Below are 228468 nucleotides of genomic sequence, written 5' to 3' on the forward strand. Positions count from 1 at the left end.
TTTTTTGGAGATCTAGCACTGACAAGTCCATATCTTACAAGACTCTCTTTTTGGTATCAACGTCTATTACGGGATGGATAGTTTTAACGCCTATACGGATACGAAATGAGACGGTTTGTCCTATTCTGCCGCACTAATTGTGATTAGCTGTCCTGAAGAAATCGGACTGGTTCGAAAGCACCTCATTCGCCCGAGATTAGGTACCCAAAATACAAGGGTAATTGGCATTGGAGCCAGGTGGTACCTCGCATAAGCAACGTCCGTACTGACAGTACATAACACTACAGAATTGATTGTAACAAGTTCCGGTGCGACACTGTCCGGCGGACATCCCCACGCGGTCATAACTCTAACCTGGACTTTGAGCGGCTCAGCCTACTAGCCGAGCGCATCCCAATGTTGGAACAAGTTGCTTGAGAGTCAAATGTCTTAGAATCAACCAGCTAGACCACCGTGAGATAGACACATTCATCGGGGGAGCTATCCAAACGTGGGCGATATGCCTCCATGATCACGGTTGTGCTGTTGCGGTTGCAGTTGCAAAATACGAGTTGGTGTTGTGGGTGAGATTGTCCGACCGGAAGATAAACACGCTAGCGAAACGCGTTCTACTGTATGTTTGTGGCACGTGACCTCATCGAGCCACTTCAATCCTTCCAGCCAAACATACCCAATTGCACTTCGTTCCTACAATCTCTTCTCCTTCTTCTCCGCTTCTCTCCATTCACCTCTTCGATCTAAGAAGAATCCGAAATTGAATCATTCCAAAAACGCGATGATTAAGCTGTGGACAGCGAGATTTTCGTGACGACATTGACTGACTGATTGCATGCCCTAGCTCAATTATTCCGACTGGTGGGCTTACACATGAATGACTTCTCTGTTCTTAATATGTTATCCATGTTATTCCATGTGAAGAATTTGTGTCTTCTATTCTAGGCTGCATGCATATCCGAGCTGGAAGCTTGCATAATATTGACCTCAGCCGTACTACAGGTAGTTGTCAGACAATATCTTGTGCTATTTTCGCGCCGTGGTGTTATTTCGAAGACTACTCTCCAGTAATGCACTCTGTTCTTGTTCCTATAACTTATAGCTTAACTTACATGCGATCCTTTTATGGAGTATGAATATCTTTCCTGTGTCTATCTGCAATATCTCGAAGCAAAACTCATTTCAACTGATGATGTTACAAGTCAAATCATCATTTTGACCTCGACAGACTTCGGGGCTCTTACAAATGAAGGGCCTGAATTTCGTATTTAATTTCCGGCATTCAAAATTCAAACCTATTTCTAGATCTGATACAGACGTACGCTTGCCTGTTTCAGAGCAAGTATCTTTCATGTCCCTCGCAAACGGGGCTCGATGAAGGAAGTGTTACGAGTGCAATAGTTCTTGACAACATACCGTGCCGAACGTTATCGCGATTGATGCAGGCGTAGTGCATACTATCTCTACTGTGTTTTACAAGATTCAAAGAATCTGCTTCCTTGTACTCCACTCCGGGTACGGCAGTACCTTTCCCGAGAATCATCATCTTTTGTCACTTTTGGATATTGAGAAATAGTAGTAGTTAATTTATCACGCTACAGAAATATTTCCAACGGCCCCAAGAGTTTGAAGTTTAGTGAGTGCTAAACCTTGGAATGAAAGACCAGCGCGAAGATTACGGAATGGATAATTGAGACCGTTGACCTTGATCTTGTCATTACTATTGTGAAAGGCAAACGAAAGCAATCTGAAATGAGTTACTCGAAAGTCTTGAGATTGCCATTCAATTTGGGACACATAAAAATTGAAGAATGGATCGATGACCCAATGATTTGTTTCTGTGTTCCACAAACATCCGGTTGTGGCACTTTGTAGAAGATTAAACAACTAAACGTTTATTTTCGAAAGAGGAAATGGGGAGATGTTGAGCGCATACATTCGGAAATCTGCAATTTGAATCAGAATCTCTATCCTGAAAAGAAAAATATTAAATTGGTGACTCAATAGCGTATATGAACAATAATCACTATTTGGTTAGAAGTCAGACCATTAGACTTCTATGTTATCGTCAAATCTTGGCATAATGCTGCAAAGCGTAAGCTAGGAATTCTCCACGGCCGCTTTCATTATATTTGAACAACTTCAATTCAAATGTTTATGCCGATGATAATATTTACAACTAGGTTGCTTTGGATGTGCAATCTAAGCTGTAGTACTATACGAGCTATAACACTACATGAGGCCGTGCTACTTACACACGATGATCACCTTACTTCATCAAAAGAACTTTGCCACAAGCTGCTAGATGGCTTAGATGAAAGAGAAATACCACGGGCATGTTCTTGAAAACATTTTCGCCAAACAATACAAGAGAAGAGCAACCTGCTCCGACCAGCATTATTAAATGAGTCGCTGCAAAAATCAAAATTGATTTTCTATATTGCCCAAGATATCTAATCTGTCCCAGTTGGTTCTCATTACAATGGCCACACATCATCTAATCCATCTCTGGATGCATATAATCAACCTTGGCACCTCCAAACAATTCATCTCTTCCCTCAGCGCTATCGTAGCAACATTCGAGCCCCCTGCTGCAAGTTTGGCAACGGAAAATTGGGGTTCGATGCAATACAAGCATCTAACTCGCTCTTGATCCAACATTCATTGTCTTGAGCCAATTCCATGCTTTCAAACATGTTCAGAACATTCGAATATCCCGATTGGGGCTGCGGTGATTTGCGACCTTGCACATGAGAGGTCAACCTCCTGTTGTCACTGTGGTTTAGCTTGCTGATATACATATGCGAATCGTCTTCGGAAGTACAGGTATCACGGGCTATAAGTGTACGGCAGAACAGGACCTTATCATAGCAGGCTTGGAGGATCTCCGGGGAAATAGGGTTTTGTTGTTTTTCTCTATCTACTTCATAAAATTAGATACATGTAGGTGCATCGCATAGTCATCATAGCTTTAGCTATAGATAGACTGAATCGATTATGAATTTACTACTCCTATACCTATGATGCACATGCTGTCCCTGCCATTTACTTAACAATTTGCTTTATGGAATCACAATCAGAAGAAAAAAATCATTGGCGAGACCATGATTTATGAATCGCAGCAAGCGAATTTTTATGTAACATTATATTTGTAGGAGTTGTGCAACTTCGTTCCAGGTAGCGAAGAGTTCCAGGAGTGTATCTTATTTTAAAATCACAGGATAAAATTAATTGAATTGAATGTAGTCAATTTCATCAAGTAGTTGCCTGAGAAGCAATAATCATCCGCATTATTCTGCGTTCAGTCGCACTAACTCAACATGATTGTTTCCAGAAGATCATTCGATAGTAGTCTTGATAGCAATTACTCACTTTAAATCCCAGTCTCTATGTCATGTGTTGCAAGGACTGGAAAAGAGCACGGCACTCCTGCTATCATTGAAGTTCCTTTGAATTTCGATATTCCGGGTTCTATCGGAGTTTGCTGGAAAAATCTAAAGTAACGAGAAAGCCAGTAGTGTTGCTGGATAGGTTTCACCCTTGAAATGGCAGTAACGTTGCATCTCTTTGAAAATGAATTCTGTCGTGTATATCTAAGACTATATAGTACAAACACAAGAAGAATTGTTTTGAATGTTGGGGCTTTGCATCGGTCACACAATGGTTGCCATCGGTAATCCTCTATGTCAAGAACAAAGCAGATTCATCATTGTATGTATAGTACCGAAATATATACAGAAGTGTTTTGCAAATGTATGTGCCATCGCAATTCATTCCAATTCAAATCTGGCTTGCTCAGAGAGGGCCGTTGGGATGGATTAAAACTTTAGTATATCCATCCTCCCTTCTATCAAATTTGGTATAAGCGTTTGGTGCCTCATCGATACCAATCTCATGCGAAACAACGAATGAAGGTTTTGCGACGCCTGAGATAATCATATCTCGCAGACAACGATTGTAGGCTTTGACATTGCATTGTCCAGTGCCAATGGAAAGACCCTAAAATGTCAGTAACACTCATCTGTGTTGGTACTTGTAGTAGTACTATCACCAAACTCACCTTCTCGAATAACTTCCCAAAACTTATCAATAACATTCCTTGGCCAGCATTGCTATCTGGAGCACCAGGGTCGCTTGGGACATATAATCCAGGAACACCAATACCACCGGTTGGTCTCGTCACTTTGATGCAATTTTCCAAAACAATACTTGGTACTTCTTTCTTGCCATCCTGTGCAGAAGCCTGGTACCCGACAGCGTCCACGCTCCTATCAACCATCTGGCCATTCTGTTTTATGATTTCCTCGACGGCGTCACATTTGGTGAAATCCACAGCGACACAACCGATTTTCTCCGCAGCTTGTAGACGTTCTTTCACGCTATCAACGACAAACACTTTGCTTGCTCCTCTGAGCTTTGCACTATACGCAGCCATCAATCCAACAGGTCCGGCTCCGAAAACGGCGATTGATTCTCCTGGTTGGAAGCCAGAAAGTACAACACCGTGCCACCCCGTTGGGAATATGTCGGCAAGAAGGATAAAATCCGCTTCATGATCTTTTCCAGCAGGAAGAGGAAGGCAGTTGAATTCGGCATATGGTACACGGATATATTGTGCTTGACCTCCTTGGTAAGGTCCCATTGCAACATATCCATACGCCCCGCCTGCGAATCCGCTTGATGAAATTAACGAAGTGTAAACAGGAAGCTCAAGCTTAGATGAGACCTACGGATTCACACCTGTACAAAAAGCCGTTTTGCCCTCTTCACAATTCCTACATCTGCCATCTGCCACATTGAACGGCATCACCACACGATCCCCTTTCTTAATATGCTGAACACCAGAGCCGGTCTCGATCACTATGCCCATATTCTCATGTCCAAAACATAACCCACCTTCTGCAGCCGTTCTTCCCTGATACATGTGCAAATCACTTCCGCAGATTGCGGCTGTCGTCACCTTCACCAGTGCATCATCCGAATGTTCGATCATTGGCAGTGGGCGTTCTTCAACAGTTACTTTGAAGGGTTCTGCACAACATAAATGTCAATCATTCGGTCTTTATAAGAGTACTTGGAACAGATTTAATGATCATACCTTAGTATATAACCGCTTTCATTGTTTGCGTTTGAGACATCTTGAAGGCTACTTCTATGCAAAACCTACTTCTTTGAGGTGAAATGTTGACTTCTACCTAGAATTACCTAGTATATATATCATGCAAGTATGATGGCATCGTCTTCCCCGCGTTCTAACTATCCCCTAGACCGCTAACTCAGGACTCCTTTGTGGTTTGTATGCTAAGCAAAAACATTAATATTTTTGAAAATAATATTAATAATAAAAAAATCAACAAATACGTTGCATATAACAATTCCATTAATATAATTTCAATTAATGTAGAAATTGATTTTATTGATACAGGGATATTACATCCAGATATATTTTCTATTTCGAAAATAGAAACTTGTTTCAAATCTATGGAATATATCGATTTCAATCGAAAAGTTTTTTTACCAGTCAATGTTCAAGCTGATTAGTTGTTCATTTTATTTTTTCTTTACTTTCCCATTAAAATAATGAAATTGATTATAAAATAAACGAATTCATATGTGCGAGTACCGAAAAACAAAAAACTGTCGAATTTGCAGACATATTCATGGTATCCCATTATAATAAATAAAATTTATTTGTATATAGGTATATGCATATATATATCGATTTATATCAAATTTAAATTTGAAATTTATTAGGAGTATAAAAAAAACAAAGATAAAAATCATTTTACACGTTTTATGTCAAGAAATAGGTTTGTAAAGATTTATATAAGGTATTGTGTATTACCCTTTGGAATAAGTAATGTTTATGAAAGAGTAAAAGTTTATTATTCAATTTGGATTTTATATGCTAATATACTTCTTTATAGGTAAATCTATTATCAGATTATATTCAACAAATCAATCTCTCAATATAAAAACCTCAAAATCGAATTTCAATTGATGAATGTATAATGTGGTACAGTGGCCAATTAAGCTTTATTACCATTATTAAAAATAAATCTATTTCTATGGGATTAAAGATATGGGTAGTGGTAAATTGAGGGTTTTTTATGGTATATAATTGGTATAAAATTGGTATTAAAAATAATTTTATGGGTGTAGTGATATCTTTTCTTTTAAGATTAATGAAAGGGGAAAAATTTATAAATAAAATGCAAGTAATAATTCTATGTTTAGTGTAAAGGTTATTTAAAGCTTTATATTATATTTATCTTGATAATTTTTTTATTTTTTGTAATTTTTTGGAATATATGTGTTATGTAGGGTATGCTGTTATAGGGATATACCAACCGAATTCTGGTATTTATAAAGATCTTGTTATTAAAAAGAAACAAGATGTTAAAGAGGATAAGATATTCTGGGGAATAATCTTTTCTATTCTATCCTTTTCAAATAATGTATGTTTTATAACATGGAAAAACAATACACTAGTTTTAATACAATTTATAGTATATAATGGGAATACTTTTGTTAATAAAATACAAAAATGATTGAAATTGATTTATTTGAAAACTAAAATAGTTAGAGCAGTGTTTGGAGATGATGCACGGAAAGAATTATTTATTTCAACTCTCTTTAATGATTATAATTTTTATATAAATGATATTGATATAAAAAATTAACTATATACATCCATGTCAGGAAATCAATGATAACGATGTGGAGGCTATTAAGCTTTAGAATAATGACTTTTAATCATTGTTTTAATCAATTGCCATTTGATTTAAAAAAAAATTACATCAAAAAACGAAAAAATGAAATCTTTTTGGTATAATGTTTTTCGAAAATCTATTACCGATGAATTAATTATCGAATTTGGATCTAAATGTTATTTTAGGATTCTAAAACGGATTTGGGAGGTTCTAATTGAGGATTCTAATTTTTTTTTAAATTATTATTTTATAAAGTTAGAAAATAAAAAAAATTGTTGTATATATAAAAATTAATTTTTTAATATTAAAAGAATAATATTAAAGAAACAATCTAATAATAATAAATTAAAAGGAATGAGGTATCAAAATATTTGAAAATATAAAAAATATAATATTTATTTATATAATAATAATAAATATTTTGATAATTATTATAGAATATAACTCAAATATTATGAGCAAACTGGAAATCCTGATAATTTGATTAGTTAGTATAATCCCTGTATAAGCGAGGAGTCCTGAGTTGGCGGTCTAGGGGATAGTATGGATGTTTCCAGGCTCGGACGTTCATTCATTCATGAACCATCAAAGCAACCTACCAACCCCGCACCCGGCCATTAATTGCTGTTACATGGCGTATTTCTAGAAGACTTTGTGAATACTCATTCGCATATCTCCTGCGCGTTGGCAGTTGATCTCGAAGAGTCTTTGAGGCTAAAACAACATCTCTACGACGTAATGATAGAAAGCGAATTGAGATATGGACAATAAGATTTGTGATTGTGGGATGTGAGCTAGTGTTAACATCGCTAAGCCTCAGATATAGTAATTGGCCAGATCCACACAAAAGTAAACTTTAGATTCATTGTGCGGAACTGAATTTCAATGCTTAAATCTATGAGAACGCGATGCCCTTGGGAATAGTGCGAGTAGACGTTCTGATTGAATTAGAATGAATGTGGTGTTCCAATTGCCGCGTCTCACCGCTTTGGTGAGTATGTAGCTCCTTTTTGAGCGACAAAGTCCACTGCCTCGACTCAATGCATTGTCGTTGCGGGAGTGGCCGGTGAATGCATTCGATATGAAGTCATGTTGGCATCATCTACGAATCTTGAAATCTTTGTCAAGACTGAATTTGAGCCACCGATTCTGGGGCTCCACCGACGCTCATTACCAATCGTTGCGGAGCAAAGTATAGAATGGATTTGTAGGTGCAAACCCTCTCCATAAGGATACCGGTTTTGGTGAGTTAATTTGGATCGGTTCACAGTTCTAAGATTTTTTCTACTTTAATACAGATACACATAATCCTCGGGCCTCGAAATATAAGGATATCCTTATTAAAGAGGATGTAAATCAAGTCTAAACCTAAAATCGTTGGGAGCCAGAAATAGAAATATATCCTCATCAAGAGATAAGGTTATCTTTATACAGCTGGAGGACCCTTAATACTATTAATAGCTTTATGTACGGACAACATTGGGCGCCATTTGCCCGCGAGCCTGCACTCGAGGGATAGTGAGGGTTTACTGTTTCACAATTGAGTTTATTGTCAAATTATCAATCAATCAAGCTCATTAATTATTAGTAAGTCAGATAAGTTACCAAAGAATGACCTCGGTCTCCGAGCCGTTAAATGGAGAGTTTTGGACTTCAACTATTTCTTCAACGTTTCCTTTATTTACCTTCTTCAAATCTTCAAGAGCCTCATATTTGAATAAATCTTGACATATACATAATGGCACCAATTCACTTCTTAGTAACTCTTACTCCCGCACCGGGAAAGGAGGCTCGTGTATGTGCCTCAATATTCTCCTTCCACTAATACCAACCCGAGCTAACATACCTTTTCCAGCTCCGAGAAACCCTCACCGACCTCGTAAACAAAGTTGAGAAGAATGAGCAGGCAACTCATAAGTACCAAGCATTCGAACAATACGATGGTGAAAAAGGAAATGTCTTCGTTCTCCAAGAAATCTGTATGTTCCTCTCGCTCCACTATCTTCCGCTTGCTCATTTTCAGCCACGAATGTATGAATGGCTCGTATAGAATTACACATGCTAACAACAACTAGTTGAAGACGAAGCCGCAGTAGCTGCTCATATGGGTGCATCCTACGCCAGTGAATTTGGAAAGCTTTTGTCTGAGGAGGGACTCGTGGGTGCACCAATCGACATCAAAAAGATTCAGCCATTTGTTGGATTTGCTAGTCGCTAGATGTGGGATCTCGAATTATTATACAAAATCCCGCAATTCAGAACATATTGTACCACATCATACTCATACCATACGTCTGAATCTATGTCTAAACATGCATCTATCTTAATTTGTTCATCTATCTAACTCTTCAATCCCGTTCCATTTCTGATCAAACAAAAGCAGTTTTAGGAGCAAATCTGCCCCCAATCACAGGAGAATTCTCAGTCAACACATCCCAATCATGAGCATCCAGTGCAGCTTGTCTACTCTTCAAGACTGCCTCATGGGTTCTTGGTCTCATCTCCGCTTCGTATGCATCAATTGCTTCTTTTTGTGTAATTTCACCAGCTTTGACCTTTTTCAATTGATCGACTAAGAGAGCTGCATCCAAAATCCCGTGGTTGGCCCCTTCGCCTCGATACCTATTTATCATGTCAATTCCTACCAATTTCCGTGCATCAATTGCCACCCGAATTTCGAAATCATATGATGGCAAGAGCAAGATCAAGAGATCAAGAAATCTAACGCAACTTACATCGTCATAGCATGCGCCGCATCGCCCACCAATGTCACCTTTCCACCCCAATTATCCCATTCCTTCGTCGGAAAGTCACTCAATCTCAACGGAGTCGTCGTAATATCCTCCGGAATACCCGTGACAATACTCCTCAATGGTTCTGCAAACCCTTCCGTTCTCTTCTTCATATACGCCACTCTCTCAGCATCAGTCTTCGGCATCGCATCCGCAACCTCATCTTTGATTAACCAAGAAAAAACTATCAGCCCTTTGTAGCTCTTACTTCCATCGTCCTTGGGAACTATCTCTTGCAAACTAAACCACATATAACTTCCAGTTTCCGGGTCTAGCCCTTGGAACAACAATGGATCGATAGCTCTTACAGATGAAATTTGTTCTTCCGTAAATGGCCTCACGACTCCAATACAATAAACAGGCAATTTCGTCAAGTTGGCTGCATCTGATCCATTGAACAAGCATTTTCGCGTCACACTATTATTCCCATCAGCACCTACAATTAAGGTGGCATTACTTGTTGTCCCGTCTGAAAATTGTGCAGTCACGAGATCAGAATCTGAGGCTGGGGCAATTGATGTAAGACCTTTCCCTTCATGGATATCGAGATCGGTGGCGAGTACATTGCGGATTTTTTGTCGATCCAAACGTCGACGGAGCTTGCTTGGTGGGATTTTGTAGCGGGGTGAGGCTGTACGGGCGTTGAGGAATAGAAAATTCCCATCGTCGTCGTTGAGGGTTGGATCAACGGCTGCCTGTTGTGTTTAGACAAATTAGTCGTCGGATCATTTTATGTTGGCAATGTGTTAACACGTGGCTTTCTTGAGATAATTGCATCTCGCGACTTCCGACTCATCACGAAAGCTCTCACAATCTCCAAACTTCGTGTCAGGAATCTCTTACCGTAGGTATCAACTCAGATACTTTCTCCCCAATCGTTCTTTCCAAGCTTCTCAAGCACCACTATATTATTGTCTGGTTAGCAAGTCGCCCCTTCACACCCTTCCCACCGCCTTGCCTGCTCCCCACCCGTGATTTGAAGCACCACTCAACAATCAGTCATCTCATGAATGATCCCATCAAAATTACCACTATCACTACCTCATTTACTGCCAATCCCTTCTTGTTCCCCTTTCTCCTCAAACTCACATGCAAAGTAATCGCCCACCCTTGAGCTCTCTTCCCATGCTCGTCCTTCTCCACAATCTCAAAGTCAATCCCATTCTCCCTACACCCTTGAGCAAGTGTCAATCCCACAATTCCTCCTCCTACTATCAGGACTTTCAAATTCGATTTCGCTATTTCGCTACATTTTATTAGTACCGCCTATTCAGACCCTAGGAGAGGTACACACGAAGGCATATTTGACTCCAGTTCTTGATCCCTATGCTTGAAGTTCTGAAATCAAGGTAGAATGAAATCTTAGAAAACACAAAAGATAACACTACTGAAGTGGGAAAACCATCAGGGAAAACTCAAATATAGGATTTCCAGGTAGGCTGCCCCTCAATAACGGATATCCGGCCCAAAAAGGCGTTATACGCGCTGGCGCATCAGCACCAATGAGAGGTGCAGATGAGACAAGGGAGGCTCTGAGGTGCATATTACCCTGTCGTTTGAACATGGTGTGTAAATGGTATAGATGGCAATGCACATGGCAATTTTCCCCACACCGTTTGAAAATAACAATTCGCTAAGACAAATGGGGGAGGTGAGTATGGTGAGTATCCTATTGCGCATAGTGAATATAATGAACGGCGTGATGTGCATCAGGGAGAGTATACATGATATTATCCTAAATTACAACTATACAATCACACTTATTACTCTACACTCCAATATCATCGTGTTGATTTGCCTAATTTCTTCAATTCTTCCATTGCGCTTTTGCTTCTCGATTTCGAACCAATAGAGCTCAGAAAATCCCGTACCCACCTCCATCCACCTATTCCTACCCGATTCAAATATCCCTTACAGAATTCAAACAGCACTCCGAGGTTCCTCAAGATTCATATCGATTGTTAAAATCTTGAAGATCTGATTGAACAAATGGCTATCTGTCACCATAAAAGACTAATCTTTGACTTCGATTGCAACGAATGTAGTGGCAGATGTAGTTAATCGAACCTAATTGCATACCATGGCATACCACGCAAGGAAAACCAGTCCATACTTTCCAAACGCCCTCAGCAACAAAAGGCAGGAACGAAGCATCTGGAAGAAACAAGAACATGAATTTTCGAAACATCTTTGACCCAAGCCAAAGCATTCCATACAACAAGAACATCAATAAACCCCACTAAATCATCAAATACCCCTCATCTTACCTTACCATATAAATTACTACCAACGAACATCCGATAACAAACAAACATCCAGCATGCCTCCTCTTCCTCCTCCGAAAAAATTTCCCTTCCCGCTATTTTCAAACGAGATGTCCTACCACGAAAACCCATTCTTCGAAGCGACTCTCCACGAAACACACCCCTATGTCCCCTATACTCCTGCTCGGCCACAGAAACAATATTTAGCGATTCCTGCTGTTCCATCTGGTGCACCAATGCAACCTATCGGTCCACATCTATCAGGGCCTCCTTCACTCCTGATTCTTTTTGTATGTGTTTTGGTTGCTGGATATGCGTATCGGATGTTTTCGCGCAGTTCTTGTGGTTGTGGGGCGCATAAGACGAGATATAGTACCGGGAAGGCGACTACATGTGGGAAAGGCCATTGAGGTGCCAATTTGGGTTCAATGAGGGAGGCTGTGATGATGAGTGTACTAATTCCTTGCTTGGACGAGAAGAATTTCGTTGTGGTTACGAAATTCTTTACTGGATGGGAAATAAGGAAGCTGTTGGGGAGCCGGACTTGGATTTTGAGATGGAGCATCATAGAGGAGTTTCAGCGCCGGGCATAACGCAAATGTTTTGGGCTTGTTCATATTTTGGAAAAAGGACATCATAGAAGTTTGTCAGCGAAAATATGTTTGCGACTACGCAACGCAGCGACAATGTGGATAGAGAGGACTATTATTATAGATTTTGATTGCATTTTATCGTGGACTTGAGCTTTGCAACTTATGAGAGATAGTAATAATTGCTATGCTCCAGCTTCCTTTTCCTGGCCGATGGCCAGTCCCATGCCACAAAGCTTTCCGTGAGAAATATTGCTCTCAAACACGGTTCTCGCAGAAGGCGCACACAAGACGTACGTGAAAGAATAAATATCATGTGGCAATGCTCCTCCTACCTTGGAAAGAAAAAAGAAAGACCCGATCTAGACTTACTGTAATTCCTGGTCATAACTTACACTCTGCCCTTGCAATGCCTGCCGCAAACAAGACCTACCTCTTTTCCCTTCTTCGGTCCATCGAACCATCTTTCTCCATTCCAGATCAAGACTGTAGTCCGAGTTTTCCCCATATTCCTTCTCCGACCCGAAACCCGATATACAAAGAACAATATCCCCACGCCGCAGATCATTATCGTATCACAACATCCCAAGTCGCACATCGCACATGGCACCATATGCAACGTCCGTCCGACATCCCCAAACTACTCACCGAACAATTTTCCACCGCATTATGCACTCTTACTAACCCCAATCTCCCATGCAAACCTCCGCATATATCGAATGCAATGTAATATGATTGTACAGGTAACAGGCGGCAGAACCAATTCGATGGGCATTGCATGTTGAACTATCGATGAACGTTCCATTTTCAATGCGAAATTTGCATCGTATTCCCGTATGAACAAGAGATCTCGTACTGGTGCTGCAGTGACCGAAGGATAGAGCATGTTCGTATCCGTATAAGTGAATAGCGAATATCTCATTGTCGTCGGAGGAGATGCTAGAATTGGTGACCTAGTCGTGCTATACAATTGTGGCTTCTCGTAATAATAAGTTTACCGTTCTATACACAGCTCGAATATTCAATCAATTGCTGCGTTCCGCGGTGTGTATAAACCACATGTGTCACATTCAAAGTCGTGTCGCTCTTTCCCATTTTTACGGTAATCGGACATCCAAGTGTGTCTAGCTGATATCACACAAAGAACGGAGTCGAGTTCATGTCCGTTAGTCGCACACAACTCTTCCAAATGTCGTTCTTTGCTTATGTGTGTTGAAAATATGTATGTGTAGAACAGCGTCCGGTCGCTATAACCCCTGAGATGATAACAAGAGGGGGGCGTCGTATGTTATGCATGCAAATGGTAGAACGATTGTTTACTCGTACACGCTGGTGGTCGATTTCTACATTCTTGTTTGGCGTATACCGTCATCGTGAAAGCGGAGAAAGGAAGTGAAGGCAGTCATACATATTATGTAGTCGCATCGAATCTAAGAGAGTTTAATCTGAGGTTAACAGGCCCAAATAGCAAGCGAGTAGTGGGTGTATTCCGTGGGGTGGTACTTGGCATAGGTAGCTTTATCATGCTTGGATGTATACTGTAAAGATGTTGAGAGCAACCAGGGACTCCGAAGCACTCTCGCAGGTACTTGCCACTCGTGGCAAGAGCTCAAAGGTAGAATTTTTGAAAATGTAAGAGTTGTTCTCCGCCGCGTCGCGAGAGTGTTGGTGTTCATCTTATTCGGAAACCTCCGCACAGGCTAATCACGCCTATAGCTACAGGGCCTCGGGCCTCACGACTCTTTTACCGAATCCCATCAATACCAGGAAATAGAGCTTCGACGATCACTGCTCTCTTTGTTGATTGTGCAGCTGTTCAGAGAAACTATGAAATGCATTACCAAGCAGAATGCCATTTTCAGAAATGCAATGAAACTTTTGATGTAAATAAGTAACTTGGAAGGTTTATCAATTCTAACTTTGTAGTTTGATAGGAGCTACTCTAGCCTAGCTAGATGGTTGCCCCCCACCGTGAGCAGGTCACACCTCTGTAATTGAATCAGGAAGGCACTTGTCAAGCAATTCAATTTAGAGACATGCAACAAGACTCGAAGACTGAAATTGATTGGCTATGTATCACGTGAATTGTAAGTCAATAAGATGTCATACTACTCATGACCAAGACATCTTGACTTTGACAAGACTAAACTCAATCAAGACCTCATGAAAGCTTCATCGTTCAGCAAAAACTCTATTTTCTCGAATGTTTAAGAATTAACATATTGCAATTCACAAGAGTGATGCACAACAAATGAGTCTAGAACGTAGCGGCAACTCTGCTGTCTGTCTAACCCTGGAACATTCACAGTTCGAAACTCAACTCATCATTTCAAGTCTAGAGAGAGAGAGAGAGAGAACTTTCCATCAAGTGGTCAAGTTAAGACATCCAAGAAAACCTTGAATTGTAAAAGTATTGAAAGCCTAGGTATTGGAAGTAAAGTTTGAATGTAGTGCGGATGACTTTTATGGCTTATTGAAGCGACGACCTTGGCTAGCGAAGTGGTCATTCCCCTTCAATAAACTTTTCAACCTTCCCTATCTCGAGCCTATCCGCACGTCTCAAGAAGGGAAGTTTCTGCGATGCCAGTCAATCAGATGGTGATCGAATTAATGAGCTTAGAAAGTCGCCGGCTTAGATCGTCAGAACGGACTCCAGCGGGTCGGTATCTTCATGTCCAAACCAAAGCGAGGCAGGTAACCTTGCTAGGCAAGGTTGCCTCATAATTTCTATACAATGGAATATAATTTTCGTTTTCAATTTCTTTATTTTTCAGATATGCAACAAAACTTTTGATGAGACATAATTGGCTGACTTGAATCAGCTAACAGAATGGTGAATGAGAGATAATAGGTGTATTTCAAGGCATGGAAGTGACTCCTTTACATTCAAGTCTCAATTCCATACAAGAATGTAGTCGAGGGCTTCTGCTATCTCAAGTGAGGAGGTGAATCACTTTTCACATTGCTTGAGTTGAGATCTGAAGTAGAGTGGAAGAGTATATAAGGCCTTTTATTTTTTGTAATTTTCGAGAGAACCATCACTATGCCTACCTACCTAGGTACACATAGATAGCTCGCAGCTGGCATTTACTTGAGTCATTATTATAGAAGACCATCATGCAATTTCATTGCACCGGAAAACAACATCATATCTAATCTTGACCTTTTCCCGAACAACCTATGCTGATTTAGCCCATCCTCTAATTCTCAAAATCTTTGTCTCATTTCTATTTTGATTCACGCCTCCATCTCTATGATTACCCCCAAGTCAACATGTCGCAGCATTTCAAGCGTGCGACAACTATACAGATTAGCACATCATATTTCACCTCTCCAGTCTGATGAAGATCAACCAAGTTAGAGTAAGGAATTCATATTTTCTACCTAATCATCTAAATTATCTCCATAATATTAAAGTTTCATCTCATCTTCCGAAGTCATTCCCATTCATCATAACGCCCCCATCAATACAATTCTCATAACAATCATTTCAAAAACAAAGCTGCTTCGTAACTGTTGTCAGAAAAGCTCCAGATACAATGCCCACGACCGTCAAATCATTAGAGGAATTCCAGAAGGAGGAATTCAAATACCTCCTTCTACCTCCATCCGATCTCGGTCCTGACCATCACATCTGCGCCTCCTAACAAAAGAAATCAACAATCCTCTCCTTGAAAGTCATATGCTCCTCTGCCTCCCAATCAATGACCCCCTCATCCTCAAGTCCCAGACAACCGGTATCCAAATCCGCCTCCAAACTTCCCACGATTCTAGTCTTACAGATAATCTTGTGCCCGAAATAAGCAATCGTGAATAATATCAAACTGATATACGCCACAAAGAACTCTCTGACCTGGAATCCAGGAATAAAAGCTGTGAATCCTTGGGTAAAAATAATCAACACCGTAAATACTAAACCATACCACGCAAACCACGGTTGCCACATCGACTTATAAGGTAAACGATCGCGACTGATACCCCGGACTGCAAGTGCCTTCATAAAAGCAATATGACATCCGCAAATGCAAGCCCAACTAATGAATCCAGCGACGGCAGAGATATTTTGGATCCAAACAAATGCGTCACTGCCTCCAGAACTCTCATTCAGGAAAGCCAGAAGACCAAAAATAGAGGTAAATGCGACGGCATAATAGGGAACTCCACCTCTAGTTGTCTTCAAGAAACATTTAGGCGCGCAATTCCCTTCTGCGAGACCAACCAAGATACGAGAACCAGAATAGACGTTGGAATTCGCGGCGCTGAGAACGACGAAGAGGAGCACGGCATTGATGAGCCCGGGAAGTGTCTTGACACCAGCTAGTTTGGCGGCAATAACGAAAGGACTAGCGGATGCATCTGAGCTCCCGGATAATAAATCTGGGTTATCGTATGGAATCAAGAGACCGATAAAGAAAATTGTTCCGACGAAGAAAAAGAGAATTCGGAAAAATGTCTTGCGAATAGCGGCCGGGACGTTCTTTCTGGGGTTCTCGGTTTCTCCAGCTGCGATTCCGACGAGTTCGGTTCCTTGGTAAGAAAATCCGGCTTGGATAAGTACAGCCCAAAATCCGACGAATTTGGAAACGGGGTTCTCGGGATTGATGAGGTAGGGCGCGAATGCACCTGGATTGCCCCAGGTGTGGAATCCGAGATAGCCTTGTTGACCTGCTCCGGCATCGATACAGATTCCAAAAATGAGGAAACCGAGCACGGTGATGACCTTGATGAGTGAAAACCAAAATTCGATTTCGCCGAAAAAGCTGACAGGGAGAAAATTGACGCCAGAGATGACAACGAAGAAGACAGAGATAAAGATGCCGACGTTGAGTTGGGGCGCCCAGTATTGGATAATGAGACCTGTGGCTGTGAGTTCAAGAGCGTAAGTGGTTGCCCAAGAGAACCAATAAATCCATCCCATGGCAAATCCAAGCGAAGGATCGATGAATCGTGCTGCGTAGAGAGTGAATGCTCCGGGAATGGGAATGAAGGTTGCCATTTCTCCCAAGGACATCATGACGCTGTATATGAGGGTACCGACAAACGCATATGCGATGAGAGCACCTGCTGGACCGGATTCAGCAATGGCGGATCCGGATCCGATGAAGAGACCTGTGCCGATTGTTCCACCTAGTATACATTATTAGTATCTTCATTCTGTTCCAATACCCTTCATCAACCATCTTGTGATGAGTGAAGATGAAAAGATGTGATAGTCCATAGAGGTAACGAACCAATAGCGATCATCTGTAAATGTCTACTCTTTAGCTTCCTCTGCAACTCCGGCCCACTGCCCACCTGGATAGCCTTCTCTGGATCCTGCGACGAATGACCCGAAGCCGAATCTTTTTTGTCATCTCCTGCGGCCTTATTTGTGGCCTGAATCGAGTCCATCTCCATATGTGGAGCCATGTTGACAGAAAATGCGCGTGCGCAACTTTTTCGAGGTTTCCAAACGTAATATCTTCTTCCAAATTCCAAGCTGCGTTGTCCTTCTCTCACCGAGATACCTTCCTGCAGCTACTGCTGTGCGTAACGTCTCGAAACCGGGCCTGGGACGCAGTGCAAAGACTCAACAGTAAAAGACTGAAACTGAAAACCTCGACGATTTCAAACTACGTCGAAAGGCTACAGTGACAGACTGTTCCGTGAAACTCTTCACTCCTCTCCTCTCCTATCCCGCAAATATTCACCACTATACACTTCCAATCACCAACTCTAAAGATCCTAAATGATAGAGGTCAATTCTCACGCCAATGTACAACAAATTTCAAAAATAATAACAAGAAAGAGTGCATGCATGAAATCAAAAGAAGAGGACTGTTGACATAAGAAGGGAAGAGTCATCCATATAGCAAATTCTAGTCTGTCAAAGAAATTTGTGCGAGCTAGCGTCATGTCCTAGCATCTGGCCCCAATATCCCCATCAAGATTGAATAATCCATCAGGGAAGATAAGTTCTGCCCTTCTGACTGGTAGCCTTTTAACCCCAACATAATACTACTCTGTCAAACGACTCAAACCGATTGACCCCGAGAAATCCAATTCTATTGATAATCTGATTTTAAAGAGGGCCAATACTTGGCCTGTGAGCTGATGTATAAATTTCAAAATCGGGAATGCGCATCAATTTGCTGAAAATGAAAATTTTTGCAGCCGCTTACCGAGGAGACTTAACTAAACCGAGTTAGCACGTTGGCGAACTTCATGAAAAGTCAACGAGTTAACTTTTTTCGACATGCAAAACTGGCGGATTTCCTTGTATTTCATGGTTTAAAGTTACCAAACACGAGCAAATTACAACGTATCTATACTTTTATCGAGCATCAATTCTAAGAACAGAATAGTTACCAGTCATTTTGATATAAACTTCTAAAATCTTCAAGACAATGACAACATCGGCAAACGAAGCCGTGTGCCAAGTCAGGGTCCATCTAAACATTTTCCGACCACCGCTTCCGATAAATCTCACATCATGTTTTTTTATATGCTAGGAACGATGCAGTTCCAAGTGCATGTAAATTATAATAAACCGGTTGAATTAACAAGGGAATGAATCACATGTATAAACCTATGCCTTTAATATCCGATACTGTGCGTTGATCAAATAATCTGATATGTATCACGGTTTGCATAAACCATCAAGTGGCTAAGATTTTCGCCTTAACGCTTTTTTACCTAGAGCCTCTGCAAATTTTAATAGTGGGGTTTCAACTGTCGAAAAAGTAATTCTAAAATATGTCTGCCGGTGAGCGGCGCATCCCCTAGTGTATGGCAATGGCAATTATAGATTTGCTGTACATCTTCAGAGACACCTGCTACAAGATCTTGCTAAACATTAGCACGAGGCTTCTCAAACCGAGGGATTTTGAAGCATCAAAATACAGCCTATCCTAAACAAAAACTGGTAGTCTTAAAAAGATCCTTGAACGTGCAGACGATCTTGATGCAGAAAAGTTGATTTCATTGTCGCCATCATGTTCCTGTCACCCCCATCAGTCATCTAAACTAATTCATCTCTCACCCCTTTCTTCTCTTATTTCTTGTTCTTTCCCTCCCAATTTCTTTCTCCCTGTTCTCCATTTGCCAGACTAATCAGTGTAATTCTCAGTAACCACATCCGTCATCGACCTAAGTAGCAATTTGCCATCATCTTTACCTACCGACAATATCGTCCCTAGATCCCCGTCATTCATCGCCTATCCATTGCCTGCACAAAATCCAGTCTCTTCCCCAAAACTTAATGCACATAACTTATAAGTCGTACCTCTTGCTCCACTTCTCATCCACTACTCTTTCCCACTACACCATACCTACTCTGTAATTCCCAGCACACATGCAAATCCAACCTCACATCCCAATCAAAAACAGACTCATAATATCAAATTCAAACCCACACCTTGACTCAATCTCTCAATTCCGACAAAAGTGGGTTTACGAGCGGAAATCATTAATCAATCGACCCTTAAGTTCCCCAGTTTATTTTCGGAACAATGTTCTTGCTCAGGAAAAAATATTGTTCATTTGAACCTTTCTCACCAAGAAGCGTTGGTTTCGAGTGGACCGTTGTTTGAATTGCTTTTGATCAAGATGCATTCAACACACCGTTGACAATGGCAAAGCAATTATGCGGGTAAGGTAACAGGAACGACCGCTGCTGAGCATAAAATTTGCTTCGCTCTCATCGATGAAGGGGCAAAAAACCAGACCTCGGCTAATGTTATCAACGTTGGCAGCTGTTTATCTTCACGTGACCTCATTTACGTCAAAGTCAATATCTGTCAGATCGAATCAGATCAAAATGGATCTTTTCCGCCAGAAACGGAGCCTCGGTGCGCTTTGGGTTGCTTTGCATATGTTTTTTCTTGTATTTGTATTATAGTTCTTTTAAAGGCGCAGTAGCTCTTAGAAGGCGCAATAGGTGTGTGTCGCAATGGGAAATAAAATGGTATCTTAGTGAAAAAAATCCTCCTGCACCGCACATCAAGTCGCAATGGCTTTTTTGTTATCCCTTTTCCCCTCTATCAGAAAAGTCGCAATGGCAGACACGTCGCATCGGAATCGCATCAAATCATCAATCATGATCTCTAGAAATATAATCATAACCCAAACCTCAGGTTTATGACTTCTGGTTCTCCACCTTCTCCTGTCTCGAGTCGCGGTCCAACGAATTTCGTAGGGAGTCTTCGTCGGCGGCCTCGATGACAGGACCGGTGTAGAACTTCTTGCCAGAAACATACCAATAGATGGTAGAGAAGCCTAGGATCAATCCTAGGAAGGCGATAGCGTAGTTCATGTTGAGGGCAGTCACTGGTCGTTCGGTCGGGAGAATGAAGATGATACTGACAAAAAGAGTCCAGATACAGGCCCATGCATTTACGGCAGTACTGAATTTACCCATATGCCATGGACCTGGCTCGAATTTGCCAAAGAAAAGTTTGCACGCAATTGGAATACAATAACTCCAATCTAAAGCAATGGCGCAAACATTGAAGACTCCAGAAATAGCAGTGTAGGATCCAAGACCGATAAGGTTGATAGCAACGCAGAGGGCGACAGAGATCCAGACGGCTGCAATGGGCGTTCCAGTAATGGGTAAGATTTTTGTCCAAACTTTGGAAAATGGTACAAGCTTATCACGGGAGAAAGCAAAAACAGTTCGGGCCAATGATTGCTAGATTCAATGTCAGCCCATTTTTGCCAAAGGTAGGGGGATTCATAACGTACCATAGCAGTAAAGCAAACAAACTCGAGAATAATGAATCCGCAGACGGTGTAGAAGATACCACCTGCCTTTCCTAGACTGTTGTAGAAGAGTTGGGCAACTGGCTGGCCAATGCTTGTGCCAAGGATTTCGGCCGGGTCACCCATGCAGAAACAAAGTACGATGTTGAAAAGAAATCCAGCAATATAAGTGAAAAGCATAGCCATAGAGATAGCCCAGGGTGCTTTCTTCTCTGGCTCGGAGATTCTAATAGATTGATTAGCCCAAATGGTCCAAGAAAGTGTTAGATTACTTACTCTTCAGTGATATGAGCGGTAGCATCGTAATCGGTCATGGTCCAGGAAACGGAGAGGAACCCGAAGAGAAAACTCCATCCGACAGGGGTCCAACCGGAGGTTGATTCAACATTGGTAAAGACATAGGTGGCATCATGTTTGTTCGGGGTTTTGACCAAAAGAGCGATACAGCACGATACCAAAACGAGAACGTGGAAGATAACATAGCTCTTTGTCATCTTTTCCATCCAATAGGTAGACAGTGAGTTAACCAATCCAGTGAGAACCATCAAACCGGCCATTACACCGACCGTTGTGTTTGCGTTAATCGTATAGTCGAAATCTTTTCCAATGGAGACGGCCGCTAACAGCATTTGAGATGCACCGTATTGGGAAGAGGCAACACCAGCAACCTGTCCCAGAAGATTCAACCAACCAGTAACCCAACTAATAGATGGTACCCATTCTGTTGGCGTGAGTCGTGAAATTGAAAAGTATAGACCGCCGGAGGTAGGATATGCAGAGACCAGCTCAGCGACAGAAAGCTAATATCAAATGAGCAAGATGTTAATCAAAAAAATATGGTTGCCGTTGAACTTACAGCAATACACATGCAACCAGCACCAGAAATTGCCCAACACCATACAGCCGCGGCAGATCCACCAGACATAATTGGGTAAGAGAAAGTGGTCATGGTAGTAGCAAACAATCCACTGATAGAGACGGCGAAGGAGAAAGTCGAGAGGTATCCGAATTCTCTCTTGAATACAGGTTTGTATCCAAACTCAGCAGCGAGTTGCGCATCAGCATCAGGACCTTCCTCCATACCGACGACGTTTCTTCTATGTAAATCTCCTTGATTGGCATTCTGTTCGAACACTCCACCAGATGAAGTGCCTTTGTAGTCCGCCATAGTGACCTTTGTAATCTATCGTAATTATGGTTGAATGTTTCAATGTCTATCAAACCAGATTCGGGCCAATTGAGATAATGAATGAATACCGAAATCTGGAGGAAAGTCAAAAAAAGGAGGGGAAACTCTCCAGATATATAAAGATTAGAAACAATAAAAATATATGAGCGTTTGCCGTGTCCCAAATACTTGACCCATGGATGGCAGAATTAATGGGTCTTGGCAAAACTCAAAAGATCTTTAGTTCCAAAACAGGCGGCGAATGTTAGCAAAATACTCAGCGACTTCACTTTACGTAACAGTGCAAAAATACTGATCTTACTTCTGGGCTGCGGTATAGTTGGAAAGACATGATTCCTTACGAAGCACCAGTGATTGCTAGGGTTTTTAGCAAGTCAGTAAGAAAGTAAGCGCGAGTCGACATGGGGACGGTGGTCGGTCGGGCGATTTTTGAGGTTAGAGTGGGAATGAATGGAGACGAGTGCATCATCTTGCATGAGAATCAAGGTATGTGAGAATGAAAGCACAGAGATAGGCTGAAATGGACATATCTCGGTGGTGCCGTGAGGGACTCCCCTTGTATATCATAAACGACGGATAAGTTGTACCAGGTAGATTTGGGAGAGTAGCTAGCATTCTGCTTGGCTTCTATCGTAGAGTTCGATGGTTTGAACATTCGCCTTAGGATGAAAGGATGTGAAGTCAAATGAAGGGGCAAAGGCGGGATACGAGTAGGTTCCCACAAACTGCTAGAGGGCAATAATCGAATCAGGATGGGAAAATCGAATGGAATAATGAACATCTCCATGGGAATTAGAGTCAATAGAATCTTTTGCAAACTCAATTAACATTTTTGCCATATCTGACGTTGGGAATAACTGGATAACCCCATGGATAAGATTTTAGTTGTAGTTACAGTGGTGTGGAGGTGATGTTACAATGGAACTGCGGTGGGGTTCACAGTGGAATTCCTGATATGTCAAAGCATGTGTTTCATTGGCTGTGCAGCTTCTGCTCTTGATTTTCCATCTACTCAGATTTAGTTTGTCCGTCTACCTTTCTCTCTCTCTGTCAAGTGTCAACCATGTTCCAACCACCCGTAATAAGGCAATTACAGTACGAGAAGCGACTAACGTGCTTTCGTCCCCATGAAAATTTCGTCCCTTGTACATTTTCCTCATATGTTTTGAAACTTGGTCTAATCTCTTGTTTCTGAGCTTCTTTTTCTTGATTTCTCTGGCGAGTCTTGTGATTCTTGTCCTCATTACCGCGTCTTGGAAACTGCAAGATCAATCCACACCAGATTAGTTTTCACACTGGAGCACCCCATTGAGCCCATTGTAAGGTTGGCATTATTATTTTACTCCAGTATTGTGAATACCTACATGCGGAGTTATTCTTATCACGATGAGTATTACTGGAATAGGCATCCCGGTAGTGGATCAGAACGAGAGGGGAGAGAAAAGAGGACATTTTACATCTTGCATAACAATTATAGTAACAAACAGAATCTTTCGGGGATTCCTCGCATTGAACCTTCACAGCTTCGGAATTTCAAACAAACATTTGAGACTCGTCAGATAGATCTCTCATATTCAATCCATATCTAGGAAATTCTTCATTCACTTCCCCTAATTGCAAACGGATCCAGCCTTACACTACCATATCTGGAGTATTTCCACGTGTCCCCAGGTACTAGAGCATTGACACCAGGCTGGCTGGCGTGTACTCCGTACAGATAACACCCCCATGGTATGGGACTGCTCAGGGGCGTAATATTGATACTGATATCGCTATCTACAAACCCTCCTGGCATAGATAGGGCAAGTGAGACATTACTTTAGATTCTATTTAACCAAGGTTCAATATACTCGAATGGGCATATCTCTCCCTGATAATATAATCTTGACGATTGATAGAATTCCTTGTCGACTTGGATACGAAAATGTTTATCTATTGAATTGCTAAACTCAATTTCGCGGATCATTGAACGATTTTGGACTCTGAAGTTTGGCAGGTGTCTAAAACATTCTGTCAATGGTATCAATGTCCGCTCATGGTAACAAACTCTATTCAATAACATTGCCATGGGACGCCTACCTCATCTCGGAAGATATCTCTATCAATAGCCTGCGATTCCATGTTCTATTCTTCGTTGGTCGGATGCGATACCAACTTTGCATGAGAGTACTATGCGCGAAACGAATCTATTTATAATCTGGAGCTTCTCTCTTCTTACCAGGTATTTTATTCAAAACTTTCACTAGCTCTCTATTCTCCACGATAGCAGGTACTTCGTACAGATTTTCACAGGATTGATTTGAGGCGATCATAGTCACGTGAAGTTCACGTGAATTCTAGTTCTGAGCTCTCAAAGCGTGAGTGTGGAAATAGTTGGCGTTCCTTAGCTCATGACAAGCGAATTTGGATCTAATTAGGATTGCGACCTTGTTCTCTTCTTCTGCCACTTCGAAGCTACATTCTTGGTGACTGTTTATCTAAGATCTCTCTTATCATCCCGCTCTCATCCCATACTGTACTGGGCAGCAAAATTCATTCAACGACTCAAACGTGAAGATGGCAAGAGTGGACAGCGGAGTGGGTACTGAAATGAATCTCGGAGTAGTTAATTTTCGTTGCATATCCGCATGTCCGAAATCTGAGCCAAGGTGCTCTACAAGCATTCAATTAGATTGCTCGGTACTCATTAGTAACCAGTCCAGTCTTGTTGTTAACCTACGTACCTACGTAGGTTAACAACAGGTAATTATATTGGTTCGTCTCAACTGCCTCTTCAGCCTTACACTATCATCGATGGTAGTATCAAGTCATAATATCTAAAATAGCTGGATACTTTTTGAAGCTGCTCCTCAATGAGTGATCGAACGATATAGCAGGTGTAAACACTTATCACCCAGACAGCATCTTTTGTCAAAGAATCCGAAAGCGTCACACATCAAATCGTATTTTGAATACCATGGCATTATGATTATACTCTCACTGGCGATGATATCACAACGGTACAGTTTGAATTATTTTAAAGTCTGCGTCTTCTTAATTTTAGAAAGTCTGACAATCCTTTGGGTGACGCTTAGGAGTTTTAAAATATGCGTGAATATTTGATCATTAAAGGTAGAGAACCATAACTTATGAGTGGAAGATAGTATTCGATATGTACAATTAGGAAATTAACAGCAGCTAAATCGAGTCAACAAAGTCAGACCGCCTGCGGTCGCTATCATGGATCATGATCATGCTTCATAAATAACAAAAAGAAACAACACCGCCACCAAATTTATTTCGATTCATTCGGTTCCAGCCCCCAAACTTCCTCTCAATACGCCCCCTTATCCCATTTAAAACCCTTACACGAATCTCTTTAAAAACTCCATTCCTCTCTCTACCGCTCTTACCCCCTCATCACCACCTCCATCCCTAGTCAAATCAAAGAGATGTCCCGATCCCCCCAGAACCTCAATGCCTGCCTCAACTCCCCTTTCTTTTAAAGCCTCATACGTTTTCTGGCTTTGTTGCCAAGGAATTAAATCGTCTTCTGTACCATGAATCAAGAACGTGGGGGTCTTGTAGTGTGAAGAGACGATGTATGAGTAAGGTGATATGCGGGCGATTTGGCTGGGTGAGGGCATAGGGAGGTTGTCGTAGGAGGTGGAGGGCGAGGAAGAAGAGATTGTGTGAGAGGTGGAAAGCGATGGGAGACCGTTGATTAAGATCGGTAATGCTTGCGCGCGCCAGTTCATATGTAAGATAAAGCGGGTGCGCGGATCCTGTAGAGAGAACAATTGAGTCGAAGCACCAGTGCTAGTTGTGGGCGTATAACTTGTTACCGGAGTATTCTGTACGCCCTCGAGAAGATTATAAGGTGTGGAAGGATTGGAGATGGACATTTTTGGGAAAATGGGAGTTTTCCACCCTAGTTCAAGAAATTAGAACAGTTACACGTCTTGGGAAATCAAAGAGAAACTTACACTCATCGTCATAATTTGTGGGACAGTAAAATGCTAGAATAGCTTCGGGTGGTTGAGTCCCTTGTTCGAGAGATGTAAAGGCGCTGGACATGGCGAGTGTACCGCCGGTGGACCATCCAAGTACAACTACTCTACTACCGTCTACCCTTTGCTGAGGGCAATTTTTTAGAACGATGGATGGTAAAGTATTTCGGGCCCATGCTAGTGCATCACAAACATCGGACATGGCTCCTTCGCGGAGTGATACCTCGGGTATAAACCGATAGTCAATGCTGACTGGGATAAATCCCTTGTTTTGAAGCAGTCGAATGTGCTTTGGATTTATATCTTTTCGGCTGTATAAGGTATGACCTCCACCATGGATCATAAGTGCTGAAATCCGTCAGCATGCTATTCTAACTGTCATATTTATCGTTCTGTGTAGCACTTACCAACAGGTCTCTCAATTTCACTATTCGCAGTACTAGAATCATAATAAACATCCGCAAAAAGTCGACATTCTCCAACCATCTTATACTCTAGCTTCTCATACTTGAAACTTTCCCTCGGTCTCTTGGGAACAACGCTCGTACTCTCGGGAGCCTCAAGAAACCCTGTAATAATCCTGACAGTCCGCGATTCAGCACTAGAATTATGTGTCCACGAAACATGTCCAAATCCAGCTGTTTTCATACTCGATTCCCAAAACCATTCATCGGCCAAAACGTGGGATCGTCCGTCTTCGAAAAACCACCAGCCATCTAATAGTCCAAACACCAAATCAAACCAAAATATGTTACGGGTGAATTCGACTAGTGAACAAAAGCCGTTGGGCAGGAGCATATCGCGAATATTTGCTGTAGAATTGGAGATGTTTTTGGTTGCATGGATACAGTTCGTTGACAACACTATGTGAAACTTCTTCTGCATATTTTCAGAGACTGGCTTTTCGATATCTAAAGTTATAACAGTGACGTTTGGATATTTGGCAAACCTTTTCTTGGCGGCATTAACGAACATGGGGGAGATGTCGGAGAATGTGTATTCGAAGGGAATGTTATTGGAAGTGAGAAAATCTATCATGTGTTTTGTTGTTCCTCCAGTTCCTCCGCCGATTTCAAGAATTTTAACGATTCCGGAATGGGCGGACAGAGCTTGGTGAAGAAAGTGCGTGAGGTGGGCTGTGATGGCCGCTGGAGCTGGAGCGGTGGCGTACCATTCTTCCAAGAGCGTTTTGTTTTCTCTTTTCCCAAAGAGGATCTGTACGGGATCTGCTTTCCCTGTAAGACAGTCTGCAAGATTGGAGCCGGTGATGTGGAGAACACGGTGTTCAAGGTGAAAGAGTGGCGCTTCTGCCAAAATTTCCTGATACAATTTAGAAGATGAAGTGGTATCGATCGGAACATTCGTTCGCAGAAATCTTCCTTCACCACTCTTTATCAAGTTGCCATCTTCCAATATATTGTACAACTGCGACACCAATTTCTGATGTTTTGGTAGGAATTCGATCGACGGGAGAACCTCACCGGCAATTAACGATGGAATGAGACACCCGAGCTTGACAAAGGCCTCCACAACATGAGATAGGACGAGCTTCTTTTGCGAAGGATAAACATTCTCCCAAAAGCCATTGAAACCTGTCTCTTTCGCAAACGTGTCGAACTCACGGCGAACTTTTTCAAATACCAATTGCGATCCTTTTAGGAAAGATGGATCGTCCGGCACCAGGGTTTCGCTTGCAGATTTCTCAATGAAAATAGGCTCCTCGATTTTCTTCAGACTAAAAGTGAGAGCATTGGCATCAATATTCTTATTTTTGATATGCGTCTTGAAAGGCTTAGTATTTTTTCCAAATACAGCAATACAAAGCTCTCCAAAAGTTTGAAATTCATCCAGTGCGAGATTTCTGACACCGAAAATTTTGCCGATATCGTTGCCAAGCTCGATAGCTAACAAAGAATCTAGTCCTTCATCTACCAGATTCATTTCTGGTCTCACACTACCGTCGGGGAGATCTAAGTGCTCGATCAATAATTTCTCCAGCCGGGAAATTGGATTGGGACCTGCTAGTAGTGGTGATATTTCTTCATTATCTTCTTCCTCGGAGTGAATTATCGTAGTGTAGCCTTCATCTTCCATAGTTGTCGAGACTGTCAATTTTTCTACCTCAAAATTATTGAATGTCATCTGAGGTTCATTAATGGCAATAGTAGTGCGGGCATTTGCTTTAGATAGTGTCTTGGTTAAAGAATTGATATTAACTCGCATGAAAATGGCGCCAAAAATCGTTAAAACCAGCCTATGGCTTTGTAAGTCGAAGACATAGATATCATTCTCTACTTCTCTTGGTCCAGTTGTCGAATACGTTGAAAAGACCATCCATCCGGATTGACTATCTGATGTATCCAATTCTTTATGAAATTCAAGATCAGATATCTTTACGCAGACATTGACTTCATTGTCATTGATGGGAACAAGACAATTGACGTGGAGACCGGCTATTTGAATGAAGTTGTCCAACGCGATTGGGTCAATTACAGTCTTGCGTCCTAAGCCTGAGATCTGACTCTCTTTTGGTAGTACAATTTTTCCGACAATCTCGTGCTCCCTTGCATAGACATCCCTTACACCTTTATACATTTCGGAATATGTTACTGCCCGAGAAAACCTGTCGTATATCTGCGTTCCTTGAAGGCTTCTCGCCTTGGAATCTGATTGAATAGTCGTGAGGCGAGTTTGTGGTATTAATCTTTCCGTTCGTGAAGTGCTTAGTGGGAAAAAATCTCGCAGCACTATCTTACCAGTAGCATGTATCACTGGTTGAGATGAATTTCTCTTTTTTGTCGGACTTTGACTTGAAAACTCGAATAGCCAAGACTCGCCATCTGCTCTGAGATTCAAGGCCACTGATTTATCAAGTGCTTTGCCCAAGGGAGCTTTGATCTCAAGGTCTTGTATTCGAGGAACTATAGGTGTGTCTTGAAGTAACTTGTAGTTTTCAAGAATCGTAATCGCAGTGGATGCAAGTTCCATGTAAAGAGGGGCAGGACAAAGTGGTTGCCCAAGAACTGCATGACCGGTGATATATTTTTGGTATCCTTGCTCGTGTACATTAATCCGAAATTCAGCATGACTCCTATCTTTGTCATGGAATTTTACAAATGATAGCATGGAACTTGGCCGTTTAGTAGAAGAGTCTCTTGGTGTTGACGGTAGAGGCGCGGCGGTCTGAGGTTCTTTCCATTCCAACCAATGACGTGCCTTCTCAAATTGATAAGGAGGCAAATCAATTCTTTTGTAGCTATCTTTCTCGCAGCGATGATGAAGCCAAAAGTGGGCTTTACTCCCAGCTTTCCAAAGTTCAAGTGTTGTGTTTGCCAGTTGATCTATGGCTCTTTCGTTGTCTAGTTTGATATCCAAGAACTGATGCAATTGAACAGTGGATGTTCCCGACTTGAGTGCTCTCCTAGCCATTTTGGTGATGGCTGATCCAGAACCAACATCTAGCCATGTGCAGGGACCAAATTTTTGATTGATACGCTCAACTGCATTGCCAAAGTAGACTCCTGTTCTCGTGTGTTCAACTACCAGCTCGGGACTAGGAATTAACCATGCTTCATTTTCAGAGCATGTTTCAACGTGAATCTTGGGTTCGCCGAACTTTAAACCTTTCACAATTTCCATGTACTCAGGTAAAATAACATCGGTTAATGAGGAATGATACCCGTGGGTAACATCCAATTTCCTTGCTTTGAGTGACGAAAACTCCACTGCGTTGTTATTAAAGGTTTCTTCGACCTTCGCAATGGCGAGATGGGTTCCGACCAATACAAAGCTTGTCGGGCCGTTGTAACAAGCAACTTCGACTTCAAATGCAGGCCCTTGCTTTCTCGTCAAGTCAATAAGCTTATTCAGAGTATCTTGATCTGTTTCGACAGCTAGCATAGAACCCTTATCATGGCCCCACAACCTCTCAACCAATTCGGCACGACCAACAACAAGCTTCAATCCATCCTCCAGAGAGAGAGATCCTGCAACTGTCAACGCTGTCAATTGTCCAAAACTGTGGCCGATCATCGAGCTAACTTGGATACCGGAATCTAGCCACGTCTTAGCAGCGCTATATTGCAGGACAAACAATTTGGAGTGAAGATTGACTGTGCTAGAACTTCGACTGGAGTCGAAGATGCTAGGGAATATGGATTTCTTTCCCAAGGACCGCAGAACCTCATCGCAATCATTAATATGACGACTGAAGAGTGTCGATTGATTATATAGATTCCGATCCACGGAAGCTGTAGCACTTGTTTGTCCACCGAAGCACAATATTACTGGCTTGACTTTCTGGGGGATGGTGAAGTAGCCTTCCGCACTGTTTATCAGCGCATTGTCTAGTTCGCTAAGGTCTGAGACTGCCGCCGTGAAAACATTGGAGAAATTCCAGTTCTGAGTTTCTGCTAGACCATAAGAAAGATCACGCAAAGCAATAGAGTTTTGACAGAGTTGGGAAACTTGGGTTTTCAGACGATCGCAAAAGGCCGCCAAACTTCCAGGAGAGTTTGCAGATACTCTGATAGGATATTTAGCTGTCATAGGCGAACTCTCTGGGCCGTTAATATGACGAGACTCGAGAACTTGGGACGGTGGTTCAACCACGGCTATAGATGCATTGCTCCCAGATGCACCGTAGTTGTTGATGCTGGCGATACGGAGATCAGCTTCCCATGGTGTTGTCTGGAGCGGGATTTTCATCTTGTCTGCTTCCAAAGCTCTTATCTTGGGGTTTAAAGACAAATGGTTCGCTTGTTTTGGTATCGATTTGTGCTTCATCATTAGAAGGACCTTAATCAATGACGCAACACCCGAGGCACCTTCCAGATGACCAATATTACCTTTCACCGATGCTACATGTAATGGTATAGATCGGTGTGCCCCGCCAAATACTTTGCGGATTGCATTTATTTCTATTGGATCTCTGCTTTGAGTCAGCTCCTGAATCATCAAGCCTAGCAATATTGCAGAAGATATAGACTTCCAAGATTATTGAAGAAGAAGAAATAAACCTACCCGATAGGGGTTCCTGTCCCATGAGCTTCGACATATGTAAATTCCGATGGACTGGAGCCTGCAAGTGCCGCCACCTTTTCGAACAACATCGACTGAGATTCCAGATTTGGCACCGTAATACTCGTTGAATTCATACTCTGATTAACAGCAGATCCAACAATAACTCCTAATATAGGGTCATCGTCTGCGATCGCATTCTCCAATCGTTTCAAAACAACGATTCCTACACCCTCTCCTCTACAATATCCATCGGCTCCCGCATCGAACGGCTTTGTAGCGCCGGTCGGACTCAAAAATGACGCTGCCCCCAAGTTTTCGTAAAAATAAGGACTAGTGTATAGCGAAACACCTCCTGCCAGAGCCGATGAACAGTCTCCGGCCTGCAGAGATTTACATGCGGCGTCGATTGCAACAGCTGAAGAAGAGCAAGCTGTGTCGTAGATCACTGAAGGCCCTGTAAAACCAAAGAAATGACTGACTTTTCCACTGAGAAATGCTCGTAAACTACCCAAAGATGAGAATGCATTTGATGGATGTGAAGCAATATTATCGTTGTAGTCGGAACCGCAAACTCCGAAAAAACATCCAACATCATTTCGCTCATTGCCTCCTTTGCTTTTAGACATTGATTGCCGGCCAAAATATCCACTGGATGAGAGAGCGTTATAGGAACATTCAAGTAAAAATCTTTGTTGTGGATCCATGGACGCCGCTTCTCGAGGAGATTTCTGGAAAAACCTATGATCAAATGCATCAATATCATCCACGAAATTGCCATAGAATGGCTGTTTCGAAGACCTCCTCAGACCTTCGGTAGGGAATCTGCCATTTGGTATCGTTCGAAGTAATGACTTGCCTTCAGTCAAGATATCCCAAAACTCTTCGGGCGAATTTGCTCCAGGAAATTTGCATGAGTACCCAACCACTGCAATTGAGTGTTTGGGATAGACATGCTCTTTTGATGGACGAGATTGCAAAATGTCTTCTTGTAAAGGAGTAGCAATGGTATGTGATCCATCATTGGGAAGGAACTTGCTAAGCTTTACGACTTTGAGGTTAAATTCACGAACAAGCCGACTTGGAATGCAATCGACAAACCCTACTTGAAGTACATGCCTCTTTTGACTTGCATCCAATTGAGCAACTGTGTTTGCAATGGTCGCATACCATTTCGATTGCCTTGAAAGCAATGAAACCAGCGCTATTTCATGGAGTGGTCCTTCACGTATTTCTTGTCCATCCTCACCTGTTCTCAAAGCGGTCCGAAGACTTTCTGCTTGGGGGAATTGTAAAGATTCCGTTGATGCACATAGTTGAATAAGTTTCTGACAGGCATTTGTCTGAACAGATGAATGAAAACGACCAAAGACAACCAATGGTATTACACTATACCCTTGATCCAGCAAGACTTTTGATATGGAATCACGAAGTTTCTGGGGAAGTGTTATCGTGATTTTCGTTTTGTCGGAGATAACAGAAATATAAGCCTAAGCACAGCCACCAGAAATTAGCATACAACCTTAACCCCGAGAATTTCACGTGGCCCGGAGAATTTCACGGTATAAATGTGGCTTTGTGACACTCGCCACATAATTGTGCGCTAGAAAGACGACTTACTTCTGGAAAATCCTTCAAGAACTCGTAAACATCGCAAACGGGTTTATTCTTCTCACTCCAAGAAACCATCACAGCCGTTGTCAGATTCTCTCCCGCATTCGACTGGTCTAGATCAACATAAGCACCTATGCAAAGAGCAAGTCGCAAGGCATTTGAGCACAGTTTGACCAAAGTGACCTCATCCGAAGCACAAGTCACAGCGGCTGCGGTCAGAAACCCGATACAGAACCCCTGGGCCGGAGTCGCAGATGCAAGGAAATTATCATATGCGTGAATAGGCCCATAGTGGGTCTCGAGATAATTGAAAAACTGCACAACGTGGATGATGACCGTGAGGGGCGTGCAAACCATGTTCGGTAAATCCTGATTCATTGGCTCTCCTGCTGATGAACCGTTCTCAAGCCATCGAATCAGGAAGGTGCAGTATTCTACTGCAGGTAGTTTCTGCAGAGAAGAATCATGAGCCAGTAGTGTTGGCAAGAAGTCGGAAAGCCCCGCAATGGCCTTGTAAAATGGCTTTAGGCGTTTGTTAGAGACTAAAGAGTTTCTAACGGCGGAGAGATGGGCCGCGTCAAAGGAATTCGTCTGTGGCCCAAAGACTAGCGTTGAATGTTGAAGATTCATGCTCACTAGTGATATGGTATTGTTGAAATCAAATTAGCGGTAGTGTAACACCGTGATCGATAATCGAACAGGAGAGTCTCAGAAATAGCTTGTCATTGACCCCTCAACAATCCAGGCAGTGGTGGGTATATTCTGAGGCGATTATCGGTGTTAATTGACCAGTTCGTGGCGATTGTTGTGTCCAGGTCAGGCAATAAGTGTAATATGCCGATGCCTAGCAGATTCTCCCTATTCACCTATGTCGACCGGTGGTAGGATTGGATGTTCCTGTTGAATGCAAGGAAAAAAAACACAAACCACGAAAGTATCAAATGGAAAATTCGAAATACTATATGTATGTATGCTCACCCACCTATCTAGCATTTGGCATCATAAACTTTGACAAATTCATCACAGTTAGATTATGGGGCACAGCACTCGGGTTTTCTTCCAGGGGGAAATATCTTCTATCTTCCTTGTTGAATACTCCGCTCCCTTAGTGAATCTTACTGGAGCTGATCTCCTTAAAGACAGAGCGGGGTTGGTGATAAGAAGCCTTACACTGTCAGAGTATGATGGGGGCGTGTTGGTGGACGTGTTGGTCTTGGTATTTTATGTACTCCGTACTCGTTTACTTGGAAGAATCCCGGATACCCAAGTCTTTGGTGAGCATGGGTTCGTAGCATCATTACTGAATTGCGTAATAAACGGCTTTTGGTGAATTGATACAGAGTATACATGATCATAACGCGGAGTTGAGGCAAAAGTAAACCATGTACGGGTAGACCAATTGGGACCGCAGGTTCTGTAGATCTTTTGTTCAATCATATACATTGGGGTATCATTGTGTCTGCGGTTCTCATAACTACATATCATACATTCAAAGGGTAAAGGTTCCCTTCCATCGCCAAAATACATATACAATCAGTCACCTGCCTATTCCTACGGAATGCGGTCTTTCTCTATCTCCTATTGATAGAGAGTCACTGTGTTCCTGTATTGTCGATGTCCTCTGATCCTCCAAATCTACTTCTCTCCCAGGTAACGGTGAAGCCAATGGCTTCATGTCGTAGGTCACTCCGTCATATTGATGGGCTGTGGCTCTAGATCTCCCGCTACTAAACTGTATGTACGACGAACTCGATGTCTTTGTCTGGCCGGTCTTCTTTGAGATGTAACGATCCCAGAGAATTTTCAACGGTGGTATGCTTCCACAGACTATCAGGATAAATGCCTCAGCACCACTCCAAACGAACAAATCGTACGTTGCCCCTATATCAATGTTAGAATTCTCGGCTTTTGCGTTTGCTTGTAGTATGGAAGCCTTACAGGTGATATCTGCTCGAGCACTGAGTTCTGTCAAATAAGATATCTTTATTGATCCGCAAATCGCAGCTCTAAAATTAATGTGGTTAGCCGGGACTTTCTCAATGAAGTGAGGACCGTAGCAGGTCACATACATAATACCTCCTCCCAGGAGTGCACAGATTCCAATCTTTTTCCTCAAGCTCATTTTCAACCTCCCAAAGAACAATATGGGAGAAACGGCAAGAAGCGCATCGATGAAAACAAGCCAGGTAGCACAGAAGATCGCGAAATCCGATTGAACTTTTGGCTCCCAGCAGGTATGTGGGACGGTTGGATTCCAAAGCGCCTTTGCAGGTGTACATTGAACGTATGTCAAAACAATATCCACGAAAACGAAGACGAGGCACGAAATGATGCAAAACCAAAGGAATGGCTTTGGCCATTTCGGAGTGGGCGAAAGGAGTCTCATTATCAAGAAAGCGACCGATACTTTCCCCAGGCAAATTGCTAGAATAACAAAGGGCTGCAGTAACCAGGTCATTTTGATCGCGAATTCTTGCTCTGCGAGAGGAATGTAATACAGATGCCTATCGCCGCCGTGCAGAGCCTGGACGGTAACAAACCCACAGAAAACGAGAAAACTAGCAGAATCATGGTTAACAATTGCCATGATTGATTGGGTACCAATACCAATACATACTTGATCAAAGTACAAAGCATAATCCAATCATCTTTCCCGAGCGCTTTGATCGTAATTCTGGCCCAAAACCTCAAAGCGACCACAATGCAAGAAATAGCAGCTTGCGCCCACATAATTGCCATGATAGTTGGTCCTCTATCGACATTTCCTCCAGCTGGGGCCTCCATTGTCGAGTTAGCTATCTTGAATCCGTGAGTGCCGAATTGCTGGAAAGTAGATATAAACTTTCCCCTAAGATCGGATCAGTCAAACAAGTCAATGATCACAATTTGTGGAAATCAATGTCTATCTAGGTATGTGATGTGTAAGCATGGCTGGTGTGATTGTGTATGAGAATAGCACAAATTGAGGAAATTGTACTGTTCCTTCGATCCTCGTTCACACAAATTCAGCACATTAGCAAAACCAAACATAAAACTTCGAATATGGGAGAATTGAGCCTAGAGATGTGATTGTTGCCATGCCATGCCATGCCGAGCTGTCCACGTGTCCCAATGTATTATCCATTCACGAAGGAAGATGGGGTGAGGAGATCTGACAACTAGGCTCGGGTTACAACAATGGCACAGTCGATGCGCCACCTAATCGCTCGACATAGACAGAAACTGCGCCTATTATTACGAGTACCCGGTCAGTTTACCAGGAGTGGCCGTCCAACTCCGCGGCTAGAGCGATACTTGCAGAGAATGGTATGCAGTATAAGAAAGATATTCTCTGGGCCCATCCGTGCTGAGAATATCACCATTGAGGATATTTCCTGGACAGAAATCAGCAGGTGGCATTTCTGAGATTTCGGGTACACCGACACGGAGCAGATACCGAACAGAGAATGTGTATATCCCACTCTATTAAGCCATAAAGTCGAAAGTGGATTGTGCGGAGAGAGAAGTACCCCTCATTCGTAACACACATAGACGATAGTACATCGTAATTTATTCTCTTCGCCACTTCAATATAGAAGCGCTCAGTGGTACTCTTGTCCCGCTTCACAAAAGATGGCATTCACACCTGAAGATAGTGATTGATGTGTAGCGCTTAATACTGCTTGCATAAGACCTGTCGTAAATGCTATGGGGCTGACCGCCAATATATCAATAAGCCGTAACGCACATTTAAGCCCACAACTTATAATGTGTTGCCTGCTGGTAGAGCGCTATGCTGAAATGATCAATATATCACCTCACAAAATTATTGTGAGGTGATTGACATAAAGTTCTACGCCGTTCTACCCCAGTATCCCCAGTATGTGCCTCGACGATCGAAACGTGGCCTTGCAACCCTCTCATCGATAGACTATCACACTGTCACACAGTGGAGTGACATTGAATTAATAAAATCAAATGAAGAAGTGGAATGGGAACTTCCGACTGCAACTTTGCAACGTGCCTTGAATATTCCAGACTTTTCTGAACTGCAGCAAAACCAAAATGCTATTATAAGATTAAACGTCTAACGAGGTGTAAACTACCGCAGTTGGAAGGATCGCCGAGACCTGCTTATGCTTGATAATGACAAACTTCGAAAAGAAATCCTGAAGGAGTCTAAGCTTCCATAATCATTGAGAGGAAAGGGCTTCAACTTCCCTTATTGGATGAATTTACAGCAAAATAAGCTGACATACGTATTCTGTGATTGCTCACCATCCTCTTGTTGTAAGTTGTAACCCTCATAGGGTTTCACACGAGCGAAGGTTACAACGTAGAGGTGTACTATTGGATCCAAAGAAGCAAAATAGACACGTCCCCCGGTACCCCCCAGTACCAGCTTCATGGTTAAGCATGCTTAATTGATGCAATATCATAGGTCATTATACCCTTGAATATTTAATTTGGGACGACATTTGGAAAAATGGGCGATTTTCAATTTAGCCCCTGTCCCAGGGCCGAGGCACCGTCTTTTACCCCACGCTTCAACTCCGTAGCTCTAGATTAGATATGAAAATCATTAAGGGTGAGGTCGCCGATCTTTGATTTTTATGCTTATCAAAGGTATCATCAAATGGTTTGCCGCCCAGGTATGTGATAAATAATATAGAAACGGAGATTACAAGATGATCTCGTGTCTACAAGCTTTGATATGGGATTTCATATACCGGTCTTGCTAGCGGTGACATGGATGCCTTGATGGCGGACGTCGTAGTTCACGATTGATCTGGAGCAAGGGCTGTATGCTGTCATGCGGCGTGATAACATCTGAAAGATACGACCAAGAAAGAGATTGATTCCGGCGGTATTGGGACTGTAGATAGGCCTATGTTGTACGAACTCAATGCTCCCCACTAAGCCGGCGATGGCATTTCACGCCTATCAAGTCCGTGGGGTCCAAAATTGGTGAGCAGGCGAGGCTCTGAGAGGGGCTGTCAACGTCGACGCTTGTGTTGCTTATTCGGTACGGAGTACGAGATTGCTAAACATTTCCAATCCGAGCCAATACCTCGCCTCCCAACCGTTGGCCGTTTATTTAGTATATATATGTAAGTCCCGAGGACTGCATCCAAGTTGTCATTGGCGTTCTGAATATCTTCCTTTTAGATACAACCGTTGTACCTCTCCAAACTCAATTCTTCCGTGACATTTCTCTAAAACAAAATTTCAAGATGGGTTCCGTTGGAGATCTCGAACTTGCGCTTTCCAGAATCACGGAGGCAGCCAAGGTTGCTGATGAAAACACGCGCAAGAATCTCATTAATCAACTTCGAAAGACGGCTGTGTCCCTTGAGACTTCTGGCGAAACTATTCAGCGTCTTATCTACCTCGTACGTGTCAATGCTTGACGTATAATATTCATATAGCCACTTGCTGATGCGTTCACTTTTAAGGCAATTCAACCCGCACTTTGCCGTGCTGGTAATGATCTCGATCTCTTCAAGATTTTAGCCGATAACGGCGGTCCCATGACTACGACAGAATTAGCAGAGCAAACCAAATGTGACCCTTTACTTTTAAGTATGTTCCTACCCATTAAAGATGTTTACCAGGCTCTAACTCCTGTAGGTCGAATTTTGAGGTTCTTGGCATCAACAGATATCGTAACAGAGGTCGGAGAAGAGACTTTTATCGCAGACAATATCACAAAAGCACTTGCCAAACCTGGCCTTAAAGCTGGAATGAACCACACGTAAGTACATCATCGCAATCAAAGATACATATACTAAGACAATCCGTCTCTAGCTTCGATAGTGTTGGTCCAGCATTTCAAGTCCTCCCAGAGTTCTTCAAGGCTACTGGATACAAGAACCCTGCTGATGCATCATACTCACCATTTCACATGGGACACCGCACAGATCTCCCATTGTTCGAATGGTTCCAGCAAAATCCAGAGAAACTCGGCTTCTTCATGGAGTGGATGACTGCTCAGAGAGAAGGAATGGATGTCTGGTTAGACTTGTTCCCTTTCGAGGAATATGTCAAGGACCTCGATCCAGCCCAAGTCATGTTTGTTGACGTCGGTGGTGGAATTGGTCATAAATGCTTAGAACTCAAGACTAGATTCCCTGCCCTCAAGGGCGAGGTTATTCTTGAGGATCTTCCAATAACTTTGAAGCATGCTTTATCCATCGATGGGGTAAAAGCTTTACCACAAGATTTCTTCACGCCCCAACAAATCAAGAGTACGTACTTCAATAATGCAAGAATCTCATCGATTGTACCATACTGACTCTGAAATTAGATGCCAGATTCTACTACATGCGCAACGTAAGTGATATCCTCCATGCAGAGTACGCCGGAATAAGATGACTAACCTTTCGCAATATAGATCTTGCATGACTGGCCAGATGACAAGTGCAAGATCATTTTGGACCATCTCCGTGAGGCAATGGGCCCAAATTCTGCGATCTTGATTGATGAAATGGTTCTTCCCAACAGTGGCACCAATTTCCAGGCCATGAACATTGATTTCACTATGATGGCAGCTTTGTCGGCAATGGAACGTACTCAAAGTCAATGGGAGAAGGTCTTAGACTCAGCTGGTCTCAAAGTGTTGAAGACCTATACCTATACCGAGTCTTTAAGAGACAGTGTCCAAGTTATCGTGGCCAAATAGATGATTTGGATAATTTATGGATGAAGAATCAACCTTTGTATAATAACATTCATCATCTTGTATGGAGGAGGCTCATAAGGTGGGTAATGTAATCTTATATAGTAATTCTGTTTAATCGATCGAATGGTACCCGTCATAAAGTGGTGTGAAATTTGTAATAATGATTTGAAAAACTCAAGGTGAATGAGTGATCTAGGGAGTCTTTTTGTGACAAATACATACAGAATCCGACTGTTTAGTGCATATTGTGATGTTTAGCAGATTATATATTGAAAGCGTGTATCGGGTAGTACAGAGCCCTAATTATTAAGTCAAACACTCTATACTCAATTTCATAACTAGCTTTCAAAACATAACTTTTTTTGATTTAATCAATTTTTTGCTAAATCCTATATAAAAATAATTCAATTGTTTTTAATTTAATCAATGTAATTTCAAATTGAAAAAACTTTATATAGAAATATAGATTTCAATTAATAGAATTAATAAATAAAATATAAATAATTTCGATTCAAAATTTATTAAATTAGAGGTGATTAAATCAAAATTCAACTTTTGAAAGTTTAAAAGTCTAAAAACTATATAAAAAATTATTATTTTATTTAATCACTTTCAATTCAATAAATTTTTGATTAATTTTATTTAAATTTTATTTATAGATTCTATTAATTGAGATTTATATTATAATATAAATTTTTTTTAATTTTGTTACGGATTGGTTATAACTCTACTTAGTAGGTTTGATATTGATCAAACTACTTATACCCTTTTGGGGTTACGTGGCTGAGTGGTAGAGTACTTGGTGCCGTGACAAATTTGAAGTTGTATTAATCGAATTGAATTTTCAATTTCAAAAGTTCGATTAGATGATATTAAAAAAAGTACTTTTTTCTTTGAAAGCTAGTTATGAAATTAGGTGTATAGACTAATCAAATGACTAGTTTTGGGTGTTAATAATCATGAGTGGATGATTAATAGTGATCTGTAATAAAAGTTACGATTGGTACCTAGGTAGTGAGATACTGCGATATGAGGCTAAATAGCACGATATGTACTTAGGTAGGTAGGTATTGAAACGCTGAATTTTGTTATTAGGTACCTGTCTCCAAAAACACACTTTGTGATTTATATTGCTTGTCGGCGATCTCGGTTGACGTGGGGTGACCAAATACACTGCACTGCCTACCATAAAAAGCGACATAACATTCCAGGTTACATATCATTTCGTAGGGCATTCAGGCCCATGGTCGCACGGGTTAGAAGTTATAATCTCCTCTTTTAAAAGCATTGTCCTACCATCACCATTACCATCTGCAATCCACAATTAATTCTTCATTTGTACAATTCAATTCATTTAGCCCTGACGTATGGTTCGCACGAAAAAAGTTTCGAGGGGAAGCGCTCCAAGCGTTGCACAGATGCTGCTCTCCCTTGATTGGTGTGTCGTCCAGTTGGTACTTTGCTGCGTCTGAAAGAGATATACAGGTGGGCTCCTTGGAATGAAGTTATATCAACTAAATGCGTTATGTGTTGCATTCCTGTAGCTTTATAAATCTGTTGCGGTGGAAACGCGAGGAATGCGGGGCTATAACAATAGAGAATGCTCCGGATGTGTTCTTTATTCTCACTCTTCCACTCAAATTGTGTTACCCAAAAACCATCACACTGTCCGCACTCACTGGAATAGCGATCAAACAAGTCATGAGTCGACGGCCTATAAGAGATGCAGTTAGTGGAATCATTGGGTTCGGCACTGACGCATATGCCTCCTTCAAAGAAAAGAAAGTTAGTGCAGGGGAGAGCGAAGAAAGGAATGTCCAAAGAGCAAAAACCCCAGAGGCTTCAGAGTCCCCGACCATTGAACATAATAGCTTTACAACCGCCTTCGATGCTCATGGATACGAAAGTTATGATGAAGATGACGAAGGAGACTGGGTTAGAGACGATACGCAAGCCGAACTGTCTCCATACGATCAGGAGATAGTAGATGAACCCGAGAGTGTTAAGCAAATACTTGGAGACTTTGGAAAACAACACCCTGGCATATCCTCGTCAACTCGACCAAATATAAAGCAAGGACTTCCTGTTCCAATAATTATACCAGAGCGAAGACCTGGATCTAAACACCGAGGATTCGTAAGAGCTTATGCCCCAGTCTTGATAGATTGTGGTATAGATCAAGATACATTCATGGATTTTCTGGTGGGATTTGAAGCATCTATCAAGGTACGACCTATCTAGGTAGCAGTAAACAGCGCGATACATGGAACAAGTGTTAACAAATTGTTCAGGCATCTCCATACTTTCATGTGATAAACTTGGCTGTGGCTGCGAGTGTGATGGCCGAAGGACTCGCTGTAGCACCAAGTATCATTGTCCACGCCGCGGCATTTGCAGTGCACACCAGCATTGAGTTTGGCAGAAGGGCATATATGTCTAAAGAGTACGTACCATCAGATCCGTTGATTGTCAAGCTGGGAGGTATGAATCTAATTCTACTCCCTAGACAGAACAAATATCTTGTCGGAATGAATGAGAAACTATTCAAACCACATGGACTCTATGCTATGCTTATGACCTGGAAATCAAACAACTCTACGGCTTCCCAACCACTTGTCTCTACTGTTGATATGAACACAAAGCTAGTCACATCTGTAGCCTCACGTGAAGTTCAAGGCCGCAGTGGGTTCCATTCCACCTCTGGTAAAACAATTGGACAGTCCCAGATGCCAGAAAGTGCAGAATTAATATTTCCATTATTGGAGACAGCTACCGATGAACAAAAAGTAGATGCAATGAAAAAAGCAGGAGTTTGGTTTGGGGTGTGGAGAGACAAGAGGAGCACAGCTAAATTTGTACGTTTTTGCGTCTTTTCAATCTTGAACTTTAGGTTTGTTAAAATGATATAAGAAATGACAATTTGACTTATGCAACAGGCAACCGAAAATCCCTCAACGACATTGGTTTCAAACGCTGGCGAGCAACAAGTGCCTTCATCACGCTGGGCAGATCCCTCTCACCCTGTAAATCAAGGTGGGATCATCGGAGTATTGTCCGGTGGTCATCTAGGGCGAACTGCAAGAAAAGAGAGAAGAAGAGAGAGAAAAGGCTTGCCCAAAGATGAAAATCCCAAACCTCAGAGAACTGGTATTTTGAAGACTGCGAAAAGAAAGCTTCACGAGGTCAGTCTAGTCCACTTTTAAAAATAGATAGCATTGTACTTACGTATTGATAGGATGTACTGTATCTCATGATCGTCAATATGCCTTCTGACGAGGAAATGAAGATTGTAACCAGCATGGCGAAGGAAAAGAAAGCCGGAGTTTCATAGCAATGTCTTCTCATTGAAAAATTTCCTTTTGTCAGAAATTGATGTACGTACCTTGGCTTATTGCTTTACCAGTGCTATGGGTATATTAGTTTCGAGTGCATTTACCCAGTCATCAATTTCCTTTACGCAGCTTTCAATACTACAAAATTTGCACGCAAATTCAAGCTCTCTCCTTATTTTTCCTCGATTGATTTCTTCTTTCCAAGCGACTACCCTCTTAGCCATCTCCTCATCGTAGAGACGCCTTAGTCTTACTACTTCAACTCTTTCCTCTACATTTTCATGGATGCTCTCTTGATATTCTGTACTTGATTGTTGTATATGGTCAATACTCAAGAATTGCGGATACTGAGTTGCTTTCCAGGTCGGCATGGCCGTCGCATTCTCCCACCCAAGAATGCCTGTTATATTTCCCATGTCGTCAATCAAAATGTTTCTCATCGATAAATCGTCATGGACAAGGACTGTGGATACCCTTGTTTCTGGAAATGTCTGAAGAACCTTAGCATGCACTTTTTGAACAAGCTTCTGAAGACTTTGTGCTTCGATCATTTCTTCTTCATTAGTCGAGGTTCGTAATGTCGTCGATAACTCCTTCCATATGGGTACCAACAGTGCTTCTAAATAGGAACTGCTGTCCGGGAAAGAACAGTACGAATTTCTGTCACTAATCGCAGCAATAGATATTAACCGCCCAACAAAGGGTCGGACTTCTCTCGATATTTGATGCGAAGTACTGAAATCACCGTATCTATAGTCCGTGATGTAATCATCTGCGTCTTTCGCGTCGAAAAGGTTTCCAATGTCGTCGAAACTAGTTGCATATAGTTTTGCTTGATATTTCGCTATGTTTTTCACCACTTTCTCCTTTTGAGCAAATGACAAATCTTCCCATTCATCCTTGAGGTATTTTCCCTCCAATTTTCGCACCAAAATCCACTCGAATCCCAATTTATTCCTTCTATTCGCATCCCAAGCAATTACTCGGGGGGCGGGAACTCCTGACTTTCGCGCAAACTTCATGGTTGCTACTTCACTCAGCGTCTCGTCACTCTCCTGCAAAGGATATCGAACGCTCAAATGATAAACCCTCTCTTTCTTCTCTTCCCAACCTTCTCTCCACTTTACCATCTGATAAACAATAACCTTGTAGACTTTCTTGAATGCCGTCCTGTTTTCAAATGATACTATGCAAGGATTATCATCTCGTAAGCCCAAGCGATCCAATACGAGTGTGCGTATTCGCTCCATTTTTGGTTCAAATGGCCAGCGTGGGATCCCCCATAATGATAAATCTCTGGTATAGGCGGAGAGAGTCATGATCTTTGATGCCGATTTAGGCAGTGGAATGGGTGATTGAGCTGGGACGGCATTGAGAGTGACGGTGGTGTTGACAGAAAGCTTTTGTATTTCACGCCTCTTGGGAAATCGAGGAATCAAATCTAGATTTTGAATTGCCATGTTTTGGCTGGCCGTATCTTGTGTGAAGCAGCGTGAAATTTACAAGCAATGATGAATAACGAGAGACTAGTGATTCTGCAAGGCACTCAAAAAATTACAATTATGCGAAAATAAAAGACAAAAACAAAAGAAAGTAGAAATCTTAAAGAACGTCTAAATTGGATCTTTGACTTCTAATTCTCTAGATAGGGTTTCAACGTGTATCTATATGTCAGGGCTCACGTCTACTCAGCCTCAAGTTGGTGTAGGTCTGGTGGGTCAGGACAGGGCAGTACAGTACATGCGCGCGCTTGGGGTCTTTGAATACCGACATTGAGGCTTCTGGAATCTTTGAGGTCGCATTTGAGCATTGAAAAAATCTGAAACATACCAAATCCACAGAAAACGTCGATACTACGACTAGAATCTTGAATAAACGGTTTAATGCGGGGTGGGATTGTGGGGTATGTGGGATCTCGCGAGGATCCACGGTCATCCTTTGGTTTTGAAAATGAATTGTGAATTATGTTCTAACATATCGACTATGTGAAGCTCACGTTGACTTTCTTATTCGAAAATTGTGCAAGGATTCTTATTTGTCGATTGAGGTTAACTATGATCCATGAAGTTTTACGATTGATATCCTCCAATACAAACAATTGCAAGAACTAAATAGAACTATCCCATGTCCACCAGGATGAGGCATGTAGCAAACGGACTAAAGATGTGCAACATAGACTTTTAGGGAGGGCCAGTTAGCTTTTGCACCTAAAAGCTTAGTCTAGTGACTGGGATGGACAGAAGTAAGACTATTAAGTTTTGTTGACTAACGATTGGTATTTTCAAACCAACAAGGACAAGGCATGCTTCGAGCAACACTGCCCTTTGAAAGGTGATCGAAATCTTAATTCGAGAAATCTATTTAGAAAAGCACAAGACAATGCAATGCCACTTGAAGTTTCATTTCCATAAAATCTTACATAAAGGACGGATCTATCCTTAAGTGCCTATCCTCCAAGTACAAACACAGCCATTTAAGGACTCTCTTCAAAGCCAGGTCTTGTCCCTATCAACTCAATATACCCCATCAATTAACCGCTGATCCAGCAGCCGAAACAAAGCTCTTCTCCACCAGAATTCTCTCCTCGGGGTACTTGGGATATCTCTGACTCTCCAAATCTCTAGCTCCACCCGTAACAATTGAGGTTAGTCCTGATCCATCGTCATTCCAAGGTGACTTTTCGGAAAGAGGGCTTGGTAGATTGTTGGATGTGGAGTCAGACGAGTGTTTTCGGAACAAGGAACTGTTCTTGCTGCGGATAGAGAGTTTAGAACGCACGCTACCGATCATAGAGCCGAGGCTGCGACCACCGCGGAGAAGAGGTGCGAGACAGGGAAGACAGGCAGTTATAGTGCTGGCGTAGGCTTCGATGTGAGCCCAGAGATAGACTTCTTCGTCGAGTTCTGATGATTTTTAGGTTAGAGCTGCGAGATGATAGGTCATGGCAGACTTACTGAGATCAGGTGTGCTGGTTCCGAATAGTTTCTGGGAATAGTAAAGTCTGATACAAGATGAGATGAGACAGCTATAATGATTTGGTATCAGCAAAGTGTACTATTTGTCTGCATTGACACTGAATTCTTACAAAGCACCAAGAAGGAAAACACCTGACACATAAACTTTCTTCTCTGTCGGCATATGAAGGCCCTTTATCACAGGGAATGGAAGACTTAGGACTGCGATATCAAGGAAGATATCCACAGCTGCGCACGCGATAACGAGATTCGGAACATCCAAAATAAACTGGGTGCCAATCAATTCGGGTGTAGTATTCCAATACGCTGCGACAGGATGGGCCGAAAAGAGGAACAGCTAAATGGGTTATGTCTTTAGTGCCACACTTCCAGTTGATATCATTGATACTTACGAAGAATGACAAAATCATATACAATGAAATCATGCCCAATACGGTATTTGCACAGATGATGAAGGTCCGGCTAGTGAAAATGCGTTTATAGAAAATCACGACTGATATTTTGATAAGTCCATACACAAAATGGCAAATCAAAGTATCCGCAAATTGGACTTCAAAGAACCGTTCGATATCTGGGAAGCTCAAAGTCGATAGATGAACTCCTCGGAGTCCACTCGCGGCTGCATAGATGCATTCAACGCATAACGCAATTGAGCATATCTACCAAACAAACATTAATGGTGCACACGATGAGTTGATGAGAAGATGAACATACCAAGCAGAAGAATATCAACCAATCATCAGCTTGTAAGGCCAGCTTACTTCTCTTTCTTGCATAGAAGCGTAGGGAAACTATAATAGTTGCGAGCACAACAAGAATCACATTTGCGACGACGCCGCCGACGGCAACTTCTGGGATCGCCATAGTGTGGGAGTTAACTATGATGGTTGTTGTCTGGGAGAGAATATCACGTAGATGTTGGACTATACTTCAAACACAATATCTCTGGACTCGAGTGGGGATATTTTTACATATATGACTGGTTTATTATCCGTAGCGCCGACAAGTGCTGTACTACATACCTACCATATACTATTAATTGGAATCCTCCACCCCCTCGACGCGACGCATGGCTAGATGGTACAGAATCGTGAGGGGGGTGAAAGTGGAAACGGCTGAGCTGGGAGATTCTTCAATGGAATGAATTCTGCTCGCAGAAGCAACGGCTCGGACATTCTATTACATGACTTGGCAATTTGATTTGCCAGCGCTCCGAGAAATAAGGAGCTGGGATGCTTAGATACATTACTTAGACACGAGGTTCTGAACTTTGTGGCCAAAGTGGTATTACATGAGCAATAGCATTGGGTCTTGGTGGTCGTACATGTAAGTACTTAGTCCAACACGATTTACTCTTTCGATGTATCGCTGATAGTTCATGTTCATTGAAGATGAGCATTTAAACTCCACAATCCTCCATTTTTATGTCTCATTCAAATCCTTTCCGTCTATCTCCAAAACTTCTCATACCACTCTTTCTCTCCAAGAAAAAGCCCTAGATGCCATCCAATAATACCCATCCATCCCTTTCGCGTGGAACAATAAGCACATTGACGCTCATCTCGCGAACGAATCGCCTTTTCTTGGAACCATACTCGTCCACACATAAACATCCAATACTATCCCGTCCTTTCAAATGCCGTGGAACATTGCTACCTAGATTTTAACCCTCAATAAATCCAATTTGCACGACATGCAGAGACATATTCCCCCTCATTCCCGTTTATCTGATCCCTCATTTCGAAGAAAATCTATTCAGGCCCCTGATTCTGGCTTAAGAATTAAAAATAACAAATCACGCCATGGAGACAGGAGAAAAGACGGCAACTTTCGGCTTGAAGACCTGATGACAATCTTCTGGAAGTTAATTTAAAAGAAGTTGATTGTTGCCATCAAGCTACTTACAGGATGGCACTTCCGGCGGGCTGGCTGATTAGAGATTACGGGACTCCGCTTCCTTCCTTCTTCCAAGTCGGAGAGTGGATGACTTCCGAGGGGATTATATTCCCCGACGCATGGTATGTTCTTGGGTTGCTATCTATAAAGTTCGGCTTACGCCTCTTCTTGTATCGTGAAGATGTATCGATGATACGATGGCAATGGATATTTCAGAGCTATTGTGTATCTGCAGTTTTTCAGAATATATGGAATTTATGTTTATTTAAATTGAAGGAAAAGAAATTCTCAAGATTTCTATTGTTATACACGGCTTATATCATGGTCGTGCATGTACAACATACCAAGACTCCAAGACGATAAGAACGCGGTTGGCAGTCGTACGATCCTCTTCAACTCGTGCTAGAAATGCTATTGTGCAGAGAAAAATGTCGCAGATATTTCACATACAGTATCGGACTTTGAGCTTAATATGCTTTAAAGTGGTCGTGCATGAAATTAGAGACGCCTCTCTGTATTCATGACTTCTTTATCTCGTACCGCCACGAGCAATTCAGTTCTTTCTGTGATACTGAGAGAGAGAATAAACAATTCATATTGTGAGTTAACAAGTTGGACCTTTTTATATACTTTACTGTATGGTAGAGTGACGCACAAATATGTTCAAATTTCTTGGCACAATGTGGTTTCCTTTAATCACGAGACAACCTGTTTACGCACCCGTCACCGTCGATCCTGATGAAGAAACAAAACCGGGGCTTCACAAGAGTTCCAAGAACAAACTGAGCTTGAGATTGAATATTTTGCTAATCTTCACCCTTTGTTTCGCATCCTGTACACTGGGGTTTCTTGCTGCAAGACTTCTAGACACACAGTCGATTGCTGCCCGTGTAGGACCTCGATGTATGCACTCTTTCTCTAAACTTATTAAATTCTCGTGAAGCTAATATCAACTGATTAGTCGCTAAAGAACTGAGTACTTTCTCCTATAACCGCAATTTCTCGTATCCGCCATCTAATACCACAGATGCTGCTTGGAATGGATTGTTTATGACGAAAGGTGATGGGGGATTCTTCAACCATCCTTATGTGGAAGGAGGAAGAGCTACATTAAGCGTCTTGCATCAGTTACATTGTTTGGTACGGATGTATTTCTGTCTATTTTTTGATCCCATATCTGACTCACCTTCTCCCCATCTTCATTGATTTTCTTTTCCAACAAGAATTTATCATATCATATCCCAGTAATAGTTATTAACGGTAGTCTAGGATGGAATACGTCACATTTACTACCTCAATAATGACGCAGCAACAACAGGAACAGTACTTCTTGAGGAAGAATTGGAACCTCATATGAGAAGAAGTCACATGAGGCATTGTATTGATTTTTTGAGGCAGAGTTTGATGTGCTGTGGGGACAGCAGTATTGAGAGGGTCAATCCTGAGTTGAAAGTAGGTTCATCTCCTCTTCGCTTAAAGTGAGCTTTCTTTTGTATTTTAACGAAAGGTTGATGTGGTTATATTGTGGCTTGAGAAAAAGGGTAATTGTCATAGCAAAGAAAAGGCAAGAAGTGGATGAAGATAAGAAAGAATGTTTGCTGACGGGAGTGATACAGGGTGTAACGGGATGGGGTACTGAGCATATGTGTGTGAATTGGGAAGAGCTGCAGGATTGGGTTGGAGAGAGACAGAGATTAGATCGCGAGGGATGAGAGAAAAAGATAGGGGCAACCAACTCTGACGAGTCGAAATTTAAGACAATCTTTGGAGAAATCGGAAGGAGATTGCCTGAACAGCTGGAATTTGCACAAAAGTGAATAGGATAGTTGCAACGAGATAGAATTTGTATGATAGTCGCATTGCTAAAGAGTGGGTAGCGTATAGCTTAAATTGTTGTCTCAGGAGTTAAGAAATCTGTCATGAAATGTAAATCTGACAGAAGCTGAGTACTCAAGATTTATTGGTTTACCTTTATACACTAAAATCCTGACAATGGAACTCTAGATAGTTACAAGATCAAATCATGCCACTGCAAATTTTGAACAGTTAGCCAAGACGCGTCAATCGACAAGAAGCAGCTGTCTCAAAAACGGTCAACACAGCTTAATTCTCCCAACCAAGAATATTGTGTTGTACCAAAAGCGTTAAAAGATATAGATGTTTCATTGCCACTATCGTCCTTCACATATCCGCAGCCCAACGGCTCCGAACTCCATCCCGATTATGCACCCCCTTCCAATCTAGGATTTACAAGCGCAGCCATCTCTTCCTCACCAACTACACGATCGGCGAGAGAACCCATTAGCGCGTCCCAATCCACGCATCGATGTTCTGTCGGTTTGACGTGTGGCTGTGGCTTGGATAGTTTTTCCCATCCGAAAGTTGTAAGCGTTGTGTCGCCTTGACACATTACTGCACTGCGTAAAATATCGAAACAGTGATCTGACTACTGCGTCAGCATCTTCATCTTGGTGACGAGGAGAGGGAAAGGCTACCTGCATGGATATCCCAATGTTCAATTGTTGGGTCTGTTATGTTGGGATAGTAGTGATCCCGATAGTTCCAGCGTCGAAGCATTTTCTGTCGACTTGTCAGTTTCTTAGCTGAAATAATAATTCAGATGAAACTTGCGATGCAATGCAGTTGATGGTGAGCTCCAATCCAGACCATATGACCACCACCTTCTGGTAAAGATATGGACTTTTGATTCCTCTTTTCCAATTCTTCAGCTGTGACCCGTATATTCATGTCTTTCAATAGATCATGCCATGCTTGGTCTACCGACTCGCTCGGAGGCCCAGCGTAAGGTGACGATGGGAGATCGGGAGGAGCAACTGGTACATATCGAATCCTCACACCTGGTAAAGCTAGAATGAATGAGTACGATAGCACCTGAAGGTCATTGGAAAGTCATGAAGCGTACGATGAATCGAGGTTGATATTGGACAAGTTGATCGGAGTAGGGCGAGTAAAAAAATGTTGGTATATAATAGTATGAGTGAAAGATGTAGGAAGACGACTCTCAGAGTTAGGTTGGCATTGTCTTGTCTATTCCCAAGTTTTTCATCTTCTGATATTTCCTCATCCAATAAGAATGGTTTACTTTCAGATGCCATTTTGCATTGATCGTAGGAATAAAACTGTTTGCTGAAGATTGATATGACTGATTGCACACATCTTTAATCTAAGCCAAGGACATTGCATATCGGCGACTCGAGCTCAACATTATCAGATTAGACTGTATAGTACCTTTGTATCTTTTCTACATAGAGCACATCGTATGATCTTCGGGGTAGCAATAGGCCTCAATGCATTGCCAACATAGCCAAGAATAGTAATTTCGAGGACCCAACACCCGATGACATCCTCGCAGACGATGGGTAGAATATTGATATTGGGTTATCCTCGTTTAACCAAGAACTAACGCGCAAGCAGCTGAAAACGATAATATCCAATAAAATTGATACCGGCCTGCTTTTGGTCACCGGTTAAATGCGAAACCGTCGAGATTTGCTGCGGGAAGCATTAATGTCCGACATTTGTGCAACCAGATTGAGATAAAGATGATGGGGAAACCGATAAGGCTTTTTTCATATAGGGGAAACGATGAAACCAGCTGGGAAATTCTCCTCTCAACCAATAGTACAAGCAACCTCGTAGGGCAGAACATTGGAAATGGTATTCGGTACTTATGTATGTGGAAGGCGAAGCTTTTTGCTCCTTGTCATGATCCAATATTTTGGATCTTTTCGGAGGTATCGATTAAGAAATGGAGAAAAAGATGAACTCCTAAAATCACTTAACTGAACTATAAAATGATCGACTGAACCTACCTACTTATTTGTCTTTTCCCAGATATCTAATACAATAAAAAACTCAATCGAACCAAACATCATCAAAAGAAAATGCGCGTCAGTCTTTACCAACTCATAACCTTAAGCTTTGGATTTATGGCCATTGCTGCCCCTCTCAGCCATCCTGGTAAGAGACAAAACACCTTACTGACACGCTACCCCGCTAACAATCATGATAGACCCCCCTACGATTAGATCAAAAGGTTTGTGAAAATAACTTTGAACTATGCAGCATACTTTGCTGAATTCAATTAGATGGCGATGAATTCGTGAGATGGCCTGACAACGCTATTGATGCGAACGGGCTTTCTGTCGCCGCCTACCAAGGCGACTAGAATAGTTAGGAGTTGTTTGACGCATCGGAGGCTGTTTGTGGAGTTGAGCGATAAGGAGGTGGATTGGAAAGTGGCTTTTAGAGGCTGTGTTGTTATAATTCCTTTTTCAATGGCATCATTTTGGATGAGAGAGCGGGATCGAATGTTGAGCTAGTTCGGCATTTGGCGGCCAAGACATTTGATTATGTAGCTTGAGAGAATGTAACCCAATCACTTGTTGGAAAGATGTTGCGCATTGTCCCACCCGTCGTGGTAGTGAATAACGTGCCAATCGGAGCTACCCCTTTCTGATCCATGTTAAGACGACCTTGGGAGAGCCAATAGACGACATCTCAAACACATGAAGACGGCGGATGTTCTATCACTTTGCTATCCGTTTCCGTTTGTTAAAATTTATAAATATGTAGTTACACAAATAAAATGCCTTGAACTTATGAGAATTGCGAGCTATTCAGATCTCTTCCAACACAGGAAAGAATCACTTCTCAAATAAGAAGGGCAGTGAGCACTATTAGTTATGGCCTATTTACTCATCAACCTGCTGTCATTATTCTCAGTTATTTTTTGCTATCAGCTCTACAAAAGATGGAAACTCGGAAGAAACACACCTGCAGAATGTCAACAGGCTCCAAGCTTACCCACGATTGATCCTTTTCTTGGTTTGGATCTGTTCAAGAAATCTCTCGAGATACGAAAACAGCATACCATCTTAGAAACCCACGCAAAGCAACATGATATCTACGGCAAGACATTCCAAGCTTTACGTCTCGGAAGAACCACGATCTATACAGCCCATCCAGACAACCTAAAGGCAATCTATGGAACAAACTGGAAAGAATGGGGTACAGGTAGAGCTGATGCTATGGAGCCTTTCTGCGGAAGAGGATTTGTTACTAGAGATGGCGAAGAATGGAGAGTTCATCGAAGTTTGTTTGTTTCAACCTTGACAGAAGCCAATACTGTAAATTTGAAATTCCTCGGCGACGCTTACGAACAGTACATACAACACTTGCCGTTAAATGGACAGACTGTTGATTTGGCACCAATCTTCAATGAATTGGTGAGTTGCAGCCCAAGATCAAGTGCATAATGTCTAATTGACTATAGTTCCTGGATATATCACTTCAATTCCTGTTCGGTAAGCGCATAGCAGCATTGTATTCAGGGGACTCGCCGGTGGATATGGACACCTTCGAGAAAGCATTTGATACTGCACAAAGTTGGATGGGTATACGATTAGCATTTGGAAAGTTTGGACGCAGTGTATCTCTCCTCAGTAACAAGTGGAAAGAGTCATGCAGAGTAGTGCATTTATTCGTGAACCATCATATTGCCAAAGCACTAGAAAAAGTGTACAGCTTAAAGTCAGAAGACCATGCTTCAAGTCTTCTTGAGAATTTAGTGTTACGAGGAAAGAACTTGGACGAAATTCGCTCGCAAATTCTTCAAGGTATGCTAGTAACCCAGGATACAACGGGCATAGTTTTGAGCAATACGATATTCCTGCTTTCGAGATCTCCCGAAGTTTGGGCACGCCTACGAAAGGAAATTTGTGCTTTAGGTCCAGTCGAAGTTTGGAATCCAACAGATTTGAAGAACTTAAAACTTCTTCATAATTGTATAAAAGAATGTAAGTTTACTCTGATCTATGGATCTTACGCTTTTTGTCAGAAAGAAATTAATTAATACAGCTTTACGCATCTATCCTCTGTTTCACGCAAACAGCCGTATAGCTCTTGTCGACACAACACTTCCAACTGGCGGGGGTTCCGATGGTACAGCATCAATATTCATCCCAGCAGGTAGGAAAGTCAGCACAAACTTTTACACACTTCACCGAGAAAAATCGGTGTTTGGGGATGACATTGAGATATTCAATCCCGACCGATGGAATCACATCTCTCCAAGTAATTGGGAATTCATGCCATTCAGCCACGGTCCGCGTAGCTGTGCTGGTCGACACAAAGCTCTAGGAGAGGCCTCGTACATTATTGCCAGAATGGCAGCTCAGTTTCAGCACATAGAAAGTCGTGATGATAGGCCATGGACCGAAGATGTGAAGCTGGTGGTGAAAAATGGTAATGGTTGCCAAGTAGCGCTTTTTCCTGCTTAAGGGGTAGCTTCGTCCTAGTTTACTGTGCCTCTTTCACCTCTAATTCAATTACCGTACATGAATCAATGTTGAGACTTTTGACAATACTTTGTTGTCCATGTAACCGACCTCGGTGGAGTCTGGAACAGACGGAACGATGATTCACGCCAGTGATTATGAATTGAATTTCAGATAAATTGGTGCCAAGAAACAATCATCCAACTGTTAGATATGAGCAATAAGTTCTTGTGTCTTGAACGCGAATGAGGACTGAGGTCAAGCTGTCCCGAAAGTCGATCTGACGAGTGTGATTGAGACATTGCAAACGCCACCAACTGTTGGAGCTGAGAGGTGGCATAAAAAGACAATAATATGAATGATAGGGTATATCTTGGCCGAGTTGTGGGTGAAGCTCTCATCTGCATTCCGAGCACATTTCCTCTTACCATTATGTTACCTCCAAAAAGATTCCATTCAAAATGACAATCCAAATTAAAACTGACTGCCACGCCGATTGACAAAACTCCTGGATGATCAATCTTCCATGCGATGAGCTTAGTATTCCTATAAGCTCGAAATTGTCGATAACAAGATAGTGAAGGAACCTACATTTTAAGCCATCAACCCAGATGACTGGTAAGATATAACCATCATGCTCACTCAAGAGCTTGTGCTGAAATAAGAATTGCAAAGGCCCAGAAATCATCAAACCAAACCAAAAAATCTTGAATAATGAATATTCACTCTCACAATCATAACCAACCAACACCCCATCCAAACATCAAGCAATTCGCCCACTCCAACCACGAGAAAGCAATTCCATTCAACACCCTCGATCGCTCCATTAACGAAATCAAAGTCCTAACAAGCATTCTGAACACACCTTTAGCAGACCAATAATTCTTGATAGGAAACAAACCCACATATGCGGATCTAACGATGGCCTTGTCATTAGGGAGTAGCGGGAGCGAGTTTAAATCATTGTTTGCGAGGAGAGCATCTCCTGAGACCCTCGCATTGATATGTAAGAGAGGAGTGTTCAAAACATCGCTGTAAATAAATAATTTTAGACAAACCCGAACTAGAGAAAATGAGAACTTTATCTTATGGTGACGAGGACATCCCACGCGTATACATCGAAACGACAAGAAAAGAAAAACCTAAAGAAACAAAGGTATATAGGGTCACCAGTTTTCGAGCTCCAACCACCACGTTCCCTATCAACCACCCCAATCAACAGCAAGATCGCACTAAGTAACTTCCCCAATCACATTTTCTCTACGCCTCTACGCCTCTACATCTCAAACATCCATCAAACCCATCAAACCCATCAATCAACCCTACAATTTCCATCCCCGCTCCACAACCCCGCTTCTCCGCGGCACCAAACCAAACCAACAAATCACATCACGTGAGACCCCCTCACAAGAGTGGCAAAACGATTTGAAAGACACATCGCGGATTTGTTGCATATCGTATTCGAATCAACACATGTAACACATGCATTAGTGCTGACATGCACGCTATTTGGTATTGGTTCGGATAAAGATCGCGGTTGTCTACATACTTTGGTTTGTGGGTGTGGAGATACATTGATGCCTTTCGTTAAATTGGGTGTCTGAATGTCTAGGTCGTCGGAAAGTGAAAAATAGAACCAATACGGGTCGATCACTTTCAAAAGACTATAATCTATATCTAAACCCTCGAGTTTGGAAATCTGTGAGATCTACGCCCATGTCCATTTCTCCTTCTGTTCCCTCACCCTCGCCCGCGCCCTCGGGCTCCAAACCCCATTCCTCTCTGTCCCTCCTTGCGTTAATCCTCTTTAGATACCCCCTCAGTCCTACCCCCATTGCCGCAGACAGGAAGTAACATCCTAAACAGACCGTAAACCCTCTCCCAAACCCCATATCTCTCTCCTTACCACCAAAAATATGCGGACCCAACATATTCCCCACACAATACGCCACAAACATACAAGCACTCATTGTCATTTTCTTCGTCGTCCCTCTTGTATTCGCTCCTATAAGACTCATTGTTAAAGGAATAGTCGCGTGAGAAAATCCAATTAGGTAGAAACCTGTTAATTTTAGCGAATTGAGAGGAGCCCAGTTCATGAGGCTTGCACCTATAATAGGGGGTAAAAGAAGAGTAGAGAGAAGGAGAGTCGTGGTGTTGCGATAGCGGGACGCGAGATAACCGGATGTTACGATGGTGAGAAAGGATATTAGAGAGGATGGGAGGGAGATGAGAGTTGATTGGAGACCAGTAAATCCGAAGCTTGTTATTAGGATGTTTGCGAAACTGGTTGTTCCTCCATTCGGGATCTGGGGCTCGGTTAGTTCTGTTTTCGGAAATGGAAGACTATTAACATACCATGGTGAACAGGGAAATGAAAACGCAAAACCAAGTTTTTGGATCAAGCAGACACTCGATTGCTTGTTCGCCTTTCCATTCATTTTTGATAGACATGGTAATTCCAGTCCCTGCTACACGCACTCTCTCTTCTGCACATTTCTTCTCTTCCAGGGTGAGAAACTTGGCTCTGGAGATAGTATCTGGTAAAAAAATCAGGACAACGAAGCCCCACAAAGCAGTCGCTGATCCAAATATCTTACGATCTGTTAAAGATGATTTTTAATCGCTTCATTCGGATAACACTTACGATATATAACAACTTCCAAGGTTTCAATGAAGAATGAATCTGTCCGATCCCAAAAGAGAGCAAACTAGCAACGGCACCCCCAAAAGAATTCCCCGCATACCTAGAACAATATCAGCCACCTCATCATGGAAATTTACACATTTTGTTCACAGATCACTTACCACAGCCCCATGCGACTAGGCATCTCATCTCTCGTATACCACATACTCGTAACATACAGAAACGCCGGACTAATGCTTGATTCTACCATCCCCGTGAATAACCTCGCTACCATTAATCCCTGATAAGAGGTACAGGAAGCAGTACTCGCAACGATGATTCCCCAGATCACAATATCCGCTGCAATGTATTTTGCTACGGGAAGGGTTTGGATCAGATAGACGCCAGGGTATTCCCATAAAAGATACCCGAAATAGAAGACACTGGAGATGGAACTAAATTGTCCGTCCACTAGATGCTTGGTCAGTGTTAGTAAGGACTGGAATCCGCATCTCGCGATCCTTCTAGTCAGAATTCTTCCAAAATCAGGAAATTCCGAATCTCCCTATTCACAAACGAAACATACATACCGTATCTCCAACCAACCCAAACACAGCGGCAGTGCTCAAAATGCTTTTGTCGATATAATTAAAATTAAACGTTATGAACATCAATGGCATGAGTCTTAGATCTATTTTCCTGACCAGCCTTTTTGCGAAGGCTGTGTTCTCAGGAAAAGCAGCAGCTGAGGTCGGTGAAGTTGTGATCGTATCATCGTTGGATTTGGTATGATTGAGGTTATCGGAGACCTCATCTGAGCTATGTAGAGATTAGTGATGCGCTTGAGGACATATGTAACCAATGTTGAGATCATGAGAAAGGGGAATTATAATACAGTAAGGGTGTATCTTCTGTCGACATCTCAACCGTCCTTTATTATTTCCTTTTGTTATCAGGAAATCCAGCAAGGAATCTGGCCCGCCAAGATCAATTTCGACAGAGAACAGTACGCATTAAGAAAATGAAGAAACGCTGTCGCAACGACTCGTCTGACTGAAATCTATCGCAATGTATTAGTATAGTCGGAAGGAAGCTTTCTGAATCAGGATTGTGATTCTTGTGACAATCGATGTCACGAGCATGATAACGATAGTCGGAGGATCTGTGGGTCATTACAGGGGTTCATCAACACCAACTTGAGATGTGAAGAGGGCACTTCGAGACATTTTGTGTGTACTTTAAAGACATTTATAAATTTCTTGAGTTAAAAATGAGGAATCTGAATCATTTTGATGGATCGATGATGCTTTTTTATATAACAATCGTGTATTATATGTCACGAAATATTTCCTTTTTCTTTTAGTGGGTAATTTGATAAGTCGGGTACCCTACTTTCGGGCCAACAGGGTTTTGGGCCACCCTTTTACACCAAAAATCACTTTTTAGGCCTATTAATATCTCTATTAATATTCGATTTGATTCAATGAAAATTTGTATATATATAATTTAGATCGATTTAAATTTATTCTAAAATTTTCAGATTTTTAGGATTTTTCTGTATTGAAAATTAGAACTTCAAAATATCGATTTTCAAATTTGTATAGGAATCACATACAAATTTAAATTTTTTATTAAATCTTTAATAACTTTTTAACAATATTAATTAAAAGAAAACTATATATATTTTTGAGATATTTAAACTTGAATCTATATAGAAATTCAAAAAAAAATTCGAAAAAATTAGCAAATATAGAGATATAGTATACAGTGAATTTAGAATAATATAAATAATCCCTGTTATTTTGAGAGTATCCCTATAAATATTTATTTATAAGAGATTTTTTATTTTTTCTGAATCTGTTAGATAAAGTATATTATAAATTTATGATAAAACTTTATAGTTTATTTTTAACAATTTTTATCAAAAAGTTATTAAAGATTTTATAAAATTTTCAAATTTGTATATGATTCCCATATAAATCAAAAAATCGATATTTTGAAACTTTAGATCTCGATACAGAAAAATCCTAAAAATCTGAAAATTCCAGAATAAGTTCAAAACGATCTGAATTATATATATATAAATTTTCAATAAATTCTATTCATAAATAAGAAAGTTAGAAATTCCATTTTTGATATAAAAAGTGGTTGAAAAGTGGCCCAAAAGGGGGGTGGTCTGAAAGTAGGGTACCCGACTTACTACTACCTTTGACAACAAACGCCCCAGCGCATCTGTTATTTCGCAGAACATGACTTCGAAATCTCACTCAACTCCCGTTCATCAAATCGCAGAATATGAAGTAGAATCGTAGATACATCAGTTAGCACCACGTGGTACAACCCATCAGAAAACTGCGGATGTAACACTCCACACACCCTAACTAATCTTTTTTCTCTGTTCCAAACTCCTGATGAAGAAATACATCAATTTCCCCAATCATCCTCAGACTCTGTTCAATACTGGGAGATCTGCTTTCCCCTGGTATCTGAACCCACCTTTTGATTAATGTTTGAAGATGTGATCCAATGTTTGTGACGTCTTGGCCGAGAAGATTACGGAGATATGGAAGACGGGAAGCGGCGAGGAGTACAAGCATTGCGCCTGTCATTCTGGATGGATGTTAGTAATGTGATTGAATGTGTAATGGTATTAGAAATAGGATAGATGAGATGGGATTCGTTATATGGAGAAGAGGGGGGAGAAATACGACAAAGAACATATCCAAGTATCCATCATGACCGTATGCGCAAATCCTCGTAAATTAATTATGTGAAGTAAACAGGCGTCTAAACAATTTCGACACTTTTCCAGTACGTTTTGTGCGACGTTTGTGTCTTGAGAATGATTTGTAAGAACCCAAGTCAAGTAGGGTCGATAAATAACACTTCTACATGTCAAATATCTCTGTCTCAGGAAACCTGCGTGTTGACCTTGAGCAGGTTGTGTATCGGCGACGAATTGTAAAGCTGGGGGTAAGAAGTCCCTCCATTCTTCGAGTTGATGGTCTAGTTCTTCCACAATGAACGGGAATCGTGCGTCGTCAAGACTTGCTCCGGTTTCTTTGGCATAGAGAAGGTTGTGAACGCGATTTAATAGTCGACGCATCGAAATACATGCTAGGAAATAGAGTGATGAATGTTCTTCATCTACTTGTGAGTCATGTGTATCGTAACTACCTGGAAGAGGTATAGTTGATTCAATTGATGCAAGACCAGACTCAGGAAGACCAGATAACTCCGCAAGGTAGTCACTTGTATGTGTTAACTTAAAATAATTTCGCACCAACATCTTAGACTAACCTCTCAAGAATATAGCATGACCAGAAGATGCGCCTTAAACATTCGACATCTTCGGCCGATTCTCCAGGTGAGTGGTAAGATAAGAGCAGTCGACATTTTGCAGCGGTTGCGTTAATGTATTCCCATGCTTGAAGTGGTCGCTGAGAAAATGCAAAGTATACCCTGCAATATACAGTTAAACGTGTTCAAACCCGAAGATACGGATACTTACGCGGTGTAGAAAAGACACTGAACGGCAGTTGAACTCATTTCAGTATGAGGAATGTAAAGTCTCTTCAGAACTTCATCGAAACAGATATCTGCCATTAATTTACGTCCCTTGTAGTACTCATGTTCGTCCGATGTCAGATCCCTCGGAACAGCAATATCTATGATTGATTGACTTGCGCATCCCAGTGCCATCATCAATAGAGCCAAAACAGATAAAGTTGTAGGTTGCTCCAATTTTCGTAACAGAACACAATCTCGGAGTTGATTTCTTTTGTTATTTGACAACGCAGGATACCAAAAATTTATATTTGCTTGAAATGACTCCATGATGCGATCCAGCTCTGGACTTCCGACATATGGATGCATGGTAGACGACCTGCTAGCAATTGGCATAATTGCTTGTTCCAAATGAAAGATGGAGGTGTAATTTTGTCTGATGGAAGGGAACACATCGAATAGCTGCCATGAAAGAATGGACTCGGTAGCCGAAGTATGAAAAGAAGATAAAACGGCATTGTGGACACTTTGTTCATCATGAAAAGATAGATGACGAGGTCTAGTTATCTGTTGTGGTACTGGCGATGAAATGGTTGCTCCTCCTGAGTACGCCGTTCGAGGCGAGCCTGAATTGTGATCATTGGCGACATGATGATTCATAAAAGCAGGCGAAGCAGCCTAGAGACGAATAAGCAATAGAATTTCGCTTGCACTGACATAGCGAAGGATTGTGTACCATCATTGCATTCATATCCTGTAAGTATCTCTCGATGCGGAGGACGCCCTCCAAAATCGAGTCATTCTTGCCTCGACTAGAATTTGATCGTGTTAAAAAGGTATAACCCAAGAGTGAAACGAAGACTTACGGATTCACTTCAATTCCATACGAGCAATCCTGATCCGTCGCTATGCATGTAGCACATGGATTGTGCCCATCGCATCTACGATACCACTATTCAGTATGTGAGACTCCCTTGAACGAATGATAATCACCTGATTTTCCTCAATCGGCAGACATCGCACTGTATGAGTGGTCAACAACTTCTCACATGAATATTGACCGAGGTTCTTACTGCATGAGCTGCCCGTCGTCTTGTCCGTGGGGCAGGATCTACGGCCGACATCACAACGCTCGCAGGGGATACTAGATGCTCTCGACTTTCGATAAAGATATTCGGGGGATTCGGCATAAGACTTTTGGGATTTAAATTACAAGATATGAAGACGCTTGCTTGGTGGATGCGTATCCATTTTTTTGATGATTGGCACGGATGTTTCCTTCTATCTCGAAGAATGGCTCGAATGGTTGGCCGGCGTAAAAAGCCTTTGTAATTATGTGGAGTGTGGGAAAATGAATATGCGGTTGGGATTAAATGTTGGGGTCATGTGGGGTGGTAAATGGTGGGTTAGCGGTCGTGTATGCATGCATCAGGCATTAGATATCAGAGACGGGCAGGATAATTTGTCCCTGTAATCTTGAAGGTAGAAATCGAAAAGAATTGTACGGAGTAGACATTTTACAAGTTTGGATATGATGGTATTTCTTATATGCACTCACTGCCTGCTGGCGTGAAATTCAATGTCAGAAATTAGATCATAATTCATACTAAAATTAAAATAACTCAAACACCATGAATTCACAAGTCCCACATCCTTTCCAAATAGACAGATATAACATAAATTGCTTTAAACTTCGCCTTTCGCAATCGTCGTATCAACTCTGAGTGTCCTGAGAACAGTAGTTGCGTTTCTCTTTTCCAAACTCCTTTGAACTGGATTTGGAGCCTCAAACACTTCAGCCAATTCCTCCAATGTTCTGTCCTTAGTTTCTGGGAAGTAGAAGTAAATGATCGCCGCTTCAACCAAATCCCAGAAGACGAATACGAGATAAAAGTAGTAGTGAATATTTTCGAATGCTGGTCCCGAGCTGTATTGAATGATTGTACTTGCGACCGATGAGGAGAAATTGCCGATGGCTGTACCCTTGGCTCTGGTTGAAGTTGGAAGCGTCTCTGCAATGTACATGCTTTGTAAAGCGGTCCATCCAAAGGAAAAGACAAATCCAAAGATGTAGATGAATGCGATAACTGTGTTTGCAGCAGTGACGTTGGTTGTGTCCTGGGTAGCCAATTTAGATGTTCCAGTAATGATTGCAAAGCAGACCGAGCAAAACAAGATGGAGTAGAGTAAAAGTGGTCGACGACCCCAATTATCTGTATATCTGGCTCCAGCAATGGCTCCAATAAAGCAGATAGGAGAGTATATGCCGTTCATCAAAAGCTGTCTTTCTTCAGATACAATTCCAGCATTGAGTAACATCTCGGGTAAGTAGTAACTGGTAACGGAATTTCCGCTCAATTGACCGAAGCATGCCATCCCGAGTACGCAAATAAGACGGCGGCGAGCAGAATGAGTTTTCACAAGCTCAGAATAATCCCACCATCTTTTGTCAGAATCATTAAGGCCAATTTGCTGTTGCATCTCCTTGAGCTGCAGAGTCACCATTGGGTGATCGATCGAACCTTCTCCATGATACCTTGCCAAGACCTTAACAGCCTCATCTGCATTGTCTTGTGCCATCAACCAGCGAGGAGATTCGGGTAACCACCAAACGCCAATTGCTACAAAGCCAGAGGAAATCAACTGGCACCAAATTGGTATTCTCCAACTAGCGTTGCCATCGATTATCCTACAACCATACACAACCCAAGATGCAACAATTGATCCGATGTACCTGATTATTGATCAGTGGTTGCTAATTTTCAAGGAATGACAACATAACGTACCAAGTAGTATTTTACAGTCCAGTGAGAGTTCCTCTCCAAGCAGGATGCTAAACGAGTCAGTCACTGCTATAATCCTTTCATGTTTGAACTTACAGCCATCTCGCTCACATAGCAAGGAGCACTAACGCAGCAAAAGCTGACTCCAAACCCAAGAATAAATCGACCAGCTAAAAACATGCCATGATTTGTTGAAGGCGCTTGAACACATGTACCGATGATAACCAAGACTGCCCCAGTAAACATGCCCATTCGCCTGCCAAAATGATCGTTGACAGGGCCGGTGAAGAAGACCGCAGGAATTGAGCCTATGTTGTACATGGCAAAAACAAGGCCAGTCGAAGACCCTGCAGCGCTCCTTTAGGCCAGTTAGTATAACGATACTCTATTTCGATGACAAGAGATCTTTGGAAGACCACCAGTGGGTGCATAGACTAACGGGACACTTCCCAACATTCGATATTTTCAGTGAATTCATTCTTCAATTGTTTGATATCAAAATTCACACTTTGATGGTTCCATCTCTAATCAATGATTGTAAAAATTCCCAGAATGAATGATTTGATCTATCAAGAGATATTCAGAAGTCCATTTTTGCACTGTCCTGTTAATCCGTGCACCCATTGGGGGACAGAAGGATATTTCCTGAATAGCCAGACTGTACATGATTCTCTGTAGTTGAAACGATCCCAGTGAAATGGAGTGAAGCGAATAGATAATTACTTACATGTGGAAGTAGGTTTGATAAGTCTTCATAGCATTAAGACCGCCCATTAAAGAACCATCGAATCCGTTCAAACACCCGCATAGATATGCGACCATCAAACAACCATAAAGACGAAACATGCTCAAGGTGAATGGACGGGGCTTCGTTTCGTCGACATCGTGAGCAAGTTGAACTGCCTCACCAACTACACCCTCAGACTTTGTTTCGTGAAGTTCAACATCCTGCAAGTGCTTTTCGGCCATTGCTATTGAGAACCAGTAGGCAATATCAAGAATTAAAGGGATAGATGGTAATTAACAAGAACAACAGACGACAGTATAGTTCATCTCTTCCTCCTTTCACCAGCAGCTCAAGGGCGTAATATATAGTCCCAAGGTCTGTCATCTTTCTCTATGAAGTTTACCATCATGGGCTTCATTTGACTGCTTTCCCGTCGTACCTGATCTCTCATCCCATCGAATCGTGCATGTAGTCCATTTTTGGCCTACATCCCGACGTTGTCAACCACATGAAGCTCGAAGCTCTGGAAGATACCCCAGATTCATAACATGGGGAAACAGGGGAACTTTGCGGCGAGTAATCGAAGGACCAATAACGGTTCAACCTGAATCAAGATTTCGAGTGGAGATGTAAGCTAGAATTCGCGGTGAGAGTGGGTTGGTGCGCCAAATTAAATTATTGGTATGGTCTCGTGTTTGTGGTGGTTTTAACGACAGGGGTTTCGGCTCCGCGTTCCCCGAACTAATATTTCCCCAAACTTCACTCAATCTACCCCTCATCGCCCTCATTTCATCCAACCAAAATCACGAAAACCAATAAAGGTACCAAACTAATGTAACTCCTACTCCATCGTGAGATTATTTGTTCAATTGGATCTTTCGGAACATGTTTCCCCGAGGCCGACATCCGTCACCTGTCAATCTACGCATTGCTGTGTTCTCAATGCAATGAGGGGGTTTCCTGGCACGCTCAAGAGTGGTGCACTCGATGCCAACTCTAGGCGAAGATAGACACTAAGTCACGATAGCCTTGATATCAATGCCATTGTAGTATAATATATGCCATAGACAGACCAATACATTCTTTCTCTCACATATTCATTCAGTCCTCAAGGCTTTTGGCATCCTTCACAGCTACAATACCATCATGGCTTCCGACCTGGATATCTGCGACGAGAAGATCTTCCAACGAAATCGACTTCCAGCGAGATCATACTATATCCCACCTTCCTCTCTCCTCCTGAATGGCACATGGGACTTTCATTATGCCCCAACGCCCAAACATGCACCACTTCCAGCTCAATCAAATACACCAACCTCAGAATTTGGCACTAAGGAAGGATATGTAAATGTGCCACCGACCGCAGACAAACAAATCGAGACTATACCAGATGATGAGGTAGAATGGGGAAATATAACAGTTCCGGGGCATTGGCAACTTCAAGGGCATGGTCGACCTCAATATACGAATACAATATTCCCGTTTCCCGTCTGTCCTCCACATGTCCCGACCGAAAACCCTACAGGAACTCATCGCAGGTCGTTTCACGTTCCAAAGTCTTGGGATGAGTCTTCCCAATTGCGATTGAGATTTGATGGTGTAGATAGCGCGTTCCACGTCTGGGTCAATGGCCAATTCGTTGGGTATTCTCAAGGATCCAGAAATGCGGCGGAATTTGATGTTTCGACATTTGTGAACCGGGGAAGCGCAAACGAAGTCTGGGTTCGCGTATACCAATGGTGTGATGGGTCATATATCGAGGATCAAGATCAATGGTGGCTTTCTGGTAAGTCTGTATTCTGTGGGAGAGGCATTACAATTGAGGAGTGTAGACTAAAAATTTATTCCAGGTATATTCAGAGATGTGAATCTTTTATCATTTCCTACAACGGGTCGAATCGACGACTATTTCGTTACACCTAAGCTTGATGAAAAATATAATGACGCGACTCTGGAAGTTGCCTTGGATTTAGTTGCTCCATCTTCTGGAGAGGTAAAATTGACGCTACGTGATAGTTCTAATGGCGATGAAGTAATATCGAGTGGTTCTAAATCTTTTGAGTCTGACGCGAAGAAGCTCTCATTGAGCTTGTCGGTATCACAACCTCAGAAATGGACTGCCGAGACACCCTATTTATATCAGCTTGAGATTTCAGTTCATGTGAACAACAAGATTACTCAGACCATTTACCAAAACGTCGGTTTCCGTTGCGTCGAGCTCAAAAATGGTCTTATAACAGTCAATGGCAAAGCCATTCTCTTTAATGGCGCAAATCGTCATGACCATCATCCACATCTCGGACGTGCTGTGCCATTATCCTTTATCAAACAGGATTTACTGTTGATGAAGCAACATAATATCAATGCACTGCGCTGCTCGCATTACCCATCACACCCGGGTATATATGATCTTTGTGATGAGCTTGGTCTATGGGTGATGGACGAAGCAGATTTAGAGTGTCACGGATTTTATGATGCTGTAGCATATCCCGCCAATATTCCAGAATCAATACCTTACGAAGAACGTAAGAAACTGACCTTTCCACAAGCCGCCAAATTCACCTCCGATAACGAAACCTGGCGCGACGCATACATCGACCGAATGACCCAGCTTGTGAATCGAGATAAGAATCATCCTTCCATTATCTTGTGGTCTTTAGGAAATGAAGCATTCTATGGGAAAAATCACAAGGCAATGTATGACTACGCAAAGGGGGTGGACCCTAGCCGACTGGTCCATTATGAAGGTGATGCCGATGCAAAGTCTGCAGACATGTTTTCTTACATGTATCCACCCATCGATGTTCTTGTCAAGCACGCGGAGACTACTGGTGTTTCTGATGGCTCCTATGATAAGCCTATTGTGCTTTGCGAATATGGTCATGCCATGGGAAATGGACCCGGAGGTCTAGAAGATTATCAGGCTGCATTCAGAGATTACGAAAGACTCCAAGGGGGTTGGATTTGGGAATGGGCAAATCACGGACTGTGGAAGACAGAGCCAGGAAAAGAGGGCTTTTATGCCTACGGAGGCGATTTTGGTGATGTCCCGAATGATGATACCTTTGTCATGGATGGCTTGTGCTACAGTGATCACACGCCTACGCCTGGTTTAACAGAACTCAAAAAGGCCATCGCTCCAATTCGTGCTTGGGTTCAAGAGGGTAAAATCATGATCGCCAATGGTTATGATTTCATAGGACTTGATCATGTCGTCGCTTCTTACAAGATTGAGTTGTTCGAAAAAAGGTTTGTAGACATTTATCACACTTAGAAAATCAGATTTGCTAACTTTTCGAAGCCGGAAGATTGTAAAATCTGGTGATTTGGCACTCCCAAATATCCTCCCAGGAAAGTCCTCTTCGATAGAGCTACCGTCTGCTCCTTCTAGAAATGGATCGGGCGAGCTATGGATTACAGTCACCTTTCAACAAAAGTTTTCGACTGCTTGGGCTGATGCTGGTCATGAGCTTGCATGGATGCAAGAGCAGATCTCGAAGCCTAATGCAGATTCGATCTCCCGAGTTTCCCCTACAAACACTTCTCATCTCAACGTTGTCTCATCTGGGACGGAGTACAGAATTACAGGCTCAAACTTCCTATTTGCATTTGATGCAGCTCGGGGTAGTTTGTCTCAATGGAATTTTACCAGTCCAACAACCTTGAAGTCAACCGAGATACTAATCTCATCAATTATACCGGGCTTCTGGAGAGCACCGACAGACAATGATATGCCTTCTGACTTTCCTTACTATAAACGATATGGGTTGGATGCATTGACGTCGCAGCTTCGATCTTTCGATGTGAAGACCGATGGCGATTTAGTTACCCTCACCGCTGTAACATTCGTTTCACCTCCAATATTGAACTGGGGCTTCGAGGCTACTACCACATATCAGGTCTCAGCAACTGGCTCTTTGAAAATCAAAGTCAACCTCAAACCTACTGGATCAATGCCATTAAACCTGCCTAGAGTTGGCTTGGACATTAAACTCCGCGATGATCTCGATAATGCAGAATGGTTTGGGATTGGACCAGGAGAATCCTACGCAGATAAATGCTCTTCACAGAAGCTCGGTATATATTCCGCTGATGTGGATGCGTTACATACTCCTTACGATGTACCGCAAGAGAATGGTAACCGTATGAAGACTAGATGGGTAAACATGACAGATTCCTCTGGAGTGGGAATTAGAGCAAGTTCATCTGGACCCACAATGTTTCAATGGGCAGCTACAAGATATTCTCCTACTACATTGCAAAAAGCGAGACATCCAAGGGACTTGGTAAAAGAAAATGAAGTATTGTGGAGGTTAGACGCCGAGTCTGCTGGTGTTGGATCGGCGGCTTGTGGACCGGGAGTCAAGGAAGAGTTTCAAGTGAAGTGTGAAAAGAAGGAGTTCGCATTTGTATTCGAGAAGATTGGGATATAAGTATTTATGATACGGAATTTATATGGATATAAAGACTTGGATACCGGATAGAAAATTACAAATGCTAGATCGATCATTTACCATTTATATTGCTCCCACAGCTGGGTCTTAAGCACCCCCACTGCCTTCCTTTTTTCTTCACAATGTTTCTGCTTGCTTTATCTGCGACAATTACCCATACACATACTTGAGCAACCAAAGCCTTCTCATAAGCAGCCAATGCTAGACCATTAGCTTACATATTTACAGGTGCTACCTGTATCATCAATTGCATCAATCTTGTCCTTGCGGTATCTATTTAATTAAGCCTGTCAAGGAAGTAGACTTGATTTTGGCTTTCACACATGACTCTGCTGGCTATCAATTGAAAGGGCTTGAGGCTCGCTGTCGATGAGTAAAGCGAGTGTGGGAGGCGCATCGCAAGTTAAAGTACAATGCAAGTTCAATGTTCAGGATTAAATCAACGGGTATACCACAATTCATTTGGAGGACCTAGCAGCTTCAAATGATATGTGTGCTAGAGGAAAGCGAAAATAAAGTGCGTGGTTTCATGAGGTTTAGCTTGATCGGGGCTTGATTGATTAATCTAACAGAAAGAATCATAGGCTATCTGTAGTAGACAAAGAAATCAAAATCTCGTTTCTCTTCTAAAATCAAAGGGATGGCGAGTTACTAGGCCCTACGTGGATTTTCCTTTGTTCGTGATTTCGACAATTCATATCCCTCCATGTATCAGTATGAAATTTCATTATGTGGATATAATAACTGCAACCTTCAAAGTAAACTTGGTGCATCATTCCAGTATATAGTGCCAGTTTCTCACTCTCAAGTTTGTACAGCAACTCGGTCAATGAACCTCACTATGCAGACAAATACTTTCTTTCTGAAGACCATTCCATGGCTTCTCACACTACTTAACTCTATTCAACTCATTACTGCTGATCCCTCATCTAAGGATTCGACCCATCAGACTTCTCCCAGTCGCTATGTTTTCGCGCATTTCATGGTATGCACTCTTCTCTAGCGAAATAACGAAAACTAATCAACACCCCTAGGTCGGCATTGTAAGCAACCGAGCCAGCTCCGCCGACTATGACAAAGATATGCAACTCGCTCGTCGCGCCGGAATCAACGCATTTGCCCTGAATATCGGCGCCGACGCATTCACAGATACACAGCTCGACTATGCCTATGCATCCGCAGCTACAAACCACATGAAAGTCTTTTTGTCCTTTGATTTCAATTCCTGGGATCCGGCAGATTCATCAGCAGTAGGGGAAAAAATAGCAAAATATGCTAATCAGACTGCACAATTGTCTGTGGATGATAAAGTCTTTGTTTCGACATTCATAGGCGATGCTCTCAATGTCGCAGATGTGCGTGCTAAAGCTGGTGTTCCTATTTTTTTCGCGCCGAACTTTAGCCCTGGGTCGTCTAATTTTAAGGAGCTGGATGCAGCGTTTAATTGGATGGGTTGGCCCAATAATGGGGCGAACAAAGCGCCATCGTCTTCTTCGAATCTCACAGTCCGTGATGGTGATGTGGCTTATATGAATGCGTTGGCGGGGAGAGATTATATTGCGCCTGTTAGTCCGTGGTTCTTTACGCATTATGGACCCGAGGTGTCGTATAGTAAGAATTGGGTATTTCCAGCGGAAGGACAGTGGGTTCAGAGGTGGCAGGATTTGTTGGGGTTGGGAGCGAGGTTTGTGGAAATTGTTAGTTGGAATGATTATGGTAAGCTGCTTTGCGTTGGCTGGAGGATTAAAATACTGATTTGGAGTAGGAGAAAGCCATTATGTGGGACCGCTATCTGCACCACATACTGATGATGGAAATTCGAAATGGACGAACGATATGTAAGATTTTTCAACGACCCCAATCAAGTTCGCTTTGAAGTGTGTAGCTAATAAATCCAGGCCTCATGGAGCATGGCTCACCCTTGCTACCCCATTCATCCGCGCTTTCCACGCCGGCGCCACCTCCCCTTCCAAATATATCAAACGCGACCTCATAGTCTACTGGTACCGTCCCAACCCTCTCTCTCTTAACTGCGACGCCACCGATACAACTATGCTCTCTGCATCCAACTCATCCGGCGATTACTTCAACGGCAAACCCAACGGCTGGGAAACCGAAACCGACAGTATCTTCGTAACCGCCTTCCTCAAATCTCCCGGCAACGTCACCGTAGTCTCCGGAAGCGGCGCATTCCAATTCAACGCAGTGCAAGGTGTCAATGCCTTTACCGTGCCCATGGGAGTCGGAAGCCAAATCTTCGGACTCTGGAGGAAAGGAAAAATAGTGGTCCAGGAAACGAGTCCCAGAAATGTAACAGAGATATGTGCGTGTGGAAATTATAATTTCAATGCGTATGTAGGACGTGTTCCTGCGTCGAGAGGAAGAGATGAGTTGTCGCCTGCGGGAACGGCACTGTTGACAAAGGGGATTAGAGTCCCTGTTGATCAGTGTGTGGCTGTGACTGGGAAGGTAGAAGAAATCGCGGAGGATGTGGATGGAAGTGTGAGTCTTTCGGAAAGTACGAGTGAAAGTGAGAGTTCTAGTAGCACAAATCAAAAGAGATCGTGGGGATTGCCAAATCGGTGGGAATGGATTAGGGGGTGGAGGGATTTTGTGGATTTGGGTTGATGATGAATATGTTGCACGATCAGGTGCTTCTGGCGTTCCTATGTGCTTCTTTTTGTGATTATTCTTCTTTTGTGATTTATTTGTACTTTATAACTGAATGTTGGTCTTATTGGAATACAATGTTAACTTTTTCGGCACTCAGGACTCGCAGAGTGTCCCATAGTCCGGACTGCAGTCCAACAATAAAGATTATTAAATCCCTAGACCAATCGCAACGTTTAAATTATCTGAGATATTGAGTTAGATTGGAATATTGAGTTACTTTCAGTTTTCTAACTTACTTTAGAATATTCAAACCTTTATATTGTTGGACTGCAGTCCGGACTATTAGTTACTCTGATTATAAATTATTGTACACAATCAGACCTGATGACTCCCTTTTTCACCCTCAGCATACTGCTGTTCACTACCCACACTGCGCTCGCTTATACTCTCTCCCTTCTCCATGACATATTGGCCCTCCTCGTCGCTACTCAAATCTCCAACTTTCCACTCTCTTATCTCATGCCCCTTCCACATTAGTATCACCACGAACCCAAAGCTCGCCACTTGCAAGAGTGCCATCATTCCATATGTCCATCTAAACCCTAACTCCTCAACCCAAGGCGTAATATAAAACGTTACCGACAATCCAAATCCAACTCTATAATTGTTCATTACAATAGCTGTCTCAGCAGGAGCTCTCGTGAAGAGTTCACACGCATAGTTCACAGTAATCGGGGTGATGGATAAAGATCCGAATGTCACCATTATCTGTGCCCAAATGAGGACGCCCCAGCTCCAATGATTTTGGAGCGTTGCGCCGAAGACACCAAGACCGATTGGATTGAAAATCAAGGCGGGGAGAATCAGAGCGTATAGCCGATATTCGGGCTTCCAGATGCCGCGATTTCGAGAACAAATCCAGAGAGGGAGGCGATCACTGACAAAGTGGCCGTAGATCAAGGCTATTATTATTCCTGCCCAGTGACCAAGAGAAACTGGTGATTGTTAGATAACTTTTTATTAGAAAAATCTAGGAAGTAGAGAGGTACATACATAGAGCGTTTTCCTTGGAGGTGAATCCGTAGCCTCCTTCTTTCACGCCCTTCTGTAACCAAACTGGAGTGATTGCATTCATAGCAACATAGAAACCAAAACTAATCAGAGTAAACATTGCCAGTAATATCATCGACGGATTAGCCATGATTAAAAATGGGTTGGCTGCGACCCCCAAGACCTGTTTCAAATTGGCCTGCTTTGTGACTTTCGTTCCCGGGAAAAATGTCGCAAATTTACTCGCAATAAATCCATCAGGCGTCGCGATCGATGAATTATCTGCCCCCTCCGATCGGTCCCAGGAAGTCTCATATACGAACAAAAATACCATTATCGCTGCTAAAGCTGCCAGCGCTGCTGTCCACCAAAATGCATAAGTCCATGATCCCTTCCCAGCTGTTGATATGAATGCCGACAACGTTGGACCAGCCACCGTGCCGAAATCGAAAGCCCAATAAAAGTAAGTGAAGACACGGCCTCTCTGGTGCAAGAAGAAGAGATCAAAAAGTATACGAGGACCAAGTATACCAGCAATGGTTCCAAAGAATCCAGCCATTACTCTGGAAGCAAGGAATGGGGCATACTGTGTGGAGTGTGTCATGCATGCTGCCCAGACCTGGGTGATGAACACTCCAACGGTGGACCAGAAAATTACTGATGAACGACCAAATTTGTGAGATAATGGAAAGAGGATCAAAGATCCTGCTATCATGCCAGCATTGGAACATGATGTCTATATATTCCGTTTTTGTCAATTGAATTCCAACCATCTAGAAGTTTCCTTGTGCTTGCTAGAAAACTTCACGTACCTGATAAGCCATCTTTGTGGTCTCAACCCCATACAATTTTGCTTGTGGTGCTGGAATCAATTGACCAGCAAGGCCACCCGCACAACCGGCGAATGTCGCGACACATAAGGCAGCGACGATAGGTACTTTCTTCCTCATTGGCCAATTCTAGTGAATATATGTTAGTATCATGATTGTTAGCTAGTGCGAGGGTGTATATACCAATGGATCTCGTGGATCATCACTAGGATGAGGAATGAGTGCAATTGTTCCTTCATCGCGCATATTGCCGACTTGTTGTGCGTAGAGCCCGAAATTGAGTATCTATGTATCAACTATACTGATCGACAATATCTCGAAAAATCTTGACTAACAATGGAAAATATCACAACGCCTCAGAAGTCTTCAACACGCCAAATACAAAATACAAACGGGGAAAGCTAAAAACAATCTCTTGCTCCCATTTATGTATTGTCTGCCCCTTAGACCTTTTAACAAATGACCTTAAAGCCATTGCGCGTATCACCTTATCGTCGTCGCCGTTCATCATTTCCATATCTAAAGATACTGTGGGCAGCACGCGTCACCACGAGCGATCCAATTAAAACATATCGAAACATTCAATGGCAGCTGGTTCCACGGATGAAAGTGGATCATTCAGTGGACACTTCAATCTCTGTACCTTGTCATCTATTATCCTGGGGTTGAAACACTGTCGCATCTAGAATGACTTCATGGAAGCAATAGAAAAGATGAGACTGCAAAAGAAATCGGACAATTTAACTGCATTTGGAGAGAGGTAAAGACTTTTTGATTCCCGAGGTCCGGTAGAAAAAGGGGGGAGTGAAAAAGATAGATGTCCTGCATAGTGTGAAAAGTGATGAAGCACGGAACCTCTCATCCGAGGTTCGGCAAAGTCAACTGTTGGTTCTGCACACTATCACGTGACGCAACATAATCTTATGCTCGACGATTAAATTTTCACTTGTCGAAAGGCCACCTGTTGTAGATTGCAAAGTGAATATCTATTTTCTGGCCCGCATTCTAGATTGAACTCTTGATGAGAAAGGACTTAAAGAAATCTTGTTTCTCATAATGCCATATTATTAATCTTTCAATCCATCGAACTATTATAATACTTCTATCTTTCTAGAATCTCTGAGTTATAGACCCATCTATATCCTCAGGGAACCACAGCGGCATCTTCTTAACGCCAAACAAGCATTGTCAACATGCTACCATCAACGCCCTACCCTTCCTCCGGCCCAGGATACTGGGGCCCCGTAACCTCAACCATCAATTGGTGCGAAGAAGCACGTGACTATTCATTCTCTCTAATTCTCTCTACTCACTATTAACATCCCGTTTAGGACTACTATGCTACAATCTACTCGGCTGAGATTGTGAATACGATTACCAATTTGATGTTTGTGATTTTGGCCTGGAAGGGAATTTCCAGCTGTATTAGATATGGTCATGACCGCGTCTTCCTTGTTGCCTTCCTCAGTTATCTGGTTATTGGAGTCGGAAGCGTGTTATTCCATTCTACATTGATTTGTTCGTCGATATTCCTCCTTTTCCTTCCTACTACAAACGGAAGAAGTTAACAACCTCTAGACCCTATGCAACTCGTGGACGAACTGGCCATGATTTATCTAGAGTGCGTCCTAGCCTACTCCGTTTTTGCGCACCAGAAATCCCCTTTATCGCGTTTCGTTCTCGCTTTTTCGATTTCTGCGCTTGCGATATTTATTACTCTATACTATCATTATCTCCAAGACCCAGTCTTTCATCAAAACATGTTTGCACTACTCACCGCCATTGTGGTATTCCGAAGTATGTGGATAATGGAGCATATACTCAATCCAAAGCGTCGCGTTAAAGACGAAAAGGCCACTAAAGTAGAGCAAAAAAGAAGAGACGAGAGAGATAGCAAGATCTTGAGCCAGATGTGGAAGTTGAATTTTATAGGATTAACTTATGTAGCTCTCGCATTTTTCATATGGAATTTGGATAACATTTATTGTGGGACGATTAGAAGGTGGAGGAGAGAAGTGGGTTTACCGTGGGGTATTTTCCTGGAGGGCCATGGATGGTGGTGAGTTTTTAATCTTCAGTAATTCAGTGGCCGGGAAGAGAAAGCTAATTTATACAGGCATATTTTGACAGGAATAGCTGCGTACAATAATATCACCTGGTCAATTTGGCTGCGATATTGTCGCAATGGTAAGCAAGATCTGGTGGATTTGGAATGGCCATCTATGTTCACTTCAATGCCTGTTGTAGTAGATGCAAAACTGCAGAACAAGGTTCTGTGAGGAGAATCGTGGGTTCAGGGACTGTCAAAGCATTCATTTTGGCTCGTTGCTGTTTCTGCGAGATAAAGTTCTTCTTACAAGAGAAAAAAGTATATCTTTCGGGTCAAATGATTCATCGAACATGCCAGCAAGGTATTAGTTCTCTTGTTGGCAGTACAGTCTACATCTTTACAATTAGTCGAAGCATTAACCTTGGTTTTATGGAAATTAACTTTAACTTCCATTTCGATATGCTTCCTGCCATTGCTATGCTAATATGCTTATATGCTTTCCCTGGTTCATTTTTCATTTGCGTCTCGCAATTTTGATGTCGATCATCTACCAGGCATTCTGGAAATACTGGAAACATCTTGTAAAAGTTTTTCCTTTGCTTGATTCATTTTGCTTTAAAATTATTCACTGTCGTCCGGGTTTATTGATACTGAAGGCTCGAAAATTTGTTGGAACTTCATCACCATGTACCACCGCTTCTCTTCCCATGTTCCAAATGCTGTCAGCCTCCAAAGCAAGTCCTGGAGATCCCAGGCGTTCAGAGAGGTATTAAGAATCACATTATAGGCGCATAGATACATGCGTAGGATGCAGAAGAATGATACCGAGCATAAGACTGCCATTGCTTCAAACGGCAACACTCTATCGTAGTCTTTGCTCTCGTCGTCGTCATCAGATTTGATCAGCATGTAATGAAATTTAGAAAGATTGTACAAGAGTGCGGTAGAGCCACTGCCCAAAAACTGGGATATGATCTTTTGAGGAGCATCAATTTCACTGATATCACATAGATCCAACAATTCATCGTAGCGTGCTTCCACCATTTCAAGGAAACGGGGATTGCGAGAGAAGAAAGATGGTGGAAGAATTTGTATGCTATCAGCGCTGGAAGGGTGAAAGATTCTCTCCAACCCGATTGGAAGTGGCGAAGGTGCACCAACTTTCAAAGCGGCGTAGCATTGTAGAGGGTTCTCTGCCTGTCGCACATGCTTAGTGGAGGTTCGCTGGAAAGCCGCTGTGAGGTATGACCGAGCCAAAAGTATATCACTCCACTGATTTCGCTTGCAGATAAGATGATAACTCTCGTCCGATAGTTTGGGGAAAAATTCTGAGTATATTGGATGATCTGGTGGATTCAGTCGATACCGCGTGTTTGCGCCGTCATAGGTGACATAAACGGTGGCTAGAATGACACAATTGAGCGGATCTTCGCGATCTAGTGTTCCGCCAAGCGTGTTCCGAAAACTTAGTATAGCCTCTTCATCGATCGCGCTCTGATCGGGAATTTCTATGATGTCAAATACGCCAGATATCGTGGGCATCGAACGGACAGACAGAATTATCAATCCTTTAACCTTGCAGGCTTTGCGTAATGACGAGATAAGCTCGCACTTTTGACGAGCATCTACTGCATGGTTTGTGGAACTTGGCTTGTTAATAAAAACCATATCGTATTGTTGGCCTTTAAACTTGTAGTCTCCGGTTTGGGAATAATTGAACTCTTCGTTTTTTTGAGAACCCCGGTAGCAAATTCCATCGAATTCTAGAAACCGCACATCAACGTCTTCTGCACGTAAGGCACAAACGACACGCATGGACTCATCTTTACCGATCACGAGAACCTTTGAGTTACCGTCATTTGGTTGCTGTCCATGTAAAAGCATCCTTGCGATTGCCTTGTCTCTTGTCCAGGAACATGATCTGGGGCTTGGGTATGCATCAAAAAGGGAAGATTTAGGGCCCAAAGCTCGATATGATTTATCGCTGATCGGAGCAACCTCTATTAATTTGTTCTGGATAGAAGCGACATCTTGATCTACCTGCTTCGGTATAAGAGACGGTATTTCGATATTCATAGACAATATCGCCATATCAATGAACCGATGCAGATCAAGAGGAGACGGCCCCGGGAATAAACTGCCGTAGGTTGGACCTGCTTCAACATTCAAAGTGGTATTGAAATGAATGGACGGACCATCGTCAAATTTTATCCAAATACCAACTGGCAAGGTTGCACCCCGTATTCTATGACTTCCGTTATACATGAACCTTTGGAGGGCCACGCAAAGTGAGTTGGCAACAAATGTAACATCTCCGTCGACGTCTACAGAGTTTGTGTAGGAACCAAGACGCTTAAGAGAGAAAGCAGATCTCAGTCTTGCATAATCAACTCTCAAATAGCGCACTTCAATTGAGCGAGTGACGGTAAAGTTGTAAGCATATCCATCGTCCAGGGAGTCGATGGCCACCGACCATAATTTTGCACCGTTGGGAATAGTAGGTTGGCCCCGGTACGAATTATCTACCGCGAGAACCACACGACTTTTCACGCTGCGTTGAAATGCGGACATGTTGTTGATGTGTTTTTTTGTCGAATATCTTGACTTTAATCTCCACTGGGAACGTCATGATATGGAATTATCATACTTTTTTATATTAAGCCACAGAATTCGATATTTCTAGAAGATAATCATCATTGCTTTACTAGCAACCTTCTTGCAGTATGCAAATCTTTGGTATTCTGTTCTCATTGTCTCGATAGTCATAGTTGCAACGAATTGAAGTCATGGCGATGCTTTTTAATTGTCAAAGAAGATCATTACGACGCTTTAACCAAATTTTCGGTCTCCAGACAAAGCTCACGTGTTGGAAAAGAATTAGACTTGGAAAAAAAATTAAGAAACCAACTGTGCCTAATGAGTCTAGAAAGGTTGAAGTGCAGTGTTCATGACACTTCATGAAGAAAATAGTCATGTTCAGGAGGAACCTAGACTCTGAGCGAAAGGGTTGGCTTTCTTTGATGAAAAGCCTAGGAGCAAATAACTCCGAGATCTTCGCATCTCAGGAAAGGCGGAGAATTGACAGTCCGCAATCTTTGATAAATTTTTCAGAGATGCAGCTATTACTTATACTGCGAATCAATTAGTTAGATGTATCAAAGCAATTTTGAGAAAGTGACGTTATGAAGACGGCGGCTATGATGAACAATGATTCAACCAACATTTTTGACAGTCGGGAACCCGAACCTCAAGTGAATTTGCAGAAATTTTCAGACACCCGTTGATACAGGGTGATTAAATGCTTATCGAGCGAAGACACGATGTAGCGGAACTAAAATTCCGTTGATATTAGTTTTATTATGCCCCTCAAAATGTTGACCATTTCATTTCGAACTCATATCTATTACACCCTCATTTTCAAGTAACGTTCATTCAGATTGTTCTCAAACACTAAAGCTTCTTTACTGCTAATTCGGATCATTCTGCAATTTACTGAATTGAAGTGGATTATTGACTTGATGAGTGAATCATAAATTTGACGTTCGAAGTGCATGAAGCTTGAACCGTCAGACGAGAAGGATTCAACTAACAACCTTATATTGAATAATGAGGTTGTTATCATCGTGAAGAATAGGGAGTGGAGAGGAATCCTATTAACTTGGCTTTCCATTCCTAACCTTTTTCTTTTAATATGTTAGATGACGTCATGTTGGAAATATCAATAGTTTTCATTGCTAGCTTGACTCCTCTTGAAATAATTCAGGATGATGGATGAGGAATTCCAGGTTTTATGATTTCTATTTAGACATCTAGATATAGTCAATTTCATGAAATGACTGTGAATATATAATTTATCTAAGCTGTTATAATCAACGAGTCTATTATGATCTGAAACTTTGAAAGTAACGAGGAAATGATTATAGAATACATAATCAGGGGCTGTATATCCATCTATATTATCGTCGCTCAATTTATCTTGTGTTAGAAATAACTGTCTACTAAAGTCTTTCATAATACAGAAACTCTCGTCATGTATTTCTGGGATGATAAAATAATGAATTCGAAAGTCTTCGAACTCGATAGAAACTTCTACATACTCATCACAATTCGTGGTCAATAGTAATCTCAAATATCAGCTTTCCTTGGAGATTTTTTTCCAAATCGCGTCGCATTTGTTAAGACTTATAGGCCAGATGATATGTTATCATCTAGTTCAGAAGCCTATCTTCGCGCTAAAAATAAAATAATCGCATACCAATACATACGCGAATTGTACTTATTCATGTGACTATTGAACGATATTTCCGAGACTATTCTATTGGATATAAGAGCTATCTCGATACTAGCTATATATCTGTTCAAGCTCTATAGAGCGTAAACGAATCAATTCCTTCTTTTCTTTACTCAAGTACGTTTTAGTCTAATCAGCTTGAGATTCAAATCTGAAATATTTAAAGTACTCGAGGTGCATAGAACAAATATTCGATTTGATGACTGATTTAGATCTCTTATTTTTTGTCTTAATAACAAACAATCGAATTCTTCTTCCACAACAAAATGGGACTTATTGCTACCGGCTCGTGAGAATTTTTACTTTAAATTAACTAATTACGATATTATCTCCTAAAGATTTGTCGTAAGTCATACAATAAATAAGTCAGTAGTAAACAACAAAGAAATTTATTCTATGTTCGTGAGATTGTATAGTAGTATACTCAAAATATCTTTAATCATCCAGAGATTTAAAAAAAATCAGGTTGAAAGTATTAGAAGATAATCCTCTCGTGAAATACAGGACCAAAAAGATTAGGCGACTTGTATCTCAAATCGTGAAAGTGTCATATTGACATCTCTAAGCGTTTATTCTCATCGTAGATATCAAACTCATTCGAAATTGAAAGATTAGATGTCAGTCTCCAGGACTTGGCTCTAGGTACAAACATTTAAAACACTCTCGTTCAATCCTTTTCATACATGAAAGATTTTAAAATGACCGATGAAAGCTCAGTTGTAGGCCTGTAAATATAGGCCTTATACTCGAATATATAGCCTGTAACCCTAAAACTATAGGCTTTAGGCCCTACATTTACAGGGTGGTACACTGTAATTGTAGGTCATTCGATGAAATTCTTAGCAAAATTATCTTCATTCTGATGAAATTTGAAGGTCATTCGTCGGAAAAATGACAAACTTGGAAACAAGTTACTTTACCAGAGCCCAAGTTCAGCCTGTGAATTCATCATCTTGACTGTATTCGGTGCGTATTTCGAGCCATTTTGAGATTGATCTCTCCAAGTTCGATACTTGTACCTTCATTTAACGAGCACTTTAGGGTCAAATTGTGGTTAATTGCTTCAAGCCACTTAGTTTCACCTTAAAACTTACTCGTTTTGACCCATTGTTGATGCTGACCTATGTCTGAATCCCCCAGAGATGTAAGATTACATTTCACAGCGGGAATTGCTCCGATAACCATTGTAAGTAGACACGAGTCCACTTACTTCATATCATTATCATGATCTAGTTCTATAGATTAATGTCAAAAATTAGCTTATCGCCCTCATTACAATGCATCAGAGTACTAGTTTATAGTGGCCAAAAAGGTGTATATTAGTGTTAGGCAATCTATTATCTAGTCTGTCTATCTCTCTTCCAATGAAGGTACCTCTAAAAGAATCTAAATGTACCAAAATTCCTCCCAACATTGCCCCAATCTGCTTGAAATGTCTAGAACTTCAAAGCATTCCTTCTAACCTCCCACAAACCAACCCAAATGTCGTCAGCAAGAGGTGCAACGGTGTTAGGATTAGCCTTTAGTTGGCTTCCTCCCTTTACATCCACCAAGAACGACTCCATAGCCTTCTCGGATAAGCCGTAATGACGTAGCTTAGCATCAGCTCCAGCTAACTTGACGATATCAAAGATATCGACGAGCATGTCAGGATGGAAGTCCTCGCCTTTGTCTGCTGACTGAGGATGTAGTCGACGAAGTGTAGTATACGAAAAGTACTTGCGAAGTGGGGAGTCCTTTGGTGTCTTATCGTAGACGGCACTGGAGATCTCAGCTGGAACACCTTCTAACGGAGTGAAGAATCGGAGAAGCTCAATAGCCTGGATAGCGGCATTTTGTAGCTCCGGCATCAAGACCTTGTCGGCAAGGAACCAGAGATTGATAAGCTTGGTGGTGTGTTCGAAGGCAGTTTCTTGAGACTTGCTGATATATATATCGAGATCGCTGCCTTGAAGAGTACTCAAGCCGATACCGACGGGAAGATTCTTGCGATCATCTAGCTCAAATGCGGCCAGAGTGTTTAGCTGCTTTTTGTATACCCAGTCGACAAGCATGGCAAATATCTCTCGACTGGACTCAGCAAAGTGGAGAGTTTGTGTGGCAGATTCGGCAAAACTAGAGTTGAAAACAGCGTCGAAGTATGGTGAAAGATGTGTGAAGAACGACTTGTGGAGGTTAAAAGGAGGGCCGTCGATTGAGCCATCCTCTCCCTTGATATAGATCGAAACCATGTCCATTGGCGTGTTTCTGTTTTATGATAGTTAGTATCGGATAGATCATATATGGGAAGGGAGATAAAGTAAGGAGGAGGGCGATGCTTACTCCCAAGTAGGACCTTGACTACGGTTAGCCGCATCAAGATCTAGACGGCTTAGTGCCCGCATAGCTTCGTTGGTATCAGTTGCGTTAGCAGCAACCGCATTAAGAGCAGAATAGGCAGTTGGACCGCCAGATACCCCGATCATGTTAGAGGATGTAGCCCTATGCTCATAGGGATTTCCCCTGTAAACAGGAGGTAAGTGTGACGTGGACAAGTTGCCAACAAGATAATCTCGAACGACGAGGTTATATGAGCGATAAGGTCCAATCACAGCGTTTCGGTCGAAATTGGCACCATGCTGACCACGACTTGGACTAGCAGAGAAGGCGCCAAAAGGGGCAGGAGCAGCGTGCTGGCCCCATTGCCAGCTATTGACGTTGTTGTTCATACTCAAAAAGGTATTTGTATAGAGGTGTAAATGTGAGGAAGTTGTTGTACGACGTGGAATTTCGGTTACCGAGAGGTTGCAATGGCGCAGCAAGTCTTTCTAAAGCCAGGTTAGTTAAGTTGACTGGAACTAATTGACGGATAAGAAGTACTTACAGAATACTTGAAGTATCTTATGAGTCTTTAAGAGGTATTCTAGCGCTTGCGTTGCAGGAAATTGAGAAGAAGGTTCTTCAAACTGATCTGGAAGAGGAAGATATGATTTAGCGACGCCAGCGAGGTGCAAGGTTAATAAGGACTAGAACTGGATTAGACATACTAACAGACGGCAGGCAAGGCACAAGTGAGATTTGGCGTGATGCTTGACCGTTTAATCGAGGTTATTGTGAGAAAAGCGCGTAACGTCAGTCTGAAAGAAGCTAAGTTCAGTTAGAGACGCCGATGAGATGATGAGAGGGACCTCAAAGGTCATTCATGTGCTTACCAAACAAAAGAATAGCCTAATACTATGCAAAAGGAGTGATATATGTTGCGATAGAGGAAGGAAGGTTGAAAAGGTTCGAAAGCATGAAGTCAATGCTTTGCAAATTGCGTCTCAACAAGAAATAAGACCTAGAAACACAAAAACGACCTCTATTACCAGTTACTGAGAGTGACTGATATTTCGAATCTCAAGAAGGGGCTCTATAGGTTGATGTTTTGGTGTGAAAGAAAGTGTTGATCAAATCATTCCACAAAGTGGTGATATAAAAGAGTTGTATAAAGGTTGGAGGGAAGGGAAAATCTATCAAAGGTTAAAATTTTAAATAGCTTGACGAACTGTCATATATAAAAGGCTGTACACTTGGTGAATAATTGAACAGATTTTAATGAGCAGCGGAGATTTTGAACAATTAGATCCGAGTTGCATTGACTCCTATTTGTCTCTCGTCTGATCTCTCATCATGTAGCATATCTCGAGGCTGACAAAGTTGTTCTTTGGTAGATGGTTGTTGCATTTTTGCAAAGAACACATGTAAGTAAGTCAAGTTCAATCAAAGACCCGAAACATTTCCCTTTACTGACTACTAGAATGATCCAAGTAGAGGAACAAGCGAACCTCCTCCTCTATGACCCCTATTGAACGAATCTCCAAAACTTCTCCCATGGCAGCACTATTCGCCCTCAAGTACTGGCTTTGGCATTACCGAATCTTCGACATAATATCGCATCATCGTTGCTCGATTGCTCATGATAATTTCGTCGACTCTTGAATCACCAGCTACAGGACAAACGACATGATACTTTTGCATATCTATATAAAATCGGTCTGGGCCTTCATGGATGATTAGATATTCCACCCCGACAGCAGCTACTGAAGAGCCGACAAGCCATCTGCAAAGCTTACCATCATCATTTATGAGCCGATAAACAAGGGCAGTTAATACGTGAAGCTGTTTAAACTCAGTCGATGCAGCAGATTTCTATGATATTCCAGAGCATCACTCGCGAGACTTCAAAGTCCAATAATCTGGATATAATCTGCAAGTGTCCAAAGACCTGTAAGGCACTCCATGGTCATCCCCAAGCTCTTTTCGCATTGTACTATACTTGGATCAACAGAATCAGATTCCCTCGATCAAACAATGATGCTCAGTCCCGTATGTATGACGAAGCTTTCATATATAATATAAATCCACTCCACAAATTTGTCGAAGGGAATTCTGGTGGTATGGTGGAGCTTGAATGAACGGGATTGAAAGGGTCTTTCAGGCTGTCTCTTTTTCATCACTCTTGTCTAAGTCGTCGATTTTCACTATTTCTTGGTGTGGATGTCTACATTCGTGTCAGCACTTTCCTCTTGAGATCTTTGGAATGTCATTATCCCCGGTTTACCTCACAGTGGGAGCAGCTTATTTGTCCTTCAATCCAGTGCAAATTGAAGTAACGCTACTTGAGAAAATAACTGGTTGTCTCCACTCCTTTTCTGTAACAAAACAGAGGGTCTGACAGTCTCTTTCAATTCCCAGCTAGCTAGTCTTCAGAATCTTTCGACCTTTGCATTTGATTACAGTCGAGCAGAATCAATTTGACTCCAGCACTGCCATAAGGAGGAGGACAAGACGTTCGTGCCACAATGCTGGTCTTTTGAGTAAGAAGCGAGCACCCCTGATTTTGCTACCAATGATTGTATGCAGTGGTGAATAGAGCCCCCTCCAAAGCTACATGATAAACATTGCCTGGTGCTTTCGATGTCTTATTTCAAGAGTATAAATATTCCTTTCGAGTTTGCTTCTTTGACACAGCTTTGAGTAGCCATCAATCATCATGACTGGAATCAAAATCTCGGGATGTTTTAACGATCATGACAAACATATTTTTCGACTCATCGTGCAAACTAGTAACAATTTTAATCATTTATTCGTTCAACCCAATACAAAGACCTCTTGCCTATGACAGTCAAATTGCTCATAAGGTTGAGAGAACACATAGGCAGATGAATTACATAGTTTGCAACCGTCACTCACCACGGCATGTCCTTTCGTCTATCCTACGGTAGGATTCTTGCTACCTAGACGGCTTTTAGAACACGTAAGACGGATCAACAATTGTCACTACGATCATTGATGTTGTATAAATTCTCAGACCAGAAATTCTAGGTCTGTCACTCACAATTACATATAGTCCGCGAAAACTTAGTACATTTTTGATGTTTTTGGTCACTGTCACATGAAATCACTTTGCTCTAGAATGAAGGGAGAGATCAGCGAGGAAGGATCATTATTGTAATTTATCTAGTTGTATTGTGCCATCTGAATACGTTTGTGATTTAATAAAAGCGTTCCGCAATTCAAAACACAGATCAATCTCATTATTAAAAGGCAACGCTTCCCACCTTCAACGCCTGCCATGAATGCTTCTCTACTTTTGCTCCCATTCTTGCCTCGAGCAGTCGTTTCTCTAGTTTCTTGATTAGAATTGTTTGGCTTGGCTTTGGTTGTATTGGATGTAGCTGCTTTGGGTTCTTGGGGATTAGCTTCCTTCGAGTTCCTTGTAGCCTTTATGTTGTCTGGAATTAAGTTTGCGTGGATCTAATTTGTGTAGAGATTTATCAAACTGTGTTTTAGCTGCTTTGATAGTTTCTTGGCCAGATCTAGCTGCTTTTGATGGAGTTGATTTGGGCCTATCTGATCTATGTTTGATTAACGGGGTTGTATCTGACGTGGATTTATCTGCTTCTGATGGGGCCGCCTTGGATCTACCTGATCTTTCTGATCTTTCTGATCTGTGTGTAACTGATTTGGGTCTGACTGGTATGGATATAGCTGCTTTGGATGTAGTTGCCTTTGATCCATCTGGTGTGGGTTTCTTTGGGTGTGGTGAGATCGCTATGGGTTTATCTGATCTGGATGTAACTGCTATGGGCGTAGCGGAATTGGATCCATCTATTGTTTTTTTCTTCGGCTCTGGTGCAGTCGTTTTAGTTGTTTCTGATCCCGTTGTATCTGAATTGGATTTGTCTGACGAGAACTCAATTCTAACGATATCGCGTTTACTGTAATCAATTTTATAAACAGAGAAGTTGCTCGTCGCACCACACGTATCCGAGATGCTGTCGCCAAACCTAAAGAGGTCATTTGCATGCTTCGCAAAGAACCCTGCAGTACATTCCTTCAAAATTGTGCCTCTGGTTCTACCGGTATCAAGCACAATCTTATACCAATCTAAATTATTCGCTTCACGATCCCAGAAGTTTTTGCAACCCCCTCCCACTTCGAGAAATTGGCTAGGAACTGTAACGCCGCGTGAGATTTGCGAAAATGCTCTTGGCGTACTAGAGCTGTGCAGGGTAGCTAAGGTGGAATATACGGCGACATTATGCTCTATCGTTCTTCTCGTTTTGTCAGAAAAAGTCCCAACGTCGATGTAATTTCTGATAGTTCCTACATATACTGAATGAACATTGAACATTCCTAAAAAGTACTTGATTTCCGATTCATTTTCGCTTAGCATATTTTCGATTTGTATACAACAACCTTTTATACAAGCTTCATATCCCTTTGACGGTTTGCTAAGTTCCGGTGTATGTTTTTGCTGTATCTGAAGTGCAATAGGTGTATAGCCGATTGCGCTGATGGCTTTTTTGAAGGGTTCAAAGATTGTGTTGAATTCGTCTTCGTTCTGAGCTGCAATAATTATTAAACATGTACTGTTTGTCGCTCTAAAATTAAAGCGCTTGAAAACTTCGATTTTATCACACCATCTTTCTATAATTGTTTGAGCTGTTCATATCCTCCTGTCGGTATCAAATTTAGGTACCGAAACTTCGGTTTCTGTGCGTCTGAGATCATTTAGGAAATGCGGAATTGGCATTGTTATTTATTCAATATTGAAAGAAGGGAAAGATTTGGAATTTGGTGTGATAATGTAATTGTAAGCTTCGGTATCGCGAATATGTTCAATGATGAAGTGGTAAGAAATGTCACTAGAATCAGATATTCCCGTTACTTTTGTAATGTGAGGAATATCTTCTGCCTAATTATCGTTCTTGAAAAAAATACTCTAGAGGTACTCCAGGTCTCGAAAGATAAGAGTCAGGTCTTCAAATGCCCCTCAGCCCACACAAGTACTAGACTTAGCGAAAGTCGGTTAGGTGAAAGGATCTGAACAAGGTGAATTTAGCGCCATCATTCTAACCCTTCCAATATCAAGCGATTGTCTATGGCCATAATGTTGGAAACGTTCCAGGCTCCCAGAATGGGAAAAGGAATGGTTATGACATGAAATCCAAAACACACTTTCGAGATATTTGACCACCCTATCTCCAGGCATATATCTTGTTGTCAGAAGGTTACCTGGGCTCTCAAAGAATCAATCTACGAAATCTTAAGATACCGTTGGATTCATAACGAAAATTGCTAGAGTCGCAGTAATTTTGAAGTCACAGAATGCTTCCGTCTCGATTATCACATGTCGCGGAGCTCAGCGTTCCTACCATTTTTAGCGATTATAATTGTCAAACAGCAAGGAGTTCACAATGAACTCTCTTACCATTCCCACAGATTCATCTATTTTCGCCTTATTTCTTTCCTAAACAATTGGAGACATCTTCATCGTCATTCAGACCTTGCAAAATTAGTGCCGATTGCTTGCAACATCTTCATCTGGTTCTGGCTATCGTCACATAGCCATGTCGTACGATTTTTCAACGTCAATCCACACATTTCATACTGCGAGGAAACTGCTATGCAGTCTATCTGATAAGTTTCTCGCAAAGTGCTTTCCACATTTATGAATACCCAGCATGTCGATATGGATTCCTTACTCACGACATATATCAATGATTGTATTTTCGATCCTCAGATTGTTATCCAATATATAATTATTCCTTACCTATGAATCCCCCAAACCCTCTTCTTCTCCTTTCCATCGATTGCAAATTCGCCCTCTACCTAAGCATCACCATTCTCCTCCTCCGCTATTGTTACTTCATTTACACATCTTATCAATTCGCTACCGATCTTGCACCTCCCCCATTAAAACAGCCATAAAATGAAATCAGCAGAAAACATCACCAGCCACGAATATGCCAACATCGTCACGATAGAACGAACATGTTCTGGAATTTCCCTCCTAGGTTGTTTCTTCATAATCATAACCTTTCTTACCACCACCGCATTTCGTAAACCCATTAATCGATTAGTTTTCTATGCGTCTCTGGGTAATATTTTCACGAATCTCGCTACGCTGATTTCTCGCTCTGCACTCGCGGATCCAGATGGTCGATTTTGTCAATTCCAGGCTTTTCTCATTCAGATGTACTTTCTTTCCATTCTTCGCAAGGCAATTCCAAGAATTTATTTCTAACGGATAAAAGGTTCCTCCCAGCCGATGCATATTGGACATTGGCCATGGCATGCAACGTCATGTGTGCATTTTTCTTCCACTTCGATGTGGTAGAGCTCCGCCAATTGGAGAAGTGGTACATACTACTATGTTACGGTCTCCCATTCATTCCCGCTTTCGTATTTTTCTTTGTGCATACAAAGAATCGCGGCTCTATGTATGGAGGTGCTGTATCATGGTGCTGGATCAAGACCAAATGGGGTTTGTGGAGACTCTGGAGCTTTTACGTACCGGTTTGGTATGTTTACACCTTTCACCCCTTTTCACCACTGTGGACTCTTGGTTGACTATGTGAAGGATCACCATATCAATCACAATCATAATCTACACCTTTGCAGGAAAGAAGATCTTCGACAAGCGACGAGAACTCATGAGAGCGAATGAACGCATATCACCAGACAGCCTACCCAAAGCACGGAGAGAAAAGTCCCGAAGCTCTCAAACCGAACTTCTCCCAACCACCAACTCCGCTGAAGAATCCTCCTCCGATAAACCCTCCAGACCGGGATTACCCCCCGCTCAACCATCATATACAAGTGTGCATCCCAATAAACAAGCTAACGCGGCTATGTGGGCCTATGCGAAAGTCTCGCTTCTGTTCTTCCTCGCTATGATGATCACGTGGATTCCATCAACTGCCAATCGCATCTATTCCATTTTGTACCCGGGCATGGTTAATATGTCGCTTCAGTATATTTCTGTGTTTGTGTTACCGCTGCAGGGATTTTGGAATGCGTCGATTTATGTTATTACGAGTATGGATGCTTGTAGGGTTCTTTGGAAGAAATTAGGGGAGCCGGTGGTGATTTTTAAGGGGGGTGGGGGGTGAGGGGCGGTATGTTGTGATTGGGTTTGCGGGATGAGTGTGGTTGTGAGAAAGCAATGAATGTGGAAATTTTGTAAAGAACACCCAATCGATGATTGATGGATATAATGCCAATTTGGCCTTTATTATTGTGGTTTTTCTTCGCGGTTGACTGCGTAGTGAAATGGAGATGTTTAAGTATACAATCCGCTGTACATATACATGTGCATGCACATGCGCTAAAATGTCGCAGCTCTTTTTTTGATCCAAATGACCTTCAACACTTTACCTTTGTAATTCTATACATGCTATATTGTACATCGTCCATTCTGCTGAAATGTGGTATGTATGTACACTTTCCGCTGGACCACGAGGGTAAATACTCTTCTGTCGCGATGAGACACATTGCCAGTTAGCCGGAGGCTCAAATCGCAACTAATGAGATTCCTTCTCTTCATTCGCCGCCACATCAAGAGTCTTCCATGCCGAAGCCCTTGCTGCTAGATAGGTTTTACTCTGAATCGCCTTATAAATGCCATGAAATCCACTGATAGGCCATGCTTTTAGGATCTTTTCCGAAATGCTCAGCGTCTTCGCCACCTCTGTTTTTGGCGCCGCTTTGACTTTCTCATAAACACTTGGTAAGGTGGTTGCTCCATATTTCTCCCTCAATCCATCGTACCATTTGCGATCGTACATTTCCCAAAATTGTTCTTCGTTGTAGTAGGTTTGTGCGTATAACCATTTCATACCCCCGAGCTCTTTGAGTTTTTTCTCGAGACTGATGTTGGCTTTTACTAAATCTTTTTCTTTTCCATAGCCCCAGAGACCGATGTTCATGAGCGGCTTGAGAGTTTTACCGTCGGCTTCGTAGGAGGCGGAGTGAGGATGCATGGTTGGCATAGGGCTTTGCCTTAGGGGACAGAGCCATAAGGGATAGATACCGAAATATTCGTCAGTGTATTCTACAAACTCTGTGGCGGTAGAATATGGTAATGCGAGATCTTGAACGATGTACCCGGGTGGCATTCCCGCGGTGTGAAGTGCAGTATATAGCATGCGTGTATGTAAAAAGTCGTCTAGAAACCAACGTGTGAATTTGTTGAATGGGAATGAGAAGTATTTGAAGGCCGAAGCACCGACCCAGAACGCTCCACGGTCATATCGAAAGAAATATTCTGCGAGAGGTATAGCGAATCGGGGGGAGGATTGGCTGTTGTCGATACTAGATTCCACATGCATGTAGAACCAAGGATCCGAAGCACTACTAAATCGTTGTACTGGAGTATTCTCCGTTGGGGTATCTGTCAAACGACCAGTAATAATAGCACCCTTCTTTTTCGAAAACATAATTCCGTCCACATAATCAATCGTGGGATCCGCGGTCATCTCTTCAACCTTCTTGATTGCATCTGGCATATCAGATACCGGGTGGTATGTAGTCTCGACATATTTCCTCGCCTTTTGTAACTGCAGCTCTACCAACGTTGTAACTCCCATACTCCCGACCGCTCCCGCCGCGCCATGAAATAAATCAGGCCTCTCAGTCTTCGAACATTGGATAACCTGACCATCTGCCAAAATCATCTCAACCCGATTGATCGTCTCATTGAAGAAACCATGTCGAAAAGAACTGCTTTCACCCGATGTCCCCGCATATCCTCCTCCAGCAGTAATTCCCGGAAATTCCATGACCACTGGCGGCACAAGTCCATATTTTAATGTCTCCTCTACCAATCTATCCATTGGCACATTTGGTTCCACCCATGCTGTCTGCGTTGCAGGATTGACTTCCAATACATGCGATAACCCGCCAATATTGATTATGTTTTTGCCTTTGCCATTATTTCGTGTGCTATTCGTAGAACCATGATTGATACGGAATTTCTCTTTGCGATCGTAGAATTGTCGTACATTCTTGGATATCTTCTCGACGGTTTGGTTGTGTAGAGTGAGGGCTGGTGAGGTATGGGTTGAATTGGAAAAGTACCGGATATTCACTCTCGTTCGAGTTTGCTTTGTCTCTTCCTGCCATTGCCTGCAAGGATTTGGAGGGGTGGTCGTCGTTAATGATCGGATGATGATATTATTTCTTATGGGAAAGGTTGAAGTTCTTATTAATGGCGCAGTCTTATTAACTGCTCGCCGTATTGAAATCATGTCTTTCAATTGGTGTGGCTGATGTTACACAAAGACATTCCAATGTTACCCGTGGACACAATAATTATTTTTTTCTCGATACCGCAAGGCTGGCTAGTCAGCCTCAGCCTCGGTATCAGGCCTAGACCTACGTGCAGTGGGACGGGAAGTAGCTGAAACTATGAGAGAACTCAATCACGACGACATCAATTGATTTTGGTGTACTCGTAAGGTTATAGAACATAAAATTTACTACACCAGCCTCGGTATTTGAAGCTTTCATCACGATCCTAATTCAAGCATGTCGGCGAATGGCATTTATTATATCTTCATTTATCATTCATCTTGATGGTCCAATCGATGAGCTGGCTGTGAGTCGTTCATGATCATTTCCACACGGTAATCCAAAATGCAGTACGTACCTACTTGAGTGAAGTTACTTTGATACAACACCAATACAACATCGTGGGTTCCTTACTCAACTACCAGGTACTCGTCGCCCTCGACCATGCAAGCTCACAACGAAGAATCAGTTGATGCTGTATTATGCGATATCGTACCAAAGGTCTTCCCTTCGAGCCACGATGAGTCCAGACCAGATCCCAAGCTACGGGCCATCCCTTGACATTCCCGTCATGTAGGGTTCAGGTTAGTTTAGGTTAGACTCGGCTCTATTTATCCAGGTATCAAAAGATTTTCAAGCTTCATCAATGTGCCATTCATCATGCACGCAATGAATTCTCCCATTGAAGCTGGAGCTGCGGAGGAGAAGCAGGTACCGTCAGAGCCTCCGAGAATTCAAGATGCCCCTATTCTACCATCTGCCGACCAGGACAAAGATATCGCTATCGCTGTGGTGGGAGAGCATCGTCATGAAATTGACCCCGCGGTAGAAGCTCGAGTCGTTCGAAAGATAGATCGATACTTGGTCCCTGCTATGTTCATTGGATATGGGCTTGTTTATTATGACAAGGTAGGATATATTTTTTTCATTGTTTAGATCAATTCCAAACTTAACAATTCTCAGGCAATTTTAGGATCCGCAGTCCTCTTTGGCATGACGACTGATCTATCTCTCTCCATCACCAATACCGGTGTGACCCCTCATACTACAGATACCTCTCGTCTTAGTTGGGCAACATCACTTTTTTACTTTGGCATGTTGGCCGGTTTATACCCAATGACATTTGCGTTGCAAAGATTTAATATGGGTAGGATCATAGGGATCGTGGTATGCTTGTGGGCCTTGATCTGCATGTGCACAGCTGCTGTAACAAATTGGCGCGGTCTATATGCACAAAGGTTCTTCCTTGGTTTTGTCGAAAGTATCATCCCAACTGGATTCATGTGTATAATTAGTTCCTTTTACACACAATCCGAGCAATCTCTAAGACAGAGTTGGTGGTTTTCCTCAACTGGGGCTTTCACCATTATTGGAGGTGCACTGAATTATGGATTCGGACAAATCGATGGTGGAGACCTTAAAAGATGGCAGTACATTTATTTACTTGCCGGGTCTCTTACTTTCCTTTTCGGAATTTGTTGTTTCTTCGTACCAGATTCCCCAGTCTCAGCTTGGTTTCTTACGACAGATGAGCGTATGGTTGCTACGGAACGTCTAAGATATGGTCAAACCGGAATTCGCTGCACAAAGTTCAAGTGGCATCAGATCAGGGAATCTCTACTGGATATCAAAGTATGGCTCGTCGCTATCATGATGGCTTCCGCTTACACTGTCAACGGAGCAGTCAGTGGTTTTGGCCCTCTCATCGTTTCCACTTTTGGGTATTCAACTCTAGATTCTATTTTGTTCCAATTTCCTCTTGGGGCAATATGTTTGATCTTCATCTTACTTACTGGTTATCTTTCATCGCATATTCCAAATATACGAATCCTCTTCCTCGTTATTTGTTGTCTGCCAGTCATTGCTGGATGTGCAATGATATGGAAAAGTTCTTGGCATCATCATGCAGCTACTCCAGTTGTCGGGTATACTATAGTTGGATTTTTTGGTCCTGTAGTGAGCTTGATTATCACGATTGGTATGGCCAATGTTGCAGGTCAAACAAAAAAGTGTTTCATGGCAGCGACTATTTTTGTGGCATACTGTGTTGGTAATATTGTAGGACCTCAATTGATCATATCACAAACGAAATCGAGACATTATCCAGAGCTTTGGTTAGGATTGATCATTTGGTAGGTTACAAATTGAATGAACACACGGTGAAATTACTGATGCGGGATAGTTATTGCATTACAATTATAGCAGCACTGGTGTTGTATGCTGTGCTGACTAGAGAAAATCGCAAGAGAGCATTAATGGAGTAAGTCTATACCACTTTTATCTACTAGAAGATATCAGGATACTTCCAGGTTCGCCGTATTGAATTGGCAGAACACTTTGCATACCTACTTCTACTCCATACATCTTGCTGTCCTCTCATGTCACTTTGTATCAAATCGTGCTGACTGACATCCTGCAGATTAGATCAAGTGAGTAGGGACAAAATGGCATTTCAGGATTTAACCGATAGGGAGAATCCACATTTTCATTATATGCTTTAGTTCAGATGCAGGAGAAACGTTTGATGGATGCTAGATTACATCATCGAAATGTCATTTTTCGAGTTACATCCCGACTGATTTCGGTAACAAAACGGACGATCTCTTTCCGGCCGAAAATCTTAACTCCACCAAAGTTGCACGTAAAATCCGTTATCGCCAGATGGGGGACAATTTACAAATAAATAATCAATTCCTGATTTGTTGACTAGTACTGAGAAGAAATATATAAAGACTTTCTTAAACCTCCCATTTAATTTCAATTGACCATCCTTCTACTCGCATCTCGAACAAAACCTACAAAAGAACCAACTCGGCCTTCCTCCAAATCTCTAAACGAAGTTCATCACAGTTCTTATCTTCAGTCTCTATATTTACACAAAAATACTGGGTACTATCAGCAGATATGGGTGCAGAAACACAAGCAAAGACTAAGATACCCATTGTCTTGGGTGCAATGACATTCGGGAAGCCTGGTAAGTTGTTTTCCTCCTGAATTGCAATGTTCTGGAACTAACACTTATCAAGGTGTCATGCAAACTCGGGTCCATGATCTTAAAGATGTCTCTTCAATGATCGAACTCTTTCAGTCACATGGTCACGATGAAATAGACACTGCCCGCGTCTACGGCATGGGTTCATCAGAAGAATATCTGGGACAACTTCAACCCTCATACACTGACCGTGGTATCATTATGGCTACCAAACTGTATCCTAACAATATGACTGGTTCCAAGATTACGCATTCAGCGGATGATCTCAGGCTTCACTTGGACAAAAGCTTGAAAGCTTTAGGTGTTGAAAAGGTCGATCTCTTTTATCTGCATGCACCAGATAGAAGTGTTTCTTACGAAGAAACATTTGGTATGTGCGATGTTTTGTACAAGGAAGGAAAATTCAACAGGTTGGGTGTTAGTAATTATATGTCATGGGAGGTTGCACAAATCCAAGAAATCTGTATCAAAAACAACGTAAGTCTATTCGGTCGTAATTCAATTGTCGGATAACGCAAAACTGACACCGAAAAAGTGGATCCGTCCCTCGGTATACCAAGGTGTATATAATGCCATTCAGCGCTCCATCGAACCAGAGCTCCTTCCCTGTCTTCATAAATACAACATGTCCTTCTATGCTTTCAACCCTATCGCCGGCGGCTACCTCACTTCACGCTACCATCGCAACCAAGAATCCGTCGAAGCAACTTCTCGTTTCGATGATTCGCATCTGCAAGGTCAAATGTATAGGAAGAGATACTGGAATGATACCATGTTTGACGCCTTGGATATCATCAGAGAAGCAGCAAAAAAGGAGGGGTTAACCGAGAGCGAATGCGCATTGAGATGGTTGGTGCATCATAGTGGACTTGAGGCGGAAAGAGGGGATAAAATTATTATTGGAGCGAGCAGCGAAAAACATTTGGTAGAAAATTTGGTGGATCTGGAGAAAGGACCATTGTCGAAGGAGATTCTGGAAGCGTTGGATAAGGCGTGGGCTAAGACGAAAGCGGTAGCTGGTGCTTATTTTCATTAAGTTTGGGGTACCTACTCAGTTGAAGTGCGGGGAATTTCAGATCTTGGGGATACTACAGAAAAGACTTTGGAGATATTTCTTGATATATCAGCTTGTATATATATATATATTTTAGAAATTGTTACGATTGTTTATTTGAGATGCGACAATTAAATTATAATTTCTCATATCAAACAATCGAAGAATGTATTTTGTATAAATTCAGATAGTTGGGAAGCACTCCGTCAATTTATACATCCACTCACTGGTGGGCGTGTGGTGAGACATGAGCACGTGGATAGATTGAAGAGGGGGGAAGGCCACTATGATCCAATGGTTGCTCTAGAGAAATTGGGAAAGCTGGCTAGTACAACTTTAAGATTATTTAAAATTATTAAATAAAAAATCAATATTTTCATTCAAAAATTGAATTAAATTATGTTTCTCTATATACTCAATATAACGCCTTGTGATTCCATCGTCTATCCAAAACCACGCCATAGTATACCAAGCAAAATTCCCAATCATAATCATCACATCTATGGAACTCTCCTTTTCCATCCCAGTGCCCCCTCCAATCCCTCCAATCTAAAACTTCGTCTCCTTCACCCAGATACAATTCTCCGCCTGCAAATCCTTCACCACGATAGTCCCATCGTTTCTCTTCCCCCATCTTCCTTTCCCCTTTCCTTTCCCCTGTTCCTCATTCTCATTCTCAAACCTCAACTCCACCCCCTCATCACTACACTCCATCCCCGCAAACTTCCTCACATGCTCACACTCCTGTCTACTCACCCCCGCCTCATCCCTCGGAATCCACAATTTTGGATCTCGACCCCTCGCTACACAGGGCGGAAAATACGCATCCTCGTGCTGTTTTGTCGTATACTCGAAACCGGAGGGCATGAGCGGTAACGAAGCAGTGAGGGTGCGGAGAATATGGTAGTCGGAGAAGATTTCTGGGTGTAGGAATTTGATGAAGAAGTTGGGAGGGGAGGAGGGGTCGTAGATGGGGGAGATGAGCGGGGTGAGGTAGGTGAGGTAGGGGGTTAGCTGGTGCAGATGCGGTTGGATCTTGGATTTTAGAGCGTGTAGGAGGAAGGTGAGGGTTAGTTTTGAGAGGTGCGGAAGCCCTTCTATTCGTTTGGCTGCGGAGCGGGATTGGGGGTTGGGATCGTGGATGTCGGTTTCGTCTTCGTCTTCTTGCTCCGAGTCGGAGTCGTCGTGGGGGGAGGAGTTTTTGTGATTTGCGGATTCGGGTTCGGTCTCTTCGGAGATGGTGGGGTGTGGATTGGGTGTTGTGGATGTGCGGTGGCTGATGTATGTTGATACTACTGGTTGGGATTGAGTTTGTACAGGTGTCTGCATGGGAAAAAATGAATCCCCGTTTTCATCTCCGTTATGGGCGTTGCCTCGATTCATAGTCGGCATGGGTGTTTGCAAATCCGAATTAAATGCAAGTCCGCGATATAATTCTTCGACAGCAAGGGTTCGGGGAAGATTCCAGAGAAGTGGACCGAGTGCTTCGTTGAGACTTATATGGATTAATGCTGTGAAGATTGTTAAGCCGAACATGATCACTAACGGGCCAAATGCGCTTCGTAATCCGAAAAGACCGATGAGACAGATTTCCGCAAGATATACACCTGTGAGGAGTTGCTTGAGAGCATGTGGATACAGCAGTCCTCGTGTAGATATCTCAGAAGAATAGGTGTAGAGGAGGTTATATTTTGATACGAGATAGATGAGGTATAAACCCATGAGAGCGAATACAATTGTCAGCGGACTTATTAGCGAGTATGTGATGGCTATCACGCCCATATTTGTGAACACAGGGTAAACAGCTCCCCAATGGACAATTCGGATTCGGTGCCATTTGTTAATCATCAATCTCGGGTTTTGCTCATTCTGAAACATTAAGTGACGAATCAAAGCAGGTAGTTGCAATAATCTCGTGGCGGACATGGCGAGGCCCTGGAGGATAAAATACGAAACGTAGAAGTTTGATGATTTAGGTAGGTTTTGCGAAAGTAGTGAGCGCACAGAAGTGGGGTCTTGTATGATTTTTTCGAATGCTGCCGATGCAGCAGAAGTGATAGTTGTTACAAGGAATACTTGTACAACTTGGAATATGAAATAAGTAGATTGTGTGTAGAGCTCAATCATCGAATAAGACGGGATTCCAGCTTGACGCGCACAATGTCGTAGAATGACAGGAACTAATGCCATAAGAAATGTCAAAGCTAGAGCTGGTAACAAGCCCGTAAGCAAACCCAGAATTGAAGATGGAAGTTTGTTGATCCAACCCAAGAATGGAATTTTTGTGGTTAAGAAATTGATGTTGGATACTATTCCTATCAATGCACAAGGAATGGACCAAAATATGACCATACAGGCCACGAAACCTTGGATCGCAAAATTACGCATAATACGTTCCCACCATCTCATGCGAAGCGATTCCCATACGATTTCGTGTGGTCGAATTCCATTGATATGTGGTGTCATATGGAATGCTCGATGATGAGATAATGTTTGGTAGGCGGATTGAGCATTGACCTGAGTATCGAATTCAATAAACGCGGCGGGTAATGGCTTTACTTTTCCCTGTCGATGCATTCTTCTCAGTTTGTTGATTTGTGGCGCGATTTCCTTCAGTCGAGCTCGTGTCCATTTGATGGTATCTACGCTTCTTCCATAATTTGATAAGGGTCGATGTGTCGGTCTCCAGCTGTGGGGAATCCATTGTGCTGCAATTGATCCACTTACTCCAGGAGGAGGCCCAGACATTCCGTATCCATTATCTCCCCATTTCAAAGTCGGGGTTGTGGGATTTTCGTCAGTCGTTGCTTGAGAATTGGTTTGCGACATTGCTTTCTCAGTCACCCTGGCTTCCATTTCCTTTACATTGATTGGACTGGAAGTTGGTCCTACTAGTGTATCTGTAGGTGACATGGGATCTTCCGAAATCTCAATGTCCCTAGGATTTACATCAGCTGGACTTCTGATTAAGCTTGGTCTACGATTTTCAATATCTGAAGATCCACGCTTTGTTTCTTGAACAGAATTGATACCAATGCTCGATTCAAGGTCTGGATGGCCATGTTTGAGTGCTCGGTTTCTCTCTTTATTCGCAAGCTTTATTAATGCTGTCTCGGCCCTTTCCAGTCGATAAGCAGTTTGATTTCTTTCGTCCACCAAATCCTGCAGCTCTCGGGTTTCTCTTGGAATCCAAACATGCTTGACAGAATCGCCAAATACTTTTCGTAATTTAGCTTCTTCCAAATTCTGTTGTGGAACGCACGTGAATAGAACTGTCCTCGATGACAGGCGCTTAGCATAATACGGATGGAGAAGATATGCTTGACGGAGGTTAATGTAGTAGACGCACTCTCGGGAGACAGTATACATGATAAATCCTAACTATTTATTAGTCAAGTTCATGTATGCAGAAAATTATACCCACCGAAGAAGAGCCATGCCAGGAACGCGTGTACATAGTAGATTCTTGGGTTATCAACATTTCCGAATGTCAATTGATCAAGTTGTTCGTTGCCAGCACCTCCGAGTACATGCAAAGGTATCAAGACGGGAAATACAAGGCCACATCCTACAAGACATATTACACACATAATCTTGAGGAATCGGAGGAATAAGTACCCATCTAGCGATGACTGATTGAGAACCGCTTCATCTGGAGTGTTGAAAAAGGGTCTGATCCAATTGAAATATCCAGATGGTAATTCCTTACTTCGTTCACTGTTCTGAGGTCAGTTTAATCTTTTGTCATCAAGCGCATCTAACTCACTGAGGATCTAGACTACTCAAGAAAGTCCGTGGTGAATAAACTCTCGGATATTTCCTCCGTAGCACCAGAAATGAGATGGTACAGACTGCAGCGAATACGCCCACGGGTATTAAAGTGGAAAACAGTGCAGAGAATGACGAGGAATTGGACCCTGATGCTGCAGCTGCTAAGGTCGAACTTGTGGAATTATCTCTTGAAGAACCAACTCTTGGATCAGAACTCTGATTCTAGAAAACAAAAGAACATTCGAATATTAGTAAAGATTGCTGCCGGAGCGGAAAATTTGGAGACTTGATGAGACCTTACCAATTCCCTCTTGAATTCCAACCTCAACCCTTCAGCTATCACACTCAAAATCGCCATCTCTCTCCAATTTCTTTCGAGCACTTCTCAATCGCAACACACTCCCTTCATCTATTCATACACGTCGTCTGCATCGATCCAATCGAACTGCTCATGCCAAGGAATATATAACGGATAACAATTAACAATAAACAATATGAAGCAAAACGGTCGGGACTCTTTGTGATTTTCAAAAGTGCCAATTTATCATTTATGGTACATATTTTCACCGTAGATCATCAACTAGCAAAAATACTACCCTTAAGTGGCGCGCTGAATACAGGGTTAATTTCCGAATCGGGGAAAAATGATGCTTTTATTGGTTGGTAGGGTTTCGAGCAGGGGGCGATCGCGATAAACGGGGGCTGGGTTTTCTTTGATACTTTGCCATTTTATGTCCTCAATGTAGAGTGGCTTTTGAGAGTCTGCAGAAAGGAGGCACAGTCGAAGACATACTAGAAGAAATTATTGAAAAAAACGTTTGTCTAATGAATATTTGAATATCTATTAGGAGTAGTGAGTAGGTCGGGTATGCTTGATGCCAAGGTATAAATCGAAAGTGCCGATCTCGAGCCGATCAGGCTGAGTGGGCCTTGCCGAACCCCTGTTACATATGTATCTGATCTCCTCCGGGATTTATCCGGATTATCCAGATATCAATATCAACCCCGCACCACCAGCATCTTCTGCAGAGCTTCTGTGTTACGAATCCTACGATCAAAATACCTTCACTACCTTCACTACCATCATGTAGACTTCACGAGATATCATACAGCATCGACGACGTGTTACATAAGATACTACATGTGTACATATGAGTTCACCGATATGAAGGTCGTTACCCATAATTGGACAGTTCTCTTTGCGACTTTTGTCTCGTCAGCCGTCGACTTTACGGGAAATGCGATCCCATATGTGCAAACAACAAGTGGAATAGTCATTGGACAACCTGCAAGAAACAAAAGTGGTGTTGTTGAATTCCTAGGTATTCGATATGCTCAGGCAACCAACCGCTCTTTGAGATTTCAGCCTCCAGTTCCATTCATTTCCTCTGATACATACAAGGCTTCACATTATTCACCGTAGGTTTTGCTCTCTTTGGGCTTTAAGTTTGTGTCAGGAACAATACATTAGCAAGCGGATACTTTGGAGCATATATGGCGGATCATCCTCCACTGCGCTTAATAGGTTCATGCAATTGAATACCCACCTAACATCATTCCCAAGAGCATGTCCCTTTAACCCCGCTCCACCTCTCTCCACTTTCCCTAACAAATCTTCCACATTCGACCGCATATATGCCATAGCTACTGGCGGGACGAGTCTTGAATTCAGTGAAGATTGCCTGGCACTCAATATATGGACTTCATCCATATCGCCAAAAGAGCTTAAGCCAGTTTCATTTTTCATCCACGGCGGGAGATTTGTATCCGGCAGTACCAACAACACATTTTATGAAGGACAATATCTTGCTGCTACTGGCGATCTCGTTGTTGTGGCTATTGAGCATATACTCTTTTCTTCCAACCTATCCAAATGACGAACTAAAGTATACTGACTTGAAAAATTGGGGTGAAGAAGAGATGAGGGAACTGGTGAGCCTACCTGCTTTCTTTGCTTCACATCGCACGTGGCCACAAAGTCTGGAGTCTTAAATTTCACCATCCATGCTTTGTGCCGATCAATTCCCACGGCAACTTTGAATATTCTAGGTCAACACCATAGTCGCGAGGTGGATCACGTGGAATCCGGAGAGTATAATGCCCAATGTGCATCATAGAATTCAGCAAAATTGGGATATTAAGCCATACGCTAATTTCTAATCGATCATTTCGCTGAGATTACATTACATTATCGCTGTGTAATCATTCCTTACTTCAAGACCTCCATGTTTTCTCATTTCCACCAATTTGAATTACCGAATTTTCTCTGTCTCTCTTCCCAATCTCTGTTAAATTGCTTAATCGATCTTCCATTCAAAATTTTCTTCTTGTCCTCGGGCCCAATCTGTTTGGTGCCAAATCCATTCTTAGACGTGAACATCACTATCTTCATCAATTTATAATGATCCGGCATGTCCACCTCTTTTCCCTTTGCATTATCTCCGCGTTTGGTATGTTCATCTGTCCAGCCCTTTATTTGGCCCCATTGCTCCCAAAGATGCCAAAAGAACCTTGCATCCCGCGCTCTTTCTTGCCACTCTTCCCACATTTGTCTTGACTTGGTTAATTTAATCCTCTTCCTTTCGGCCGGTGTCGCATTCCAGTTGACACCCAAGTCGTCGCCACTGGGGCACGATACTGCTTCAGGCTCAGGCCTAGAATTGCCTGCTTGAAAAAAAATAGGTTTTCCGTAAAAGTCTACATATCCAGTTGGTATAGTCGATAGCTCGAGGACAGACTGCGTTGGCGCTTCTTTGAGTTTCTCAAACCTTTTCAATGATTTACGAGTAAGAATCTCCTGATATAATATAGGAACCCATGGCTGTGAGTAGAACCAGCTTGCAGAACCCATCACATAATGTCTGCATGAAAGTTAGGTGCTAGTCTGCTCGTGGAAGGGGTACCGTGTACTCACATCTCTGGTAAATCTTGGTCATAGTGGTGAATCCCTATCTGGGGAAGATCAACCCAGGTATTACCCGGAAGGATGCAGATCCTTATTCCTGAGCCGGGCTTCGTACGGATGAAATAGATGTTACTAGGAATCTCCATTGGTTTCGGAGCAACATATCGTTCTCTAGGGGATGGACTACCGAGAGCGGATGGGCTAGTGTGAAGGAAAGGACTAATGGGAGTCGGCGGAGTCGACAAGTAGGATCGATCTCGCTGAATATATCTCACGGACGGAGTGGTTTTATTTGATGGGCTTTTGGAGACAAAAGGGTCTGTAAGCATCTTCTCATCCACAAGCGACACATGTTTCATACATGGAGAGTAAATTCTAGCTTTTGCTGGTTCAGGATGACTCTTTGATGATATTTTATTGTCTGGAGATTCCAGCGGTCCATGATCTTCATTGAAACTCGAAACTGTTTGATGACCTTCGCTCGCGGGGACAAACACCGGCGCACAAGGTGAAAGAGAACGGACTCGCCTGAAGGGTGTTGAGAGACAATCATTTGATTTTCCAGGCCTATGGGAAGAAGATGAAGAACGAGAACCCCCATCATTTATTGAGATACTAAGAGAGTACTCTGAACAAATATCAAAATAGTCTGGATCAACGAGACTACCTCCAGAGTCCAGGGGAGCAGGGTAATCTACGTCATCGAGCTCGTAGTAGTTCGGATCCTGAAGAGCAGTGTCCCGGTCTGTAGTATCGATTGGACTTACTTCCTTAGGAGCGCATTGGTTTTCATCAATTCCTTCATTTGTTTGACCCTTTCTCTTGCTTGTGTCTAGCTTAAACGGGATAGGGCTCGAAAGAAACGAATTTGTGTCCCGAGGTGATATGAGAATCTTGGGGGCTGGAGGAGGAAGGTTGGTATACCAAACGCATCCTCCTTGTAGTACATATTGTCCTAAAATAACCTTTTGCAGATTAGTATAAGAAGCACAGGTCTGGAGGATAAGAAATGTTACACACAAGATAGAGCATAAAAAATTCTTCGATTCCCTGAGGTTGCACATGTTCTGAACCTGCACTTATACTCTCCACAGTTCTTAGCTTGATCTCACGAGCTATTGAAGTCAACTGATCGCGTAGTTTACAAAGTCGTATCCTGTATTGTGGAGCATAGCCACCGTTAGAGTTCAGACGCCCGAAGCCCAGTTCATTATCGAACTCCCCCTGCACCTGCTGAGGATTTGGGCCATATGCTGCAATGGGTGCAAATGTTCTTAAACTTCCATTGACCCATTGGTGTAGTTGGCATGGTGTCGGAGCATTGAATATTGTGGCTTGAGGCAAAAATTGACCAGCATTTACGTTAGGTTGTTGGAATTGAGCATTGAAATTTGGTTGATCTTGGAAAGCTTCACGCCACTGCTGAGAACTCTGTCCGTTTTCTTCGATGGGAACAAGTGTATTTGCGCCTATATTATGACTCCTTAGGTTCGGATAGTATGACTCGAAGTGATTGAATTCCATCGGCTGACCTCCATTGGATCCATTAGCTAACATGGGTGAAGGTAGATTCCAGCCATTTTCGATCATAGGATGAAATTGATTTGACAGATATTCTGATCCAGGATTGACACTTATAGGTTGCGAAACACTCGATCCAGTGTTTTTATGGTGCTGTGGGCTCTGGAAATCGAGATTCTCAGGGTAGTTTGGCGTTGGATTTTCATTGGCTAGACCCTGTCTAGGGTATCTTTGAAATGGACGATGCATTTCGTGCTGTGTGAACCCTTCTTAGAGTGTCCTGGGATGGTTTCCCTGGTATGGAAAATCAATACGGGATTTGTTGCGTTTCTCTTGCCGGTACGGAGGATGGTGATGTATTTTGCAAATATATATATTGTATGTATGTATGACAATAACCAAAAAAGTGGGATATTTAAATTTGTGCAATGAGATTGATGATATGATATGATGTGATGTTGATGGAAAAATGGGAGAAACATTCTCCTTTTTGAGAATGAGGGTAAGTTGAGCGTTTGATTTGGAGAAGGTACGACTTAGAGTGAGCTTCGGAGGAAGCAGAGGATAGCGACGATTAGGAAGACAGATAGATGTAGACATCATTTCGGGAAGTCACGAATGTGATTTGTATGCTTCTATTATGTGAATAATTAAGAGAATAAACATGTAGACTTTAAAGACGTTTGATGAGCGGAGAGGGAAAAAATTGTAAGCTTTTTCTCATATAGAAACTGTGCCTCCTAGATCAAGATCGCAACTAATTGGGCGTTTTAATTTACACACTTTCACCTTCAATAAAACTCCAGGCTCCATGAAATTCCGTATCGACAAAGAACAAGAAAAGGTGCGAGCAATCGAAATGTTAACATACGTCAAGCAGTTTGGAGGTGCTTGGATTTTGGCATTGAGAAAAGCAGCGACCATGTAGCCAGATATCATTTTATGTCTTTCATACATAATAAATAAGCACAAACTTTAGACTCCAGGTTTCCGCCAGATCTTCTTCATGCATATGGTGAATGAATTACTCTTTGTGAAAAGGTGAGAGGGAAATTCTTGTGATTTGGGACTTAGTCGTGGTACAAGAAACCACACGTCGGCAGACTCGCTTATTCGATATTAGAGATGGGGAGATATAGACAATAGATCTACTTTTTCTGTATTATCCAGCCTAGAAAGGATTTATCTTGTATTTTGTTTTTCTTCTTTAGGTTCGAGCGTCTATATGGAGTGAGTATTAGCGGTGCGGCCTTTCCATGAATGATCTCTTTCGAAATGGGAAACCACAAGATCATGACAATGACCTGGGAAAGCTTCGGTTGTAATTGCTTCAGGACTTCTACGTTAAAGTAGCTAGAAGATTCGTACCAGGCGTTTGTCTTCTATTCCTGTTGCTCATCAAAAGCTTTACTAATCATGGGTAGCTGACATATCTGCAGCAGTCCAAGGTCTCTTTCCTTTCGATCATTTTGTAGACGGCCGCCTCAAGAAAGTCCGGAATCTGCAATTCCTACTAAATTATATCGGCATGTCTCTCCTTGTCTCTACTATCTGCTATAGTCGCTTGCCAATATTGTGGTAATGGCAGCATTGAAGTCATTGCTTATCTAGCTCTAATTTTAAGTTTCGATCTTGACTGTTTCGCTACAACTTTCACCCTCGGTCTTTGTGGTCTTGGTCCTCATAAAACTTTTGGAGTATAATTTGAAGCAGCTTTAAATTCTGGTGTGATAGATTTTAAAATTATTAAATGATGCAGATTACTCGATATTCGTTACAAACATTCAAGTACTGGGACTGGTATTGGGTAACAAGAATACCACGTAGGTTCACAACTCTCGCGTAATACTCTTGGAATATACATTATGACTACCTCCAATCAAGATCTCTCAACATACTTGTGAGTTTCTGGTGAGTTTCTGCTTTCCACCTCAACTTCGGCTGCTCCATTCCCTGTCATGTAATTCCCGCTCTCATCGGCGCACCCAATAATATAATCCCACTATCCGGAATCCGTTCGACTCCATCTTCCATTAATTTAATCCTTATCAATCTAAACAGTGTCCAAGCCATTGAAACCCTTACCCCCTCTCGAGATCTTGAAGATTACCTGAAACATGCGAAGCTTCCGCCCAAGCACAATAATCAGGGCTTGTTCCAACCGTCACGATATATTCCACGATTTTCTTTGATATCTCCAAAACAATCTCAAAGAATCCACCACCATCTATCTTGTGGTATCCTCATCCTCCCTGTCCTCCTCCTTCTCTTCGTCATCCTCATCATCCTCATCTTCATCATCCTCAATGTCAACATTATCAATATCAGCATCCATAGCACCCACAAAAGAAGCAAAGCCATGAACAGAAATGCTATTCATAAAAGCATTGTATTCGTAATCGTCTTCCGCCTTTCTCAATTCCCTCTTTGCTTTTCTCTGAACGTCCTCTATCTCCGCCTGCTCTAACTTAGAGGATGAAATGATGACTGACTTTTGTTCCATCACCTCATCAATTGTGAAATCACAGCCACTTGACTCATCAAAACGCACAACACCCTCGTAGTTGATACCATTTTCCTGCTCGAGGAAGAATTTGTCCCCTTCTCGCAGATCAGGGAAGCTGGGACCAAATTTCACGAACTTCACGTTTTTCCTACGTTGAAATCCATGAAACAATGCAACGAGAAAAATAAAACCGAAAAACCCACTTGCGAATCCATACATGAATATCGCGGTTGGAAAGGCTCTCGGTATTTGTCCGTTTGCATCTCTGACTGCGTTGACGATATCGAGAACGGGCTCGGTAATAGGGCCCAATTGTGTTTGGTGAAGATTGAGTAGCGCAGGCATTTTTATTGTGCTGTAGATTTGATACTTTAGATTTATTAGGATAGGAGGATTAATTTTTTTGGAGGTCGAGAAGTTTAGGTGCAGACACGGCGCAATTTATACATTTTATCTAGTGACAACCATCTATGATTCATCATCTATGAGAAATATCCTAGTTCAAAGCTTGGTAATTGGACCATGTAGATCGACGACGTAAATCTGGTTTAAATATCGTTGAGACTGACATTTAGCACTCAAGTCTTCCCACAAGCGGATGGTATGCGTGACAAACTGTTGTCATTGGAAGCATAATATGCCCCATTTAGAATTTGAAGAATTAGGTTACACTAGTGACACTTCCAAAACTCTTAGGGTTGAAAATTCTGACATTGGTTCTCAATGGGCCTCACAAACTTAACTTTTTCGGGTAAAGTTGCTGAGATCTGCAAAGCCAAATTACCTGAACATAATCCAATCATGCAAGACTTGATTCTGATTCTATTGTTATCATATCAATCATTCTAAAGTCTGGACCTATCATCTGAAAAGGAGGGATGATATTCAGGTAATAGGAATTTACAATCACAGCCATTTAAATCCTTGCAAATCTGGAAATCTATTTGGCGGAAGATGACGGATGTTAGAAGTGAGAGGAGTAATTATAAGTGTAAAATGATACAATGAGCTATTTTGGTAGATCGTTTCTAGGAGTTTTGAGACTCCTGTCCAAAGAGTAGTCAGGACAACATGAAATGTCTAAAACAACAATATATATTCCCATTGTTAATGATAGACCACGATTTAGACGCAAGACCCCGAGATTAGAGTCAGTGAAATGGTGTAGATAGGTAGTCAACTCTGTTTAATTCTGAAAATGAGATCTTCTATCATATCAGATATCAAATCCGAAAGACATTTCTCCAAAATTTAATGCCACCAAACTTTTTCCTCCCATAAATTTTTGTCACAGTCCTTTTTGTTCACATAGTGTTGATTCAGGACCACAACAACTTCATCCAATCATTTTATTCTCCCCCAAAGACCAGAATCTCTATATTTGATAGGTACTTGAAGACTTTCTTGTCATCTCTTTAGACGCTGCTGTGCTTTCCCAAACATCATCAGTCTCATGTCTCTGCATCTGTGTTATCGTTCCGTAATTCGGCAATCCATTGCTGCTGAAAAAGTCCTCTCCCTCTCCTACATCCTCCGACCATTTTTTGACATCCAAAAGTGGGCTTGTCGCTCTCTCATCATCTGAAATGAGATATACGTTCGCGTTCGTTAGTTTCGACGTCGGTCTTCTCTCGCTTACTGCCAACCAGCTACATCCCCAATTCTCTATTGCATCATAAATGGCGACAAGGAGTATCGCCATCCACGAGGAAATAATGAAAATCATACATATGATTCCCAATGGGGCGAAGAAGCCATATGTGAGCGTTTCCAAAAGTGTGAGTTCAACTTGGGTAATATCAATGGCATCTGTGACATGCCCTGTGATTTCGGTGATTTTTGGTAATGGTGACATTCTGGAACTCGAACTTTTCAATCATTAGACCTTTTCATGATTTGAACCAGGGGGAATACTTACGAGATTGGATGATTGAGGATTATTTAATTGCCTTGAAGATGAAGTGATTCAAAATTACGATTCTTATGGGGATCAAAAAATTCATCATTTAGAGAGAAAGAATTTTCATTGGTACTAACTTCTAGTATAGGGCACCGTTGGTCAAGTATAAAATTTTCGCTCGTTTGTGTGATTTGAGAAAAATGACGTGTAATCATAATTAAGTCAAACTGGGCTTCCTAGCTGAGGATTTGTGTAAATTTGGCAGTAATTTCGAATTCCCACCTCTCAAAGGCTCTCAATTGCCAAATCTCTGTACAATATTCAAATATAGGGGAATCTTAGGGGCCATCGTTGTTACTCGTCGGAGTGAATTGGGGAAACTACATTTCTCATTGTGCAAGTCAATCATGAGGCGCTTGGGATTTCTGAGACTCCAGGCTAATTAGTTCAATATCGATCGTTGAAAACGACATAATTTTTTTAAGGAATCCTTATCATATTGATCAGAGTCTAGAAGATGTGATAAATTCTACTGGCAGATACGAGACCGATTGAAATGATAGATCACAAGAACTGTCCTTACTACAGATTAGCTTAAAGACAGTAGTATGAAATAGAGTATGACACTTGGCATCAAAAATTTCAAAAGAATCACTTTAGAAGATAATCTCTCGCCCACCCAATAGAAGGGTTAGTACAGGCAGTTAGCCCATTTCATCACATGAGGACACTTAGCCCTGTTTATGGTTCCTGTACATCAAAAAGTCAGGTCATTCTTCGCTCTTGTATAATCTCAAGGATTCCATCTCATCTTCAAACAAATTATTCTTAACAACCATGTGCCAACAACAGAATCAGAGTTTTAATGAAATTCTTTACAGAGGCATGTTCTTAATAACGAATCTTTTAAAGCGTATTTCAGTTTTTGTACTATGTTGGATACTTTGTGAATTAATCCAGTACATCTACTACCGATCAATGGGTTGGAAGGGCTGCCATCAATTTCGATTGAATTTGATATTCATGTTTTCATTCGGTGTGCTTATGCATTCCGCCCTCTCAATTGCTTCGGGAGATTCTATACACTACTTTGAAGTTCTCCATGCCCTTTCGGTGAGTATAGTCTTTTATGAATGTCTTATTCGGGTCAAATTTGGGGTCAAATTGATGGGAGAGTGCTTTGAAGAATTCATGTATGATTCAATTGAATTTTTCGGATGGTCTCCTCAAATCGTACCTGGCCGTAAACATGCCAGGTTCCAAATGCGTATGGCTCGCGAGCTCGAAGAAGAGTTGAAACACCGAGAGTTTGAAAAAAGACTAGCGAGGGTCTGTACCAGATTGGGTGGTAAAATGGACTGTGAATTTATCGAAGCTTGGATAGCCCGGGATCTTCAGGACATAGATGCTATTTATTGGAGGAAACAACAAGCTGGATTGGAGCCTTCAGTTGCCGATGATGCTGAGAATAGGATATTGGGGACATATGGCGATGTTTTAAGACTTCGAGATCTCCGTCTGACTGCACTCGAGAATCTCGAGAATTATGGAATGACCATAGAATGAGCTACTGAACTTTTACAAAGCAGTACTGTAACAGTGCTGAGAATAGTTTGAACACTATGGTTGTACCTTGAAACGGCGACATGAATTTATTGAGAGGTGAGAAATTTTCACATCTCTATCGAAATATACCACTGACATCCATTAGACAGTCTTATCTTCTGAGTGTAGAGCCGTCGAGCGGTTTCTACGAATTTGAGAATTGAGAATTATTGTATCATATATCCCCAAGCAAAGGATTTTGCTTACGATTGAATGCCGCCAATGGGCCGATTGCTGGGACTAGAATTTCTCAAGGTATGTTGAGATCCTTCACTTTAATTCAAAAGAATGAATCTGGTATTACCAAAGACTTCTCACACCAGAAATAGGCAGAGTGTTGGATTAATATCTACGATTTTTCCCTTGGCTCTCAGAACACAAGTGCGCGGTTCTGATTTCCATCAAATATCATTACGGATTTATCAAATATATTCTCGAAATATATGTGCGTTCTTTCAGTTTCAACAACATCAAAGATCGGGATCGGGGCTTTGGAGTTGGAGGTAGGCTTTGAGATTTGAGATTCTTAATTTTTTTCTGGGAACCTTTGGGCTGGAAATCTTGCGATGGGATATAAGTTCAACGGTAGTGATTATGGTACAAGGGGATAAAGCCGGAATGTAGATTGTTAGAAGTATCTTCTAAAAGACTATGGTTGTTTGTCATAAGTTATGGATGAGCGAAATAGATTGTCGCAAGAAAATTTCTGGATGTCGAATGTGTTAGAACTGTAGGTAGAGTTATAGTAGTGACCTACAACCACACAAATTCAGCAATCAAAATTCAAAAATCTCGCAAACCTTGATATTGTCCAGCCATAGGCCGAGAATGAAATTCCGATCAAATTTTCTTGAAAGACCGCATACACAAAACCTATTCTCCAATAGTTATGTCTAGCCTGACGCTCTAGAGTTGAATCACGTGATATAGTTCAATCTAGCGCGGCTCCAACAGCACTCACTCCAAAACTAAAGGGGGGCTAAGCGAAAGTAGTTCGACTTTTACCCCACAATCCTTCCCCAGTTTACCGATCAGAAAAATTAAACTATGTACTAAGTCTAACAAGCTTCTGAATGTCATCATTACAACCACTGGTATTCTGATATTGACTTCAATTGGGGTTACTAACAGCAGACAAGCAATGGAAAGCGTCATTAGTGTTGTGCTTGACAGACACTGGCGCATGCCTAGAGTGAGAATTTGAACATTAGTTCATTTCGATTCCCATATCGAAATCTTGAGAGAAATATATTTGATGAAAATGTATTTGAACAATCTCTTCTCTCAAAAATATTTTCCTACACACCGCACGAAAAAGCATCGCACAGAAACATTTATCAGAGTATTCTGAATACATGATAACATCATCTTCATCACATCTTACATTATATACTTGTTGTCACATAACCAAATATCACATTTTCTGAATAGCTCAAAAGCATCTATCTCGATATCACCAAATCTTCATCATAAGAACACCATCTAAACACCCCCTCAACGTCGTCATAATGATCACAAAGATGATTGCCGATGGCAGATTCACCGATAATACCCTCCCACCAGGAACCACCTCTTCGAATACTATCTTCATCTCTCCACCACTTTCACCTGTCTATCCGACTCAATCAACCCAACCACCCTACTATTCTGCATCTACACTACCCACTCAATTCCGAAGAATCCTCGCCACGACATTCTTCCCAAACCAAACTATGAACACAGTCTCCGCACCCAAAGAGACTCTAGACACCACAACAAGAATCGCGCTCTATTCCCTATTCTTCATCATATCATGCGGCGCGTTCTTCTCCCTCTGCTACTTCCTCCACCACCTTTGCAAAGTCCACGGAATCAAGCTTCGACAGCGATATAATCACGAATCTCACGGGGAATTCGAAGGATTGATCACGCGAAGAATCTACTTTCGCTATCGCACGTTTGATGAGACTTCTCCGTATGATGCGGAGGAAAATGGCCGTCCGGGTGCTTCATCCAGGAGTACCGAGGAGTGTGAATATACCAATCCTGTTAATGATACCAAGCCTACCAAAGTCATCAATGCGGTCAATGCGATTAAGGCTACTAAAGTTGCCGAAGCTGGCAAGGCCGTCAAAGCTATCAAAGCTATCAAAGCCACCAAAGCTACCAAAGCTACCAAAGCTACCAAGCCCACCAAACCCACCAAACCCATCCAAACTACCAAAACGACCGACGGCCATCACAGCGAGCCCGAACGGGAAAGCGCGCACCCCTCCCACCCAACCACACCCACGCACCGCAAAGTAGTATTTGCGAACCTCCCACGCCCCATCCGACGACCACCCACGACCAAAAAACCAGGGGGCCTACAATTCGCCGCGTCACCCCCTCGACCGCGTCGTGAAAATCTCGCGAATCCCCCCAAACGACCACCCACGACCAAAAAACCAGGGGGCCTACAATTCGCCGCGTCGCCCCCTCGACCGCGTCGACCAAATCTCCCGAATCCCCCCAAACGATTACGCAGTCCTCCGCTCCCGCCGGACTACCTGACCACCTCCAACGCGACCACTGCACCATTGGGAATCCCGGGCCAAGAGCCCTCTTCGTGGGTTGCGGGGTTACCTTGGTCAACGGCGGCGGATGGTCCGCATATTGCTGATGAGGGGAAGAAGCATAGGGAGATGGATCCGGATGATGAGAATTGGGGAGATATTGATCGGATTATTAGTGGTGAGCGCGATCAATATGCTAAGGATAAGAAAGTTCTAGATGCTGTGAGGAGGAAGGATATGGAGATGGAAAGAGAGAATGGATTGGTTCAATCGCGAGATGGATGCGATGATTGTTCGACTGATTCGGATAGCTTTTGGGCTTATTAGTAGATTGAAAAGAAGGGGAGGATTACTAGATGGAGAAGTTAATGAGGAAATGTATGGAAATATAGACAATGGAGTTAAAATTTGGCGTTTATAAATGCCTTGGATGGGAAAAAAAGTATGGGAATATGGATGAAAGGAAAAAAGACAGCGTTCATAAAAGTATGATATATTTGATGATATGGAAGGTACCTATATACATCAAAAGAATGTTATATATAGATTGTAAAATAATTACTTTCCTGTCATTTGAACTTTATATGTCCTTGCACAGTGGAGTATGTGTTGTGTCTGATGAATTCTATATACCTTTCCTCTTTGTGGAATCGCATGTCTCCTGGTTTATCGAAAATACAAACTATCGTATGTTTCCGAAAAGCAGAGTCTCAGAATTTTTTAGGGGTACGATGCTCTCCCTCATCGTGCAATTTACTTCGCTGCAGAAGGTATCGTGGATGCATCTCCTTTCCTGGGAGAGGAACCAAAAAAATATAAATGTAATAGAAATCAGAGATAAAAGACCAAGCACAGTTCAACATATGCAAATAATAAATATGAAAGGAACAGTATATTATTACTCAACTACCGTTCCCTTCTTCTGAAAAGCCCGTGTCAAATCCTGACCTCGCGGCCCAATATCCAATTACTCCATATGTACCACTTTCATTATTCATAAGACATATATACATCAAAAACCCAAAACGCCTGGGATGTATGATATAACATCCCAAGATATTCGCCATTGGTATTATTGACAAAGGGAAAGTTTGTGGACAAAAACGCTACTGATTATTCCTTCTTTGCTTTTCTGAAGAATTTCGCGAAACTCTTCTTCGGTCTCAATTGGGACGTAGGGGCAGCGTCTTCATACGTACTGCCAATTTCAACCATGCCTGGAATTGCTGATGGAGCCCATGGTAATGGTTTTGATCTAAGAGTTGCATCCGACAAGGAGATTTTGGTCATTCGACTATTAGAACGTGTTGTTCTTGGAGTGCTCACGTCGTTCTTTTTTAATGTATCACGACGACGGGTTGGGTCTTTCGATGAAGATACCTTTTTACTCTCTGGAATCGGAGGAGGTCGCCGCGAGGGAATAAATCCACTGGGACCAAATCTGTTTGGCGTAAGTTCACCTTGATGTGAAACTAGTGATTCTGATGGGAGCGAATTTTTTCGTCGAGGCAATGGTGTGGGTGTATCATTAATAGGAGGTGGTAAATACTTAGCCTCCACATGATCCATCATAGTGTTGAAAGCGGATAGAGGTGTTGTCGTGCTGTATGCGGTATTGCGCTTGCGTAAGTCTTGTGAGGTTCTCTGAGCTGGTGCAGTCTTTGGTCTATGTTGTTCCATACAATAGTTGACTTTCCGTCGGAGATCGATATTTTGCTCCTCCAATATCTTTGCTGCATTTTCGGCCGCAATAGCCCGCTCGAGAAGACGCTTATTCTCTGCCTCGAAGTCATTGATAGCGTCAATGGCAGTAGCTGCATGTAACTAAGGATATGAATGAGTATTGATGATATAAAAAAGCATTTTAATCGAGAACTTACGGAACGTGTAGGACTGAGTGGAGACTTCGGATCCATAATGACTTTCTGAGGCTTGACTGCCCCAGGAGAAGTGTCTTCCAGTTCAGCAATAAATGATGATGTGGCTGAATTTGGGGAAGCATTTGTAGTTGGCGAAGATAATTCAAAAACGGAATCGACAGCGGATATAGGTGTCATTCTATCAGGAGAAAACTGTTTTGAATGCTGTCGACCTGGCGTATAGTTCCATGCACCTTGTGGGGTAACGAGCAAACTCAAGGTGGGAGTTGGGCCATTTGCATTTTGACGACGAGGAGTAGTAGATGGGCGAAGGTTATCTTGAGAAACTGCATTCTTGATCATGGTTCGTTTTGAGTTGTGAGTTTGTTGGGGCCTTTCTTTTGGCTGCATTTGAGAGACAACATGAGGCATGCTTCCACGCCTTTTTTAGGGGTATTCACAAGTAACTAAAAAAAAGTTTGGGCCCAAGCAAGAGGTAACCCTTGATGCTAAAGGTTTGAGAAGAGCTTAAAAAGGGAAATTCTTGTACAAGTAGTTCATCCGAGAAACCCGAGGAAAGATGTGGTCGGGTAATTGCCAATGGAATTATTCCCATGCGACGTGAAATTTAAACGACAGTTGAGTTTTCACGTTGAAAACTGGCCTCGAAAATATTCAATTATAATCAAGGCAGGCTTAGATCCAAGGGCTGAGGCTGGGCCATGGTCAAAGAGATATATAAATATTGTAGGATTGGACCCCATCTCACATTATATTTTTCGACTCGAGCTGGAAGCCTCGATCAATCATTTCAAGTGTGCGAGAATGCGGCAACGACGCTGCGGCCTGGTGTCTCAATGGTAAGAGTCGTTATGAACCACTCGATTTAACGCAGTAACCTGAAACAGATAAAAAAGCGTCGATTCAAATTATGCAGACGAATCATAAAAGACATAAAGACTTTCGTAACCGCCATGGGGGCGGTCGCTTATCTGGCCATCACTACATCCAACCAAACGCGAGAACCAACGCTTACGGCGCAGTAGAAAGACTCGGAAGTGAAGCAAGAACAAGTAATACTAAAGAAGAGAAAAGGACGCGATTGGAAGCAGATGATAACAGCGAAAAGATCAAGTAAGAGAATTAGAATACGGAGAAAAGATACCTTGTAATCGATTTTCGAGGAGAGTTTCAGGTCCTGCAATGCACCCCAACTCACATCGTAAGTGTATTCTTCGTACAAGTATGGAATAACCAGGTATCAATGACGGTTCTTACATCAATGATGAATGTATCGCGAGTTTCGGAAATAGAACCGGATGGATCAAGAAGCCTTGGAGTTGGATGATGGCGTCCACATGATCCTATTCGCTGCATGTGTATATGTATAACTGTTGGATTTTGCATCAACCGGATTTCCTTGAATCATATATCATTGTTGTTGGTGAAGGAAGAGAAGCAAACAAACATTGAAGAACACAAGAGAACACAAACAAACACATCACATCACATCGCTTCGTATCGTATCGTATCGTATCATATCACGGAGTGAGTGACATGAGTTAACAATACCCGGCACAACTTGATGGAGAAAACCAAGATGTGGCATATGGGTAAGTACCTGTCTAGGTGGTCGAGGTGGTGTTCAGGAGAATGTCCATTTTGAAGGTTCGAAGGATTCATGGTCAGAATATATCGGCTAGTCTGAATTAGGTATCAAGCAGAAAGGTCGAAGTTCAGCTATGGGCGCTCCTACCAATCAAAGATACGGTAGCCGATAGGTACAAATAATGGTGGTAAGCTTGAATTACATGCACAATCACTCGCATCTCGTAGTTACTTATCGGTATCTTCATTATTTATCAATTAATTTTGTCTCTCGTTTTTTTTTCTTCAACAATTCAACCACTCCAATAATTAAATAATATGGGCTCACCTGAAACCTCAAATCGTCAGAAGGATTATTCTTCACGGCGACATTCTAGGTCCCCCTCAACAGATTCCGAAGAAGAGAGAAGGCGGAGGAGGCGCAGGAGAGAGCGAGAGGCTGACCGTGGATCTACTCGTCCCGACAGGCATGATGATCGTTCCAGAGGCACGAGAGATAAATACGAAGATAAAGTGAGATATCGCAGAAGGTCGCGTAGTCCAGTTGATTCAGATTCTTCCCGACAAATAGACAATCGAGATTCACATCGCAGAAGATCGCGCAGTCCTCGACGAAAGGATGATCGGAATTCACCTCGCAGAAGAAGAGATAGATCTCGCGACCGAAGACGAATTAAGGATGAAAGTGACAACGACAATACCAGGTCGCTGGAACCACCCACGAAGTCGGTAGCATCTCGAAAACAGAACGGTCCGCTACCATCCCAAGCTGCATCGTTTCAATCGAAAAAAGATCCATCCTCAACGGCTCTTGTAACCACCGGAGACGAGCCGGTACCAGAAAAAGAGAAGCCGAATTTGGGACACACGGGAGTCTTAGCAGCAGCTTCAAACACAATTACACAGGCAGATGGAAATTCTATAGTTCTAAAGTATCACGAACCCCCCGAAGCATGCAAACCACCATCTAAAGACGACTGGAAACTTTTTGTGTTTAAAGGCGCCGACATTATCGAAACCATTGATTTGAGTGCGAAGAGTTGCTGGCTTGTTGGTCGAGAACGGGCCGTGGTGGATTTAGTTGCGGAACATCCAAGTATCAGCAAACAACATGCCGTCATACAGTTCAAAGCCAGCGAGAAGATGAACGAATTTGGAGATAAGATTCGCAAAGTCAAGCCATACTTGATCGATCTTGAATCTGCGAATGGTACGATGATGAACAAAGATCCGATCGATGCGAGTCGATATGTTGAGTTAATGGATAAGGACATGATACAGTTTGGTCACAGTACAAGAGAGTACGTCCTAATGTTGGCACCGAGAAGTTAATCCAAAGGAATTTCTTGAAAAAGGTGGTTGTCATCTATGGTAACATACTTTCGGAAGTTCCTTTAATACTTATCATGCTATACGATTTGTACCATATCAGAGAAGCAGAAGTCAGCTGCAACTCATCACAAGATTTTTCCACCGTGCGGAGGAATGAAGATCATTGAAGGGAAAAGAATATGCATGTGTTAAAAAAGTTAATTCTTCACAATACTCACTAATGCCACATGTCTCACTTGACTTTGCCGCCAGTACAACCTATCAAGGTCACCGCGGTAATTTCGCCGAGAAAAGCAAATAGAGTTTAAAAGCTTGAATGATTTAGGGCAGTTGGGTCGAAAGAAAATTGCCGGTGCTAAAATAGGTCCTTTCTTATTGACAAATCAAGCGTATTGAAACTTTGAGCCTCATAATTGTCACTTGTCACTCTCGTGAACAAACACATAATGTGAAGAGTGTACGAGTAGGGCGGATTTAGATGACGGAGCCCCAGAGTGCTATGTGCCTTGATTACCTACCTACCTACCTACTAGTAGGTCACATTCCTCCCGGTAGAACTGCATCAGCCCCTTTCACGTGATTTGCCTCCTTTACGTATTGCCCAGGTGGCCCTAGGTATCCATATCTCCCGAGATCTTCGAAAGCATGCGCCTCGATGAAGATATTTGGGGCTCAAAATCTGGTACTATAGTACCGTAGGTAGGAGGATTCATTTGTCATAGATACCAGGTAGCCATTCTACTCGTAGAGATTCCACAAAATATTCTCTTGTGTTATACTCGTAAGCTCGCTCAGCTTATCTAGTGACTGACCTATACTGACCTAGGTATACTGATCCCATAATCTACACAACTGAATAATCATAAATGGAACACCGAAACCTAAACCGACGTATTTATCGTTATGCTATCAACAGGCTCGAGACTGGGCAGGGTACTGTGAATATAATATAAGCATCCATGATCATACGGTATTTATCCGCTACTAATAATCTGAGATCCGGAGATATATATCTAGCTACCTACTAGGTACGTACCGGTAGGACCCCGTCGTATCTAATATAAATATAATATTGGGCGTACTTCGAGCGTATCTACCTACCTACTAGGTATCTAGTATTCATCTCGAAGCGCAGCATCTAAACGCGCATATAGGTAGGTTGGTTATCGGATGAATTAATTGGATGACTGGATGAATGACTGACTGACTGATATTCTGATCATCAAATAAGCCAAGTACGCATGTATCGTCGGTTACGCCATGAACAAACGAGTCCCGGCATGAGTGAGAAACCTATATCAAAAGGGATAGAAGGAATCTTCCTTCTATTCACATGATCTCGAGAATTGCATCAATTCTGTAGATTACTCAATTGACGTTAGAATGTAAGATTATGTATGGATATATATGTATATGTATATGTGTATCTAACCTTAACATTTGACGGTGTTGTTATTTGTTGTGTAGTGAGTGCTATGGATATGTATGGATAGTTTGGATGACTTGTGTTATCTTATGTCATTGACAGTTTGGATGGCAGATCTAGATACCTAGGAATAGTCGTTCTCTATTTCATTTGAGTTTTGTCGTAGGTTAGGGCACATGTATGATAAACATCTATATAATTATATGGTTATTATAAGTATTTATATAGTTTTATATTTTTAGATGAATTAATGTTGCAACGTGAGTTGGAGATATCATCTCGAATTCTCATCATCCCCTGATACACAGTTCTCCTGATATAAAATTCCCCTGATACACAGTTCTCCTGATATAAAATTCCCCTGATACACAGTTCCCGATGCACAGTTCCCGATACATAATTCCCCTGATACTAATACACATAGATACTAACCATGATACTCATACCGATGCCGACGCTGACGCTGACGCTGACGCTGACGCTGACTCAACACCAATACTAATCCTGATGCAATTACGGCGCCATCCCGCAGGCAAAGAATCACCATCCAGGATTGGATGTACCAAGTACCTACCCGTACCCGTAATAAACCCTACAAGCGTCTCTCATCCTTTCCACCACATTCGCCATTTTTAGAGTTAAAGTTGTGAGATGGCGCGGGTGGTTTGAGAATGGGGATCATCGAGAGAAATGATTGGGGGAGGGGTGTTGATGGGGTGGAAATATAATATATATATATAATATATAATATGCGGAGGCGAGTTTTAGTGAAATGCTAAGCCTTCTCTTAATAATAACTCTATTAACCATACGATATTGTCTATATTAACTATATTAACTATATTACCCATATAAACCTAATTAACCTATTATAACACCTCAAATCAATTTCATAGCCGCCCATAGCCCTATTCATCAATCCCATCTCCCCAACACTATCCCCTTTCGAGCCATTTCCATCTTCCACCCCCCGGTCAATCACTCTCCCCAGTCCTTCATCCCATGTCACCAGCTGACTTCCATATTCCTCAAAATGTTTTCACTTCCATCCCACCATCATCCAACTTCGCGCCCTCTTTCCCACCGTTCACCACCACCAAAAGTATATATCGATTACGACATCGCATCAATCATGTCTTGAACTAAAGAAATATTGTTCGTGTGGCGTCGTATATACTTTTCGGCCCCCGTGTGACTAACACCCCAACCTCCATTAGCGCGTGCCACAATCTTCACGGGTACATTTAATCTTCAGATACACCGAGAACTTATATGCCCTGGGTACGTCAATCGAGTCAGGCAGACGTCTCCGATACTTTGCGTCCGCAGGCTTACTTTTCGCAGTCTTCATGACACCTTACGTCCTGTTGTGATTCCATCCTTCATTCGTCTATATAAGTCTTCACTCTTTCGTGCTTATATATGCAACCATACGATTGAACTCGAGCTGCATCGCGGGCCAACGAAGATCTCGACATGGTAAGTGAACAATCCTTTCCCCAGATTCCAACCCTCTTCCCGTTTCGTCTGTAAGGGACCAGCAGGGATCTCGGAACTTTCGGCTGATTTGGTGCTTTGGCAGGATGGATCCGCTATAAACCCCAATGAAATCAATCGCTTCGAAGTCACAGAAGTCTACGCACATCCCCAAGCTGAAGTAGACATCGTACTGGTCCATGGATTGAACGGTCACCCACAGCATACGTGGACGGCGAAGAATGGTATCTTCTGGCCCACGGCTCTTCTCCCAGTGACCTTCAGCTCCAAAGATCCAAACAAATCTGCCAAGGTGCGCATACTCGTCTATGGATACAATGCGGATGTCGTAGCTTTTGCAGAGAAATCCGCCTCGCACGACAGGATACACGAACACGCACAAAGTTTGGTTTCTAGCTTGGCGCTAGAGAGGAAGAGTGAAGAGGCCGAAGAAAACCCAATCATTTGGGTGGCGCATAGTTTGGGTGGTATCTTGGTAAAACGAGTAAGTGGCACCAATAGCTACCCCCACAATTCTATTAATACTCATGCATCTCTCAGGCACTAGAAATTTCCCACGATTATCAAGGAAAGAGCAATGACGAGATTCGTTCCATTGCTGTCTCGACTTTCGGTATCATCTTTCTCGGTACTCCTCATACGGGTGCTGATCCGGCGAAATGGGGATTGATTTTCCAAGGGATGGTATCGGCTTTAATGCCGAAGAAAGCTATGGACTCGGAATCAATTCTCATCAAAACTTTGACGACAAACAATGAAACACTTGCCAATATCAATCTTCATTTCCTCGACATTTATCAACGCTTCAAGATTTGTATGGCACATGAGAGTTTGAAGACGGACTTTAAAGGAACAAAAGCTTTTATCGTTGATCAAACTTCCGCCAGTCCTCTACTTCCAGATGTCTCCTACTTTGGGATTGAGGCTACACACAGCGGCATGTGCAAATATGAAAGCAAAAGAGCACCAGGTTACATGAATGTCTCTACCAAGATCAAGACATGGGCTTTGGAAGCTTCCCCAGTAATTCGTGCTCGCTGGAGACATGAGATAAAGAAACGAGCCGAGGAAACAGAAGCGCAAATCAGAGAGCTTAGAGGTCAATTCGAAGATGTACGCCCTCTATGATCTTGGCCTGGGAAATTCACTAACAAATTCGTAGCCAACTTTAGCGCCGGGAACTCCAAAACCACCACAGGGTATGTACCATGGTAGCTCTCCGAGTCATCATCAACCCGTGTTGACTGAGTCTCCACGAGCAAGACCTATTTTTGATTATGAGGTGTCGGAAGTGGAGGAGGAAGATTTTGAGATGGCGGATCGTTCGAGTTGATCGCCAAGGTTCTCTATTATCTGTACCTCGGGCGTTGAGATTGATATTTTCTTTTAATATTTTCTTTGGTCATGGGAGCTTTGCGTTGTGCTTTTTTATATTGTTGGCGGGAAGCTGATTTGTTTGGTTCCGTAGATTTATCGAATTCAGTACAAACTATTGCAAGTCTTGAGCCCGATGTGTCAGACGATAGTGCAGAATATTTTATCAAACCACCCGGATTTCGTCCCAATTCCATATTTGTTGGTCGACGCGAAGAGTTGGCTGAAATGCATAGAATGCTTTTTGATGAACAGCGAAGATCTCAAGGTTCATGCGCTGTTTTGATCCAAAGTATGCCTGGTGGTGGTAAGACTCACTTGGCTCGACAGTATGCATTTGAATACAGACACGAATTTCCCGGTGGTGTTTTCTGGATTCGAGCGAAAAGTAAGCAGGAAATCACCGCAGGCTTTTGGCAAATTGCGAAAAAGGCGGCTTTGAAACCTTCGATGGTTAATGAAGATCCAAAAGTTCTCGACAATCCGGATCAATTTATTAAATTGGTCAAGAAGTGGTTAAATCATCGACATCACTGGCTTTTGATACTGGACGGTATGCACTTTGATGATAGCTTACGAAGATTTATTCCCGATAGTATCAACACTAGTATCATCTATACGTCAACGGAGAAGTCTGTCAGTGGCGATCATCATTTTATGAACCCACAGGTTTTGAAATTACCAGCCCTTTCCGCCAGAGAAGCGCAACATCTTTTGTTACGAGAACTGGACAAGAAGGAGCCGTATGTTCAAGATGACCTCAGGTACTCTATGGAATTGGTTCAAGCGATGCAATTCTTACCGGTAGTTATTCATGTCGTTGCTCAACGATTGAAAGCTACCGATGAACCACTTGCAAGATATGCTAGATCTTATGCATCGGCACCAAAGGGTTTAAGGGAACTTCAGGCTTTCGCATCGGTGGTTGAACAATTGGAAAAGTTGGGTGCTTATGAAACTCTCAATCTGATCCATATCTTGTGCTTCTTCAGTCAACATCTTCCGGTTGAGATGATTGCACTAGGTAAGCGCATCATACGCATGTCATTCTCTTCATGAATACATACATACTAACATTATCATTAGGTTTGGATGCACTCGACGTTCCAATTAGAGCCAGCGAGCCTATTACTGGTAGATCATTAAACAACACATTCAAAGTATTGAACAAGTTCGCCTTGATAGACCGGAACGAACACGAAGCCTCACTCGGCTCTTCTCAAACTTCAAAAGGTAGCAGAGATTTGTTGTCAGATGATATCGATGTCATCAGGCTACACAGTGTCGTCCAAGGATTCTTTGTGGATACTTTACATGCGAAAAAAGAATTGCCAATGTGGCTTGACCGAGCCATTTCAGTTTTCTGCTACTCATTCGAACAAGCAAACGATCGCATCACACAAAAAACACGCACTGGTCTCGTGGAAGACTATCGACTGTACGAAATCCATGGCATGAGACTTCAAAGTCATCTTGAGAGGCACAAAAAGGAATACATCAAGCATCATAAGAAAGAGACTTTGGATCCGGATGCGACTTGTATCATGTTGGATGATGTATTAACCGCAATTAGAAGTGAAATTCAACGACGCACTCCAGAGTCTTCTCACGTCATTGCTGGAGGTCAACCGGAAGCATTCCAAACATCGATATTTGATCGGACGGGTAGTTCATCTGATACTGGCGCCGATGCCGAAACGCCTGCGGATAAATTTTGTGATGGTTCTCCTTGGGTTCTTGGGCCTCACATTGAATCCCCTAAGAGTCTTGTTCATGATCCGGATTTCCTTCAACAGGTGGAAAATATCAAAGAAATTCGATTCCCACCTCAACTTCCCAAGGAAGATACTGGATATGATAGTGAGTTAGAAGGCTCTACCATGACACTACAGCCACCAAAGTCTTTGGCCCCTTCAGCTGGCTCTCCTGAGAGTCCTGGAGGTCCGTGGGAAGTTGTCAAGCCTCGGCGTTCAAGAGTTACGGCTCCGAAGCTTGATCTTCATAGAACCATTCGTGCTCAGGAGTCAAGAAGATACCGTAATCGTGCGGGCTCTTTTCGTTCAATGACTCCTGGAGGGTTTTCCGATCCACGTGTGACTAGTGTTACAGCACATGGTGAATTACAACAACCTGCCATTCGACCACAATCTCGTGGTACTTTGTCTGGTCAATCGAGTGCGAGGGTAGCGCTCGCTCATATCAGTAAATCGAGTCCACCTCCAGTTCGAGGAGGTGGTCCTATTCAAAATCGAAGAGCCCCCACGCATAAGTTGACAGAAACGAATCTTATCACTAGGACACCAACTTATGCATCGGCTGTTTCTGGCCCAACGAGAGATACCGCTTCAAGACATGGCACTGAAGAAAACTTTAGTGATACGACATCAAACCTTGGATACCCGGAACCAACAACAGCTGTTGCCGCTTTACAACGTATTCCTCATGATACAGAGACTCAATCACCACAACCGCACGTACCTTATACTCGTATGCCACCATATCCTCATACACCGGATCTGTATTATCGACAACCATATTCTGCGGCTAGTAGCAACATGTATAATACGCCAATCACGAACAACAGTCAGGATAGTTTCAAACCAATACCAGATCCCTTTGAGACTATCTATCCAATCATGACAGGTCCACCTCCTATGACAAGATCATCAATACCATACACATCATTGTCACCATCACTAAAGAGGGATCTACCCCACGATTATCCGAGTTGGGATTCACAATCTTATCCCAACTCATTACATAACTCGATGCAAAATCCAATCCCACATCAAGGCAATCCTCAGAGTCCTCATCACCTACTCCGACCAACTCAATTCCAATCAATCTCCTCACCCAACCTTCTTCCTTCTCAGTATCGACCCACCCCTTCAACATACTACCCCGGCCGTCCCGAATTCTCCCACTCCGACACAACAAGTATGACAACCTCGCGGACCTCCCCCCAAGAATCAGGCTACACATCCCAACCCCTCTCCCGCAACCCCTCAGGCCAATCCACCCACTCCACCATTTCTCTCCCCCGGCCTTCCCCTCACCCCTTCTCAACCTCCACCTCCGCATCAAAAGCACGCCGTACATCTCTCGCCGAAACCGAACCTCTCCCCCAACTCCCCTCCTCTCCTCGAGTGGGCCCGCAGGCCATGAGTCCACAGATAAGCTATCAAATCTCCTCGGCCCACTATCTAAACCACGCACCGTACCAAGATCGCGAGAGAGGAATGGTGAGAAAGAGTCCGAGATTAGCGTTCGCGCGCGCGGTAGTCGGTGATGATGCAGCGAGAATCTTGTACGAAAATCAAGAGAGGGAGAGAGATTTGCAGAGACTGGGACAGGGGCTGGGACAGGGACAGAATCAATATGTTTCGTCGCAAGCGAGGATTCCGAGGACGTTTAATCCTTTGGCGCCGAATTTTAGTCCGAGGATGAATGCGGCAGGGAGTGGGAGTCAGATGGGATATTTGGGGCAGAGTGAGGAGAGGAGAGGAGGGGTCGGGGTTGGGGTGAGGGATTTGAATTTTGTTTATCCGAGTCCGGAGATGGGTAGTGAGGGATTTGCGCACGCGCATGGAAATGGGAATGGGAATGGAAATGCAAGGGGAATATCAGAGACAGAACTCCAAGCCCCGCTCATGAAAAGAGGTGGGAGTAGTGGGAGTGGAGGCTTGGTGGTTGGTGGAGGGAGAGTGGTGGAATTTGGAGATTTGGGAACATCGTCGAGGTTTCAGACGCAGAGGAATTGGAGTACGGAGAGAGGGGGGATGATTGAATTTGGGGAGACGGGGTTGGGGATTCGGACGGGTGGGGAGGGGGGAGTGAGGGGAGATGGGAGGGGTTGGTATGGGGATAGGAGGAGTAGGAGTCGGTGATGGGTTTGGTTGGGGATTGGGGGTTGGGGTTGGGTGGTTTATGTGTTATTTCTTTTTTTCTTCCTCTTCTGTTCTATCGATTGTATCGATATCATTATGGAGTTTTGGGCACAGCACGGCAAGGCACGGCACGGCACGGCATAGCATAGGGCACAGGATATACCATATACCATATACCATAGATATACCACGGAGAGAACTCGGGAATAAGGGAGAATGGGCTTGCTTGTACGGATAGCATGGATAGCATAACGATAGGCAATTGTATGACAATTGTATGGAAAAGGTGGAATGGGCTGCTTGTTTATGGCATTTGTATCTGTATAGTATATTATAGGTTGATACGAAGGAATGAAATATGACAAATGAAGGATAACAAATAAATGTTAGAAGGAAAAGTGGGAAAGTGGGAAAATTGACGGATGGCTACCTGATAGTGTGTGTGTGTTTGAAGAATTTGTAGGATATGAGATGAGATGAGACGAGATGATATGATATGATATGATACCCTAGGATATGGATATGTATTTATGTTTTATATGTTTAATGAAGAGAGAGAATAGAGAGGGAGAGGGGGGGGGGGGGGGAGAGATGTAAGAATTCATATAAGAATTACAAATATGTGGCTTTGAGATGTTAACGAGAGGAGGAGGGAGAGGAAGAAAAAGGGGGGGATAACTTTACTAGGGGGGTGGGGTATAAAGTACGTATGAAGTATAAAATTTTATCTAAATATTCTTGAATTTTTCTCCTGATTTGATCTTTCTGTTGAGCTGTATATTGAGATTGAAATTGAGATTGAAATTGAGATTGAAATTGAGATTGAAATTGAGATTGAAATTGAGATGAAATTGAGATTGAAATTGAGATTGAAATTGAGATTGAAATTGAGATTGAAATTGAGATTGAGGTTAAAATTGAGAGATTTTATAAGAATTCAGATCGGGATTGGAATTTTAATAAGAATTTTAATTTTAATTGTGATTGAAATTTAGATTATCTATTAAAATTGGGAGAAATTTAATGCGATTCGATGTGATTTATTTTGATTGTAGGAAAGAGAGAGAAAGAGAGGGAGGGAGGGAGGGAGGGAGGGAGGGAGTGAGGGACGGAGAGAAAAGGGGGGAAATTGATATCTGGTGTTTATATTTGAGATTTGAGATGTGAGATATGAGAGACGAGAGATGAGGTTTATGTGGGTGGTGATGGGTAGATTAGATTAGATTAGATATGTAGTTGTGTTGTTGTGGATGGGGATAGTTGGGGGGGGGGGGTTAAGTGTGTAGTGTATTTCTGTGTGTATGACTTCGGGAAGTTATGATGGTGATTGAATTGGATAGGATGAATGGAATGGAGATGAGATGGATAAGATGGATGAGATAGATGAGATGGATAAAATGAATAAGATGAATAAGATGGATGGATTGAGTTATAATAATTATTGGGATGGGATGGGATAATAAAATTCTCTGATCTGGATTATTAAGTAATTGTTTTGGATTAGTAGAATGACTGGAGGTCACTGTCGGGATTGATAATGAATATAGTTATTTCAGACTCGATGGAAGATCCAAGACAAGAGAATGTTAAAGCTCGAGTTTATACTATGTGATTGTGCCGATGAAAGAATCCATTCTATTGGTGTGGAAGGGCTGTAGAATTATCAATGCTATAGATCTATCTTACATATATCAATCCAACCGCACCTTTCAGATTTATCTCTAACAGCTAGTGAGATGAGTCTCCTTCATTCTTCGTCAATATGTCGTCAGATTGTAAGATTGTACTGTACTATGTATGTGTAAAGAACACTTTGACGTATATGAATGGAATGCATTACTCATAAATCTTTGTCGGTTTTGACAATCGAGTTGTAAAGTGACTTAGTTATGACGAGTGGTAGAAACATCTAGTCTCGTCTAGCCTCGCTAGTGATGAGCTAAGCTGGAAATGTGACCTAGTTCGTGTGGTTTACAATCTGATAACCAACCAAATAATACCTTTTAGAACGATCAACCTCTCCACTACCTTCTACCTAGGTTGATTATGAAATCGGTTCATACAAAAGTAGATTTTATTGGTTCAATACCTCGTACTATCCTAAGTAGTACGCTGATGCTCTAGTCCCAAAGCTTAAAATTGACAGGTATATATAAAGTAACCTCACCTCCTCAAAATCTTCTCCAAAATCCCCATCCCAAAAAGAAAATCCCAACACATCCACATCCCACCACGAATCTTCCCAATTCTCACAACGACAACCGCTACATGAAAACATGAACACCTCCGCTACTCTTCACGAACCAAATGCAACCATCTGGCAACGCACCTGGGAAGCCGACCCCATAGGATTGCCGACCTCTAATTACTTCAAAATACGGTACAAGTCCAACACCACCTACATGTTAATGCAGATTTGGTTTCTTTATTTTTTGATATGCTTCATCATTATCGGGGTTGCCACGATGATGTTTTTCTGCTGTGCTTCTATCTCTCGTAGGGGTAGGAGGAGGAGGAGGAGGAGAAATCGAGAAGCCTTGAGGAGATGAAATTAGAGGGATATTAATGATGCGTATTCTCTGTCAATGATGAAGCTCGAAAAGAAGAATTCCATACCAAAATTGCATGCCGACTGAGAAGTTAAGATGGTCGGTGGGAAAGGCCATTGTGGATTGGGGCTATAGCGATTGAAACTGAAAGTGGAAGTCATTCGGAGATTCGAAGTGCAGCAATCTCACATACATATTGCATTCTATCGAATAGATAACTTTGTATCGCACTCTCTGTTCAACCCTAAAAGGAACTGTGAGATGCGAAAAGAAGGTATTCGACTCACGACGAAGACTTTTCACAACACATCGAACCTCCTAGGTATAAGGAACCACCTGATTATCGAGAGATCTAGTCAACAGGGCGGGAAATCATAAGACCATGATGAGAAAAATCAATCTGCCATGTTTTCAAAACAAAAAAGTCCAAATATGATGTGGGTATCAAGCTTTTCGAGGATGATCGCAGAGATATGGAATTTCTATTCGAGCGAAATTCCGGACTGCATTACATCATCTCGAAATCTCCAACACTCAAAAACAATTCAAGATTCGATATCTCTTCAATTTTTTAGATCATTCGAATGATCTACTGTGATTTATGATTTAAAAACTTATAAAGAACTATCATATCTCTTAAAAAAAGGTTACGCGAGGGATCTTCAACGGATACTGTGGTTTGGTAGAGTCCTATTCCTTTCTCCGGCTTTGCCCAGGGCAACAGAGTATATCGTCATTCGAGTCTTGTATCAGGCATGAGATGAAATTCGGATTTTATGCACCAAATATACTGATTCAAGGGAACGGAATTGGAAAATAAAATAAGCTTATATAATATAATGATAATTCAGTAAATCTATCACTCTTGAGCTCTCTAATATATGGCTATTTGTCACAAGTCCAGGGAATCCAGTAATCAGGACTGCAGTCAAACAATTAAACCTTTAGAATGCTCAATTTCTCTCAAGTGTCAAATCAATTTGAATCAATGAAATCATGAATTCAATAATCGTGTCCGCAAAATCTCAAACTTATATTGTTGAAATAGACTACAGTCTGGAATTTTGAAAAAATCGTCCAGGTCTCGTGTTCAAATGGGTTCGATTCTTCTATACATTATGCCTCTTTCAAAGCCTGAGTCTAGATTGGACAATATGGTATAGCTTGTAACATATGTATACCATCAAACTATATGTAACTCGGGTGAACAGTTGAGGATATGAATATAAGCGGGTATCCTTCAAAGTCCAGGTAGGGAGACATCAATCACAGCTTTGGGCGATCCCCCTATCAATCAAACTAATGGTCATAGGTATAATTTTGTACTGGAATATATACCCCGTACTTGTAAAACTTATCGATTGATACTCAGATAGGAAGAAGATTCATATCGCAATAATCATTCGATCCTGTTCTGAACCATAAGAAATCCTTACAGACCCCGGTCCTAACATTATCCTACCAAGCCGCAGCTACTTGAGAGATTCAGATCCTTAAAGTACATTCAAAGACACCTAAAGAAACGGGCGAAGAAAATATCCGAGGGAGCGAACCGATTATGCTTAAATCCTATCGTAGATTTCCATGAATTGACAAATTAAAGTTTATGTAGAATTCGGAGCTACACCTTACACAAAGAATCACCCAAGCAAAATAAATCACTAACCAACTCTTAGGCAGTATGTGAGTAGCTAAATAGAATTTTATGATTTGAATTGAAATTAGTTGATATTGGCCATGGCCAGATACCCGTAACCTTCATGTATTGTAACGCGCTCCTTCATTTGAACTAGATCGTTTGAACTTTCGTACCTCTAAACATACATTCCGACACCCATGACCTATAATTCCCATCATCCTGTCCTAATTCGACTCCCTGGATCCAGCTTTCCTCTCAACTCTCATCTTCATCAACATTAAGAAATGCCCAAGCTCGCAATTTCTCCTTGCTCATTAGAATTTTGTGCACCAAGTTTGTATGAGCACTTCCACCTCATCTTCACCTGATCACCCTTCCCGTGCTCCACACCTTGAAGGTAAATCTTTTGAGTAATGCCCGAATTTTGGTGGGGATTAAGCCTCCGTCCACTTTGAGGTTGGAGTCGGAGTGTATAGCCCTTTTGTAGTGTTAGCATCTTTGGATCACACTGAAGATAGATAGAAGAACAATACCTTTGTGACTGCGGCTTGAAATGTCAAGTCAGAAATTGGTTCGTTTGAATTATTTGAGAATGCAATTGATAAGGTAATGACATCAGGTGTAGTGGGTTCGCGGGTAGCATTGAGAGATATTTTGACGTTGGTATTACTAATGGTTAGATCGTTGGTAGACGGGAGACCTTCGGGTAGGGCAGACGAAAATGCCCATTCATCATCATCCGCTGCGGGTGCTGGGGCATTCGCTGGATGTGATACTGGGGGTTTAGGATTCGCGAAATCGAAAATGGAGCCAGATTGCTGAGGGGTAGATTGCCTTGATGGGGATGTAAGAGCAGCGAATGGATCAATGTTTGATGGGGGAGGTCTCGCGACTGCAGCTTGTTGCTGCTGTTGTTGCTGTTGGAAGAGGGATGGTTGTGGAGTGACGGGTTTGGAAGGTGGTTGTGATCCAAATGCAGAGAACGCTGAATAATCGGGTTTCACGGGTAAATTTGGAGTTACCGGAGATCTGGTGGGCGTTGGTCCTCTGGCAGTACTATTTTCGGTCGTTGAAGACATTAAAGCAGGACCAGGAATATCTAGATCTTGTTAGGATGGTGAATTTTAACCATATATAGACAACTCACTAGTATTATTACCAAACCCAAGGGAGATGCCACCCTCTTGACTGTATGAGGAATCTCCCATAGACAGCCCTAATAAGTCATTTTCTAAATCACCTGGTTGGGACGTGCTCGCCGGAGCATTATTCATAGACGAACTTCCATTGGTCTCCGGCTCTCCATCAAAATCGATCAAGGAAAGTTCATTTGCGGAATTCTTGCTAACCCCTGTACTGGTTCCAAGGGTGCCCTTGGCAATCTTCGAAGCTGCATCCACATCGCCCTTCTTCATCAACTTGTACCGCTCCACGGTACGATGGATACTATCATTAATTTCAAGAAGCTTTGCGACAGCTTCGTGATCATCCGATTCCTCTTCGCACATCTTCTGTATTTTGGGGTGAGCACTTTGAAGAGCTGATGCAAGTTCTTCGTAGACATCACCCTCCGTCATAACGTCTCCAGGCTTGAATTCTTCTAAACGTTCTTCCAGTAATCTCGCTTTCTGTTGTACTTTTCCGACTTCTTCTGCTGCTTTGGCTCGGTAATCCGTTTTCGATCTGGTATCGTATCCAGCCATAATCTTCATTAACCTGTTGGCTTCTTGCAAATCCTCGGGGCCACCACGACGAATTAGTTCTTGCAATTTCGCAGATTGTGCCGCCTTTTCTTCTTCCTCCATCTCTTCGGCGGATTTTAAATTCTATCATGGTGTCAGTATCCTATCAAAGCAACCCGTACCCAGATCCATGACTAAACTTACATCGCTTGGATTAAGTACCGCAGCATCCTCCACCCTGACTTCCGGAAACACATATCCTTTGTAACTTAATAACCTATGCATATCCCTTATGAAACCCAAATCTTCCTTGTACCTCGAAGTTTGACATATCGTTCCCCTCCATTCTTCGATAGCTTCCAAAATCTTCATCTGGACTTTACTCGGTCTGATAGGTGGTCGTTCCGGGAACCTCCTCACTAATTCATTCAGAAACTCTTTTGTGCTAATTTGCAAATGAAATGGATAACCGCAATTCTTCACACAAATGTCCAATAGGACAAGTGCTAATATCGCAACATTTGGGTTGCGATGATTGATGTAATTGACAATTGCAATAGCTGCTTCCCGTGGCGCATTTCCCTTTTTCGAATTAATGAGGTCGGAAATTTCGAGGTTCATAGCAAGATTTGGCTCGTAATTTTCAGGGGAACAAGCTTGCTGGATATATCGTTGGAGAGGAGAGGGTCCTGGATCTCCCATCATAGAGAACCTGTCTCGTGCCGCCATTCTTGCGGAAGCTGCCTCCATTTGGAGGTATGTTCTCCTATATTACCAAGCGGAATGGTTATGAACTGTAAAAAAAGTGTTGGTTGTAAGAACTTCGTCGATGAGCTGATGCGGCGCGATAGAGAGAGTTGTAATGAGCTCAGTGGGGTGGACACGATTGGACTTTGGAATGATGAGAGAGAGCTTAGTCATCACTATTCTCAAGGCTGGAACATTTCTTGGCTCCCCACCTCGATTTTTATATCACATCATACATTGAATTTCTCTTTTGTAAATAAATCGCCACATATTAACGTTCCTCTGCATATTCAAATCATGGTTCGACACAAGAAAGATAACTTCTCTTCTCGAGGCAAGAAATATAGTAATCCTCCACGAACCCGAGGCCCTCGCAACAACTCCGACGATGAATCGCAACCCCGCTCTTCTCGCCCTCCATTCAAAGCCGCATGTTGGGATCTCGGTCACTGCGATCCAAAACGATGTTCCGGAAAGAAACTCATGAAGCTTAATCTTATGCGAGAGTTACATGTTGGTCAGAAACATCAAGGTGTTATTATATCTCCAAATGCGAAAGCGACAATATCCCCGGCAGATCGTGAAATCATGCAACAGTATGGTGCGGCGGTTGTAGAATGTTCATGGGCTCGTACAGCAGAAGTTCCTTGGGCTAAGATAGGTGGAAAATGTGAGAGGCTATTACCATATCTCGTCGCCGCGAACTCGGTCAATTATGGCAAACCTTGGAGGCTAAATTGTGTGGAGGCTTTGGGAGCTGCGTTCTATATATGTGGATTCGAGGATTGGGCAGAACAAATATTAGAACCATTCAACTACGGCAGATCATTTCTGGATATTAATTCGAGTTTATTAAAGCGTTATGCAGCATGCAAAGACGAAGCAGAGATAAAGAAGGCACAGGAAGTCTGGATGGAGAAATTGGAGAGAGAATATAAAGAGAGTAGAGAGGGTGGCGCGGATGGTGATGATGATATTTGGAAAAGTGGAAACACGAATCATAGATTACCTGAAAGTTCGGAAGATGAGGATGAGGATGAAGATGATGAAGATGAAGAGGGAAAAGACAGTGACGACGAAGTCGATGGAATTTATCTCGGTAAAGAACAACCAAAAAAGAAACCCATACCCAAAGACGATGATGAGGAGGAGGAGGAGGCTGAAGATAAAGATCCTTTTGCCATCTCAGATGATGAGGATGATGAAGAGGAAATGGCAGAACTCCGACGAAGAGTCCTAGCCTCCAAACCATTTGCCAACCCACAAAATTCCAGTTCAAAGGTCGCACCAGAAAAGATCTCAAGGCCAGTACCATTGAAAGAAGATTCTGAAGTCGAAGCGGATTCGGATAATGGAGAAGATGATGAATTTGACAACATCATTGATGCTACTCCTGTCACTGATAGGACAGGTATAATAGCAAAAGAGAAAGCCAAGACTGTATCTCCAACCATTGCCAGTGCTACATTTTCAAGGACGATCGTTGGGGCACCAAAGAAGTGGTGATAAGAAGTGGTAGGTAGCTTTATCACAAAATGAAATAGATCCAAAGCTCTGTCCCTTTTCAAATTCTAACGAACATTTATGGTGCTTGAAATCTTATTCTCCAGCCTTCATTGTCCCAGATTGACTCGAAGTTCCTGGTTTTGTTTCACAGGAGAAAGAATTGATCAATTGACCTAGATATGTAGTGTCTGCTGGTACCCATACTCGATGTCTATTTCAAAGCTGAGGATTCGCTTTATAGGCTCGAGAGTTGGAATATATTCAATCTCGGTGAAAATTTATGTAGTTACCTAGCTAGAGAATTAGAAATGAATCGTCCTCAAAACAGTTCAATACGGTCTCAATTTTCGAACGTAAATTCTTGATTTGCTATTCGATAATCCAATTACAGCCATACATAAGTTCAACATTAATACGATTCGATCCAACAAGATTGTCCAGTTGAGAATTTTACATATCAGATTACTCTATTCTATAACCAGCAAAAAAACACTCCCCAAAGCTGTAATCAAAAATACTTTAGAACAATCTAATGGAACGCCGGAAGAGACAGTAGACCCAAAATGGTTTAGCCTCATTTAAACGAGTTCTCCTATTCCAACCGGACTTAAGATTATCGCATCATGTCCCGACACTAAATGTCTAGTCTGTCACTCACAGCCCTAAATTTCTCCCCAACGTGTAATTGTTCAAATTCTTATCAAAAGAGAATTTACTTATCCAGTCTCTCTCAACCTTAGCCACAAATTCGAATTGATTCCCCTTTTCAAATTTAGTGTAATGATATCCTCGCCATCTAAAAGACTATCGAACCCAAAAATCTTAAATTCCAACGCCTCATAATATCAGAATTACAATCTCTCACTCACAATCATGAATTCGCAAAATCCGATTTAGAAAGTTATTTAATGGTTTTGGGCTCTATTCGCTACAACTAAGCCTAAGAATGAAAATTCCACAGAAATAATTGTGAATCAGATTAAAGAACGCTGTACGATAGAAAAGATGCCATTGAAAGTCGTCGTCAAGTGATGAGTACAAAGCAGAGAATAAATATGTTTGTAGAAAAACTTCTGCTTTCATAACTAATGGGACTCCCTGAATGAAAGATCATGGATTGCTTGGAAAAGGTTGGTGAATTGGTTGTACTTGTCTCCTGATATCTATGCATGGGTTCTCGCTAATCTCTCATACCGCAGGTTAAACCACCTTTTGTGAGCACTAAAAAGATGTTAAAAATTATACCACTGAGATTGAGTTTTGGTTTATTCACGGGCTTGATGGTTTTAGAGGCCTGACGATTCTAAAAACTAGTAGTCTAGCGTGAGATGGAATTATGGTATTTATTTGAATTACTCATACTGAGAAATCATTGTCCTATTCTCATGGTATACCACGGTGGAGAAATATACGGTAGTCAGTCTCTTTTGCGTAAATGAAAGATTTTAATCAAGATACTTCTTACTAGAGTGGATTTCATGAACAAGTAATCTTGAGGATATGAAATATCCAATCACTATTGAACAATTGAATCAAAATAATTCCATGCCGGTGCGATGATCAAAAGAAGAGAATGAGAAGATACAGATAACTTTAGCTTTACTACTGGACCAGCTCCTGTCAGAAAACATGTCAAGCCCATACAGAATTTGGCATTGATTTATGATTACATGATTCTAAAGACACGGAACCGTAACTTCGAGGGTGAGATTGTCAAGATCCGGTACGTCGCTAGCTCTCTCTAGTATGGTCAAAGTTTAACCATTATAAGTCTAAACGTGTGCCAAACCAAGCAACGTATCTCACCCTCATTCAAACGCCCATATAAATGGGTCATTTAGACAACCCCTTCAAATTCTTATGAGATTCTATCTTAAAAGATTAAAAGATTTACATCACATCGCCCAAAAATCATTTTCAAACCACATCCAACGATTTATCTTCCCATAACATCACAACCAAGTTATCAAAATGGGCTGTCTCTGTATCGTACCTTTCTTTAAAAACTGTTTTCGCAAGCGACGCCAAAGATCTATCCAGCGCCAGGCTCAAAAAGATGCACAAATCAAAGTCGATGCAGAAACTAAACTCAACACCGAAATGAACGCTCGAAGTGAAGCTATTACCGAACCGAGACCCATGATGAGAGAGATCACCGAGGAGGAATACGAAATAGGAGTCATCAACTATCGAGAACACGAACCAATCACCATTACCGTGAATGATGTCCATGGAGTTACACATATTCAGGACTTCATCAATTTCAATCCTCCAGTCCCCTTGAACGAGGTATCAAACCCAGACAGAATCGAGACGATGGGGAAAGAGCTTAGTAGTGGATCTCAAGAAATAGTAGAGTTGGTAGAGAATAACCACACGCCTACCAAGGAATTGAGCGACAGGGAAAATCTACAGATGGGAGAAGTCAAGAACCCTGCTATCACCAAGGAATTGAGCGACAGGGAAAATCTACAGATGGGAGAAGTCAAGAACCCTGCTATCACCAAGGAATCAAGTGATAAGGAAAGCCTAGAAATGATAGCCATAGATATGGATGGAAAAGAAACACGCATCACATGGCGAGGTATCATTACACCAGAGCGAAGGAAAAGCAACGAATCTATGCACTAGTTTCTTAGGGAATCTACGCATCTTCGATAGCGCGACGGTACTGAGAAAATCATCGATACCATGGATGAATGGATTTAGCTAATAATGATATAGGGGCGCTAGAGCGGGCAAAATCATCCATCGCTGAAGTTCGGGGTGTTGTTAAGGGTTTGTATATCCTTGTAATGATGAGAAATGTAGCCAGCTTCAATATCATTGGCACATGAGCGCAGCGTTTGTAGAAAAAATATCATATCATGAAATTCAAATTGACTCTTTCCCAAGCCTGAGAATATGTGATTAAATGCCTAGCTTCGAGCTAGATGGGCACTAATTGATGTACTAAGCGAACTCAGTCTCGTTAAATCCCTCTCTATATATATAGGATGAAAAAGAAGCCAAAGTTGATCACTCTAATAAATTCTATAATAAATTAACTGAAAATAACTTTGTAAGGATTAATAGCATTAAAATAAATCTTGAGACATTGTTCAGTTATCATACCATTTGAATTATTGATTCTCTAAATTAAACTTGAACAATTAATCTATCAAAGGGTCTCGTTAGTAATCAATTCCGGATACGTAAGCTAGATGTGGTATGAACAATTCTGTCCAGCCATAGACTATAAAATAGCACGAGAGTTTAAATCCCACAAAGAATATAAATTAGAAATAAAATCCAATTCATTAAAAGTTTTCTTCATTTATGATAGATACATTCACCTCAGTCATCACTCACATTATTTCTATCAGTTGAAAGAACAACATCGGAATTTAGTTAATTAGTAATGATATCAAGTTCCACAGTACTTATTGAGCTCTCTCCCCTTGAAATTTTGTAACTCATAATTCACACATCACATGAAATGGTGATTTTAATTTTCTACTATCTTACACACACATTTTGGTGCTTCCTGTTTCCAAGCAGCAATTGCAATTGCCAAGGTGATTAGCACAATCGCAATCATCAAAATTGATGAAGTACTAGCAAAATTGGAAATTAGCCAATTTCATAAGTAAAAAGAATTCTTACTTACTTTCTGCTAAACCAAAGTTTCAACGTTCTCTCCCGAAACTCCTCATTTGTCTCTTGCTCATAATTCTGCTTTCTGTGTTTGGTCACGTGATCAGTATTACGATCAGTGGTTTGAATGGAGTGTGCTTTACGGTCTCCGAGCCTTCATCCTATAGTATTGACACATCGTTAGCTTTGATCATGCAAATGTTCGACATGAGAAGAAGAAACCCTACTCATCTATAGCAAGCCTAAAACTATTATACAACCCTAGTCAGTTTGATTCAATAGTGGAATTATTATCAACTACTAACAATTCATCCTCACGATGGTTTCTGTATGGTTAGCGGTTGATAAGCATATATACTCCATATACTTAGAATTAAGATCATTGGTCTTACCGAGAGTCCAACTGAGCACTAAAATGAGAATTTCATTAGCCTCATTGCTTTCTGAGTCTGTGAATCGAGACTTACCGCAAATTGGCGACTACTTTGCTTCTATTTCGGGTGTTAGCCACTCACTCACTGATTCACCCATTCACGGATAAGATGCATGCAAAAACATACAATTCACGTATCTGCTCTTCGCTATGAGAAGTTAGCATCAATTTCTCTTTGCATATTACTAGAATCTCCTACTGTCTGTCACACTGATTCTGGCCTGGTCTGTGAAAATAGAGTTTCAGCATGAATATTGGTTCTTGGTTCTCACATTCAGATGACATACGCCCTCTGGTTCATAAATGACCCCTCCGGGTAGGGGCGTCGATCCCAATCAAAAGACGAAGTACATTCTAGAAATGGGAAATGTTAGCGCTATTTTGAAGAACATTCAAAAAAAGTACAAAAAAAGAGAGCTTTCTCTCCAAATCTTCTGAAGTGGTAGTGTGGCTACCCAATCAAATACCAGAATGAGCTCTGTTCTGAGCTTATCGTACTAGACATAGTATCGAGGAATACAAGATGAACATCATCTCACAATACCATCAACTGATTGCTCCAGATAATGTCGTGAAGATGAGCAATCATCATGTCATATATGTCGACACAAGGGCTGCATCACTTGATATAAAACAGGTATTATAAACGAGCATTATGAATTTGAATAACATACGGGCCATATTGAATTGTAATTTTTATATAAATTTGAGTGTGAGTGTGAGTGTGAGTGTGAATGTTAGAGAAAGACGGGAAAATTTCAGAAGAATTGAGAGGGCTCCTTTTTCTGTTCAAGTTCCCAAATTGGAACTTGCTGTACCCTTTCAAGTAATCGCGCAGTTGACACCTTGTTGGACTCCTCAAGAAATAACACAATCTTTACCCTTCAGCAGCGTGAGCAAATGATTATTCGAAACATGATGTAATCCCTTTCATGAGACCATTCTCTCCTCTAAACCATTATCATTTCGTGTACTCAGATGGCATTGATTCCATATGGTAAACACAACTCTGCGTTGAAGACAAGCTCTTTCTGTACAAGCGCGGAATGATTTAAATGATAACATGTAGACGTCTAAGATTTACATGGTGGAAGATAAAGTTGTATCAATTGACTCAAATATAATGGTACATTTCAACGTCAGAATCAGATTTATGTTTGATGATGAGAAGTTCTGATTGAATATGCTCGAGTAAACTCATCCCCTCCAAACATCCTTCGATAGTCCTTGGCCAAAGATTCCCTGAACGTTTGTTTGGTCCAAATCCTTCCTGTTCCTTCCAAGAAAATCAAATGCACCCAAGGAAGTGTCCACAAGATCTATCTTCTCCAAATTTCACCACTCAAAACTGACATCCATCATAGCTCTCGATCATGAATTCGCTGGTAGCTCTCAGAAGTTCCATGAACAGAAGCCCAGCCAGCCTTTCTGCAACCTTCATCAGACTCGTCCCGCCACTCACGCAAACCCAAGCTGTTACGCATTGCACACACCAATTCCATCATCCTCTTTATAAGCACCACCCGATCTCTTTCTCTCACGGCCCACATCTGCTCCTCCGTCAAAAACCTCACATCCATATACTTCGAAGGTTCTACGTCCGGCACCCTCAACCAAAATGGTCTGCTTCTCCAGTCTCCATACGTTTCAACTGGACAAGGAATTCCCGTTGAGATTTCTTCTGTTTTTGCCATTTTGATTCGATCTTCTTCTGCTCTCATTTTGGCTTCCTGGATCTCTTTTCTCTCTTGTCTTTTGTGATATTCTGCTTCAAGGTGTGCTTGACGTTCGAAACCCCGATGCGTGAATCTAAATACTGTGTACACTGCGATGGGGTACACGGAAGCCAATGTCAACATGACCATCATTGCGCATCTCAATCGGCTTCCACCGAAGATAAAGGAGATGATCATATCCATCTTTAACTTGATTGCTATTAGATCGACAATTTTCCTATGTTGTTCTTTTAACTGATAGGAATTGAGTAATTGTGGAGAAAACTGTGTATCGACAAGTTATGGAGGATAAATGCAAGTGTTGCGGTTGCCCATTGAATTTATATTCTTTGCGGGATTTAGCTCTTGTACTATTACATAATGCATGGTAAGCTCGAGTCATAGGTACTTACGTAGCATCGTTTTAAGCTGGGAATGTTATAACTTCGCGTGGACCCAAAATGGAAAGCATGTATTGACTTTGATGGACGAAGTAGAGACGAGATCTTTCGAAGGGGGCAATGGCAATGACCATGGTAAGATGAAGGAAGTGTAACACTCTATATGCGATTCATGAATTCAACAGACACATACCCATACCTATCTATACCAATACCTATACCTATACCTATACACTTACACTTACACATCGACCGATTGACCCCCCACTCTACCTTAATGTTTAGTACGCTCACTCGCCAATTCAGTATCAAAAAGATCAAAAAACATATCATCACACTTTAATCACCAAAACAAAGATCAAAAAAATGAATTCTATGATATCAAATTCTGAATTATCATTTCCTCCCCCACTAATCTAATCTCATCATCCCCCCCTCTCCTCATCCATCCATCCATTCATCGACCCCTATCCCCATTGCCCCATGCTATGCACGCTAATATGTTTGATCAATCAAAAAAAGAGAAATAACCAACATGAAAATCATTATTTCAAAGCCATTCAAACAATTAAGAAACATCTTATTGCGGACCAGAGTAGACAGACAAACAAACGAAAAAAGAAAGTAAAGTAAAGTAAAAACCCTTTCTCATCGCTCTCAGCTATCACATTCATGGTCTTTTGCATTCTCATATCATACACCCTTTTTTTGTTCCTTCGTGTGCCTGTTTCTCGTTCGTTATTTTGCCTGACTTTTTATATCCGGTTCTCATCCATCCCGATTGTCGTTGGCTAATACCTTTTTGCTCGTCTGTTCGTTTTCCAGAAAAGCGAGTTGTGTCATGAGTATTTTGATCCATTCATCCAATTCCATCATGTCATTATCGTGAAGACTCGTTCAAGATTCCATGTTCGTTTGATCCAATCCCCCCCCCCCCCCCCCCCCCCTCCCCGAATTACAATTCTACCCCCTCAAATAGCGTTTGCACCAGTTGCTCTGAATCCCTTTGGTGGCATAGTCTTTATCTTTCCACTCGCAAGTTTCTGAGCAGCGAACTTTTCTCTTGCCAACTCGATAGCACTCTTTTGTCTCTCTCCTCCAAATTCCTTCTCACCACCTTTACCCTTTCCATGTGGCTTTCCAATTCCATCTCCAAGAATTTCCTTTCCAACAACAGCATTTGCATTACCATCTTGACTCTTCAATACCACCTGACTTTGAATATTCGATTTTCCTTGTGTATCACCACTCTTCACTCTCTTTACCCAATCCGCTCTTCTTCTCTTGAATAAATCCATAGACCAATTTCTCCAAACAATTCTTCCAGTCCAGCTATCTCTAAGTAAAGGTTCGTAGGGCATGAGGGACATGGCGATACGTTCGCAGAGAGAAAATAGGGAAGCTGATGAGGTAGAAGTTGGAGTGGTCGTGGTGTGTAAAAGGGAATCCAAGATGTGTGTTCCTGCAGACGACAAGGATAATGTGATGATTGGAGGTTGAGGTGTTGGAGTAGCTCCGGCTGAAGGTGATATAATAGAATTGATGAGCTTGCGACGGAATAAAAGATTTGAAGGGGTATTGGGTGGAGATGGAAGCAATGATGCCTGAATAATATGAGTTGTGGTTGGGTATAAAGAGAGTGCGAGAATCGTAGAGGTGGGAAGAGCCAACAAAGAATTCTGAATGAGTTGCGCAGGTGGTCCAGGAATCTTAAGCATAGCCTGAGCAAGTAATGATCCGTGAAGTTGAGATGGGCTAGGCTTTGGCAAGACAGGAACCGGGGCTGGTTTATCATCATCAGCTGCTGCTGCAGGTGGTGCTGTAGCCAATGTAAGAGTTTCGAGAGAAATGTCGGCCATCTTCAATATCAACTCATTTTTATCAGATCCATATGCATCAGCAATACTTTTTGTGAGAGCTTCAGTACTTGCACGTCGTACTTGACAACGTTCCAATAAAACCTTGATAATGTTTGTACGTTGCCTGCCGACCAAACCTTCGATTTGAGGGGAAATTTCGGTAATCGCTTCCTCGAGATCTTCTTTGCTAAGACGATTCAAAACTCGAATGACAACGTAAGATGCGATCTCGTTTCGTGCCAATCCTGCGATTCGATCCTTGAAGATTGCTCGATAAATTTGTTTAAATAACTTTCCTGGACTATGTGTCATGATTGTTTCCAAAACCCTCGATCCAATTTGATCGTAGACAATACCATTGACGAAGATGGCAGATTGACTACCTTCTACAGTAATGTCATCTGGTAAAAGTGTTGAAATGAGAGTCTTTTGTTCGGAATTACCACCCTTTTTGGAGCTTGGATTCGTGAGCTCTAATTCAAGTAACAATTGTAAACAAGGATTTCCAGTGGGATGTCCAACCAAAACCTGGATGAAAGCTCTGTCCATGGAAGCAATGGTATCCGAAATAATCTTCTCAATTGCCCACAAGAAAGATTCTGGCACAGTACGCTTATTGAGAGAAAACTCTGTGGGGGCGGTATCCAATCCATTTATACCAACCTTTTCCTTCTTCTTGCTTTGTAGTAATGATTTAGTCGAAGATTTCTCCAAAGGTCGCCCGGAAAGGATGATGAGTAAAACTCGAAGTGTGTGGGAGGCGAATCGATCGGTGAGAAGAGAGGATAATTGTCCTTCGAGTTCGTCCAACGTAGCTAGAAACAAACTTTCCATCGACTCAGTAATCTCATCTTCTTTTGCCTCCTCACCATCCTCTGCATCTGCCTTTACCTCTGCCACTTTCTTCTCATCCTTCTTTTCTTCTCCCGTAAGTTCTTCGGTAACAATTGAAGCCGATTGAATGAATAACGTTTCACAACAATGACTTGCGAAACGATGTGATACCAAATGAGGGAAATTTCCGGCAAATTGAGAGAACAATTTCTTTTTCTGCTGAGGTGTACTCAACAAAATCAATCTTTCCATTAATCTCGAACATGATTGACTACAGGCAATCTTCAATTCCTTTCCTTTTGCTTCCCGATATACATTTGCGAGAAAGAGACTTCGTTCTTCATCGGAGGGGAAATCGTTCAATTCGAGTAATTCGTCTGCTCTTCGAAAGTATTCTTGTTCTTCGTCCTCAAGTAATCCATAATAAGGTCGGTCCGCGACTTCAATTGCATTTGTGCCTGTGGCAGCTGGGAATGACGATAGACTTTTGTCGTTATCCAGACCTGTGAAAGAAACCTCGTCTTCAATTTGGGAAGATCTTCGCTTTTTCAGATCTTGAGAATCATTATCATGATCTTCTTCCCTATCGGGATTTTCTTCCCTCTTTCTTTTCAAAGTGTCTCTTCTACCTCTGGCATGCTTATTTTCTTTTGGCATTGTGGAGGGGATGTGTGGTTTTTGAGAGGGGAGTGAGGTCAACCGAATGGAATGGAGTGGACCTGGATTGAGTCGAATAGAATTGAATGTAATGTAGAAGTGAAAGAGTGAAAGAATGAGAGTATAATGTAGAAAGAAGATGGAAATTCTCGTTTCTCCTTTTTCCTTGGAATCAAGGGATAATGGGAGGAGGATGGAGGCGGAAGTAGAAGGCAGACCGAGAAAGTTGATGTAATTGAAGAATTCGAATCAAAAGTTTTGGAAATGTGAATTGCGGGCGCTAGCGGTTTATTTTTGTACTTGTTACTGGGTATTGTGGCACAACCATGTCTCGTAGCTGAACTTTCTTGGCAAAATGATGAATGAATGGAGTGAATGGAGTGAAATCCCGTGAATGGACCTCTTGATGGAGTCGATCGAGTGATGGATAACGAGGGAATGAACCAGTGAAGGAGGATAAATTGGTCAAAGTGTTGGAACGAAGTGGGCTGTGAGCCTTGTCGTGCCTTGTTGTCACATAGCTAGGAAGGTAAAGAAGAAGAAAAATCCCAGCGTTTATCAAAGCGGTGAGATCTTCAGCCTTTTTTTTTTAAATAAATCTTTTTTTTCTTTCATTTCTTTGCTTTGAGTTTCCATTTCTATCTTCACTCGCTTGATCCATATCTTCACTCAAACTTCACTTCATCTTCAGTCAAACTTCACTCAAACTTCAATCGATCTTCACTCCGACTTCACTCAGATCACACCCTAGGTAATCCATACATTATGATATACACAGCACGTGATAAGTACCCAGCCTAGGTATAAATCACCGCTGTTTCCCTTGGTCCGATATTCTGCCGTTTTTCTCGCTCTTTTGGTTTTGCTGTGGTCGAGGTGCCGGTATGGCTACCAGCTACTAGGTATAATAATAAGTTTATGGCTTTGACAATCCCAAATGACTGATGATGGTGAAATCTTTGCGTCATGGGAATGGAATATATTTTCATCTGTTACTAATACAATGAGTTAGTCATCGCTAGTATTATGTCGGGATTACGGTTTTGATATCTTAATCCATTCATCATCGACTGGGTGAGTGAGGTTATAATTCTATGCTGCGGGTACTGGTATATATATATATACGCATATATCGTATATACAAATACACATATATACACACATATATCTACACACATATATCTACACACATATATCTACACACATATATCTACACACATATATATATACACATATACACATAAAACTGGTACTCAATTACCTACTAGGTACTCATCACTTATTAGTAATTCGAATTCTCTTCTGGCAAAGCTCTTAGTTCTCTTGCTCTATTGACATTCTTGTATTGATATTCTTCTATTGACATTCTTCTATTGATATTCTTCTCTAATTGATACTCTTCTCCCTACTCACTACAAAATCGTCACTCACATTATCACCTCTCCCTCTATCAATTCCTTCCTCACAATGTCTTCAAATGTATCAAAAACCGCTTTACCACTCCGGGATCACACGCTTTCAACTGGGCCAGACGCTCCAAACCCATTGAATCGTGCCGATGAAGTAGAAGATGTGAGAAAAAGTCCATGCATGCATTCATTCATTCATTCCAAGTTATGAGTTATCATTATCATGATCATTGTCATTATCATTATCATTATCGTTACCCCTTCGACCCCTTCAATCTTATACACCTACCTAGCTACTTCCACATCCTAGCTACATATACGACCTACACACACCATCTACACACACTTCCTACACATACCGTATACCTCATCTCAATATCAAAAACCTTAATCCAGCCAGCCATGTCTTTCATCCCCTTCCATCATCTCCATATCACTTCAAATCATCGCAATCAAAAGTAACCACAGTAACCATCACAAGTACACATCATCTAACATACTCAATTATCCTAGTTACTCAATGCCGTTCAATCGCTCATCATTCCTTTCATCAAATCGGCCGATGAAGATGCCATGACCAAACACACCGGTCATGGAAAAGCCATTCCTGGTGGAGGTCCGCGAACCACTCTTCTCGAACATCACAAACCAGAGAAATTACTCCAACTGCTAGATTTCAATCTTCCCATCAATGGAAAAGGAAAAGAGGGTTTATTATCATCCATCGAGCAAGTGCTCAAATACAGTGTGAATACGTGGGATCAAGGATTCTTAGATAAACTGTATGCAAGCACCAATGCGGTACGTACTCATCTGCATCCCTCTGCATCCACAATTGAAGCGGTGAAAGTTACACATTCAACAAGTCCTTCAGCTGAAAACTTGATCGATAGGTAGGAATTATCTCGGAATTAATATTGGCCGTTTTAAATACAAATGTAAGATTAATCCTTCGTGGGTCGTGTCTTGACGACTGATAACCTTGCATGCCATCCATCATGTCAGCCCTATACTAAACTCATCGATAGGTTCATGTATACCAAGTTTCCCCTGCCTTGACCATTATTGAAAAAACCACGGCAAAAGCCTTTGCCAATCTTTTCGGTTTCAATGGTCCTCACGCAGGAGGGATCTCAACTCAAGGTGGTTCGGCTTCAAACACTACCTCCATGATCATTGCCCGCAATACCCTCTTCCCAGACACAAAACAAAATGGAAATGGAAATCATCAATTTGTTCTCTTCACTTCGGCTCATGGTCACTATTCCCTGGAAAAAGCCGCTCAAATGTGTGGTCTGGGATCCAATAACGTGATTCCCGTCCCCGTCGATCCTCAAGGTCGTATGATTCCCTCTGAACTCGACTCCCTCATCAAAAAGAGCATTTCCGAGAACAAAACTCCCTTTTACGTAAATGCCACCGCCGGAACCACCATCTATGGTTCCTACGACCCCTTTACCGAAATCTCCGCCATCTGTAAATCCCACAACCTCTGGTTCCACATCGATGCTTCATGGGGTGGTCCCGCCATTTTCTCTCCCACCCACGCCTCCAAATTAAAAGGTTCTCACCTCGCCGACTCTCTAGCCGTAAACCCGCATAAAATGTTAAATGTCCCCGTAACCTGTTCCTTCCTCCTCGCACCCGATATCTCAAAATTCCACAAAGCAAACACTCTCCCCGCAGACTACCTCTTCCACACCATCGAAGACGGAGCCGAAGTTTGGGACCTCGCAGATCTCACTCTGCAATGTGGTCGTCGTGGAGATTCTCTCAAACTAGCTCTCTCCTGGATCTACTACGGTACATCGGGTTTCCAGCAACAAATCGATCATGCTTTTTCCGTGGCAGAATATTTTGCCCAGTTGGTAGAGGACCATAGTGATCTGGTACTTGTTTCGCAAAATCCACCGCCCTGTTTGCAGGTTTGTTTCTACTATGCAAAGGAGGGGAAGCTAGGGGACAAAGAACAAAATACGAAAATCACACAGGATGTAGCGCAGAAATTGTTGACGAGAGGATTTATGGTGGATTATGCGAGTGGGGAAAAGGGGAAATTTTTCAGGGCGGTGGTGAATGTTCAGACGAGACGGGAAACAATGGAGGGGTTAGTGAAGGCTATTGTGGAGATTGGAGAGGGTGTTGTTGTGTAGATTTTGTAAGAGAGGGAATTGGAAGAAAGGTTGGAGAGGGTGTTGTTGTGTAGAATTTGTAAGAGAAGGAATTGAAAAGGAAGATGGGTATGAGAAATTTTCATCATTTTTCGAGACCTAGATGATGAGAAATACATTTAGAGTTTCATCATTCCATTCTAATCAATCCACACAAATGAAAATAAGAAGACATCAAATAGATTGTTTCTATCAGATTCCATGGCAAACCCCTCATTAACTAATAACCACCCAGCAAACAAAACTCCATCTTCCATTCCCATCATCCGAAACTCCCCCCCCCCCCAAAATCAAAAATCCCCTCTCTTCAAAGCCGGTTGAAACATGGAAATAACACTTTTCCTCCACCTTCCTCTTTCTCTTTCTTTTTCTCTTCTCCCCACTCCTCCTCCCTCTCTTCCCTCTCCGCGCCCGGGATTCATATTCCCCTCTCCTTCCTCATCCCTATCCCCATCCCCATCCATCTCCTCAATCGTGATCCATTTATCATCTCCCCTCCCCCTCCCGACCCCCAACCCTCTCTTCTTCTCCCTCTCCCTCTCTCTCCCCCTCTCCTCTCTCCTCCTTTCCCACCCCCACATTCATCCCCATCCCCAATCCCCCAATCGTAAACCTCCTCTCCCTCTCCCTCTCCCTCTCCCTCTCCCTCCTCCTCTCACCCACATCCCCACCCCCCCTCTCTTTCCCACTCCCACTCCCACTCCCACTCCCACCCCCCAACCCCCCCATCGTAAACCTCCTCTCCCTCTCCCTCTGTTCCCCAACCCCCAACTTACTAACCCTCAACCCTCCATTCCCATCATACGTCCGTCTCCACTCTCGATTTTGGGAGCGTTCCTCCGCGACGCTTTTGGTGCTGCTGTAGAGGTAGGTGAGGGCTGATTTCATAATTTTTTTTTCTTTCCTGAAGAGGTGTTTCTTAGGTGTGTGTTTCTGTTTCAAGAGGTCGTTTCCCGGGTGTGGTTTGTGATGTAATAATATATATATATATATCTCTTCCCAGCCTAGCTGAATAGAAATCAATATGAAGATGTCCACGGGTGAATGTGAATGTGTAGATCTACAAGCTCAACATAGAAACAAAGTTTTATTTTCTCTTTTGTATTTTTTCGTATTGGAGAAATTCGAGCTGTCGTTATGTTGAGTAATTATCTATCTCGTCGAGGACTTGCAGATGTGGTGTGATATAATCCGGTAGATCCAATGTAAATACAAATACAAATATCAATATAGATGCAGATCCAAATGCAGACCCAGATTCCGATTCGAATCCAAGAATCCGAAAAGAAACAAAGTTAATTAAATAGCCAGATCAAACCTCCAAACACAATACAATACAATATTCGTAATACTCGGATAATTAGTTGGAATCATAACCCCTCTCCTTTCTCATCGTTCAATACCTATCTACCTACTCACCCACATCCATACATCCGATGCGAAAACATCAGTGACACACACACACACACACACACACACACACACACACACACACACACAAACCTCGCAACGAAATCTCATCTCACCTCATCTTACCTTACCTTACCTTACTTTCCTCCTCCCTCCTCATCCATCGTCGATCAATCATGCATTATGCATCATGCATTATTCATTTCGTATCATGCCTCGACCGCGAAACCACACAATCCACACATCAAAACCCCCTCTTATTCCCAAGAAAAGTAAAGTAAAGTAAAGAAAAGTAAAGTTTCACCCCCTTCCTCTCTCCCTATATCCTGAAACAATTATCAAAACACCATCTATCCATCCATACCAACCGAATGCCTAGGTACCTAGACACCCATCAATCCCCACGTACTCCGTTTCAAAAAAAAATAAACTCAAATATCAAATATCGGACGAATATGAATCCAACAATCATCATATCATATCATGAATATCATATTCCATGCGAAGTGTACAGTGGTCAGGAAACGAGTTTCGTTTCGTTTCGTTCCATTCCATTCCGTTCCGTTTCGTTTCGTTTCGTGTCAGAGCACAGACTCAGTCGACTTACTAGACTACACTACACTAAGGTTACCCCCCGAGCCCCCTACCTAGGTATGTATATCATACTCGCCTGTAACATTAATATTAACATCAACATCAAAATCCGCATTAACATTCACAGCCAAGGCCTAGGAATGAGGGTGTGGGTGTGGGTATGGTTGTGTATGGGGATGTAGATGTAGATGTAGATGTGTGTAGGAGTTGAAGTGGGAATTGCAATACAATGGGAAGAAGCGGATTTAGGTTACCTACTGGTAGAAATATCTTTAGATGCTATCGTCGAGACTCCAGATTTTCTGAGTGATCATAAGTACTCCATAACTCCGTATACAAACCACACTTCCCATTCCTTGAGATTCATTCGAGCGAGTAATCATCTGAAGCAAGGAATTGGTTAGCTATCTATTCTCTGACCTCTACCTAGGTATGGTGGTACATGAGAAAAAAGAGACCAGAATTGACCACTAGCGAAACCCCTCTCACCAATTTAATTGTTCCGATTCGAGTTGGAGAATGGGAAATTTAAGCGGGCTGTTGTAGTTAAAGGCTACCTAGGTAGTTGAGGATGTATTCAATACTATCAACTCTTAAAATTTCACGTGTAGTTGATTTATTATCGAATTTAATTTACGAGGTGATAGATTTTGATCTATTTGTTCTCGGGTCGGTGGACGAGGTGAGATAAATCCATCCATCTCTTTTGATGAAATGGAATGAAATGAAATCAAAGAATCTTCGATCCATACAAGAGCAGTGAGTGAATTGAAGACAGAATCTACTAATCTAGTATCTATACATAAAAACCATACGTCCTTTCATATAATTATGCGGTATAAACTTTTCTCATCCATTCATTCAGTCATCCATCTCCTATCTCTCATCTTCGACCTCCGCAAATGCGAGTGGAAATCTATATTGATACGTATCAAATCCTCACAACTACTTCTACAAGAAATTACAAATATCTCTTCTCCTGCTTCTCCTCATATGCCTGTATTTGATCTCCGATTTGGAAGTCTGTCCATCCTGAAAATCCCATACCACATTCACCACCCTTTTTCATTTCCGAAACGTCTTTCTTTACGTTCTTGAGCGATTCGAGTTTACCTACCAACCGATTAGTATATTGAATTCTAATTGCTCCTTGGAACGGGAGCTGGGCAATGGCAAGGTAATGATGAGAATCAAAAGAAATAATAAGCAATGACATACCATCAAACACCTTCTCCCCATCTCTCAGTACCCTATATCTATCATCCTTAGACACGGTACCATTACGAACTTTACAACCTGCCACACTCCTATATTTCCTTCCTTTGATATTGATATCGAAGATTTGTGCCACAACAGCTTCACCCAATACTCTTTGTGTAACCAACGGTGGTAAGAATTTCGACATCTCAGCTCTTACATCATCCATCAATCTATAGATGATGTTATGGTCCAAGATCTTAACCTTGTTGTGCGCAGCAAATTGGGCAATGTTCGGTTCAACTTCAGTGTTGAAGTTAATAACGTAACCTTTTGCAGTGGCAGCATGTTCGATATCAGATTCACTGAGTTTACCGACTCCAGATCGAAGAACGATAGGTTCTACTTCTTTAGTACCAGTTGCGTTCAATTGATCGACTACTGCTTCGACGGATCCACTCACATCTCCTTTGATGACAAAGTAGACAGGTTTAGGACCGGTAGGATCTTTGTTAGGAGTAGAAGAATCATTTTTCACGCCTTCTTCGCCAAGAAGAGCAGATTCCTTCTCTGCCTTTTCACGTTCGCGCTTATCGTGTTCCATTTTGCGGTTCTCATTGATAGCTTCCATATCCGCGGCCAACTTATCCCTTTCCTCTTTCTCAAGTCGGAATTCAATAACACTCTTGGCCTTTGCTTCATCAGGAGCTTGAAGAACTTCATCTCCAGCAGATGGTTGTTCTCTCCATCCATCGATTTCCACTGGTGTACCTGGACCGGCTTCTTCAATCTCCATACCGGCTTCATTGCGTAGGCATCTAATTCTAGCCCAAGTTTTACCAGCGACGATAAAATCTCCCGGTCGCATGGTACCTCTTCTAACCAAGATTGTAGCAACCTTACCCATAGACTTGATACTTGCTTCGATGACATAACCTTCTGCTGGACCATCTCTTTCGGCACGCATATCAAGAATTTCGGATAAAGTAACAGCGGCTTCTTCCAAATCATCCATTCCTCTTCCAGTCTTGCCACTTACACATACGACTTGAGTGTCACCACCAAAATCTTCGACATCGACACCATGACGAGCAAGATCTTGTTTCACTCGCTCAATATCAATTTCAGGCTTATCGATTTTGTTGATTGCGACAATGATTGGTACATTTGCTGCTTTGGCATGATTGATAGCTTCAATCGTTTGTGGTTTAACACTATCATCTGCTGCAACAACCAAAATCACAATATCAGTAACGTTAGCACCTCTTTGGCGCATACTCAAGAAAGCTTCATGACCAGGAGTATCGAGGAAAGTAATCGTTTTCCCTGAAGGCATAGGTACAGAAAATGCTCCGATATGTTGTGTAATACCGCCGTGTTCTGATGCCGCAACGGAAGATTTTCGTAGATAATCAAGAATTGTAGTTTTACCGTGATCGACGTGTCCCATGATAGTAACAACCGGAGCTCTTTGAGGTAGTATTGAAGGATCTTCGGCTGGAGGTCTAGCTTTCAAATCTTCAGACTCACCTCTTTCAATGATGGCCTCGTAATTGTATTCCATAGCAATAAGTCCAGCATTTTCAGCATTCAAAATGTGATCATGATTAACACCTTCGAAACCTAATTCTTCTAATTTGTCGAGGAAATCTTCAAGCTTGACTCTGAGTGCGACGGCTAAATTCGAGACGCTGATGAACTCTGGCAAAATCATAGGGATTGGTGCAGCTGCTTTCTTTTCTGCCTTTTCACGCTTTCTTTGCCTTTTGAGTTCTGCTCGCTCAGCAGCTAACTCACTCGCTTCATCTTCGTCTTGGTCCGTTTTTATTTCTCGCTGTCTCCTGGCTGCCTTTTTGGCTTGCTTACTATGGGCATTTCTTGGCAACGAGTGATCTCTGTGGTTTGGATTGTTCCCGGCATCTTCGTCAGCTCCCCAACGTCCCGATAATCTTCTGTGCCTCGTTTCTAATTCCGCTGGAGATGAAAATTCGTTGATCACTTTTTCACGCACATTCGACTCCTCCGGCTCTGTCGCTAGTGGACTATAAGCACTCTGTTTTTCGGCAGGCTTCTCAACCGCATCTTCAACTTCCTGAGGTCTCACTGACTCAACCAATGGGCTTGGGCTTGTCAACCCGGGAATCTTGAAACTACTTCCACCAGCCTTACCAAAACCTGAGCCAAGTGAAGGTCCAAAAGATCCAAGAGGTTTCAACATACTGCGAGCTGATTGTGCTGATTGAGCTGGACGTACGGGTTGAGAATTTGTGGCAGGATGTGAGTTGAATATGGATCTGTTATAACCATTGTTTTGCGAGGGTTGATAATCATTCACGTGACTCGTTTGTGGGGTTTGAGCCATGTTATTACTTTTATTATAACTATTTGGCCTACTCCACATGTCCGCTCTTGGAACTTCTGTAAAGCGACCTCTTTCTGATGGAAGTCTACTTCTCAGCGGCGTATAAGTCCCTGAACTAGCTTCCTGTTCTCTTCTGGCTTGAGCCTCAGTGATAGGATCTTGTGGTGGTTGAACTGGTGGCGGCGGTCGATTCTCTTCAATCTTCTTTCTCAATTGAGTCCATGTGGATGCATCTTCGGAGCTTTCGCCAATGCTTTCAGGTTGAGTAGGAGTTTCGGTTGAGTCATTGATTATTTCACTGGAAGTCTGACTACGAATACGAGAGTCGTCTTTCTCAAAAAATCGCAAAGGCGCATCCTGTACAGTGTGCTGCTTATTCGTCGCATGTATATCCATAGCCTCCTTCCTTTTCGCAGCGGCCTTAGCTATCTCAATTTTCTCCTCTTGTGAACGTGGTATGGGTCTAAAGGCTCTATTTGTCTCTGGTCCCGGCCCTGAATGTATCTCGACTTTTCGTTGTTGACTTACACGGAACTCTTCTTCGGCAGAAGACTGTGCAGGTCGCTCTGGTTTGGGAGGGTCTGGTATTCTTGACTTCATAGGAATTCCGGCAGCTGGACGACCGAAGCTAGCAGAAGGTCCTACTCCTGGAATTTTAGAGCCTCCAAAGGCCGGCTTACTGAAGCCACTTCCCATTCCAGGTCCAGGACGCCATGGTGTGGCAGGTGCCTTGGGCTGCGCAAGTGGAGCTGATTCATACTCTTCAGATTCTCGTACCGCAGTACCTTCGGCGGGTGGTTTTGATCTCGAATCAGAGGACTGTAAGAATCGACGCTGTGTATGTGAAGTAGGGCCAATTCCTCCAAGTCGATGCCAACAAAAAGCGCATACTGATGGAGCTGATGTTTCCTATATTGATTAGAATATCATAAAACCTTATAAGATTTAAGTTCCATACCTTTATTAAATTGCGACCCCTCCTCATGATTGCATTGTCGTTTCAATGAATATTTAAACAATTTTCATAAAGTTGCCATCATGATGATGGAAGGAATTTACGGTTACCGAAATGCACTAATTACGCATTTCAATATTCCGAGACATTGTTCCAGCCCTTCCCATTTCACAGTCCATACAAATTAAACTTCACAACCACATAATTTTTAATACATTCTTGTATCTACGGACCATTATGCCTCCTAAAGCGAAGTCCAAGAGGACGTTTAATACTACCTCTGCTAAGAGATCATCCCCAACCACTTCAGATGAACCTCCTGCCCCCTTTACACGGCCTCCTCCAAAGCTTCAACCATTCCTAGAGAAGCTCTCGAAGTATCATATTTACATTGCGCATATCGACAAACATCCCGCAGATTTCAAAAAGAAGATCTTCTTGGTTCCGGTGCTTATGAATGTTGCAATTGTTGTAGGACTCCTATGGCGCGCTTCTACTGTCTTCCCCTTTTACATGAAGATTTGTTTTTCGATGATGGGGAATTACAACGAGACGACCATTCAAACTCATAAGATACCATTGAATGATACAGGATACGAGATTTTACGTCGTGCTTCAATATTTATGATCGATTTACTCCTACATATTTTTGTTTGGCCATGGCCTCGAGATTTCTTTCTGGGACGAACAATCGGTAACCCAGTGTCATGGAGATTAGGAGTAGGTTTCCGCGAAAGTGAGATTGTTGTGCGCCGTAGTAGAAAATGGGATCAAACAATTGGGGATTTCTTGAAGGAAGATAATGAAACTGGAAAAGAATTAATGTCATCGAATGTCAGAAAGGCGATTGAGCCATTATGGTTGTCACAAAAGACCGGATATTTGATGTTGAACAGAGAATGGGATTTGGATTGGAAAGCTATGATTCAGGCTACAAAAATGGTGGATAAGAAGACTATGGATCTTCAAGATTTCAAGACGACTGTCTTCGCATGGCACGCAGCTTATGGATGGATGATTCAAACTGAGGCTCCTATCGACCCAAATAGTAAGGAAGAGTTGGGAAGGAAGAAAATAACAGCTTTCAAGGATGAATTGACATTGATGGGGAAGGAAAACCTTTTCTTCAAATGGATTGAATTGGTTCAATTCGAATCATCGAAACCGGAAGGATTTGGTCCTGAACAGCAAAAGATCACAATGGAGAAGGCCAAAGTAATGTTCGAATCACAAGGAGTCGACTTTGAAGCATTTTGGGAAAAGATTGGTGGGACTGAAGGGCTTCCTGGAATGGATTGATTTGGTTTCGAGATTCAGATGATACCCTATAGAACAAGTGATACATTTCCACCAAAGGCATGAATAAGTATACAAATGATTACGCAGTGATCCGAATACAACATTCTGATCAACTTGATAGGTTCGTGCTATTAAAGGGGCACGTTAGAGCTACGCTCCCAACATACACAAGTGTTGGTTACCAAACATGATGCTGATGCACCTCTCAAAATCCTAATTTCTACAAGTGTAGACAAAATGGTGACAAGTGGTACTTGAATAATCTTTGAATCACTGGCATCACACTGCTTTATTCCCGTCTATATCCAGCAATCGTGTTTTTCACACTGCGGATATATGAAAAGTAGCATTCTAGTCGATTATTTGATTCATTTTGTTTGGATTACTGAAGTAGATTTGATACACCATTCTCAACTTCGGAAGCGATCGACATCATGCACCTGCCGAAACCTGTTCCTCCCTACATTCGAAATGGATCTGCCTCTGAAAGGCTTTTACGCTCGACAGCTTAGGGAAGCTTTATGTTTCTCCATCGCGGCAATTCATCTTACAGCCCACATGCTTTTCCTAGGTCTCTACTACATCCTAATTGTACACATCAAAATTCTGAATGGACACACCGCAACGCCATGATCAACGAATTTATCAGAGTTGCTCTCTGCCCTATCATATATATCAAGCTTATACCACCTCTCTCGATGGATCCAGGGGCAGAAGGAGATTGATTTCTAACAATCAAAGAATGCATTGAGAAGATTTAAAGTGACATTCTTGCCATTGCTCCCGTCATACCATTCACGATTGGAGGCACATGATACTCAAGATTATTCTAATTCGACAAGCAAGACACCGTCGTTCTACACTTCGACGGTGCCTCATTCATATTCGGATCTAGTCAAGTATCTGAATGTTCGGATGCGGCTGAGCTTCTCATCAAACACAAAGCTAAATATGCACTGCTCGTCCAATACGACCTTGTCGGCGATTCCGCTTTGTCATTTTCGGTGGCTCTCCAAGACGGAGTTAATGCACGCAAGCATCTTGTTTATTTGGGTATCTCTCCATCTAAAATCGTCATCTCGAGAGATTCTGCTGGAGGAAACATTGCAGTTGTGTTGTTAAGACATGTTTCTGAGGAGGAATCAGATGGTGGGAATGGTTATTTCTTACCCAATCTTGTCAGTTACACATTGTGGGGTTCATCTATTGATCTCCCGTCTCAAACTTGTGCCCATATAGATACGCATCGGGATTACATAACAGATCACCTAGCGGGCCTCAAATTAGAATGGGGTATCAATCTATATTTCCCAGATCCAATGGAAGTCACGGATTCTTGGTTCTCATTACTACTCTATTCATTCCCCACACCAGTACCAATACGGATGGTGACTGAAAGGCAAAGGGAGATACTTAGCCATACAATCGTTGAGTTTGCAGCGGAGACGAAGGAAGTAGAGGGTAATAAAGTGGAGTTGCATGAAATCTAAAGTACACCTTATGATATTCTCCTCGTGGGGAATAAAATTGGATGATACAAAGAAGCAATGAACGCGACAACTGCTGCAGATCGATATTTGGACTTCTCCGGGAAACTTGCCAATTCTTGGTAATATAGGGATTTAAATTGATGAACTGACTGATAGCCTAAAGTACAGCCAACGAAATTTTGTAACGTGGTTTACTTGATGGAAGTTACGTGCAGAGGCTGAAAAAGATGAGTGGACCGTATCGCTCCGAGCTTTCGAAACTTTCATCCTTGCCATAATGTTTGGAAGTGATGAGTATATCGGAAAGTAAAATTCCACATGTCATCATTATTGAAGTTATTATTGTATCTTGTCTTACCAATCCAGATATGATTGGAATTTTCAAAATCATGCATGTTCCTGATCTGCCTCTGTAGTTTAGAAGCAAGTACTCCACGATTTGTCCCGAGGTCATTTTTTCTTGTCCTAGCCTCTTCTTCTGATGTTCTTTCGATATTCTGATTAGCTATTGGTTTTGTTCCTTACAGTCTTCCTCGTCAGCTAATGCCGATCCAAAACTCTAATGGTGTTCATTAACATTACTATCATCCAATCAAAATTCATCACAGGTCTTTCAAAGTTTTCGTTGCATATCTATGACCTTTTCCCATAGGCCACATTCTAATAAGAAGCGTTCGACTAGTATTCGATTGCCTTGGTAATCTAATTTTATAAGGCACTAAAACTCGAGTACCGTCATTCCCACATCCCTCTGACCAAATCACATTTAATTTACACTTCTGTTACAAACTAAGATGACGATGAACAAATTCATCCCAACAAACTTCTAAATGCCATTCATAGGGTCGCTCTTCCAAGAGCCGCTAGAATCCACTCCACACTAGTACCTGACATATCATCCCAATTCACACATTTTGATCTTCAGCTAAACGGGTCATATACCTAAAATGGCAATAAGCAGTGTGTATCCCATGAGGGGTTGTCTTGTCATCTATAATCCCCTCTCTATAGCTTCCTTGGCTCCTCCTTCATCTTCTTCGCACCATTGCTCAAGAGAGAATGTCAGCATGTCTTTCATTATAGCGACTCGCGCTAAACTGTACCTTACCAAGGCAGGCAGTTTCAACTTTGTCATGAGATTTGAATGTCATCAATGGGTCATAATTTTAGCATTGAAGTCTACTCCTTTCAAACTCTAAAGACCTTGCACTCGATGAAGTATCTGCTTGTCAAATTCGAAAATCATTTAACCTCAAAATATCATCTTACTGTCAACCATGATTTGTGGCTTTGAATAAAACCTAAACACTTTTATTTTTTATTTTTATGTCTCTCATAAGCATTGCCGAGCGGTCATGGGACAATCTATGTTCAAATACCGCAATTAGTGCAGATCGCCCATGAGCTAATTGATACCACAGAACTAGTTTCAGGCTGAATAGTAAATTCTACATGTGCGCCTCAGGGAAACGTCATTCACTATTCGAGATCATCCCTAAATTAGACTTTAAACATGATAACTAATTATATGCTTTATCTGATAGGATGAAGTAACCCCTATATTGATCGTTTTTTCTTAGCGTACACCTTCACGAACGCATATAAATATTTCCCCAATTTTTCTTCACGTTCTGATCATACCCAATCACTCTTTCACAAACATTCGCGAATCTATCATTCAACTTATATAATATACATATATACAATCGCTTTATACACAATCGCTTTATCACAATCGCTTTCTACATAATCACTTTCTACACAAACGATCAAATTCAACTCAACATATACCAAACCATAACTATGAATCCCAACAACACCATGAATTCCAACAGCACCGATAACTTTTACGCCGGAATCACCTCCAAAAATAGCACTTGCGCCAGAGCTATCACCTTGAGATCATGTATTCCAATACATGATGCAAAATCTATAAGTGACGAGCAAAGGCCCGCCTACATTGCAGGTGTCTCAATCGCCTTCTTTTTCATCATCATTTTTGCCATCGCCATACAAAATATTCGCGCTCGCATCGCCTCGAACAGGTCCATGGATGAACATAGACGAGTTGAAGAAGGGAGAATGACCAAGGCTGTTCAGAAGGTCACTGGTAGTGAGATGGTAACTGATAGTGAAAAGACAACTGGTAGTGTAAAGACAACTGGTAGTGGAACCTCAACTGGTAGTTTAAAGACAACTGGTAGTGGAATGACAACTGGTAGTTTGAAGACAGCTGGTAGTGGAACGACAACCGGTAGTGAAAAGGCACATGAAGTTTCAAAGAAACCTGTCAAGTTATGAGGACACGCAGTCTACCTAAGAGAATGAGGAGGTAGAAGAATAAGGGATGGTAAAAGTTTGGGCTGTGATTTTTTCCAGCGCGGTTACGATGAACGATTAAGGAAATTTTGGATGATAATTAATGACGGTCTATTTTGTATGATGAAATGTTAGATAATTAAATACGGTTCTTATGAACAATTCTCATGAATCTCTCTTGTAACATTACTGATTACCTTGCATAATCTCTACGTGAACACTATTATTTTATCGACCTCTCAAGGATTGTCTTTGTCACTACATTAATACAATTCAAATATTGTTCTTCTTTTTGAAGACGTTTTTCTGAATGGTTTCATTGTCTCCGGAAAGATGAGGAAACACTATTAATTAGGACAATAACGTTCATCGAGATTGGCTGGGACCGGGGCTCTTGTGATCAACAGCGTGCTGAAATATATTTTATCTGCTGGGTAAGTGATTCTGTGACTTATAATTGAGCGTTGGAAGTTTCATAAACTTTAGAGGTTGTCAATGTTCGAATATCGAAGGACGTAAATGACGTGTATGTCTTATGTCGTCTTCGAAAAGGCTGTGCTAGTATTAAGCATCCGTCATGCCAACTATAGACCGATAAAGTCTTGAAAAATTTCCGACTCATCACGGGATTTCACATTGTAATTGGTGATTATCAAGTCTTTTGGTGATGGAGCTAGATTGATAGCCAAAGTAATTCATTGACACTAGTACTAATATGTTTGTTCTAGAAATTTCATCACAGACTTTGATCGGCCGCCTGAAAGTTTATTTTATGCCTTCCACCTATCAATTTTATCCTCATTACGAACAATCACTGCCCCCTTTAACCGACATATTTGATCTAAAAATAGGTAGTATCTTTAATATTCCTGCAGTAGCACAAGCCAGAATGTCATATCAAACTAAGACTAGAATTCAGAGCTCTAGGCTATCTTTTCCTAGAAGTTAAATTTTTCTTCCACCCAAGGCCTCTCTTAAAGCAAAAAGTATGCGTTGTCCTGTGATCTCAGCCTTTCCTCACTTTCACCTTGGAAGACAAGAAAGAAACCGTTGAAGCCAAAGTGATGAAAACATTACACCATTTTACTATCTAAGTCCAAAGAATTGTACAACCGCCCACACGCACTTGTCTGATAGTTTATCTGCCATTGGAACTTTAAGTTTTCAATAAAGTTTTATTATCGGAAAAATATTCCAACCAGAATAAAGTGAGAGTTTGTGACGTAAATCTCAACACACAATATAATTCATAATTTGGAATGACCTTATCATCAAAGAAGAGAAATTGTAGATGAAATGGATCCTGAATGAGAAAATAATGAATCTTTATCCCTAGAAAGATTAACTACATAGATAAATTATCTAGATTATCCATGACAGACCACGATCATGAAATTACATCACGCAAAACTTCTTCGCACCTTCGTTTAAGCGAAATGTCAAATCTGTCCCCCTCATTTTAGCGCACGACTAGCATGAAAACTAAGATATTAGACTCATAAATCTGTCTCCCCCACACAGAAAGAGGCTTAAATCTCTTAGTTCGTAGACTAGATATCAGTAGTTAATATTTAGCACCAACTCAAACCCCAAAGATAGAAGAAACCTGAAATTTATGTTAACGACCTGGACTATCATTAAGCCAGACCATGCCGCTAAGCGCATGAAAACCGATCTTATTGTACAATTTATGCCTATCTAGGCTAGCTCCTTCCACTGTAGAGCTCGTCAATTACTACAAAAGTCTAAGATGACGAATTCTCTGGATTAGATCCAACGGTTTGTCTTTAGCGGGTAGATCTGTTCTTGGGACTTGGCTGGTTCGCAGATAAATTCCCTATATAAAGGTTGCCCCCCCCCCCCCGCATTTGAGGAATTTTACCATCTTCATCTTCGTACCAACATTCAGGAACTCGTTCGCGCATACTTTTACGCATTCACATATCTTTACACACAGACCAGAGATAACCATGGCGAATCCAGCCAACATGACGAATCCAGCAAACATGACTTCTCCCCAAGTCCATCACTGTATATCTTCACTCCAAACATTATCCACCCACCTATTATTACTATCACTAGTACTCAGCATCATCACAGCATATCTCTCTATCTCGATGCTGATTAAAAAAATATCCTCATTCTACCCTTCTTCCAACTACAAAACCGCGGCCTCTCGACCCTATCTTTGGAAGAACACTAGAAAATTTTTCGTATCGCTCTCAATTCTGATGAGCCTAGATCTAGAATTCCTCGTCTTCTATGGCGTCTATCAAATGGCCAGAAAAGCAATTAAAATTTCGGGATTAAAGCAGAGGGGAAAGTTCAAGTTCCTCGCATTTATATTCACCGAACAACCAAACTGGCCTTTGGTTGGCGCTGTTTGCGAGATTGGTGAATTGTGGGCAGATACCACAATGGAGCATTTACAGATGCTTTTTGGGAAGAAGAGAAAGAACGCTACTGAGAACGAAGAGAAAAGGGAAGAAACCCCTCCCTCCACAACGTATTCGGGAAAAATCCCCGCATCCATCAAAAACATTTCCTCACCACTTGACGGAATTGATCACAATATTGCCACGGGGTCGGATGAACCACACTCATACAAGACAATATTATGTAAACTAAAGGAAATACACAAAGCCGATACCATCGCAGCAGACAAGAAAAAAATAGAAATTTCTTCCGATCTCAAACATTCAGAAAGTCAATCTCCCTCGTCCCAAGTAAAAAGACGTCTTTTCCTCAATTTCGTGGACTTCGAAACCAAGGAAGAAAGGCCGACCCATGGCGATAAGCGTGCTATTGCAGACGAAACAAGATCCCCGACTTTTTCTCTTTCTCCATTTCATTTTACTAAACTCCGGTCAAGGTCAAAAATCCCCGTTGGCCTTCCAAGCCCTCTGAAATCAAGAATCCGTGAAGTGACCGATTCAGTTGAGCGATTGGAGAGATTGGATAGAAAGCTGAAGGATATTTTGGAAAATGCAGAAACGACTGCTGCTAACATTGAGGCCGGTGATAAAGATGAAAATGAAGATCAAGATGAAGATGAAAGTCAAGATGGAGATGAAATGGAATCAGGTATCTTGACTCCCTCAACTTCTTCAAGTGAATGGGTACCTGTTGAAGCACCATTGACTCCCTCAGCCCACCCTGAACCTACATTTGAGGATGAGGCTGAGGAGGAAGAGGAGGACACGCCGTCTGATTTATTGACACCTTCAACTTCTTCAACGCCTTCGATTCCCTCATCTCCTTCATCCCGATCCCACTCCTCACCCAGTCCAGCAACCACCATCAACGGCCACCCCTGGAAACTCTTCCTCGTCGATACTCTCTACATATGCGATAATTCCCTGCACCATGAATGGAGAACAGCTAAGCTCTTCAACGCATGGTGTAGGAAGAATTCCTGGTTTGCCGTTACCGAGGAAGAAATTGAGCTTTTGGCGAAATGGAAATCGTGGGCTTTGGATGATAGACCCGCTGATCAGAAGTGGTTTTGGTAGATGGTGCGAATTGGGAATGCGCACCAGGATTAATGATTCGATGAATAACTCAGAGTCAAATTGAACGGGTTGGGATAATTTGTAATTAGACATAGATTGATATATAAGACGTTGTGGAAAGTTTGATTTAGAATAAACATTAATAATAATAAAATTGAAGGCCATATTTTAATCATTTACTCGGTTGTTTCAATTGGGAATCTACGAAAAAGAGAGATCAAAACCGAAAGACCTCTCAGTATGTGAATTCAATTGAGTATCTGGCGATCAGAATAATGAAGATCGATGATTTGAATGGTGTTAATTTGGATTGATTCTTAGATATTTGACTGCCTGGGAGGCACCAATACCGCACGTCATGTAGCCTTAGCCTTTCTATTCCTATACTGTACTTTACCCCTCAAGTAATCAACCCACAACATTCCCACCAACACCCTCACACCACCCTTTGATATTTTCCGTCACAACCCTCCTCAATTTCTCCACACTACTTATTCCATACCAAGCAACATGCGGACTTAAGATTAATCTTCCACTATCCCGCAACTCGCTATCTCTCGCTGCTTTCACCAACGTACTATTTTCGGCGGCTGGTTCTTCTACATAAACATCCGTTGCGGCTCCTGCAATTTTGCCTTGCTTCAATGCATCTACTAAATCCTCCTCATTGACTATTCCTCCTCGTGCGATATTGATGATGAGAGCATCTGGTCTCATTATTGATATTTCCGCCGAGGCGATCATATTTTCGGTAGTGGGTGTCAAGGGGAGAGAGAGGAAGAGGACGCTACTTGTTTTCATGACGGTGGTGAACGGGGTATAATTTGGACGAGTTTCGGATTCGGCAACACCTTTTCGTTCACACATATGAACGGTCATTCCTAAGGCTCGACAAAGGTTTGCTATTCGGTTTCCTATTATTTGTTAGTTTTTATGGTTCGTGTGCTTGGTGTTGTGGGATTGCGGGCATAGTCTCCAGTGGCCCAGTCCGACATTGAAAGAACCAGAAGCTTTCAATCCGGAAGCCCATTTGAGCACTCAGTTTTTATTAGGGTGTTTAATATTCTGAACCGCGATTCAACAATGAAGATTACCAATATTGTTAGACTGCGGCCCGGAATATTGAATACCCTGAGGCTCATAGGGAATACATCCTTCAGACTACTGACTACCTTGGTATGAAAAAGAGATGAGAGCTCAATAGACTGCCATATCACATGATCTGGTCAACTTTGACTACATCACCTAGACAATAGCTCCTACTGATAGATGATTAAAAGAGAAGCATGAAGCGAACTACGCTTCAGTCACTCCTTCGATTTAATTTCTCAAAAACAACCCCAAGAAAAATGAAACCGCAATCTTACCCAACTCTCCACCCCCTACAATTCCCACCACTTCCCCCTTAAATCCTGTCATCAATCCCCCATAGAAATGCTCACTTAAACTTCCCTTTTCCTTCCATTCTTTTCCCTCTCTAGTTCTCTCATGCATCCCTACTACATTTCTCCTAAGCGCCATGTACAACGTTAACCCATGTTCTGACACCGCTTCGTTACTTGCCGCTGGGACATTTGATACCGAAATCCCATGTTCTTTACAATAAGCGATATCGATATGATCTGTTCCAATGGCAAGAATAGCTATATGCTTTAAGTTTGGTAGTTGGGACAGAATGGATGAGGTGAGGAAGAAACGGGTGGAGATTAATACATGGGCGGGTTTTAGATATGTCATTAGTTCGTCACCTTTTGGAGGAGGATTGGGTAGTTCGGTGATGGTATAAGGGATTGGGAGCGACGAAAAATCGGGTGAGGGTGTATGGATTGGATCGAGACGGAGGATGTGGAGGGTTTCGGGGAGGTTTGAACGAAGGGTTTGTGAAGTTGAGTCGACCATACTTGCTTGATAAATTGAGACGGGATTGATGGATTAAATGAAGAGATCTGCCTGTATCCGAGTTGTAATCTTTCACGCAGTTTGAAAAGCAATAAATAATCAAAATGGAATCTATATGATGAGTAACAAGATAAGAAAGAACGTCTAGTAAGCATTTGTCTATTTAAAGGCGTAAAGTTTTAGTGGAACCTTTCCCCACATTTGAGGTTCGGATGATTGTCCGTGATAGAAAGCTTCGAGAAGGCTTAGCTTATCAGATTGGACGACCATCAGGTAGACATTACATACAAGTAATGTTTTGCTTTTCTTGTGACAAAGATTATGCGCATATATGAGCTTGGATTGGAAATTGGAAAGAAATGATTGAGATGTTGTCGACGCGATACAACCAATATCCGCCTAACTACAGCCGATGAAGGTAACCGTAAGAGTCAGAATAATCCTCGATGAATGAGACATGTACTTGCCATTCTTCCTGTAAGAGAGATACTAATGGCCATTCATGATGAAAGTGATTGTGGGTTATGATATGAAATTAAAAACCAGTGATAAAGTGCAGATTTGATCATCAATATGATCTACTCCTATATCCTACTCCGACGATACCAATCCAACCCAATTCAATGGACAACTACCATGAAAGAAACACCAACGCAATACAATCTATGCCGCATAAGTTTCTCCAAGACCAAGTTGACAACAACCAAACAATACAACACGAAATCTCGACCATATGAGCTTCATTACGCATCCCCTTCAAGAGTTCATTGAGTTCAAACTCCGTGTATCCATATATTGAGAATGGAAGCTGTGAAATCCAGACATGCAATTGATTTACATGCCAGAGTTCTTGGCAGCTACGCAGTTTCAAAAGTGTTAGTACACTAGGGAAATCGATCTTAGAAAATGAAAAGGTAGAGACCAGAGGGGAAAGACTGTCATATGTTCCGGAAAAGAGAAGAAGAATTCTTGTAGCGTACCTTGGTTAACACTAGCAGAGTCGAAGCTAACGACGTTTCCCTGAGCATCGGTCATTGAGGCAGTCGATGCATCTACTGCGCGTGCTGCGAGTTGAATAGCTGTGTTTTTGTTAGCAGGTGAATAATACATGGCTCCGTTGATACGGGGAGCGGAAAGGTGACTGTGGATGATGAAGGTAGGTCGGCATGTGGAAAATTGGGATAACATACGTGTGGCAATCGTAATGGCGACGAAAGAAAGAATAGTGACGAGTGTGAACTGCATGGTTGCTGGTGGGTATGTTTATTCAGGTGTTGAGCGATAAAAAATGCAGAAGACTGTTTAATGATGGTGATGATTTAATGAAGTCGACCGGTAACAAGTAATTGCGTATAAACAAGAAATTAATCAATGATTGATAGATGGATAGATGGATAAAGAACTAGATGAAAATAGTGATAAAACGAATCCCCATACTTCGAGGTCATCGTCTTTATATCTTTTCTTCATCGAACCATCAACATCCCACGAACTCAAAACGAGGATCCAGACTCAAACCTGCGCCTCTCGCTTCCCAAAGCCATCATCATAAAATTCATCCAATATCTATTAAGAGATGATTTCAAAGGGGTACCTATCAACATGCCAATCCCATGTCTACTCAACTCTATCGCTTTGCTTGATTCGCAGATATCATGATTCGAGCAGAAACCGGGGTTCACTGCATTACAAATTGAATGATATTCACATGGTCATGATACATCGAATGTATGGACAAGGCTTATGTTGTATAGAGTATTAATTGAGCTCGTGGAGATTTCTCAGATCTGCTGGGGGAAGTTGGGGATAATGATAAAGAAAAACTGGATTGATGTGTTGTAAGGATTGAAAGAAAAAAGGGGATGAAACATGGATGAAGTGAAGCGAGATGCAAAGATGGCTGTCATCCCAACATTACCCGTGAAGCTTCGAAAACATCCAATGGTCTGATATAATAAGAATTCTTCATGCGTAGAAGGTTTGAGGAAGACGGGAATCTTGAGATCCGAACGGATGAACTTTCGGAGGCTGTAGATGTTGTGGAGGAATAAGGTTTTCTGTTGTTGTTTATAGATTTAAGGGGTAAAGGTCTCGTTTGAGGCTGGGTGGTTTGGGAAATGATTGATAACAAGCTGGAGCTTCTTAGATAGATGAGACCTGATATTGATGTGTAAGCAAATTGATTATTGCTTTTGATCTGTACATAGCCTTTCAGTACCTAGGTATTCGACTTGCGATTCGTATCATACTTGGTAGTAAAATCGTGGCGTCGGCTGGGCTGAGTGCCTGAATATCTCGAGATATTTGTCTTTGTACTTTGAAATGATGACATATAGGGAGGAAGGATATCTTTCAAGCTTAAAACAGGAGCTCTTTGAATGATGATGAAAAGGGCTTTATTGTCAGCTGCACTTTCAATACAAAAGAAGTTGAAACAACAACTTCATCACCATCGTCGCCATGATATCAACGTCAACGTCTGTTGGTTAATTCGAATCACTCCCGCTTCACGCTTCACGATGGGAATGAAATATAATCATCATTGATATGAAGCAATAAAAAGCAAGCAGACATTCAATTACCGGTACTCATCTACATATATTCTTACCGACGACCGACCGACCAACCAACCGACTAACGGGACCTAATGAACCGAGCTCGCCGAGTAAGCCGGAGATCTCGGACTAGAATGATCCACCTGCATCTTCTTAATGTCCAAATCCGGAATGGATAATAATGCACAATTCGGAAATTATCCACTCGTGCGACTCAAATCGAGATTTATGCAAATCATAGGTACCTGAAACATTCATCATCGATTTCCACAAATCAAGACTAAAAGCTTATCGATAACCCCCGCTATGAAGTCCCACAACCCCCGAGCTCCTTCTACCGGTACTGACAGTCACATTCACATTCACATTCACTCACAACAACCTTCCTTTCCCTATCAGACTTCACTCCCACTCAATTCCCTTATCTCAACATCATCAATAACCTCATTTCACCAACTTACTCTCATCACAAAGGTTGTCAAGTACCATAGAGTTAACTTGTTACGTGATTACAAATACAAATTCAAATACGAGTTCAAGTATTCATACAATCACTCGTATCCATATTCGTATCCCCTTCCCTTACCGTCAAGTCGACGACTACAACTCCATTCAAATCCAAGCCTCAATACAACAACAAATCCATCTTCTACCAATCCATCCTCACCACTAACATCAAAAACCATGGCAACTCCAGATCACTGTCTCTATTGTTTCGAAGTTTTAACTGCTCATCTCGAAAAACGACAACCATTAGGTTTGGAAAAGGTTCAGGAGTTATGGACATCCTATCCTAAAGGTCTCGAATTACAAAACACGGAAGAAGAGGAAGAAGAAGATGTTGATCTTCAAATTACTGGTTCCCATCCACCAAAAACAAATCCAAGACCCGATCCAAATTCAACCACAAATTCAGCACGCCATCCTATCCTCCAACGAATTACACGATCTGCTTCCGGAACCAGTACTCCATCTTCCAGTTCCTCTGAACGAACATCAACCTCAAATTCCACATCTGCAACTACTCCCTCTAGTTCCACCACCTCATTCACCCCCATCGGTATCTCCCCTACTCCCCGTCAAACAACCCAACTCACCCCTCCCCGCAACCTCCGCGAATGGTCCACCCCCCTCTTCGTTACCTGGAACACTCTTTCCTCTTCCTCACAACCCCATCAACAATCTCCCTCTCTACGCGGCTGCATCGGTACTTTCTCCTCTGAACCCCTTCTCACATCTCTACCCGAATATGCAATAATCTCCGCTCTGCACGATTCCCGCTTCGATCCCATTACGCTGCGGGAACTCCCAACTCTCGAGGTTGCCGTCACTTTACTTACGGATTTCGAAGAGTGTGCTCATCCGCTCGATTGGGAAATTGGGGTTCACGGGATTAGGATTAGTTTTTATCATAAGAATAAGAGGTTTGGAGCATGCTATTTACCTGATGTGGCGGTGGAGCAGGAGTGGGGAAAGGAAGAGACGGTTGTTAGTGCGATGAGGAAGGCGGGTTGGGGAGGGAGGAGGGAGAAGTGGAGGGAGGTGAGCCAGTTGAATGTGGTTAGGTATCAGGGAAGAAAAGAGAGTGTCAGTTGGAAGGAATATAATGAGTGGAGGACTTGGGTAGAAAAGCTGGACAATAAGGCTGAGACGAGGAGTTAGAGGGGATTGATATCAGACCTTCTGGACACTGGAGATAGGAACAGGATGGGGAGGAATCTCACTATCATCGATTTAAGCGGATGGTAAAAGTGCGCGAGAACATGGAAATAGGGAGGGCATGAGTTACAACATACAATGATTTATGACAAGTTACAACAGAAAGAGATCTAATTGGGGGGAGGGCTTTATTTAATTTCTGTTATTCCTTCTATTCATTTTACTTCATTCCCTACCTCGTTCAAACCGTCGCATCTACTTCCCTCACCCCCCCCGCCTAGTCGTAGGAGAAAAAAAACAGACCGGAATTGACCACTGGAGAAAGCCTTCAGCAATCCAATTATTCCATTCGATTCCAAAGAATTTAGAGTTTAATTGAGGGGTATCTAAGGGTTTGTAGGGTCTCCTCTAGCAATCCATCCATACTATACGTCTTCTCTCCACCCGACTCATAGTCAATTCCTCACATCTCGAGCAGCGTGCTGGATCCTTTCATTCATTCATTCATTCATTCTCCCCTCCCTAACAATAGCACGCGCAATGAATAGATGATAAAACTAGAAACATCGCGAGTAAGTTGACCTGTCTTTACCTAGTTGCTAGCATTTCCACGCGCATCTCATGTTTCATACATACCTAGGCACGTACTTGGTACATATACACTTCATTCGAGATCCTTCAAAGTATCCAAGTATTCTATATCCTATACTCAATTTCATTAATCGCTAGAGAAAAGTATGGAAAGCTCCTCGGCTCCTCGCTAGATGCTTTGCTATCCTATGGTATATGGTATATGCTATTCGTCCTTTTCCTTTATGTCTTTTCTTTTTTGCAACAGACAGTAGATAGTAGACAGTAGGCAGCAATGCAGCAATGTGTTTTTATTCCATCCCATTCCGTTCAGCCCATCCAGCCCTTGACATTGATTGGCATTTTACTTGCCTAAATTGACAAACCCAACCATTCCGAATCCATCCCGTCCAAGCGTATCCTTCCCTCCACGCTATCCCTATTCCTATCCCCTTCCTTCCCTTTGCCTTCCCAAATATAAAAATACAAATGGATATCCAGTAAATCAACTAAGCAAAATCACTACTCATAAGTTGTGATGTCATTAATATATGTCGTAAGTTCTCGTCTTGTGTCGTCCGTCTCGTCTTATTCCTTCTTTTCCAGCCACTTGCTCTCATTCACCATTATCTCCAACCACCTCATCCCACCTATCAAATCGAACTATCTCCAGCAGGCGAACTTCCTTCCTATCTCCCTCAATTTTCCCTTGCTAATTCCTCTCCCATTTCTATTCCCTCTCTTTTCATATTCTCCACTTGGAGTCCCCGGCGGTAACGGCGTCAATGGTTTCGTCATCGCTCTCCTGGTCCCCAACTTCTCCCTTTCCCCATTCATTTCATCCCCTTCCGCCCCATCCATACGCACTCCCGATATCTCATCTCCAAATTCCCCTCTATCCATCATTTCCCTATCCATCAAAGCCCTCTTCCTTCCCTCCACAACCCGTCTAACAATCAACGCGAAAGTTTCCTCGATATTAACAATGCTCCTCGCGCTTGTTTCCATAAACCCACAATTTCTTGCCCTAGCCCATTCCAAACCCTGCGAAGCCGTCACCTCGCGCGATTCTTGCAGATCGCATTTATTTCCCGCAATGATTTTAATTGGAGGCGTATATCCATAATCAAATCCTCCCCCTTGTATTGACTTTGCATTTGAGATCTGAAATTTCTTTGTTTTTGAACGAGATTTCGAAGGAGAAGATTCGGCCTGCGCTCTTCTCCATTCTTCGCCCCGAACTTCTCCCTCCATAGTAACTAATTCGTCGAACCAATCCAGCGCATCCAAACTTTCCCGTCGCGTAATATCATATACCAATAAGAAAGCATCACTTCTCATACTCCCATTGGCACTTTGCCACATGCCGCGATATTCTTCTTGGCCTGCGGTGTCGGTTATGGAGAGATGATATGTTTGGCCATCGATGCGTCGGGTGAGGGTATAGGAATCTTCAATTGTAGGGTCGTAGTCAGATGTCCATTGAGATTTCACGAGGCGGAGGGTTAAAGCGGATTTGCCAACGCCACCGTCGCCGAGGATAGTTATGGTTATGCGATTGGAGTCATAAGAAGTTGCTGCCATGATTCGGTCGTGTAATGTTGTATGGTGAGGTATTTGCGGAGACGAGGTAGGAGGGAAATGGATTGAAGAGTGGACGATTGGTAGGCTTTGTTTAAGAGCGAAAGCGAAAGGACAAGTTGTTTGAGAAGGTGTTTGAGGTATGGTAGAAGTAGAATTGAAACCGTCGCTCGAAACCGAATTGATTGTCGCAGATACTTGTTCTTAACTGAGCGTTCAATGTCCGTTCAATGTCTGTTCGTTCATTCATTCATTCATTCGCTCGCTCGTCCGTTTGTTCGTTCGAGTATGTAGGTATTGTATGTATGTTTTCCTCCAACCTTCCTACCTTCCTCCACATTCACTGACGACTCGGGAATTCCCTTGTATCCTTTCTCCTTTCTTTCTTTCCTTTTCCCAATCGCGCCAAACCTTCGATCCAATTGATTTAAAACAATTTGATCCAATTCGAATATTCTTCTTTCAACTCACTTCTGAAAACCCAATTGTCTTCTAGTCGAAAGAAGAAATTCCGCACAGACTGTAATATAAATATAATCTATCCCGCGTCTCTTTTTAATTCCAATCAATCTTACCGTTATCCCCTTTCTTATAATAGTATGTCTTCTCTTCAATTGGGTTTGGCGTATGTATACTCTCCTATTCTCTTGAAGAATGGAATCTTTGATACATTTATAAACTTTGAGGACCTACATGTAACGATGAGAAAAGAAAAAGAAAAAGGTGTGGCACACCCAACAATTGATTTGTGCAACCACGCGCCTCAATTAGTCTTCTCCAAATTCCCGAGACAAGCAAGCAGACAAGGAAGGGCAGGACGTGAAAGGTTGTGCGATTGTGTTGAGTCAAGTCATATCATTCGATACTGGTCTGATATCAATATACCGGGGCAGCATCTCCCTGCTGTGCCAGTCGAGCGATGAATAATCCGCTGGTAAATTATCTGGCCTACCTATTGGAAAGACATTTTACTCTCGATGCTTTTTCCCATCTGGCTTGACTCGAATGTTTGTGTTGGGTAATCCGTCCCCGAGTCCCGAGTCAATATAAGACCTTGTGAAGACGTGGAAGGAAAAAAAAGTTAATCTGAATCAAATCCGAGACTGAACTCTCCGGGGAAGGAAAAGAAATGGAGATTTGAGAGATTCGAAAGATTGGGTTTAATGGAATGATATGATAAAAGGTAAATGCGCGGAGATATATCAGGGGTATGTGAACCAATGAAATACGAGAATTGAAGTATCAAGAGGTAGACGGTCGACCCAAGTAGGGATTATTGGAATGGCCCCGGGGTGTTGTGGTTGTGGGTAGACGAGGTAGACTCGGTAGAGTACGGAGTAGATGGATAAGATGGATAAGATGGAATGGATCAGGAGAAAAATTGGTCTGTGATATGAACCCGTGGGTGAGTGGGTGGCTTGGCGGACGACCGAGATGGTCTAATTGTGATTTGTTCTTTTTGATCTTCTTCTCTTCCTTGATACTTGGTAGGAGAGAGATATAAAGCAAGCAAGCAATCAATTAACCAATTAACCATTACATTAATAAGTATTGTGTACAGACTACCTATTCTTATTCTGATTTTTGATATCTTTCCTCAAGTTCCTTGCTTCATCAATCCATGCGGTCCTTTATGCATTCACCCATCCCCTCCTCCCATTGAATTGAAGAAATGTACTCGAGTAGTGAGGAAAGTATTCAACTGGCTGCAAGCTGCACCTTGAATAGTATACAATCTCATAGAGTTGAGCTTTCCTTTGCGAATAAACCATCAGGGATGAGAGATTATTAGTGAGGTTGGTCTGGCCTGGGTTGGGGAGATACTTCAATCTTTTTCCCTCTTATTATTCCGCTACATTTGTTCTTATACTATTAGATAGAGAGGTAGTGATGAATCTATTGATATATATATCAAATATAATAGAATGATAAATTACATCTCCCATCTCCCATCTCCCTCACCCCTCAAAAGGCCTGAGCTCACTCATCTCCATCTTAGAGGGTCCCTTATCAACCAGAATTGCATTTATCGTCACCATCTCCTTTCTATGACCACCATCTCTCACATGTGCATCAAACGTCCCTATCACTTCTTCCTTCTCACCAAGTCCTCGAGTGCTTCCCCTCCCTACTCCTTCTCCTCCTCCTTCGATTCTCCCTTCCCTTCCCCCATTTTTCTCATCTCCCTGGTTTATTTCATAAGAACCAGGTCTTGAACGATAGGCTTGCCAACCAAGGCACAGGATACCAATCAAAAAGGAGGCTGCCGGAAAGCCACAGAGAAATGCAATTCCCCATGCTGGGAACTTTCGTTTTATTTCTACGGAAAAACCGTATTTCAGAATGTCAGCGGGATTCGAGTAAGAGGAGGAGATATTTTGTGCGGGTAAGTTGGTTGCATTCATGGTTGCTGGCCTTGAATATCAATTGGTTGGTATGTATTTCGTGAACTCTTTGTCGTTTCTATGAAATGATTCGTATGTGCTTTTCGTATTGTTCAAGGTATTCTTGCGGTCATGTGGATCTTGTGTGAGAAACCTATTTTTATAGTTAATTGTATTCTTCACTAAGAATGGAACTAGGTATGACTTTGCAGTTTTAGCTCCTCAAACTTTCTAGACTCGTGACCGCTTCAAGTCTCTCTTCTCTATGAAGTGCGTAGCAGGTTGATATATCTTCATACGATAGAGAGAACGGATCCATTTAATACTGACTGGCATGAATTAGTATTCTCGGAGATCGGGTGTGTTGGTATACCTTTCTACCAGGCACACAAACAACTAAAAATCACCGTCATGTTAGATTGAATGGGCTTACCCCATTGCCGAAAATGAAGATACATGTCAGTGGCGCTATAGGAAGAGGGGGGAGGTTATCTTTTAATTGATTAATCAAGTAGGTAAATAAGTATTTGAACAATGTTTCTTAAACTTTGAATATGCGCCGTTATAATCATGATAATGTTTCGGAGCGTAGCGAAAGAAACTTATGCACCGGATTTTATGGAATTTTTATATAGTGTAATATAGATTATATTTTCAGTACTCAGGAATTTAATTTGTACATAGTTACATATATAATATCTTTTTTTATCACCAGAATTAAAAATATAAAGAATTTAAATAATAAAGAAAAAACTTTATCTTTATTTTTTTATTATCAAAAGCTTATTAAAGATTGATTATTCTAATTCTAATTTTAATTTTGATAAATTATTATTTAACATATATAAAAATCTATTTTTAAACTTTTAATTCTTATTATGTTTAAGTTTAAGATAATAAATCTAAATCATCTAAATCATCTAAATCATCTAAATCATCTAAATCATCTAAATCATCTAAATCATCTAAATCATCTAAATCATCTAAATCATCTAAATCATCTAAATCATCAGAATAATCAGAATAATCAGAATAATCAGAATAATCAGAATAATCAGAATAATCAGAATAATCAGAATAATCAGAATAATCAGAATAATCAGAATAATCAGAATAATCAGAATAATCAGAATAATCAGAATAATCAGAATAATCAGAATAATCAGAATAATCAGAATAATCAGAATAATCAGAATAATATACGATCCGAAACATTGACGAGTTCACTCGCCCCGAGATACTTGTTGGGAGGAAAAGGGAGATGAGGTGAATCTGATGGGTTGAGAAGTATGGTGTATGATTTCAACGGTTCCTTCCCTTTCAGAGGAGTCGAAATCTACACGTGCACGGTAGGGTAGAGGTCACTTTGGTAGAGCGTCGCTTCCTCAACTGAAAGATCAACAAGGGCAATTCAAGTGACTTCCTATTCTGGGAGAGCTCATCTAAGCCCTGTGTCAATCATCTTTTTTCTCTTCTCATTGATTCCCAATTGTCTCCGTTAAAGTTGCCCCAATGCCAAAATGAGAGATCTACCACCATTCTTTTACTAAAAGCATTCAAAAGCGTATTCGATATTCCTATTTAGAGTATCTTTAATGACTCTTTGTTTTCATCATGTAACTATCTTCATATTGGCTTTCCTCCCAGTCATAACCTATCGTAACGCGCTCAATGAATTCTAAAATCAAAAACTATGTATTGGGTATGGGGTATGGGGTATTGAAATTAGGCGGCCATGACGACATCAACTTGATGTGCAACGCCACCAGTTTTTCCGGAGATTGGTTTCTCAACACCATCCATCTCCATGTCATCATCCCCAGCACCTTCTTCTTCCTCAACTTCCTCATCGGATTCGCCACTGCTCTCAGCCTCAAGATCTTCACTCTCATCACCAGTTTCTTCAGCGGCAGCTCCCTCAGCTTCTGCGCCAGCCATCTCTGAATCTTGTTCCATTGCATCTGGGTCGGCTACACCACCTTCCTCTCCCTCAACTTCCTCGTCCTCGTCCTCTCCAGCTTCTTCGGCGCCATATTCTTCTCCATCGGCGACCAAATCTGCCTCAGGTTGTTCAGGAGGGAATTCAGCAGGAGCAGATGCATCGGAGTCCCTGTAAATCAATATTAGAGTGTGGCTTTGCCTAACGAGTGCATGGTGACTCACCACTTGATAGCAAATCTGGTGACACGGGGTTTCTCAGCAAGAACATTTCTCTTAACTCGGTCTAGGAGTGGCTTGGCGGGGGGATCGGCGTTCAATTCCTCAGAATCATATTCGTTGTTAACATAGTAGCCAACTCGAACAAATTCTCTACCATCGTAGGCGCATGTAAGAAGAATGACAGTAACACCGAGGATTTCTGCGTCTGGGATTCGCTTGGTATCTGGGGCATCTGCCTGGAAGAGGAATTTATTTGTGCCGACTGGAATAGGACCGACAAGGAGAGAATCGAGTTCTTGGTCATGTTCGTCGCTTTATTTTGTTAATTTCAAATTTGAAGTAGGCAGAAACTCAAGGAGGTGGAGACGTACGACGTGGCAGAACCAACATAGGTCAATTTCCATTCGAGATCTGTGATGAATAGATAGGTTAGTGATTGAAAAGATGGAGGCGCAGGCAATCCCGAGAGAGGCAGAACAGGAACTTACCCTTTTGCAATGCCTCAAGACACTCGAAAGTGATCTCAAATTCATAAGGATCCCCGAATTTGGCTGGATTGTTGAGGACATTGACACCGAGAAGTGAGACGACAGACATCTTGAAAGTGGTTGATTTTGCTGTTTCGTATAATGTTTAGATGAGTTCCAGCTGTCGATTAAAGAACTGTACTCTTTTTAACCAAAAGATGCCAATCAAGTGAATTTTGTGAAGTCGTGAGAAATACTATGGTAGTGATTGTATTGTGTATTGGTAGAAGAGAAGAAGGGTCGAGACGAATAAAGTCGATAAATTGGTTGATGGGGCAGCATTTAGTTCCAAATATCACGGTGAGTAATGGCAGTATTAACGCGTCTGGAAAATCCCAATCGCGTGTATTGAGATGTTTGAACCGCGATTTCCACTTTACGAAATACGCTAATCGTACTTGGTATTAGCGCGACTCTCTCATTTTCTTCGCCTTCTTTCCAAGGTTGTGACTAGGTATCTAGTTAAGAGCTCTCTCAACTTTTGGCGATATCTACAAGGAAAGAAATCTTGTTTGTTTCTTTTTTTAATGAGTACCTCATCAACAACAATAATCAAGAACATCAACAGTTGATTAATTTAGATACTCTACCTACTTTCTTTGTTGCGCCGACGATCCTTTGACTTTGCGCGCAAGTTTGTTGCACTCTCTATACAGGTTAGCCTTTCCTTTAACTTGCCTTCCTCAACATCTTTTCACTACAACGACGCATGCGCATTTGCTAACTTATTATTGATATTCTTCTAGACACTTTTGAGCATTAATACTTACAATCCCTACCACATTAATTCAAAATCATCGCTCGCGCATCCAAACAACAACTCAAAACGGTCTTGTCTTCAAAATGGCGGAGGAAGATGCAGATATAGCTCTTTTACATCAGTTTCAGGCAGGTCAAGAAGCTGCGGCTTGGGAAGATGGAGATAATGGAATCGCAGAGGGAGATCTACCTTCCAATACAGAAGATAACAACGAACATGTCAAGCAAGATTCCGTTAAAGATGCCCAAGTTTCTCGTGCTTTGTCTCCTTCAGGCGCAGCTGCTTCGGCCGCTGGCGACGATTATGACCCCTCCTCTGTTACATCCCTTCCAGCTATGGTAACTGAACAAGATTCTACAAGACCCAGCTCTCAAACTTCTGTGCGCAAACCAAAAACTGTCGGGGGATTTATTGCAGATGATTCTGATGAGGAGAATGACGAATCTACACCAATTGATACTGGTCATTTGCAACTGCCAGCCTCTGATGACCCCAAACGATCTCCTTCTCCATTGCAAAATTCTATTACTCAACAGGAAGTGCCCATCAAAATGGAGAATCAAGTTGATTCTAAGCCCGAGACACTTTCCTCTGTTCCCAATTCCATGAATCCGAGTAACGTTGGAACACCTATAGAACAATCTTCGGTGCAAGTGCCCATTCCTGTTGGTACATCACAAAGTACATCTGTTCCTAGAGCTCGCCTTCCCCATGATAAGATCGGTATGCTTGAAGATCGGGTCAAGGAGGATCCTCGAGGTGATATGGAGGCATGGCTTTCTTTGATTGGTGAACATCGCAAGCGTAACAAGTTGGATGATGCCAGAGCAGTTTATGAAAGATTCTTAAAGGTCTTTCCACACGCTGTAAGTTATAAGTCAGCTAATTCTTTTTCCCGCAACACTTACTAACAGTAAATTAGGCGGAGATATGGGTTGCTTATACTGAGATGGAACTCGAATACGAAAACTTCAGTGCAGCAGAACAAATCTTTGGCAAATCATTATTGACGGTCCCGAACATTCAATTATGGTCGGTTTATTTGAACTACATACGCCGCATGAATGACCTTAATGTCGATCCCAGTGGTACAGCTCGTGCAACCGTGTCTCAAGCATACGATTTTGTGTTGGCAAACATTGGGATTGATAGGGATTCTGGTAAAATATGGCAGGATTATATTCAATTCATTCGTAGTGCACCTGGTTCAATCGGTGGCAATAGCTGGCAAGATCAACAAAAGATGGATCAATTGCGAAAAGCCTATCAACGTGCCATCTGTGTTCCCATGTCAAACGTGAATGAATTATGGAAGCAGTATGATCAATTTGAGATGGGCCTGAACAAGATGACGGTGGGTTTCTGGTTCTCAAATTTCGTTACGGCTCAGAACTGACAGATCATATTAGGGTCGGAAATTTCTTCAGGAGAGGTCTCCAAATTACATGACTGCAAGAAGTGCGAATACTGCGCTTGAAAATATCATTCGCGGACTTCAGCGCACAACTCTACCTCGACTTCCACCTGCTTTTGGATTTGAGGGTGATCAGGAGTATTTACATCAACTCGACCTATGGAAGAAGTGGATAGTTTGGGAGCAGGAAGACCCTTTGGTCCTCCAGGCGGATGAGCTGGATGCTTACAAACAGCGCATCTTATATGTCTATAAGCAAGCTGTCATGGCATTGCGCTTTTGGCCTGAGATCTGGGTAGATGCTGCTGAGTGGTGCTTCAACAACAACTTGGACAAGGAGGGCGATACTTTTCTTGCCGATGGAATTGCCGCAAACCCTGAGAGTTGTCTGATAGCTTTCAAAAAGGCCGATCGACTTGAGTCTACGCTCTCTACCGAGGAAGCTGGGAAAAGCGATGTTGAGAAAGGAGCAATTGTTCGGGCACCTTACGCCAAGCTTCTAGAATCTCTTTATGAACTGATCGCGGACTTGAAAGTCAGAGAGACAAAGGAAAAGGCTAAACTTGAGGAAAACTCAGCCATCGACGCTTCTATCAGTGCAATTGTGAGAAAGGCAGAGGATGATGATGACGATAGTGATCCCGATAAAGATGCCCGAGAAAGTGCTAAAGCTGCCCAACTGAATGCTATCACACAGGGTTATGAAATGCAGAGAAAACTTTTGCAGAGAACCGTATCTTTCTCCTGGATTGCACTAATGAGGGCTATGCGACGCATTCAAGGAAATGGTGCAATTGACGCCAAAACCGGATCAAGATATGTCTTTGCCGAGGCCCGTCAACGGGGCATGATCACAAGTGAAGTTTATGTTGCCAGCGCGTTGATCGAACACATGGTATACAAGGACAAATCTGGTACTAAGATCTTTGAAAGGGGCGCTAAACTTTTCCCAACCGATGAAGTCTACCTTCTCGAGTATCTAAAGCACTTGATTTCCATTTCTGACATCACCAGTAAGTCTTTTACCTCGGTATTTTTCTCTTCTATGCTAATCATGACATAGATGCCAGGGTAGCTTTCGAAACTGCAGTTAGTCGTCTAGCACAGAAACCCGAAACTGTTTACAAAACAAAGCCACTTTACGTTTACTTCCATAGTTACGAATCTCAATTTGGAACGTTGGATCAAATCAAGAAGCTAGAAAAGCGCATGGCAGAACTCTTCCCGGATGATCCAAAGCTTCTCAGGTTCTCTTCGCGTTATAGTGTAGAGGGATTCGACCCTACTGCTGTACGACCAATTGTTTCGCCTGCTTCACAAATGAGACCAAAATTGGTCATGCAATCAATTGAGCAAGCTCCATCTGTTCCAGATAGTCCGCGTCCTCAATACGTACAAGAACAAAGCCCTCGCCCACAGCAACCGCCACCATTTATGCAGAATCAAAACACAAACTCACCAAAGCGACCATTCCCAACTGAAGATTTTGAAAGCGAGCTCAATCCTCCACGAAAACTGGCTCGTGGTCAATCTCCTCTGAAGGGAGCTGCAGGACGCAGATTAGCGCAACAAAAAGGAATACAACAAACACAAGGCACACCTGCATGGCAATCAAACGCCGCGCCATACGTAATTCCACGAGATATCACATTCCTCCTTAGCATTATTCCTCGGTCTGATATCTATCTTCGCGACCCACAACTGAAGGGCGTCAAATTTATTCCAAGTGACTTGGTGCAGCTCCTTGCCCGTACGGAGGTACCGGATTTCATGCAATGGAAAAGTGCGCGAGAACAACCTCAACAATCCCAACAGCCACAACAATCGCAGCAACGCTATGACGGTATGACACCCAGTTACCAAGCTCCCAATACTCGTGAATCTCATGGTTATGGTATACAAAATACTGGAAATAATGGATATTCTGGGGAGCCGCAGCGCATGTCGCAGCCTGGTTATCTTCCTGTAGATGATCGAGTTTCAAGCGTAATTCAGGGTCATGATTACACCAGGTCTCCGGTCACACCCCAGGATAATCAATGGGGAGGCGGGTATAGCCAAGCAACTTCTCACTCACGAAATGCGAGCTTTGAGAATAGAGGATGGCAAGGGCAGCAACAACAGCCCGGAGCATATACGCAACCTCAATGGCCCGGCAATGGAAACGCCAATGGTGGATATTATCATTGAAGCTAACTTTTGAATCTTTTACAGGATATTCTTATCGATAATGATCTTTCTTTCAGCGATCATAATTCTGTTGTCGACCTCACATCAAAATCTCTTTTTACTTCGTAATCTCAGAACCAAACGCAAAATGTATATTTAAACAATCTTTCTTCTTCGCCACACCCTACACATCTCCGAGCTTCTCCAATTTGACGTCGTTTCTGGTGGTTGATGGGGGAGGGGAGTGGCGCGGATGAGGTATTTCTGGTTCACCAGATTCTTTTTCGCTAGAGGTTTTACGCCGTATCAATTATTCTTCGTTTGATGGAAAGGGATTGATCGTAATGAAATAGAAAACTATGCACAAGGTTATGCAGGTTATTTCTTCATAGTATGGCGTTTGGGGGGGAGCTGCAAGTTCTACTACGTTATGCCAGCCAGTCAGCTCTGAATGTATATTAAAGAAGTACATGGCGTAATCGATGAATACAAATGATGATTATCATACATAGATGTGCTCCTGTGTATGTTGTTCTGTTTGAGCTTTCTGTTTGATTTCTTGGCTTGGTGAGGGGTAGTGGATGATTGATGTTGCACTGCATGCATAAGTACTCACGACATAAAGTACGGTGTGTAATATAACAGATATCCGATGTGCCAACAATGGAGCCAAAGCCAAAGGCGCATGTGTGTTTCAACGTTTACTTTTACGTATATTTACTATAATCGATTCATGTTTGGAGGAAGAGGAGAAGGGGGAAGGGTTAGTCATGGCAATCATCTTTCTCTCCTGTTTTTACCATTTTTCCCTTCTGTGTTTCTATTCCCTCGATCTCTTATCAAATTATCTGTTCGCCTTGTTTTCCTCGCATGGATGATAGATCGAAATTCGATGGTGAGATTTGGGATTACAGTTTCATACGTATCAAACAGCAAATTGAGTCACGAAGTCATGTTTGAATAGATCGTTCCATTGTATACATGTATGTGGAGGGCTAGGCAAGCATTTACTATCTTGAATCTGCATCGCGCATAGGTGCACACAGCAACGCAAACCTAAACGCAAACGCGCCTCTTATGAAGGAGAGGAGGCGAACCAATTAATGCCATAATTATGAATCTTTGGTGTGTGCAATATACAACGATTCAAATTGCTTCAAGGTATTAACTTGACTCATGAATGACACTTGATTGCTGGCTCATGATAATATTTGGGCTTCATTTTTCGTCACAGATCAATTTAAATTTCTCTTTCATCTTTCCTCACTCGAATCTAATGGGCAAAGAAGAGTCTCATCTCATATCTCACCTCTGCTTTGAGCTTTAATTCACTTGTAGAGTGTCTTTCCTCCAATCAAAAAAGTGAAGGTACCCTCTCGGCTCCTTCCAATTTCCAATTGACTTCCATCCCACTAGCGCCAAATCCAAATCTACGTTGACTTAGTCTCGCTGTCGCCTCTCGTTCTTCGATTCTTTTTCCCACAACAACAACAACAACCTTTCTATCTACCACATCAATTTTCTCTTCTACACAATAGTTTCTATCGATCTACACAACAAACTACAAGTAAGTAATTATTTCCCTTCAAGAATCGAATTGGTTTGTCCTTCTGCTTGAAGTGGACTTGAAAATCTATTTTCAGGTGAAGTCGCGTTTGTTTGCTCTCTTGACCGCTGGGGTTGCTTGCTTTTCCTGACAACCCAGCTTCTCAACTTCAAAGACCACTCTCATCCATCGCAACAATCTTTCCCTTCCTATCTGATATCTATTCAACCGTCAATTTCATCCCAAATTTGTTATTAATTAGATTTCCATGTTTCGCACAAGCTAATTCCAATTCACAGCTTTACTGCCACAATCTCTGGTTGTTGCCTCGCACAATTACAGCCAAACCAAAACAACAATCCTCAACGGTGATCAACTTTTGGTGAGTCAAAACAGATTGATTATTTTTTGCCATCCTTGTCACTTGCTCCCGATCTTGTTCTCGCCGTCGCTATTTTCACAATCTGACATCTTCCTCCCTTTGTTACCTACCCCCACGACGATCTATCAATTTCATATCACTTTCACGATCCAAGTCTTTACCATTATCTTTTTCAAGCCATCCATCCCCTTCGGTCGAGTTTTTCTTGCCATACATAGCAATTACTAACACACTGCTTCTCAAATTACAGACGCCATCAAAACCGACATCATGGGTGCTGGTCAACAGCAGCGTCGCGGTCAGGGTCCACCTTCATCGGCTGGAAATCCTGGTCAGCAGCAATCACTTCCTTCAGTATCACAATCAGTCGCTGGTGGACAACAAACCAAATCATCAGGCATTCCTCAAGTTGACGGACCAAATGACCCACGCCAAAATCCATTTCCGCGTGGTCCTGGTTATGATCCCGCGAGAGACCCGAAGCAGGACGAGACCAGAAAGTTGCGTTGCGAGCTTCCCTCTTATCGTGAAAACGTAAGTAGCATATTTGCTTTATCTGTCTGTTTGGCCATGGTGTTTTTACAATCTATGTGGAAGCAGTTGCTGCTTCAAGGAAGTATGCCAAGCTGCTTGGTGTTGTGATGCGAGTCATCTGTGGTTGGATTCCTGCACTACATTCATTTCTTAACTTGATGGTTTCAACCTCGCTGTTCCCACTCGCAGCTGAGGTCAACAGGCTGTTGTACCTGTCCATCAACCTTCATTTCTCACTTTTTACCCCTCCTTATCTTGTCACTCCCCGACATCTTACCCATTCAAACCCCCCCCCCCCGCGCTAGTTGCTTGATTGAATTCCTACTATTCCTGGAAGGAGTGAGGGGAAATTGAAAGGCAGTGACCCATTTCCATGCACAGTCATACCCCCTTCTATGACCAACCAGGTTTGGACAGGATTCACTTCGTCAGGGCATTAGCGCTCTTTCTCTTTCTTTCCCCCCTTCCACTAGCTCCAATCTACTGGCTACAAAAGAGTTCTCCTCTGCCCTCAATCCCCATCTCTCTTACAACCAAACACTCCAACCCTTTCAACTCTTTACTCCTCCTTCAACCATCTTTAACCCTCACACATATCAAAACATATCACTATCCCTTCCAACTACTACAAGCACAATCAAATCTACCACATTCACGAGTCTTTACTGCAGGTTGACTTTTCAGCCAGCACTTCTGACTTGCTTTCTCACCTCATATCTTTACCCTTCAAACATCCTCATCTGTATCCGCGTTTTCTCTTTTCCTCTCACTTTTTTCACAAACTCGATAAACTGCAAAAATGGAACAAAACCATTTCTTCAAACGTGAAACTGATTTCAAACAGTATGACATGGCCCCCGAGACGCTTCTTCCAGCTCGCCCAGGCTACAACTCTCAGGGAAAGGCAATCAACATTCGTGTGAACCAGTTCAAAGTCGTGGACGCTCCAAACAAGGACGTCTACCAGTTTGATGTAAGTATCGAGATACTCGCATGGCTCACCTTTCAAATACTAACAGATATCAAGGTCTTGGTTGGTAAAGGTGCTGAAAAGATGGGACTCATCAAGAAGGTTTGGGAATCCAGGACCGTCCAGAGAGAGCTGGCAAAGCATGGCAAGTTTTGGCTCTGGGATGGTAATAAGATTGCATGGTAAGTATTTTGCTCACTCCAACTCACAATTCACCCCTTGCTTATATGTATTAGGTGCTCAAATCCATTGGCCCGTGGTGAATTCCGCATTCTCGTTGATCTTGATCTCGAGGCTGGCAAACCAGGTGGAGACCCCGACCGCATGATTTATTGCACAATCAAGCAAACAACCACCATCAGAATGGCTTCTTTGCACGCCTATCTTAATAAGGAATGCGATTTTGACAACAATGTTCTTTGCGCTATCAGTAAGTCTTGTTGGTGCAGCCCCCATGAATGTAACTAACTCTCATGATAGACTTCCTTGATCATATGATCCGTCAATGGCCCAGTGAGAAATACGTTGTTCAGAAGCGTAGCTTCTTCGCTCGTGGCGTTGACCGTTGTCCTTTGGACATTACCATTGAGGCCATGAAGGGTGTCTATCAATCAATTCGCCTTTGCAACCATGTAAATGAGAAGGGTCCTGCTATCCGTGGCTTGGCAGTCAATGTCGATGTTGCCAATGGCACATTCTGGACATCACAAGACTTCATGCAGGCTGCCCGTAACTTGTGCAGTGTTCCTAGGAACAAATCACTGGATTATGATCTCTTCAGAAAGCATCTAAGACCTGAGCAGAGAGTCATGCCAAATGGTAGACTCGAGAAGTCTGCGGAATTCTTGACACTTGAAAAGATGAAGAAATTGAAGTTCACTTTGAAGCATCACGGCAAGACAGATGGTATGTTGTTTCTCACCACTCGCAAATGGATATTACTAACCTTTGATTTTAGACCCGAAGATCTATACCGTGAAGAGATTCACTTTCCGTCATGAGCCCGCATATGCCGCTGATGGCGTCAATTCTAAGAATCATTTCTTCACTCCCAAGGATACTGGAAAGGAGACGTCCATCTACAATTACTTCAAGTCTAAATATAATATTAACCTTAAGTACTGGTGGGCTCCTTTGATCGAGACTGAGAGAGCAGGCTTCTTCCCCATGGAAGTATGCACTTTGGCCCCGAGTCAAAAGTACCAGTATAAGCTGGACCCCAATCAGACCTCCTCCATGATCAAGTTTGCAGTCACCAGACCAAAGGTCCGCATTCAATCGATTGAGCATGGTCTTGGCATGTTGAAATGGAACGAGGATCCTTATCTCGCTCATTATGGTTTCAAGATTGACCGAACCATGACCATGGTAAGTTACTCTCCCTTGTAATAAACTTTACTATACAGTCACTTACATAACTTCAGACTCAAGCTCGTCTACTTCAAAATCCAGTAGTTCAATTCGATAGGGCTACTATTGACCCCAAGACATCCGGACGTTGGGACTTGCGTGGCAAGAAGTTCCTATATGCCAATCCAGAACCATTAGTCTCTTGGGGTGTTGCAATCGTTGACAACTGTATCCAGGAACCTGCTGTCAAGAATTTCCTCCAGGTGTTCATTCAGACTTACATTGGCCATGGTGGTAGAGTCACTAATAAGACTCCCGTAATCATGAAGATCTCTGGTGCTCCAGATAAGATCGCCGAGGGAGTTCTAAACGTTCGCAATGCTGCTGGCCAACAAGCTAAGCAAATCCCTCAAATTTTGTTCTTCATTTTACCTGATCGAAATTCTTTCATGTACGAACGCTTCAAGAAGAACAATGAGTGTCGCTTTGCGATGATGTCCCAGAGTAAGTGTGACACTCCTATTCAAAGACCATTGACTAACAGATCATAGTGATGAACGTTGCTCATGTTGCCAAGGCGCAACCTCAATATTGCTCCAACGTTTGTATGAAGGTGAATGCAAAGCTCGGTGGCACGACATGCAAGGTTGCGGATACGAAGCCACCAAAGCCCTTCTTTCCCCGTGCAACAATGGTCATTGGTGCGGATGTCTCTCACGCCACACCAGGATCTCCACAGTCCTCCATGGCTTGTTTGACAATGTCAATGGACTCTACTGCATGTAGATATGCTGCTGCGGTTCAAACCAACGGACAGCGTGTTGAAATGATCTCGCCTGATAATATTAACTCAATGCTAATTCCACTGTTCAAAGAATGGGTCGCCAAAGTTGGCAAGGGATCTGGACCGTTGCACATTTATTACTTCAGAGATGGTGTTTCCGAAGGTCAATTCGAACATGTCATTAACCAAGAGGTTAAGAACATGAAGATCGCCCTCGAGAAGGCATTTGGCTCCAAAGCCGCAGCTGTAAGTGTTTGAACTTCTCGATTCTTGATGGTCTCTTTCTAACAACTCTTAGATTCGCTGGACTGTGACGGTGTGCACCAAGAGACATCATTTACGATTCTTCCCCAAAGACAATGACATGGCCGCTGGTGACAAGAACGGAAACGCACTTCCAGGTACACTTGTCGAGCGAGACATCACTCATCCTTTCGAGTACGACTTTTACTTGAGTTCTCACTCGGCAATTCAAGGAACTGCTCGTCCAGTTCACTACCAGGTCATCATGGATGAAGCAAAAGTTCCAGTAAATGATTTTCAAAGAATGGTTTATCAGCATTGTTATCAATACATGCGTTCTACCACTCCTGTCTCCTTGTGTAAGTTTCTAAATTCTCACACCTTTTATTTATACTAATTCCTTCTCAGATCCCGCCGTCTACTACGCACATTTGGCTTCTAACCGTGCTCGTGCTCATGAAGCTAAGGGCCATAGTGCAGGACCTCGTGGTGGAGAGAAATTCCTCGAGAAGCAGGCAAAGGAAGCTCAGGATAGAGTTGCTGGTAAGGCACCCTCTAGTCAAACTGGGTCAAGCCAGCTGGTAGTTGAAGATGTTCCACTCCTTCCTTTGGGACAAGTCAACCAAAATGATAAGGTTGATTCGGGAGTCATCTCGAAGCTCCGCACTGGCATGTGGTACATTTAAGTACTTGCATCACTCCATCACCAACACGATCTTTGACCCTTGTCCTTGATCTCGAAACCATTTTACTTCTTCATTTTGTTTTATTACGACTTTTCGATCTTCGGATCCCTGATCTTATGATTTCTCAATCTTTCTCTGCTCGCTGATTGCTATGGCAATTGGTTTATGAGGGATTTGGGAATAGGACTTGTACTTTCACTTCTTAGGACTTTGATCTCATCTCGAATTCTTTTTCGAGGGATTGAGTTTTCACAGTTTCCTCCTCTTTACTTATGCATATGGGTATCCGGAAGTCGGTATGGACTTGATGATGGGAAGGATATTATTGATCAAGCAAAGGTTTATTTAATTTAGTGGTGCGATAGTTGCAAGACGGGGTTCTTTTTCTTTTCATTTCATTGTAGGTTTTAGTTTGATGTTCTCGACTGAGAAATCTTCCTACTAAAGTGCAGATATGAATGGGAATTGACGTTCTTGCGGTGGGTACTTAGTTAGGTTTCAAGGAAATAAAAATTTGCGATTGCAATTAAGATCAAGACTCGTGCTGATGATTCGTGAATGGAAATTCTCCTTTAACAGTAGTCGATGGGCCAAGAAATGGGGCATAAGAATCTCGAAAAAAGCGACCACAAGAGAGCTTGTTGAATGTGGATCGATGGTGGAAAGTAAATGAAAAAGAGATGGCTAGTTTACTTGTTTTACAAAGGGTGAAGAAAATTAATTTATGCCAATCTCTGAAATGTAGACAACGGAAGGAGATGCATAGTAGATAGAATGTAACGTCGATGAAGTGCGTAAGAATGACGAGTTGTGGAGTACGTTAAAGATATGAGACTGGAGAAGAACTCGGTCTTTTGGAGGTAATCCTTACACATCTCTTTGGGTGATTAGCAGCGTTTTTTTAACCAGCGATAGGTACATATCTAGCCTGCGGAACTATTCATGGATCTGACATTGAAGTATTCACAGTTACCTCTCAATATTGTTCCCACCTTGAGCATTGAATCCGCATCTCATCACAACCAAGGTCCTATTCACATTCCGAACTTATTGAGAACCTTCATTTTTGCAATGCCTTCTCTATATAAGGGCAATTGTTTGACTCTTATTTTCACACCAAAAATTCATGATGGCACTGACAGAAGATTGTCTAGATATCGCAGCAAATATATATCATTATTTTCACTCAAGACGGGAAATATCACGAGAATAAAAACAGCCAATGGATTCAGAAGATTCGATTTCGTCTTGTGTATCTATTAATCATTCAATGATTCAATTTAATCTGGAGTATTCCCAAGTCAAGCCCAGCCAACCAGCCAGCCAGCCAGCTAGCAACGAAACACCAAAACGCCTGAACACCAAATTTGTAAGATATCAAATCTCACCATATCTAACCTCCAAGCTTCAAACCCCGTGCTTAGATCTACATCAAAATGAAGCAACGAAATCTCTTTCCTCAATTTCAGCGCTTGCTCGACTTCTTCTTCGTATTATCATCCTCTGTGGCAGGTTGGGTACTCGATAAACTTCTCTTGCCTCCACTTTGGACTGGCTTGCTTTTGTCTTCGTTGGTGCCGACAGCGAACGAGACGCGTTTCCCGGAGTTCTTGGGCTTCCCGGAGTTCCCGGAGTTCTTGGACTTCTCGCTATTCATGTTTATTGTTTAGTAGAGGGGGACTTGTTTCTATGATTTCGAGAGACGTTTGGAAGACACTTGAGTCTTGTGCAGATGGAAACTTTTAGAATGTAATGAAATTGATGGGGTTGATGTGAGATGATTAGAATTAAGATGAGCAAGAAAAGGACTATATAAATATGAAAATTTCAACTCAATCACGCAACTATTTGTTGGAGAACTTCTCGATCATCAACCTTTGACCATGCCACATTCACAAGCTATCACCATCATACCTGTCCATTAACATTTTTTTGTGCTAAAAATATCACAGAGGTCTAGATATTGCCGTGGCGATGTATAATAAGAGGGTCATGAGGTCACCAGTGGGTGTACGGATTGACAGGACACCACAAAATCGGACTTGTGAATATCTCTTGATATATCAAACCAAACATCTTCAAATTTATTACATTCATTCAATGGATTTGAAACAATCAAGTTATAAGTATTGATATCAAACAATTGAAGAATGAATTTATTAGAAATTTCGAAAGTTGGGAAGTGTCCCGTGAATCCATGTACCCACTGGTGGGTTTCTCACCGCGAGACCTGCTAGGCAGCATGTGGTTTGAATGAATGCCCATTTCATTTTCATGGTGAAAACATCTTGGAAAATTCTATGCAATTCTGTTGCAATCGATATTTTTGCATCTCATTTTCTCCGACTTTCTCTAAGGCTTTACTCGATCTATACACCCTAAATGCTGTAACCGGCTCTCAATGTGCGCAACTCGCGCTCCAACTCAACTCTCAAGTAACCTTACAAACACTCCAATTCAAATCCACACAAAGACACACCCACATCTAAAAATATCTCAGACCTACTGGCCTTCTTAGTAGAAGCCTAAATGAATTACGCCCAATATCAGACCCTTATTAGACATTCATCAGACCCTCCGTTCATCATTCAACTCTATTTCTCGGACTCGGCCCCAACATTAACCCTGAAATCATCCTGCCGGGGGTCTTTGGTCTTCCGCCTTCTCCACTTTTCAGCCAGTTGTCGCTTAGCTTGTGCTAACTAGCCCACCGCATGTTTGGCCAAAACCAAGCCAGATGTAACGTCACTCGTTATTACATTATGAAACTTTCATAGAAATAATTCATTGGGTAGATACATGAACCTGAAGACAGTTGATCAATTTTTGACTGCAACGATGTTGAGCGGACTTAGACAGCTGGAGCGGGGTGTCTACACCCAACACCCTTCTCACCCAGAACCCAGATTAAATATCAATAGTATTCACAACATTGATAGTTGCATAGGTTTTGAATTCATACGTCAAAATGCAATAAATTTCCGTTAAAATGAGATGTCATATGAGACATGAAGTTAAACTCACTAGTCTTAACGCCCATCCTTCATACGCTCGTATACTTCAGAAACTCGATTTTCTGTCAGTATCTTCGAGGTATTGCCAAGCCAGGTATTCAATAAACCCCAAGAACGCCCATTCAATACACCCATCTGCCCGTACCATCCATTTCATTGTCCGTTAAAACCATTTCCCAGTAATTCCACCCAACAACATGCTCCTCTTCTGTTTATTGACATACTTACTGACGTCATCCGCCCACCCCGCACTATTCTCTTGTACCTTATCCAAATTATCTCCCATGATATTAAGCTTCTCCGTCCTCTCATTGAGTTGTCTAGTCATGTAATCGCCCCACCCCTCTTGACTCCCACTAGGTCCAGCTCCACCTCCAGCACTCCGAGCTAATCGTTCCTCCTCAGCCGAAGCGGCAAGCATACGTTTGCTAGGTGGACGATCAGGACCACCGATTAAAAGATCGAGATCAGTGGGAGAGACATATTGAGTTCCGGATATCCATTGGAGGTTTGAGATCGTGGGACGAGGAGGAATCAATGCTTCAGGATTGAACAATTTATCTTGACTTCTTCCAAGTGGAAGTCCGGTTCCCCAGACATTAACCATTGCTATCTCACTTGGACCAGTCCAACCAATAATATCCCCAGCGGGTGTGACGACACTATTCGATGAGCGGGTTTTGTCCAGCATGTCCAGTTTCGATGAGCCAATTTCTTTGAGTGCTGGGAGCGAGTAAGCGCGAGCTGTTCCATCACCAAATACTCCGACGAGAGCGAAACCGTGAAGTTCGAATTCGGTTACGGTAGCAGAATCACAAAAGACATCATCAAAGGTTTTGTGAGCACCTTTGGCGCTGGAGGGTTTGAATATGCGAGCTTCAGTTTGAGTAACTATAGGATTGTTAGTATTATATTATTTGGAATAAGAAACTCAGCCAAGAAAGGATTGACCGAAAGGTTTAGAAGATACTGACCTCCTCACATAGGAAAGGAGGTCAATAGCAACCATGATTATAGTGAACTTACCAACTACAAGGGCACCGTGTGTTTGCTGTCCATTGCGGAGTGCAGCTACGATAGGACCTGTTGCTGATGCAGGTTTTCCTGTTTCAGCTACAATGGGTGTAATCGAAATTACCTTATCGGAGCAAGAGGTTACTCCGGCTAACTGAGCTGTATATCCACCATTTTGTTGTGGTAAGATTTTGAATGTGGCGACCTTACCATTGTTTGTTCCCACGAAACAAGCAATGCTGGAGTATTTATCATCATCTAGTGTCATGACTCCGAATTCAATACATACGGGCCACTCCGGTTTGGCAGCAGTTTGGCTACTCCCCTTTCTCATGAAACTGCTTCTTTTATCTTGTTTGATGAAGTCACTCATTGCAGTGGTGAAGATGACCGATGGCCCTCGGAGATCGATGATTGAGAAGATTCCACCTTCAGACCCAACTCCCACAAATCCCACGTCTGACATACGGATCGCACTTATGGGTCCTTGTGCCATGTCATAAAGGATGAATGGCTGCAGACCTTCCTTGAGAGACGGCTCTGCACGAACAGAAATATCCGTGATACCTCCTGGCTGCCTCTCGTTTGCCGGTTGCTCGCTACCATAGGCTCTATTGCCACCCCACCTATACACCACGACTTCACCAGCTGCTGTTCCAACACACAGTTCCCCAGTACTTGAAGCCATATTGACAGCAGAGATATTGACAAATTCAACACCCGCAACAGCTCTGGCCACATCGACTTGTAGCATGCCCGAGTTTTCTAATTCATCCCCATGACCAGCGTCCCAAATTCGTACTGTACCATCACCGTGAGCCGTCTGAATAATATTACGAGCTTCATATCTCCGTAAATGCTTTACTCCCTCGGCCCCTCCTTTCAGAAGTTGAGGACCTATTGCTCGAGTTTCTGTCATGCCGAGCCATCGTCCACGTTCAACGGCAGATACAGTCACGAAATTGACGAAAGGATGAACAAATGTAAGAGAAGGGTGGAGTTGGTTGGTGGGTGAAATAGGATGACCACTAGGGAAACTTAATGTAACTAGCTCACCAGATGTCAGAAGTGCTACAACGGCGATAGGATCTTGAGCACCGGCAAAATGTGGAGAAGCACGAGGAATGAGACAAAAATCTGCTATATCCACATCAACAGGAATTGGTAGGAAATTTGAACGTTTTCCATCAAAGTGATCCGTCAGAATTTGCCAAGTGGAAGTCGCATAAACAGGAGTTACTCCCAGCTCCATAAATGTCAATCCTTTGTGAGGCATAGTGGTGGGAATTCCACCAGCTATGAGTAGACCAGTATCATCAGGGTTTCCTTTGCAGCACCAAGCTATTTTGGCAAAATCTCCCTTCAACGAGAAGGTATCACCGGAGCCTTGCGGTTGGGAGCCAGGTACGTTTACATGTGTATCTTGTAAGGTTCGAGCCATTATAATCCGGCCATCTTTTGGATCCCAAAACACAATGCTTGCATCATCATGCGCTGTAGCAATGAATGTTCCAGTTGGATGCCATAGAGCTTGTGTAAGACGTGGTTGCCTCGGCGTACTCTTTCCCATAGGATCTCCATTACCGCCAGGTGCTCCAGCTGGAACTTCATATTGAAAGTATTTGATGGGTTTGTTTTGTTTGAAAGAGTATATCACAGCCCCTTCTGTGTATCCTATCAATAACTGACCAATATCTCTGGGATGTAGTAGTAAAGACACGCAACTTAATAACCTCGATCGTGGGTTCATTTCACGCCAGAAGTTGGGAAGACGCAATGGCGCAAGCTTCTCTCTATCCAAATCGTAGCAGATAATATCTCCAGTTTGTAGTCCGATCAAGCACCAATCCAGCATAGGATCCGTCACAATGGTTGTCACTACTCCTGGCGGAGAGTAAGCCGCCAACTTCTTTGCCGTTGCCAAATCCCATACTATCACTTCGTTTTTGGAATCCACACTGATAAGTCTATCGGCGCAAAATTGTAAAGTTTTGACTGATGCTCGGCGGGGTAACGTAAGCTTTACTTGAACCCTCTTCTGACCAAAGATATAAATTTGTCCGCTTCCGAATGTCGTTTCGTTCGTTCCCACTGCAAGTAGAGATTGTACCGGATCGAATGCAAGAGAACTAAAAGGGCGAAAAGTTAGTTGAATGCCTTCGATTCCGACGGCGACAGACCCGGACATACCCTATTTGAGAATTGATGCCGAAACGATCTAGATCATCCGGCGCAAATAGACCTGGCAATATACCAGCGGATAAATCATTTTGTATACCTGCTTGTTTTCCACGTAGAAATGCTGCCATTTTGATCTGACAGACGTGGAATTGTAATTGTTGTTGATTTGGTGTTTTGGTGTTGGTTATTACCTACGATGGTGAGTGACCAGGAGGATTAATGCTGTTGGAAGAACCCTGAAATTGCTTTATTTGCGTCATCTGAAGCAACGTACGTGGTATTTCTTGGCTATGAATAATGAAATAGATATTCAGGGGGTTTTGTTAAACATCATTAGACAAAGATCATCGTCACAACTCAAAATATGTATATCTTCACATTGATTGACATGTTATCATTACTCTAAATTGATTTCTTATCCGTCCACACAGACATTCAATAATGTGGGCGCATGCGCTATGAAGTAGTTTTTGACAGCAACAGTACCCTTACAAAAGTTGGTACCTGAGGTCCAAGCCACCAACGAACAACCACCAGGTGCATCTGCTTCACAGAACAAGTCAAGCATCCAAATATTAAAGTCCTTCAAAAATGTATATAAATTCTCCGCTCAATAATGATTGATTATAGAACTCCATGTCTCATATGGCAAATCTTGCTCATGTTGCTCATGTCCATTCTCATACCTCCCAAGCGCAAATCACTTTCAGTGTCGAGGTTGTCCTTGTTGCCATCCCCAAATCTCCCAATACTCATGCCAGGCACTTCGTATATTTGCATCCCTATTCTGCAATCTTAACAAACCTTCTTTCATTAAAGCAGGAAGTTCCATCTCCAGTTCTTCTCGCCGCACTCCTGCCTTGATCAATTCTTGCGTCAAGTCGATTTGTTTCTTGATTTGCGCGACAGGATTGATATAATACGGTGGTGGGAGGATTGCATCAGCGGCTCGTTTCTCTGCTGCTACTCGATCGCAGTCTTTGCAACGCGGTAATGTGCGGTCACAATCGAGGGAGGCTCTAATTCGAGGGAATTTGAGAGCAATATATGCAAATGCAGGAGGTAACACGAGGGGACGGTCGCAGGCTGGACATGCGGACATGTTGGATGTATAAACGAGTCTCGAAAGAAATGCAATCGACAATGACTATAGGTGAGTATGATTCGAGGATGATTGAAAGGTATAGCAAATGGTCATAATTGAAAGATTGATTTGAACCTTCTTGATTGTACAGTTATTATCCTTTTTACCTGATGTGAACAAAGAGAAAGTTGCAGATATGGGACTGGATTTGGCGACCAGAATTAAAAATTCTTTTCTTCGCGCTGCAAACATTCTTTGTCCATTTTGGTGTCTGAAAGCAAATAAATTGGCAACGACGACACGAGCATGAGCCCAACAACTTGATCCAATAGCGCGCACCATGCCGTTGAATCCAAGACAATGCCATTTGTAATCGGCTCTGAAAACAATAAAGAAAGTAACAATAATGGATGTAAATGTCCCGTTTTTTATATTTCTCCATGACCCAACGCATTCTCATGCCATAGGATGGAGGGTAAGTAAACGAAAAGATTCTCTTCTATCCTGCAATTTCCCCTCCAAGATCCCGCCATTGAAAGACAAAAGACCAGAGTGAATATTGAGGAATCAGTTTTAGTTTTATGAAGAGAAAAAAAAGAAGAGGAACTCGAACTTGAAGATTGGAGGTTATCTTGTATTCGAATTTTCATTATCACGTGATATAAGCGAGCATTGGCGCCAAACTAGCACTGATCTAAGCTTCTAAATCATCGGCCAGTCGGCTTTTGGCATGATTTTATTCATTCACTACCTCATTGGTCAAGGTCTCCCGTATTTTGAGCTAAAGACTCTTATTACTCGTAGTACGGCGGGGTTTGTTTTGTATGTGCCCCGCACTAAAATCGATATCTTCTGGATGGATTAAAAGCACAATCAGTCATCACCCATTTACCTGACATCACAAGATAAAAAAGTTGCCTTGACGTTAGCAATCGATAAAATCTTCAACGCCAATAAACCTCAAATCAAACAATCCACTTTCGGTTTTCTCGACATTATCTAAATACAAGATGGCTCCAGGAGGACCAGCCGGACGTGGCAGAGGTGGAAAATTCAAGAAGTTCACTCGTGGAGGTAAGAATATCATGAATACTAGTGCTACGTTGTGGAACATTCTGATTTGAACTTCTCAATAGGTGGTAAACACTTCTCTCGTGATCTTCGACCTCTCGACGCCAATGGAAACGAAATCCGCGAAAAGAATGCCGATGATTCATCCTCAGAAGAAGAAGAGGAATCGGAGGAGGAATCTTCTGAGGAAGAGGAAGAAGAAAAGCAAGAGATGACCCGTGAACAACGTCGCGCCGCTGCCAAAGCAAAGAAAGAAGCTGCTATCAAGAAGAAGAACCAAAAAGTTGCACAAGTTGGTGATCTTCCAACCGACAGCGAAGAAGAGAGTGAGGATGATGACATGCCCGTCAATCCCAATCATAGTAAGGCTGCTAGAGATCAAGCCAAGGCACCTCCAAAGTCTGTTGATGAAGTTGCCGATGACGTTGCAAAGATGAGCGTTGGCAAGAAACCTCAAGAGTTGAGTCGCAAGGAAAGAGAGGCAATCGAGGCACAAAAGAAGAGAGAAGCATACCAAAGATTACATCTTGCTGGAAAGACTGATGAAGCTCAAGCCGATCTCGCAAGATTGGCAAAGGTCAGAGAGGAGAGACGCTTGGCAGCAGAACGCAAGGCTGTATGTTCCACTGTACCCCCCCTTTTTTTGTTTTGAGATCATGCTAATTTTACGCAGGCCGAAGAGGAAGAGCGCAAGGAACAGGAGCAAGCAAAGTCAGAGCAATTGGCGAGGGAACAAAAAAGAAGAGAGGCTGCCATGGGACCTGCAGCTAGAGGAAAGAAGGGAAAGAAATGAGGAGCTTTCCGAGATGAGATCTAGTCTTTTACTTTTGTGGGTGAAGGCTTCTGGAATAAATATCCAGACATATACATAAGTCTCGGGGCGGCGTTGATATTTTTGCTTTTTCTGTATCGTTTGGCTAAAATCAATCTATACAACATTACATCTACCCTCTTTCTATGAGCCTATACCACCTTCGTCATTACCATCCTGTACTTGTGTGATCATCATGCTATGCTTGCAGACCTTCGCATACAAACTTATCATCAAATTCCTCATCAGTGCAATAAATCTATAATCTAAGTCGTTTTCGAATCATCAAATTATCCAAGTAGATAAGAAACCTTGGTACCTGCTAAGCTGTGTTGTCCCGAAACTCAAGGTTATGCCGTCATGTCACCATGTCACCATGCCCCTTTCCGCTTTCCCTTTTCCCCACACAACCTTCCTTCTCATCTTCACTCAACACAACAGAACACTTGATTTTCATGAACTCAAACAACAGCTTCCATTCCATCAATTGAGATAATATATAATCGAAGGCATGGCGCAGTGGTAGCGTATATGATTCCAGCTCTCAGAATCTAGATTCCAGATGGTCCTGGGTTCAAATCCCAGTGTCTTCCTTGTTTTAATTTTTGGGAGAATTTTGGTCTTTTCTTTTTGAATGAGAATGGGATTTGGAATCCTGCTTCTCGCCATTCATGTTATGAGGGTGATTGGATTGAAGGATTTGAAAAGGTTAGTTTGTTTGCTTGGTGGTTTGCTTCGAAAACAGGGTGTAAGGGTGAGGTGGGACAAGATTTATTTGCTTTTTACCTATCTGGTGGAAATGATGGACATAAAGTGAATTGATAAGAAAATCATTGACTCCCTCTCTTTTCTCATGTCAATACTACTAATAAAGTTCTGAAATAGGTCACTCCATATCAACGGCATCAGGAATCTGATTACCAGGACTGCAATTCACGACGATTCTCAGTATACACGAGTTCACATTTATAACAATCTTGCTTTCGCAAAATCATACTTCTTCGGAGATATAAATCAGACTTTTATGTCCATTCATTGGTAAATGGTAAACCGCATTTCCCTATTGATCAAACGGGGGTGTTCCTGCATGCTGTACCCATCCTCGAGTCCACCCGTCCTCCTCTTCTACCTCCAAAATATAGACCAGATTCTCTGCTTCACAATCCGTCACAGATCTGGATAGGAAACTCCATTCCCGTACTTTCGGCTCCAAAGTTGCTATTCTTCTACACAAACGCGCTCAAATCGCATGTTTCCGGTACCCATTCAACCTCACTTTCTGGCAAATGATAGATCTCAGAGTGTAACGAACTTTCGGTTTTAGCCTGTTGATGATTGCTTATATCTGGGTACAATTCAATCATCCTGTTCTGTTTGATTCTTGATCGGACATTTCTAACTCACCTACGCAATCGGAATGAGGTATGGTAGGATGCTTTTTCTTTGTATGCTCCTTCATCTTGTCAAGTCGACCAGTCTGATATGAACAGCCCATTGACGAGTAGATACATGGTGTCTTGGGGCAATGAAGAGATTTCTGATGGCGAACCAGATCTCCTCGACGTGCAAAGGTCGAAGAACAGTTGGAGAAAGAACAAAGAATACGGTTGCTGTGGTATGTACCGCGAGACTTAGAGCCCCTGGAGGCTTTTTCACAACTTGGATCTGGGGCGATCTTCAGGTGTCGATCTCGAGTAGTATTGTAGTCCGACTGGGGACTGAGAATCGTTTGTACGGCAAGGTTACGTTGCTGATACCCATACCCGAAGTCAATGAGACGCATGTCATTTCCGGTTTGAGATAATTCTAGGCAAGATCGTGTACCGATGAAGCTAAGATCGAAGAGTGGCGTGTTGTGGTTGATATCAAAAGACATGCTCGTACGAGATGAGTATACAATCGGGTCGACATTGGGGAGTGTCTCTTCAAGCGTGTTCTCATGCCATCTTTGTGGTGATGGATACAAGCAGTCATCTAAAATCATGCTGTTCTTGCCAGCTGAGCTTGTCATAAAACCTTGGAAGGAGGATGCAACAAGATCACTCATTGTGAAAATGTGAATGATTGAAAGGAGTCAATGGATTATGTTCAATGAATGCAGTACGCGACAAGACAATGAACATTTGAATGGACGTCTCCTCACCAGTGGCATGAGTGCTATTTATCTCACTTGGAGCGCCCACTTATATTCTGGTGGTCTTCAATCAATGGTCCTCACATCTTGCGACTTTCTGTACGGACTAGAAAATCGAGAGCCGCAGTTCTGGTGGTCCTATATAAATAGTATGCTCGTACCAGTTGAGATATACTGATGAAGAGATACTACAGGATATCTGATTGTCGGCCTTTATTTTTGAATACGTATTCAAAACACGTCGCACCGTGTTATATACTTACATGTCGGCTTACGCACCGGTGGTCCTTACTGATGTAAGGTTATTAGCCCAAGCCCGGCTGTAGTTACTCCGGCGGTCCTGTGTACCCGTTTCATCCCCCTTGTCGTCAGCAATATTGGGGCGTTGAGTTGACCAATCAACGTAAGATCTTACCTTTCGAGTAGACCCCATATAGTTAGTACTAACCAAGGTTACATCAACTGTTGAAGGACCACCATTGTATGCTCAAGGTATAGCGGCAAACTTCAGAGACTCCAGCCTTGACATGTTTCGATTTACTTTTTGACATTCCCTCGTGCGATTGAACTTTGTGCTTTCTCTCACTATCAATCCCAACTTTTCAGTCTCGGAAGAGATACAGAGAACCAAACTCTAGAGAGCGGTCGATTTGAATCTCCTCTCATTCTCATATTTGGTATACGGAATCCTGCATTGCCTTTGAAATTATTCTTAAAGAGGGAAACCCTTAAAACCCGCCCCCAACGAGCTTCAACAGTGGGGAACATTACCAATTTCCATTCTCCATCGGATTGATATCCTACCGGAAAGATAACCTTTTTCCTTGACTTCTCTAACTTATTCCAAGTCAATATCTTGCCTCGCGTTTAGGCCATTCAACATGGACTCTTCAGGTGACGTACAATTACCAGATAAGCACGCGAGCACAGCTACCCTTGTAGCGTTGTATTCCCAATCCTATGCTGACGAAATGAATAAAGACATGAATATTTCTGGTAATCTCGAGTTCTATAGAAAAATTATAGACTTTGAGAATGACAACGGCAAGCATGAATTGATACTCGGAAATCTCGATCGTTCACAGCAAAGGGCGGTTCAGTCAATTGCTCATAGTAGGAACTTGGACTATGAATATCAACAAGGTTGTGCAAGAGTCTTGCGTAATTGTACTACCGATTGGAACATTGAGGCTATGATCGAAAGCTCTCCTGCGGAGCTTACCCATTACAATGAATCAACTGACTCTGGAAGACTTCTGAATGAACCATCCCATTCCGAAATCGATTACTTTGGCTCCAATTTGGAGATAGAGCCATGGCCTCAATATTCAGTGTACCCATATCCACTAGAATTGCCAAGTGAACTGGCCCAGGACAATGTCGCGGCGGAAGGCTTACCGCTACCACAACTCAAAACTGGCTCACAATTAAATATGTCCGAAAATGGCATCTACGGTAACTCATCAGCTCTCAATGGAAACAAAATTGATTGCAATAAACATGTCGGTGAAGAAGTTACTCTGGCTGCAAATCTCGGTACACCCAGGATCTCTTCGGACAACGGTGGTTATGGCCCTATTCAACAACATGTTCAACGCCAAGCATACGTCTGCACAACTTGTCAAAAATCCCATTCTAGGGAGATTGATCTCAGACGCCACGAGATAATTCATGCAGAAGGCAAACACATGAAGTGCTCCAGTTGTGCAGAGTACTTTACTCGACGTGACCTCTTATTACAGCATCGGAGAGAGGCGCATGCAAAGACATTACTTAAATCGGCAGAATTTTCTAGGCCATCACTAGAAGTTCCTAAACCACCATCTCATGACTCGTCCACTTGGTTCGACAATTACAATATGGAAGCGTCATTGACCGAAGAACCATTTTTGACAAGTCCTTTATACACCACCCCGAACTGTTCGAGCTCGCGGAACTCTCGTTCCAACTCTTTTAACTCGTCTGCGTCATTATCGCCATTTCCACCGTCCGTATTCAACTCTTTAAATTCACCACTTGATAGATTTGAAATGCAAGGAGTACAAAGATTTGCGAGTGGAAGTAGGTCAGGATCTGTTTCCAGTCTTCGGAGCGAGCATGGACGTAACCGAATTACACAAACCTCCAGGAATTCAAGCATAAGCAGACACAGTTTTCTGAAGAGCCAGACGATGGATGTTGCACATGATTCACCGTCAAGATACGCCTCTTCTGGAGGATCTCGTCGTAAAAGACCTCTAACTTCTTGGGCACGCATCGGCATGAAAGCTATCAAAATGATCGGAGGAGCGTGTTGGAGATGCCGAATTCTGGGTAAAAAGGTTAGTGTATAGAATACTCGAGAAAGAATAATGCTAAAGCCGATTAGTGTACAGAAGAGAATCCTTGCGATACTTGCCCAAAACGAAGCAAAGCTGGCAAAACAGCTTGGACGCAAATTGGCTGTAAGCGAGGTACACTTTCAGAGGAGATGGAGTCTATCGATCTCTGTCCGAAATCATATTCCCAACCAATGCCTTCTGGTATCGATATTTTGTGTCTTCAATGCCAGCGTCATTGGTGTCAAAGCTCAAACTCGCACGAGAGCAGATGTCCAAAATGTCAAATAATTGATGCAAAGGAAATTGGACCTTTCACATCGGATCTCAAAAACGATCACGTGGAAGACGCCGTAAGAAGACGAAAAAAGGATATAGTCAGTTTCACCGAAGGGGAAGATACAATTACCGAGCTGAGTTTGGCCATTGATGCTCTTAGGCAAAATATGTCTTTAGAGAATTTTGGGCGACCTTCTCGCCCCCTATCGTTGGCTCGCACTTACTTTCCGAATCAAGCTTCAATGCCGTCACTTATTGCCCTTGATCAATGTACCATGGCAATAGTATGGGAAATTGTAGAAGATTCTTCACACCTTCAAAGTCTACCAACATTTCTCAACCCTCCAGAAAGGCCACTCGATGATCTAGTTATATTGTTGCGGTCTGCTTCGATTTATCAAGCAAAATTAGAACCAGTGAGTAAGCAATCCTATGATTTTAATCAAGATTTCATTGACTTGGCCAGGATCCACATCGATTGATCGCACAATCACTCATATGCCTTCGTGAAGCACTTGAACTCAAGCGTGTCAAGGCATTAGGCGCCTTGCACGAATTCTCCCACCGAGAATGTCGCACATTTGAAGAAGTAGATCTGACTGATCTTGTCATAGACAATATTCCCTTTGAAAAGTCAAGCGAGGATATGATAGAATTAATGCTCGATATGGGTTTGCCAGTGCCATGTGCATTCAATTATCAATTTGATAATGGCGTCTTCCGGGGCAGAGCGTTTGCTAACTTTGTCGATAACAGGCAGGCGAGCCAAGCTATTGATGCTCTACAAAACTTTGAACTTGATGGAAAAACTTTGCAAGTCGAATTCAAAAATCACATACCGCGACTAGGAGAAAGAGGAACCTCCTCAAATTTCTGTAAGGACAGGAATGTGGATAGCTTAATGTCCGCAATAAAGCGGTACATTGAGCAACTATCGAAGGTTTTCTTCAAAAAGGAGAATTTACGTGGCAAGACATGGTGGTTATCAGTCTTTTACAGTCTAGTCATTCAAAGTTTGGTTCGTGCGATCATGAAAGCTATCATTGGAGACGGTGGAGCCGAGATTCCTTCAAGTATAAACCAGTATCTTCACCTAGCAGTACGATTATTTATAGCAACTTCTGGAGCCCATGATCCACTGGCACGCAGCATACCCGTACTGCAGGGTGGTCGACCAAAAGCGTTGGCAGGTTGTGATTCGTGTAAAAGGCGCAAGGTTTGTTTCTTTATCTCCCAGTGATGAGTTCAGTCCACTAAGAACTTTGACAGTTAAAATGTACAAGGTGGAAACCGTCCTGCGAAGCGTGTCAGGTTTTCCAATGTCCATGTATATATAGTGGAAAATCGGAGATAGATGATTCCAAGATCGAGGACTACAACGTTGCCAGCCTATCAGTACAACAAGCAAAGTGGCAATCTTACGGATTGAAAGATACGGGGGAATACTTACAATATCTGTTCCAGGATGAAGGACAACCGATCACGCATGAAGCTACTATAAATGACGAACCTCAAACAACTCATTCGAAAAGATATTGGGGGGGCACTAAACCAACAAGCCAATTGAATCAGACGATGTTCCAATTCGATTCTTTGGAATAGTTTCACTTTCGGAGAAGACAATGAAGATATTGTTCGGAAGGTGCGGGAAGAACCGATGGTCGCATAAGCTACCACGGCAAGTCCAGCCCTTCCCTCTAGAAAGATTCCTATTGTTTGTCATATGATAACATCCAGTTTTAGGATCCGCATAATTCTCCGAAAGCTTCACCAGATGATTTCATTCCAAATGATCCAGTCCAGTAAGGTCATTGTTAGTTCTCCGATTTTTGGTGACCGTCCTCACATTCGTCCTCACATTCGTCCTCACATTCGTCCTCACATTCGTCCTGTTGAACCATTTAAACAAAAGGCTGCGCGAATATCAAAAAAATGTTCTTCGCAAGAAACAAGCCTTAAAGTAAATAATGACAGGAGCTTCACTTCAGCTAGGATGTTTGTGTGCGTACTCCATTGGTAAAGTGATTAAGAAAAGGAATTTACCTATGATTGATGTATGCCAGGATACAAGCTATTGGTATATTCCAATTTCTATTCATACGAATGGTCTTGGAAGTTGGAACTTTAATGATAAATGGGTTATTATGGGTTGAAATGTACGCAATTCAAGACTCGTTGTTCTCTGTCATGGGCCGTTTCCTTGAGAAACAAATGCCATGTCGAGGCCTGCCGCCTGCGCCAGAATGAATTTTTTCCGCAGGGTGCACCGCCGCAGAGTACCCACCAAGTCAACATCTATGAGGAGAAGTGTTTGTGTATTCCAACGATGATTTAAAGATCGAAAAATGGTATACCGGTATTTAACTCATTGCCAAGCGAATCGTCGGTTCAAAAATGGAAAAGGGGAGACTGAACGGCTTGACAAACCAAACGAACCGGTCTAGCCGAAGTAAATCCGAAATGCATCATTTTCGGGCGACCACGTGCACAAGTCCCAACAAATCTTGGCGGAAATTCTGCGTTGTCATACCGAGTACTTTGATCTTCATAACCCTTGTTGTATCGATAAGAAATTCACCGCCACTTTTGCAGTCAGAAACTGCGATTACTCAACGGGCTTAAAATTTATATCTATGGAGAGATGCATACGAAGAATGCCAGCTCACAATCCCGATCCAATGATGTTCGTGGATTGATAGAGGCGGCCATGAAATATGGCATCTAAAGGCAAAAGCCTCGCGGCTCAACTGGGGCGCAGATGAGTATCCAACGATGGTGAGTGGCAAGGGCTGGGTCTTCATTTTTATCGGTCCAGCCATTTCTCTTCCTCTTTTTACATTCTTTTACACAATCGCATCCAACGGCCTTTCCAAGAAATGTCGAGTATGAGTACCGAGGAATTATTGAAGAAACTCGACGATCAACATCAAGCTTACCTCGAGACATTCAAACTTGTTCACGATGCCTTAAATAACAGCATTACGAATCCAAATCCTGTTAGTGCGGCACCACAAAGTCCTGGTTCCATCCGAACATTTACGAAACGACGACGAAGATCGACCAAAGATGATGGTGACATTCCCGAAGTACGACCATCAACACTTCACAGCTCTGTTTTATCGGGAGACAGTGACGACAGTGATGATGATGACGATTTATATGTTCAAACACCGCTCGCACCTTTCAAATATGACGAAGAACAATTACGACAGCATTTCAGAACTTATAATTTCACAGATGCTGGTCATATAATTCTGGAAAGTGTGATTACGAAAAATGGACGACTTCTAGATCCCGTTTTGTTTCCAGATTATCATAGAGCTGATCGATCTCATAATTCCCATTATTCTGTGTTTGATGTTGGAAAAGATGGTGCTCCTTTATCTAGAAGAGATGTAGTGAAACCGGGTACAACTAAAATTGATTCTGCTATATGGCAAGCGGTTAAAGTGAGCGAATGCATCTACCATGAAAAGATCGTGTGTCTAAGATTATGAGTGTAGGACTTAAATAGCGATCCCGAATCGCTCCGGCCGGCTGTTGGTAGGATAACGTGAGTCTTGGTATCACTCCCAGACTGATTATTCCTTGAGCTAACTTACGTGCACAAAAGAATTGTTCGAGAACCATCTCCTGTCGTACTTGGGGCCTTACATCTCACTTTGAACAAGACTTTTGACATGGATGAATTATTCAATTATTTAGTCTCCGACGAAGTTACATCTGTACGTGTTCTGAATTACCAGGTTTTTTCTCTTGCTTACATGATATGACAGGCCAATATAATGCGAAGACCTTTCTCCGCTGATAGCCGACAACAAAAGTCCTTTGTTTTTAACTTTGAGTACTGGACAATCGTGGGGGAAGAATGTCAACCAATGCCTTGGCAACTGTCTGATACGACCCCAAGTACTTCAAAGGATCATATCCCTATATCGAGATGTAACTCTGTTGTAGCTCTCTCCTTATCTGGTGATCCCATACGAAAGTTGAGAAATCCTGCCAGACGTGCTAGTACCGACCATGGATATGTTTATGACCCATGGGCAGCATGGCATGTTCTCAATGTTCAATGCTACCCGGACCACCGTCATACTATGGATGTCCATGATTCAACCAAGCATTATGTAAACGGACCGGAAGCATTTCTACATACACTGCTCTCGGAATTTAGAGATGCAGAAAAAAGATTCGAGGCGATATACATGAAGATCAGTAAACTCGTGTCACCACCAGTAAGTTAATTCTCGATATCAAAATTCATTTCGTACTCATCCACTTCACAGGCAAACTTTATGTTTGATGGAGAAATTAGAGATAAATTACTTTTCGAAGATGAGGAATTTACCTATTCCCGTCGCTACTTCTGGGCCTATCAAACACTCGGTCTATTGAAGAATGGACTTAAAGCCATGATGGATAGTTACGAAGATACCTTTACCGATGATGTTTGGGAGGGAAAACATAAGACTCTATGGCCAATGTTGGATCCAGATTCTCATCGGAATAAATACTGGCAAAAACGCATGCAAAAACTAAAAATAGATTTCGAAAAGCAGATGGCTCATCTATTCAAACTTTATGAGGAAACTGACGAAAAGATGAAAGAGATTAGAACTTTGAGGGATCAACTTTTCTCGGGCACGAGTGTTTTGGAAAGTAGAAAGAGTGTGGAGATGGCCGCGGTGACTATACTACAGGGTCACAATATCAAACTATTGACTATGGTTTCGATATTCTTCCTTCCCCTCACCTTTGTAACCTCGGTATATGGTATGACGAATATGTCCACTGATCATGATTTCACTCCTTTCGCTATAACGATGGCGACTGTATGTGTTCCTTTCTTCTTTTTGGTCGGAGCATTAAACACTACCAGTGGTATGCAATTTTGGAGAGTAAGGTGGTATAGATTCTTGGGATGGTTTGGACAACAAGGTATTCACTCATCCTCGCCATCATCATCTTCGGCGGCCACCAAGACTTCATCATTGATGGGAGGTATGTACCAAATTATTTAATAACAAAAATGAAGAGAGAAAAGCTAACATCTTCAAAGACCCCTCACAATCGTATCCAAGTACAAGTTCAAGCTCCATAAATATTAACAACGATAAACCTAAACCTCTTCCACACTCATATTCAATAAATACCGCTCAATCTCTTGCAGCTCGGAAAGAGCTTACCTCGAATACTAGTCACAAATCTCCAATAAAGTCACCCTTTTCGCCATCAACCACGCCGTCTATGAATCCGATTCCAGAGCATCCATTGACAATGCCAATGACGTCTTACACGCCTACACCAAGACCGAAATATACTTCGATATCTTCAATCGATACCATCACAGCAACAACTGGTCCGAGACCTAGCTTGACAAGAAGTGCGAGTTGGTGGGATATGGCTCTGAAAAAGGGGAAAAGGACTGTCAGTTCTAGAGGGGAGGGGTTTGGCGGAGTGTGAATTGAAGCGGACTTTTGAGTAGCGGAATAAAATTCGGTCTGCCTTTGGTCTGCATTGATCTAGGTAGCAGTTTTCTATCGTTTCCCTCGAAGTGAAAAACCTTCCAACCTTACTTAAAGTTGGTCCGCCTGATGTTGAAGATTCGGGCTACTCGGCTGAGGATGTTTCTGGGGTTCCTTATGTCAAGCCGATCCTATCCAAGAGTCGGTTTTTGATGTCCTCCCTGATGCTATGACATCTCAGTTTATTTTTGAGGGAGCAATATTGGAAGTTCATTCAGCTCCAGCATCCACATGAACCAGGTTGTCTATTCTCCTCATATGTATTGCGATCCAGATAGGAATCCATAGGAATCCGATAGTGATTTCTGATATTGGACTCAAACGGCAAGCACAACTCGGGGGGCACTCATTGTTTTATTTGAGGATTCAAGGCAGTAGTGTAGTGTTAAAATGATGAACAAAGGCAAAGGAAAAAACTTATTGGCTGGACAAATTGAGGAAATTGCCACAGTGAACTCTGGGGAGGGAGCCAAAGTGGGGTAACAAAGTTTTATCATTGGAACCCAAGTCTCACTGGTACATCAATTTCTTCTGTCTGCTCTTTATTTATTCACGAGTTTATTCACGAGTTTATTTACGAAGCATAACGTTCACCATTAAACAACATCATTATTTGGTAAGGAATTTACAAAATCATACATCACCAGCAATCAATTTTGACTAAGTATATGTTAAAAGTCTTGCATTGCTGAAAGTACAGAGTTTGCTATGATCCAATTTTCCGTGTCATATCTTCGTCTACCATTCCATGTACTATCTTCCATTGACCATAATTCTTTTCTGACGCCCACGCCCATGACCACTGGCAAGATGCTAGTAATCAATGATGCGTCTAAATGCGAAAACCTAACCAGCTAGTGTCGGAGTTACTTTTTCGTCATGAACGGGTTCCTCAACAGGAGCTTGATTTTTAACTTTACCACCCGCGGTACCAACAAATACTGGCAGAGCTGGAATAGATCCTGGTTGATGCCAAATACTCATCATGTATTTGCATTTCTTACAGGGGCGAATGGCCGAGACAGATCCATATTGAGAGATGTGGCATGATAGGCAGTACCAAGTGTTAGTTACCCCCATTGATGCTTGTTGTTATGAAACTTTGTGATTTATCGAGATGCGATGTCGCTTTGCAGGAATTGGTATTTTTCGGCGTTATTGTGATGTAGTGTGATGTTCGAGGTCGTGTTTATGCTGTAGATGCTCTTCTGTCGAGGTTTGGAATAAAGTTGGGAAGATCTTGGGGTACCTCTTAAATAGCTGGGTAGTGATGCGTTTGGATTGCCTGGGAATTTTCAGCAAGTGTTAATGGAAACATGCACCGTTTTGGCGCATATAACAGAGCTTTTCTGGGGCATTCAGATTTGGTTATTGTGCATGAACTACCTTGAAGGACGTAAAATGATTTTAAATGTCTATTCACAAACAATTACAAGAAATTCATGATTATCTACGCAGCCTTAACAATCAATTTGAATCCTCACCAAGGTGCGCCAAGTCGGAATGTGATAAACCAAAGTCGAATTACTGTATTCAATTTTTGCACAACGGTCATTTGCCATATAATGGAAGGTTTCGACATGGAGCACACACACTCTGAATCACTGAAGCTCCTCCACCAAGATAAATTGACTAGTCCTTGAAGATTGTTAATAAAAATGCATCTACTAGACATGGCTCGCGGATACTTAAGGGAAAGAATGTCCCAGAATAGAATTGACTTTCTAATCGAAGAATTCCTTTACCACAAAATATTTCCAGACGTACATTTCCTATCTCAGAGGTCATCACATCCTCATTCCGGAACATAATCGCCACTACACTAAAAGCAAATCATACATCAACTGAGATTCTAAAAGATGACTAGTCCAGTCGAAGAAGTCGAAACACCCGTTCAAGAAGATACGATCAATTTTCATTGTCTAGTTTGCGGACTGGATAATGAAAATTGCCGGAATATACCAATGAAGCAGTGCAAGAGTTGTCGCACCCGGTGGGAGATGAATAGTAAGGGAGATTGGAAATGTAAGAGACGTAGCTTGTTCACACGATGGTATCGTGAGAAGAGTGAATGCGGGTTCTTTGAATACTGAAATGACATGGAGATGAAATTAGATGAGGGTCAAAGTCGTGGAATCGAGAAGGCTCCATCTCGATCGAGGGTGATTGCGTGGTTTCAAAGGGGATTCTATAAAATTTTCGAGTTAGATTTTGAGTCATAAAGTAAACTCGAAGAATAGGCCCTCATATCTGTCCCGGAGACAATCTGGATCCGATAATTACCAAATTTAGAAAGCCATGATTCAAACTTGCACATGTGACAAGATTTTACAGCGAGATTGATTGAGATTAGTCACTGTTCCCTGCGCCGTTCAGAAATTCAGTATCCTTTTGTACAGCCTCTGTGCCATACCATTCACCACTTGCACGGTACCTCTGCAGACCTCGGAGTCATATAATTGCTTTGATTCATAGCCTTTTACCGTCAATGAATAATCTCGATATTAAAATTCAAGAAAGGACTCACAAAATCAACCACTATTCACATATAAGTAGGAGTACTCTTCTAATCTTCAACATAGATTGATCATGTCAAATACTTCCAGAAAACATCTATTCTAAACACTTCCTCAGCAATAACAACAAATTCAAAGAAATCCACCTCAAGTCTTTGATTCTATTCTATCTACCACAAGCCACCTCGATTCAACACATACACATCACTACACTCCCAAATAAAGCGTACACTTTCAAATCAAGATGCCTCTCTTCAAATCCGAATCCGAACCCGTACCACAAACTCCTGTGATCATCACTTGGCAATGTTCATGCGGAAGTTTTAATAGAGCATACGAAGGTACCGCTACTAGAAAGTGCAAGAAGAGAGATTGCGGGAAGTACTGGGTATACAACGATGGAAAGTGGGAAGATGATTATCATGGAGGAAAGAGATCTTATTATGAGCCATGGCAAACAGACCCCAATGTTGATTGAAGACTGAAGATAATTTACAATAGATGACAACCTGTTTCTGTGGTGGCTATTATTGAGCTTTGTATGGGATGCTAGGTTGTGCATCAGCTCAAGGGTTATTTTGGGAATGACTTTGTTTAACAAAGTCCATATTCTTTGCAGGATCAAAGAATTTTAATGGGAGGAAAGTTGGTCTGTCTAGCTTCACATTGTATTATTGATAAATAAAATGGTTGATACACTATTGCGCTTGACTTGCAATTACAGTGACGAAGATAAGATCCAATCAAATTGTAATGACGTAATGTCCTTTGAAATTTCGGTTGTTTCGCTTTGCTTCAAATATTCAGTCCTTGATCTCTTAATCAAATTGATAGACAAATTGTATACCTCAATTGAAGAAATTACGCAAATTCAATTGAGTTTCTGAACGAACATTTAAAATTGTTTGAGATTACTCATAACAAAATGACAGCACTCGAATCTCCCTTTCTATCAGATAGTCTGATGTATCCTTTCCCTTTAAAATCGTAGGAGTATATTATTAATGACTTTATTATTAAAGGATATCCAAGACATAGAGTGTTTTTTTACTTTTTAATTGATTGAGTTGTATATTGACTTGCGGTAACGCCACCCTTATGATCGCCAAGTATAAGATCGATATTACAAAAAGCGGCCTCCACTTCAAGCCCTAGGTAGGTTAAGATTTGATACATGTGTCTGCTCCCCGCCGCCGCCTCCTTTCCTTCCTGGTCTAAATTGATCTGTGGTATTAATAGACAAACTATTCAATATCCCGAAACTGGAATCTGTAAATTTTATTTATGAACCACAACCTGTCTCATCGATTATATTCATAAAAAAAAACTTCAAAATAGAATAATAAACCAGATTAAATGTCAACACATATATATTATTGATAGTTTATTGTTATAAAGTCTTGCTAGTTATATATACGTAGCGCTATGGAATATATATGATATAAGTTTTCCGAGCAAGATAGATTTTAAATGCTATGAATGTAAAGGGTGCCCGAGGGAATGAACTAAATACAACTGAGTTAGAATATCCCGCTGTCAGCTTAAGATTACAAGAACTGACTTGAGATATTGAATACTGTAATTCAGTTCATCAGGAATAATTAACAAGAATCATTATTCCTCATGTATTGGCTTATTTGTTATTCGTCTTCGTTGGAGACTCAAACGATTGTGTGAATGCATCGATTTTGTGCTATATGTTCGATTCTGCCATAGTAACAACAACTGCAGAATCGCTACTTCTTAGACTGTGGGTTCGATGTAATGAATAAGAATGTTCCGTGTTGTATATATATGCCCGCTGCCGTTGATCACTGAGAATGTGTTCATTTCTGTGAGGATTCATAATAAGTCCACTAAATCACTTACTAATATCTTATCAAATAAGGGATATATTGATAACTAATATACATATAATATGATCTTATATTATAAAATCATATTATTATATAGTTATATAATAGTATCTCTTATCAAATTGATTTATAATGGAATAGAATAAAATGAAACTAGATGGAAGTATATAGGAAATCTTGCTAAATTGATTGGTTGTACTTTCTTTTTATTATCTAAAGTGATTCTATAAGATATGATTTAAATCGATCTTATTTATAAGTATGGAATATACTGAAATTTCATTATAAACTATATAAACCTAGAATATTCTTTAAAGAAATTCTAGGAAAAAGCAAGCAATTTATCTCAATTTAATCTAGCTATTCTAAATTAACTTCAATTCAACTCTTATTTTATATATTCAATTTATTCCTTAAGCTTAAACCGACTAGATTTTCCATTATCTTTATAATAATACTATTCTTTTTTATTATAAAAACTAACCTTCAAGAGGTTATAAACCTGGCTAGTTTAAATTAGTTTAAAAAAGAAATTAGTTTGATTTAAGGCTGTATATTATATATATACTACTATTGAATTGTCGAATATCGAATTTTTCGAATTAATTCAATCGAATTTATATCGAAAATTATTGTATATAGATTCTGAAGCTTGTATTCTTGAAGCTAAATTTAATTGAGTGTATAAAATTAGGTTCCTAGATAATATATTTATACTATATTGTTATTCATAATAAATAATATATCAATCTTTTTTATATTAAAATGTTTTAATTTATTTAGTCTTTATTTTATATTAATTAAGATAAAAATCTAATTTAAGAGGTGGTTGATTTATTTAATCCTCAAGACTAAAATCGATTTTAAATCGATTTATTTATCTAATCTATTCAAATCCGAAATTAGTTATATATTTAGATTAATATTTAATTAGTGTATAAAACCAATTAGTTTATAAAGAACTTAAAATAGCTCCTGGTATTAATTTTAAATCTAATCCTCTAAAAGACAGATCTAATTATATTGAATAAATTAATCGAGCTAAGCTTTTTCTTGAAATAAATGGTTACATGTCATATATCGATAATATAGAGATTCTATTTAATAAAAGTTTATATATAGATAAATCAGGAGAATCTATTTTATCTGAATTAGCTATAAAATACAATAAAAGGTTTTTAGAATATTAGAAAAATAAAAAAAAGGTATTAAAAGCTATTAAATTCATAATTAGCTTCAAATTAATTGAAAAATTTAAGATTAAAATTTTGGCTAAAAGTCTATAAGATTCTATTAATAAGATGTTTGGAAAATCTTTTATTGAATTAATAGAAAGATATTTAAATAGATTAATAGAATCTAATTATATTAGCTCAAAAGGAATGAATAAATATACTAATTCGATTTAATCATTATATAATTACCTAAAATCAATGAATTTTGATATTTCGGATATCTTTATAGTATAGTTTCTTTTTAGAGGTTTACCTAACTTTTTCAATGATTTTGTTTTTTGAAAATATAAAGAACTAATTAAAAATATAGCTAGTATTAATCTAGATAAGCTTTTTTCCGAGCTAATATCCAAAAAGGTTAGAATGTAATCTAATATTGATTTAAATACTAATAAAACAAGTTTTAATAAAACTTTCTATTACAAGCATTATTTTAAAAAGGGGTATTTAGAGTCAAAATGTTTTATAAAATGTTCTAAATTAAAAACTAATAAAAGAAATAATAAGAAACAATTTAAGTCGAATCTGTATAAAAATTCAAATAAAGATTCAAAGAAAGATTCGAATAAACCCATTTCTAGTAAGCAATTAATAGCTATAGACTATTATATAGGCTTAACTAATCAATCTCTTAAATTTAAATATAAATTTATATTAGATTTAGATGATATAGAGTATTATTCATTTAATAGGGAATGATTTATAAATTATAAGTTATTAAACAATTATTTTATTATTATAATTAATAGGGAAAAGCTTTATATTAATAATATAGGAGATATTTTTATTCTAATTAATAATATATTAGAGGTATTGTTGCAGAGGGTATATTATATTTCCAATATAGCCTTTAATTTTATCAATTCAAATAAAATAGCCTAAAAAGGGTAGTCTAGTTATATTATTTTCCTGGAAAATAAAATCGATATTATTTATAAAGAGGTTAATATATAAACTACAGCTTCCTAATTAATTAATATATATTATCTTAATTTTAAAATGGATTTTAAATATCTTAAAAGTATTAATACCCCTAAAATTGAAAAGAAATCAATTCAAGAATCGGATTTATTATTAAATAAAATCGATCTCAATCTAATCCATAAGAGATTAGGTTATATAAATAAGGATTATATTATTAAATCCTTAAATATCCAATCAGATATAGCTAAATCTGATTTAGAGACATATAAATCATATAAATTCGATAAATTCCATCAGAAAATAAGCAAGAAACCCTTGGAAATCCCTGAAATAAACTCTAAATTCGAAAAATTCAGCCTAGATATAACTAAACCCTTTAGAATTATAGGGATTAAAAGTGAAAAATATTTCCTAGTATTTACAAATTAAGCTATTAGAATTATTTAAATATATCCTATTAAATTCAAATCCCAAGCCTATAATATTCTAATAGAATTCTATAATCTAATTAGAAATTAGTTTAATATTAGTATTAAAATACTAAAATTAGATAATACTCTTGAATTCCTTTCAAATAAATGATTAGATTTTATTCGAAATTATAGAATTATATATAAATATATTAGTATATATGCTTATTCTCAGAATAAAATAGTTGAAATATTAAATAGATATATAATTGAAAGACTAATCTATTTATAACTATATCTAATTAAAGTTATTATTTATATCAAGAATAGAATATATAATAGTTCTATTAATAATTCACTATTCGAATTAATATATAATAAAAAGTCTAATCTAAATTATATTAAAATTCTAGACTTTCTTATTTATATTATTAATAATAAAAAGATTCACAATAAAAAATTAGATTTTAAAGCTTGGAAAGGTATATTAGTAAACTTTGATTTATTTAATAATTATTTAATCTATATTCCGACTAATAAGAGAATAATTAGTTTGAGAAATATCAATATTCAAAAAGATTTTATATATTCTAATGAATATAAAAACTAGAATTTAAAGCTATTGGAAGAAGAAAATCTCGAATTTTAATCTATTTAAGATAATATAAAGGATAAAAACATTATTAATACTAATAAATATTAAGCTAATTCCGAAATAAACAAAAACAGTGAAAATAACAAAACAATCAATTGTATAGAGATTGATCTCGGTAAGCTTATTCCCGGTAAACCTATATTTAATAAGGTAATAAAACCTAATATACGGTAATCTAAGTATATAAGAGGTCTAATTCCTGATAATAAAGATCTTACTAATAATGGAAAACACATGATTTTCTATTATAGATTTGTTTTTTTTAGATATTTTAATTTAATCAATAAGGGAATAAATATCGAAATAGATTAACAAGATCTTCAATTAGCTTTCGATATTAGATTTAAAAATAATAAAAAAATTATTATTAATAAACCAGATTGTATATTAATTGAATCTAAAATCTACAAAGAAGCTATTAGCTCTTTAGAAAAGGAATACTAACTAAAAGCTATAAAATACGAAATAAACATTCTTAAATCCAATAAAACTTAGAATATTATTGATAATCCCAATAATAATAAAACCTTAAAAACTAGATAAATATATAAAATAAAGAATTCAGATGAATTTATTAAATTCAAAGCTAGATTTGTTATTAAAGAATTCGAATAGCTATATGAATTAAACTATATTAATATATATATATATCAATAATTAAATCAATAGTATGGAAGCTCTTATTTGTATTAGCTTTTCAAAATAATTAATTAATTCATAAAATCGATATAACACTAGTATTTATATAAGGCAATATTGATATACTACTTTTATTAAATCCATCAAAAGAATTTAGCAAATTAAGAAATAAAACTTTAAAGCTAAATAAAACTTTATATAACCTAAAACAATCAACTAGGATATAGTATCATACTCTAAAAGATATATTAAATAAATTAGATTTTATAAATCTAATCTCTAAGAAATACATTTTTATTAATAAAAATAAAAATATATTTCTAAATATATATATCGATAATATTGTTATAATAATTTTAAATTAAAAGATTATTAATAAATTTATTAATAATTTAAAGAAATACTTTAATTTAAAAGATCTAAATCCTATAAAGAATTATCTAAATATTTAAATTAAAAGGATTAGTAATATATTAAAATTACATTAATCAGAATATATTAAAAAAATACTTGTTAAATTTAATATATTAAATTCTAATTCTGTTTTTATTTTAATAAACCCAAAAATAAAGCTAATTTATAATAAAGGGAAAGCTAATAATAATAATATTAAACTATATTAAGAAATTATAGATTCTTTATTATATTTAATTTTCAAAATTAAATTAAATATAATATTTTCTATATCTAAATTAACTAGTTTCTTATTCAATTCTAGTATAGAATATATTCAAATTATTAAAAGAATATTAAAATACTTGAAAGGAATTATAAATAAAAATATAAATTATATTAAAATTAAAAACCCTTATATTCAAGGATTTTGTAATACTGATTATAAAGAGAAGATTAATATATATAAATCTATTAATAGATATATATTTATATTAGGAAATAAGCCTATTAATTGGAAATTTAAACTATAACTAATAATAGCCCTTTCTATAGCCGAATTTGAATTTATTGCTATAAACCTAGCTATTAAAGAGATTATTTATATTAAAAAGCTACTATTAAAGCTTAATCTATATAAGCAGAATAAATTTTCTCTATATACAAATAATCAGGCTATATTAGTGTTTGCTAAGAATCTTATATTTTATAAAAGAAACAAGTATATAGTAATCAGATTCTATTATATTAGAGATATTATTAAATTAGGGAATTTAAATCTAATTTATATATCTATTAATGAATAGAAAGCTGATAGGCTTATTAAACTATTAGTTCGAATTAAATTGATTGAATTTATGAATTAGATCAATCTGAATTAAGATATATAATAAGATTGATTTAGTACACCTATTAAAAGGGTATATAAGGATTCATAATAAATCCACTAAATCACTTATTAATATCTTATCAAATAAGGAATATATTGATGACTAATATATATATGATATGATCTTATATTATAAAATCATATTATTATATAGTTATATAATAATATCTCTTATCAAATTAATTTATAATAAAATAAAATGAAATAGAACTAGATGGAAGTATACAGAAAATCTCGCTAAATTGATTGATTATACTTTCTTTTTATTATTTAAAGTGATTTTATAAAATATAATTTAAATCGATTTTATTTATAAGTATAGAATATACTAGAATTTTATTATAAACTATATAAATCTAGAATATTCTTTAAAAAAATTCTAGAAAAAAGCAAGTAATTTATTTCAATTCAGTCTAGCTATTCTAAATTGACTTCAATTTAACTTTTATTCTATATATTCGATTTATTTTTCAAGCTTAAACTAACTAGATCTTCCACTATCCTTATAATAATACTATTCTTTTTTATTATAAGAGCTAACCTCCAAGAATTTCTGCCCCTACGGGAAACTCCCTGGCTATATTGAAGCTAAGTGATTAGTTCTTTTCTCCAAGAGTAATGTAATTTGCGCAGAGTCGGGTAAAACTGTACCTGTTGTCTGATCCTTGGACGGATGTGGTAGATAGCTTGTCACTTTGAGACATGACAGCAAGTTTCTCTTCGGATGAGATGGAGAGAGTGAAAATCTTTTAGCGAATTTAATTTTGACGGTGTTTCAGAATGTGCTGTAGCGATATTGAGCGTAATACTTTAGCTATGATTGATGATATCAATGAAGGTGAACGTGGAATTGTCAAGTTATTTGTAGTCTCGTAAGCCATGGTCCAAAGGGTTACCTCCGAGGGAAGATGGAGCAAATAAATAAGATGTCTAAAATTCTAAATCACCGACAACAATTGGGAAGAAGAAATTTAGTCGTTCCTTAGATGTAAATCTAGAAAGATTCCTTGTGAAGATCAATCTAGCCAGGACATTCATTAAAATTGGGGCGTTTACGGTTTCTAAACTACTGAAAAGGGGGGAGTAAAGCAATTTCAAGAAACCCCCTAGTTGACAGTTAGAGAGATCAAGGAAGGCTTTCCAGTGCTGATCATGTGTATTATAAGTTGAATACAGGATCATCTTGCTGTAAATTGTAATAGCATCTTGGATTTTGGGATGGGACTGTGCCAGGACTCAATAGCCACCTGCCAAATTTGGGAGTAGATTCACGTTGAAAGCTAAATTTCTCCCCCTTTCAATGCATTGAGGTTACAATCAATGTTCGACTGCTGAAACTTTTCGGTCATCTAGGGAAGTCTAGATTAGAATAAGGCAAGTCAGTTAACGGGCCGTTGAGGTAGATAAGCGTAAATGCAATCTGTCATCCACAATCAAAAAAAGCATGAAAACTTTGAGAAAACCGTATTTGGATGAATCAAATGCGAGGAAACCCTTTTTTACAATCTGGGATACCAGGAAGATCCTCAAACAATAAAGTCGGCCTCATCTTTTCGTCAATTTGTTGTTCTTGGTAACCGGAATCGAAGTCTTTCGGCTGGTCCATATTCTCGAATCTCATGCACGACACCTAGTCATAAAAACATGGATCTCTTCGACCATAACTTCAAATCTCTCAACATTTTATTTTGACTGGACTCATCGTCGACCCCCTCGAAAAAATAGGTGATCAGCCTGCATAAGGTTATATTATACTTGTCGAATTGGGATGTGGCTTGACAACTCCATTTCACCGAGACGTGAAGATTCGCATGCACAGCCACAGCTGAGCTTACCTAGGTAAAGGTTTACCGAATGTAAGATACCCAGGGAGTATTCAATCTAAAACATTCCAGAAACAAGATTTTGTTCTACTTTATACATGGTAGTCGTAAAGAAATCCAAGATTTATTAGGTTCCTGGGAAACAAACGGGATGAGTGCCATGTGTTAGGTATTCCCCGCGCTTCCAAGGTTACGCCTTACACCTGCAGAGCAACTTACCCTGTGGCGGAAAAATTGGGACCAATCCAATGATAAATCATGGCATGGGCATCATATGATCTGATTGAGCCTTGCATACCTTGATTGACAGAAACATGTTTACTTGAGTGTACCAATGAAGTCTGGAAATGAAAACAAAAGGAGAAATTATTTGCTTGAGCCAAAGATAACGTTGCAACCACTTGCAACCTCGAGGTATTTTAGTTCAATTGAAACGGTAGACCTTGGTATCTGAGTGTTGATTCCAGGTTCACAGGTTTCGGTGAATATTTAGTCCGGATTATTTTCCACTCTTTTTCTGACTCCCCCCTTGTTGTTCCCTCAGCGTCTTCTATCCATCATTCTTATTAGTTTTAAGCTTTGTATGTTACTGTCTGATTTCGCCAAGAGTGCTTCGAAAATCGATCCAGCATCGGTATGATGCGACGTTTCTGTGGGACGTGGTCTTCTTTCAATTGAGAGAAACTCGGTGAAAGTTATGATACTCCGTATCTTGTCCATTCATCTTCAGGTATCTAGGTAGTAGGTATTTGAAAATGCCGCATACCTCAATGCCTCGGTAAGCGGCGCGTCCGATGATTGACACTATTTCAGTATATAGGTATTCAGATCAAATGTGATCAACTCTTTAGTACCTATATATGATTATTGAGCTTGCGATCAAAATTTAATATTGTTTCTCGAAGATTGGATAAATTCATGAAATTGATCAATGGTGAGCTTCCCTAGACGAATGATATTCTTATAGTAATTCCTTCCCCAGTGTGCAATAAATTGAATCCTTGATGTCTTTCAGTCTCATCCCTCTAGTATAATAATTCAGATTTGTTATGAAACATTCAAATCTATTATTAGACCACCCTACCTCATCATACCAATCATTATTCAAATTCTATTGAAAGATTCAGATCTACTACTAAACCACTCTGCTTCATCATATCGCAATTGTTCTAATTCTATTGAAAGATTCAGATCTATTACTAGACCACTCGCTTCATCATATCCGTGATTGTTCTTATTCTATTGAAAGATTCAGATCTATTACTGAACCACTCTGCTTCATCATATCCGTGATTGTTCTAATTCTATTGAAAGATTCAGATCTATTGCTAGACTACTCGCTTCATCAAATCCATAATTGTTCTAATTCTAATGAAAGATTCGAATCTTGTAAGGATTCATAATAAGTTCACTAAATCACTTATTAATATCTTATTAAATAAGGAATATCTTGATGACTAATCCCTAACATATATATTTTAAAACACGGTTTATAACTGGAAACTGATTAGTTAAGAAAAAATATTAATACCCCATACAGCGAACATCAAAAGTTAGAAAATAGGTTAGAATAGGTTAGGTAGATATTATTAATAGATACAGTAATTATAAATAATATATAAAATGCAATTGATTAATATCTTTATATTCTTTAAATTGAGAACTTTCTAATAATATAATTTTTATATCGATAAGTTATAATTGATAGGAGAAATAATTAATTAAAAAATAGATTAAAGATTTGAAGAGATAAAAGATTTTGAAGAATGAAATAAATATTTCTAATTGGTTCGGAGGTTCGGTGATAGGCAATGAATGGAATGGGTTGTAAAAGCTGTCTTGTTATTAAAGCTAAAGCTATGCTATTTAAGTGTATCCGCTACGCTTGTTACGTAAGCTACGCATCTAGTGCCTAGCCACCCTGCCACCATGCCACATTCGGGATTTGCAATAAAAAAGATAAGGAATTAGAAAGGGGAAAGGATTAGAAAAAGGAAAGAGAAAAGGAAGGGGATTAGAAAGGGAAGAGAAAAAGGGGAAGGGGATTAGAAAAGGAAAAAAGAAAGGGAGGGAGATTAGAAAGGGAAAAGAAAGAAGAAGGGGAAAGAAAAAGGGATTAGAAAGGGAAGGATGAGAAAAAGGGGATTAGAAAGAGGGAGAGGGATTAGAAAGGGGAAAGAGAGAGGAAAGGAGATTAGAAAGGGAAGGGGGAGGAAGAGGGGATTAGAAAGAGAAAAGAGAGAAGAAGGGGATTAGAAAGGGAAGGGTAAGGAGGAGGGGATTAGAAAGAGAGAGGGTAAAGAGAGGAGGAAGGGGGATTAGATTTATTAGATTTATTAGATTTATTAGATTTATTAGATTTATTAGATTTATTAGATTTATTAGATTTATTAGATTTATTCTATATATTCGATTTATCCCTTAAGCTTAAACTGACTAGATCTTCCACTATCATTATAACAATACTATTCCTTATTATTATAAAAGCTAACCTCCAAGAAGGAGGCTGGCGGTAAGGTAGATAAAGTGAGTAGACAAAATAGAATAGTGTGCTATCTTCTATTGACGTCCGAAACCACATGATTTGTGAAGGAAGCTGGCGGTAAGACATCGAATATAGAAGGGGTGGCGGCGACTCGATTGATATAGGAGCACAAATCCATAGGGATCGTAGACCAGCTCAACGATATGTAGATAATATAAGAGGGTTGGATTGAGTCCCTCATAGATAATTCGTAGGCCACATAGAGTATTGAGATATCCAGCAATAATTGACAACGAATGGAGTGAATCTCTAACATCCTTGGCACTTGTCTGCAGTGTGCAGGAAACACTGTAAATGATCCGAATGAAGATGTCTGAACTATCAGATAGAAGCTGTGACTTTACTAAGACCATGTTAGATAGAATTCACTCGTCAAAGTACACTTACCCCGCATCAAGAATTTCACGTCAAGTAGATCGCACATAAAATTTAATTTTACATGAAAAACACTCCACCGAGTAATAATGTCCTTGCCTGATTCGTACTAGCGCCAACTATATTTAGGCTTATTTTGCGACTTCACATCATTCTTTCTTCTTCTCTACACAACTTTCTTTACCCCTCTGAAAAAAGCCCATATGGATTCGATTCTCTGAAAAAACATAAAAGCTAAGACTTACTCACTTCTTACTAGTGCCAGGCCTACCTATTCCGTTTCCTCTTCACAAATACTTTTACTTCTTACCTATTTATCTTCCTCTACACAACTTTCTTCAACTCACTCCCAAAAAGCCCCATGTGGATTCGAACTTCCGGAAAGATCAAGACTAAGACTTACTCACTTCGTACTAGCGCCAATTCTTATCATCCCATCTACTTCTCACAGGTACTTCCTTTCCTTATTCATATTCTCTATACAACTTCCTTCAACCCTCACTCAAAAGGCTCATATGGATTCGAACTTCTGGAGAAATCCACGCTAACATTTACTCGCTTCGTACCAGCGCCAACTTTAATTTTCCCATCCGCTTTTCACGGGTACTTCCTTTTTTTATTCATCTTTTTCCATACAACTTTATTCAATCCATTCACAAAAAACCCCATGTGGATTCGAACTTCTGGATAGATCCACGCTAACACTTGTCCGATCCCCATTAGCGCCAGAAGAACCCCTACATGTACACTTGCTACACCTCACAGGTACCTCCATCTCTTACCTCTCTCTTTCTATTTCTGTCCTTAAATCCCTTCCTCATCTATTTAAACTCGAATCTCCAGGAAAATCCAAGCTAACACCTACTCGATTTGTACTAGCGCAAAACAGAATCATCCTCTTCTACAACTGTTCGTACATGCTTCCCCTTCTTTCTTCCTTTCTTCAATACTTTCCATTCGAATTCATAGTCCAAAGAAAATCCAATCTAACATTTACTCGATTCGTACTAGCGCAAAGCTGAATCATCCTCTTCTACAACTGTTCGTACATGCTTCCCCTTCTTTCTTCCTTTCTTCAATACTTTCCATTCGATCTCCTCAAATTTCACTTGGATTCATAGTCCAAGGAAAACCCAAGCTAACGTTTACTCGATTCGTACTAGCGCAAAGCTGAATCATCCTCTTCTACAACTATTCGTATATACACCTCTTTCCTTCTTCCTTCTTTCAATACATTTTCTTCCATCGATCTCCTCAAATTTCACTTGGGTTCATACTCCAAGGAAAACCTCAGCTAACGCTTACTCGATACCTATTAGTGCGGAACACATTCATGTTTGTTTGCTAGACCTGACAGGTATTTCTCTTTCATTCTTCTCTTTTTCATCACCCCGTCAACCTCCCCATAATCTCTTTGGGTTCGAGGTTCCAGAAAAGTTCACACTAACAATTACTCGGCTTGCACTAGCGCCAGATTCACCTTTACGCTTTCACACATCTACAACCAACTTATCTCTCACACCTTTCTCTCTCTTACACCTTCCGCTTATCCGCCTTTCCTCAAATGCTATAAACTAATTTCGGTTTGATGTCCCGGGAAAAACGATAAGTGATTGCGTACCAATAACGCATCCATTCTCCATTCATCAATCTTGAACCACGCAAGTTTCAAATTCCTTTGTAAATTTGTCGAATATCACAGCTAATTAATATGTTTTCCAGTTTCCCTTTCACAACTTACCTGTTCCCTGCGCACCTTTTTTGCCTACCCGGTATCATGGATCGGAACTAGGGTCAGCACTGCCTGGACAACAAACTCCTATTGGAGGATGCTGATGTTACCAATCTCAAGCCCTCACCTGAAGTACTTAAACATGTATTTCGATACCAAGCTCCATCGGAACGCAATCCTAATGCCGACAACGAAGCTTTGCGTGACAAAGACATTGCTGCCAATCCAAATGGTGTTAGAATATGGGGCTACGACAACACTAAGTTGTCTCATACGGCTGGATACTTGAGGTTTTCGAACGCCAAAGCTATGGCGAGGTGGTTCGCCTTTATCACACCTAGTGATGGTAACCTGCCAGATTTCGAGGCATTTCAAAAAACTGAATTGCATTTCAGAGTGGATCGCAATATATTGTTCCAGGCCATTGAAGACTTGAAGAACCCAACAATCATGGATTTGATCACCGGAACGGACATCATGATCAAGAAATCCGACATTCCCGCACCACAATGCCAACAAAAAAATATCGAGAGGTATTATCGATGGCTTCATGTAATGAACCTCATCATTCTCAATTACCCGGAACATTTTGAAGGTGATCCTGAACCCCATACTGCCGACTACGAAATTCACACTGCTGAAAATTCGAATCGCGCGCTGGCTGTCTTGCGGGCTTTCAATAAGAAGGACGTTTCGAAAGTGAAGTCTCAGTTGGGTGTAAAACCATTATTCCATACCCCAAGAATATCCAAGGTGATGCCATATCACACCACAAAGTCATCCGATGACTCACTCGCTTGTGTAAGAAGTCAATTTCATCACCAGAAGCAATCAGCATACAGGACTCGCAAAATTGTCGACTGTCCAGATGGTGATGACTTCGACGACGAGGAATCCGTCAAGACAATTTTATCATTTGCCAAGGAATGGAACGGCAATGGCATATTAACTGATGTTCAAAGGGATGCCACCAGTCGCCCACTCGTATCCGAAAAGAATCTGGAAATATTTTTCGAGGAGGTTCAAAACGAACTCGAGCCTCTCATTGAGCCAAGTTTCGATGAGATTATTGATGCAGCCCAAAAAATCCAAGCTGAATGGGTGGCTACGAACATATACCCTGAACAAACATTCCAGAATGAGTACACGAAAATACTCGACAGGATGTCCGCTGCATCCGCCATCACCCCACCTTTTCTTGATTGTTCCGTATGTCTTGGATATGAAGATTATGGAAAGCTTCAGATTGAGAACAGTACCCTCATACCTTTCTCACATCAAATCATGGGTAGGTAAGTCCTGCTTCAACAACCAATCTTGAATACTAATGATTGAATCAGATGTGACATGGATGATCAGAATGGAAGAATCTCCCTACCACGGAGGAATCCTCGCTGGAGATCCGGGAATTGGCAAAACAATCACCATGTTATTGCTCATCTATTTTCAGTGGAAGATAAACAAGAACAAGCAAGGCTTTCAGCATCTACCAACCCTCATTCTCGCACCAAGCGCCCTCACTGGGGTTTGGTTTGATGATTTCGTTAAATTCTTCAAAAACATCTTGGTCTGTAAACTTTTCCTTCCCGATACACAGATATACGGTGCCGATCGTGATGAAGCAAGTATCGGAAAGACTGCAAAAGACCTAGACGATTACTTGGGTTCATTGGATACTTCTGATCCAGATGTAAGTTTCATTCTGATTATGCAACATATTCTGGTCCTAACAATTTGTCATCACAGACCTTAAAGATCTTTATTATATCGTCTTATACATGCTTTCCCGAAAGGGTATTTCGTAACGATGGTGGTGATGGAAGAATATTACTCAGGAATAAGGACAAATTCGCACGATTTATCGGAGACGAATTTCATGCCCTTGAGAATTTCGGTACCGTCATTTCGAAATGTGTTTCCGGCTTCAAGTTTAAATCTATTCTGGGCGCCACCAGAACACCCATCTTGAACAAGGTCGATGATATTTATGGATACCTCTTCCTCTTTGCTAGATGCCGGGCCTTCTTTTCGACTCAAAATCTTCCTAAAAAGGATGACATGTCTAGTCTATTCCAGATCTACGACGGGCACGATGAATCTTACTTGAACTATCTCATAGATCAAAGTCCGGAAAACATCAAAAGATTCAAAGATGCAAACGCACTAGGGTATCCATTGCAAATGTTGTGTCCTCAAGCATTTCGCTTGGTTGGATGGAGAACCAAATGGAACATTGAAGCATGCAGAATGGTTTTGCCACCTATCCTGATTGAAATCCAACTGCGCAGATTCATGGGAAAGAGGATCGAGCTCTCAGAAGGAGAGTTTGTTACACCAGGTGGAAGCGTACCTCCCTATAAGATGCTCACGGTCCATCTAAAAATGCCTCAGGACGTTTCCGACAAATACAAGAGAATGACTCGCAACTGGAAAGATCAAATCGGAGATGGAGATGCGCTCGATGATGAGATCGAAGACGATGTACAATCCCATAACATGAACATCCAAGCAAACCGAGGTCTTATGCACGCCTCTTTTGACCCCTCATTAACATCCTTAACTGTGACAGTAAGAGAGGGATTAAAATCCGGTGGTTCAAAAGAGGTGAACTCTTGGAGATCTCTTGATAAAGATCATGGCGCCACATTCAAATTCCTAAAGTCCAGATCTGCATCAGAACAGAAGTATCCACCATACTCCGAAAGGCTGCAAATGTCGACAACCCTGATGTAAGATTCTATGAAACTTCGCTTCATCATGACCCAGCTCTTTATTTGGAAAAGGGAGGGAGAAAGAGCAGTCATCTTCTTTCATTGGCCCATGCCCCAATGGTAAGCATCCTTTCACATTTTTCATATGAACATGAAGCTGACAATATGTATCAATCTATAGGGCATGTGAAACATTATTGAAGCTTTTACAGTTTGAGATCCTATCTCTTTGTGCATGGCACACAACTGCAGAGAGAGAGGAGATCATACGAAAATTCAATGATGTCAACTATGAATGCGATGCTCTTTTAATCACTTTTCCAATAGGTGCACAAGGTTTTAACATTCAAGACAGAGCTAGGTACATGATAATGGGGGAGTACGCCCACTCGATGGAAGTTTTCATAAAAGCAGGCGGGAGAATTATCCGGATTGGCGCTCGTCGAGCGGCGTTAATTTTGATACTACACACTGTAGGCACACATGGCGATGCGTTACGCTTGAACTTGCTCAAGAAGCTTGCTTCACGAATCATTGCAGAATCAGACTTCGACACGAACGATGAGCGTGCAATCAGACGCGAAGCTATGCGCATGGCAAGGATGCTGTTAGGAGTGAGTGGAGTCGTCGTACCAAAGGAACTCGAAAATTTCGAGGAAATGTACCAAAAATCATTTGGTGATTCTGGACCTCATCTTCCAGATCATTACAATGTTCAGGGTTTGAATTCTGCTGACGGGGTCGAAAGTGATGAGGATGACGCTGAGGAAAATGATAGCGAGGATGAAGAAGATGATAGCATCAAGAGTGAGAGGTCAGATAGCATGGAGTTAGAGCATTACGACATGGCCAACCAATTTGGAGTTCGTCATTGAGGGGACAAATTGAGATAGATTGATTTTCTTACCTAGCTTTAGTACATGATGTTTTCAATGGAGATGCGTATTTTTATATTCTTTGATTCATTTTCGTGATGATTAGATGATCTTTTGATATTAAATTCTATTTATCTGGAAGTTCGAATCGACTTGAATTTCAGTCATTAGGTCAAGAGGCCATATACAATCTCATCACTTGACCCACATTCTTCGCTTCCCCCTTAGCTTTCCTTGAATGAATAAATACCTCCCCCTTATCCATTCTTGATTTCTATTTCCTAAATCCTCTATAGTTATTTCTCATACTTACCTCTCTACCAATTAGATTCAAGCTCCAAAAACAATATATCTACAGACCAGACCCACATCTTTCGCTTACCTTTCAGCATCTTCTATACAAATACCCCCTCCTTATTCATTCTTGATTTCTTTCTCCTTAATCCTCTACAACTATTTCTCATATTTATCTCTCTACCAATTGGATTCAAACTCCAAAAACAATATATCTACAGACCGGACCCACATTGTTCGCTTACCTCTTAGCCTCTTCTATACAAATACCTCCTCGATATCCATCCTTCATCATTCTTTCTTCAATCTACAACAACCATTATTTCCACCCTGATCTTTACATCTTCTTTCTCGGTCATCGATAACCTCCACCTTGTACGCCTCTGAAAATCTAATCTAACTCGCCTTTCAAGAGAAGATCACCTTCTCCCTCCTTTCTTCATCGTACACCAACATCTCACTCTGGACAGCTATAAAGATTCACATCAATTTCGGCTCCAAAATATCTTTCACTGATTATCCCCGATCTCTTTTTCAATCACACATCAAAATTACCTATCACAAGTCTATCAACTTCATAACACATTTATACTCATTTGCTTTCCTATCTTGGAATATCCAACAAAATGTCCAACGAAATTCCCAAAAAATTGCCCAAGAAAGATGAGTGTTCAGATTGTCTTACGTTTGGATCTCATGGGTGCGATGTTCTGAACGTACCCCTGATGGAATTTCCTCACACATTCACTCTCAAAAATGGCAAAATCAAGGGACATGGTATCTTCTTGGGATCCAATCGTCACGACAAATATGATTTTCTCAAGAGTTCATATCCATCCTCTTTTGAGGATAGTATGGGTCGACAGTGGTATCACTCAGAAGGGTAAGTAAATCCTTACAAATCCATGGATTATTATTAATCCATCCATAGATTCATTCAGGGGGCCAAAGCAATTGTCATGAACGATCATAAGCTTTCCGAGACCATTCGTAAGGAACGAGATCCAGAGAAAGCCAAGAAGTTAGGAGAGATGATACAACTTGATTTGACCAAGTGGACACGCTCGATTCAAATCGCTGTCATGAAACAATCAATCTTGTATAAATTTGAAGCCAGCCCAAATCTAAGAAAAAAATTAAAGGAAACCATACCTCAACCTATAGTCGAAGTATCACCTGACAATATTTGGGGATCCGGTCTTGGAATGAAGGCCACTAAGCAAACTGCTATTGCACAATGGCCGGGAAACAACCTATTCGGTATACTTCTTATGCAATTTAGAGTGATGATAAGTCTTGACATTGACAATGAGTCTACTATCATCAAATGTAAGTCTAAATATTCATCATTCACAATTATGAGACTAACATGTTTGTAGATTATAAAGAGGAGCTCGATCTCATTAGAGAAATAGAGAAACTTCATAATCAAAGAAGCGAAGACATCCAATCCAATACAGACAGCGTTAAGGATAAGGATGCAGTAAAGAGTTTACCTATTGGAATGGAGAAATTTTCTCTTGGAGGTGATCAAGGCAATAATGAAGTGGAACATGATTTGAATGGAGAGGATAGCAATGATGGCGATGGCGATGTTGAAGAAGGTGGGGTATTACTATCAGTAGCATATGGATGAGGTTCGAATAATGATAAGAATAAGGATAACGATATTGAAAAAGGTAACATATCACTATCAATAATATATAGATAGAGTTCGAATAATGATAAGAATGAGAATAGCAATATTAAAGAAAGTAATATATCACTATTGATAATATATAAATAAGATTCGAATAATGATAAAAATAAAGATAGTAATATTAAAGAAAATGACATATCACTATCAATAGCATATAAATAAAATTCAAATAATAATAAAAATGAGGATAACAATATTGAAGAAGATAGCGTATCACTATCAGTAGCATGTGAATAGGGTTCGGATGATGATAAGGATGAGGATGGCAATATTGAAGAAGGTGGCGTATCACTATCGGTAGTATATGAATAGGGTTCGGATGATGATGAGGATGAGGATGGCGATGTTGAAGAAGGTAGTATATCACTATTGGTAATATATAAATAGGATTCGAATGATAATAAGGATAAGGATAATAATATTGAAGAAGGTAATATATTACTATCAATAATATATAAATGGGGTTCGGATAATAATAAGAATAAGGATAGTGATATTGAAAAAGGTAGCGTATCACTATTAATAGTATATAAATGGGGTTCGAATGATAATAAGAATAAGGATAGTGATATTGAAAAAGGTAGCGTATCACTATTAATAGTATATAAATGGGGTTCGAATGATAATAAGAATGAGGATAGTGATGAAGATGGAGGGGTCAGAATTTAATGAGTGTATCATCTGCTTTCTTTTCATTGTTCTTTTTTTATTCATGGATTATATCTAGCGAAGGTCTGCGGAATTCTCTTAGATACATTATAGCGAGGTTCATATTCAGTTTATGGGATAAGACCTAATCCTTGACTTTTTCTATCGACTAAATACATAAAGCTATGAATTTCCCAATCCGCACACTCAAACAATAATGTTTATTCTATTTGACTACTACTTGTCTTTTAAAATCACACTTATGCCTGACTGCATAGATTCTGGCCAAGTTTCATGTTTGAGGCAAACTCGTGTATATATTTTTCATTATTTTTTCCTCTCTGGTTATACATACAATATTCATATCTCTCTCACCACTCGATGTTATCATCATTTATTATCATATATTCTATTCAATGTTGATGATCATTATTCAACTAGATGTCTATGAAACGCTTGAAGCGGTACCTATTGGAAGATGAAAATGACGCTTTTTCATGAAGTAGGAACGGTCCGTTTTATTTGATTTTCTTGGAAGCCCGAATTCACCACGATTTTGCTCTTTGAAAAGGATAATTGAGCTTAGCCATGACTGATACTCTCTTGGTTTAATTTACCCGATATTCAAAACCCTAATGGATCTGTACCTCTAAAACAACTTCTGTAATCCTAACTATTATTCTAAGGATTTTTTTGGTGGTCAGCACTGGTGGTGACCACTACTCTAAGGGGAGTGGTGACCCTCCTAAAAACTTTCCAATTGGTTATTATCCTTCCTGGGTTCAATTTTAGGCTTTTCGAAAATCTGAAAAAAGGAATCAATAGAGATTCAATTGAATTTCTTATATATGAAATTACTTTTTCGATATCTTTTCAATTGATGGTTTAGTACTGAATTGAAATAACCCTAAGTTTGATAAGGTCGAACCCTAAGCTATGGTAATCTTCGAAAGCAGGGGGTAGTGGTGACTATCAAAATGAATCGATTTGGCTACCACCCTAAATCCAATTTAGAATAAGAAATTTATATTTATTTTATAGTAAACTAGGGTTTATTTTGATTTATTTATTGAATTCTGAAAACGGATTTAAATTATTTTTTGAATTGATTGATCTGTACTGATTTTATAAAAGATTGAATTTGTAGGAATAGGGGGAGTAGTGATTAGTTGAAAGAGTGGTGGGGTAGTTGAATTATATACAATCGATTCTAATAATAAAAATAAGAATAAAAATCAGAATAATAATAATAAAATTAGAAAAAACTATGTTTCAGAATCCTGATATTGAGGGGGCTTTTTGAGTGGTTTTAAATTTGAATAATATGAACTTTCAAATTGTGATATAATATATATATATTATAATAAGGTTGCTTAGTTGTTTAAATGGAACAATATGGAATTTCATTATATTGATACCTAAATAGTTGATGGTTGTCAGTACCAATCAATGTAGTGGTATAAGTGGGGTTGCCCTGTATATAGTATGACGTAGCGAATCATACTATCAGGTTACAGTTCAGGGTTGTCCTATTAGTCAATCTAATATTGACCAATAGTAATGCTCCGTATGATACTTGATTCATAGTGTTTTGTGATTGGATATAGGGTATTAGTTGCCTTTTCGATGCATTAGGCTTCAATACCCTCTTTTCGCTAAGCCAATTGAATCAATATCTTTTTACTTTTTTTTATACTTTAATTATTATCTTTCGAATATATATAACCCGTACGGCTTATTCCCACCCGGAGGGTAACCCGTTCGTGTATGTGCCACGTAGGGTTAGGGTTAGGGTTAGGGTTAGGGTTAGGGTTAGGGTTAGGGTTAGGGTTAGGGTTAGGGTTAGGGTTAGGGTTAGGGTTAGGGTTAGGGTTAGGGTTAGGGTTAGGGTTAGGGT

At 41.3% G+C, this 228468-nt stretch overlaps 67 protein-coding genes across 67 annotated transcripts; 30 read left to right on the plus strand and 37 right to left on the minus strand.

Moving 5' to 3' along the window:
* Positions 1-3789: 3789 nt before the first annotated feature.
* EAE98_009605 (uncharacterized protein) lies at positions 3790-4987 on the minus strand (the record flags this gene model as incomplete). The annotated part of the gene is made up of 3 exons (XM_038957226.1): positions 3790-3993; positions 4055-4670; positions 4725-4987. 3 exons carry the CDS (start codon positions 4985-4987, stop codon positions 3790-3792), a joined length of 1083 nt encoding a protein of 360 aa, XP_038806419.1.
* Positions 4988-8445: 3458 nt separating this feature from the next.
* EAE98_009606 (uncharacterized protein) lies at positions 8446-8925 on the plus strand (the record flags this gene model as incomplete). Its single annotated transcript, XM_038957227.1, has 3 exons — positions 8446-8502; positions 8563-8686; positions 8783-8925. The coding sequence occupies 3 exons, from the start codon at positions 8446-8448 to the stop codon at positions 8923-8925; spliced, it is 324 nt and encodes a 107-aa protein (XP_038806420.1).
* Positions 8926-9076: 151 nt separating this feature from the next.
* On the minus strand, positions 9077-10801 carry EAE98_009607 (uncharacterized protein; the record flags this gene model as incomplete). The annotated part of the gene is made up of 5 exons (XM_038957228.1): positions 9077-9329; positions 9443-10194; positions 10343-10402; positions 10589-10745; positions 10794-10801. The coding sequence occupies 5 exons, from the start codon at positions 10799-10801 to the stop codon at positions 9077-9079; spliced, it is 1230 nt and encodes a 409-aa protein (XP_038806421.1).
* A 1134-nt stretch (positions 10802-11935) lies between these two features.
* On the minus strand, positions 11936-12380 carry EAE98_009608 (uncharacterized protein; the record flags this gene model as incomplete). The annotated part of the gene is made up of 2 exons (XM_038957229.1): positions 11936-12270; positions 12308-12380. 2 exons carry the CDS (start codon positions 12378-12380, stop codon positions 11936-11938), a joined length of 408 nt encoding a protein of 135 aa, XP_038806422.1.
* A 158-nt stretch (positions 12381-12538) lies between these two features.
* On the minus strand, positions 12539-12861 carry EAE98_009609 (uncharacterized protein; the record flags this gene model as incomplete). The annotated part of the gene is made up of 2 exons (XM_038957230.1): positions 12539-12688; positions 12787-12861. 2 exons carry the CDS (start codon positions 12859-12861, stop codon positions 12539-12541), a joined length of 225 nt encoding a protein of 74 aa, XP_038806423.1.
* A 3135-nt stretch (positions 12862-15996) lies between these two features.
* EAE98_009610 (uncharacterized protein) lies at positions 15997-17762 on the minus strand (the record flags this gene model as incomplete). Its single annotated transcript, XM_038957231.1, has 2 exons — positions 15997-17480; positions 17585-17762. 2 exons carry the CDS (start codon positions 17760-17762, stop codon positions 15997-15999), a joined length of 1662 nt encoding a protein of 553 aa, XP_038806424.1.
* A 2707-nt stretch (positions 17763-20469) lies between these two features.
* EAE98_009611 (uncharacterized protein) lies at positions 20470-22263 on the minus strand (the record flags this gene model as incomplete). Its single annotated transcript, XM_038957232.1, has 4 exons — positions 20470-21024; positions 21078-21321; positions 21372-21895; positions 21952-22263. The coding sequence occupies 4 exons, from the start codon at positions 22261-22263 to the stop codon at positions 20470-20472; spliced, it is 1635 nt and encodes a 544-aa protein (XP_038806425.1).
* A 3365-nt stretch (positions 22264-25628) lies between these two features.
* EAE98_009612 (uncharacterized protein) lies at positions 25629-33536 on the minus strand (the record flags this gene model as incomplete). The annotated part of the gene is made up of 5 exons (XM_038957233.1): positions 25629-26194; positions 26250-26621; positions 26681-31203; positions 31296-32728; positions 32913-33536. The coding sequence occupies 5 exons, from the start codon at positions 33534-33536 to the stop codon at positions 25629-25631; spliced, it is 7518 nt and encodes a 2505-aa protein (XP_038806426.1).
* A 907-nt stretch (positions 33537-34443) lies between these two features.
* EAE98_009613 (uncharacterized protein) lies at positions 34444-35690 on the minus strand (the record flags this gene model as incomplete). Its single annotated transcript, XM_038957234.1, has 4 exons — positions 34444-34787; positions 34845-34912; positions 34976-35464; positions 35524-35690. The coding sequence occupies 4 exons, from the start codon at positions 35688-35690 to the stop codon at positions 34444-34446; spliced, it is 1068 nt and encodes a 355-aa protein (XP_038806427.1).
* A 2429-nt stretch (positions 35691-38119) lies between these two features.
* EAE98_009614 (uncharacterized protein) lies at positions 38120-39692 on the plus strand (the record flags this gene model as incomplete). The annotated part of the gene is made up of 6 exons (XM_038957235.1): positions 38120-38278; positions 38342-38468; positions 38517-38640; positions 38694-39133; positions 39193-39218; positions 39280-39692. The coding sequence occupies 6 exons, from the start codon at positions 38120-38122 to the stop codon at positions 39565-39567; spliced, it is 1164 nt and encodes a 387-aa protein (XP_038806428.1). The 3' UTR covers positions 39568-39692.
* A 1576-nt stretch (positions 39693-41268) lies between these two features.
* EAE98_009615 (uncharacterized protein) lies at positions 41269-42898 on the plus strand (the record flags this gene model as incomplete). The annotated part of the gene is made up of 5 exons (XM_038957236.1): positions 41269-41793; positions 41859-42010; positions 42074-42422; positions 42504-42749; positions 42803-42898. The coding sequence occupies 5 exons, from the start codon at positions 41269-41271 to the stop codon at positions 42896-42898; spliced, it is 1368 nt and encodes a 455-aa protein (XP_038806429.1).
* Positions 42899-42955: 57 nt separating this feature from the next.
* On the minus strand, positions 42956-44359 carry EAE98_009616 (uncharacterized protein; the record flags this gene model as incomplete). Its single annotated transcript, XM_038957237.1, has 1 exon — positions 42956-44359. The coding sequence occupies one exon, from the start codon at positions 44357-44359 to the stop codon at positions 42956-42958; it is 1404 nt and encodes a 467-aa protein (XP_038806430.1).
* Positions 44360-45144: 785 nt separating this feature from the next.
* Positions 45145-46948, minus strand: EAE98_009617 (uncharacterized protein). The gene is made up of 5 exons (XM_038957238.1): positions 46589-46948; positions 46267-46533; positions 45985-46211; positions 45854-45924; positions 45145-45802 (listed from the first exon to the last, which is right to left on the minus strand). The coding sequence occupies exons 1-5, from the start codon at positions 46736-46738 to the stop codon at positions 45426-45428; spliced, it is 1092 nt and encodes a 363-aa protein (XP_038806431.1). The 5' UTR covers positions 46739-46948; the 3' UTR covers positions 45145-45425.
* A 1117-nt stretch (positions 46949-48065) lies between these two features.
* Positions 48066-49737, plus strand: EAE98_009618 (uncharacterized protein). The gene is made up of 4 exons (XM_038957239.1): positions 48066-48673; positions 48732-48910; positions 49040-49222; positions 49387-49737. Exons 1-4 carry the CDS (start codon positions 48430-48432, stop codon positions 49480-49482), a joined length of 702 nt encoding a protein of 233 aa, XP_038806432.1. The 5' UTR covers positions 48066-48429; the 3' UTR covers positions 49483-49737.
* Positions 49738-49991: 254 nt separating this feature from the next.
* Positions 49992-50886, minus strand: EAE98_009619 (uncharacterized protein; the record flags this gene model as incomplete). The annotated part of the gene is made up of 4 exons (XM_038957240.1): positions 49992-50212; positions 50266-50350; positions 50402-50637; positions 50694-50886. 4 exons carry the CDS (start codon positions 50884-50886, stop codon positions 49992-49994), a joined length of 735 nt encoding a protein of 244 aa, XP_038806433.1.
* A 647-nt stretch (positions 50887-51533) lies between these two features.
* Positions 51534-52035, plus strand: EAE98_009620 (uncharacterized protein). Its single transcript, XM_038957241.1, has 3 exons — positions 51534-51751; positions 51804-51827; positions 51880-52035. Exons 1-3 carry the CDS (start codon positions 51676-51678, stop codon positions 51957-51959), a joined length of 180 nt encoding a protein of 59 aa, XP_038806434.1. The 5' UTR covers positions 51534-51675; the 3' UTR covers positions 51960-52035.
* A 357-nt stretch (positions 52036-52392) lies between these two features.
* Positions 52393-55104, plus strand: EAE98_009621 (uncharacterized protein). The gene is made up of 4 exons (XM_038957242.1): positions 52393-53019; positions 53067-53589; positions 53651-54687; positions 54745-55104. Exons 1-3 carry the CDS (start codon positions 52477-52479, stop codon positions 54070-54072), a joined length of 1488 nt encoding a protein of 495 aa, XP_038806435.1. The 5' UTR covers positions 52393-52476; the 3' UTR covers positions 54073-54687; positions 54745-55104.
* A 629-nt stretch (positions 55105-55733) lies between these two features.
* On the minus strand, positions 55734-57616 carry EAE98_009622 (uncharacterized protein; the record flags this gene model as incomplete). The annotated part of the gene is made up of 6 exons (XM_038957243.1): positions 55734-56378; positions 56428-56664; positions 56717-56816; positions 56878-57166; positions 57282-57514; positions 57591-57616. 6 exons carry the CDS (start codon positions 57614-57616, stop codon positions 55734-55736), a joined length of 1530 nt encoding a protein of 509 aa, XP_038806436.1.
* A 1460-nt stretch (positions 57617-59076) lies between these two features.
* EAE98_009623 (uncharacterized protein) lies at positions 59077-61326 on the minus strand (the record flags this gene model as incomplete). Its single annotated transcript, XM_038957244.1, has 8 exons — positions 59077-59305; positions 59404-59946; positions 59996-60157; positions 60207-60880; positions 60939-61014; positions 61069-61143; positions 61196-61224; positions 61276-61326. 8 exons carry the CDS (start codon positions 61324-61326, stop codon positions 59077-59079), a joined length of 1839 nt encoding a protein of 612 aa, XP_038806437.1.
* Positions 61327-61888: 562 nt separating this feature from the next.
* Positions 61889-64336, minus strand: EAE98_009624 (uncharacterized protein; the record flags this gene model as incomplete). Its single annotated transcript, XM_038957245.1, has 4 exons — positions 63713-64336; positions 63082-63343; positions 63004-63035; positions 61889-62936 (listed from the first exon to the last, which is right to left on the minus strand). The coding sequence occupies exons 1-4, from the start codon at positions 63952-63954 to the stop codon at positions 61889-61891; spliced, it is 1584 nt and encodes a 527-aa protein (XP_038806438.1). The 5' UTR covers positions 63955-64336.
* A 522-nt stretch (positions 64337-64858) lies between these two features.
* On the plus strand, positions 64859-68145 carry EAE98_009625 (uncharacterized protein; the record flags this gene model as incomplete). The annotated part of the gene is made up of 3 exons (XM_038957246.1): positions 64859-65498; positions 65563-66961; positions 67014-68145. The coding sequence occupies 3 exons, from the start codon at positions 64859-64861 to the stop codon at positions 68143-68145; spliced, it is 3171 nt and encodes a 1056-aa protein (XP_038806439.1).
* Positions 68146-68995: 850 nt separating this feature from the next.
* EAE98_009626 (uncharacterized protein) lies at positions 68996-70794 on the plus strand (the record flags this gene model as incomplete). Its single annotated transcript, XM_038957247.1, has 4 exons — positions 68996-69151; positions 69201-69882; positions 69932-70004; positions 70065-70794. The coding sequence occupies 4 exons, from the start codon at positions 68996-68998 to the stop codon at positions 70792-70794; spliced, it is 1641 nt and encodes a 546-aa protein (XP_038806440.1).
* Positions 70795-71134: 340 nt separating this feature from the next.
* Positions 71135-73470, minus strand: EAE98_009627 (uncharacterized protein). Its single transcript, XM_038957248.1, has 4 exons — positions 72843-73470; positions 72642-72788; positions 71833-72565; positions 71135-71774 (listed from the first exon to the last, which is right to left on the minus strand). Exons 1-4 carry the CDS (start codon positions 72903-72905, stop codon positions 71155-71157), a joined length of 1563 nt encoding a protein of 520 aa, XP_038806441.1. The 5' UTR covers positions 72906-73470; the 3' UTR covers positions 71135-71154.
* A 382-nt stretch (positions 73471-73852) lies between these two features.
* Positions 73853-74938, plus strand: EAE98_009628 (uncharacterized protein; the record flags this gene model as incomplete). Its single annotated transcript, XM_038957249.1, has 4 exons — positions 73853-73933; positions 73991-74177; positions 74238-74718; positions 74776-74938. 4 exons carry the CDS (start codon positions 73853-73855, stop codon positions 74936-74938), a joined length of 912 nt encoding a protein of 303 aa, XP_038806442.1.
* Positions 74939-75330: 392 nt separating this feature from the next.
* Positions 75331-77280, minus strand: EAE98_009629 (uncharacterized protein; the record flags this gene model as incomplete). Its single annotated transcript, XM_038957250.1, has 1 exon — positions 75331-77280. The coding sequence occupies one exon, from the start codon at positions 77278-77280 to the stop codon at positions 75331-75333; it is 1950 nt and encodes a 649-aa protein (XP_038806443.1).
* Positions 77281-80436: 3156 nt separating this feature from the next.
* Positions 80437-81708, minus strand: EAE98_009630 (uncharacterized protein; the record flags this gene model as incomplete). The annotated part of the gene is made up of 2 exons (XM_038957251.1): positions 80437-81247; positions 81323-81708. The coding sequence occupies 2 exons, from the start codon at positions 81706-81708 to the stop codon at positions 80437-80439; spliced, it is 1197 nt and encodes a 398-aa protein (XP_038806444.1).
* A 3011-nt stretch (positions 81709-84719) lies between these two features.
* Positions 84720-86060, minus strand: EAE98_009631 (uncharacterized protein; the record flags this gene model as incomplete). Its single annotated transcript, XM_038957252.1, has 3 exons — positions 84720-85873; positions 85948-85954; positions 86007-86060. 3 exons carry the CDS (start codon positions 86058-86060, stop codon positions 84720-84722), a joined length of 1215 nt encoding a protein of 404 aa, XP_038806445.1.
* A 1179-nt stretch (positions 86061-87239) lies between these two features.
* On the plus strand, positions 87240-88422 carry EAE98_009632 (uncharacterized protein; the record flags this gene model as incomplete). Its single annotated transcript, XM_038957253.1, has 3 exons — positions 87240-87505; positions 87565-87831; positions 87891-88422. 3 exons carry the CDS (start codon positions 87240-87242, stop codon positions 88420-88422), a joined length of 1065 nt encoding a protein of 354 aa, XP_038806446.1.
* Positions 88423-88833: 411 nt separating this feature from the next.
* EAE98_009633 (uncharacterized protein) lies at positions 88834-90558 on the minus strand (the record flags this gene model as incomplete). The annotated part of the gene is made up of 1 exon (XM_038957254.1): positions 88834-90558. The coding sequence occupies one exon, from the start codon at positions 90556-90558 to the stop codon at positions 88834-88836; it is 1725 nt and encodes a 574-aa protein (XP_038806447.1).
* Positions 90559-90765: 207 nt separating this feature from the next.
* Positions 90766-93102, plus strand: EAE98_009634 (uncharacterized protein; the record flags this gene model as incomplete). Its single annotated transcript, XM_038957255.1, has 4 exons — positions 90766-91510; positions 91565-92733; positions 92784-92861; positions 93021-93102. The coding sequence occupies exons 1-4, from the start codon at positions 91262-91264 to the stop codon at positions 93100-93102; spliced, it is 1578 nt and encodes a 525-aa protein (XP_038806448.1). The 5' UTR covers positions 90766-91261.
* A 403-nt stretch (positions 93103-93505) lies between these two features.
* On the plus strand, positions 93506-94830 carry EAE98_009635 (uncharacterized protein; the record flags this gene model as incomplete). Its single annotated transcript, XM_038957256.1, has 3 exons — positions 93506-93575; positions 93628-94070; positions 94129-94830. The coding sequence occupies 3 exons, from the start codon at positions 93506-93508 to the stop codon at positions 94627-94629; spliced, it is 1014 nt and encodes a 337-aa protein (XP_038806449.1). The 3' UTR covers positions 94630-94830.
* A 366-nt stretch (positions 94831-95196) lies between these two features.
* EAE98_009636 (uncharacterized protein) lies at positions 95197-98776 on the minus strand (the record flags this gene model as incomplete). The annotated part of the gene is made up of 4 exons (XM_038957257.1): positions 95197-98024; positions 98072-98364; positions 98414-98640; positions 98720-98776. 4 exons carry the CDS (start codon positions 98774-98776, stop codon positions 95197-95199), a joined length of 3405 nt encoding a protein of 1134 aa, XP_038806450.1.
* Positions 98777-100651: 1875 nt separating this feature from the next.
* On the minus strand, positions 100652-103093 carry EAE98_009637 (uncharacterized protein; the record flags this gene model as incomplete). The annotated part of the gene is made up of 3 exons (XM_038957258.1): positions 100652-101279; positions 101333-102288; positions 102344-103093. 3 exons carry the CDS (start codon positions 103091-103093, stop codon positions 100652-100654), a joined length of 2334 nt encoding a protein of 777 aa, XP_038806451.1.
* A 1978-nt stretch (positions 103094-105071) lies between these two features.
* On the minus strand, positions 105072-105695 carry EAE98_009638 (uncharacterized protein; the record flags this gene model as incomplete). The annotated part of the gene is made up of 1 exon (XM_038957259.1): positions 105072-105695. The coding sequence occupies one exon, from the start codon at positions 105693-105695 to the stop codon at positions 105072-105074; it is 624 nt and encodes a 207-aa protein (XP_038806452.1).
* A 1030-nt stretch (positions 105696-106725) lies between these two features.
* On the minus strand, positions 106726-107205 carry EAE98_009639 (uncharacterized protein; the record flags this gene model as incomplete). Its single annotated transcript, XM_038957260.1, has 1 exon — positions 106726-107205. The coding sequence occupies one exon, from the start codon at positions 107203-107205 to the stop codon at positions 106726-106728; it is 480 nt and encodes a 159-aa protein (XP_038806453.1).
* A 3158-nt stretch (positions 107206-110363) lies between these two features.
* On the plus strand, positions 110364-111716 carry EAE98_009640 (uncharacterized protein; the record flags this gene model as incomplete). Its single annotated transcript, XM_038957261.1, has 1 exon — positions 110364-111716. The coding sequence occupies one exon, from the start codon at positions 110364-110366 to the stop codon at positions 111714-111716; it is 1353 nt and encodes a 450-aa protein (XP_038806454.1).
* Positions 111717-112317: 601 nt separating this feature from the next.
* EAE98_009641 (uncharacterized protein) lies at positions 112318-114951 on the minus strand. Its single transcript, XM_038957262.1, has 2 exons — positions 113270-114951; positions 112318-113213 (listed from the first exon to the last, which is right to left on the minus strand). The coding sequence occupies exons 1-2, from the start codon at positions 113678-113680 to the stop codon at positions 112503-112505; spliced, it is 1122 nt and encodes a 373-aa protein (XP_038806455.1). The 5' UTR covers positions 113681-114951; the 3' UTR covers positions 112318-112502.
* Positions 114952-115174: 223 nt separating this feature from the next.
* On the plus strand, positions 115175-116188 carry EAE98_009642 (uncharacterized protein; the record flags this gene model as incomplete). The annotated part of the gene is made up of 1 exon (XM_038957263.1): positions 115175-116188. One exon carries the CDS (start codon positions 115175-115177, stop codon positions 116186-116188), a length of 1014 nt encoding a protein of 337 aa, XP_038806456.1.
* A 2698-nt stretch (positions 116189-118886) lies between these two features.
* EAE98_009643 (uncharacterized protein) lies at positions 118887-124372 on the plus strand (the record flags this gene model as incomplete). Its single annotated transcript, XM_038957264.1, has 6 exons — positions 118887-118895; positions 119197-119595; positions 119652-120224; positions 120274-120310; positions 120580-121509; positions 121572-124372. 6 exons carry the CDS (start codon positions 118887-118889, stop codon positions 124370-124372), a joined length of 4749 nt encoding a protein of 1582 aa, XP_038806457.1.
* A 4101-nt stretch (positions 124373-128473) lies between these two features.
* EAE98_009644 (uncharacterized protein) lies at positions 128474-131100 on the minus strand. Its single transcript, XM_038957265.1, has 4 exons — positions 130447-131100; positions 129708-130386; positions 129094-129659; positions 128474-129038 (listed from the first exon to the last, which is right to left on the minus strand). The coding sequence occupies exons 1-4, from the start codon at positions 130990-130992 to the stop codon at positions 128838-128840; spliced, it is 1992 nt and encodes a 663-aa protein (XP_038806458.1). The 5' UTR covers positions 130993-131100; the 3' UTR covers positions 128474-128837.
* Positions 131101-131286: 186 nt separating this feature from the next.
* On the plus strand, positions 131287-132495 carry EAE98_009645 (uncharacterized protein; the record flags this gene model as incomplete). Its single annotated transcript, XM_038957266.1, has 1 exon — positions 131287-132495. The coding sequence occupies one exon, from the start codon at positions 131287-131289 to the stop codon at positions 132493-132495; it is 1209 nt and encodes a 402-aa protein (XP_038806459.1).
* A 1971-nt stretch (positions 132496-134466) lies between these two features.
* EAE98_009646 (uncharacterized protein) lies at positions 134467-135126 on the plus strand (the record flags this gene model as incomplete). Its single annotated transcript, XM_038957267.1, has 1 exon — positions 134467-135126. One exon carries the CDS (start codon positions 134467-134469, stop codon positions 135124-135126), a length of 660 nt encoding a protein of 219 aa, XP_038806460.1.
* A 2796-nt stretch (positions 135127-137922) lies between these two features.
* Positions 137923-138429, minus strand: EAE98_009647 (uncharacterized protein; the record flags this gene model as incomplete). Its single annotated transcript, XM_038957268.1, has 1 exon — positions 137923-138429. One exon carries the CDS (start codon positions 138427-138429, stop codon positions 137923-137925), a length of 507 nt encoding a protein of 168 aa, XP_038806461.1.
* A 1222-nt stretch (positions 138430-139651) lies between these two features.
* Positions 139652-142030, minus strand: EAE98_009648 (uncharacterized protein; the record flags this gene model as incomplete). Its single annotated transcript, XM_038957269.1, has 1 exon — positions 139652-142030. The coding sequence occupies one exon, from the start codon at positions 142028-142030 to the stop codon at positions 139652-139654; it is 2379 nt and encodes a 792-aa protein (XP_038806462.1).
* A 1467-nt stretch (positions 142031-143497) lies between these two features.
* Positions 143498-145592, plus strand: EAE98_009649 (uncharacterized protein; the record flags this gene model as incomplete). The annotated part of the gene is made up of 4 exons (XM_038957270.1): positions 143498-143602; positions 143953-144240; positions 144333-144377; positions 144468-145592. The coding sequence occupies 4 exons, from the start codon at positions 143498-143500 to the stop codon at positions 145590-145592; spliced, it is 1563 nt and encodes a 520-aa protein (XP_038806463.1).
* A 599-nt stretch (positions 145593-146191) lies between these two features.
* EAE98_009650 (uncharacterized protein) lies at positions 146192-146498 on the minus strand (the record flags this gene model as incomplete). Its single annotated transcript, XM_038957271.1, has 2 exons — positions 146192-146262; positions 146312-146498. 2 exons carry the CDS (start codon positions 146496-146498, stop codon positions 146192-146194), a joined length of 258 nt encoding a protein of 85 aa, XP_038806464.1.
* A 2077-nt stretch (positions 146499-148575) lies between these two features.
* EAE98_009651 (uncharacterized protein) lies at positions 148576-152158 on the minus strand (the record flags this gene model as incomplete). The annotated part of the gene is made up of 3 exons (XM_038957272.1): positions 148576-148727; positions 148833-152082; positions 152132-152158. 3 exons carry the CDS (start codon positions 152156-152158, stop codon positions 148576-148578), a joined length of 3429 nt encoding a protein of 1142 aa, XP_038806465.1.
* A 207-nt stretch (positions 152159-152365) lies between these two features.
* EAE98_009652 (uncharacterized protein) lies at positions 152366-153427 on the plus strand (the record flags this gene model as incomplete). The annotated part of the gene is made up of 1 exon (XM_038957273.1): positions 152366-153427. One exon carries the CDS (start codon positions 152366-152368, stop codon positions 153425-153427), a length of 1062 nt encoding a protein of 353 aa, XP_038806466.1.
* Positions 153428-156738: 3311 nt separating this feature from the next.
* EAE98_009653 (uncharacterized protein) lies at positions 156739-157218 on the plus strand (the record flags this gene model as incomplete). Its single annotated transcript, XM_038957274.1, has 1 exon — positions 156739-157218. The coding sequence occupies one exon, from the start codon at positions 156739-156741 to the stop codon at positions 157216-157218; it is 480 nt and encodes a 159-aa protein (XP_038806467.1).
* A 2294-nt stretch (positions 157219-159512) lies between these two features.
* EAE98_009654 (uncharacterized protein) lies at positions 159513-160748 on the plus strand (the record flags this gene model as incomplete). Its single annotated transcript, XM_038957275.1, has 1 exon — positions 159513-160748. The coding sequence occupies one exon, from the start codon at positions 159513-159515 to the stop codon at positions 160746-160748; it is 1236 nt and encodes a 411-aa protein (XP_038806468.1).
* Positions 160749-161116: 368 nt separating this feature from the next.
* Positions 161117-162647, minus strand: EAE98_009655 (uncharacterized protein; the record flags this gene model as incomplete). Its single annotated transcript, XM_038957276.1, has 2 exons — positions 161117-161662; positions 162116-162647. The coding sequence occupies 2 exons, from the start codon at positions 162645-162647 to the stop codon at positions 161157-161159; spliced, it is 1038 nt and encodes a 345-aa protein (XP_038806469.1). The 3' UTR covers positions 161117-161156.
* Positions 162648-162814: 167 nt separating this feature from the next.
* EAE98_009656 (uncharacterized protein) lies at positions 162815-165168 on the minus strand. Its single transcript, XM_038957277.1, has 4 exons — positions 164866-165168; positions 163838-164804; positions 163628-163726; positions 162815-163504 (listed from the first exon to the last, which is right to left on the minus strand). Exons 2-4 carry the CDS (start codon positions 163890-163892, stop codon positions 163482-163484), a joined length of 177 nt encoding a protein of 58 aa, XP_038806470.1. The 5' UTR covers positions 163893-164804; positions 164866-165168; the 3' UTR covers positions 162815-163481.
* A 718-nt stretch (positions 165169-165886) lies between these two features.
* EAE98_009657 (uncharacterized protein) lies at positions 165887-166864 on the plus strand (the record flags this gene model as incomplete). Its single annotated transcript, XM_038957278.1, has 1 exon — positions 165887-166864. One exon carries the CDS (start codon positions 165887-165889, stop codon positions 166862-166864), a length of 978 nt encoding a protein of 325 aa, XP_038806471.1.
* A 1230-nt stretch (positions 166865-168094) lies between these two features.
* On the minus strand, positions 168095-169015 carry EAE98_009658 (uncharacterized protein; the record flags this gene model as incomplete). The annotated part of the gene is made up of 1 exon (XM_038957279.1): positions 168095-169015. One exon carries the CDS (start codon positions 169013-169015, stop codon positions 168095-168097), a length of 921 nt encoding a protein of 306 aa, XP_038806472.1.
* A 1955-nt stretch (positions 169016-170970) lies between these two features.
* Positions 170971-171417, minus strand: EAE98_009659 (uncharacterized protein; the record flags this gene model as incomplete). Its single annotated transcript, XM_038957280.1, has 1 exon — positions 170971-171417. The coding sequence occupies one exon, from the start codon at positions 171415-171417 to the stop codon at positions 170971-170973; it is 447 nt and encodes a 148-aa protein (XP_038806473.1).
* A 1394-nt stretch (positions 171418-172811) lies between these two features.
* Positions 172812-174330, minus strand: EAE98_009660 (uncharacterized protein). The gene is made up of 4 exons (XM_038957281.1): positions 174045-174330; positions 173928-173967; positions 173560-173868; positions 172812-173506 (listed from the first exon to the last, which is right to left on the minus strand). The coding sequence occupies exons 1-4, from the start codon at positions 174151-174153 to the stop codon at positions 173122-173124; spliced, it is 843 nt and encodes a 280-aa protein (XP_038806474.1). The 5' UTR covers positions 174154-174330; the 3' UTR covers positions 172812-173121.
* Positions 174331-174571: 241 nt separating this feature from the next.
* EAE98_009661 (uncharacterized protein) lies at positions 174572-178976 on the plus strand. The gene is made up of 5 exons (XM_038957282.1): positions 174572-174739; positions 174830-175709; positions 175766-176197; positions 176253-177270; positions 177321-178976. The coding sequence occupies exons 2-5, from the start codon at positions 174927-174929 to the stop codon at positions 178445-178447; spliced, it is 3360 nt and encodes a 1119-aa protein (XP_038806475.1). The 5' UTR covers positions 174572-174739; positions 174830-174926; the 3' UTR covers positions 178448-178976.
* A 1648-nt stretch (positions 178977-180624) lies between these two features.
* Positions 180625-184921, plus strand: EAE98_009662 (uncharacterized protein; the record flags this gene model as incomplete). Its single annotated transcript, XM_038957283.1, has 10 exons — positions 180625-180888; positions 181733-181861; positions 181916-182040; positions 182095-182288; positions 182339-182764; positions 182817-183226; positions 183283-183712; positions 183760-184238; positions 184291-184594; positions 184644-184921. The coding sequence occupies 10 exons, from the start codon at positions 180625-180627 to the stop codon at positions 184919-184921; spliced, it is 3039 nt and encodes a 1012-aa protein (XP_038806476.1).
* Positions 184922-187825: 2904 nt separating this feature from the next.
* On the minus strand, positions 187826-191422 carry EAE98_009663 (uncharacterized protein). The gene is made up of 3 exons (XM_038957284.1): positions 191140-191422; positions 188962-191078; positions 187826-188826 (listed from the first exon to the last, which is right to left on the minus strand). The coding sequence occupies exons 1-3, from the start codon at positions 191256-191258 to the stop codon at positions 188099-188101; spliced, it is 2964 nt and encodes a 987-aa protein (XP_038806477.1). The 5' UTR covers positions 191259-191422; the 3' UTR covers positions 187826-188098.
* Positions 191423-191836: 414 nt separating this feature from the next.
* EAE98_009664 (uncharacterized protein) lies at positions 191837-192232 on the minus strand (the record flags this gene model as incomplete). The annotated part of the gene is made up of 1 exon (XM_038957285.1): positions 191837-192232. One exon carries the CDS (start codon positions 192230-192232, stop codon positions 191837-191839), a length of 396 nt encoding a protein of 131 aa, XP_038806478.1.
* Positions 192233-193224: 992 nt separating this feature from the next.
* EAE98_009665 (uncharacterized protein) lies at positions 193225-194078 on the plus strand (the record flags this gene model as incomplete). The annotated part of the gene is made up of 3 exons (XM_038957286.1): positions 193225-193288; positions 193351-193901; positions 193959-194078. The coding sequence occupies 3 exons, from the start codon at positions 193225-193227 to the stop codon at positions 194076-194078; spliced, it is 735 nt and encodes a 244-aa protein (XP_038806479.1).
* Positions 194079-195322: 1244 nt separating this feature from the next.
* On the minus strand, positions 195323-196143 carry EAE98_009666 (uncharacterized protein; the record flags this gene model as incomplete). Its single annotated transcript, XM_038957287.1, has 2 exons — positions 195323-195441; positions 195501-196143. 2 exons carry the CDS (start codon positions 196141-196143, stop codon positions 195323-195325), a joined length of 762 nt encoding a protein of 253 aa, XP_038806480.1.
* Positions 196144-197111: 968 nt separating this feature from the next.
* EAE98_009667 (uncharacterized protein) lies at positions 197112-200429 on the plus strand (the record flags this gene model as incomplete). Its single annotated transcript, XM_038957288.1, has 4 exons — positions 197112-198551; positions 198599-199243; positions 199294-200043; positions 200097-200429. The coding sequence occupies 4 exons, from the start codon at positions 197112-197114 to the stop codon at positions 200427-200429; spliced, it is 3168 nt and encodes a 1055-aa protein (XP_038806481.1).
* Positions 200430-201703: 1274 nt separating this feature from the next.
* On the plus strand, positions 201704-204290 carry EAE98_009668 (uncharacterized protein; the record flags this gene model as incomplete). The annotated part of the gene is made up of 6 exons (XM_038957289.1): positions 201704-202276; positions 202331-202380; positions 202441-202552; positions 202604-203062; positions 203114-203828; positions 203887-204290. 6 exons carry the CDS (start codon positions 201704-201706, stop codon positions 204288-204290), a joined length of 2313 nt encoding a protein of 770 aa, XP_038806482.1.
* Positions 204291-207112: 2822 nt separating this feature from the next.
* Positions 207113-207346, plus strand: EAE98_009669 (uncharacterized protein; the record flags this gene model as incomplete). The annotated part of the gene is made up of 1 exon (XM_038957290.1): positions 207113-207346. One exon carries the CDS (start codon positions 207113-207115, stop codon positions 207344-207346), a length of 234 nt encoding a protein of 77 aa, XP_038806483.1.
* A 13307-nt stretch (positions 207347-220653) lies between these two features.
* Positions 220654-223930, plus strand: EAE98_009670 (uncharacterized protein; the record flags this gene model as incomplete). The annotated part of the gene is made up of 5 exons (XM_038957291.1): positions 220654-221632; positions 221685-222034; positions 222091-223073; positions 223128-223175; positions 223237-223930. The coding sequence occupies 5 exons, from the start codon at positions 220654-220656 to the stop codon at positions 223928-223930; spliced, it is 3054 nt and encodes a 1017-aa protein (XP_038806484.1).
* A 920-nt stretch (positions 223931-224850) lies between these two features.
* EAE98_009671 (uncharacterized protein) lies at positions 224851-225860 on the plus strand (the record flags this gene model as incomplete). The annotated part of the gene is made up of 3 exons (XM_038957292.1): positions 224851-225107; positions 225156-225553; positions 225604-225860. The coding sequence occupies 3 exons, from the start codon at positions 224851-224853 to the stop codon at positions 225858-225860; spliced, it is 912 nt and encodes a 303-aa protein (XP_038806485.1).
* Between the last annotated feature and the right edge of the window lie 2608 nt (positions 225861-228468).

Source organism: Botrytis deweyae, assembly GCF_014898535.1.
Source record: "Botrytis deweyae strain B1 chromosome Unknown BDEW_029, whole genome shotgun sequence".
NCBI classification, from domain to species: Eukaryota; Fungi; Ascomycota; class Leotiomycetes; order Helotiales; family Sclerotiniaceae; genus Botrytis; species Botrytis deweyae.

Excerpts from the sequence above, each read along its gene's own strand:
- EAE98_009617 (XM_038957238.1), bottom strand. The coding sequence starts at position 46,738 with ATGGCGATCCCAGAAGTTGCCGTCGGCGGCGTCGTCGCAAATGTGATT. Across the intron at positions 46,534-46,588 it reads GGTTGATATTCTTCTGCTTG|ATATGCTCAATTGCGTTATG; the intron begins GTATGTTCATCT and ends TTTGTTTGGTAG. Across the intron at positions 45,803-45,853 it reads AACCAGCACACCTGATCTCA|AACTCGACGAAGAAGTCTAT; the intron begins GTAAGTCTGCCA and ends AAAAATCATCAG.
- EAE98_009618 (XM_038957239.1), top strand. The coding sequence starts at position 48,430 with ATGTTCAAATTTCTTGGCACAATGTGGTTTCCTTTAATCACGAGACAA. Across the intron at positions 48,674-48,731 it reads TGCCCGTGTAGGACCTCGAT|TCGCTAAAGAACTGAGTACT; the intron begins GTATGCACTCTT and ends TCAACTGATTAG. Across the intron at positions 48,911-49,039 it reads TGCATCAGTTACATTGTTTG|GATGGAATACGTCACATTTA; the intron begins GTACGGATGTAT and ends ACGGTAGTCTAG.
- EAE98_009620 (XM_038957241.1), top strand. The coding sequence starts at position 51,676 with ATGCGCGTCAGTCTTTACCAACTCATAACCTTAAGCTTTGGATTTATG. Across the intron at positions 51,752-51,803 it reads TGCCCCTCTCAGCCATCCTG|ACCCCCCTACGATTAGATCA; the intron begins GTAAGAGACAAA and ends CAATCATGATAG. Across the intron at positions 51,828-51,879 it reads CCCTACGATTAGATCAAAAG|ATGGCGATGAATTCGTGAGA; the intron begins GTTTGTGAAAAT and ends GAATTCAATTAG.
- EAE98_009621 (XM_038957242.1), top strand. The coding sequence starts at position 52,477 with ATGGCCTATTTACTCATCAACCTGCTGTCATTATTCTCAGTTATTTTT. Across the intron at positions 53,020-53,066 it reads CACCAATCTTCAATGAATTG|TTCCTGGATATATCACTTCA; the intron begins GTGAGTTGCAGC and ends AATTGACTATAG. Across the intron at positions 53,590-53,650 it reads TCATAATTGTATAAAAGAAT|CTTTACGCATCTATCCTCTG; the intron begins GTAAGTTTACTC and ends TAATTAATACAG.
- EAE98_009627 (XM_038957248.1), bottom strand. The coding sequence starts at position 72,905 with ATGCGCGATGAAGGAACAATTGCACTCATTCCTCATCCTAGTGATGAT. Across the intron at positions 72,566-72,641 it reads CCACAAAGATGGCTTATCAG|ACATCATGTTCCAATGCTGG; the intron begins GTACGTGAAGTT and ends CGGAATATATAG. Across the intron at positions 71,775-71,832 it reads CTCCAAGGAAAACGCTCTAT|TTTCTCTTGGTCACTGGGCA; the intron begins GTATGTACCTCT and ends AACAATCACCAG.
- EAE98_009641 (XM_038957262.1), bottom strand. The coding sequence starts at position 113,680 with ATGCCTCATGTTGTCTCTCAAATGCAGCCAAAAGAAAGGCCCCAACAA. Across the intron at positions 113,214-113,269 it reads CACTCAGTCCTACACGTTCC|TTACATGCAGCTACTGCCAT; the intron begins GTAAGTTCTCGA and ends TCATATCCTTAG.
- EAE98_009644 (XM_038957265.1), bottom strand. The coding sequence starts at position 130,992 with ATGGAGGCAGCTTCCGCAAGAATGGCGGCACGAGACAGGTTCTCTATG. Across the intron at positions 129,660-129,707 it reads TGGGTTTGGTAATAATACTA|ATATTCCTGGTCCTGCTTTA; the intron begins GTGAGTTGTCTA and ends AACAAGATCTAG. Across the intron at positions 129,039-129,093 it reads TTCAAGCCGCAGTCACAAAG|GGCTATACACTCCGACTCCA; the intron begins GTATTGTTCTTC and ends ACACTACAAAAG.
- EAE98_009656 (XM_038957277.1), bottom strand. The coding sequence starts at position 163,892 with ATGCAGTTCACACTCGTCACTATTCTTTCTTTCGTCGCCATTACGATT. Across the intron at positions 163,727-163,837 it reads CGCCATTACGATTGCCACAC|CTATTCAACTCGCAGCACGC; the intron begins GTATGTTATCCC and ends ACAAAAACACAG. Across the intron at positions 163,505-163,627 it reads CTCTGCTAGTGTTAACCAAG|CTGCCAAGAACTCTGGCATG; the intron begins GTACGCTACAAG and ends GAAACTGCGTAG.
- EAE98_009660 (XM_038957281.1), bottom strand. The coding sequence starts at position 174,153 with ATGTCTGTCGTCTCACTTCTCGGTGTCAATGTCCTCAACAATCCAGCC. Across the intron at positions 173,869-173,927 it reads TATGTTGGTTCTGCCACGTC|CGACGAACATGACCAAGAAC; the intron begins GTACGTCTCCAC and ends AACAAAATAAAG. Across the intron at positions 173,507-173,559 it reads ACCAGATTTGCTATCAAGTG|GGACTCCGATGCATCTGCTC; the intron begins GTGAGTCACCAT and ends ATTGATTTACAG.
- EAE98_009661 (XM_038957282.1), top strand. The coding sequence starts at position 174,927 with ATGGCGGAGGAAGATGCAGATATAGCTCTTTTACATCAGTTTCAGGCA. Across the intron at positions 175,710-175,765 it reads TAAAGGTCTTTCCACACGCT|GCGGAGATATGGGTTGCTTA; the intron begins GTAAGTTATAAG and ends ACAGTAAATTAG. Across the intron at positions 176,198-176,252 it reads TGGGCCTGAACAAGATGACG|GGTCGGAAATTTCTTCAGGA; the intron begins GTGGGTTTCTGG and ends AGATCATATTAG.
- EAE98_009663 (XM_038957284.1), bottom strand. The coding sequence starts at position 191,258 with ATGGCAGCATTTCTACGTGGAAAACAAGCAGGTATACAAAATGATTTA. Across the intron at positions 191,079-191,139 it reads GGCATCAATTCTCAAATAGG|TTCTCTTGCATTCGATCCGG; the intron begins GTATGTCCGGGT and ends TCGCCCTTTTAG. Across the intron at positions 188,827-188,961 it reads ACACGGTGCCCTTGTAGTTG|TTACTCAAACTGAAGCTCGC; the intron begins GTAAGTTCACTA and ends ACAATCCTATAG.